Source organism: Panthera leo, chromosome A1 (genome assembly GCF_018350215.1).
Source record: "Panthera leo isolate Ple1 chromosome A1, P.leo_Ple1_pat1.1, whole genome shotgun sequence".
NCBI lineage: Eukaryota > Metazoa > Chordata > Mammalia > Carnivora > Felidae > Panthera > Panthera leo.
In genome coordinates this window covers 24,571,357-24,859,714 of record NC_056679.1, presented here as the reverse complement: position 1 = coordinate 24,859,714, position 288,358 = coordinate 24,571,357, and the positions used below count along the sequence as shown (strand labels likewise).

Below are 288,358 nucleotides of genomic sequence, written 5' to 3'. Positions count from 1 at the left end.
ACCATTGAAGTTTTCTGAGCAACTTGGTTTCATCTATTTTTTTTTTAACCTGTAATTAGGAAATGATAGTCATTGCATTTGCCTCCCAGCATTCTTTAGAGCACGTTGGCAAACCTTTTTTTTTTGGAAAGAAACAGTAAGTATTCTAAGCTTTGTCGGCCATGATGGTCTCCGCAGCCACTATTCAACTGTGCCATTTTAGGGAAAGCAGCCATGGACAAAACACGAAAGGAGGGGGTTGGGTGTGTTCCAGCAAGAAAAAGAGGCAGTGAGCAGGATTTGGCCCGTGTGCAATAGTTTGCCAACTCCTGACTTAGCAGGTGAAGCAAGAAATATACGGGAAAGTAGACCGTAAGGTGCCATCTCCACATAAGGGATGGTGAGGAGAGGATAACAACAGGCTCGGGTGAACTCCAGCAGACCTCAACGGTACAGCATGGAACCATCGGCCGAAGAGCCAGCAGCTGTGCACCCCTGGCTCCCGGACAGCCCTGGGCTGTATCCTCAGGCACAGGTGAGCAGGCCAGCAGAAGAACCTCCTCCCAGAGAGAATGTTCTCCTTGTCTGTGGAGTGTGTATGACCGTGGACTTGAAGCTCAGGGCAAAAGCAGTCGACTGAGCATCAAATGATCTGAGCTTTGGCACGGGCTGTGTATAGCCGTGGTTGGAAACGTCAGCTGCCCACATCTGGAGACCTTGGGGGAGCTTGGCTCCGCCCCTGTGCTGGGGAAGGAGGAGCCTCAGGTACCAGCCTGCACACATAGACTACCTGGCGAGGGCCCCCAGGCTTCTCCAGGCAATCCCGCTTGTTTCCATAGTAGAGGACCGTGACAATTCCACTGCCTCTCAGGGAGACAGCATCGAGTCACGGACAGACCAGGAACCACAGAGCCCAGCAGAACTGGGTTCGAGTCCCCTGACCACCATATGGAGGTTCAACACTTACGTAACCAGAACCCACGTCGCTTCTCTGAAACTCTTGGTCTGTCAAGTGTAAAGAAGAATATTTGTGGCTCTTGTGATGGTTGGATGAGATAATATGCATATAGTATGTGGTACATAATTATTTTTGGAGAAATCTTAGTCCCCTTCTCCTTGGTATGCGTGTGTCCATGAGATCACCTTCTTCCACGTGGAAGGGGTAGTGGTCTTGGATGGACGAGGGGAGGGTGAGAGGGCAAGGGCCACAGAGATCTATCGTTCAGCTTTGCTTGAGGTGATGCTGATGACCGTACTGGGGAGGCACGAGAACCCATTCTCTCTCCTCCACTGAGCGTGATATCAGACTTAATGGGCTTACATTTCAGCATGAACGGTTCAAGGATTCCTGTTACACCTACAAATGAATGACTTGGGATGAAGAAAGAATTGTAAAACGGGATCAGTAGGGAGGTTTCTTCTTACTTTTTAAAAACCATTTGACTGAGATGTAGTTGACCTACAAGAAGCTGCACTAATGTATACAGCCTGATGAGTTTGGAGATTCGTGTACACCCACGAAACCATCACCATAATCTTATACCATAAGTATATGGATTGCCTCCACAAGTTTCCTCCCAGCCAATTTATTCATGTGTGTTAAGGGTATTTAACATCAGATCTACTCTCTTACCAAACCGTTGAGTGTACAATACAGTATTCTTACCTATAGGCACTATGATGGACAGTAGGTCTCTAGGATTTATTCATCTTGATAACCTGGTACATATTGAAACTTTGTATCGTCTGCCTCCCCATCTGTCCCACCTCCTCAGGCCTTGGAAAATACCATTCTACCCTCTGCTTCTGTAAGTTTGACTATTTTAGATTCCTCATATAAGAGGTATCATGTAGTATGTGTCCTTTTGTGACACATACTTACTTAGTATAATGTCCTTCTAGGTTCATCCATGTTGTTGCAAATAGCAGATTTCTTTCTTTTTTTAAGGCTCCATACTATTCCACTGTATGGATATACCGCATTTTCTTTATCCATTCATCCCTCAATGAACGTTTAGGTTACTTTCAAGTCTTGGCTATTGTGAATAGTGCTGCCGTAAACCTTGGAGTGCAGATATTTCTTCAAGATCCTGATTTGAGTTCCTTTGGGTATATACCCAGTAGTAAGATTGTTGGGTCATATGGTAGTTCTTTTTAAAAATTTTTGAGGAACCTCCATATTGTTTTCCACAGTGGCTACCTCAAATTCCATGCTGCTAATAATGTACAAAGGTCTCCTAGTCTCTACCTCCCCAACGTACTTGTTATCTTTCTCTATAATAGCCATTCCGCCGGTATGAGGTGTAATACCATTGTGATTTTGATTTAATGCGATTTGCTTAATGTTTAGTGATGTTGAACACCTTTCCATATATCTCTTGGTCATTTGTATGTCTTCTTTGGAGAAATACCTATTCAGTTTCTTTACCCATTATTACTCCTGTTTTTAAAAACTTTTTAATGTTTATTTTCGAGAGAGAGAGACAGAGTACAAGCAAGAGAGGGGCAAGAGAGAGAGAGAGACACCCACAATCTGCAGCAGACTCCAGTTTCTGAGCAGTCAGCACAAAGCCTGACACGAGGTTGAAACTCACAGACCGTGAGATCATGACCTGAGCCGAAGTTGGACGTTTAACCGACTGAGCCACCCAGGTGCCCCTCTTTGCCCATTGTTAAATCAGATTATTTTTATTTTTTGCTCCTGGATTGTAGGATTTCCCTGAAGGGGGTGGGAACTGACACTGGGGCAACCAGGGATTCTGTTAGAGCCACATCCAGCCTCTGTGAAAAGGTCGCAATAATAAGGACAGCAGCTAACACTTCCTGACCTCCTATTTGCTAAACGCTGTGGTAAGTGCTTTCCAAGCCGTTCTCAAGTCCCCCAACAAATGAGGAAAGTACCCTTATTACTCCATCAGAGAGGTCCGTGAACTTGCCTAAGATGACCAAGGTAGTGAGTAGCAGAACTGGGACTCAAAGCCAAATCTGCCTGACTCCAAAGTACATTATTCTCCATACTCGGGGCTCTCTATTTTAGCAACAGCCAACGTGTTGGGCTCACCTCGAATTGCCAACCGTATCTACCCTGCTGCTGGCCCACGGGCCTAGTCACCCTATACCTCCCTAGGTCCCAACTCTGCCTCCTCTCCTTTAATTCATTTACTCACTAAGCATTGAGCATGTCCTGGAGTGCTCAGCCATATGTTGGACAACTGTGCGTAGAGTGACGAACCAAACGTACGCAGCTCCTACGCTCCTGGGGCCCACGGCCCAGGGAGAGGAAGATGATAAATGCACGGCAGTTACCATCTGTGGGATGAAGGATGGAGTGATGGGAAACACAGAGTGCGGGGGAGCGTAGAGCAGGTGACATTGTGATTGTTTTGAGGATGGGCCACTGCATCTGAAACCTAAAGAAAGAGAAAGTGGTTAAGAGGCAAAGACTCAACCTGCCTGAGTCCAGAGAGGGCATGAACATGTTTGAGTGATGGTTTGTAATTCTATCAGATGCAGCCTGCACACATAATTCGTAGAAACCAATATAAAGCCATAATTGTAATATAGAAGGAACAAAGGGAAAGTAATTTAAATACAATGCTATGCATTTCCGTATGTAAATGCTCAAAAACACAAGGACACTAGAAGATCTAGGGCAGTAGGCAGAAAATTACACCTCTCGGGGGAATGACGGTGCCTGGTGACGATGGTTGTATGTTACATTGGCAACTTAAATACCATGAGCGACATTGCCAACAGTGCTGTGAATTTCTACAGTGAGGAACAACATTTGGTAATGTTCCAATGACACAAAGTGCAATCTATCCTTGAGGTACACGGTCGCTGTGTCCTTGGATACTCTAGTTTGAGGGGAAGAAACAACCACCCCCGAAACCTCATGTTCGTATGTAAAGTGGGGTGGAGTCGAGGCTCGGATCGATAGAAACAATTTTTCACCTGTCGGGACACTCGATGATGCGGGTCGCGGGACAACAATTTTGTTGCCTCAAGCCGCTCTTCGTAATTGTGTGGAGGGGCCTCACCGCATGCCTCATGCCCAACTTGCTACGAATCAGTAGCATCTCCTGCAATCAGGGTGACATGAAAGAGCCCCTCCCCCCAGCAAACCATCAAGCCACAGAAACTCCGGAGCACTAATGACTTCCAGAAATAGGTGAGCCACAGATGCAACTTTAAATGCTGTAACAGCTGCATTGAAAACCAAAGTAAAATGGAACAATTGAAATTGACTTTACTGGTATATTTTATTGAACCGGACACAGCCAAGACACTGTTGTTTCAACAAGGTAATCAACCTAAAGAGTTACTTTTTTTCATACACTATATTTGAGATCCAGTATGTGCTTTACACTTTTTTTTTTTAAACATTTTTTTTAACGTTTATTTATTTTTGAGACAGAGACAGAGCTTGAACGGGGGAGGGTCAGAGAGAGAGGGAGACACAGAATCTGAAACAGGCTCTGGGCTCTGAGCTGTCAGCACAGAGCCCGACGCGGGGCTCGAACTCACGGACCGTGAGATCATGACCTGAGCCGAAGTCGGGCGCTTAACCGACTGAGCCACCCAGGCACCCCAAGTATGTACTTTACACTTAAAGCACATCTCCATTTACACTGATCACATTTCAGATGCTTAACCGCCGCGCGTGGTTTGAAGCCGTCGTAGGGGATAGTGCAGTGCCAGAAAGCGTTAAGTTCCCTTCTTTGGCCCAAGGCTTTCTGTCTTGAATCCTCAGGTTCGAGAACTCTTACGCTTGGGGAAATACAGACCCGGGGTTTTCCCAGACAGGTGCATGTAAACCTACACACAGGGCCAGGACCCTGAACCACAGTAGACGCGCTGCTTGGAGCGTGCCAACAAAGCCCGTGACGGTCGCGGCTGAGTCAACGTCCAACTCCCAGCTCTCGGTCACGAAGCCGTGTGGAGTCACAGTTAACTGCTGATAACCCCATGGTTCGGTGCTGCCTGCAAATTGAAGGCCCCCTTGAAAATGCTGGAAACAGATGTTCTCAAGACTCTGACCTCTCATCATTAATTTGAGAATTTAAATGCCTGTTAGCTCCCCCCCCTTTTATTGCTGAGCTCCACACTGCGGCATGCTCAATGTCAATGGGAATATCCTTTGGAGATGTTCAATATATCACATCTGAAGGTTGCTGGGAATCTGGACACTTAGAGGAAGAGAGGGGGGCGGGTGCCGGCACCGGGGGGTGGGGGGCACAGAGCAAGGTTGACAAGAAGCTTCTGTGGCTGGAACTGAGGCCTGCGCAGAAGACGGTTTGCTCGTCTGTTTGCCCTTGGCTGGTGCACGCACTGACGAGGGCTTCAGGGAAGCAGCACACCTGAGTGTTAGGAAAGTTGAAAGCCGTGACTTGAGGGAGTCCCACTCATTCCCTGTGTCCCATGCCTGCCTTTGCCCTCCGATGACTTAAAGTCGCTTACCAGGAGCTGTCGCCCAGCAGTGGACCGCTTGCGGATGCTGGTTCAAGCCCAGGTTCAAGCTGTTTCCCTGGCTTTCTAGCTGGAAGACCTTGGGTACCTGCCTTCTCCATTTGTGTGGGTAGAAAATGGGGGTGAGAGCGCCCCCATTGCAGCTTTATTCGAATTTCACAGTATAACGGGCACAGCTCCTAGCACAGGGCGTGACATACAATAAGGACTGGACAGATACTCGTCCCTTTATCACTTCTCCCCTATCCTCGGGGCCTCGGGTGATGGAGGTGATGGCTTTTCTAGTGGCTGGTAATGACGAATTCAGAGAGCTAAAGTTTCAGCCATCTTAGGCACGGTCCTCCAGGAAACGGAGGATGTTCGGGCTCAGACCCGGGGGGGTAGTAATCAAAGTGGCTTCTTACTTAGACCAGAAGCCCTAGAAAAGTGCTGTGGCTGGGACCAGACAGGGCGCCTGTGTGTCCAAATCTTAAGGCCCTGGGAGCCGCGGCTGGGCTCTTGACTACTTTGATGCAGGCCCGACACTTCTTCAGAGGGTAAGGGGAGGAAAATCGGAGCCAAGAGTGTCCCCAGCAACTGCCACCAATGAGAGGCTCCAAGTGTGAGCTCTCTGGGCCCACCCCATTGTGTCTGCCTGCTTTACCCTGTACAGGAACAGATGCGGCCACACCTTGGGATGGGCCCTGGGAAGGGACCTCACCTTGACCGCCCAGTGCCTGCTGGAGCCCCAGCCGTGAGTTCACCCGTCTACCGTGATGTCATTTCTCACCTAAGGCCTCCTGGGCTTTCTTTAAACTGTTGGCTGCGATGCCCTAGTTTGGGCTTGAGATTGCAGCCAATTTTTGTGAAGGAAAAATGATTATACTTTGTCAGTACTGTGAAGGAAATCGAGTTTCCTTCGCGAAAGGGAAGACCTCTAGGGTTTTAACTTCCCTTCTTTGAGAAAGGAGGGGAAAAGCCCTTAGCAGCCTACAGGGTCTCCGCCAAAGCTCCAGAGGATGCCCCAACTTTCACATTGTCTTTTGACCCTTGGGGAAAATTTGACAGGGGGACAATGGAGGAAAAAAAGCAGACTTGGAATCTGCATTGCTAATGGCTCTGAGTGTATCTCCCAAGCCCAGCCAGGAGGGGCTGGTGGGGACTTCCTGCATTCCAGCCTCCAGGTGTGGGACCGGGGGTCACCTTTCCTGCCTTAGGCATGGATGAGGCCCCTCTCCCCTGGTGCCAAGCCAGAGCAATTGTGGCCTTGTTCTCGGTGTTTTTTCTCCTGTTTGACAGCCCTCCTCGGGCCTAGGCAGGGACAGGGAGGCCAGTGCCTCCCAGTATTTGCTGGAAATGACCCCCTCCACTCCCCACTCCTTATTAAGTCTCCTGGTGTTCGTTGCGACCTGGGTGGGGGGCGAGGAGGGAGGTGCAGCGGAGGAGTGGGGGCCCAGTGGCCTCTCTCTGCGTGTGCTGGGACCTGTTTGAGAATTGGCATTCAAGATACTGACATTCAAAAGCATGTTATCATAGTTCCGTGTCCTGATTGGACGGGCAGTTATACAAATCTATAAATGTGCTAACGTTTCCCAGGACTGCAGTGTGCAGGCACACGCGGGTGCGGGGTGAAACTGGCGAAAGCTGAAACCCTTGAATTGATAGTATCGTTCTAGCATCCGCTTCCCAGTCTGGAACTGGGCTCGGCCGCGTGAGGTGTTACCATTGAGGAAAAGCTGGGTGAAGGGCCCGCATTTGGGGAAATGTCCATTTGTTCCAAGTTTTTATTTAAATTCCACCTAGTTAACCTACGCTGTAATATCAGATTCTGGCGCGCAATATAGTGAGGCAACAACTACGTACGACACGTGGTGTTCATCACAGCGAGTGCACTGCTTAGTCCCCATCACCTACTTTCCCCAGCCCCCCACCCACCTCTCCTCTGGTAACTGTCGGTGTGCTTCATATAGTGAAGAGTCTGCTTCTTGTTTTGGCTCTCTCTTTCTTTTTGCTTGTGTGTTTTGTTTCTTAAATTCCCCATACGAGTGAAATCACACAACACTTGTCTTTCGCTGACTGACTTATGTAGCAGAAGACTCTAGTTCCATCCATGTCATTGCAAATGGCATGATTTCACTCTTTTTTTTTTTTAATTCTTTTTAATGTTTATTCATTTTTTGAGAGAGACCATGTGAGCAGGGGAGGGACGGAGAGAGAGGGAGACACAGAATCGGAAGAAGGCTCCGGGCTCCGAGCTGTCAGCACAGAGCCTGACATGGGGCTTGAACCCATGAACCGTGAGATCATGACCTGAGCCGAAGTCAGATGCTTAACTGACAGAGCCACCCAGGTGCCCCTCATTCTTTTTTTTATAGCTGAGAAATATTCCAGTGTGTGTGTGTGTGTGTGTGTGTGTATCACGTCTTCTTTATCCATTTATCAATCAACGGACACGTGAGCTGTTACTCTAATTTGGCTATTGTAGATAATGCCGCTGTAAATATCACGATGTGTGCGTATCCCTTCGAATTAGTACTTCTGTATCCTTTGGGTAAATACCCAGTAGTGCCACTGTTGGATGGTGAGGTCGCTCTCTTTTTAACTTTTGGAGGAACCTCCACACTGTTCTCCAGAGTGGCTGCACTCCTTTGCGCCCCCACCAACAGAGCAGTGCACGAGGGTGACGCGTTCTCCGCGTCCTCGCCAACGTCCGCTGTTTCTTGCGTCGCCGATTTTAGCCATTCGGGCAGGTGTGAGGGAGTATCCCGTTGTAGTTTTCGTTTGTCCGTTTAAAAAAGCTTTGTTTCCAGACTTGTGTGTGTGTGGGGGGGTCCGCGACAAGGAGGCATGGCTGGATTGATGCTCCCCAGGGCACTGTCACAGCTACTTGGAATCCCCGTCTCAGACACTAGCCTGTGAGTGCCACCAGAACATCAGCAGGGAATTCCTCCTTCCCCACCCCATCCTGAAGCCCCTCAGCTTCTTCCCTTGGTCTCTCTTCTTATTGCTGTGCCTGGTGTCTGCCATACAGTGTGGACGCTCAAGAAGTGGGATTTTGAATGAATGAGTCCTAAATAGGATCAGGTAAGACCCACGTGTGCTGGGAAGATGGCGCAAGTCAGACCGTTTCTTCCTCCCGGTGGACCTCAGGGAAGAGGTGTTTGTTTTCCGTCGGGAAAGCTAAGTTCTACGGGGCTTCTGAAGACCTCCCTCCTGCAACCGGGGAGAGCTGCGTGCAGGACAAAGACAAGTGGAAAGGGCGAGACCTCAGATGGCCGGATGGGGGGTGAGGCCCTGGAGAGATTGTGAAGGAGAGGAAGAGAAGACCCTCATGGCCTCACTCAAGCTCCTGGATTCAGCTGTACCTGAAGCCCCCAAGTTCTGTGCCCGGAGCCACCTGCCTCTCTACCCGGCCGACCCACCTGGAGCGTCTCCTGCTTCTAGCCCGGCACCAGCATGGCCTTGGCCCCGCTTGCCCTTGAACCTCCCAAGGCGAAAGCAAGTCTCAAAGCAGTGCGCGTTCCTCTCAAGCTTCCCTGACCCACCCTTCTTACCCTCTTACACCTGCACTCGCCCAGGGCTGTGCAGCAGCTGTGTGAGCCGTGTCCACACTACAAAGACCCCTCTTACAACGGATCCAACGTGTCCCTCTTCCCTAACGCACGGGCCCTCCACACTTGACTGCTCGTGCTCACGCGCTTAAGCTAAACGTGTCAAAAACCTAGAGATGCGCGGCAGACTGGCATCCAAAAAACTGGGCAGGGGCGGTGACCTCAGGAGGCTGCTCGGAAGCGGCGCACTTTGAAGAGGAAGCGTGACTTGGATGGAGTAACGGGGGCGTGACGACCGGCAGAAGGGTGGCACGGGGGAAGCCACCACAGAACGCGGCGCGAGGCCGCGTGGAGCGTCTCGGGGAGAGCCGAGGGAAGTTGTCTCTAGGACGTGAAGGATGGAGCACGATGGGCCTAGGATGTTGAGTCAGGCAGGGAGTTCTCCCCCGTGAGCTGGGGAGAATCGCCGGAGAGATTGAGGCGGACAGTGGCATCGGAAAGAAGGATTCTGGCAGCCGTCGGGGGGGTTACCGGGAGGACGAGAGGAAGCCCTTAGGGAAGTCTGGGCAAACGCAGGTGATGGTCTTGGCAGAGGCCGGTGAGGAGCTCGTGGAAGTTTTCTCGCTAAAATGGGAGGCAAGCGGTTATACCTGAGGGTGTCCCCCCCCCCCCCCAAAAGTCACATGCTGAAACCTAACCTCCAGCGTGACGGTATTAGGATGGGCCTTCGGGAGGTGGCTGGGCCATCAGGGTGAATGGGATGAGTGCCCTGATGAGGAGCCCCGCGGGAGCTCAAGTCCCCTCTCTGCGGGCTGCCCTCCACCGTCCCGCGAGGAGTCAAGGAGAAGGTGGCTGCCTCCAAGCCAGAAGGAGGCGTTCATCAGACACGGGCTCTGCCAGGGTCTTGATCTGGGGCTCCTCAGCCTCCACAACTGTGAGGTGACCGATTTCTGTGGTTGCAACCCTCCACTCTGTGGTGAAATGTCACGGCCGCACAAGCGGAGTAAGGCCCCGGGCGGGGGCTCAGAGTGAGGATGGAGGGGTGGGGGGGGCATGTGGAAGCCATTGGAGGTTTGAGGAGAGGAAATGAGGGAGAAATGAGTAGTGGAGGATTCCTGAGGGGGCGGGAGGAATGGGGTTCAAGTCCCAGGCCAGGAGAGGACGTTGAGACAGTCGGAGGGATTCCTTGTTGCTGAAATGCGAAGTAGGGGGTTGGGGGGAGGGAGGTCAGAAGAAGGGTAGTGGTGTGTGGGTGAGAACAGGAGGAGCAAACTCTTTTTGGGGGTCCTGGGTCCTGTCTTCACTAGTAGTCCACAAGGCTTGCACAGTGTGGGTGGCACCCCTTGAGTTGGGGCAAAGCGTGGTGGGGGCCACTGTGGTTTACGTGGGCAGGCCTTCCCAACTTGAGGTATCGAAAAGGGGAGGTTGGGGGCTGTCCTTGGGATTCCCAGGGGTCCCTACTATTCCTATGCAACTTCATAGCCCACCCCACCCCGGAAGTCCATGTGCCCAGGAAGGATAGTCTCTACGGTAAACGACAACAAAAACATTAAAAGTCCAGAAGCTTCTATTGTACTCTTTAAGCTTGATCAATCAGGGAAGCCACTGTGGTGGTTTTTCACATAATATAGCTTGCCGTCTCCACCTCCTGATGTAAAAAGAGACGGGTTCACTCGTCAAGGGCTACCTCAGTAGGTGCCCCTTTGAGGCTTGAGTAGTGTTGGCAGAGTCTTGGGTCAGAGCCCCTCCTGAGATCACCACAGACGGGAAGTCGGGATTCCAGAGTCCCTGACCCCCAAGGAACTGTTGCATCGGATGCATGAAGTTACACTTCCGGCTTATTTTGTGCCCTAAAAGAGATTAAAATATTTAATTTATCAGCGCACATTGCTGTCCAAAGCACACGTTCTCTCACCTCTTACCCCTCTGCCCCCCCACTTCGTGTCCCTCCTATCTGCCTCGCTTCTGATTTTTCAAATTCTTATTCTTCCCACCTCCTGTCCAATCTCTTCAGCGTTTCTCTTCCCAGCTCCCCACACAACCCATTTTCTCCTCTCATTTTTCATTTTGAAAAAGAGAGGTCAGCACGCAGGGTGTTCTCAGATGTGTTTCACGTGTGGATACAAACGCAGGGATGCTGAAACTGGAGACCAGCCCTCCCGACCCCGGAGGTGGTTGTTGGGAGAGGGGCTGGTCCTGGCAAAGTTGCAGGACACTGGCTGTCCCGGGTCTGCACCCAGACCCCTGACCCACAACTGTACTGCCAGGAGCAGAGTTTCCATTTCATTTACACTGACCGTGTTTAGACACGTTGCAAATATCAGGCTGTCCCCCGTGTGAGAATCGACGGTAAGGAATTCCATAAAAAATTCAGCAAAAGCTGATGATGGGGGGAAAGTTCTAAAATCCCGTATCTGGGCCTTTCTGGAGGAAAGGGAGCCAGGAGTCTAACCCGGGAGAAAGCGTGAGTCTGAAAGGTGTTGGATCTGCACGATTCATCCTTGCTGGCATCACTTAATGTCAGAAACTCTGTTTGACAAGCGAAGAAACACACAGAACAATTCTTTAACTTTCGTTTTCATTTCATTTTTTTTCAACTTTTTTTTTTTTTTTTTTTTTTTTTATTTTTGGGACAGAGAGAGACAGAGCATGAACGGGGGAGGGGCAGAGAGAGAGGGAGACACAGAATCGGAAACAGGCTCCAGGCTCCGAGCCATCAGCCCAGAGCCTGACGCGGGGCTCGAACTCACGGAGCGCGAGATCGTGACCTGGCTGAAGTCGGACGCTTAACCGACTGCGCCACCCAGGCGCCCCTCATTTTATTTTTTTAATGTTTGTTTATTTTTAGAGAGAGTGAGAGACAGAGTGTGAACAGGGGAGGGGCAGAGAGAGAGGGAGACACAGAATCTGAAGCAGGCTCCAGGCTCCGAGCTGTCTGCACAGAGCCCGGCGCGGGGCTCGAACTCACAAACCGCGAGATCGTGACCTGAGCCGAAGTCGGCCGCTTAACTGACTGAGCCACCCAGGCCCCCCACAATTCTTTAACTTGTAGATGTGCATTTAGAAGACAGGGCAATGGGTGTTGGAAGAAGGAGCAGTGAACCCAGTGAAGCTCCCTGGATAATTAAGGGAGATGGAAAGGTTTCATTTATCAAAACCAGGCCCCTCCCCACATATGCTGGGCTCACATATGGACTGGAGCAGGTGTGTGAGTATATTCCTACATGAGCACAGAAATAAGTATGAGAAAGTCGATTGGCTGCAGTCTATCTGAAACTCAGGCTGAGTCAGTGTCCTGCTTGTTTGAGAGATGAGCACCAGCGAGAACTTTCAAAACAGCTCATGTGGAGAGAAATAGAAAATAGAGTGGACAGATGGATGGCTGCCACATCCATCTGGGATCGAGGGTTTTTCCTTTCCTCTTTTCCAGCGGTAATGTCAAAAGAGCCAGAACTGTTCCTCAGACTGTTTGATGTGGAAGCCTGGAGGCTATGTCAAGCCCTCGACGACTGCTGTCAGTTGCTAGATTCTTGTCTGTCTTGTGCAATGCCAAAAGCACATTCGGAGATGATTCTTATCCCGAATAAGAGAAATGCATCCTTAGGGAGCACCCAGCAGTGTGCCTTGTTGATTGGAAATTTAGATAGCTGGTAAGAAATGATGGGAGAGAGATAGAATCTTAGCAAACAAATTTCTTTTGGATGTCAGGCCACTCTTCTTGCTAACAGGGTGTTTTCATTAGTTAATGGGTCTGTCCAAAGAACTGATAAAGCTGGCTAAATATTGATCATTTGATAAGCATTATTTAAAGAACTGAGATGTCTCTCCTGCGTGGGAGAAGGGCAAAAGTTGAAAGCAGCAATGCCGGAAAAAAAAAATTCCTAGTGAAAAATAGGAACTAAAAAAAAAAAAAAAAAAAGAGGTTTGCCATTTTTTCTTCCATATTAAACGAGGTGCTCTTTAAAGATGCTTTTGTCACAAAAGCATTTCACAAAGTTACTGAACTGTGAGTCGCTTATGTTGAGTATCGTGTGCCTGTGACTCCTAAAACTTCAGCCTTCAGTTTTTCTCTCTGTACAGAAAAAAAGGTACCATTCAAAAGAAACCTGTTACAGCTGGCTTCCCTAGAAAGACTGGAGTTCTTTATAGACATTACCTAGTCTAATCCTCAGATTTATCTCTTTTTTTAATGTTTATTTATTTTTGAAACAGAGAGAGCAAGGGGGAGAGGGGCAGAGAGAGAGGGAGACACAGAATCTAAAGGAGGCTCCAGGCTGCCATCAGCACAGAACCCAACACGGGGCTCGAACTCACCAACTGTGAGATCATGACCTGAGCTGAAGTCAGACACTCAGCCGAGCCACCCAGGCACCCCTAATCCTCAGAATTATCTTAGGTGCCAGTTTTATCCCCACTTTATAGCAGAGACATAAAAAGGTTAAGTAACGTAGCTGAGACCAGACAGTGATCATACAGAGGAATAAAGGTTTAACCACACTCTGTCAGGTTACTGAGGCAAAATGTTATTTTCAAAATTACACACTGACCAGAGACTGGCAATCAAGTCATTTTTAAAGGAAAGAATGTAACACTAACATCAGACTTTTGAACTACAATGTTTTGTGCCAGAAGGTAAGGAGTAGTAAATTTAAAATACCCAAAAGAAGAAAATGGAAGCTGAGGATTGTATATCCCGACAAACTGATCTTCGAGTATAATGTCTATGGTTGAACTGTTAGGAACGTAGCAGAAATTAAGGAATATTCTTCCAATGAACCCTTCCCGAGGTATACATTTGAGAACAAGCTTCAGCAAAATGCTAGATGAGACAGAGGCATAGGAACTGATGGTGAAGAGTGAATGTTAGTATGGATTTACCTGGAGAACTAAATATAACTCATGGAAATACGGGAGATAGTGTGGTAAAAATGAATATGGAACTCAACCATCAAAATATAGAGAGTATATGGAAGGTAGAAAAGCTTGTTGGCAGATTCATAATGTTAACGGTGAGAAAATAATATTAAATGAAATACTGGAGGATAGGGAAGGGAGGGAAAAGAAGTTAGTGGCTACTGTTACAACTGCTCAAAGTAGAGAATTGGTAGTGTCCCCCCCCCAAAAAAAAATGGAACTGAGGATATTAAATAACATTCATATAAAGCTAAATTTTGTGGGAATGCAAGCTGGCGCAGCCACTCTGGAAACAGTATGGAGGTTCTTCAAAAAACTAAAAACAGAACTACCCTACGACCCAGAAATTGCACTACTAGGCATTTATCCATGTTTCGAAGGGACACATGCACCCCCATCGAGGGATGAATGGATAAAGAAGATGTGGTATATATATACAATGGAGTATTACTCGGCAATCAAAAAGAATGAAATCTTGCCATTTGCAACCATGTAGATGGAACTAGAGGGGATTATGCTAAGCGAAATTAGAGAAAGACAAAAATCATATGACTTCACTCATATGAGGACTTTAAGAGACAAAACAGATGAACATAAGGGAAGGAAACAAAAATAATATAAAAACAGGGAGGGGGACAAAACAGAAGAGATTCATAAATATAGAGAACAAACAGAGGGTTACTAGAGGGGTTGTGGGAGGGCTGATGGGCTGAATGGGTAAGGGGCATTAAGGAATCTACTCCTGAAATCATTGTTGCACTATACGCTGACTAATTTGGATGTAAATTAAAAAAATAAAATAAAATAAAACAAGTTAATGAAAATAAAAATAAATAAAAATATTTACTAGTCAGAAAGCAGGGAAAAAAATATAAAGCTAAATTTTGCATGAAAATACAAACCTTCCTGCACACAAAACATATACTGGAGAGAGTAAGATAGGAAGCCACATAATAAAACAATAGGAAATATATGAACCATATCAGTAAAAGTAAATGGGTTTAAGGTATCTATAAAAAGAACAAGCTTTTCAGGCTGACCAGCAAACCAAAATTTTAAAATTATGCCGTATTCAAGGGCATCTGGGTGGCTCAGTTGGTTAAGCCCCTGACTTCGGTTCAGATCATGATCTCACCGTTTGTGAGTTTGAGCCCCACGTCAGGCTTTCTGCTATCAACACAGAGCCCACTTAGAATCCTCTGCCCTACCCCCTGCCCCTCTGGTCACTCTTTTTCTCACTCAAAAATAAGCATTTAAAAATAAATAAATAGGGGCGCCTGGGTGGCTCAGTCAGTTAAGCGTCTGACTTCGGCTCTGGTTATGATCTCGCGGTTTGTGAGTTTGAGCCCCGCATGGGGCTCTGTGCTAACAGCTCAGAGCCTGGAGCTTGCTTTGGATTCTGTGTCTCCTTCCCTCTCTGCCCCTCCCCCACTTGTGCCCTGTCTCTCAGAAATAAATAAAAAAATAGATAAATAAAATTATGCTGTCTTCAAAAATATTATTGAAGACAAAGAGATTCAGCTAGGTTAATAATAAAAGGCAGAAACTGAAAACATAATTGCAAACCATTTTTAGTCATACTGTGCGTAGTAACGTTGGGATCAATCGTTCTGAGGTTATGCGAGCTACTGTGGGGAAAAGTAAGTAGTTATGCTGTTACTGTTGAGAAGCAGAATTTTTTTATTGAGCTATAATTGACCTATAACATTGCATTAGTTTCAAGTGTACAACATGATTCAAAATTTGTATATATTGTGAAATGATTAGTGAGTTTATTTGACATCTTTCATTACACAGTTATAATTTTGTGTGTGTGTGAAGTTTTAAGACTTACAGCTTGCAAATTTACAGAAAGGTATTAACTGTAGTCACCATGCTAGATATCATATCCCTAAAACTGACTTATCTTATAGCTGGAAGTGTGTGTCTTTTGACCACATTTACCTGTTTTCCCCACCTGACCACATGCCCCTGGCAACCACCAGTCTATCCTCTGTATGTGTGAATCCAGTTTTTTGTTTTTTGTTTTTTGTTTTTTTCATATTCCACCTGTAAGTACCCTCAAGATCCACCCATTGTTGCCAATAACAGGATTTCTTTCTTTTTTATGATTTATATTTCACTGAGTCCTATTCCACTGTGTATATATACTGTGTAAGTGGGGGAGGGACAGAGAGATAGGGAGACACAGAATCCAAAGCAGATTCCAGGCTCTGAGCTGTCAGCACAGAGCCCTATACGGGTCCCGAACTCACGGAACCGTGAGATCAAGACCTGAGCCAGAGTCTGTCCCTCAACCGCCTGAGCCACCCAGGCGCCCCGATATTTTTTATTTTAAAGGAAACTCCATATTGTTTTCCTTAGTGGCCATACTAATTTACATTCTCACCAACAGTGCATGAGGGTTTCTTTTTCTTCACATCTTTACCAATACGTGTTATTTCTTGTGTTTTTGATTCTAGCTCTTCGGACAGGCGTAATTTCTCATTGTGGTTTTGATTTGTATTTCGCTGATGATTAGTGACGTTGAACATCTTTTCACGGGTCTATTGGCCATCTGGATGCCTTCTTTGGAGAAATGTCTGTTCAGGTCCTCTGCCCATTTTTAATTGGATTATTTGGTTTTTTGGTACTGAGTTATATAAATTATTTGTATATTTTAGATATTTACTCCTTTTTGGATATATCATTTGCAAATATCTGCTTCTATTCAGTAGGTTGCCTTTTCATTTTCTTGATTGTTTCCTTCGCTGTCCAAAAGCTTTTAATTATGGTCTAGTCCCAATATATTTGCTTTTGTTTCTCTTGCCTGAGGAGACAAATCTAAGGAAATGTTTCTATAGTCGATGTCAGAGAAATTGCTGCCTGTTTTCTTCTAGGAGTTTTATGATTTTCATGTCTCACACTGAAGTCTTTAATCCGTTTTGAGTTTATTTTTGTGTATGGTGTAAGAAAGTGGTCTAGTTTCATTCATTTGCATGTGGCTGTTCAGTTTTCTCAGCAGCACTTATTGAAGAGACTGTCTCTTCCCCATTGTATGTTCTTGCCTCCTGTGTTGTAGATTAATTGACCATACAATTGTGGGTTTATTTTTGGGCTCTCTATTGTGTTCCATTGGCCTACAGGTCCATTTTTGTGCCAGGACCATGCTGAGTTTCTTTTAGTAAATTATTTTAATTTTTTAAATTATTTTTTTTAAGTCTATTTCATTTCTTTCTTTTCTTTCTGCTAACCTTGGGCTTTGTCCTTCTTTTTCTACCTCCTTTATGTGTAAGGTTAGTTTCTTTGAGGTGTTACTTATTTCCTGAGGTAGACCTGTATTGCTATAAATTTTCTTCTTAGATATGATGATCTGTCATTAATGTAAAAAGGGTGTTAATGGCCCTACTGTTACTATATTACTATCGATTTCTCCCTTTGTGTCTGTTAATATTTGCTTTATGTATTTAGGTGCTCAAATATTGAGTGCATAGATATTTAAATTGTTACATCTTTTGTTGGATTGACCCCTTTATCATTACATAATGCTCTTATCTCATTAATAGTCTTTCTTTTAAAGTCTCTTTTGTCTGGGGTGCCTGGGTGGCTCAGTCAGTTAAGCGTCCAACTTCAGCTCAGGTCACGATCTCGCGGTCCATGAGTTCGAGCCCCGCGTCGGGCTCTGGGCTGATGGGTCAGAGCCTGGAGCCTGCTTCGGATTCTGTGTCTCCCTCTCTCTCTGCCCCTCCCCCATTCATGCTCTGTCTCTCTCTGTCTCAAAAATAAGTAAACGTTAAAAAAAATTAAAGTCTCTTTTGTCTGATAAAAGTATTGTAACCCTAGGTTTGTTTTTTTTTTTTTCTCTGTTTCATTTAGGTTTTTTTCTGTGGTTTTATCTTATTCTTTTGTTTGGAGCATATTCTTCTGTCTCCCCATTTTGGTTGACTTTCTGTGTTTGTTTCTATGAATTAGGTGGAACAGCTACTTCACCTAAACTTGAAGGAGTGGTCTTGTGTATGGTTGTCACCTACGTAGACTGTGTGTGACTGGTGACTTTGGCTGGCTGGAGCTGTGTCTGGCATGGGCTGTGGGGCTTCCCTTGTGATATGGCCAGAGCTGAAGTGGGCATTGACCAGGACCTTCCTGGAGCTCACTGAACAGAGGGTACCCTGGCAGGACAATTTGAGCTAAGATGGGGCAAGCCAGTCTTCTGGGGCTCTCCCTGCAGAAGGCACCCTGGCAAGATGGCTGGAGACAAGGTGAGGTACGGTCCTGGGGTTCCTGGGATGCTCTGGGCAGGGACATTTCAGTGGGATTGCTGAACGTGAGGTGGGGCACAGGCCAATGGGTCCTAGGGTATTCCGCACAGGAGGCACCCTGTCAGAAAAGCTGTAGCTAAAGCAAACATGAGTCACATTAGTCCTGGGGCTCTGCACAGAGTGCACCACCAGAGGAGAGCTGAAGCTGAAGTGAGTGCAAACTGATAGGTCCTGGGGTGCTTAGAACAGCGGGGTGCCCTGGTGCGGTGATGGGAGCCAAGTTTGGTGTGGTATAGATTTGGTGTGTCAGTGGATGAGATGAGTTCAGGGTCTTCCTATATTGCCAAGTTGGACTGGAACTCAGTACCATACTGCTCTGATTGCTACAGCTTTGCAATATAGTTTGATTACCATATCCTTCTTCCTCAAGTTTGCTTTGGCTATTTGTGGCCTTTTGTGGCTCTATACACATTATAGAATTTTTTTATTCTGTTTCTGTGAAAAATGCCATTGGAATTTTGATAAGGATTGCATTGAATCTGTAGATTGCTTTGGGTAGTTTGGACATTTCAACAGTATTATTTCTTTGAGTCCATGAGCATGGATTATCTTTCCAGTTGTTTGCGTCTTCCATTTTTCCATGGATGTTTTATAGTTTTCAGTGTATAGGTCTTTGACTTTCTTGGCTCAGTATATCCCTAGGCATTTTATTCTTTTTTTGATGTAATTGTTAATGGGATTGTTTTCTTAATTTCTTTCTGATAGCTCATTATTAGTGTATAAAACCCAACAGATTTTTGTATATTGATTTTGTACCCTGCAATTTTACTGAATTCTTTGATTAGTCCTAACAGTTTTTTATGGGTTTAGGGTTTTCTGTGTATAATGGTATGCCATCTGCAAATGGAGACACTTTTCTTTCTTTTCCAATTTGGATGCTTTTTATTTTTTTTTTCCTTGCCTAATTGCTCTGGCTAGGACTTCCAGTACTATGTTGAATAAAAATGGCAAGAGTGGAAGGAAGCAGAATTTTTAATGTGAAATGAAGATACCGATGTAAGATAGAGGTTTACTGAAAAACTTACAGTTCTGAATTGAACTATAAATATCAGTATGAACTCAGAATGTGTTATAACCTTTTCAAAGGAATATATGTATTTCCTAGATCTGTCCATTGAAAGAGCCCAGAAACAAGATTTTGGTCTATAAATACCATTTCCCACTAAAAACCAAAGCAAAACAACAACGACTACAACCACAAAAAACCACAAGGACCTTTGGAGAAATGGCTGATTCTAGGTCTCAGCAACAAACGTACAAAGTAATTCTGAAATATTTTCTTACACTAGAAAATAGGGAAGCTTTGAAAAGTTATGTCAAAAGACTTCGGAAGCCAATTTTGAAAAGATTTCCATTGGCCAGAGATGCTATAATTGGGGCATCAAGAAGAATAATACCTAAAGTGGACCGAAGTAGATCAAATTTGTGTATATCCATGGTTTTAACTTAAAAAAAACCCCTGTTATCTTTGGGGGTGGCTGGTAACTAGAGGGAAAGAGTAATTACCTTGCCTTCCCTGTATGAACAGCACCTCATGGTAATCAAATGATCGATGAGGAAAGTTTCCTCTTTCGGAAGGCTTCTAGTTTATAAATGGAGAAAGAATGATAGAATCAGACTATTACCATTTCACATCGTGTAAGAAAACAATGGATATAGACAATAATATTCAATGGCTGCTGACATCACACAAAGAGAGACATCCAGACAGTTTATGCTTCTTCTTAGAAGTACACACACTACTACCCATGAAATATTTTTTGCAAAGTAACCTAACATCATTGTATTCAAGTCTCTAATCTTCAGAGAGGTTACCACTTTATCTAAGATAGCATCCTTGCTTTCCATCTGGCTTTAATTTTCATCCTAGTACTTATTTTGTAAAAATATATTTTATGATTAATGTTTTATTTGCTCATCTGTTAACACTGCTGGATTATAAGCTTTATATGGATAGGGAGCTTGTCTTTGTCAACATTTTATTCTCAGCATCTGGAATACTGCTTGGTACTTAATTGGGCACTAAGTAAATATTTGGGTCAATGACTTTATGACTCCCACAGGATCCATAAATTATCAACTAATACCTTATTGAGGATTAGCTGATAAGCAGTTGAGGATAAAATTCTGCAAGCATGGAAAAGAGAGAGGCAGCTGGAAATTTGGAGTAAAGAGGTGAACTATAGAGGGTGAGTGAGGGGGAAATAGAGGTTTGGGGGGCAAGAGACTAGAAGGACCAGATTAACTTCAGAATCCGAATAACAATTTCACAAAAACGAATCCTTGTAAATTTTGGATTCCTCTTTACTACGCTGGTCTGGTTTTGATGGGAGCATACTGCATACATGAAGACTTAATGGCAATAGAGGCTGAAAATGTGCTTTGAAGCCTGGTGGGGCTTTTTGACCTTGGGTACCCAGGTAATTGTTTGGCACCTCGCTTTCTTCATGAGAAAACTGAGGTTGCTGATGGCTTTCTTGCAGGTTTATGAGAATTCAGTGAGGTACAGAATGGGAACTTGCCTGGCACATAGCAGTCATTCATCCAGTGTCAGTTCCTGTGCCCATCCCTCCGGTGGTGACGGTGGTTGCTGTCCATCGACAACAGTGCCACATTCAGTGAGCAAAAGTGAATTTGGACGACCTTCAGTATTTGCATTCTTGTGTCTCAGCATCTTTGGATATCCTTCCAGCGTTTGGAGAGTTCTCTGCCCAGTGAATCTGTGTTTTCCCTAAGATAAAAGAAACTTACTTGCCCAGCCTCCTGTTGTGGCTGGGGCCAGGCATGTGACTAGGCTCTACGAGTCAGAGCTTCTGCCTGAAATGTATTTAGCAGAGAAGGGAGAAGCAGTGACCACGCAGTCGCCAGTCTGCGGAGGGAGGCAGTGGTACCAGAGCTCCTAGTGGGAGCATATGAGGCCCTGCGTATCCAGGGCAGGCTTCAGGGTCCATTCCCAGGGGCACAGAGGGGAGCGATCCTGTAGTGTGATGTGTGCCCTACTCCTGGTTGTATAAACTTCAAGCTTGTTCTCTGGCCTTTTCACATCCTTTGATAAATGGTGTTCAGGGAAAAGTAGTTTCTGTTGACTCATATACTGACCTTCTTTATTAGCCGAGATAGGTACCCTGCTGTAATGACAGCAGTTTAACACACTGGGCAAGTGACCTTCCCCTGGGCAATGGCTTGGGGACATGGGCTCTTTCAGATTGTGAAGCCATGGCTCTGTAGGCTCTGAAGGTCTTGTGCTGGATTCTCTCTTGGGTCTAGACAACTGAGGAAAGAGAATGTGGAGGCTCTCATGGGACTTGGTGGGGGCTAGGACTGAAAGTGACATGTATCACTTCTGCATGTCAAGGGGGTGGGAAAATGTGGGAGAGCTGTGTGCCTGAGAAGAGGAGATGCCTGGCTTCGCCACTGGCCTTGGACAAGCCTTTCTGGGCATCCTTTTCCTGTCCAGAATCCTATCCAGATAAATGCCTCCCTCTCTGGCCACACCTGTGCACAAAGGGGATAAAACTGCGCTAATAGAGGTGGAAGGGTTTTGTCAACTTGCAAAGGAACTATTGCGGTTAGGGGAGAGACACTGTAGTAGAGAGAATGGCTCAATCACAAGCCACTTGCAAGCATCTCAGAGGTCAGGCAAAAGAGAGTTTTTCTATCCTAGGAAGGAGCAAACAAGCGAGAAAGGGGAAGAGTAGGCAATTGGTACTAATGGGTATTATGATTGGATAGTTGATCAGGGGACGACTTTCATTGCAGTAGGCTGATTCTCAGGAGGGGATATAAGGAGGAATGGCTCCTTGTTCTTTAGCCCGAAGGATGGGTCAAGATTCAGGAGTTGGGGAGGGGGAAGAGTCTGATTGAGGTTTAGTCCAGTTAAATTAGTGGACATTTAGTACAGATTGGTCAGTGGAGACAAACTGTCCAGCTAATCACTTAGGAGACAAAGATTGGGAGTTTGGAGGGTCTGTGTCTGGCCTTGTCATAGAAAAACAAGGGGTTCATCTACGAGTCTTATCCAAGTTTGTGGGGAATGGGGTTCTTTGCAGTCAGCCATTTCTTGAACACAAAAGGGCAAGGCTCACGTAAAGCTCAGCATTGTCAACCAAATGCTGAGGATTGTACAAAATGACTGTAATTACAGAAACATAAGAATAACAATTGATGGCAATAGTTAACTTTCACTTACCTGGTCTATTGTTAATACATCATAATGCTAAGTATTAGACAGGGTATGCATCTAAGACAATTACATCACATACAGGACAATAAAATCTGAGTTATGAAATAATAATGAATTACATTACAATATTATCCATAAAGTTCCTGGCATTTGGGATTTTCATTCAAATAAAAATATAATTTCAGCCCACTTGTGGATAAGATTAGGTTAAAGTCTTTTTGATTCAACATAGATGTTTTTAGTTTACAATTTTTAATGTTTAAAAATTGTTTCCAACTGAATAAGTATTAAACCAGCTTAAGCTAATTATAGCTTAAAGAAAGTATGTCTTGTACTTAGATTTCAGAGAGTTCATTATTTAAACTTATGTTTTAATGTATTTTATGAACTCATTGTTCAAGTCATTAAAATCAGTTATTACTTATGCTCAGCAGGTTCATTTCAGTTCTCAGTATTTAAGCTGTTTTCACAGTTAAAATACCAAAAAGGCTTATTCAACATTCTGCACCAACAGCAGGAAAAACATTTTCATAATTGAAGTAACTTTCAATTTATGTACACAAAACACATTCAAGATCAAGGAAATACCCCTGACCCATCCTGTGTATCATGAATAGAGGAATTTTCTCTTCCCACACAGAGCGACAAAGAGGAAAGAAATTTCACACAGATGGTATTTGGAGTATGGGTGGTAGAAACAGGAGAATGGTCTTCATGGCCAACAATTATCAGCCACTTCGAAGATAATCTCTACCTTACCTGTGCTTATAAAATCTCCTTCCCTGCACATACCTCACCCAAGCAGCAGAGTCCTTTCAGGTTGCTGTGAATATTTGGTCTATTGCACATTTCACAGGGGAAAGGAAGCCAGTGCCGAGGTCCTGGGATACACACTAGGGATTAGTGACTAGTGTCCATGGAGTGCCAGTACAAGCCACGACCCACTCACGTCTCTCCTGCCCGCATGTGAACCCCACGTGATAAGCCAGTGGGAAGTAAAGAGGCATCCCCCACGTAAAAACAAAACAAAACGCAACCAACCAACCCAAAACACCTGTCCAACATGATCTTCCTCTGGCTCAATTATGTGAAGTGTTGGATAGAATTTGTTTTAACCTAATGGATTTTTGATTGGATAGTGACATCACTGGCAGGTGCTATTTCCCATCCTTGCCAAAGTCTGCTTGTTAAAGATAAGTGCTGTGAGTTTAATGTATGCTATACCCTGTGGAGTCTGATTGAAAATAAAAGCCAGTATCTATTTAAGAATTGTAATATGAGATTCTTTTCCAAAGAGACAGGCAAAGATCTTCAGGACAGACGGTAATAAGATCTCACACGTAGCCACGAGAAGTGTCATCAACTTATCACAAAATTACCTACTAGCCCCTTTAACCTCAATATGACTAAAAGAGCTTCTTGGTTGGATGGCTAACTTTAATAGGAAGCCTGTCCACATTTGCCCTTTAGGGAATTCATATTCTCTATGAACAATCAAATTCAAGGATGAACCTATTTAATGTGCTCATTAGCACAATACAAAGATTAATTAAGCAATAATCTCTGTAACACTGCTCAACAGTGGTTAACAGGTTTGCTAGTTCCTGAAGCTCAACCCATGGTGGCGAATGTTCTAGGCCACTGGTTAACCACAGTAACGGTTTTAACAAAACTTAGTGCTGCCTTCATTTGCCCTTGATGATTTGGAACAGTCGTAATGAACTTATAAATATTATGCATGAGACAGCAGTGCAGATGGAAAGAATTGGCATTCATCCATGGGGGGGACTGAGGGCAAGATTGGAGATAACCAATCCCTTGTCCCTTGTCTTGCAGGGACAAGATTGCTGCCACAAGTGTGAAAACTGTATTATAGCTTCCATTTTAAAATAGTTGTATCGTTATTTTTAATGATTTTGTCCATTTTTCCCCCCATCACTACAGATGAAACTTAAACTAACATAGAAAAATACTGCAAAGAACTGACGTCTGGGAATTAGAGAGTGAAAATGAATGAGGCCTAAGAAAACTTGATTACCTGTATTTACACGTTAATATGAAAAGAAAGCTACATTAAAAGGATGAAAGTTTTAAGTGAACTTAACTAGAACCTGACCAATCCTAATGATTCTATCACACAACTCCTGTCCTTATGTAAAGGAATAAATCCAAAGGAACACATATCCATAAAGTTTATGACCCAGTAGACCAACTTCACTTGTTCCACAACTGCATTCAGTTAACATTTGAGTGTTTACTTGGGTTCAAAGGTAAACTGAAGCATGTTAAAAATCTTAAAAGTTTATTTGAGCAAAAAGGTTGGAACTGGGCAGGGTCGCACCGGAGGTAGCTAACGAGCATTCCCACCGGGCCAAGGCTTTTCTAAAGGGATGGAAGCAAAGTAAGGACATTGATTTGATCAGCTCAAGCCTAAGTGCTTGCCTTATTCGGGAAAGACTCGTTGGCTGTTTGTGCTTGGTTGTCCTTAGGTTTTGATTTCTTAACCTTGAGGCATTTTAGGCTTACGTTTTGGTTTGCTTAGAAAGGCTACTAAGGCATTAGAACCACCTTGGTCTAATGGCTTCCTTGTCTAATTAATTTAGTACTATGTTCAAGTGACAAGGCATTCACAGTGCTGGAATGAGATAGATACTAAAATGTTCGTTCACAAATGGTTTCTAGGTGGGGGGCGCCTGGATGGCTCAGTCGGTTGAGAATTCGACTTTGGCTCAGGTCATGATCTCATGGTTCGTGAGTTAGAACTCCACATCGGGCTCTGTGCTGGCAGTGCAGAGCCTGCTTGGGATTCTCTCTCTCTCTCTCTCTCTCTCTCTCTCTCTCTGCCCCTTGCTTGTTCTCTCTCACGTACTCTCTCTCAAAAATAAAGATGAAAAAAATAAAAAATAAATACAAATATAAATGGTTTCTACAAAGTCTGGGAAACAAGCTGGACACATACATATCCAGCCAACTAGAATGTAACAAAGAAGTGACATAATAGAGACCCTAATAATACAACGGACAGTGGAGGCTGCTATGATAGACAAAAATCGAAGTGCAGAGAGGAGAGAACATTTAATTTGGAACAGGAAAAGTTTCATCAAAGAAGTGGCATTTGAGTTGTATTTGAAGGATACAGATTTAATATATAATAAAGGGGGAATTGGAGTGAGAAGCAGGCAGATGGTATTCAAGGCAGAAGACACAACACTCAGTATTTATTAAGAAACTACTTATGTGTCTGACACTGTGCTGAACCGGGGCGGGTGGGGGGGGGCGGGTGGGGGGTGGATTTTCCTCAACCCTTTTAGGATCCCTGGCTGAGTCCAAAAATTCACCTGACAGATGAATGGGAGGAAAGCATTCACATTTATTTCATATAAATTTTATGTGCCATAGGAGCCTTCATAAGAAAATAAAGACCCAAAGAAACAGTTAAACTTGAGTGTTTTTTGGTAGGTTTGGTGAAGACGGGAAGTTGTGGAAACGTAAGACGGGACAAAAAGGATAGGAGCTAAATGTAATAAACTGGGGGAATCTTTGCACGACCTGTTTCTTTCTTCTCCGCCTTCCTCCATCTTGAAAACAAGGAGGGATACCTCTCACCCAAGGGTCTTATGATGTATTTCAAAAGAAAGGGAGGAGGGAAGGTCTGGTGTTTTTCAAATTCCTTCGCTTTAAAATGTTCAGTACATCAGGATGCCTGAGTGGCTCAGCCGGTCAAGCATCTGACTCTGGATTTTGGCTCAGGTCAGAGTCCCGCAGGTTCTTGGGTTTGAGCCCCACGTGGTACTCTGTGCCCTGACTGCATGGAACCTACTTGGGCTTCTCTCTCTCTGCCCCTCTCCCCCTCTCATGTTCTCTCCGTCTCCCTCAAAATAAATAAGTAAACTTAAAAAAATATTCAATACATCAAGGCCCTGTTTTGGGGTCATGTGTTCAGAACCCTGTCAGTGTCCTACATTAGGCATGCAAAGATAGGTAAGACACAATATCCAAGATTCTGAGTCTCACAGAAGTTGAACAAGCACATAGAGCCATGGAGATCTATTGGGGATAAGAAGAAAGATAAATCATGAGGGGAGGGAGATAGGTCCAAAGATAAGTTGGGTTGAGATTGCGAAGGGTGTTCACAGGCCAAGCGCTTTGTTTGGACTGTGTTCCATAGAAAACATGAAGCATTCACAGAATTTTTGAAGTGGAGGAGTGACAGAGAAAGTCCTGGAAATTTAAAACAACCTACAACCCAGCTCTCTTACTTTATAGATTGAGAAAATGACACTCAGAGAGATTAAGTGGTTTGCTTAAGTTTATATTACTTGACAGAGGCAGGATCCCAGCTAGAAACCAGGTCAATCATGTCTGTATTTTGGGATAATTTAGAAAGATTATTCTGGTCGCAGTGTGGAGAATGGATTAAGAAGGTAGGGCTGAGGGAGAGTGTTCTGAATAACAACCAGCAGCCAGGAAAATGTTGAATGGTCCAAATCAAGAAATGATGAGATCTAGGACTTAGTATTAATGGGTATTTTTGTTAGTTTCTAAAGTTAATACGCATTAAAATCAGAATCGTTCTTCTTAATTATTTTCTTATAGTTATCCTGAGGTCATAAATAAGGCATAATTCCCCATTGCCTGCTTACAAGTGCTAAGAAGGTGTCCTATACATGTCGTAGAGACTTTTGCCCCAATTTCTTGGTTATGCAAGAATGAACAACCATTGGGCTTGATGAAAGGAGCACAGAGCTCATTGAGGGGCTCAAAGTCATGAACCGCAAGAAACATGACCTGAGCAAAAGTCAGACGTTTAACCGACTGAGCTACCCAGGCCCCCCAAGGATTGTTGATTTTTTTCTTTTTAATGTTTATTTTTGAGACAGAGTGCAAGTGGGGGAGGGGCAGCGAGGAGAGGACAGAGGATCTGAATTGGGCTCCTCACTGACAGCAGAGAGCCCAATGTGGGGCACAAACTCACGAACCACGAGATCATGACCGGAGCTGACATTGGGCACTCAAAGACTGAGCCCCCAGGCGTCCTGTTGATTTTTTTTCTTTCTTGAAAAACACCAGCAATTAGTTTTATTTATCTTTTCTATTGTCTGTTATAGTCTCTATTTCACTGATTTCTGATCTGATCTTTGTTATTTCCTTTTTCCCCCAACTTTGGCTTTTGTGCTTTTTCTAGTTCCTTGATGTGTAAAGTTAGGTTTGTTTTGTTTTGTTTTAGTTTTTTTTAATGTTGATTTATTTTTGAGAGAGAGAGACACACACAGAGCATAAGCAGGGGAGGGGCAGAGAGAAAGACACAGAATCCAAAGCAGGCTCCAGGCTCTGAGCTGTCATCACAGAGCCCTACATGGGGCTTGAACCCATGAACCGCGAGATCATGACCTGAGCTGTATTTGGACACTTAACCGACTGAGCCACCCAGGTGCCCCTAAAGTTAGGTTTTTATCTGAAATCTTTCTTGTTTGTTAGTGTAAGTATTTATCTTTATGAACAAGAGCTGCTTCGTTGCATCCCATAGTTTTGGTATGTTGTGTTTTCACTTCATCTCAAGGTATTTTTAAATTTCTCTTTTGATTTCTTTTTTGTCTCATCTCTTGTGCAGTAATACGTTGTTTAATCTTCACATACTTGGAATTTCTTCTTGTAATTGATTTTTAGAGTCATACCATTGTGATCAGAAAATATGCTTGATATGATTTTAATTTTAAATTTATTAAGACTTATTTTGTGGCCTAACATGATTTATTCTGGTGAATGTTCCATGTGTGCTTGAAAAAAATATGTATTCTGTAGCTTGTGAATGGAATGCTCTGTATATATCTGTTAAGTCCATCTGGTCCAACATGTCACTTAAGACAAGTATTTTCTCATTGATTTTCTGTCCAGATGATCTACCCATTGATGAAAAGGGGGGGGGGGGTATTAAAGTCTTTTACTATTATTGTATTGTTGCCTATGTCTCCCCTTCAGGTCTGTTACTATTTGTATATAGGTGTATATAGGTGTCAGTTGCAAATATTTATATATGTGATATCTTTTTGTTGGATTAAACTCTTTATCCTTATATAATGACCTTCTGTGAGTCTTAGGACAGTCTTTGTCTTCAAGTCTATTTTGCCTGATAAGTATAGCTACCCCAGCTTTCTTTTGCTTTCCATTTGCATGGAATATCTTTCACTCTTTCACTTGTCAGTATATGTGTCCATATATCTGAAATAAGTTTCTTATAGGCAGCATATAAATGGGCCTTGTTTATTTTTTATCCATGCAGCCGCTCTGCCTTTTGACTGGAGAATTTAGTCCATTTACATTTAATTATTTATAGGTATGCATTTATTGCCATTTTGTTAATTGACATCAGCTGTTTTGTAACTCCTTGGTTCCCTTCTTCTTGGTCTCTTCTTTGTGATTTGATGATTTTTTTTGTAGCAGTATGCTTAGATTCCTTTCCCTTTCCCTTTTGTGTTAAGTTTTTGCTTTTTGGTTACTATGAGGCTTACAGAAAACAACTTATATTTATAATAGTCTATTTAAGTTGATAACAACTTAAGTTTGAACTCTTTCTAAAGCTCTACATTTTAACTCCTCCCCCCACTAAATTTTGTTTTGATGTCACTATTTACATCTCTTTATTTTGTATATGCATTAATAAATCATTATGGTTGTATATATTAATAGTATATAGTTTTGCCTTGTAATCTTCCTACTAGCTTTATAAGTGATTAGCCCATCACCTTTACAACATTATGTTGTTCTGAATTTTACTATAGGTTTACTATAGGTTTACTTTTCCAATGAGACTTTACTTTCAAATGTTTTCCTGTTACTAATAAGTACATTTTCGTATCAGCAGATATGGGGAGGGGCTGAGAGAGAGAATTGTAAGCAGGCTCTATGTCCAGTGCAGAGCCTGATGCGGGCTCAATCCCATGACTGTGGGATCATGACCTGAGCTGAAATCAAAAGTCAGACACTCAACCTACTGAGCCACCCATGCGCCAAACATAAAATGTTACTTTAATTTCAGGTGTACAACATAGAAATTCAACTTCTCTAAATATTATGCTATGCTCACTACAAGTGTAGTACCATCTGTCACCATATAATGCTATTCTATCATTCACTATATTCCCTATGTTGTGCCTTTTATTCCTGTGATTTATTCATTACTGTGGAAGTCTATATCTACCACTCCCCTTTACCCATTTTGCCCAACTCCCTACCCACTCCCCTCTGGCAACCATCAGTTCTCTATATTTACAGGTCTGATCTTGCTTTTTGTTTGCTTATTTGTTTTTTTTTTTTAATTTCCTTATGAGTGAAATTATTTGGTCTTTTTCAGTCTGATTTATTTCACTTATCATAATACCCTCTAGGTCCATCCATGTTGTTGCAGATAGCATGATCTCATCCTTTTTTCATGAATGAGAAATATTCCTCTGTGTGTGTGTGTGTGTGTGTGTGTGTGTGTGTTTGTGTGTGTGTATCTTCCTTATCCCTTCACCTATCAGTAGACACTTAGGTTATATCCATATGTTGGCTATCATAAATAATGCTGCAATAAACATAGGGGTGCATCTGTCTTTTTGACTTGGTGTTTGTGTTTTCTTTGGGTAAATTACTGGATAATATGGTATTTCTATTATTAATTTTCTGAGGAACCTCCATACTGTTTTCCACAGTGGCTGCCCCAGTTTTCATCCCCACCAACAGTGCATGAGGGTTCCCTTTTCTCCACATCCTCACCAACACCTGTTATTTCTTACCTTATTTTAGCCATTTGACAGGTGTGAGGTGCTATCTCATTGTGGTTTTGGTTTGCATTTCCCTAATGATTAGTAATGTACATCATTTCAAATTTCTGTTGGTCATCTGTATATTGTCTTTGGGGAAATTCCGGTCCTTTGCCATTTTTAAATCAGGTTTGCTGTTCTTTTCTTTTTGTTTTGTTTTGTTTTTGGTGTTGAGTTCTATAAGTTCTTTGTATATTTTAGATACTAACCCTTTAGTGGATATACCATTTGCAAATATCTTCTCCCATTCAATAGGTTGTCTTTTTGTTTTGTTGATGGTTTCCTTCACTGTGCATTTAATAGTTTAGCTTTGCTCTTGTTTCCCTTGCCCAAGGAGATATAGCTGGAAAAATGTTGCTACAACTGGTATCAGAAATTACTATCTATCTTCTCTCCTAGGAATTTTATGGTTTCAGGTCTCAAATTTAGGTCTTTAGTTCATTTTGAGTTTATTTTTGTGTATGTTTAAGAAAGCGGTCCAGTCTCATTCTTTTGCATATGGCTGTCCAGTTTTCCCAGCACCATTTACTGAAGAGATAGTCTTTCCCCAGTGTATACCTTGCCTCTTTTGTTATAGAATAATTGACCATATAAATTGTGGGTTTATTTCTGGGCTGTTTATTCTGTCCTATTGCTCATGTGTCTGTTTTTGTTCCAGCACCGTACTGTTTTTTTTTTTAATAAGTTTTATATTTTAATTCCAGTGTAGTTAACATACGCTGTTATTAGTGCCAGGTGTAAGGACCATACTACTTTCATGACTCCAGTTTTGTAATATATCTTGAAATATGGAATTGTGGTACCCTTAGCATTATTCTTCTTTTTCAAGATTGCTTTGGCTATTTGGGGTCTTTTGTGGTTCCATACGATTTTAGGAGTATTTGTTCTAGGTCAGTGAAAAATGCGGTTGGTGTTTTGATAGGGATTGCACCGAAGTTGTAGATTGCTTTGCATAGTATGGATATTTTAACAATATTATCCCAATCCGTGGGCATGTATGTATTTCCATTTATTTGTGCCCTATAATTTTTTTTTCAGCAATGTTTTGTAATTTTCAGGGTGCAGGTATTTCACTTCTTTGGTCACGTCTATTCCTAGGTATTGGTTTTGGTGCAATTGAAAATGAAATTGTTTCCTTAATTTCTCTTTCTGCTACTTCATTATTTTTTTTAAGTTTATTTATTTTGAGAGACACAGAATGCTAGTGAGAGAGAGGAAGAGAGAGAAATAGAGAGAGAGAGAGGGAGAGAGAGAATTCTAAGCAGGCTGCACACTCCACAGAGAGCCCAACGTAGGGCTCAAACTCACAATGACATCAGGACCTGAGTCGAAATCAACAGTCAGAAGCTTAACCAACTGAGCCACCCAGGTGTCCCAATAACTTCTTTTTATTTTTCAAAATATTTATTTATTTTTGAAGAGAGAGAGACACAGTGTAAGCTGGGAAGGGGTAGAGAGAGAGGGAGACACAGAATCCAAAGCAGGCTCCAGGCTCTGAGCCATCAGCACAGAGCCTGATGTGGGGCTCGAACTCACAGCCAAGAGATCATGACCTGAGCTGAAGTCAGACGCCGACTGAGCCACCCAGGTGCCCCAGGTGTCCCAATAACTTCTATAAATGCTTGGTAGAATTCAGCTGTGAATCCATCTGGTTCTGAACTTTTATGTTTTACTAGTGATTTGATTACCGATTCTATGTCATTACTAGTAATTGATCTGTGCAGATTTTCTATTTATTCCTGATTAAGTTTTGAAAGATTATATGTTTCCAGGAATTTATCCATTGCTTCTAAGTTGTCCATTTTCATAGTATTCTCTTATAATGCTTTGTATTTCTGTGGTGTCCGTTTTTCCTTCTCCTCTCTTATTTCTGATTTTATTTATTTGGATCCTTTCACTTTTTCCTTAATGAGTCTGGCTAAGGGTTTATCAATTTTGCTTATCTTTCCAAAGAACTAGTTCTTGGTTTAATTGATTTTTTTTCTATTTTTTAAATCTGTTACTTATATCTATTCTTATCTTTATTACCCTTTCTTCTCTCACCTTGGCCTTGGTTTCCTTTTTTAGTTTCTTTAGGTGTAGGGTTAGATTGCTTATTTGAACTTTTTCTTGTTTCTTAACATAGGCTCATTTTGCTATATATTTTTCTTTTCTTTAATTAATTTACTTTTTATTTTGTACTCTGTAAAAAATTTTATTTTCTGGATATAATTTATTGTCAAATTGGCTTACATAAAACACCCACTATTCACCCCAACAAGTGCCCTCCTCAATGCCCATCACCCATTTTCCTCTATCCTCTGCTCCCCCCATCAACCCTCAGTTTGTTCTCTGTATTTAAGAGTCTCTTGTGGTTTGTCTCCCTCCCTCTCTGTTTGTAACTATTTTCCCCCTTCCCCCATGGCCTTCTGTTAAGTTTCTCAAGATTCACATATGAGTGAAAACATATGATATCTCTCCTTCTCTGACTGACTTATTTCACTCAGCATAATACTTTCCAGTTCCATCCACGTTGTTGCAAATGGCATGATTTCATTCTTACTCATTACCAAGTAGTATTCCATTGTATATATAAACCACATCTTCTTTATCCATTCATCAGCTGTTGGACATTTAGGCTCTTTCCATCATTTGGCTGTTGTTGAAAGTGCTGCTATAAACATTGGGGTACATGTGCCCCTATGCATCAGCACTCCTGCATCCCTTGGGTAAATTTCTAGTAGTGCAATTGCTGGATCATAGAATAGTTATATTTTTAATTTTTTGAGGAACCTCCACACTGTTTTCCAGAGCGGCTACACCACTTGCATTCCCACCAACAGTGCAAGGGGGTTCCTGTTTCTCCACATCCTTACCAACATCTGTTGTTTTCTGAGTTAATTTTAGCCACTCTGACTGGTGTGAGGTGGTATCTCAGTGTGGCTTTGATTTGTATTTCCCTGATGATGAGTGATGTTGAGCATCTTTTCATGTGTCTGTTGGCCATCTGGATGTCTTCTTTGGAAAAGTGTCTATTCATGTCTTCTGCCCATTCATGTCTTCTGCCCTGGTGTTTTTTGGTAAGTTCTTTACGGATTTTGGATACTAACCTTTTATCTGATATGTCCTTTGGAAATATCTTCTCCCATTCCTGTGGTTGCCTTTTACTTTTGTTGATTGTTTCCTTTGCAGTGCAGAAGCTTTTTATATTGATGAGGTCCCAATAGTTCATTTTCGCTTTTAATTCCCTTGCCTTTGGAGATATGTAGAGTAAGAAATTGCTGCAGCTGAGGTCAAAGGGGTTTTTGCCTGCTTTCTCCTTTAGGGTTTTGATGGTTTCCTGTCTCACATTTAGGTCTTTCATCCATTTTGGGTTTATTTTTGTGTATGGTGCAAGAAAGTATCTAGTTTCATTCTTGTGCATGTTGCTGTCCAGCTGTCCCAGCACCATTTGCTAAAGAGACTGTCTTTTTTCCATTGGATGCTCTTTCCTGCTTTGTCAAAGATTAGCTGGCCATACGTTTGTGGGTCAAATTCTGGGTTTTCTCTTCTATTCCACTGGTCTGTGTGTCTGTTTTTGTGCCAATAACGTACTGTCTTGATGATTACAGCTTTGTAGTAGAGGCTAAAGTCTGGGATTGTGATGCCTCCCACTTTGGTTTTCTTCTTCAATATTGCTTTGGCTATTTGGGGTCTTTTGTGGTTCCATACAAATTTTAGAATTGTTTGTTCTGCCTTTGAGAAGAATGCTGGTGCAATTTTGATTGGGACTGCATTGACTGTGAGATTGCTTTGGGTAGTGTTGACATTTTAACAATATTTATTCTTCCAATCCATGAGCATGGAATGTTTTTCCATTTCTTTGTGTCTTCTTCAATTTCTTTCATAAGCTTTCTATAGTTTTCAGCATACAGGTATTTACATCTTTGGTTAGGTTTATTCCTAGATATTTTATAGTTCTTGATGCAATTGCAAATGGGATCAGTTTCTTTATTTCTCTTTCTGTTGCTTCATTATTGGTGTGTAAAAATGCAACCAATTTCTGTACATTGATTTTGTACCCTGCGACTTTGCTGAATTCATGTATCAGTTCTAGGAGTCTTTTGGTAGAGTCTTTCAGGTTTTTCATGTAGAGTATCATGTTGTCTGCAAAAAGTGAAAGTTTGACTTCTTTTTTTTTTTTTTTTTTTTTTTTTGCCAATTTTGATGCCTTTGATTTCATTTTGTTGTCTGATTGCTGATGCTAGAACTTCCACATGATGTTAAACAACAGTGGTGAGAGTGGACATCCCTGTAATATTCCTTATCTCAGAGCTCTCAGTTTTTCCCCATTGAGGATGATATTAGCTGTGGGATTTTAATGTATGACTTTTATGATGTTTAAGTATGATCCTTCTATCCCGACTTTCTTGAGGGTTTTTATTAAGAACGGTTGTTGTATTTTGTCAAATGCTTTTTCTGCATCTATTGACAGGATCGTATGGTTATTATCCTTTCTTTTATTAATGTGATGGATCAAACTGATTCATTTGTGAATATTGAACCAGCTCTGCAGCCAGCCCGGGAATGACTCCCACTTTATCATGGTGAATAATTCTTTTTATATGCTGTTGAATTCGATTTGCTAGTATCTTGTTAAGAATTTTTGCATCCATGTTCATCGGGGATATTGGCCTGTAGTTCTTTTTTGTGGGGTCTCTGGTTTAGGAATCAAGGTAATGCTGGCTTCACAGAATGAGTCCAGAAGTTTTCCTTCCATTTCTATTTTTTGGAACAGCTTGAGAAGGATAGGTATTAACTCTGCTCTAAATGTCTGGTACAATTCCCCCAGGGAAGCCATCTGCTGCAGAACTCTTATTTGTTGGGAAATTTTTGATAACTGATTAAATTTCTTCACTAGTTATGGGTCTGTTCAAATTTTCTATGTCTTCCCATTTGAATTTTGGTAGTGTGAAGGTGTCTAGGAATTTGTCCATTTCTTCCAGGTTGTCCAGTTTGTTGGCATATAATTTTTCATAGTATTCCCTGATGATTGCTTATATTTCTGAGGGATTGGCTGTAATAAATCTGCTTTCATTCATGATTTTATCTATTTGGGTTGTCTCTTTTCTTTTTGATAAGTCTGGCTAGGGGGTTATCAATTTATTTTTTCAGAAAACCAACTCTTAGTTTTATTGATCTTTTCTGTTTTTTTTTTTTTATTCTATATTGCTTATTTCTGCTCTGATCTTTATTATTTCTCTTCTTCTGCTGGGTTTGGTGTTTCTTGTTGTGTTTCTAGTTCCTTTAGGTGTGCTCTTAGATTTTGTATTTGAGATTTTTCTTGTTTCTTGAGATAGGTCTGGATTGCAATGTATTTTCCTCCCAGGACTGCCTTTGCTGCATCTCAAAGGGTTTGGATTGTTCTGTTTTCATTTTCATGTGTTTCCATATATTTTTAAATTTCTTCTTTAATTGTCTAGTGACACATTAATTCTTTAGTAGGATGTTCTTTAACCTCCATGCTTTTGGAGGTTTTCCAGACTTTTTCCTGTGGTTGATTTCAAGTTTCATAGCATTGTGATCTGAAAGTGTGCATGGTATGATCCCAATTCTTTTATATTTATTGAGGGCTGTTTTGTGACCCAGTACGTGATCTATCTTGGAGAATGTTCCATGTGCACTCGAGAAGAATGTATATTCTGCTGCTTTAGGATGAAAAGTTCTAAATATATCTGTCAAGTCCATCTGGTCCAGTGTATCATTCAGGTTCATTGTTTCTTTATTGATTTTCTGTCTAGATGTTCTATCCATGCATTTAACTGGAGTATTAAAGTCCCCTGCAATTACCACATTCTTACCAATAGCATTGTTTATGTTTGTGATTAGTTGTTTTATATATTTCGGTGCTTTCGAATTTGGTGCATAGACATTTATAATTGTTAGCTCTTCCTGATGGATAGGCCCCATAATTATGATATAATGTCCTTCTTCATCTCTTGTTACAGTCTTTAATTTAAAATCTAGTTTGTCTGATATAAGTATGGCTACTCCAGCTGTCTTTTGACTTCCAGTAGCATGATAGTTCTCCATCCCCTCACTTTCAATCTGAAGGTGTCCTCAGGTCTAAAATGAGTCTCTTGTAGACAGAAAATACATGGTTTTTTTGTTTGTTTGTTTGTTTGTTTGTTTTTTATCCATTCTGATACCCTATGTCTTTTGGTTGGAGCATTTAGTCCATTTACATTCAGTGTTATTATTGAAATATATGGGTTTAGAGTCATTGTGTTATCTGTAAGTTTCATGCTTGTAGTGAGGTCCTTTGTGGTCTTTGCAACACTCACAGAATCCCTCTTAGGATCTCTTGTAGGGTTGGTTTAGTGGTGATGAATTCCTTCAGTTTCTGTTTGGGAAAACTTTTATCTCTCCTTCTATTCTGAATGACAGGCTTGCTGGATAAAGGATTATTGGCTGAATATTTTTCCTATTCCCACATTGAAAATTTCCTGCCATTCCTTTGTGGCCTGCCAAGTTTCAGGAAATAGGTCTGGTACTACCCTTAAGTGTCTACCCTTGTAGGTTAAGGCCTGTTGATTCCCTAGCTGCTTTCAGAATTCTCTATCTTTGTATTTTGCCAGTTTCACTACATGTCATGCAGAAGATTGATTCAAGTTACATCTGAAGGGAGTTCTCTGTGCCTCCGGGATTTCAATGTCTGATTCCTTTTCCAGATTGGGGAAGTTCTCAGCTATGATTTGTTCAAGCATACCTTTGGCCCCTTTTTCTCTCTCTTCTTCTGGAACTCCTATGATATAGATGTTGTTCCATTTCATTGAATCACTTAGTTCTCTAATTCTTCCCTTGTGATCCAGAATTTTTTAAATCTTTTTCTCAGCTTCCTCTTTTTCCATAATTTTGTCTTCTATTTAACCGATTCTCCCCTCTGCCTCTTCAATTCTCACTGTCACTGCCTCTAGTTTATTTTGCACCTCACTTACATTTTTTAATGCATCATGACTATTTTTTAGTTCCTTGATCTCTGCAGCAATAGATTCTCTGCTGTCTTCTATGCTTTAAGTCTAGCAATTAATCTTATGACTATTGTCCTAAATTCTTGTTCAGTTATATTGTTTATACCTGTTTTGAGCAATCCTTTAGCTGTCATTTCTTTCTGGAATTTCTTTTGAGGAAAATTCTTCTATTTTGTCATTTTGGCTAGTTTTCTGTTTTGTGCCCTGCACCTGTGAGCACTACTGTATTAAAGAAGGCTCATACACTGTCCAGGGCCTGGCCGTTCAGGAGGTGTTTTTTGGAGAGAGTTACTTGCTCTCTCTTGTTGTGACTTTGGTTATTTTCTCTCTCTACTCATGGTGATGTTTTGAACCCTCCACTAGATGTGCTTTCATTTGTTCGTTGAAGTAGCCCTGGAAAGGAAAACAAACAAAAAACAAACAGAAAACAAAAACATGCAAACACACAAACCAAAAAAACACCAAAAACAAACAAACAAAACCAGAAACACCAGCTACAAGTAAACAACAGGGTGGAGGCAGTGCTGATGGAAGGGCCCTTATCCCAAACAAAGAGAGAAATGACAGGGGCAGCAGGGAGGGAAAGAAAAAATAAAAATTGACCAGATGGAGAAACTATATGGCTTAATCCAGAGAGAGAGGAGGATAAAGAAGGAGGCATGGAATGTGTATTAAGAGAATGGATCAAATATGTCTGTTTAAACAAACCAAAAACCAGAGTAACCAGACTAGAGAAAAGATAAGAGGAGAAATGGAAGGGAGAATGTATCTATATAACAAGAATTGTCCTAGAATCCAGGCAATGCACCAGCGCTGGTCTGGAGGAGGGGCTGTCTGGTTCCACAGTGTCTACCCTGTCCCAGTAGATACACAGTTACCTGTGTGGAGGGTCATGGCTTGGTGTAGGCTGGTCCCCTCCACTGTGGGCCCCATGGACTGATCCCTGAGGCCCCACCTTGGTGGTGGTGGGGAGAAAAATGGTGATACCCTGGTCTCTCCTCCACGGACCAGGTGTCCCCAGTCTGTTCCAGCCGTCCTCACTGTGCCATGGGCGCAAACGAGGCAGTTTGTCTCACTCCACTAATGCCTGTGCCCGGGTTCTTGGCTAGGATTCAAACTCCTGGTACTGGGGGAGTGCTACCCTACACCCCTCGATATGTGGTCACTGGCTGGTGGACAGGCAGGCTTTGTCCTGTCCCACAGCACTCCAGGGAGGGGATCGCTTCCCCCCACTGTGGACTGTGCCCCTGACCTAGCCACGGAGCCTGGGGCTGGGTCCCTTCCTCCCCAGGTGCGCGATCCAGACAGCTGGCCCCAGTTGTGAGAAAGACCCTCAGTTAGAGATTGGATCTTTCTCCATCCCAGCCCATGGTTTTTCTCTTGTCCAGATACAGTCCTATGCTTCCCCAGCCTCTGTTTCTCTTCCCTTTGTGTCTCCCCAGAAGGGGATCCCTCCCCTCCACTCATTTTATCTCTCCCAGTTCACAATCACTCACCTATGGCCTGTCAGGTTGTCCAGTGGGTCCCTGAAGTGTGACTCCTTTCCTCCCAGACTCTTGGAGTTCAAAGTCCTTTAGTTTCAACATTGCTTTGTTTGAGAGATGAGGGAAATTCAATCCCCCTACTTCTCCACCATGTTGGTACTTCCTATATTTTTTAGAACTGCTTTCACTGTATACCAAAGATTGTGGACCATTATGTTTCCTCTACCATCAGTCTCCATGTATTTTTTAATTTCTTTGATTGCTCTATTGATCCATTGGTTAATTATGTTGTTTAGCCTCCATGTTTGTGTTTTTTCAAATTTGTTTTTCTGTGATTGATTTCTAGTTTCATACCATTGTGATTGGAAAAGATACGTGGTACAATCTTAAATTTACTGAGGCACATTTTACATGTGATCTATTCTGGAAAATGTTCCATGTGTATTTGAAAAGAATATATATTCTGTAGTTTTTGGATGGAATGCTCTTTATATATCTGTTATGTCCATCTGGTCTAATGTTTTGTTCAAAGATACCGTTTCCTTATAGATAAGTTGCCTGGATGATACATCTATTGATGTAAGTGGGGTGTTCAATCCTTTACTATTATTTTATCACCATCAAGTTTCCTCTTTATCTCTGTTAATATTTGGTTTATGTTTTTAGGTCCTCCAATGTTGAGTGCATAGATATTTACAATTGTTATACACTCTTATCATTGTGTAATGTCATTCTTTGTCTCTTACTACCATCTTTCTTTTAAAGTCTATTTTGTCTGATTGATACCTTGGCTTTCTCCCCCCCCCCCACCCCCACTTCCATTTGCATGGTAAATGCTTCTCCATCCCTTCACTTCCTGTCTGTATGTGACTTACGTGTGAGGTGCCTCTCTTATAAGCAACATATAAATGAGTCTTTTTTTTTTTTTTTTTTTTTTTTTTAAATATTCCTCCACCCTGTATCTTTTAATTGTACCATTTAGGCCATTTACAGTTAAGGTAATTATTGATAAGCATGTACTTATTGCCATTTTGTTACTTGTTTTCTGGTTGTTTTTGTAGTTTTTCTTTTTTTCTTCTCTTGCTTTTTGTGATTGAGTTTCTGCAGTGTTAAGTTTGACTTTCTTTTTAATTTTCTTGTGTATCTGTTAGATTTTGGGTTTGTGGTTACCATGAGGTTCATATATAACATCCTAAGTATACAGCAGCCTATATTAAGTTGATGATCATTTAAATTCAGAAACATTCTAAAAAAAAAAAAATCAAGAAACTTCCTTTAAATTCTCCACATTTTGTATGTATGCTGTCATATTTTACCTTTCTGTTAACATTTTTTTTTGTCTGGTTATGGTTCTTCCTTCTCCACTTAAACAACTGTCTTTAACAATTCTTGTATGTCTGATATAGGGTGATTAACTCCTTTATTTTTTGTCTGAAAAACTCTTAATCTCTCCTTCAAATCCGAATAATAATCTTGCCATGTATTTTTGGTTGTAGGTTTTTTTCCTTTCATTACTTTTAATATATCATGCCCCTCCCTGCAAAGTTTTTGCTGAAAAAAAAATCAGCTGATAGCCTTACAGGGTTTCCCCTGTACATAATTTTTTGTTTCTCTCTTGCTGCTTTTAAAATTCTCTTATCTTTAACTTTTGACATTTTAATTATTATGTGTTGTGCTGTGGACTTTGGGTTCATCTTGTTTGGAACTCTGAACCTGGATATCTATTGTTTTCCCTAGGTTAGAGAGTTTTTTGTTTGCTTGTTTTTTTTCTATTATTTCCTTAAGTTTTCTGCCCCTTTCTCTCTCTTCTTCTTTTGAGACCCCTGTAATGCAAATGTTGGCTTGATGTTGTCCAAGAGATCCCTTAACCTTTCCTCATTTTTAAAATACTTTTTTCGTTTTGCTGTTCAGCTGGGGTATTTCCATTACCCTGTCTTTCAGATCACTGATACGTTCTTTTGCATATGCTGATCTGTTGATTCCCTCTAGTGTATTTTTATTTCATTTGTTGTATTCTTCAACTCTGGTTCTTTTTTATATTTTCTATCTCTATCAAAGGTCTCACTGAGTTTTTCTCCTCTCTCTAGCTTGACGAGCAACTTGATCATCACTTTCAATTCTTTATTAGGCATGTTATCTTTGTTTCCTTTCATTCTTCTTCTGAGGTACTGTCTTGCTCATTGTTTTGGAGCATATTCCTCTGTCTCCCCATTTTGCTTGACTTTCTGTGTTCTTCTATGGGTTAGGTAGAATAGCTACTTCTCTTAAACTTGAAGGAATGGTCTTGTGTATGGGGGTCCCCTGTGTAGACTGTGCTTAGTGACTTGTGCTGGCTGGCTGGACCTTGTGGGCATCGTGGATCAGTGGTCTCAGGGGTCTTGCATTGGGTGCCCTGTCAGGACAGCTAAAGCTAAAGTGGGTGCAAGCCTCTGTGGTCTGTGGGATCTCCATGCAAAATGTGCCCTGGCGGGACAGCTGAAGCTGAAGTGTTTGCAAACCAGGTTGTCCCAGGACTCTCCACAGTGAGGGTAAAGTGGCAGGACAACTGAAACTGAATTGGGTGCATACCAGGGTGTCCCAGGGTGCTCATTCAGGGAGTGTGCTTGCCATGTAACTGCAGCAGAGGCAGTTGCACGTGGAGGGTTTTCCAGAGTGCTCCACGTAGGGAGTGTGCTCTTGCCGGTGGCTGAAACTGGTGCAGGTATGGGCCAGGGGTTCCCAGGGATGCTGTGCAGGGGGAACCCTGGCAAGGCAGCTGGTTCTAAAACAGAGGTCACTCGGGAGGTTCTGGAGCACTCTACACCAGAGGTGCCCTAGCAAGTTGTCTGAAAGTCAAGTGGTGTGGGTCTGGAGTACTCCTGTGCCACCTTGGCACAAAGACTGGAGCTGTAGTAAGCACTTACCAGGGGTGTCCCAGTGTGCACAGCCCTGTAGCTAGCTGCCTTGCTGGGATGGCTGAAGCTGCTGATAGCTAAGGGCCTGGGGCTCCCTGGTTAGGGTGCCTGGACTTCACACTGGTCCGTGCTTTTGAGGTGGAGATACTGCATACATTGTGTCTGTCAGTTCATCACCTCCAGAAAGATGTCCAGAGGCTCCCTTACCATTTGGTGGGGTTCGAGGACTGCCTCTTTTATATGCTGTTTTTAAACCGTATTTTTTTGTTTTGTTTTTCGTGCCTAAGGAGAGGGGAATCTGTTCCAGGTCCTTCAGTACTTTCCTTCCCCACTGCCGTTCACTGCATCAGGGACGGGGTAGGGGTGGGGGGGTCCCTTCCTTACCCTATCCCCATCTCTCGTGCTGTTCTCTTTCACTGTTCTTTTCTTGTGCAGAAGCTGTTCAGCTGGCCCTCTGGTCTTATTTAGGAGTAACTGCCCTGTACACAGGTGTAATTTGGTGAGTTCAGGATCTTTCGATGTCACCATCTTGGGTCAGAACCCCCCTGCTGGGTAGAATATTCTTATATTGCTTGACAGTTTTTGTTGTTGTTGTTACTTTGAATATTGCACCAGTCCCTTCTGGCCTACAAAATTCCTGCTGGAAAATCTGCTTTAGACTTACATGGGTTCCTTATACATGTTTTTCTTGCTTCTTTTGAGACTCTTTCCTTGTCTTTAACTTTTGACACTAATTATAATGTGTCTCAGTGTGGGTCTCTTTGGGTTCCTTTTTGGAACTCTCTGGGACTTCTGAATCTGTATGTCTGTTTCCTTCCCCAGGATAGGGAAATTTTCAGTCATTTCTTCAAAAAAAGTTTTCTTTCTCTCTTCTCCTCTGGGACTCCTACAATATGAATGTTGGTCTGCCTGATGTCCCATAAGTTCCTAAAGCTATCTTAATTTTTTCTTTTTGCTGCTCTTATTGGATGAGTTTTACTGCCCTTTGATCTTTTCCTCTCCATCTGTTCCACTTTTGAACTCCTCTATTGTATTTTTTTTTAGTTCAGTTATTATATTCTTCAGCTCTGTGACTTCTGTTTGCTACTTTCCTATATTTTCTATCTCCTTCTTGAAATTTTCCATTTTTGGTCCATTCTTCTCCTGAGCTCAGTTATGACCATTGTTTTGAACTCTATCAGAGGGAAATCACCTCCATTTCCTTAAATTCTCCTTCTGAGGGTTTAACTTGTTCTTTCATTGGGAACATATTCTTCTGTTCCTTCATTTTCCTTGACTTTCTATGTTGGTTTCTATGCACAGATAAAAGCCACTCCCTCCCCACCTTGAAGGATTGGTCTTGTGTAGATGAAACCTACTGTTCAACCCTGCCCTAGCTCGACTCTCTCAAACATTTGTGACTTGCCAAGCAGCCTACTTTGTTTTTAGTGGTTCCCAGTAATTGAGGGTATTCTAAGATCTACCAGAGTCCCAAATGGGGAGATTTTAGCAGCACTTAGATTTAGGCTGATTGGGAACCAGACTCTAAGGCCACAGCTCTTAAAGAATGTAAATATACCTCTTTCTGGAGAAGACTGGGAGATCAGGATTTCTGTCTCCTCCCTCTGCACCGATTCCTTGTGGGGGGTGGGGGGGGAGGCAGCCAGGTAAGAACTGTTTCTTTGCTAGTCTCTTGAACCTGTAAACACAAGCCTCTTGGCCACCAAAACCAGGCTGTAAATGGATGTCCTTAGGGCAGCAGTCACAAAAGTCAGGGCATTAGATATGTACACAAGCTGTACTCAGAGATACCCACCAGTTGGAGCAAGTGAAAGGTAGAGGGCACATGTGGCAACCACAGGTCTCCATCCCCAGAAAACACTGAAGTAGGCCCCGAGACATGCACCAAACCCAAGGCTTGTCCCTTAGGTTGAAGTTCCAAGACAAGCAAATATGCCTCTTGCACAGAAAGACTTGGCATGTGTTTCAGACTGCTGTCTCTGCACAGTGCCCGGGGCGGGTAGTAGCCAGCCAAGATCCGTTCTTCCATTTGCTGTAGCCCTATGGGACCCAGGAATGCAAGCCCCGCTGGCCATCGGAGCCAGGCAATCAAGGGGCGTCCCTGGGTCACAGCCACACGAACCAGGGCACCAGACACATGTACAAGCTCCTCTAGGGGCGATACCAGTGGCCACGAGCATGGCTGTGGAAGAGCCTTAGGACAGCATTACCTCTACATCCCCACCCCCACAACCCGTGCCAGGTCTCAGCCAAGGATTACATTTGGCTTCAAACATGTTTAATTAGAAGACTGCCCTCAGGCCACAGTTACAAAAGATAAGCTAATAGGTCACTTACACAGAAAGATGGGGTGCTATTGCCTCCCTGCTGTGCCCTGGGGGTGGTAGTCAGTTAAAAACCCTGTAACAACCCTGACAGTTCCCCAGTAAGCCCCACTGGCCACCAGAGCCAAGCATCAAAGAGGTGTCCTCTGAGCAGCAGTCACAGAAGTTGGGGTGCCAGATGAGTGTACAAATTGCAGATATCAGTGAGCTGGGATGAGGCAGAGCTGGCCTCCATTGTTGGGGGTTATTTCAGTAGGCCCCTAGATGTGTTTTAAATTAGGCCAACACTTTAAGATAAACAAGCCTCTTTTGTGGAAAGTCTGGACCCTTTTCAGACAGCTGCCTCTGCAGTGGGCCCGGGGATGGGTGAATCCATCTGCACCCTTTGGGGGTCTTGTGGATGAAACCCCATTGCCTTTCAAAGCTAGATGCTCTGTGGGCTTGTCAGGTGCAGGTCTTAAAAGTCAGATGCAAGATATGGAGTTCAAATTCTTCACTCCTTTGGGAGAGGCTCAGGGTTGGGCGTTCCTTCCCGATTGTGGGTCTCCGGGGCCACCTGAGTGGCTCGGTTGGTTGACCGATTGTGGGTCTCCATTCGGAGGATGGGATTTATCTCAGCCTCTCATACTTGCTTCAGTATGTTTTGTTGGTTGGTGTTGTCGTTGGTTTTTTTGCTCAATGTGTAGGAGTCCACTCGGCTAGCTTTTTGTTTTCAGAGAAAATTGCTTTGTACACAGCTGTAGATCTGTGGGAGGAGGTTGAGTTTAGGGTCCACCTTGTATTACCATCTTCAACTAGAAACCACATACCCTTTAAAATAACCAGTTGAGGTTCAGATGCTGGCTCTTCTTTCTGAGACTTAAAAGCATCACTGACCATACAGACAATCTTTACCCAACTGGACGGGTAAGAAACAATGTGAGATATTCTGCCAATGGCAGAAAATGTCAAGTTAATAAAGAGAGGTCATAAAATCCTAATGTAGTTGTGGAGTAGGTAGGATAAGGAAGATAACACGCAGTTACAGAACAAAGAGAAATGACAAGCTAGATTTTGCAGCATATCAATGAACAAGGTGGGGATAGTTATACAAAATGTTTATGAAACACAAAGTTATTTATAATCAGTCAGTACAATCCTCTAAGAAATGGTCAGGATAGCTGTCAAAAAAACCGAACTGACTCAGTAATAGGTGTTTACTCTCATTTATTGTGGATTGCACACGTTCTCTTGCCAATTTATTACCAGCAGCTGGAGTCCAGTTGTGGGGTTATGGCAAATGGACAAACTTGACCCATCACTTAGAAGGCAACACACGTTCAACTGTAGAAGCAAATCAGTTCTAGCCGAGCAGCTGCTTTCATTGAGACTTTAACTGGCGTCCAAGAGCTTTTACGGAAAGCTCGGTAAAAAAAGAACTCGAAGGGTGTATGCTTGGCACTACGTAGACTATTTGAATTAAAAAAATGGAGACTTAACAGTACATTCTCACTTAACAGCTCTGAATGCTGTGGCTAAGTGTGCAGAGGAATAGCGCTAAAATTTTCTTTCATAACAAAAAGATGCTCAAATCCTAAAAGGCGACACATTGTATGGCAAATTTAAGTACAGTTTTCATTCTGTAAATAAATAACCTGTGGAACATTCCTAAAGAAAACCATTATTTTCTGTTATATTCATTTCTGGGAAACAGAAGTTCTAGGACTTGAACTGTTTGTGCTATAGCAAATAATATCTACTATAATTAGGAAGTTGGTGTTTTAAAGGATATTTATTCTCCAGGGTCAGTAAGGAATTTCTTCTTTATTCAAAATACCAATTAGAAAAGGAAACAGACACCAGGAAAATCTAGTGACACTCCCATCCTCCCCCAGCTCCCCCACCCCCCCCCTTGCCATTTTCTTATACATGCTTTCAAAGTCATTTGAAAATAATACCATTTCCTTTGCTGGGTCAGTATCTTAAATAAGTGTACAATGAACGTTTCTTAAAATGAGCAGGAATTTTACATCAGTAGCACTGTTACCTTTAGAGGATACAAAACTGACACAGGTAATGGATTACAGTTTGAACAAAAACCTGTGAGAGCCAATGAAAAAAATTATAATTCTGACTGGTTTCCTTTATTATTGTTGTCTGCCCACACATTCTGCAGCTTGGAGTGCATTTCAAATCCTTCTAAGACTCCTCTTCATGAGTTACAGAAATATACACAGAATAAAACAGATGGTAATTTAAAAAAATTAAGTCATCTTACATATTACAGGCTAGACAGTTCAATGTAATCGAAGATGATAGCCCTGAAAAATTTGACGGTAGGATTTTAAAGTTCAGATGACATAGGTTTGTTCACTCTTGGTTTGTTTCAAGTATTACTGACCTGTATTTGAAGTCTCTCCTCAACTCCTACTGCATTATTTACTTGAGCAATAAAATGTGAAATATGAAATATGCAATGTTGATGACAAGTGTCTCAGAACATTAGGAATAAGATCAATGAAGAGCAAAGTAAATCTAGAACAAGGAAAGGTACATTTATTAAAAATAAAAACAGTAGACATTTTCTGATAACAAAACCATTTAGAATCCAAAGACATCCAATATACATTGTAACAACGCACATGTATTAAAAAAAAAAAGACCCATTAGTAAATTTTTTTTTTTCGAACTTTAGAAAGGAAAAAAGTACTTTGGCTACCTCCTGCTGGAGGTCTGCCCCCAAACACAGCACGCAGGACCAGCATCCGCCTTCAAGAGCTCTGCACTGCAGTGTGCGTTCATTCCGTGAACACAACGTTTCTGAATAAAATCTATTTCTGTCGGGATGATCCAGAACATAAGTCAGTGGCTCCATTTCATAAAAAATATTCATAGGCTGCATGAGCAGTGGCAACCGTTTTTCCAAAATCTTCAGTTTTAACAAAAAGTACAGAATAAACTAAATCTAGATGTTTTCACATTATTTCACATGAATATCAAGTACTGTGTAAAAATCTATGTAAAACCTTAAGTTAGCCAAAACTAGTGTCTTTAAACTTTAGATCAAAGTTGTTCTTCACCCTTTTACCATGGCTGATAAATCTTTTCTGCCTTTGTTATGAATAATGTTTGTCAAACCAAAGAACTCTGAAAAAGAATGTGTAATCTTGAAGGAAGAGAGTACCAAATATGTCATTTGACTTCAGTCCTAAGACACACACAGTTCCTGCTGGACAGTGGACTGCGAGAGTTTACTATCTTCAGTCTTCTCATGTCCTGGGGCATGACAAGCAGTCTTCTTCTTAAATAACCGAAGACTCAATCGCAGTAATTCATTGTCTACCACTGGAGCACTTGTGTAAGCCTGTTTCACGGTGCCCTATTTGAAGAAAACAAAAACAAATTTTAAAAGATGAGGGGTGCCTGGGTGGCTCAGTCAGTTAAGCGTCTGACTTCGGCTCAGGTCATGTTCTCACGGTCTGTGAGTTCGAGCCCCGCGTCAGGCTCTGTGCTGACAGCTCAGGGCCTGGAGCCTGCTTCAGATTCTGTGTCTCCCTCTCTCTGACCCTCTCCTGTTCATGCTCTCTCGCTGTCTCAAAAACAAACATTAAAAAAATTAATGTATGCTACGAGTTGACAAAGGCAGGTTAACCTCTAACAAAAATATTAAAGTGACAAGAAAAATTAATTTGGGATGGATATTTCAAGACAAACTTAAGAAATGTTTTCGGATTCAAGAAATCTTAGAAAAGAAAGCTTTGAGGGGCATCTCTTGCCTAAAGTTGGCATCTACAACAATCCCTGACAGGTCATCAACGAGTTTTTATTTCCAATGACAAAACAAACAGCAATCACTGCACGTTTTTGAACATGTTGAAATGAAATCTCTTATATAGGGCTGAACACTAATTCAATCTTACTTTACATGACAGCAAATCTCTTATATAGGGCTGTACGCTAATTCAATCTTACTTTACATGACAGCCTTTCGAACCTCTGAGGAGAAGCACTTGCACTCCTTTCTGGTCTGTCCATGTTCTGTCTGTAGAACGTGGGCTCCAGGAGTGAACAAATTCTCTAGAAGACAGCTGATCACTGCAGTCCACTGAGAAAGTACTACCGCCCTTCTGTTAAAATGCTTATCTCTATTACTGCAATTTAAGGCCACATTAGCATTTTTGGAAGTTGTCATAAAATTTTGTTAAATGTTCTCCAAGTGTGTTCATAAATGAAAGAAGGTAAGATTTGACTATCTTGGGCATTCTGCCATTTCTCTTCTTTCTAGGATCCTTAAAAGAACAGTGGTTCCTCGATTACATGTGCGTTGAAAAATATACATGTTGTGATACAGAAAACTGACTTTTTATGCGTAGTTCTGTGTTGACACTTGGGTACTGATTCACATAACCATGACCACAATCAGAATAGAGAAGTTTCATCATTCAGAAAACTCCCTTTGTGTTCACACCCTCTCCCCAACTCTAACCCCTGGCAATCAGTGATAGGGTCTCTGTGATTGCTTTGCCGTTTCCAGAACATCAAATAAATGGAATCGTACACTATATGATCTTTAGAGACTTGTTTCTTTCAGTATCGTGTTTTTGAGATTAATCCATATTGTTGATAGTACTTACTGACAGTTTGGCTATTTTTTCTTATAAATTAGTAACCGGTTATACAGATGCGTCCTAGTTTATCAATTAGCTACGTAAAGAACACTGGGGTTGTTTCCAGTTTTTGGAGATTATGAATAGACCTGCTATAAGCTACTGTGGACAGGTTTTTATATGAATGTAAGTTTTCATTTTTCGAAGGTAAAAACCTGGCAATAGGGATTACTGGGTCATAGAGTGAATATTCATTTCCCCAAACAACCACACTGTGTTCCCACGTGGTGTATCATTTTGCATTCTCACCGGGAACACATGGTAGTTCCAAACTGCTCTACATCCTTGCCACGGGGTTCATTGCTGTTGGTTTTTAGCTACCGTAACAGGGTCACAATGGTATCTCATTTAATTTTTAATCTGCATTTGTTAATGGCTCAAAATGTTAAACATCTTCTCATGGGCTTATTCACATATCCTCTTTGGTGAACTGTCCATTCAAGTGTTGCCCATTTAAAAAAATTGGATTGCTTTTTTTTTTTACTGTGAACTTTTCAGAGTCCTTTACACATTCTAGATATAAGTCCTTTCCCCAAAAAGTGGTGTCCAGGTATTTTCTCTCAGTATCCTGGTCTTTTCAGTCTTCATCTCTTTCACAGAAGTTGTACATTTTGATGAAGAACAGGTATGTCAAAATAAAAAGTTCAATTAAAAAAACAACCCATTTTTAGATCCCCCCCCCCCAACCCCCCGCCAGATTAGTCCTACTTGTGTGGGTTTATGGGTTTATTTCTGGACTCTGTACCATTGGTTTTGGTGTGTGTCATCTCTGGTGCCAGGACCACATTATCCTGAGTACTGTGGCTTTACAGGCAGTCTTAAAACTGGGAACTTTGAGTCCTTCAACTGTATTCATCTTTTTAAACAACTATCCTGTGTATTCTAGTTGCTTTGACTTTCCATGTAAACTTGAGAATCTGTTATCTTAAAAAAACCACTGCTGCAATTTTGCTGGATTGTATTAAATCTGCAGATCCATTTGGGGAAAATTACAATCTTAACTATATGGAGTCTTCCAATCCATGAACAAGATGTACGTCTCCATTATTCAGGTCATCTTTGATTTTTTATGTCAGGGTCTCATAGTTCTCAGCACACAGACCCTGCACCATGTTCTGTTAGATTTGTATCTAAGTACTTTTTGCTGGGGAGCCACTAAAAAGTATTTCCTACCTTTCAGTTCCCAGGTGTTTCTATACACTGTTAGTATATGGAAATCCAATTGCTTTGCGCATGCTCTGTATCCTGTGGCCTTGTTACACTCTTAAGTTCTGAGAGTGTTTCTGATAAATTCCTTGAAAACTTTCACGTAGGCAATCATCTTGTCTGTAAATACAGTTTTACCTCTTCTTTTCCAATCTGTATGCCTTCTACTTCCTTTTCTTATTGAACTGGCTAGAACTCCCAGTAAAATGTGGAACAGGGGTAGTGAGAATGGACAGCCTTGCCTCGTTCTGACCTCTCCGGGAAATATTTCAAACTTTTACCCTTAAGTACGATGTTAGCTACAGGTTTTTGGAGATGCGAGTCAAGACTCTTTCTTATTCCAGCTTACTAAGAATTTTTATTGCATAGGAATGCTGATTTTTCTCAAGTGTTTTTTTTCTGCATCAATTGACAGGATTAGGTATTTTTTCTTCTTGGTCTGTCGATATGTGGATTACACTGAATAATTTTAGAATACTAAACTAGCATATTAAACCAGCCTTTCACTCTGAGGATAAATGGTATTTGGTCACGGTGCAGAACTCCTTTTATATATTGCTGGATTTGAGGATTTTTTATGTGTATGCTCATGAGTGATACAGATCGGTAGTTTTCTTGTGATGTCTTACTCTGGTTTTGATATCCGAGTAGCTGTTGTCCTCATAAAATGAGTTGGGAAGGATTCCTGTCTCTTCAATTTTCTGGAAGAAATTATGTAGAATTGGTGTTATTTCTAACTTAAACATTTGGTAGATTTTGCCAGTGAAACCATCTGAGAGTGGAGGCTTCTTTTCCAATAAAAACCAGACCAAAGCAAACCGACACAGACGATTCAAAGATGCTTGTGGATTTTAGAGCAATTGATTCATTTCTCCTAAACTGTCGAATTTATGTGCATAGAGCTGTTTACAGTATTATCCTTTTAATATCTATGAGACTTGGATTAGTTTTTTTCATCTCTTCAGAATTTTTCTACTAATTTCTTGTGGTATTCCTTCCTTCTGCCTGCTACCAGTTCTATACATTCTTTTAATACTACAATACTCAGCTGAGACTTCAGCTCATTTAAAGTGTTCTTCAGCCAAGTGTTCTCTTGGTATCCTTAAACTATCTTTTCTGATATGTATAATTTATATATTTTAAAAATCATTCTCTAAATAAAGAGCATGCCAAAATATGAGTTCACTGGCTTTCCACTTTTTTTCATCTTCTGATAAGAAGTACCATTTTCCTTGATGAGTGGTCCTATTCTGTATTTTGCTTTTACAGTCCTATATATTTTAATTTTCTTAACATCTTTCACGAGGCTCTCTTATATCTGAAATTAATTTTTCTTCAGTTGGGTCTCTTCAGGTTTTGTGTGAAAATTTTTAACGCTGAGCAATCAGAAAAGCTCACAATGCTTTCTTCAGGTGGATCATTTAAGACATTAATACTGTGCCACTATAACTTTTTATAACATGTCACATGCTAGTTAATGGTCTGTGCCCTGTACTGAAGGATTACAAGGTTCTGACAATGGCTCTCAAGGAGAATTCTGCAAGGGCGTTTTTGGTTGTCACCATTTCTGAGAGGCGCTATGGCATATTAGAGGAGGAACCGGGGAATGTTACAATATATTTTTTACGAAAAGGAGGCAGGATTCTGGTGAGACTGCAAAACACGCAGCCTTTTTCAACCCAAGTCCTCTCCTTGAGCAAACAGAAAAATTTTCAACTTCAACGCCTGAGGATGGAAGCAAGTCGTACCATTCCAGACACTTACAAGAGAAGCTGACCCATTACATATGTGCTTCAAGGCTCACTAGGACTCAATTCTCTTAGGGACATTTCCAGCTGAGAAAAGCTGCAAGGAGAAATGGGCACCTAGGCAACAGCATGAGGAGAAAACTAAGTAGTACATGAAGTACATGAAATGGGAGTGCAGAGGAGAAGGATTGTAGCAACTCTGTCAGGAGTGATTCTGAGCCAGGCCTTGAACTAGGGAAGACTTTAAAAGCTTCCTATTCCTTGTATCTGTTTCCATTTTAATCGCTGCAGTTGAGTTCATCCCTCTGTTTTTCATGAATTTAATTTCTTCTGCAAATGCGAATCTTTTTCTTTAGCAATGTTGTTTTAAATGTCCCCAGGTAAAAAGCTAATGAAAGTTTCTCTAACCTTTTAAACCAACTCTCTTAGGCTTTTTAAAGTTTAGACATTTTCAATTTCTCATGACCAGATCTCTTCCAAATCTAATTTCTATTTTATGTTTTATTTTATTCTTCTTAAGTAAATGCTTACATACACTCACCTGTATTTATTTCCTTTCTTCTGGCTTGGTACATTCTCATAGACACTATTTCTTCCTAGAAATATCCTCACCACTCTGTGTCTGGAAAACTTTTTTCTCTGATGTTCAGTTTAGATAATAAAACATACTAGAAATTTACTTAGAGAAACTTTTCACAAATGAAAACGTTTCACAGAAAGAGACTATTTAAAACTCTTTATGCATCAAATTTTGAATAACAAATTGCTATTCGACACAAACGTTCATCAATACTCTTGAAGTAAAATGAAAACCATTACAAAATAGAATTCTTCTTTCTCCACGTGTAAAAGACTAGGAAACCAAACTCCTAAAAGCAGATAATGAGACCTTAATCTCACCTTAAAGCAATCAAATGAAAAATATACCATCCATACTTTCCAAGGAAACAGTACCTTCTCATTTTTAACAAGCTGCTTCCGGATTGCTGAATCCCGTCTGAAGCATAACGCTTTACAACAGGGCCCAAGATTACTAAGAAGACTTGCTCGCTCTTCTTTTCGTAGTAATGCAGCCATGTTGAGAGCCCCCAGTTCATGTTCAAAAAGACTGTCTGCATCTTTCAATAAAAACAAACAGGCATTAAGTTTTCCTAAAATAGGAAAGTGTTGCTGGCTGCTTACATATTCCATTAAGTTTATCATAATGCTGGTGAAAATTATTTTATATTAAAGGCATATATACTTTATTAGGTCACAAAACACGTCTCAATGCATTTAAGAGAATTGAAATCCTATCCTGCATCTTTTCAGAACATGAAAGTATAAAACTAGAAATTAATTACAAGAATAAAAAGCAAGAAAAAAACCACAAACACATAAGGCTAAACAACATGCTACTAAAAACAACCAATGGGTTAACAAAGAAATGAAAGAGGAAAAAAAAAATACATGGAGACAAATGAAAATAAAAACACAACAGTCCAGCATCTTGGGGACACAGCAAAAGCAGTTCTCAGAGGGAAACTTATAGCAATACAGGGCTATGTTAAGAAACAAAAATCTCAATCCAACCTTGCACCTAAAGGAATTAGCAAAAGAACAATGCCCAAGGTGAGTAGAAGGAAAGAAATCATAAATATCACGGCAATGACAGAGACTAAAAAGATCAATAGAAAAGATGAATGAAACCAAAGGCTGGTTCTCCGTAAGAGAGAAACAAAACTGAGAGTCATCAAGAAAAAAAATGACAAATAAATATAACAGAAATGAGAACAAGAAACATTACAGAAATACAAAGGATAACAGAGTACTATGGACAACCTAGAAGAAATAGGATCTGAACAGACCTATTGCTAGTAACAAAACTGAAGTGATAATCAAAAACTCCCAACCAAAAGTCTAGAACCAGGTGAATTCTATCAAACGCTTGTTAATAAGTTAATACCATGTCACCTCAAACTATTCCCCCCAAAATAGGAAGGAAAGCTTCCAAACACATTCTATGAGGCTAGCATTACCCTGATATCAAAACCAGACTAAGACACCACAAAACAACAAAACCATAGGCTAATATTTCTGATGAACACAGATGTAAAAGTCCTCAACAAAATATTAGGAAACCACATTCAACAACACATTAAAAGGACCGTTCATCACAATTCAGGGGGATTAATTCCAGAGATCCAAGATGGTTCAATATGCAAATCAATCAATAGGATATACCACATTAACCAAACTAAGGATAAAAATCGTATTACCTCATGGGTGAGGAAAAAGCATTTGACAAAACTGAACAGCTGCTCACGATAAAAACTCAACAAAGTGGGTTTAGAGGGAACGTACCATAACATTAAAAAGGCCATATATGAGCAACCCACAGCTAACCTCATACTCAATGATGAAAAACTGAGAGCTTTCCCTCTAGGATCAGGAACAAGACAAGGATGCCCACTCTTGCCACTTTTATTCAGCACGGTACTGGAAGTTCTAGCCACAGACCGGAAAAAGAAATAAAAGGCATCCAAATTGGTAGAAAGTAGTAAAACTGTCACTGTTTGCAGATGGCATGATACAGTACACAGAAAATCCTAAAGACTCCACCAAAAAACTCCTAGAGGTAATAAATGAATTCTGTAAAGTTACAAGAAACAAAGTTAATTTCCCGAAATCGGTTGCATTTCTGTACTCTAATAATGAAGTAACAGAGAAATTAAGAAAACAACGCTGCTTAAAATTGTACCCAAAATAATAAAATACCTAGGAATAAACTTAACCACAGAGGTGAAAGACCTTTACTCTGAAAACTATAAAACACTGATGAAAGAAACTGAAGATACAAACAAATGCAAACACACACCACGCTCATGGATTGGAAGAATACTGTTAAAATGTCCACACTACCGAAAGCACACTACAGACACAATGCAACTGCTATCAAAATATCAATAATGTCCATAAAACTAGAATAAACAATCTTACAATTTGTATGAACCACACAAGACCCCAAATAGACAAAGCAATCTTGGCGGAAAAAGAACAGTGTTAGAGGGATCACCATCCCAGGTATCAAGCTAGAATGTGCAATCTAAAAAAACAAAGCAGAAACAGACAAATGAATACAGAGAACAAACTGATGGTTTCCAGATGGGAGAAGGGTGGGGGATGAGCTAAAAGGTATGCCAGTAATGGAATAAATAAACCACAGGAATAAAAGGTACAACGCAGGGAATGCAGTGAATGGTATTGTAACAGTGCATGGTGACAGATGGCAGCTATACTTAGGGTGAACAGAGCATAACCTCAGAGTTGGTGAATCACTGTGCTGTACAACTGACACCGAGGCTAACACCGTGTGCCAACCATACTGCAATGAAAACATTCAAGAGGCAACATATTCTCTGTGAAAGATCTTGAACATGTGGTTATGTTGCTAATCTCAAACAAAAATAAATATTCAGATAGCCACTTGAAGGTGTAAGACAAGTAGCCTAGGGGGAAAGAATTTAGACACTGATTACTGTCTCTTACTGGGAAGAAAGGTTGGAAGTTAGAATTAGTGAAATCGAATTCAGTATATTGTTTACCATCAACTATCGCATAAAGTCCCGGAATAGATTTCAGGACTTTATTATAGCAGCATTCAACTGCAGTAATACGACTACCTTTTGTGATCTCTTAAAAAAAAATCAGGTAAGTGATGATTAGGTATTAAGACAACCAGCAAATTTTATCGTAGATTTGGTCACTGTGAAAACAATGTATAAATAAAAATCACTTAGTCTTAAGTTACAACATGCAAAGGCAGGGAGGAAACACTTAAATCTCTCCTTAATTCTTCTATTTTTGTAAAGTTTGATGGAAAATAAAGAGGTTGGGTTAAATAAGAAGTCAAAATAACAGAACAGGGCCAGTCAGTAATCCAAAAATATAACACAGTAAAACTTCACAGCTAGCATTCTACAAGCTGGCCAGAAGTACCAGATACCGCTTCTTTGACAACATAATCAAACAGGTTATTGTTAGAGTCCACAAAGGAAAATGGTAAATATCACCTAGTAAAAACACAACAGACACATCTGACTGTTTCACTTTCATTTCCTGAACTGCAAAGCACAGTGAGATTAGAGAATTAACAAGAAACTAGTCTCATGTAATATATCTAGTCAACAGGTCATATACCTGTCAAAAGGTACAGAATGTAAGACAAGTGTAAATAAATACAAAGAAAAAACTCAAAACCAGTTTGCAAACTTCAGTGTCTATCGGAATCATCTGAGGAGCTTTCTAAAGTACAGTGCCAGGGTTCTACCACTGCATCTACAGAATCTCCACAGTTGGCTCAGGATACCTAAATGGGAAAAAGGCAGTCCCTCAGGTGATTCAGAGAGAACTATGCTTCAGGCGAGCAGTGACACAGTCACATACACATAGTATTAAAAAAACCTAAAACCCCCCAAAATATTAACTACCATTCCACTGTAGATACAAATACAGAAGAAATGTGCAGTGAGCCCACCTTCTTCCTGGAACAATGGTCATGATGACAAATTTCTTTTTATTGGAATCCTTATCGTTCTCTTCTTTAACAAAAGAATACAAAACACACACTTGCGCACCTCCCTAGAAAGTATAACACGCCCAAACTTCCAGTCTCTTCGTGGTTTTGAAATGACTACCACAAAATTATTCAAGAGACTTTTTTTTTTTTAAAGTAATTTCTGTGCCCAACACAGGGCTCGAACTCACCAACCTGACATCAAGAGTTGCAGTCTCTACCGACTGAGCCAGACAGGTGCCACCTTACTTGTTTTTAATCTATCACACTCCACACAGAAAACTTAGGCAAAGGCAATTTAAGTTTCGGTATACTTAAAAAGTTTACGGTGTTTTTAAAATTACAAATGGGATAGGGATATACTTTCTTCAGTATTGGGACACTGAAATAGACTGAATAGGACAGAAAAAATCAGTACCAATTATTTTACAGATACTTATTGAAACTGTGTGTCAGGTACTGTTCTAGATAATAGCATAATCAGTAAGAACAGGTCATTATACAATGGATACAGCAGTATACAAAGTCCCATTCCTTAGGAAACGTATATTCAGCATCCTGTATCAGTTCTCTTGTTCTCTCATTAGGAGAGGTCTGATTGGTAAGCAACAATTAACCCCCCTTTACGATGTATGTCATCAGGTTATGGCCAAACTATATTTCATAGGTAGCAAAGTCATAGGAGCAAACTGCTTTAGAGATGGGTGAGATCTTAGGGCTTTCATTCCATTATTTAATACCCACAGGAGTTACCTGCTTAAGGTCAAAGAGCCAACCAAACAAGGCAGAAAAGAGCAGGGGCAGGAACCCAGGAGTTTAGTCATTTGTCAAGTTAACACATATTCACAATCATAATAATTTATATGTTTCACGCATATGTTTCATTCTGTATTTATTGGGACGTGTTAAAATCAAGACTTTTGCTGCTTACGCTAACAGTTGAAAGAAAAAACATGAAAGTAATAAAACAATTTTTTTCAGGGAGACTAGGTGGCTCAGTCAGTTAAAATGCCTGTCTCTTGGGGCGGCTGGGTGGCTCGGTCGGTTAAGCGTCCGACTTCGGCTCAGGTCATGATCTCGCGGTCCGTGAGTTCAAGCCCCGCGTCGGGCTCTGTGCTGACAGCTCAGAGCCTGGAGCCTGCTTCGGATTCTGTGTCTCCCTCTCTCTCTGCCCCTCCCCCGTTCATGCTCTCTCTGTGTCTCAAAAATAAATAAACGTTAAAAAAAAAAAAAAAGCCTAACTCTTGATTTCAGCTCAGGTCATGATCTCACAGCTCCTGAGTTGGAGCCCCATGTTGGGCTCCGCTGTGACAGTGCAGAGCCTGCTTGGGAATCTCTCTCCCCCTCTGTCTCTGCCCCTCTCCCGCTTGCTCACGTGCTCTCGCTCTCAAACATTAAATTTTTTTTTCCATTTTTGTATTAGTAAAAATCTTAATTTTTAAACCTTTACTCTCACAAACATGATATAAAATTAAATGTCGTTGCTTTCACATTTTATCTCTTCCTTCTTTTTACCACCCAGTCATTCCCCTTCCGTTGTAATGAAAAGCTGTTGCAATAAGGTCTAAAATCAATATGAAACTATTTTCAAACTAAATAGTAGTAGTCACTATTAAGTGTCACCACATGTCAGGAATCGTTCTAAGTATTTTACTTAAACCTCATTTGCTGCTCCTAACAATCTTATGAAGTTGATGGGGTAACTATTCCCAGCTTACAAATGGTGACACTAACACACAGAGTAGCTGGTAAGTGTGTGCCTATTTAGGAATCCAGATCATCTGGCACAGACACCAAGCTTCTACCCCCTTTGTTAAAGGCTCAACCTAGACATTTGCATATGGGTAGAACTCCCCATTTCCCAGGGGAAAGGGTTGCCTTGACACCCAATTTGTTTAGATACGAACGAAGCCCACTTTTCCAGGCTCTGCTCTGGTTAGTTCTGGGAACACAACTAAGAACTTTACTGTGCTATTTCTGCAACTTTTTTGCTTTAATTTGCAGAGTCAAAATTCCTTTTTAAATTTCTGAAGAAGATTTAATACTGAATATCAAGTGATTCCTCAAAAAAAAAAAAACTTCCTATACTGGGAGTGCTATGTGAAAACAAAGAACCCTTTTCAAAGGCATCTTAATTAAGTTGCAGCAGACATTACACAAAGTAGAGTAGGATTACCTTTGGGTTTTTCTAAAAGTCTCTGACATGTTTCTTTGACTTTGGTGAAGAGTTCAGAACCTGCCAACTTTTTAGAAATCCCCACTCTTAGCATAACAGCTCCAGGTGTGAATTTTAAGAGGGCAGCCCCAGGCTCTCGTGGTTCTTTTGGATGCTTTGGCATAAGACCAGACCAATCCACATCTATCACATCTAATGGATCTGTAAAAAGTTAAGAATGGGATTTTGTTTTTACATCAAGAAACAGCATTCTTGTTATCTTTTGATAAACAGAAACTGCAAAACATAGAAAGCATTAAGTAACAAGTGTTTTAAATGAAAAATAACAGTCTTAAAATGAAAGCTTTACTATAAAGACTAATATTTAGAATCTAAGGACCTTTCCAGTAAAAAAAAAAAAAAAAACCTCACCAAAAGATAACAGGCAAGCAAACAAAACCCAAGCGCATTCCTACAAATTTAATACTGCGAACAAATAATCCATCTACTGACAAGGGACAATTGAAAAAATTAACAGTAATGTTCTATTTAATAACATATAATAAAAAAGATATACATACCTTCTACATTAGTAGAAAATTGTGAAGTACAAAACAAATTAAGTCAAAATAAAATTTTAACGTTTTACATTCCCCAACAAAACAAAGACCCGCACTATGATATTAAAAAAAAAAAAATTATAACGGGGCGCCTAGGTAGTACAGGTGGTTAAGCATCGGACTCTTGATTTCAGCTCAGGTCCTGATCCCACCATGGTGAGATCCAGCCCCGCGCTGGGCTCTGGGCTTGGAGCCTACTGATTCTCTTTCCCCCCCTCTGTCTGCCTCTTCCCCCACGCGTGTGGGCTCTCTCTCCCTCAAACAAATTACAACAAGCAGACTAACTGGGACGTTGCTTCAGGCTGTGGTCACCAGAATAAGCTCTGGCGGAGTGTACGGTTCTACACTATACAAGGGAAGATAATTACTGAGTTGAGAAAATTGACAGAGGTATATAGATCTTGCATAAATGTAATTTCAACAATTATAAATTTTGAATGACTGTTTCAGAAGTTGGCTTGCGGCACCACGACCGTGAAGCTTTGTACCATACATCTACCATCCGGAACATTGCTGGGCAATCAGTATTCGGTTAGATTCCAAGTTATATAACATGAATTTCAACTTCTGGAACGGAAATCTTAGAATTTGACTATTTTAAAAGAGACCCTGTCCAATTCGTAGGCAATGTCGACTTAAAAGTGTGCTGACCACACAGACTGTGATTTTCATTGTATTGGCCTTTCAGTCTCAAATAAAACATAGAAAGAAAAATTCTGCCTTTCATTACTTAGCAATGCCCTAATACCAAAAATCAGGTCATTTTTACGTTCAACCACCTTTGTAAATGATTACCTGGCATCTTCTCCTCATCCTGTTGGTCTTCCCTCTTTTCAGCATCACCTGCTAGAATTTCATCTAGTTCATCATCACTGATTGGCTCATATCCTTCTCCAGCACCAGATCCTAATGAATGTGCATCATCTAACTTGGATTCGTCATCTCCTGTTTCGGAAAGATTTATCTCATGTCAAAGAGCACACGGGAGGGACATTTAAGTGAAACCAAAGAGGAAGAGGCTGTGCACACTAAAATATTTGAAAAGCGTTTTTTTCCTTAGAAAACTACATTTCTTAATATTCCAAAAGAAAAATTAAATTTTAAGTGCAAGAACACAGTAAAAACAGCAATACCGAAACAAGTTATAAGATTACAATTAAAATGTGACAAAAGGTACCGCTAACTTATTAATTTTGCTTCTGTATGTTAATGTTTTTATAATAAAACTTTAAGTAAATCCAGACAAATTTACTAACTTCAAAAGGATGTAGTAATTTCTTTACTTAAATAAACTCATTAATTTAAAAGACTTGCAAACATTAATAATTACATTTATTTGAAAAATTGCCGCTGATTCTCCCTCTACCTCCCAATTCATCTCCCTATCCCAACTCAATTTTAAAGAGAATGCTGTAAGAAATTGAAAAATATTTTGTTGGTACCACTAGCATATATTTATCTTACCAATCTTTCTCAATTACTTAGGTTAGGCTTTGTCACCCAGTGAGTTAGCTGTGAACTGAAAAGTACCCTGAAACTAGAGAGTATGTTTAATATTTCTAATCAGTTATCCACATACTTTACTGAGTTTACAACACTAGGTTAGCAAAATGCAACAGTATGCTTTACAGGTATAAATGTGCAGCAAATAAAATATAATAAACTATGAGATGTTTCTGGTCATTGTATAATTTTCTATTATGTTCTAGAATAATCTCCCAATTCACTTCTAAGGTAATCAACTTTAATGACTTCATTTTACAAATATACATCTAAGCATAAAAGCATATAATAGGATTTGTATTTTTTCAAGTTTATCCCACTCATTTTCCTACTTTAGGTGAATAAAATTTTTCATCTCACAGTAGGTAATTCACCTATAAATTTCGATGCTATGTTATGTGTGATCACAACCAGTGAATGCTGTATTTTAGGGATGAGGGGCACTGACTCCAATCACAAGAGAGTTATTATGATTATTTCAATTATATTCAATTAGACTCCAAGGTTATACCTCCATTAGTACTATGGCTCAGGATTTGAGGCTATTTATACTCAAAATTGAGATGAAAACATAATGTGAGGAAACACTGAGATAGAAATGTTTTTGTCAAGTAGAAAAAATATAACAGCTGCTGTATTGGAACATAATCTGATCAGATAACCAAGAGATAGTAAAGATGTTTATAGTTTCAAAAGAATGTGCACTTACTCTGGGCCCAATGTTATAATACAACAAATAAAAAGAATAGTGAAATAACTGCTGCTTATATACAAGTACCCTAGAAGTTTCTTGAGGGCTTGATATCAGAACAATGGTGTTAAGCACTGGTACCAGAACTGGACAATCCCACGGAGGCAGAATTTCCAGGACAATTTTCAGGGAAGCCATTACTCTTGTTAAGCTAGCCTATATAATTCACCAAAGAATAAGACGTGGGTATATATATGCACAGGCAGAACATATTTTCATTCATCAACCATTTACTGCATCTGTGCTATAGTCCTGATGATAAAGAAATGAAAAGCTACGGTCCCTAACAAAGGAGTAGAGTATAGTGGGGACAAAACCAAGGAAAGATAATTGTAATACAGTGTGGGGATGCTATAAAAGACATAGAGACAAGGTGCTATGGCAACCTGAATAAGTACCGTTAGCAGAGAAGGCTTCACGGAGGAAATGATGCACAGACTGGGAAATGAAGTCTGAATAAGGGAAGATAAGAGGGCAAACATCTACCAAGCAAAGGGAAGAGGGAGCACAAAGAAGGCTGGAGGGCAGTGCACGGAGAGAATTCAGAGGCATGAGTGGTCTGTACTAGACTGGGGGTGAAGAAGAGAGTGGAGGCAGTGAACAATGATGTTCCCCACAGCTGAGGCTGGCTCTTAGTGGGCCAAAGGGGAAATGCATTTTCAGGGAGTGTTGACTGTTTCGTGTATTTGTTCTCAACTGCCCTGGAAAACAGAATCACTAAGAGTTATCTGAATCTGTCTCTGAACCAAGAAATAACTTCCATTTTTATGATTTTTTTTTTTTTAAATATCTAAGAAAAGAAGGTGATAACTATTTTTTACTGCATCTACCTTTTATTTCATTCAGGTGAATCTGAACCAAGTATACCATGATAGTACAAATCAGGGGACCACATTTTTGAAATATCACAGGGCTTTTCCTTATGCATATCAGAACACCTTCACGAGAAAATATTTTATTTCCTATGAAATCTGAAAAGGAATGGAGCAGATAACAGACAACAAGGCACTCACCTTCCACACTCTCAGTTTTCTCCGCTTTGTTTAGATCTTCAAATCCCTGCACAGATCCTAGATCTTTATCCATTTTTTCTTTATCCAAAGCAAGACAGTCTCGGGAAGTGCCTTCTAGGTCTCTTTCATGTTCACTCTCCAGTTTTGCTTCACTGCGTTTTACAGACTCTATTTGAGAAGAACTCTCAAAAGTTCTGTCTCTGTCTCTGTCCCTGTCCCTTTCCATAGAATCAGGAATTAGTCTCTCTCTTTCCCTGTCCAAATCTCTCCGTTTGTCTCGTTCTCTCTCTCGTTCCCGCAATCTATCTCGGTCCCTGTTCCGTGGCCAATCTTTATCAGCATCTCGGTCCCATTCTCTCTGTCTTGTGTCTCTCCTCTCTCTGTCCCGGTCTCTATCATGCTCATATCGATCACGTTCTTGAAGCCTATCTCTGCTATCAAACGACCCGGATCTTGAATGGACCTGTCGATCTGATTCAGGAGAACTTCTTCTTGAACTATGGCTCCTTGAATCCTGGCGATCTAAAATAAATATACAAAGAGTTTACACAAGGTAAAAAATAAAATGCTTCACTGCCGCCATACTTGTATCAAATCACTGTGTTATGCACCTGAAACTAACACTGTATGTCAACTCTACTTCAATTGAAGGAAAAGAGAAGGGAGAGGAAGGAAGGAAGGAAGGGAGAAGGGAAAGAAAGAAAGAAAAAAAATGCTTCATTTTAGGGTCCTTTAAAACTTACATTTGATGTTTCCATAGTCCCAATTATTCAAGAAACTCATTTTAAGGAAAAATTGTAAAGTGCTAATTAAAATATGTAAAAGCAAGGGAACATGTAATTTTCCACTATAACCACAAAATATCTTCCGAGAAATACATACATAAAATGGGTAAGCATTAACGGAACTGATCACTTCATCATCTGACCTCTTCCTATCCCCTATCTTATTTTCTGTGGTCAAAAGAAAAAGCACTGGCTGCAGGAGGAAGAGCAGGAAGGTTAAAATTTCAAGCATCAGTAAGGAACCTGAATACGTGAGCCCTCTGCCAAGATATACTACTAACACCCTGATATCAAACTGATGGACGTCACTCAATGTACCTCTATTATAATAATGTTAGTGTTAATGTCGTAACAGGTAACATTCTGGTGGCATGGTTAAGCTCTCAAGTTTCTTAAAATTTAAGGCAGTATATAATGTAAACAATGTCTCATTTACGTCAAAGTTACAATTTGTATAAAAGAGAAAAGTGTATAAAATACACTAAGACAGGAAGCACTGGCTAGATTAGAATTCAATTTTATTACCTGAAGAAGTACTTCGACTGGGCTCTCCACGCTTTAACTGATCAATCCTAGACTTCCTCTCTCCTGTGATCTCCAGACTTTTTGTTTTCTCTCTATCTCTCGAGCCACTATGCAGTACTCTCTTTCGACCACTTTGGTCATCCCCACTTCGATGGGCGGAATCATTGGACGGGGAGCGGAGACGACCAGACGTATGGCTCCGATTGCTCCGATTGCTGCCGAGGCTGCTACTCCTCTTTTGATCCAGCGGCTTGCGATGCGGCGCATCTTCTATAGTGACGTGCGGCGCCTCCACCTTCTCGGCGCGGGTTCTATGGCACTTCCTGTGCGAGTCTTCACCGGTGCTGTTGGTGGGAGCGGCAGACGAGGAAATGCTGGGGGCGGACGCGCTGAAGGCGGCGGAGGCCGACGAGGAGAGGGCAGCAGAGGCGGTGGTAGAAGCGGCAGCGGCGGGAGGCGGAGGGGGAGGAAGAGAGGACGGGGAAGGAGTCCTTCCGGGAGTGGCAGCCGTGGCGGCGCGCTCCGGTTCCGCCACCTCCGCCCGGTCAGGCACGTCCTCGTCAGACCAGTCGCTGAACGCCGTGTCTTCCTTTTTCTGAGAATCCTCCAGACCGCCATCCTTACCATTGGACAGGTCAACCAATTCCTCTTTGGCTGTTAGAGGGGGCGTCCGCGGGCCTCTCTTCTTCTTACTCTGCAGGACGGCTTCTTCATCAGAAATATCAGAATCGCCTTTGGATTTCTTACGTTTCTTCTCTATACTTTTCTTCTTCTGGCCCTTTTTTGGTGAAAATACTTGACCGTCTTCAGATGCTGTCTCTGTGTTACCCCTCTCTAACCCAACATCCTCCTCCTTCTTTTTCTTAACAGGTTTCTTCTGAATTTTGGCTTTTTTCTTGTTCTCATCATGAGCTCGATCAGAGGCGTCTCGCTCGTCAGACGGGTGGTGTCCCATCATGTCTTGTGGGCGAGTTCTTGAGCTTTCCGGGATTTCTGTCTGTTCTCTCTGCTTATCTACAGAAGAAACTTTCTCTTTAAGCTCCTGCTCTTCATAGCGCCTTGAACTCTCTTTTCTTTCCAGTTTACGATCTTCCTCTTTCCATCTACCCTGCCTGTCTTCTGGAAGGTGTGATGGACTGAGAGAACGAGACTCTTGAGGTCGTACAACCTGGCTCAAGAGTCTATGTTTTTCATCTATACAAAAAGATGAAAGCAATCACACTTTCACCAGGTAAACAACGTTGCATTTACACAGAAATAATAATAGCCCAGCCTCTCACTTTTCATTTTAAAACTTTAAAAACGGCAATAATTTCACGAAAAATATGGACTTACTACCAACAGGAGATGACCGTGCCACTACGATAAAGTAACTGTATTCCTAACATATACTTTAGTCACATGAGCTATTCAGAGGCAGCAGAGCAAGAAAAATTTTAAATCCCACTTCATCATTTCCTGTTAATGCCAAAGAATGGTCTCATGGTTACAAAGGAATGTGGATACAGAAACACAGAAGACAGGTTCTGCTTACTTTTATCATCTCCACTGTTGTAGGTGTCACTGTCGGGAGAATGTTCTCGCCGGCGCTTAGGTGACTGACGAGGGCTAGGACTCCCTTCATTTCTATAGCGCTTCCTAAATAGGACAAATATAGTTTAGAAAATTCCAGAGGATGAAAAAGAGATTTCTTTACTAGTTTTCAGTATTGTTTCTTTACTATAACTACAAAATATAAGTGTAAGAGAGCAATACTGTGAGAGCTGTATCATATAAAAGGTGTTCAGCATGCATCTTGAATAAAATTCTTCACTTCGTTTGTTAAGACATACAATTGTGATTTAAAACACATGACAACAGGTCTTTCTTCATCAAATCGCCAGATTTAATAATTGCATGGTGGTAACATATAAGAGAGGAATTAATGTACCGTCTACTAAAACTTACGCGTTAATTTTATCTTTTATGATAAATACTTTATGCTGGGAAGCCAAATGAGAAAATCAGTATCTGCTTTGGAGTCAAAAAGATATGAATGCAACTTACAGCCATGTTACCTATTAGGTAACCTTAGGAAGTTCCTTTAAATCACTGAACCTTAGCTTTCTCATCTGAAAATGGTGGGAAAAAACCAGGGTCCATCTCATAAAATTGCACTTAGGAATAAATTAGTTTTTTCATAAGCCTAGTGCTAGTTATGTTGTGAGTACACTGTAAAAATTGGTTCCTTCCTTTCTCTTAAAACTAAATCACTTGCTTGGTGGCAAATTAATAAAATAATTAAAATGTTCACTATATTTCTTATTCTTTAAGTTAAACATTAAATGACTAGTGATTTATATCTCTGGTACTTAAATTATTCTAGTGAGTTCCTGTATTGTCAGTAAATTTTGACTACCTTTTTTTTTTTTTTTTTTTTAAACCACTGTTTATAAATACTGTGGTCAAAAGTTATGAAACATACTGCAGCACACATATCTCCCTCACGGCTCATTTACATAAATGAGTAACCAGGGTTTCGGAAAAAAAAAAGAGATTAGTGTGACAACTTACAGGCTCAAGTTCGTACAGTTCCCTATCCAAAGCTCCTGCTATCATTAGGCCGTCTATTCTCCCATTCTTTGAATCTGGGCTGGCCCACCGGCTTGCTATGACAAGAGGATGTGGTGAAAGTGACAGAGTGTAAGTTTGGAAAATCAGGACTCAAGATGCATTGCAGCTTCTGCTTTTGACCTCTTGGCATGTTTCTATCATTATATGGAGAATTTAGACTATTGGAGAATGAAAGGTCGTGTGGAGGAGAAATGAGATACCCTAAACAGCAGCCAGCACTAAATGCCAGGCATGAAGAGTGAGGCCAGTTTGGGTCATCCAGACACAGGTGAACTGCCAGACCCACCTCGGAAACATGAGTGACCCCAAGTAAGATCAGCAGAACTGCTCTGCTGAGCCCAGCCCAAAGTGCTAATCCACAGAATGATGAGATGACTGCCTCTTATTTTAAACTACTAACTTTATGTGTGGTTTGACGAATAGCAAGAGGTAACTGGTATATTGAAATAAAGCCAATAATTAAAATGTACAAAAAAATAACTTTAATTTCTAGGAAGTATCTATAGAAATAAAATTAAGAGTAAAATAAATAGTATGGCAAGTCAGCAAACAAAACTTGCATAATAGGGGTTAAAAAAAAGTTTTGGGTAAATTCAACTACTGAGATGACAGTACAATTGATAAAAACATCAAGATATTAATCTCATACAGCTATTGTTCTAGAGCTGTTTGACTCCTAAGTTTGTGGGGTCCTTGCAACGTTTGGATTGTCCAACCATGAAAAACCAGAAGGAAGTTTTGCTACTGTAAGCAGAGATCAGAAGCATGGAAAAACGAAATCAAAGCACAGGACTGCATAATAGATAAATAACAAAGATTTCACAATTTTCATCTTAGAGACTTTAAGGAGGTCAGAGAAATATGTATTGTATGCCTACATGTGTTAAAAACAGTATCTGAATTTTATGTTAATGTAAGATTATTTATTAATGGGGAAAGGGAAGCCAGTGGATGTGAACTACAGAAAACCCTGGCTGCAGATTGAAGGGAAGCCAAGACCTAATAGAAGCAGCCTCCACTTCTGTGCCTTGTTCTTTGTCCACAGTCATAATCTACAACAGCAATGATGAAAAACAGCCGAAAGCAGGGAGCTGTATTCACCATAATTCACATGAGCTAGAAGCAGAAGCAATGGAACTGAATATATAAATTATTTCCAGTTTGTTTTAGCAAACTTAACCATACCCTTTATCCCAGCTGGTATTAAAAAGGAAAAAAAAAAAAGGCAGTTAACTCCAATAAGCTTGGTTTTATGTCCATGAAACCTCAAAACTGACCAATCAGAGTCCAAAATTCTCATGGCTACAGTGATTTAATTTAGCTCCCTTTCTTTGTCTATTCCTCAACTGATGAGAGTCCCAACATACATAGAGGGCTGTGAAGCTGACAGGCATACACTCAGGCCATCTTAGCCACCATCTGGAGAAAACCTTTCGGAGACTAGAACTCACACAGAAGAAAACAGTGGAGAAATGGACAGACAGGATTCCTGATACATTGTTTCAAAGTCTGAACATAGTCACATCAGAACAAATGAACTCTAACCATGGACTTCCAGAATATCTGAGCAATCCTTTTTTTTGGGGGGGGGCAGGGGGGAGGGGGAAAAAAGAAAAAAAGAGAAACTGTCCTCAGATACATGAGAAGATGGGAACACATCTTTTTTTTTATTTTTATTTTTTTTATTTTTTAAATTAATTTATTTTTTGAGAGACAGAGACAGAGACAGAGTCTCTGTCACAGAGACTCCGAAGCAGGCTCCAGGCTCCGAGCTGTCAGCACAGAGCCCGACGTGGGGCTCGAACCCACGAACCATGAGATCATGACCTGAGCCAAAGTCGGCCGCCTAACCGACTGAGCCAATCCAGGCGCCCCTATGAGAACACATCTTTTGATCCCAATAATCTACTATAACTCCATAGCTCAAGATAGGTCAAGTCTGTATCTCTCTTCAGTGGTTGCAGGACTTCCTTCAGTTTTAAGACCCTGTGAATGCTTCTGTCACTGGAGGTAGTTGACTCCAGAGTTATAAGTACCTAAAACTCACGAAGGATTATCAGAAATGGCACAGTCACTATTTTTTGGTGAGTTGCCAACTCCATCAACTAGTTTTAAGTGGGTTTGATGAGAGATAGGTTCACTGATTTTATCACTTTTAGGTTGCATTCCTGTTAAAAACAAGTCGACAGAAGTCGAACAAGCCAATATGCCATCAAAAATGGCACAGAAAACAAGAGTGATTAATTCTATCCATGGCTACAGAAATAGTAGAATGAGAAAGTGTTTTTCTTCCTGGACAATTCAAAAGACTTTGAACACCAAGTATGTATTAATAAAGTTGACATCCAGGAAAATGTAGAGAGGGAAAAGAATTACAATGAAAATTTCATGACAATGAGATGTTTTGAACTCTACCGAAATGTAACTTTAAAAAACAGATCCATTCCCATTCTTACTTGGACTTTCTCTCATCGTGTCCATCTCTGGGATTCCGGTCTTCTCGGGTATCTTCCCGCTTTTCTCTGCGGTCATCTCGTCCTTTGTCTTTGTCTTCCCAATCCCTCTGACGCTCTCGTTCTTTATCTCTTTCCCTCGCTCTCTCTCGTTCCCGCTCTCGCTCTCTCTCCCTCTCCCGTTCTCGCTCTCTCTCTCTCTCCCGCTCTTCTCTTTCTCGCTCCCGCTCTTTTTCCCTATCTCGTTCCCTCTCTCTCTCCCTCTCTCGATCATGGTCACGATCTCGCTCTCTTTCGCGGTCCCTCTCCTTTTCTCTTTCTCTTTCTCTCTCCCGCTCTCTGGCGCGCTCTCTCTCTAGTTCTCTCTCCTTCTCTCTTTCCCGGTCCCGCTCACGCTCCCTCTCCCTCTCGCGCTCTCGGTCTCGCTCTCGCTCCCTGTCCCTTTCTCTAGCCCTTTCATCTCTTCTGTCCTCCACTCTGTCTACTCTTCGTTCCTCTCTTCTTTCATCACGCTCAAGCTCGTCATTCCTTCCCTGATGTCGAATTGGTGAGCTTGGTCTTTGATCTACAATGAAAATCAAGTTTTGTCAGTGATTAACTTGACAGATAACCTATTGGTAAGACAGCACGGCAAATTTTAAATTTTATCTGTGTATAGGGTCACGCTGGCAACAAATCAGGTTATTACATTTACTTTTAAATTAATCATCCAAAAAATCACCCCTAGATGTTTACAAATTTTTTTTCTTAGAGGTAAGTTTTATTTGCCCTCTAACTAACATGTTTTCTGCTCCCCAACAACCCCCCTCCCACCACCCGCTGATCCACCTTTGATCTTTCTCTGCATGCTCCCTACCCTACCTCCAGCCCACTGCTCCAACCCCACTTTCTGCCATCTCTACCCTTCACCTCTGATCTTCTCTGTCCCCCCAGCAGGACCTGAGAACACTGGTGGCAAAGGATAGGGGCAGCAGGAGGTGTAGAACATAGGAGCTGAAGGAAAAAAAAAATTTCCCTCGTAAGTCACACCTCTAATTTCAGGCTAAAATATATACACATCAAAGTGCAGCTATTATGTGAGGAAAATATAGTAGAACAAAACATCTGTCAATAATTGTTGCTGCAATATCAATTTATCATAAACTAGAATATTAAGGGTACTGATGCTTAGCGATCTTGAAGTAATCAAATATAAAGTGTTTCGTATTAGCGATATATATTTATACTAGGTTAGAAGTTTTATTCGATCATATAACTGACCACTCAGATGAAGAGCTGTTTTCTTAAAAATGTTAACTGATAATCTCATCACATTTTATATATATATATATATATATATAAACATATACACACACACACACACACACAAATATATATGTGTGTGTATATATATATATTTTTTCCCAGTACATAAATCATATAAACACAGAGAAAATGAATACATGCTGCCCAAATGCCCAGTTGAGCAGGAAATTAGTCTGGGATCAAAAAACGTATAAGAAAATGGTGTTAACTTTTCCACAGAGCTAGCAATTTTGGAAGTAGTTTATTGTGGCACAGTCTAGGGTACTGTGATGTTCCTATTTTCATATTATGTACTAATGTTTATGGGTTAGTCATCAAGGTCATACTGCAGTATGGTCAACAGGTTTGCAAGTGGAATATCTAGCACCAACTTATTAAGCAGAATAACTTTAGGATATTTCCAGGGAAAGGTTCAATGTAGTAACTTGAAGATCCTGTCTTATCACAGACAAAAAAGACAAGAATTATGGACATTTGCTCTTTAGAGGTAACAGATCAATACAGAAGTTCATAGAATTTTAACACTGAAACAAAACAAAACCTTCTCCAGCCCTTTCCTTCTTAAAAACACAGAAATTATGGTCCAGAAGTTGACTAGCCAAAGTCATAGAGATGGCAGATTTATTAGGACACCAGGACTATAAGGCAGTTCTCTTAAACCCTTTTTCACTTTTGCTGAAACCAACTTAAAATGGTTCTACTGTGCACCCTTGATTCCCCAAATGCCACATATTTATGGTCTTAGACCATTTGAGTTCCTGGTTTAGGGGTCAAACTAATGTCACAACGATTACAAAACAACCTGAAATTCAATACTGCAACTTGTAGTAATTCATACTTGAAATTTCCGATTATACCAATGTCAGAGAACAGACAGTTTTATGCACTCTCTTCTCTGACAGATAAAAACTGTTTTCCCCAACCAAAATGACAATGTCCCTTACTTCAAAGAAAATGAAAAGGATATAAGAATACCACTTTAATGTATCTAAATTATTTTTCCTATCTTTTCCCCAAAATGTGTTCACCAAAGATGTGATTCTCTTCATATATTTATCTTAATGAATGACATACCCATTCATGAAACCCGGCATCTCTGAGTTATCTAAGTCCTATCAATTTCACTCTCAAAATATTGCTTTATTCCCTTTCCTCTCTCCATCCCTACAGTTAATATTATTAACACAAACTCTGATCACCTGTTACATGTCTATGTCACCAACAGTCTGTCTAACTGGTTGGTATCCTTCCCCAGACTCGCTTATACTTTTTTCATGAAAACTCTTTTTTCCAACTGCTTAAAAAGAGTGGTCTTGTAGGCAGTGAAAAGCAATTACATCAAAAATTTTAGCCTGATTTATTAGGCTATGTAGAACTTGGCCCATAGTCTCTCACCAATCCTTTCTACTAGCTTCTTTCCTTCCCTACCAATTATGGCATATACCTCTACTCCAACATCAGAATTCATTACTGCTCCAAAAGCATACGTTTCTTTTAGTCCTACGTGTTTGCACATACTATACCCTCTCCCTGCAAAGTGTTTCTTCCACTGTTCCTTCTAGCAAACTCTTTAGGGAGCTTTCTGGATTTCCTCACAACTCTCTGTGCTGCTTTGTTGTCTCACAGAACTTCATATAGTGGCAGCATTCATCCTCCTTCAATTGCCTGTTTGTGCCCTAATCAGCCCATGAAGAACTAAAGGGAAGACGGAAACTCCTGAGCACAGAACAAGGTGCCTGGGCACATCTCCACCCTCAACGTCTATCACTCTCCCTACTGCTCATCATACCCGGGTCACATTGGTCTTCTTTCAAACTCTAGGACATATTAAGATATTTTCCCTCTTGGGGAACTGGCACATACTCTTCCCGCTGCACGGAATGTTTTTACCCTCAATCTCCGCAATGCTAGCTTCTCTTGCATTTATGCATCTGCATAAATGTCATCTCAAATTTTTCATAAACCATCTGAAGTAGGTCCCTCTCTTATCCTTTATTTCTATCTAGGCCCCTTCTTTGTTTCCTTGATTGCACTCAATAGTCATTTCTCTTTTGGAGGAACAGGAGTGGTATCTTCCCTCCCGTGAAGTTCTACAAGGACAAGAACTACTTTACTTGAAGGACCCTAGCAGAAGTGCATGAGCTCTCAAAAAACATGGTAGAATATGTCAGTAACCTCAAAAATACAGTGCTATTTTAATCATACAACTGGTATTTACTGAAGTAGTTACAGTAAAGTAAAACAGAAAGAGAACAGGACTTGCAATCAGAAGATACGAGTTTGAATTATAGCTGGAAAACTTACGTCTCTGTAATAATGGCAAATCACTATCCTTCTCTTAGCCCAAATCCCCTAAGTTATGAAACATGAATTCTCTTATCATATCTCCACTCACAGGAATATTATAAAGATAAAAGGATTGTAAAGAATATTTTATATATATTCTCTGACTTAATATTGTAAAAGATATTAAGTCGGGGCACATATATATAAAGCAACTATCAAAATTCCTGGAAACTCAATACATGGATGGTTGAGAAATAAAGCTAAGATTGAAACCAAATTGTACTACTGAATTCAGGAATAAGATGAAAAAACCCTGAGCTCGGATATCAAACGGGGGGGGGGGGGGAGAAGAGATATTAAAAAAGCATAGCATTACGAGGACATAGCATTAGATTAAACAGAGGTGAATCAGCATTAGGGAAGATAGAATTTCAGGTATCAACACACAACATATAAACTCCAGCCTCATCTGTAACTAAGGAAGCCCTACACATCTTTTAACCCAAATGCATTAGGCTTACCCTAACAAACTCAAATCAACCAAGTCTGATCTCATCCATACTCCCAAAGTACCTGGTGTCTTAGTGGCTTCGTTCTCTCATCACTGCTCATATCAATATACACTATTACCTTTGCGATTCAGTCTACTATGAAGCATCATTATTCAATTTCCTACCCCTTCAAGTTTTGTACTGTATTAATCTCAGCATTATAGCAAACCTTACTTTAGTAACCAGCCAAAGTTAGCAAGACCTTCATAAGATCTTAGAGTTTAAAATGCCCTAATATATACGGACAATAAAAGCTTGTTAAAGAAAGTCCTTATAACCCTTCCTAAATGACTTCCGGTAATCTTGTTGCAAAACTGATTTAAGAGAGTAAATCTAATAGAGTAGAATCTGATACAGATATACAAGATTTTTAAGCTTAAGTTTTAGCTTAAGATACGCCAGAATTTTTAGCTTAAGATATACAAGAACATAAAATTAGCCAAAGCCAAGTATTACAGGTTCTCAAGAAGGAACATGCAAAAAATGTTTCTTCGAACAACCCCCAGCCCTATCATCATCTTTTCCCCGCCCTGTTCTTTTGACAGCCCTCTAAGACTTTATTATTACAACTAATGAGTGAGTGGCCAGGATACCGGGGTGAGAAAGTTTAAGTATCTCCTAAATCAGAAACGCCTAGACTGGCACCCAAGCATCTATATTCTTCGAAGGGGTATAAGCCATTAGGTTAAGGCGAGAGACATTCAGCAGGGAGCCTCAGTTCTTGCAGCGTGCAAGCGCTTACTGCACCTCAGTACCCACTCTGCTGCCAACCAGGTACTCTGGTGGCTAACCACTTACATACTCTCCAATAAACAAGGAAGATCATATGAGTGAAGACAATAGTTTCAAATGTGTCAACAAGCAGAAGTCTTAAAAGATACATTAAAAAAGTAAACGGAGGACGGTTTTTCAAAAACGATTCTCCCAACCACTGGTGGTCATTATTTAATAATACGCCATCTGACAAACCTCTCTCTCTGTTGTCACGACGGTCTCTCTCTCCATGTCTTCTCTCAAACGAAGAATCCCTTGCTTGATCTCTGTTGTCTCTTTCAGGATATCTGTCTCTTTCAGGATAGCTACTTCGAGTTTCCCAGCTGTCATGATAGTTGCTACTACTACTGTGACTATCAATTTGAGAACCTCTTGTGCCTCGACTTCCTAAACAAAGGATATTCACACAAATGTTTAAACACATACACTTTATTCAACAAGTTATATCAGTCACAATCTTTTTTCCCAAATAAAACATACAAGTTAAGGTGTGTTGGGGTTGCTGCTGTTTTTCTTTTTTGGTGTTTCAAAGTATGGTAATCATTGTTGAAAAGAATATTAAACGTTGGATCGTAACACCCAAATGGTCTAATGATGGGCTCGGGTAAGCTAGGTCCCAGTTTTTACTATCTATTAAAAAAGTCATAATGGAATCATAAAGCAAGAAGACTCATTTCAATTAACCCAAATCCTCCTCCCCCCCCCCCAAAAAAATAAAAGCTATCCATTCATATCTAATTCACAGAAATATCATGAAAATAATGAAAAGTAGATGTATATTATTGCTTTGATTACAATTTGTAGCAAAAACATTCCAATACAGAACCAAAGTACTTTGTTAATATTAAGTGGTGCCTAAAAATTTTCATTAAAAAATGTGGGAAATGAATGTTCATAGTAGCTTTATTTGTAAAAGCCCAGACCTAGAAAGTACCCAGATGTCTTTCAATGGTGAATGGTTAAACTGTGGTATATCCAGACCATGGAATACTACAAGGACCAACTACGGACACGTGTAACAACTTGGATGAAACTCAAGGAAATTATGCAGAGTGAAAAGGATACCTACGGCCTGATTCCATTATGCAATATTTGTGAAATAAAAATTGTAAAATGGAGGACACATTAGTGGCTGCCAGGGGCCAGGGACGAAAGAGAGGAGTCAAGTGTGGCTATAAAGGGTCATACAGGGAGTCCTGTGATACACAGTTGAGTATCTTGACTGTGGTAACGGTAATGCAAGGCTACACAGCCACTGCTGGAAAACGGTATGGAGGGTCCACAAAAAAATTAAAAATAGAACCACCGTATGACCCAGTAATCCCATTCCTGGGTATATATATACCCAATGGAATTGAAATCAGGAACTGGAAGAGGTATCTGCACTCCCATATTCACTATAGCATTATTCGTAATAGTCGAGACATGGAAGCAACTGAAATGTCCCCTGACAAATGGATAAAAAAAATGTGGCATATAATAGAATATTATTCAGCCTTAAAAAAAAAAAAAAAAAGGAATAAAAAAAGGAAAAGAAAAGGGGAAAAAAAAAAAAAAAGGAAATCTTGCCATGTGAGATAACATAGATGAACCTGGAGGACGTTACGCTGGGTGAGATAAGTCACCCACAGAACAACAAACACTATGTGTGTGATAACACTCACATGTGGAATCTAAAACAAACTCTTAGTAGAATGCTAACTGACAGGGCTGGAGATAGAAGGAAACACAAAGATATTAGTCAAGGGTACAAAGTTTCAGTTGTATAAGATGAGTAAGTCCTAGAGATCTACACTATAGCATAATGCCTGTCCACAGTTATAATACTGTGTTGGAAACTCAAAAATTTGGTAAGAGGGTAGATCTTATGTTAAATGTTCTCATCACATACATACAAAATAACAGAGAACCTGAGGAAACTTCTGCAGGTGATGGATATGTTTATGCCATAGACTGTAGTGAAGGTTTCATGATTATATACGTATCCCCAAGCTCAAGCTGTATACATTAAATATGTACAGCTTTTTGTATGTCAATCCTATCTCAATAAAGTGGTTTTTAAAAAATACATACAGCTACACACACACACACACACACACACACACACACACACACTATAATAATAGGCTTTGAGCCCTTAAAAGAATTACAGAATAATTCTAAATACTATTAGCAATGTATTTTAATAATAAAAATATACGTATAGAATGCTTTAATAATTAAAGACCACAAAGAAGAAACTTAAAACAATTTTTAAAGAATAGAGATGAGCCCCACATAACATCTAGGAAAAAATAAGTTAAATGATAGCTTAGACGCAGCTAAGAGATAATTAGTAAAAAAAAAAAAAAAAGATTACATCTGAGGATACAACCCAGGAAACAAAAGAGAGATAAAGAGATGAAAGTTAAGAATCAAAGGTGATATAATAAGAAGATTCGACATATGTCTAACCTATGCTGTTTAGAGTCACATTTAAAACAAAAAGATACAGTAAGGTTGAAAGGATGAAAAAAGATACTCATCAAATACTAACCAAAAGAAATGTTAGTAAAATAACGTTCAAGACAAAAAGCACTATTAGGGATAAAGAGGGTCATTCTACAATGATGAAAGGAATAATGTGCCTTATGAGTACCTAACAGTGAAGGCTTCAAATATTCAAAGCAAAAACTGATCAAATCACACAAAATCGACAAATTCACAATGACAGTGGAAGATTCAACTCACTTCTTTGTAATGTTAGAAAAGGCAGACTAAAACTAATTCCGTGTAGATTTGAAAGCATGGTTAACAAGCTTGATCTCAGAGACACCCTTTGCGTCCAACAATTAAAAGCACACGCAGAACATTTATAAAAATTTCTGAGCCACAGCTAAGTCTTAACAAATACAAATCCCAAAGAGCTGACTTCAAAGTCTTTTCTGACAACAATTAAAATTAGGGAAGGGGATTTATTTTAAAAAGTATGATTAAAAATTTTAAATCCCTTTTCTACGTAACTCATGAGTCAAAGAAGAAATCGTATTAAAACTTAGAAATAGTGTTTAGAATGGTTACTAATACAATTATCACACATTTCATAACAAAGGAAAACCCAAGAGTAGAAATTAATAGACCAAAAGAGATACAAAGGATACAAAAGAGATACAAACCAAAGATTAGTTTTTTGAAAAGACTCAATCAAAATAGCCATATCTTTGGCAAGACTGAGCAAGAAAAACAAGGAAACATAGTCAGAGATTTAAAAGAGTTTTGAAACATCTTTGTATCAAAATTTTGAAAACAAATTTCTTAGAAAAATATAACTTACTATACTGCTTTAAGAAAAAAAACCAAATCTATGACTATTATAATAATCTAAATCTGTAATTCTTGTAAGAAACTCAATTGGTAGTAAAAGCTCTAACCATCAAAAAAATAGGAAACCAGGTTTAACAGACAACTGTCGTTAAACTGTCACAGAATACATAAGTAATCATACGTCAATTATTCTAAAGGAAAAAAAGAAGCAACACTTCCCAACACATTTTCTATGTCTAGTATAACTTTGATTCCCAAACCAAACAAGAACATAAAAAATGAACTATGCAGTGGTAATGCTAGAAGCGGTTCAGGCTGGCTTGAAAGAGCCAATTGTGCACATCTCTTCTGCTGTTAGCAGCTCAAAATCTGCCATTTTATAGCATGGAAATTGGCAAAAGCTAAAAGCCAGGGCTTTTTCTGAAGAGTTCATTGTTCAGAATTTACCAACATGCCACTAATTATATGTAATCTCAGCTGAAAACACAGATACTTAATTCAACATTAAGTTTTAACAAACTTATTCTAAAACTTTAAAAAAATGAAAAAATTCCATTTATCTTAGAAATGCCAGGATAGGGGCACCTGAGTGGTTCAGCCGGTTGAACATCTGACTCTTGATTTCAGCTAAGGTCATGATCTCATAGTTCAGTTCATGAGACTGAATCCCACATCGGGCTCTGTGCTGACAGCCCAGAGCCTGCTTGGGATTCTCTCTACCTAGCTCTCTGCCCTTCCCCCATGCACGTGGTGTGCTCGCTCTCAAAATCAACATTAAAAAAAAAAGAAATGCCAGAATAGTTAGAAATTTTTAAAAATATATAAAACGTAAGTAGAAAAGTTAAAGGGACCAACTATGACCTTCTCAAGATCCAGAAAAAATGGTCATGATAGAAGCTGTTAGCTAAGTTGGGAAAATTAGCAGACATCCTTAACACAGTAAAAAACATCTGCCAAAAATCTTCAAACACCATGCTTAAGAGTGAAATGCCAACAATAATACTTTAAAATCTGAAACAGAGCAAAGAAGCCCGTTATACCACTCATATCCCACATTATACTGAAAAAGATTCTCAGCAGGTTATTGACAGTACATAATCAGAAAAGAAAAGCCAAATCTGTGTGTTCCCAGACATAAATGTTTAAGAGAATCTAACTAGATCTACTATGAAAATACAGCAACATAACAATGTAAGATTAATATACAAATCTCAATTATCATTTCCATACACCGACAGTTTAGAAAATAAAGATTTTAAAAAGATATTATTTAGTGACACAGTTATTCACTGAAGCACTGTTCAAGAACAAACAAGAGTGAACCACCTGAACATCTATCAACATAGGATTTACAGTAGTCTTCCCTATCTGTAGCTTTGCTTTCTGCTATTTCAGTTCCCCGTGGTCAACTGGGATCCAGAAGCAGGGGATTCTCCTCCTGACATCTGGTCAGAAGGTCAAAAGTAGCCTAAGGCTACCTCATGATGTCTACATTATTCACCTCACTTCCTTTCATCACACAGGCATACACCATGTCACCTCACAAGGGTGAGTACGGTACAGTAAGAATTTCAAGAAAACCACATTCACGTAATTTTCATTGCAGTATATTACCATTGTTTTATTATTAATGTCTTACTGTGCTTAATTTATAAATTAAACTTTATCACAGGTGTGTATGTACAGGAAAAGACCCAATATATATAGAATTCAGTATTTTTTTTAATGTTTATTTATTTGAGTGTGTGTGTGTGTGCACATGCATGGGGAAGGGGAGACCCAGAATCCCACGTGGGCACCTGAAAGATGCTCAATATCACTCATCATCAGGGAAACACAAATCAAAACTACAAGGAGACATCACCTCACACCTGTCAGAATGGCTAAAATCAACAATACAAGAAACAACAGGTGGTGTGGAGGATGTGGAGAAAGGGAGCCCTCCTCCTGCACTGTCGGTGGGAATGCAAACTGGTCCAGCCACTGTGCAAAAGAGTGGAGGTTCTTCAAATGGTTAAAAACAGAACCACCCTACGACACAGCACTGGCACTACTAGGTATTTACCTAAAGAATATAAAAATACAACTTTTGACCTAAAGAATATAAAAATACTGCTGCAAAAGGATACATGCCCCTCTATATGTACAGCATTATTTATAATACCCAAATTATGGAAAACAGCCCAACATCCACTGACTGATGAATGGGTAAAAAAGACGTGGTATGTACATATACGATGGAATATTATTCGGCCATAAAAAAGGACGAAATCTTGCCATTTGCAACGACATAAAGTCAGAGAGTATAATGCTAAGTGAAATAAGTCAGAGAGAGACAAATACCGTAGGTTTACACACATGCGGAATTTACAAATAAGTAAAGATTAAAAAAAAACAGAGAGGCAAAGCAGAAGCCAGACTCGTAACTACAGAGAACTACCAGAGCTCTGGCGGGTGAGGGGATGGGTTCGACAGGGGATGGGGATTAAGGAGCATACTTGTGATTAGCACTGGGACTGTATGGAAGTGCTGAATCTCTATACTGCATACCTGAAATTAATATTACACTGTATGTTAACTAACTCGAATTTAAATAAAAACTTATAAAAAACTTTACAGTATATCCTACAGTAGACAAATGCACCAAAAAGAAGGGGTTAGTTGTTCATCAAGTTGACTGAAGTGGAATGATCTCCAAGGTATTTTTTAAGTGAAAAGAGCAGGGTATAGAGCAATACATATGTTTTTTTAAAAAGTGCATTTGTAAAACCAGAGGGGATGAGTACACACACAAATCTGCTTGTGTAAAATATTTCTGGGAAGGATACAGACAAAACTGGCAAGAGAATGAATGAGGTCAGGGGTAGCGGGGAGGTCTCTCACCACACATCCTTCCATACTTTTGAAATTTTAAGCCATGTGAATGCATTATTAAAAAGAGAGAGAACTTTTTTAAAGTACCATTGACAAGCGCACCAAAAATGCTGGGTACCCAGGAATAAAACCTGTACAAGGCTTTAACAGGAAAAAGTTACAAATTCATCAATTTGATGCATTTGAAAAAAAATCCAACAGTTTTTCATGAAATTTTTAAAAAAACAACTCATTTAAAAAACGTGTATGAAAAAGCAAAAGGCCAAGAAAAGCGACGACTACTATGAAGGAGAAGGTAAGGGGCCTTCAGCTTAGTGTGAAGCTGTAATGTTGACCAAGATGGACCAAAAGATCAACAGAAAGAATGAGTGCTCAGAATTCTGTAGAAGCATTTCAGGGGAGGGAGAGAAGACAGTGGAGGGAAAAAGGCCAAAACGAATTCAGTCCAAGCAGTTCGGAGACAAATACGTTTAGGTGGGTAGTTACTGGGTGATGGCAAATGCGTTTTAGGGGAAGGAAAGTGGCTCGAGATTCTGATATGCGATAATCGGAGGTGGTGTGAAGCGAGCACAAGCACACTGCGGGATACACAGTCGTGTCTGATACCATGAAGTCTGAAAGTCCACCATTTTAATCCCACTTGAATAATCATCTTACCATACATGTACCTGTTTACTAAAAACTATTTTCTTTTCATTCTACTTTTATGCCTGACAGCAATTTTCTTAGCGTTCCACATTAATCAAGAGGGTAGGCATGACTGGATATAATTCAACCAGGGGATCTTAGGATCGGGATCCATTTATCTTTTGCTGCTTGGGCAAATTCCTAAATCTTAGGAATTTAACGCTTCCTATTTGGAATTTATAGGGAAGGCCAAAATTCAACTAGTTGAAAATTACTTTGACAAAATGATGACTAATGAATGTAAAAAAGAATGCATTTAGAAAAAAAACCTTAAATGATTTAATAATTTCTATATAAACATACAAGATACAGTTTATTGACAAGTCAAAAACCTTACCCTTTTCAGGTAATTCTGGACCTCTCCCCCTACTTCTGCCCATCCGGTCATTCCTAATTTCACTTCGAGACTCATTTCTGGCATCATTCCTTATTTCAGTACGAGAGCTTTCTTCTCTCAAATGGTTTCTGCCATAACTTCGGGATTCTTCCTGATAGGCATCCTCCTTTCGATGGGTGTCTCGACTTTCACGGTCCCTGTAGTCGTGGGTATCACGAGCAGACCGAGAATCTCTGGGATCACGGCTCTCTTTGTTATCTCTGCTATAATCTCTCATCTCCCTGGAGTCCCGAATGTCTCTGGAGTCCCTCAGTTCCCGTCGGTCTCTAGTATCCCTGGCATCTCTTCGATCCCGGCCATCTCGAGGTTCTCGGTCATCTCTGTGGTCTCTAGAAGAGCTCAGATCCTGTTCATACTCTCGTTCTTCTCTTGTGTCCTTTTCTCTATCTCTTTTGCTTCTGGTCTCTGTAAGGCAAGTGTGGGAACGAACTAGAATTCCTTTCACAAAATTTTGAGAAACAAGACAATTTACGTAATTTGGAGCTTAAACAATTTTTGAAACATAGTAATTCATGTTCGTTGCAGACAAGAAAGAAAGAAAACATGGGCAAATACGAAAATTAAGACCATATATAAGCTAAAATTCCAAAGGTAATTTTATTAACGCCTGGATATAACTTTGTTCTTGATTAGATAAACTCTGAATAGGATCTTCCAGTGCCCCAACTTACCCATACTTACAGATCTTCAACAAATGAAACAAGTAAGTTGATTTCCTATCACTGATGGCTTATTTTTTAGAAACTACTTTTAGATCCAGAGCTACACAGTGACTTTAACCACCTCCACCAGACTAGACCACCCATGACCACCTCAAATGTACTTAAAGCACTTAAGAGTGGCCTACAGTTAGTAAGGTGGCTGGCAAAGGGATATTGTTATTCACCCTCTCTTTTCTTCAACTGTTTAGTGGGATCACTCCTGTCTCTAAAGTTTTCTCTACTTAAAGCATTTTCTAATACTTCATAGAAAAATAAGAAAAGAGCTGCAGTTTTTAAGAAGTTGAAACAAAACTCACTGATCATTTATTTCAACCTTGTCAGTGTAAATGAAGAAATAAGAGGCCCAGAGCCTAAATGGCTCAGGCGACCCCCTTTCTAAAGGGAATTTGCAAAGCAGAGAAACTATTCTTTAGATATGCCTGGAAGAGGCATAAATTTATTATAGCATAAATCTGGTATGACGTCAAAGGATTAACAAGAGAACCTCAAAAAACAAACACTGCCTTGTTTTTAAATCAGTTTCCTTTATATGTTGCTCTTAGACACTCTGGAACTGCCTCAAGATCTGAGGCTATTTTAGCAAATGTAGTAGCTTTAATACCTAAGACATTGTAAAGTTGTCTTCTTTTCTCTTTGCCCCATAACTAGGTCTATAGACCTTCTCCAGCCACCTCAACACCTAGTGTCCACAAGACCCCCTAGATTCTGCCATTAATAACTCCTGCCAGTTACTTTGTCCATGTGCTTATATCCACAAATGCCTTTAAGAACAGAAGCATCAGGCAAGGATTTGATAGGTCTCCATCCGTTTTTGCGCACACCTGTGACTTCGAGTCCTCTTTCAATGCCAACTGTGCCTAAAAATATGTTCACTCACTACCAGATCCTTTTTCCACAGGTCCCCCATCTGTCTTTACAAATGTATCTAGTTACTGTATTTTGTCATCTACTTCCCCATTCTTCCACTAAAATTAGTTTTATTTCAGAAAATGACATCGAAATGGAGGAACAAACATCTGCTACATCTCTTATGTGGAAGGTTAAAGAAACACCTTCCTTACAAAGAAACTAAACACATGGTTTATTATTAAATGGATTCTTCCTGTAATATCAGCCACTCTTAGCACAAAACAAGCATTCTTATAAGACTTAAATGAATACTATTTCCCCTCATCATTATTTCAAAACAAAGTTATTAAACACACTAAAGAGTTTTCATTCAGTCAGTGGTCATTAAATATATACTATATTCCTGGTCAACTCTAATTAAATATCTTATTAAAATTAAAGATAGGTGTTAAGAGAATTTTCCCATCTTACCAAAGTTCCATAAATACTGCTATGCCAATCTGGTTCCAAAATCATGTACACAAGAAGCAATTCTATGCAACAGATGTTCTCTCTGGTCCCTACCTATGCATTCATCATTTTCTTGAATAAAAGAATCTGATTAACTATTGCTTGCACTGTTGATAGAGAACAACCAAATTCAACACCTTTCATAGGAGACTGCGGTAACATACTCATGGAGAGGCTTATTTTAAAATGCATGTTAAACAGAAATGTTGCAAATAAGCGGTATTTCCTGAGTACTCATTACGTTCAAACACCAACTCAGGAGAAGTGAGGAAAAAACTTTAAGTAAATAAGGACAAGAAGCTTGGACAAGGAGTAGAGAAAGAGATGTACTGCCAGATTAGAATAGCATCTCAGCTTGAAGAGGGAGTAGCAAATCCAAAGTTAACTTAATTCTCAGGGATCCAGAAAGGAAAACAGCTTTGCTTACTTCTTTCTGGAGTTACACCTAGAAACTTGATCGCGTGGTTTACACAGAGCTTCTTAATGGTCCCCCAGCCCTTACCTCTTTATGAATGTCTGATGCTTTCAAACTCTACCCCCTGGGTTGCTGCTTTTCTTTCGTTCACATCTTTGTTTTTTTTAAAGGATCAACTAAGCAATTAGAGGGATGCTCTAAGAATCAGACAGTCCAAAATGTCTAGCACCGGAAGAAAGCACCGCCTTAGTATACACGAAAATGCCCATTTACACCATACATTTCATAGCTTATGTTCCCGTATCATTAAAAGTGCCTTCTACTGCCCTCAAGAACTCTTCTGTTACAGAAGACTTACAACACAGTTCTCCTCTTTTCCTTAATATAACAATAAACCTGAATGTCTGGTTTTTTAATAAAGAAAATACTTAAAGAACTCTAAAAAAATCAAGATAAAGTACATACCTTCCCTTCTTTCATGACGCCGATCATGAGACTGTGAAGCTCGTTCATGGTCATGCCTCCCTTTCTCTCGCATTGGAGAGCGATGTCTTGGGGGACTTTGCTTTCTCTGAGGAGAAGACAGAGAATGTGAAGGGTAAGGAGAAGCAGAGCGTCGTAAAGGTGGAGTTATTGTCCTCTGATATGATGGCGAAGGAGTCCTTTTTCGACGAGGAGAAGGAGAATGTCTTTGAATAGATGATCCTGACTGTGAGGAAGATGAGTGATGTCTAGAAGATAGAGGAGAATGATGCTGTCCTACTGGGGAAGTAGACCTGTAAAAAAAAAGCAACAATGAAGAGCCTGAATGTTAAAGCTAAAAGTGTGAACCATAATTCCAGGATAAATTTCAATTCACAGTGCTGTACAATACTAATTTTTTTTTCTAAATGTTTATTTACTTTTGAGAGAGAGAGAGAGAGAGAGACAGAGTGCGAATGGAGGAGGGGCAGAGACAGAAAGAGATGCAGAATCCGAAGCAGGTTCCAGGCTCTGAGCTGTCAGCACAGAGCCTGACGCGGGGCTCGAACCCACAGACAGTGGGATCATGACCTGGGCCGAAGTCGTACGCTTAACCGACTGAGCCACCCAGGCGCCCCTAAGTTAATTTTTTAAGATCTGATTTTAAGTCAGCCCAAGGCCAACAGTTGTAGATGAGATATGCACTGCCTTGCTCCCAAGCTTTGGCTCTAAGGTACACTTCCTTTTCCAGGTAACACTGTCCCTGAGCACAGGTAGGGAGAAAACTACCCTCACTTACAGTATGGAATTCACTCTTATCAGAGATCATCTCTGACAGTGTGAGTAGGCACTTGGAGGGAGGAAACCAGAAAAAGCTGAAGAAAATACCCACTAGAAGATCTAGACAGAAAGTGGCTGTGAAAGGCTGGTAATTCAAGGCTGCAGGGAAAAGGAAAAGTTATCACTGGCTAAGCCAAACCTAGCCTGCACAGCCTGGGTTGACATTTAGGATGGGGAAAGAATGCTACAGTGAAGGAAAGGACATACTGTCCATACTCTGTCTGTATCTTAAATAACCCATGTTCACTCTTAGCCAGCACAGATTAAGTTCATGAGTATTGGTTTATCTAAGGCTTCTTCTATGCCCTTCAAATCTTCTTTCACTGACGCCAGAGAAACAACTTATAACCTCACAAAGCACATCTGAATCACTCCTACAATGTGTTATGTCCTGGGCCCTGTCTACAATGAATATGCAAAATGTGTGTGTGATGGAAAGCTGGAACACATACATTTGTGCAATAACTAAAAAGAAATGTCTAAAAAACAACAGAGACCACATAACCCAGATGAGTATATTCCTCAAAACAATCATTTTGAAGACTAGATGTTTGTTCCAAAAGATTCTGGAGTCCTGGTCAAAGTATTTTAGATTTACATTCAGTGTCTATGATAGAGATGTTTTTAGCATCCACAATCCTAACCCAGGGTTTCTCACTCTTGGCAGTACTGACCTTTTGTATTCGGTAATTCTTTGTAGTGGGGAGGGGGGGTGTCCTGTACATCACAGGATGTCAACAGCACCCCAGACTTCTACCCACCAGACGCCAGCACCACCTCCCTCTTACCCCCATTCATAACAATCGAAAATTACCCCAGACATTGCCAAATGTTCCCAGGGAGGCAAAACCACCCCTCATTGAAAACTGCTGCCCTTAACTACGCTGTTTATCAATGATGCCTTAGCAGACCTTTTATCAATAAAAGCTTCAAATACATAAAATATATGTTACTGACTCAGGAAAGTGATCCAGTATATTGGAAAGAATTTTGCAGAACAAGGATTTCAGCAAGTACACAAAAATACCTTTTGGATTAATAACTGACTAAAAAAAGTCAGCTAACTACAACATGCTGCCCTACTCGGGAAGTAGATATTCACCTAAATATTCTTGTTATCAGCAATTCCACTAAGCCTTCATGTCTTTCATAAAAATTATTTCCTCTTCATAAAAAAAAAAAAGCCATAAGCCACTGTAATTTAACCGACTCTTAACAGAAATGTTTTTACTTATAGGTATGAGTAGAAATGCTCACAGAGTCTTACCCAAATTTGGAAAACCATCTATCATCAATGGACATTCAAATGCATCTTAGTCAACAGAAAAATACTGCAAGATTGAGAATCAGAATGGTTCTTGTTTGGTGCTTTCCAATTTCAATTTCATCAGGTTCTAGTCAATTTGGAAATATCTAAATTGACAAAATAAAAAATGTGGCTCTTCAATGAACTGAGATTTTGGTTAATTTTACTTATGGAGTATACTAAAAATTGTTTCAAGAATGTCTGCAATACCTCTTGGTAATTAGTTCACAGAACTTAAAAAATGAGAGTTCATAATATCACTGAAAAAACACAATTATAGTCTAATCACATTTCTATTCAAATTTGGTGCTGACAGGATGGAAGTTTTAAAAAACTTCAGTTCAAGCTTAGGATAATCACCCTACCAAATTAAGGTCAGAGCACCAACGTGGTATCAAGTTATGGTTTCAGCATTTTTCTGTTTACCTAGCCTTCAAGAAAAAAAAAAAATTAGGAAAACTGTTGGTTTAATTTAACAGCATCTGTTATGGACTGAATGTTTGTGTCCCCCCAATTTCCACAAGTCCCCGATGTGATAGTACTTGCAGGTGAGGGTCTTTGGGAATAATTGGTTTAGATGAGACCCTATGGGTGGGGCTCCCATTTTGAGATTAGTGTCCTTACAAGCAAAGGAAGAGAAGAGAGCTCACTCTCTCCCCCCTCCCTGTGAAGACACAGTGAGAAGACAGCTGTCTATGAAGTGAGCCTCTCCCCAGGGATCTCATCTGTCAGAACCTTAACCTTGGACTTCCCAGCCTCTACACCTGTGAGACATGAATATCTGTTTAGTTTAAGCTACTCAGTCTATGGTATTTTGTTATAACAGCCCAAGTTGGCTAAGACAGCATCTTTATATCTTCCTGTTATTATTCTTTTAAAAGTCTGATAACTAAAGAATAGTGAAAAGAGAGGATCTGTTACCAAAACAATATGGGTCAAATTATGGATGCCAGCCTAACTGGACCTGGGCCTATGTTCATTCTGCATATAGAAAATGTGTGAGTCTAAGAAATAAAACTGTCTTTGAAACCTGATAAAAATTATTAGTACTTTGGCTTCTAAACTACTGCAGAGATATATTAAAATACATTTCTACTTAGAAGGGCGGTAATTTTAGATTAACTAGTCTTGGGCTCTGGAACTGGATTGTTTCTCACCTGAGGGAGAAAAAAGAGGGGATATTTGAAGCTCAAATAAAGAAAAAAGAAGAGTTTATTGCATGAAGAGAAGCTATATACCTTAAAACAGAAAACTGCACACTGTTAGCAAAAGTACTGTGATTTATAGCACATAGGGAAAGCCAATCTTTATTCTGACTTGATTCTAATAAAAAAAGTTTTTAATGCTGATATAATTAAGACATAATATGAGATGAGAATATTTAGGGTATATTTCATTTGGGGAAAAATGTGAAAGATTATGAAGTTAAAAAAAAATGTCTCTCATTCAAGATACTATATTTTACCTACAAACCAATATGTTTACCCTACACTTTCTTAAAATTACTAATACCAATTTTTCTTACAATGATGGTTTCTATTCCTCCAATATGAAAATATGCTTTTATAATGTAACAGTTATAACTCACCCTTTAAAATCATCATGCAAAAAGTATACTTAAAAAAACCCCACAAATGGACTATGAACACTATCAAAATCTGCTTCCTGTGGTAAAATACAATATAACACGATACAGATTTCACACATAGAAATATTTAAGCTGTTTTATTTTACATAAGAAACATATCCTTATATAAAATAGTCATTTTAATTCACTGAGCAAATATTAAGTGAGCACCTTCTATGCTCTAAGCATTATTTTTGGCACTAAGAATGCAGAGGCAAAGAAGGCAGACAAAACCACTCACATAATAATAATAATAACAATAGCAATAATAATAATAATACCAATAATAACAGCAGGTAACACATATATTGCTGTGTACATGACACCGTTTTAAGTACTCTCCATATAATAACTCATTTCCTGTTTATGACAACACCCCTAAAATAAGACAGCCAGTGGACTGAAAACCAGTCTGCCCTAACTATATGGTCTAGAAGTAGACCACCACCAAGAAAGCAAAGCAATTTCAGCTCGTTAATGCAACAAAGTTTGTAAAACAGGGTAATGAAACAGAAACTGTTAGGTCCAAAAAATAAAATAAATGTGAGGCAGACAACTTTAGGTTGCTTGGAAGGAAAGGGCCTTGACTGAGAAGGTGAAATCTGAACCATGAGCTGAAAATCTGGGGACAGAACTTGCCTTGCATAGGGTTCAGCAACAACAAAGAAGGCAGGCAAGAGATATCACCAGACATGAGGAAAACAGAAAGACAAGGGTAGCTTCAACTTATGAGTGGAGAGTTACATGAGAGAAGGTCAGATGATGTGAAGTCATCCAGGTCATGGTAAAAGTCTGGATTTTATTCTCAGCATGAAGAAAACCCCTGAAGAGATTTAGGCAGGGAAGTGTCATTCAAAATCTAGCAAGATCTCAAAGGATAAAAATCATTATGAACATCTCAACAGATGCAGAAAAGGCACTGACAAAATCCAACATCCATTTATGATAAAAATTCTCAACAAAGTGGCTTTTGAAGGAACATACCTCAACATAACAAAAGCCATCTAGGACAAACCCACAATTAACATCATATCCAATGGTGAAAAACAGAGCTTTTCCTCTAAGATCAGGAACAAGACAAGGATGTCCACTCTCACCGCTATTATTCAACATGGCACTGGAAGTCCTAGCCACACCAATCAGACAAGAAAAAGAGATAAAAGACATCCAAATTGGTAAGGAAGAAATTAAACTGTCACTATTTGCAGATGACATGATACTATAAGGAGAAAACCCTGAAGTCTCCACCAAAACACTATCAGAATACATGAATTCAGTAAAGTTGCAAGGTGAAAAACTACTACACAGGAATTGATTGCATTTCTATACAACAATGACAAAGTAGCAAAGTGATATTAAGAAAACCGTTCCATTTACAACTGCACCAAAAAACAATCAAATACCTAGGAGTAAACTTAAACAAGGAGGTGAAAGACCCGTACTCTGAAAACTATAAAACACTGATGAAAGAAATCGAAAATAACAAATGGAAAGACCTACTATGCTCATTGAGTGGAAGAATTAATATTGTTCAAAAGGCAATCTGCAGATTCCATGTAATTCCTATCAAAATACCAACAGCATTTTTCACTGAACTAGAACACATAATCCTAAAATTTGTATGGAACCACAAAAGACCCTGAATAGCCAAAGCAATCTTGAGGAAAGAAAAAAACAAAGCTGGAGGTATCACAATTCCAGATTTCAAGATATACTACAAAACTATAGTGATCAAAACAGTATTGGCACTGGCACAAAAACAGACACATAGTTCAATGGAACAGGACAGAGAGCCCAGAAATAAGCCCACGTTTACGTGGTCAATTAATTTATGACAAAAGAGGAAAGATTAAATGGGGAAATGGAGTAAATGGTGCTGGAAAACTGAACAGCTACATGCAAAAGAATGAAACTGGATCCTTTCTTCCACCATACATGAAAATAAACTCAAAACGGATTAAAGACCTGAAACCATAAAACCTCTAGAAAAAAACACAGGCAGTAATTTTTTCACATCTGCCTTAACATTTTCCTAGATATGTCTCCTCAGGGAAGGGAAACAATAGCAAAGATAAACTACTGGGACTATACCAAAATAAAAAGCTTTTGTATAGCTAAGGAACCATCAAAACAAAAAGGCAACTTACTGAATGGGAGAAGATACTTGTAGCAAATGACATATCCTGTAAGGGGTTATTACCCAAAATGTATAAAGAGTGTATATAACTCAACACCAAAAAAACACCAAGTAATTGCAATTAAAAACGGGAAGAGGACTTGAAGAGACATTTTTCCAAAGAAGGCATACAGCTGGCCAACAGACACATGAAAAGATGCTCAACATTACTAATCATCAGAGAAATGCAACTCAAAACCACAATGAGACAATGACCTTACAACTGTCAGAATGGCTAGAAATCAAAAACACAAGAAAATAACAAGTGTTAGCGAGGATGTGGGCAAAAAGGAACCCTCGTGCACTGCTGATAGGGAATGTAAACTGGTGGAGTCACTCGGAAAAGCACTATGGAGGTCCCCCCCGTACCCCAAATTAAAAACAGAAAAACCATATGATGCAGTAATTTCATTACTGGGTATCTACCTCAAGAAAACAAAACCACGCATTTGAAAAGTTATATGCACCCCTATGTTAACTAGAGCATTAGTTACAATAGCCAAGATATGGAAGCAGCCTAACTGTTCATCAATAGATAAACAGATAAAGAAGATGTGGTATATATGTGCAATGGAATAGGACTCAGCCATAAAAAAGAATGAGATCTTGCCACTGGCAACAACATGGATGGACCTGAAAGGTATTATGCTACACAACACGTCAGACCGAAAAAGATGAATACCACCTAACATCACTTACGTGTGGAACCTAAAAAGAAAACAAACGAATAAAGAAACAAAAAGTAGAAACAGACCCGTAAATTCAAGAGGCAAACCGATGGTGTCAGAGGGAAGAGGAGTGAGGAGATGGACAAACTGGGTGAAAGGGAGTGGGAGGTACAGGCTTCCAGTTATGGAATAAGTAAGTCACAAGGATAAAAGGTACAACATAAGGGCCACAGTCAATGGTATTGAAATAGCGCTGTATGGTGACAGATGGTAGCTACGCTTGTGAGCCCAGCATACTGTACAGAGCAGACGAATCACTGTGCTGTACACATGAAGCTAAATTAACATTATGTGTCAAGTATCCTTCAATAAAAAAAAAATCTAGCAAGATTTTACCTGTCTAAATAATTACATCAGATGGAGAGAGAAAATGCTTCTGTGTGAGGACTTGTTTTAAACCTAGAGTTTGCTGTCCCTTTGCAGCAGGTGATAAATACTCCCTGCAAGGGGAAACGTTTTTAAGTCAACAATCTACAAAAAGAGGAGAATACTTTTGTCTGTGGGAAGCTTTTGAAAGAGATCTTCTCATAAATATATAATGTACTTGTAAAACAGATTTGATTCAAGCAAACTAACCAATTCTACATAAAACAAGTAACCCTAATCCGAGTACTCATAATTCTGGGTCAATTTCAATTTTGCATTTTGCGATGAAGAAATTTCAAAAGCCTCAACTTAAGAATAAAGACTGTTAAGGGGCGCCTGGGTGGCGCAGTCGGTTAAGCGTCCGACTTCAGCCAGGTCACGATCTCGCGGTCCGTGAGTTCGAGCCCCGCGTCAGGCTCTGGGCTGATGGCTCGGAGCCTGGAGCCTGTTTCCGATTCTGTGTCTCCCTCTCTCTCTGCCCCTCCCCCGTTCATGCTCTGTCTCTCTCTGTCCCAAAAATAAAATAAAAACGTTGAAAAAAAAAAAAATTAAAAAAAAAAAAAAAAAAAAAAAAAGAATAAAGACTGTTAAGATAATCCTTAAATCAACACATCCTTCAATGTTATTAAAACCTAGATTTATCATTTAAATCGCTTAAGAATTTTTTTTAAATGTTTATTTTGAGAGAGATTGAAGAGTGAGCAGGGGAGGGGCAGAGAGAGAAGGAGACAGAGAATCCCAAGCAGGTTCTACAACATCAGCGCTGAGTCTGACTCAGGGCTTGAACTATGAACCACGAGATCATGACCTGAGCTGTAATCAAGAGTCAATAATAGAATTTTTCAGAATCTTGTTCAAGAGCCTGACACAGATTTGCTCAATCACGTGACTTAGTGAACTAAAAACTGTACCCGCCATTGTGATAGAAAGTCACAAGAGACAAGTACTTGGTATCCCTGGCACACATGAGAAGATTGTTTTTAAGCTTTAGGAGTAAGAGAGTCAGTATTCCAAATAAAATAAAATCCAGAAACAACACACGCCAGGTAGAAGATAGGAGCCAGTTGCCTTCATTCAAATGGAGACATTTGAATGAAGGCAACTGGCTCCTATCCTCTGCCTGCTGGAGCAAGTTAAAGTTATCACTTTCTCCTGGGATGGGATGGGGTGGTGAGGTGATGAGGGAGAAAACCAGACTACACCAAGAAACAACAAGCAACCAGTCTTGGGAAGGAGGAAGGTAAAGAAAAGTCCTCAAGGCTCTGGACTCATTTCTCAGACATAACATCTAAGATCAGGCCAGCAAAATGGGTAACCAAGTAAGGGAGATTCTTGAAATCCTTGCCATTGTCCTGAAAGTCCTATCCAGTCACAGGTCATTTCACTGTCAGTGAAAAAAATTACCACCAGATGCCACCAAACCACAGCCAGACTGGGATAGATTTTGCTGGTGCAGCTGAGTGCCTTTCATTAACCCCACTATGCGGCCCCACATTTTTACTCGATTGACTATCTGGCCTCCATTTACCATGGTATACACTTCTGACTGGACCAATTACTGGAACCTTCCCAACTACCTCTTGTTCCTGAAAACCTCTCTGAAACTGCTTGAGAACAACTCCCCTCTCAAGTCTCTAATTTCGCCAAGTATGTTGGACAAAAGATACAAGTACAATTTGTATAGACATAAACACCATTCTAGATTTCGTAACTCTCTAATGAGCTCAACAAATTTTCCCAATATCCCATCTATGAAAGCCCAAAACTGGATCAATTGGACCAAAAATTGTGAAATTGCTATTTTCCCCCCAATGTGACTGCGTTATTTTGATATTTATAAAACCCTTTCATTTTGGGGGCACCTGGCTAGCTCAGTCAGTAGAGCGTGCGACTCTTGATATCAGGATGGTGAGAGTTCAAGCCCCAAGCTGGGCACAGAGCTTACTTAAAAAAAATAAATAAAACTAATTTTTAACACAAGTCTACCATAAATTTAGTGTATTATAGAATTATATTCAGCTATATTACATATTTCTTTAAGTGCCTTAATTTTGTATCTCTAGCCTAAATCACATTCATATGAAGACACTTTTTAGGTCTATACACAGGGTTCAATCAAATGCAGAAAAAAAAAAAAAATGCCTCAAATAAACAATTCCTGACTACAAAGGTTCCATTTTAATATTAAAAAGTGTTTATATCCTTCATGATTACCTGTGTTAATATCCCTTAATTGGGAAAATGTTATAAAAGATATTTAAATCATCAATACTTTTAAAATTTATATTTTAAAATTATACTATTCTTTTTTTCTTTTAGGTGTGATACTGGTGTACTGATTATATATTTTTAAGTGTACTGATCTTTTGGAGATATATCCTACAATATAGACAGATGAAGTAGTAAGATGTTTGGGATTTGCTTCAAAATAATATTGGATGGAGGAGGAGGTATATAGGGGTATAGATGAAACAAGATGGACATGAAAGGATCATTATATGATTCTATTTTTTTCTGTGTGACATGTTCCCTAATAGTAACGTTAGTGTAGTATTTTTCCATCCTCTCTATATAGCCAAGCAACATTAGTGCACATTTACTCAAGAAACTATAATTCAGAGGCATCTGGGTGGCTCAGTTGGTTAAGCGTCCAATTTTGTTCCAGGTCGTAATCTTGTGATCTGTGAGTTCGAGCCCCGTGTCGGGCTCTGTGTTGACACCTCAGAGCCTGAAGCCTACTTCAGATTCTGTCTCCCTCTCTCTGCCCCTCCCCCTCTGGTACTCTGTCTCTCTCTCTCTCTCTCTCTCTCTCTCTCACTCAAAAATAAACATTAAAATTAAAAAAAAAACAACTATACTTCAGTCTATAGAAAATGCTCAGTGAACAAATGGACTATTCCCTATCCTGTGGCTCATGGCCACAGGATGAGATCTGCCAGTCCAGACCATGGTATCTATACATGAATAGTAAATACGGAATAAATCCAATAAATAACATTCCTTGTCAAAGGTCTGAAACATTTTGATTTAATTATTTTGATAAATGTGTGCAATCACTGAAAGGAGAAATAAGATTGTCAATTTGATGATAATTTGCTTATTCTACTAAATTGAAGTCAAAGCCAACAAGTTTTGAATGATGAGATCTGTCTTTGAAATCTGGGTAAGACTCATCATGCAAGCATTTGTACTATCAAGAAGGAGATTTCTATATTCAGGTAATTATAATGAAGTGTGTGTTTGTTTGTTTTTTTTTTAAGTGATTAGCTACATTCTTCTCATTTAACACAAAATTCTGCATCCTACAACTTGATTAAGACATATTACTATCCATCAATAAAACCATATTTAACCAAATGTCCAGCAGAACGGGCTATATACAATTGCTAGCTAAGTCCTCTGGTTAACTACTAATCCAAAAAGTTTGTGCTTGTGTAAGCCTTTGTTCTTAAAGTACACTAATAATTTGGTTCACTTTCCTTATTCAGCAATGTATACAGAATATGGATTTTCACTGATGAAAAGTATTACAAGCCCAGTGAAACATCATTGTAAATATCCACTTTAGGGTTATCTAGATGTTACAGGTTAGGAATATTCATACTCACAAAATATTCCCTTCACAAGTGATTTTCTGACTAAATATGTAATTTGAACGTAATTTTTCTGTGTACTACACCTCTTCTAAAACAAATTACAGAATAAAAATGATTTAGTTGAATTCCAGGTAATCAAGATTTTACCATCTTCTGTACAGAGCAGGTCACGGAAAGTTTATTTTACAAAAATGTAATGGGAAATTGCTACATTTTCTAAAAGTAGAGTAATAAAACCTGTAAGGCTTTTTTTTTTTTTTTTTTTGGATAAACAAGTGGTATTCAGGTTTTAATCATAGTTGAGTAAAGTCTACCTGTCAAACGGGAAGACACTGATTAGAAACATTCTTCTAAAACCATGGCCTCCAAACTATTCTCTTCAAAACATGACAGAATATAGTGCTATTCAAATTAACAAATATTCTGGGAATGGAGTATATTCTTAACACAGTTGACGTGGCCAATGAAGGTCTGGGGGGAAGATACTCAAATCCTCAAGAGCCAGATGAGTGGCAAAGAGAGGGGGAGAATCATGAATTTTTCTGGGAAGCAATAGGTACTTTCCCTCTCGCCAAAACACACACCAGTAAAATTATACCCACAAATCAAGAAATGTGCAGATTCCCTAAAATCTACCAATGGATCTCAGGTTAGGAGCCCTTGACGTAGAAGGCTGTGGACTTCAGATGAGACCCAGAAGACAGGGAGAAGGACTTAAGTCATAGGACCATATGGTCTTGTTGCACCACTTGTCCCACACATACGCATACTCTTCTAGTAACTAAATAGGGAACCATCCTTAAGAAATGTAAGCAATCCCCTACACCCAGTAGGCCTTGCAAGTTCTACCTGGAAAAAGAAAAAAATGTCCATAGTCAGAGAAATGTAATTTTCTATACACGTGATTACTATATTACTTCTACCTGTAGTAACAAAACTTTCTGAGAACATTTTTGTTCACTGCTGCATCACCAACTTTTAGAACAATGCCTATCCCTATACCCAATAACTGAATAAATATATTAGCATACTTTCACTTAAGCACAACACATCCTGATAATCAGAATATTCCGAATAAGCTCATTACAACATCTAAGTTAATTTAAAACAATGTTTTTTATGTTTTTATCTTACTTTTGAGAGAGAGAGAGACAGAGTGCAAGTGGGGGAGGGGCAGACAAGGAGGGAGACAGAATCTGAAGCAGGCTCCAGGCTCAGAGCTGTCAGTGCAGAGCCAGATGTGGGGCTTGAACTCACGGAACATGAGATCATGACCTGTGCAAAAATCAGATCCCCAACCGACTGAGCCACCCAGGCGCTCCCATCTGCATTAATTTTAAAGGGCAATTTTCTCCAAAAGGAATTTAGACGCTAACCTTTAATTACATATCCCACCAATCTGAAAGCATGACAAAGATTCTTGATACAATACTTCATTTGAGAATAAGTTCTCTTTTCACAGTAATGGAGATATATTAAAATAATAGATCCACCTCAAAAAAAAAAAACCCTGTAAATTAAACGAACTCCTCCTAAATCAAAATGGCCCTTCTCAACTTTGCAATATATGGCTTCAGAACTCCAATGCAATTCAGGTACCCGCTAAAGCAGTAACCCACTCTGCTGCCTTGTTTCTTTAGATAAACAAAATAAACCAAGTTCAGATTTTTCTATATACTAAGTAACAGGTAAGTCCTACAAATACCTTGTTGCTCCTGGTGGAGACAGCCACCAGAAACACTGGAAAAGAAAAATCAACCTGTGTAGTACACAGTTTCTCATAATACAAAATACGTTACCATTTCAATGGTGAAGTACCAGGGACATACGTTAAAAATCATGTCTCAGAGATTTCTGGGTCAAAATAACAAAATTAGAATACCAAGAACCATTAAAGAATATAGACTTCTTTTTTCAGGGTTATTTGGGACTTTTTTTTTTTTTTTTTAGTTTATTCTTATTTATTTTGAGAGAGAGCTCTGTCAGCACAGAGCCTAAGGTGGGGCTTGAACTCCCGAACTTTGAGATCATGACCTGAGCCAAAGTCAAGAGTTGGATGCTTAACCGACCGAGCCACCCAGATGCCCCAAAATACTTCTTAAAATGTAAATGAGCAAGAATATTTAACACGATATTCGGTCGTGTTATTTAACATGATATTAAATATAAATATTTAACACGATATTAGGTCCTAGCAGCAGTTCACAGGGTCATTCTGGTTCTTCTAAGTCAAGTCACCATAATGGGAGAGAAAAAAATCGACTCATCTAAGTACGACAAGATGATCTCTTATCAAGACAAGGAAAGGACTAAGCTTATCACCAAAATATATTTTTTGGGAAAAGACTGGGTTTTGTTGAACTTATAAGGCTAAGTTAACTGCTTACTAGGTAGATAATTTATCCCGAATTATATTACAAATATCAGTTCACAGAGCACCCCAGATAAAGTGTCAGGTAATGCTGCTTTTAAAACTCTAATAATCTTGCTACTTAATTAAGAAGAATGGTACTTAAAAACAATGAACAGAAATGGCATCCCATGAATGTAGCAGAGACTGCAACCAGCTATCCCAATCCATTCTCTCCTTGCTCTTTAGTAAACCCAATTTTATTTGGGTCAGCCATATGCTCAGCTAAAGGATTACATTTCTTTCTTTCTCTCTCTCTTTTTTTTTTTTTTTTTTGTTTAAAGGATTACAGTTCTAAGACACCCTCCTCTCTAGATGTAGCCATGAAACTAAATTCTGGCCAATTAAGATGTAACAGGAAATAGTGTGTGGGACTTCCAGGAAAATTAAGGCTTTCTTCCCTTCATTTTTTCTCCTGCCTGGAATATGGATGGAAGCATGCAAAAGGAAGACAGCTACTACCTGGATCCCCAATGACTTGGTGGAACGAGCAGTGTTATCGGTCTTGGACTGCCTTCCTCTGAATTTCTTTAAATAAGAAAATAAATTCCAATGTATGTAGTTAATGTTCCCAAACTTTGATGAACATTACAATCACCCAATGAGCTTTTAAAAATCTAGACATCAAGGCAGCTCCCCATACTAATTAGATAGGAAAATCTGGGGATTGAAATCAGGTATTAATACTTCTCGATAGACTTCAAGTTCGGACACTATTGCTTTAGGTACTTAAGTCCCCCGCCCCCCATATTAAGCCCTTATTACTAACAGCTGATTCTAAATAGGATCGTGAATAAGCATGGGGGGGGCGGGCGGAAGGATATCTTTATGGCTACATTTTTAAGTGAAAACCTGCAAATGGAAAGGTATTTTTAAATATCACTACATTGTAATTTACCATTAAAGTAGGAAGACACAGTGTATTTATTAAGTACTTTGTTTATTTTTTAAAGCATTATCTCATTTCATCCTCACCTCAACCCTATGAGGCTGTATCAGGCATGTTTAACAGTTGAAGAAAGAGAGGCTCAGAGAAAACAACTTATTCAGGGTCTCACAGCATGTAACTGGCAGAGCCAAGATACAAGTTCCTATTTGTGTAATTTCAAGGCTGGTGCATTCTCCAACATGCTGTAACTCAAGAAGAAAAGAGACTGAGAGCCCTCTAAAGAGTTACATTTTTTTTCTTGAGGAAATATTTCATGAAAGGACAAATTTGAAAACTAATTTAAAAAATGAATAGGGGGAAAGCATCCCAATTAAATCTGTAAGCATTTTCATGAGCCACAAAAATATTACCTTCAAGTTAATTTTTACAAAAAAAAATTTGCTCCCAAGTAACATTAAATAAATGAATTTTAAAAATCAAGCATTCCTTATTTTCCAGTTTTGTAAACAGATCTTTAAGAAGTACTATCATTAGAGGGAAAACTGGCTGATGAGAAAGAATTTATTAAAAAACATACAATCTAAATTAGTTAATGCAGTGACTTAACTAAATTCTGACACAGTTATTAAGTTTAAAATGCACAGATTTTCAGAAGGGTCTCAGCTCTTTCACTGGCTGGCTCTTTTATGCAATTCCATTTACACCAAAAGTTAATGTTGATTAAGTGACAGAGGAACAATAAGGAAACAGAGGGTATGAACAACACTATGTAGATCAACTGGACCTCACAGATATATGAACCCTACACCCAACAGTAGTAGAATATGCATTCCTCTCAAGTGTACATGGAACATTCTCCAGGACAAACCATGTTTCAGGCCATGAAACAAGTCTTAACAAATTCAAGACTGAAATCATACAAAGTATTTTTTCTGATCACAAGGGAGAAAAATACAACTCAAGTCTTACAAAGTGAAAACCTGAAAATAGAAAGGCATTTTAATATATTATCATACTGCAATTTATTATTAAAGTAGGAAAATAAAGAGTATATTTATTGAGTATTTTGCTTATGTTTTAAGAGTTATGTTATTTAATCCTCAAATATAAGGAAATTATACAACAGACTCTTAATCAATGAGTCAAAGATGTCACAAATGAAATTAGAAAACACCTTGGAAGAAATGAAAATGAAAACACAACATACCCAAACTTACGAGATGCAGCTAAAGCAGAGCTAAAAAGAATTTCATAGATAAATGTATACATTAAAAATAAGAAAGATCTCAAATTAACAACCTAATCTGACACCTCAAAAAACTACAAAAAGAATAAACTAAATCCAAAGCTGGCAGAAGGAAGAAAATAATGAAGATTAGAGCAAAGATCAAAATAGAGAACAGAAAAACAATAGAAATAATCAACAAAACTAAGCTGGATTTTTTAAAAGATCTGATAAATCCTTAGCTAGATCAAGAAAAAAAAGAAGACTCAAATAACTAAAATCAGGAAAGTGGGGTCAATACAACTGATGCCACAGAAATAAAAAAAGATAATAAGACAATACTATGAAAAACTGTACATCCACAAATTCCAATAACCTAGAAATAATAGATAAGTTCCTAGACACACAACCTACCTAGACTGACTCATTTAATAAACGGTAAATCTGAACAAACCAATAATGAGTAAGGAGATTAAATCAGTAATCTAAAACTTCCCCCCAAAGATAAACCCTGACCACATGGCTTCATTGAAGAATTCTATCAACATTTAAAGGAGTAACACTAGTCCTCTGGAATTCTTCCAAAAACACTAAAGAGGAGGGAATACTTCCAAGCTTATTCTATGAGGCCCTGATAGCAAAGCCAGATAAAAACCCTACAAGAAAACTACAGACCATTATTTCTGATGAATAATGATGTAAAACTCTTCATCAAAGTACTAGCAAATAGAATTGAATAACACATTAAAAGGATTACACACCATGACCAAGGGGGATTAGTTCCTGGAATGCAAGAATGGTTCAACACAGAGCAATCAATCAATATACTATGTACCATGTAACAGAATTAAGTAATCACATGATCGTCTCAATAAGTATAGAAAAAAGATTTGACAAAATTCAACACTTCTTCATGGTAAAAACATTTAACAAACTAAGAACAGAAAAACACAATCTCAACTTAACAAAGCAATTTATGAAAAGTCCAGAGCAAACATCATACTCAATGGTGAAAGACTGAAAACTTTTCTTCTAAGATTGGGAACAAGGACGCCCACTCTCATTTCTTTTCAACATGGTATTAGAAGGTCTAGCCAGAGCAAATAGGCAAGAAAAAGAAATGAAAGGCAACCAAACTACAAAGGAAGAGGTAAAATTGTCTCCATTCTAAGACAGCAGGATCTTATACGTAGAAATGCCTACGGGTTATGTGCATGTGTGCATGCACTCACACGCACTGTTAGAACTAATAAATTCAGTCAAATCGCAGGACACAAAATCAACACACAAAAACCAGTTGTTTCTATACACTAACAATGAACAATCTGAAAAAGAAATTATGAAAACAATTCCATTTACAGTAGCATAAAAAAAGAATATAACACTTTAGGAATAAACCTAACCAAGCAGTTGAAAACCTTGTACACTGAAAACTACAAAACATCATTGAAATAAATTCAAGAAAACACAAATAAGTGGAAAGATGCTCACAGACTGAAAGGCTTAAAACTGTTAAGATGTCCTTACTCTCCAAAGCGTCCTACAGATTTGACACAATCGCAATCAAAATCCCAATGGCATTCTTCATAGAAATATAAAAATTCATCCCAAAATTGATATAGAATTCCAAACGACATGTAAATAAGTCAAAATAATTTTCAAATAGAAGAACAAAGTGAGAGGACTCACATTTCCTGATTTTAAAATGTATTCGAAAGCTAAGCCATCAAAACAGTGTGGTACTGGCATAAAGACAGACTAGTGAAATACTACAGAGGGCCCAGAAATAAATCCTTGCATATATGATCAAATGATCTCTAACAAGGGGGCCAAGACCACTCAATGGGGAAAAGACAGTCTTTGCAAAAAACAGCGCTGGGAAAATTGGCTATCTACATGCAAAAAAAAAAAAAAAAAAAAAAAAAAAAAAAAAAAAAAAGAAGCTAGACCTTATCTTTTTTTTTTTTTTTTTTAACGTTTTTATTTATTTTTGAGACAGAGAGAGACACAGCATGAGCAGGGGAGGGGCAGAGAGAGAGGGAGACACAAAATCTGAAGCAGGCTCCAGGCTCTGAGCTGTCAGCACAGAGCCCGACGCAGGGCTCGAACTCACAGACTGTGAGATCATGACCAGAGCTGAAGTTGGATGCTTAACCGACTGAGCTACCCAGGCGCCCCAAAGCTGGACCTTTATCTTACGCTATGTACAAAAATTAACTCCAAAGGGATTAAAAACCTAAGTGTAAGATGTAAAACTATAAAACTCCAACACAAAAGCATAACAGAAAATCTTTATAACATTGGATATGGCAATAACGTCTTGGAAATGACACGAAAAGTATAGGCAACAAGAACAAAAAGAGACAAATGGGACCACAACAAGCACAAAACTTTTGGTGCATCAGAAAACATTATCAAAAGAGTGAAAATGCAACCTATAAACAGGAGAAAATACTCATAAATCATATATCTGGTAAGAGGTTAATATCCAGAATAGATAATAGATTCCTAAAACTTAAGAACAAAAATCAGTAACTCAATTAAAAATTGGGTAGAGAATTAAACAGACATTATTTCAAAGATGATATACTAATGGTCAACAAATATGTGAAAAGATGCTCAACATCACTAATCATCAGTGAAATGTCAAATCAAAACCACAATGAGGTATCACCTCACATCTATTAGGATGGCTACTGTCCAAAAAACAAAAAATAATAAATGTTGGTGAGGATGTGGAAAAACTCAAACGCTTGTACACTGTTGGTGGGGTTGTAAAATGGGCCAACGGGTATGGAAAACAGTACGAAATTTCCTCAAAAAATTAGAAACAGAACTATCATACGATTTAGCAATTCAACTTTGGAGTACATATCCAAAGAATCAAAAGAAGGGTCTTGAAGAGATATTTACAGTCAAGAGGTGGAAGTTACCCATCCGTCCAACAGAGAATTGGATATACAGGCAATGGGATATTCAGCTTTAAAAGGCGAGGCAATCCCGTCACATGCTACAACATGGATGAAGCTTAAAGACATCATGCTAAGTGAAATAAGTTAGTCACAAAAAACCAAAATGAGTCCATTTACATGAGGTATCTAAAGCAGTCAAATTCATAAAGACAGAAAATAGAATGAATGGTGGTTACTAGGGGCTGGGGACCTGGGGGTTAGAGGGGAACGGGAGTCATTTAAATGGGTATTCAGATGAATTTCAGATGCACAAGATGAAACGTTCTGGAGATCTGTTTCATAACAATGTGAATATACTCAACATTACTAAACTGTATACTTAAAAATGGTTAAGATTGAAAATTTTATTATTTCATGATCGTAAAAAAAATGTTTGAGGTACCGTTTACTGAATTATCCCTAACTCAATATGGGAATTATTAAGTACACATACACAGAGTTTTAAAACACGGAAAAAAATCTATTACAGTAATGCCTAAAAAGCTTACGAAAAGGATTTTAGATTCTACAAAAGAGTGCCGAAAATATACAATCCTACGTACCTTGGCTTGTCTCTTTTTTCTCTTTGTCTTTCAAAATCTCGTCCTCTGTCCTTTCCGTCTCTTGGTTTTTCTTCTATCCTGTCTTTTACTTTATACTTTTCTTTATATTTTTTCCCCAGAACAATATCTTCCTGTAAAGGAGGGGGTGGACTAGGCGTTCGAGGTCCTTTCTTTTTACTCTGGTTGCCTTTTGAATTCCTGAAGGTGACACAAAGCTATCATTAGAGGTCCAATTACTTTTGGGAGGTCAAATGGGTATTTTTTCATTTTAAAAACGGTAGCATTCCTTCCAATGCCTTGCCTTTTACTATCTTACGCAATAGTAATCAATATCCAGAAAAAAAGCAACACACAGAAATGAGCGAATAATTTACTTGCCACTTACATAATTTTAAAGGGTAGGTTTCTGAGAAAGATAGAGGTGGAATAGGAAGATTCTTTCCAACAAAAGAAATGACACAGGACAACTTCATGAACTATTTTTTTTTTTTTTTTTAGCTTATATAGAAAGATAGATGAAGAAAATAAAAATCATGTATAATTCCACTACCCAAGGATAACCCTTGTTAACAACTTGGATATATGCCCACACTTTTTCCATGTCTCTTTCCCCCTCCCCCAATCTTTTTACAACGTTTTCTAAAATTTTTTGTACTAAACACAGCATGGGGATCTTTCTACAACAAAAAATAGATGTAATAATTTTTATAAATTGTATTGAATTTCATCAAATAGATATGCTCCATAACTAAACAGTTTCAGATTAAGTTTTTAGGTGGCCTCCATGTTTTATTATAAGGAACAGAAAATTATATCATCTATAAATGAAATCCTAAACATTGTTAATAAACATTCATTTAAATCTTTGAGTTAAGAAATATTTCTCAACTCTAAGGTTACAAAAACAGTCCTCTAATTTTTGGGAATTCTGTCTTTTACACTTAATCTACCTAAAAGTGATTTTTGGATGTAGAATATTCTCTTTAATTTAGCACTTTAAATAATTTTATCCAAATGGTGTGACTTTGACCCTTTTGTATCCAAAGTTATCTGTCTTTACCTCATACCTGCACAATAGTTTGACTGAATACAGTATTTTGGTTATCAATATCCTTTTACCTCAGACCTCTATAAATATTGTTACAATATCTTATAACATTTAGTGTAGATGAAAAATGTAGAGTCCATTTTTTTTCCCCTATGCATGTTACCCAGTTTTTCAGCTGGGATGATTATAATTCTTCCTTAGAAATTAAAATTTTCATGAAGATATATATATCTGTTTTCTTTTTTTAACCTCTTCCAGAACTCAGTGAACTATTTAAAAAAAAATTTTTTTTAACGTTTATTCATTTTTGAGAGAGAAAGACAGAGCCCAAGAAGGGGAGGGGTAGAGAGGAAGACACAGAATCTGAAGCAGGCTCCAGGCTCTGAGCTGTCAGCACAGGGTCTGACGTGGGGCTTGAACTCACTAACTGTGACATCATGACCTGAGCCGAAGTCGGACGCTTAACAGACTGAGCCACCCAGGTGCCCCAATGGAAAATTACTTAAAAATTATTTTAAAGATAAAATAATAGAGGAATTCTTGACACAAACTGTATTTTCACATTACTTCCTGTGACAGAGACTAGCTAGGTGTTTACTAAATTTTGTCCTGGGCACACTGCTGGAACTATACTGTCTAGACTTCTTTGAAATGAGATATATGGCCAAGTGACCAAGTTCTGGGCAAAAAATGCTTGTGGAATTGTACACAACTACCAGGCCTAATAAATGATTCTCATACTCCAGGCAATTGTAAACTATAGAGCCCAATAAGAGCAGTACTCCAATTAATTTTTTTTCTTTAGGCGTTCCATTTTTTGATGTCCACAAAACCCAAGCGAAGCCATCTCAAAAGGAGCCTGGGTTACTGAATCTTTATGCATAAGAGAGCCACCTGTTAATCAGAAACACCCACTCTGATTTGCTTTGAGAAATAAACCTCCGTAGCATTAAACTCAGATTTTGGGACTAAGCTATTATAACGACAGAATTATATCAATACACTCACTATGGTATAGAATTTCTTCACATTTCCTTCAAAACTATACGTAGTTGGAAATCACAATTATGTTACAATATAGGCTTTTCAAGTGCCTTCCAACTACAGGGGTCAAAATTGGTTCTGCACATTCTAAAGGCAACAAGATCTTTCAACCTTTTTTAAGTCAACTGATTTCTCCGTAATGGCACAGAGTGTACCTCCCACTTGTGGCACAGAGTTCAATTAATTTCATCTATCATTTTTAGATCCTTTCTTTCTCTGTATCAGACTCTGTGCTGACAGCTCAGAGCCTGAAGCCTGCTTCTGTGTCTCCCTCTCTCTGCCCCTCCCCTGCTGGCACTGTCTCTAGCTCTCAAATGAATAAACATTAAAACAAACAAACAAACAAAGAATCCGAATTTTATTCAACCAAATGGAAAACCACAGAATTTTTCAATGGCATAGTAAATTAACTGCAATCGTTCTTTCAAGATTTCTCTCACAACATCCGTAAAATGAATGAATACAGGGGGTTGAGGAATGAAATGTCTATGTGCACAGGAGAGTGGACACTAGATAAAGTAGAAGGATGATACAATAACCTAGGCAAAAAGTAACTGGAGTCTGAAATAGGGTTAAAGACTCTAGAAACTAGAAGGAAGACAAATACGAGTTTCATTGTGGATTCAGATAGTTTGCCAACTGGTCGTATGTTGAAAGAGGTTAGTTTATTTAGCTTTTTTCCTTGAACAAAATTAGTGTATACGCTTTCATTAAAACAAAATTCAGGGGCGCCTGGGTGGCTCAGTCGGTTAAGTGTCCGACTTCGGCTCGGGTCAGGATCTCACGGTCCGTGAGTTTGAGCCCCGCGTCGGGCTCTGTGCTGACTGCTCAGAGCCTAGAGCCTGTTTCAGATTCTGTGTCTCCCTCTCTCTCTGATCCTCCCCTGTTCATGCTCTGTCTCTCTCTCTGTCTCAAAAATAAATAAACGTTAAAAAAAAAAAATTAAAAAAAAATTTAAATAGTACAGAGTGACATTAAATAGAAAAATGTCTTCTGTCTTATTCTTAGTCCCTCAATGTAATATTTACTCATTTCTGCTTTTATTTCAACTGGCTACTGCAGTAATTCTAAATAATATATTCATACTGCTTAGTATAAACTAAGAATCTAATCTCATGACCATGTGCACAAGGAGACAAGAAAAATGTTCACTGTGTATAATTTGTAACAGTGAAAAACTGAAAACTTGTAAGTTCAACAACAGAAGAGTAAACACATAGTATAAATACTCAAATGACAAAAGGCTACATAGATCAATACAAATATAAAAAATGTTAAGTGAAAAAGAAAGTTGCACAAGCAAAGCTTTAATATATAAGTACTACGACTAAGTAGATAAAAATAATACACATGAAAGTATAAACATACATGCTCAAGTACCAAAAACAAATTCAAGAGGGAGGGACAGAAAATACAAAGGTGTGTTATGTTTTATTTAAAAAAAAAAAAAAAAAAGCTCTGAAGGACAGCAGATGGGACACAGACATTTGTTTTATTGTTCTCTATCAATTTTCTTTTAAACAGAAACATTTTGTACCTTTATTTTCTTTTCAAATTTTTATTTAAATTCTGTTAACACACAACCCAATACTGGTTTCAGGAGTAGCAATCAGGGATTCATTACTTACATGTAACACCCAGTGCGCATCACAACAAGGGCCCTCCTTAATACCCATCACCCAATTAACCCATCCCCTACCCACATCCCTCCATCAACCCTCAGTTTGTTCTCTACCTTTAAAAGTCTCTTCTTCTGGTTTGTTTCCTTCTCTCTCTCATCCCCACCCCCCATATGTTCCTCTGCTTTGTTAAATTCCATATATGAGTGAAATCATATGGTCATACCTTTATTTTAGAAGAAAAAAACTTACATTAAATACTGAATGTATTACAAGGATTCTTCTGTAATCTACTAATTCTTCTGAGTATCACTTCAGATTTCGGGTATCACTTCAGAAAAAGCTATTTCATTCTGGCGTTATTTACCACCCTACTGACCTCTGCTGGTCCAACAAGGGTGAGGATACTGCAGTTGCCTTCCTGTCTTTCTTGCTTGCTGAAGATGACGATTTAGGGCTTGACTTTCGCTTTGGAGATTTGCTTGACTTTCTTAGAGAAGGAGATGGAGATAATTTTGATCGAATCACTTCTGGTGAAACCTTTTAAAAGAATTCAGTAGATCAATCAGAAACTCCTTCAATCATGGGTGTTATAATCAGATAACAAAGCAGGTGTTTCTAAATCATACCAAAATTCAAATGAAATATTAAGTGCTGTTATAGCCACCAAGTGTTAGTCTGACTTCTAAACATGTGCTTTTAACCAATATGCTAATTACAATTACGTGCCCTAACATAACACTATTATTAACAAAGCAAACCAAAATTATACAATTTCAAAATCTCAGAAAAATCACAAATTACATTCCAATAAATTGTACCCCTAGTCTTTAAAAAATAAACAAGTATTCTAGACATAGCTTAGGCCTAAGAAACAGACATACATAGATTCAAATCCCATTTAACATTAGCTGGTGAATCTATGCAGCACAACCTTAGTTTTTTCACCTGTCCAAAAGCAAAAATATTTCCTATTTATCTAATAGAGTAATGTGAATATTAACATGTAGTTGATTTACAGTAACGTGATCAACTTATCAACATCCTGATACAATTTAAGACACAACAAATGGCTAATGAGTTCTCTGATCAATACCCATGTTGATATTAATTGCTAACATGTATTTCAATAGCATACCTCCTTTTTAATAATAATTTCTTCTCTTTTGTCCATGTTTTCTTGTTCGAGCTTCATTAATTCCCTCTGTATCTTCTGACGCTTCATTTCCAACGACAACTCATGAACATAATCATAATTAATATCTCCATTGTCAGAATCTTTAAGATAAAATTCCATTACTTGTCAGAAACTATCAAAATTACACCAAAAATTAGAGTAACTTTTTCAACTAATTTTTTATGCAAATTAAAATGGTGGTCTTTCATTAGAATAACATACTTCTCAAAGATAAAAAATATATATTGTTTCTATAAAGGGTTAAAATCAGTACGGCTGATTTCTTTATGAAATGCCAAACATTTTTAAGACACTTGGGTTTTCTTAAAGTGATTTTGGGTTGTCTGGCAGTTGGGTTTTTGGTTAGGAGATGGGATTTCACAATTTTACCGTTAAAAAAGTCACATGTAAATTCTAAGTATTAAAAATACCAAAGCCTTCAGTATTTCAGGCTGTATATATGATTTCATTATGTCCTTGACTTTCTTAAAGATTCATCAGTATTAAATGAAGGTAGCATTAGGTGTCCTACATTGCTTCCATATTTCCTTTTTATTAGTGACAGAACTGATTTGTATCTAAAAGTAAAGTTTGGTAATTTTAACACTAATGTGTACATGAGCTAACATCCGAAAGATCTGTAACTTTTCCATTATAAGCAATTTGTGATAGTTCCTTAGATCAGAACTGTCCATCTCCTCAACAGATGTGGTACAATGTCTCTATTTCCATTCATTTTTTCCAGTGGAAAAAATATAAAGACTTGTTAAGGAAAAAAAAAAAAAAAAAAACAGGAAAGAGAAAGAATGATGTGCAGAGCTATTCCTTCGCAACATGCAGAAGTTTTCAGGGGCTACTGGCACTGTCACCCAGTCTCTCACCCTCATTTGTTATATATAAATGCCAAAGAGCCTAGAGGAAGGAATTTCAGTGACTCTTATCCTAACACATGACAATGTTGGGCTACACTGATAACAAACTGAGGTGCCTTTTCTAACTTTTCTAACTTTTAGCACTGAAGATCACCATTCCTTAACCTGGGGTAAAGAAATAAAATGAAGAACTAAAAAACGACGACGATAAATAGTCCTATTTGACTGTCGAAAACACAAGAAAATGAACATCACTGTCGTGTACAGATCAAATACATTATAATTCCAACTATCCATTTATTTGCTTGGGAACAGAGGGGGTAACTACATATCCTCTGTGTAACTAAATTGATTGCTCATCTTATATTGGAAGATGATGACAATTTTTCAGTAAATATATAAAATAGATTAAATCACATTTTTCAGTCAGAAAGCAATTACTAAATATTTAAGGACTATATTTACTAGATATAATTTACTATATTTAAGAACTATATTTACTAGATAAAATGATTGGAAATACTGAATTTAAATAAATAATGGCTATCTGTATACTGTTTTGTACTCTGAGACACTTTGTATCAATGAATAATAGGGTTCAAAGATTCAGTTTGACAGTATTCTTAAATTGCTAGCAGATAAAATTCCATAGTTAAATACTAAGTATGTATAAAACAAAGGGAAGAGTAATTAATTGTGAAGAATGATTTATAGTGTTTTTAATGGTATTATCAATAATACCCTGCACCCCTCTAAAAACTACTACCTGGAAATGTCACCAATATAGAACACAGGTAAGAAATGAAAAGTTGGCTTTCAGTCCTTCAATCCCCAGCTATCCTACCAAAGGGGTAAGCCTGAACAGTTAAAATATATGTCAGAGTCAATGTACTATAATATATTTTGCTCAGAGGAAAAGCTCTCTAGTCTTTACTCAGATACAATTTATTCTTATTTTATGCATAGCTATTTTATAGGAAAAGGAAGATGTCTTCCTAGCCTATAAGGAGATGAAATACAAAACAGACATGATGCAACCTGACAAAAAAAAAGAAGTCTGAAACCATTTAATAAATTTAGAAAATGTGTCTCATACCTTGAGGTTATCATTATAACTGCCTAATAAAAACTGATTCATATAGATAGATGATTAGTCTAAGTCATTAGAAATATATTAAATACAATTAGAATGGCATATTTTACAAGGCAGCTATTTTTAAAAATATATAATACAAAAATACAATACATAAGGTTGACATTCCTCATACATACAGAGTTCTTACTGATTGAAAGGAGAATGCAAGGACATGAACAGGCAATTCACAAAAAGAAGGAAATGCAAATGGTACCTAAATATGCCTTTTTCATGTATTAAAGAGGTACTTTTTTCTAATTATAGTATTAGGTATTAGCAAGGTATAGATAAAAGGTATGTTCACTCTTTGAAGGTTAACAATGCAAACTAGGACACTGGGACATCTATCTTGGAAAGTAATTAGGCAATGTGGGTAAAAGCCTTAAGAACATTAATACCCTTTAATAAAACAATTTTACTTCTAGTAATCTGTTTTATGCAAATAATCATAGAAATATACAAGGTATACATATATGGATTAAAGACTGTACGGTTGAGTATTTGCTTCTGTCTTTAATATATACATTCTCACTATTAAAAGTGTTAATTCTTAAGTACACAGGGTAAATGGAGAAATTCCATTACACTCCTCCCACTGCTACCTTACTCTAGTGATAACAATGTTACTAGTTTAGTGTTGTATGCATAAAAATAAACCTTTATATTTATGCTCTTTAAAATAATGGGACTAAAACTACACACAATGCCCTATAGAGATACCTTTCCACATCATACAAAGAGGAACCATTTTAACATCTGAAAAGCATTTCATAATATGAACACATTGTAATTTAGTGAACCAGTTTCCTTCTGATACACATTGTTTTTAATATTTTGCTCTATAAACAAGACTTCAATGGACATTCTGACACCTTCCTTGGTTCACAAGTGCAAAGTATTTCTTTAGGGCAGATTTTTTTTTTAATGTTTATTTATTTATTTTGAGAGAGAGTAAGCTAGTGAAAGAATGGTGAGCAGGTGAGGGACAGTGAGAGAGGGAGAGAATCCCAAGCACACCCAATGCTATCAGCGCACAGAGCCCGATGGGGTACTTGAACGGTGAGATCATGACCCAAGCCAAAATCAAGAGTCAGATGCTTAACCGACTGAGGCATCCAGGTGCCCCTAGAACAGATTTCGTAAGCTACAGAGTTGCTGGATCAAAGATAAGTGTAACTTTATTTTTAATATTACCAAACTACACCTCAAAACAGCTTTTACCAACGGAAACTCCCATTTCTAAAGTTTATATTTTTCATTTCTGTCAATTTGATGACAGATAAATAAATGCTACCTTTTTATTTTCCTTGACTTCCTTCTGTAGTGAGCCTGAGTACCAACTGACCATTTCTATTTCCTCTATGAATTACCTATTTAATTTTTTTTGCCCATTTATCAACTGGACTGTATTTTCCTTTTATTTGTGGAGCTCATTATATGTTTATATAGTACTTATGCCATGTGCTTATACATGTTATACATGGTAAATATGTCCTTTTGGTGATCTACTTCTTAATTATTAAACTGTAGTTTAGTTACACAGAAAATTTAAATCTTTATGTACTCAAATAAGGCTTCTGGGTTTTATGCCTTACTTCAGGAGAATGTACCCACCTATAAGATTACCAAATACGTTCATTTATTTCCTCTTCTACTGCAATGACACTTTCCCTTTTTATGTTACTGCACTAGTCAGTATGGTAAACAAATAAGATGAAGTTTAAGGAACCAAATAAAAAACAGACTTGGGGGTAAGGAGTTGGAAATACAGGCAGCAACCAGATAATGAAAAGTTCTGTACAGTAAGAATTTGTACTTGGTTCCTGAAGGCAATGGGAAATCCAAATTTTATTTGCTTTTTTTTTTTTTTAAATGTTTGCTTATTTTTGAGAGACAGAGCATGAGAGGGGGAGGGGCAGAGAGAGAGAGGGAGACAAGGAATCCAAAGCAGGCTCCAGGCTCTGAGCTGTCAGCACAGAGCCCAATGCAGGGCTCAAACTCATGTACCATGAGATCATGACCCAAGCCTAAGTCGGACGCTTAACCAACTGAGCCAGCCAGGCACCCCGGGAAATCCAAATTTTATGCAGAGGAATGAAGACATTTATTCTTTCAAAAGAGCATTCTGGAACTCAGAGAGTGGAAGAAGATATTCACAATACGTATATCTGATAAAAGATCTTATATCCAAAGTATATAAAGAATTCTAAACAATTAAGAAAACAGGTAATGCAATACAATAGGCAAGTCTGGAACACACAGTTTACAAAATAGATTGTACAGTGGTCAATAAACGTGAACAAGTTGTCAACTTTATTAGTCATTAGGGAAATGCACACTAGAACCACAATAAGATACCACACACCTCCAGAATGGCTAAGATGAAAAAGATAAAAAGTACCATATGAAAAATAATCATTTTTAATTTGACATTATCTACCAAAGATGAACATATGCAAACTCCATGATCTAGCAATCCAATTTCCAGGCATAAGATGAAGAGACATGGGTACAAGTTTAGCAAAAGATATGATTAAGAACAGTAACAGCACCCTACTCATAACTGTTCAAAATTAGAAATTATTCAAATGTTTAGCACCATTAGAATGGATAAATTATGACATATTCATACAATGAAATCCTATACAGCTATAATAATTAATAAACTACAACTATGTGCAATAAATAATACGGTTAATCTCAAATATATTGTAAGCAAAGGAAGCTAAACATAAAAAGAGTACTGCTATATATTCCATTTATACAGAGCTCAAAAACAGACAAAACTAATCAATGGTGGTAGAAATCAGGGTAGTAGTTATCTCTGGGAGGTGAGGGTTGGGAGTGAGTGACTGGAAAGGGAGCACAAAGGGGTTTATGGGATCCAATTAATTTTCTATTTATTGACTTGGGTACAGATTATACAAGTTTGTTCTGTCTGTGAAAATTCAGTGAGTTGCACACATGAATCATGCACTCTTCTGAATGTATACTACACTTCAGTTAAAAAAAATTCTTTTAAGATTATTCTGGCTTTCAAGTGGAGAATGAATTAGAAGACAAGATTAATAACTTCAAGGCATGAGGTTAGGAGGCTATTGTGGTAAAATATATTTGTACGCAGTAAACAAATATCTTAACTAAAATATTAGTAGTCATTTAGAAAAATAGGTGGTTCTGAAAGATAGGCAGAAATGTCAGAACTCTGTGAACATCTAGGGTGAGGGGAAGAAATATCAAATAATAACTCCCAGGCTTTGGGGGACCCAGTAGAAAGTGGTAGTCTTAGGGAACTCAGATAGAGAGATCCAGTTGACAGATGCCTCAACTGAGAGCTCCAGATACTGGATTCATTAACACACAGATGCTAATGACGCCCTGAAAGGATGACTTCATCTGGAAGGAAAAATTAAAATTGAGAAGAGGTGGCTAGGCAAAGGGAAAACAACTGAAAGCAGAAGCCACTTCTAGAAACAAGCGGTTCTCAAAGAGGGGTCTGAGGACTCCTCGGGATCTCCAAAACAATTTTTGGAGTTTCAGAAGATGAAAAATATTTCTACAATACTACATCACTTGGGTGGCTGGTCTACTATTCTCTCCTGGGTATACAGCGGGGTTTTCCAAAAGTCACATGATACGCAATACCATTAACAGATTGAATGTGGAACCAGACATAAAAATCTAGATGTCTTCAACTAAGCCAGATGTTAAAAAGATTTCCAAAAACATGTAAAACACTGCCCCCTCCTTGTGATTTTATTTTTAGTTTCCAAAACCAATCTATTTTCTATAAAAGTATATGCTGGGCTTATTATTTTCACTGTTCAATAAATTCATAAATAAGTATTTAAAAAATTTCTCAGATTCAATTTCTAATATGGCAAGAATTAAAACAAATAACCCACTAAGTCAAAAGCTGTTTGGGATCCTTAAAAAAAGTGAAAAGCGTCATGAGACCAAAAAGTTTGAGAAATACTAATACAAAGCAATTTCTTCTGAGTCTAGCTAAAACTGCTATTCATGTTAGATTTAAAACGTAGAAAGTCTATTAAATTGGTTCAGTGTCATTATCTGGGGAATGAGATGACTATATCCATGCTTCAATATTCTTCCAAACATGTTTTAATCCATAGAGACAAAATATCAAAACCTGTGAGTTCAAATCAAGAGAAAACTGTAATAGCCATGTGTAGATTTTATATGTACAACTATTATAAAAGGCATCTACTCACCTTTTAAAGGATTTTTGTATAGTAAAATCACTTTAGTTTTTTTAAAGATGATAGCCTAGAGCAAAACCTTGGGAATCAACATTTAAGGGATAGATAAAACACAAGGAGCCTCCGTTCAAGACTAGAGGGCTTCAAAGGAAGACAGAAAAACTGAAGAGTGATAGATGAAATCCAAGGACAAAGTGTTTCAAAAAGGCTCTCGAATGCTGCAGAAAGATTACAGAATAGAGACAAGTATCAGGGTGCCTTGGTAGCTCAGTCACAGTTTGGCTCAGGTCATGATCTCACAGTTCATGGGTTGTAACCCTGTATATGGCTGTCTGCTGACAGCTGGGAGCCTGGAGCCTGATTTGGATTCTGTGTCTCACTCTCTCTCTGTCACTCTCCTGTTTATGCTCTGTCTCTCTCTCTCTCAAATATAAATAAACAATTAAAAAAAAAGAGAGAGAGAGACAATATGTCTCTATTTACTTAGCAAACAGGAGGTCATCAGTGACCTTGAAAAGCCATTTTACTGAAGACATGGGTCAGAAAACTGAGCAAGTATGAGGTGAAAAAAGTAGAGACAGTAAGGCACAGAGACTTCACAAATTTAGTTGTAAAGTGGGGATAAGCCGGGTGATGGGTAAAAGTCATGTGGGGAGAAGAGAAATTGTGTCCAGATGGATGTTAAAGATGTAAAAGAGAATGTATAACAAATGAACAAGATTGCAGAAGGGGGAGGAAATCAGATTCAGGACACAGGAGTAGATAACCTTATATAGCAAGAGGGAGGCTTCTTACAAAGAACAAAAGAGAAAGAATAAAGTTCAGGTGGGGAAAAGAAGACCAGCTTGTAAGTGTGGTAGCAGGAAGTTGAGGGAGTTACTAGATGGTGAGTTGCATCATCTCTGTGTAGTAAAGAGCAGACAGGAGACATGAAGGGTCCACGGGGAGATCTGAGGAGAGAGTCTGAAATAGCTACTATGAAGACAAGGAGAAAACTCATCTTAGGCTTTTAAATGGGAATAGAGAAATTTTTATTTTTAAAGATTAAGGGGTATCTAGTATATTTCAGAATATTTCTTATCCGAAAGTAATTAAAATGAAAAGAATGCCGAGTGTGTTTAGCTAATCCCTTCATAGTTAGGCAAAGTTCGCTATCCAACCTCAAACAGTCAAGATTTATAGTATTTTATTTCAATATATGAACTATTTAGTCACCTACAATGAGACATTATAGCTGCTTCTACTACTATTTTGTAAGAGGTATTACATTAACTTATGAAATCCCAATAAACTAATCATAAGGAAATTCCCTATCTGCTCTTAGGAGTAAGTTTTAAGTAGACAACACTGTCCAGAAGTGGAATGGATTTCCTAAAAAAATACTGACGTTCAAATTACAGGAGAGGCATTTAGCATACTTTTGAAGTCTCAGAATAGATCTCTTTAGAGATTGTTCTTCAATGTAATAGTAAATATTTTAGGCTTATAGACTGCTGGCTCTCGTAAGTACTCGACTCATCCACGGTAGGTCAAAAGCAGCCACAGGAAATATGTAACCAAACAGGACTGGTTGTGTTCCAATAAAACTTTATTTGCAAACACAGGTGGCTGGCCTACAAACTATAATTTTTTTAACTCTTAGTCTAAGTTTTCAGTTTACTGCTAAGGAACTTGCTTAAATTCTTACATTCTTTAGTTTTGTCATGTGTAAGTAGAGTAACAAAGCTACTGAATTAATGAGGTAATTACATAAATGATACTGAAATGCCCAGCACACCCAAAGCATTCAATAAATGTGACTTTCCTTTCTCTATTTGGTAGCGTGAGGCTCTACTGCTCACCTTCAGAGGTCATAAAAGTGAAAAAGAACATTCATGGTATGAAAAACAAATGCTAACTTGTTAAATGATGCAAAGATGATTTTGCTATTACTCATGAACAAATCCCTGGTCTCAATTAGTATGTGAATTGGATTTCTTCTGAAAGGTGAAAGTCTACAATTTCTTGGAAATAATTTTCCCACATCTTTAAGATTTAAAAATCTTATTTTAATATTTTATGTAATACAAACAAAATTTAGGGGCACTAGCGGGGCTCGGTTGAGTGTCTGACTTCGGCTGAGGTCACACTCTCACGCCTCGTGAGTTAAAGTCCCACATGGGACTCGCTGCTGTCAGCACAGAGTCTGCTTCGGATCCTCTGTCCCCGCCTCGCCGTCCCTCCCCTGCTTGTGCTCTCAAAAATAAACACTAAAAAAAAATTTAGACTTAATTTTTTAACTTAATTTTTTTTTTAATTAACCCTTAATTTTTTAAGGGCCTAAAAACACTTAGAAAAGTAATGCAATTTCAAAGGACTGTGATGCTGCCCAATGAAGTCCTGGGGGGGGGGGGGGGGAGGGGAGGATGGGGAAGTTGAAAAATGCAGTGTGAATAGCCTTCTCTGACTTTGTTCCGCTACCACATGCTATTTTCTGTATTACGGCTCATTAAAGTGGAAAGACGGCAGTAAGATGATTCTGAAAGGAGGAGATAACAGTTGAAAAGTGTTTTGAAACCCAAAAAGTCTACAAAGTGAATAATCAATAGCTTGACTATATAAGCAAAGATTCTTGCACTCACCATCTCTATTAGTTTCCCATTCTACATTTTCTTCTTCACTTTCGGGAGTTCTCTCCTTAGTGATTTTAATGTCTTCCTTTTCCCTATGTCTCCCTCTCGAAGATTCTTTCTAAAAAGTATATATATACATACAGATTACCATATTTTTTAAACATTACGAGATAGTTACTATAATACAGAATATTTCTAGCTTCATCTTTGTTTCATTAAAGAATCTAGCAAATAATCACTTATCCACTAAGTAGAAGCGACAAGTTCTAGTGTAGCACCATCATGAAAACACTGTATTTTATCAAACAGCAACTTGGTAAAAGTAAGGAATAAGATTTTAAAATATACAATGCAAGTATTTACTAAGCACTGGATAGTCTAAAACATACCAAGTTTCTACTTCTAAGTTTCTAGGGGGAAAAGACAGTTTAAAATGGATAAAAAGAAACAAAAGGATTTTTAAGTGACTATATTAAAAAATGACTAAAAATGGCTACATTTTTCACAGTAGACTCAGAAATACTGATCTAAAACTTACCATACACTTAATGTAACAGCATTTTCCTGCACACTTAAAGATTAAATCCAAACTCATTTGGTAATTTTACAAATGCTTTTTTAAAAAGATGTTCCCCTATTTTGATGAAATCAAAATGGTGGCTAAAATGGTTAGAAAATTAGTCCTTATACTATAGTTAAAAACATAAAAATTTACATTTTATTCCACGTGTAACAGTATCCTACAAACAGAACAGGGCGGTTTCAGCTTGTAAAATTTAATTAAATAACTATATAAGATAAAGACTCCAAACAACATTTTACTACGTGGTAAGAAAATAACCAGTGTTGTAGAATTGTTAACCTTCCTACCACAGCGTCTCACTTTTATTAACACTCTAAATCCTGACTATGTAAGAAACTAAAACTCAAGGACATTAATTGCTGAAAGTTCTTTCTGGGCATTACCAAACATAAAATGGCGCTGCTTACAACACAAATTAATTTCTCTCTGAAATCTTTTTTTAAAAAAATCTAGTATATATTATAATTGCCCTAAATTTTACATATTTAGGTACAAAGTCATGGTGTATCACTTGCTAAATGACACATATGGTATGAAAATAAAGACTGACAAAAATATTAGAAAAGGTTCTACAAGAGTGGAACCAGCCATAGAAAAATACTAGGAGGGAGGAAGGTATGAAGGGAGGGGAGGGAAGGAAGGAAGGAAGGAAGGACAGACTAACTCCTATTTATATATAAGACAAAAGGAAAAAAAGGGACACAATTATTTTTATTCTTAAAATATATTCCATGGATTATCAATGAGGAACTATTCTATATCCCATGTAACTTTTCAGTGTTCTATGGATTAAATTTACTATAATCTTACATCAGTACAATTTATATCAAAAAAATTTTATAGGAAGTTGTCTCCAAATTATTGAAAAATATAGTTTTCTACTTAAAGTAGCATGTAATACCCAACTACTAATTTAGTTGAAAAGGATTTCAGAGAAGTAGTAGTTGATACTGCAAAATAAAATAACCTGCAAGTGTGTAGCGAAGTATTTTTAACAGATTTAGAACTAAAAATGCAATCATCTCAATAAATATCATTAATAACATAAATATTTCCAATATTCACCCTATATAAATAAATTATGTAATTTTTGAATTGCTATTGTTTTTTTAATACGACAGAGTAGCTTGTCACCTTATTTCTTTTAAATGCAAACATATTAATTAGATGTGCAGCTGGGGGTGGGGAGGGCTGGGTGGCTCAGTCCGTTAGGCATCAGGTCATGATCTCATGACTTTGGCTCAGGTCATGATCTCACGGTTCGGACTTAGAGCCCAGCATCAGGGTCTCTGCTATCAGCACAGAACCCACTCTGGATCCTCTCTCTCCCTCTCTCTCTCTCTGCCCCTCCTCCTCTCCTCTCAAAAATAAATATTAAAAACATTTTTTAAAAAGATGTGCAGCCGTTTGATTACTTTATTATTTATTCTAAATTAGTCATCCCAGAACATGTACATGTTGAAATACTTGTTAATGAACTAAAGCATTTCAGCCAGTACACTTGGGATGAGATATTTTAAGAATTCAGAATTTTTTTTGGACTTCAAAGTATGCTAAGTAACAACACCAACAGGGTCTACAGCAGCAACCTGTGCTCAAACATACTAATATTTTTGTAGCAAAACATGAAATCGCCAATTGTATAAAGACTATAATTAGCTTCATGTCAATTAAAATTAGGTTTTGCTGTCAAACAAATCTATGCCTCACTTAGAAAAGCTGGTATTAAAAATTTCTTACATTTCAGAAATGCAATAAATGATTGCAGGCTTTTACTTTAAATTATTTTCATTTTATTTTTAGTTTACAGTACATTCACATTTATTCCATAAACATTATATGTATGGATAGGTAATATTCATTATGAATTTTATTTTTTAATATCTTTTTAAATTTTAAGGTTTTTCATTTTTGAGAGACAGAGACAGAGTGTGAGCAGGGGAGAGGCAGAGAGAGAGGGAGACAGAATCCGAAGCAGGTTCCTGGCTCTGAGCTGTCAGCTGAGCCCTGATGCGGGGTTCGAACTCACAAACCACAAGATCAGGACCTAAGCCGAAGTCGCATGCTTAACTGAGCCACCCAGACACCCCATGAATTTTAATTTTAGATAGTAAAGAGGCATTGCCAAGAATTTGATTTAAAAAAAGCTCTGAGGCTAAACAAAGTTGAAAACCAGTATTACAATAATTTGATTGGCAACTAACGTCATAAAATGTTAGGAGTCTCTGTAAATAACATAATCCAACCTTCTCTTGCCCTATGTAGGAAATCTCTTAAATATCATATACCTATGGAAGTCTTAGTAGATGAATATAAGGAAAAATATTTACTCCCTAGGTCACCACTGATCTCTCTTCACTGTTATGCCCCTTAGTCCCCATTTTCAGACAGCTCTTAAGTATCAAAAAATTCTTTCTTATACTGATCACAACTCTCTTACACCTCTCCAGAATTTCTGATTGGAATCAGTTCCGACCTCTAGATCATGGGAAAATAAATCTAAACATCTGTCACCCATCAGCCCTTTAAATATCTGAACACTGTTACTAAATCTCTTCAACATCTTCTTAGACAAGGCCAAAGATACACTTCACATTGATCACACATCAACATTTTGGAATTTTCCCACTTTATCACTCTGTCATTTTCCCTGGGCACGTCAATCTGCCAATGTAATTCAATAAAACATGAAAACTAAAATTAATCTAGTCTTGCCACAGCAGCACACAGCATATGGCTTCTGCCTCTCCTGGTGTAGAACTGAAATTATACTTGCATTAATAAAGTCTAACTTATTTTGCAGGATAAGTTTTGGGTGGAGCTTACACAAGGTACTATAAGCTTACAAACTACGTAAGTTTGAAGTACAGTCACATAAAATAAGGTGAACTTCAGGGCTGGGTGATGCAGTAACATACTGAAATCATTAGACATCAAACTTTCTTGTGTTGTTCCTCTCACAGCTCTGCCCTTCCTACTGCTGACTTCACATTAAGGCATGTTTCTTTTCCCATAAGAAGCAATCTAGGTTCTCCCAGTGTGCTCTCCCTCACTCACAAAATGAGAATTCGTTCCTTCAGTTTGAGTGGGCCAACTTCAGTCACATGACCACATCTAAATCAATAACAAACCGATCAATAAATCAATAACTAATACCAAAGTAATGGCCGCAGGTGAAATGACTCAGGCCTGGTTCCTCAATCAACCGAATTAGCAAAGAGAATGGGATTATTATGACTGAATTAGACTAATCAGGCCCCAGCAGTGAACCAGGGTCAATTCCCCAAAACCACGATGCATCTACAAAATGAAAAAGTGATGGGATGGGTTCTGATGAGTGCAAAGCAATCTACACCACACTTTTGAAACTACGCTTCACCTCTTCAAAGTACAAGGCCACACTTGCAACGATTTCATAGGCCAACACAAAACAGACTGTCCAACCTAGTAAACATTTTCTCTGTTCGCCTTTACGATTCACGTTTCAGACCCTCCTTCTGAATCATTTGCACTACCTTCCTGACGCGTGTCTTTTTAGACATTCTCTATTTAGTGAAGTTCTCCTAGTAGCCAACACTCGATTTTATCTAAAAATGTCTGTATTATATCTTCATTCTTAAAAAACAGTTTTGCTGGATATATAACTATGGGTTGACAGATTTATCTTAACATTTTGGAAATATTATCCCACTGTCTTTTGGCTTCCATTGTTACTGATGTCATTCTGTTGCTTCTTTGTAGGAGGAGTTCCCTTTTTTTCTTGGGGTGTTTCTGGTATTTTCTCCATGATTCTGGTATTTTACAACTGCATAATAATATTCCATTTGATATGTATTGTGCCTTCTGTAGCTTTGTCTCATCAATTACAGAAAATTCATAGCACTACTCCTTTCAATAACTGACTCTCCTACATTCTATTTTTTTCCTGGAGTTCCAATGAGAGGTACATTAGACTTTCTAAGTATTTCCCCCAAACTTGTGAATCTCTTCAACATTATCTGTAACCTGTATTTATGTGCTGTATTCTGGATTAATTTTTCAGCTCCATCTTCCAATTCAACAACTCTGTCTCCACAGATGGACCAAAAAGGCTTAGTCTCTGACCTGCTCTAATACTAGTAAAAGTCGTAAGGTCACCACTAGCTTTCACATTTACTATTTAATTCCCTGTTCTTGTTTCTTTGTTTTTGCTGCTGTTTTACATTTTTGAGAAAGCAGCAATGCATTTAAAATGTGTTTGTTGTCACTTATTCAGGATCTAGTTTTACTGTAGTAAGAGGACCCTCAAAGTATATAGTCCATAATAGTGCTGAAAGGGAAAGTTAAGACTAACAATTCTAAAAAAATAAAAATAAATTTTTTAAAGCCTAACAATTCTTTAGCAATCACATCAAACTTTGTCTACTGCTTAAAGTAGAGCCAACTATTTCCCTTTGACTTATCCACAACTCTTAGTTCAAGCCACCCTAGGCCATACAAGTGCAACTGACATTTTGTTCCTAAAGTCTGTTTATCCCTAAAACATGTTTGTTCTTTGTTAATGACAGGGAATGGTATTAATATGTATTAGATGAGACAAAGAAGATGGGAAGGGGAAAAAAATGTACTTCAACTATCTTTTCCATTTATCCCACATAATCTCATTGCATTTCCTTACACCTTTCTAAAATTACTTAGGGGGTCCCTCAGGGGCTCAGGTGGTTAAGCCTCAGACTCTTAATTTCGGCTCAGGTCATGATCTCATGGTTTGGGAGATCAAGTCCCGCATGGGGCTCTGCAGGGATTCTCTCTCTCTCTCTCTCTCTCTCTCTCTCTCTCTCTCAGCCCCTCCCCTAATCTCTCTCTCTCTCACACACACACATACACTCTCTCTCTCAAAACAAACATTCTTTAAAAAATTAAAAAAACTAGTTGGAGAAACTTCCTTTGCAACTAATAGATAAAAATTATCACAGAACATTTGGTCAAAAAATAACTCCCTTATATACCAATGAAGTTCCCCCCTTGTACTAATATTCACTTTAAAACTGTGTAAATTTGTCCATTACTAGCTTAAAGCTATTATTGTTCCTAGTAATAATTCTCTATTATATTGAAGAATATCAAGTTTTAAACACTCAATGTTTCATACAAAGGATTTTGTCTTCCCATCTTTTAAAGAATAATGATTCCCAACCCTTTTGCTCTAAAAATATGCTTAGTTACACAAAATACTAACATTATTAGTGAATTCTTAATTTTCTGTCAGAAGCTCTAGGATTAATGTTGATCCACATTTTTCTTGCCTATAATTTATTACCACATTTTTACACCAAAGCTATTAACAATCAGAAAAAACTATTACTGAGATTATGGTTCTCACCTGAATGTTTTGAAACCTTTTCAAGTGGACACTTCTGATGAAGGTTGAAAACTTTAAAAAATGAACAATAATGGTTCATTGATTTTTGGCCTGAACATTAGCCCAGCTAACTCAGCCCAGTCTATAGATAGCTATTAGAACAAGCTGACATTGCGAAATTTTAAATTATTCATAGATTACAATCTCAGATCCTTTCAATATTACAGAAACACAGACAGTTAAGAAATGTAGATCTGTATTTGGGAAACTGTAGTATATTTTGTTTATAACCACTGAAGAAAAATCCCATGATAGGGTTAATGGAGATTTTCTTTTATGAAGTGATCACAAAAATTACATTGTTTCACAATAAGCAGAGCCACAAATAAATAAGGTTTATACTTCAAAGGACATTCAACAGATCACCAAAATCAAGTCCTCTCTAAACACTGCGTTAAAAACATTACCATGAAAAAAGAACAGTTTTTATCGTTGTATCTGTGCATCATACACACAGTGAAGTGCAGCAAGTATAAGAGAGGTGGGGAAAAGTAGACAGAGACACAAGACACTTCAACAAGATAGTCTCAAATCAAGACCTCAAGTAGACAATGATATTAAAAATAGAGAAGATCAAAACAGTAGATATTTTAGATATACTTGAGAAGCTGAAAACCAAAAAAATAGGAAATACTCCATCCTTTCAAGCACACGGGGAAAATTTAGATAAACTGAACTTAGGCCACAAAAAAAATCTCAGTAAAGTTGAAAAAAATAGAAATATAAAGAGTAATAGCAGAGAAGTTATTGTTTTTAATAGAGATAATGTACACACACATGCACACACACATACAACAAACAAAAGGCTCTTCGACCTAAAATTTTTAAATGTACAATTAAAAACTTATTGGATAATAGGTAAAATCCAAACCTAAAGAGGAGAATTTCTTGAAAATAATGATAATGAAAACATGACATATAAGATCAGATCCATAAACTCAGCTAAAGCTTTTAATGGAGAAAAGCTTTAATACTAATATAAATCAAATGAGAATAAATAAATGCTCAATCAATTCAAAAAGAAAAAGGAACACAGTAAAGCAAAGACAGAATAAAAGAAAAAACAAATAAATGTATTAGAAAAGAGAAAGAACTAATCTATAAATCCAAAAGCCAACTCTCTGAAAATCACTGGCTAACCGAAATCAAGAAAAAAGGGAAAAAACAAAAGTATCCCGAATCAGACATAACAAAATAAAAATAGGCATTAGAACAAAGAAAAATAAAGAAAAACATGAGATTTCTTCACAACTCTATGTAGAAAGTTTTAAAACCCAGAGGAAATAATTTTTTAGAAAAATACAATTTGACAAAATTGACTTCAAAGCCAAAAGTCTAATTTCCATAAAAAAATAAAGAACTTTTCATAAAACAGTACCAGACTTTTTTTTTTTTTTTTAACGTTTATTTATTTTTGAGAGAGAGAGAGACAGAGCATGAATGGGGGAGGGGCAGAGAGGGAGACACAGAATCTGAAGCAGGATCCAGGCCCTGAGCTGTCAGCACAGAGCCCGATGCGGGGCTTGAACCCACAGACCGCAAGATCATGACCTGAGCTGAAGTCGGACACTTAACTGGCTGAGCCACCTAGGCGCCCCCAGACTCAGTTGGTTTCACATGGGAATTTTACCAAACCTTTAAAGAGCAGAAAATCCCAGTACCACTTAGGATATTCCAGAGGGAAGAATTAGTAGTATTTTGTTATTATACAGTACTTGGACTACTTGTGAAGCACTAGAGTGTTATTTGAAAGTAAACTGGAATTAGTTGTAAATGTACACTGCAAACTCTAGTGCAACCGCTATAAAAAAGTGAAAATGAGTAAACTGATACGCTAGAAAAGGAGAAACTGGAATAATATAAAATTGCTCATTAAAACCATAGTAGGCACAAAAAGAGTGGAAGACAAAAGGAACAAAGAACAATGGTAACAAACAGAAAACAGTAACAAATATAATAGACATTAATTCGATTATATGAATACTTCCTTTAAACATCAATGGACTACATCAATGAAAACAGACTGTCAGAGTGGACTAAAAAATAAGACCCAAATACGTGCTGTCTACAAGAAATAAATTTATATATAAAGACACAGGAAAAAAAGGAAAAGAGATGGAGAACAATATACTGTGCTAATACTAATCAAAAGAGAGTGGATGTAGCTATGTTAATTTCAGACAGAGCAGACTTCAAAGCAAGAAAAGTGACCAGGGACAAAAAGAGACGCTACATAATGATAAAGCAGTCAATTCTCTAAGAAGACATAAAAATCCTTAATATATATGTGCCTAACAATAGAGTGTCAAAATACATAAGGTAAAAACTGATATAAACTGTAAGGAAAAGGCATGATCCACTATTACAGTTGGAGACTTTAACACCGCTCTGTCAAAAATGGACAGATCTAGCAAGGAGAAAATCAGTAAGAACATAGTTTAACTCAAAAGCACCATCAATCTATACTGGATACAACTGACGTCTATAGACTACTTCATCCAACAACAGCAGAATACACATGTTTCTCAAGCTCATAGGGGACACTCACCACAAAACAGACCATGTTCTGGACCATAAAACACACTTTTAAAAGAACAGACATCACACAATGTTTGCTCCCAGACCACAATGTAATTAAACTAGAAATCAATAACAGAAAGCTAGTTGGAAAATCCCAAAATATGTGGAGATTAAACAACACACTTCTAATTAACACATGACTGAAAGAAAAAACCTCGAGAGCAATTTAAAAATATTTCAAATTAAATGAAGCTGAAATACAACTTATCGAAATTTGTGGAATGCAGTGAAAGCAGGGTTTAGAGAAGAATTTACAGCATTTCTAAAACTCTAAAATCCATAATCAAAGCTTCCACTTCAAAAAACTCGAAAAAGAACAGCAAATTAAATCTAAAGTAAGCAGTGAAAAAGAATAAAAATTAGAGCAGAAATCAAAATTGAAAACAGGAATCAACAGAGAAGAATCAAAGAAACCTAAAGCCAGTCTTTGAAAACATCAATAAAATCGATAAGCTAGTCAGGCTAACTAGGAAAAAAAGAGAGAAGACATAAGTTAGTAATATCAGAAACAAAAGAGGAGACATTACTACAAATCCCAAGGACGTTAAAAGGATAATTAAGGAATACTACAAACAATGCTACGACCACAAATTTGATAACCTATATGAAATAGTCTAATTTCTCAAAAAAAGACAATCTGCTAAAACTCATACATGAAGAAAGACAATCTGAGTAAGCCTATATCCATTAAAGAAACTGAAACAATAATTAATAATCTTCTAAAACAGAAAGCACCAGGCCCAGGTGGATTCACATGCAAAATTTTATCAAACATTTAAGAAAGGAATTAGAGCAATTCTCTAGTCTTTTTCAGAAAATAGAAGCAGAGAGAATACTTCCTGACTCATTCTATGAAGACAGCATTTAATAGCAAAATACTTAATACCAAAACTAGACAAAGACACCACAATCTTCTTGTAATGACAAATATTTCTTAAGAACATAGATGCAAATATCCTGAAAATATTAGCAAATCAAATCCATCAATATATAAAAAGATCTGCCCAACACAACCTAGTGGGATTTATACCAGGTATGCAAGGTTGATTCACCAATCAAAAGTCAATTAAAATAATCCATCACATCAACAGACTTAAGAAAAAATCATGTGATCATTTCCATAGATACAGTGAAAGCATTTGACAAAATCTAACATCCATTCGTGATAAAAACTCTTAGCATACTACAAGCAGAGGGGAACTTCCTCAACTAGAGAAACAAAACTTAGGAAACTAAACATACTCATACCATACAATCCTATAGTGGCATTCCTTGGAATTTACCCAAACAAGTATGTTTATAGCAGCTTTATCCAAAATTGCCAAAACTTGAAAGCAACCAAGGTATCCTTCTAAAGACGAATAGATAAACTATTACCTGACACATCCAGATAATGAAATATTGTTCAGGGTTAAAAACAAATGAGCTATCAAGCCATAGACATGGCAGAATCTTAAATGCCTATTGTTAAGTGAAAGAAGCCAATCTAAAACGTTTCAATACTGTATCATTGCAATTACTGGACATTCTATAAAAGGAAAAGCTCTGGAAACAGTAAAAGAAACAGTAGTTACTAGGAGATAATAGGAAAGAAAAATGAATAGGTACAGAGAATTTTTAGGGCAGTCTAACTACTCTGTATGATACTATAATGGTGAACATGTCATTATACATTTGTCCAAACCTATAGAATGTACAGGAGTAAATCCTAATACAAACTATGACCGTTGAGTGATAATGATGTGTCAATGTAGGTTCACTAATTTTAAGAAATGTATCACTTTGGTTCAGGATATTTCGAGTGTGGGAGGTTGTGACTGTGTGGACGTAGGGAGGATACGGGAAATCTTTGTACCTTCTGATCAATTTTGCTATGAACCTAAAACTGAAAAATAAAGTATTAAAATAAAATAAATGAAAAAACAAGGAAATTATCTGCACCCAATATCATAAATAAATTATCCCTACAAGACAGGAATTCTAAAAATAGAAAAGGAAAAAACCAACCCTCCCCTTCCCCCCGCCAAAAAAAATCAAAAATAGGCAGGAGACATGAACAGAATTCACAGAAAATGTTCCTTATCTATAGGAAGATGTCTAACTTCATTCATAAGAGTAACATAAATAAAAATTATACACCCTATTTTTTCCTATCAAATTGGCAAAAATTCAAAAATTTGACCACATATGCTAACAAAGTAGGGAAAAAAAAGGCACCATCATACACTGCAGGCAACAATGCTTTGAAAAAGAATTGTCATTATTTAGCAAAATTACATAGGATTTTACTCTTGACACAGCAGTTCCATTTGAGGGCTTTATCTCTTCCTAAGACACACTTTTTAAAAAAAAAACCCAAAAACAAGTGCACAAAGCTCTTCACTGAAGTTCTATTTGCTGCAGCAAGACTGAAATCAATGTCTGCAGTAGAAGACTGCATTCATTAAACAATGTATGATACATTCATACAATGAAGTACTACGTAAATGTAAAAAGACATAAGAAATATCTCTACATATTGCTATGGAATGGTCTCCTAGATACAGTAATAAGTAAACACAGCAAGGTAAAGAAAATGTATACAGTATGTTACCTTTTATCTAAGAAAAAGAAGAAATACCCCTACATAAACAGTAATTTGTGTATGTACTCATATACATACAATTTGGATCTGTATGTGTGTGTGTTAAAACAGCGGTATAATCCACAAACTACTAAAACTGGTTACCTATTGGTAATAGGGTGGAACAATCAAGAGATAAAAAGACTTTTCTGAAGGTAAACTGTTTGGGAGATTTAACTCTGCAACCATGTAAATGTTTTATGATGAAAAAACAAAATGAAATAAAATAAAAAGAAACCCTAGAACAAAAATCAAAATTAAATAAAGCAATGCAACTGTTATCAATTTTGTGGTTTGACCTCAGAGAAGAACTGTTTCAAGTGACTTGACATACAATACTTTGATTATATGTCCTTAACAGATTTCACAGGTATTTCCCTAATGGGATATATCCTAAGAACTACAAAGAAATCTTAAACTGTTCTCGGTAATATTATTAGTGATATTATTGTTATTCTGGAACTCTTAAACATAAGATAATGCAACTGAATGTCAACAGGGACTCTAATAGCATACTAGCATCCGTACAAGTACTGAAAATAGTGCCAAAAATTACTTGTCCGTGATATAAGCCTAGTACACAAAAGGGGCCACAACTCAACTCACTGTCTTCCCCATCTTACTTAATGGTATCGAAAACCTACTTAGGTTTAACATGTCCCCTCCACTCATTCTTTTGGTCATCAAATCCTACTGACTCTACCTCGCGCCTCTGTGTTAAATTTAGTTCCACTGTGCTAAATTTGGTCAGACTGCCCAAACACATCCTTTGCAATAAAAATGTTACATGAGCCACATATGTAATTTCAGGTATCACTGTTTCCATATTAAAAAGAAAAAAGAAACAGGGAAAATTAAAATTCTGATTATCTTTAAGCCAGTCTATCCAAAATATTGTCATTTCAACATGTAAACAAAAATTATTAATGAGCTACTTGACTTTTATTTTACATATCAAGGCTTTGAAATTCACTACGTATTTTACACTTACAGAACAGCTCAATTCAGACTAGCCCCATCTCAAGTGTTCAGCAGCCCCGCTGGAGCACAGATGCCCAAGACCACCAGAGGTTCCAACACTGGCTACACATCAGAATCACTTTTCATTCATTAAGCGAACTTACTAGTTGCAGGGTCTAGAGGCGAATCTGTGAACAAGAATAGATTCCTGGCGTACAAATCTCTTTTCTCTTGCCAAACCCTGACTGACACATTAAGACTATTCACAATCTGATCGACCTAATCCACCTCTTCAGCCCTTATCACAAATTCACATGCTATAATTTCCATTCTTTAAACACATATCTTCACAGATTCTCAAACACACTAGTCCTTTAAAACTCCTTATTGTTAGTGTGTTGGTTTTTTCCTCTTCCTAAACTTTCACTGCCCCCTCTTTCATCCTACCTATCCTTCAACACTCAGGGCAAATATCCTTTCCTTCTGTGAAATGTTCTGTGGTTCCCCATGGAGGTATTTACTCTCTCCACTGTGTGTTTTATTCATCTCTCTGTCATACTATCATACTTTATAGAATTACAATTTATCTACTGATGAATGTCTCCCCACAAGATCATGGGTTATCCACCTCATAACTCAGACACACTGGAGCTGGATTCAGTGGGACAGAAGGGGTAGAATTATAGTTATTTTGTGAAAAATCACACACAACCTATCTTAGCAACACTGTTATCTAACCTACAGGTGCCCCTACCTAAACTAAATGACTTTCCCATAGAAATTTATTACATTAAGATCAGCAGGCCCATGTGCTGCAGTAGGAATATCACAGAAACGAACAGCACTTGTTATCCTGCCAGACAGATCACTCTAAACAGTTAATACCCCGGTATCCTAGCTTATTAACAGTCTTCTCTAAGTTTGGATAGTCAATTTCCTAAAACCTTATCACTCTTGAATCTTCTAACTATAACCCTGAGGTATGCATGGCATTCAGCACCTTTGAGGGCTTTCTCTTCTAGAGAAAGTAAAAATCAGGCTTAAAATTTTTTTTTAATGTTTGTTTTTAAGACGGGGGTGCAGAGAGCAAGGGAGACAGAGGAACCAAAGTGCGCTCTGCGCTGACAGTAGAGAGCCGGACACGAGGCTGGAACTCATGAACTGTGAGATCATGACCTGAGCCAAAGTCTGACACTCAATTGGCTGAAACACCCAGGTGCCCCAGGCTTTAAATTTCTTAATGTAATGTCAACTTAGCTGTCTACTAAACTGATAATGCTGAACATATAAACTTTTATGATCAGCAACACACTTAGATTTAGGTATCTGTTAACAACCTACATCTCCAAAGCTGATGTTCATCTCCTATAAAGGGCCTAAAGCCAATTTAGATTAGACAGGAAGGCTGAGAGCTATTCTCACACCTGTCCACACCATTTTCCAACAGTCACCATGGACCAGCTACTCATGCTACTTTGTTTTACATGTATTTTCTTCACAGTAACACATTGATATAGCCAACAACTCCATTTTACAGATAAGGAAACTGACAGTAAAGTTAAAAAACAATTCCTAAAATAATGTCTTCAGAATACGAATTCCAGATGTTTGCCCTTTAAACTATAGCCCATTTAGTGGTGTGCTACAGTCAGGTCCACACTGACTCACAAGAGCCAACTGTTAAATTTTTAGGAACTGCACAAGCCACTGTTAAACGGAGCTATGATTAAAAATTAAATCATAGGGACACCTGGGTGGCTCGGTCGGTTGGGCGTCTGACTTCGGCTCAGGTCATGATCTCAGTTTGGGACTTTGAGCCTCACATCGGGCTCTGTGCTGACAGCTCAGAGCCTGGAGCCTGCTTTGGATTCTGGGTCTCCCTCTCTCTCTGCCCCTTCCCTGCTTGTGCTCTGTCTCTCCCTTTCTCTCTCAAAATAAACATTAAAAAAAGAAAATTTAAAAAAAATTAAAGCATATAAGCTGACAGTTAAATAATAAAAACAAAGGTACTACTTATTCAAAACTCACTTCCTAAATATTTTAGTACATTTTACTTGAGGTTAATTACACTTATTATATATGTGTATATACATCTGTGTGTGACATACGTGTGAATAATACTATATAATGGTGTGAAAACGAGTATCTCTTCTCAACTCTGTATTCAGTGATATCACTTTGCCAGCTTGGGACCGAGCACAATGGGAGTACTTACACCAAAGAAACTGGCAAATCCTACAAAGCATGGCTCCCCACGCCCCAAGTGGTTGTTACACATTACTAGCAAACCACAAGTTCGCTCCTTATTCTGAATAATCAGTTATTTCAAAATGCAATATGCAAAATTTGCAAAATGCAAAATGCAATTTTCAGCCTCTATCCAGAAACTCTCATTCAGTAGATCAGGGGTAGAGTATCAGCATGTATTTTGCAAAAGACTATCCTCTAAAAACCTTCTGATACATACCTGTAGCTGAGAAGTACTCTTTGAGATTTCTAAAGCAGTATTGTGGATCATATCAGATGTTAGAAGCTACAAACTTAAAACTGCACTACTTTAGGTTCCCAAAGAGAAGTCTCTACAAACTATAATGTGAAACTGTAACACAGCTTTTTTATCAAGGATCAAAGACAATCACAGGAAAGCTTCTATAAAGCGTAAATTATCAGAAACGTTTCTGTTTAAACAATAATCTTAATAAAAAGATTATAATATGAGACAACTAAGATATCCACCTGAAAAAGAATAAGGCTGGACCATACATAAAAATTAACTCAAAATGGATCAAAGCTAAAGCTCTAAGATTCTTTGAAGAAAACAAGGCATAAATCTTTGTGACCCTGAATTAGACAATGGTTTCTTAAATAAGACACCTAAAGCACAAACAACAACAAAAACACAGATAAACTGGATTTCATCAAATTAAAAACATTTGTGCTTTAAAGGACATCATCAAGAACATAAAAAGATAACCCAAAGAATGGAAGAAAACTTTTAAAAATCGTATGTAAGGAATTTGTATCTAAAATACATAGAGTTGAAGGGGCACCTGGGTGGCTCAGTCCGACTTCAGCTCAGGTCATGATCTCATGGTTTGAGAGTTAGAGCCCCACGTTGGGCTCTGTCCTGACAGCTCAGAGCCTGAGACTGCTTCAGATTCTCTCTCTCTCTCTCTCTCTCTCTCTCTCTCTGCTCCTCCCCCACTCATGCTGTCTCTCTCTCAAAAATAAACATTAAAAAAATTTTTTTTAAATATATAGAGTTGTTACAAATCAACAATAAAAAGACAACCCAATTAAAACATACGCAAAGGATTTGAATGAACATGTCTCCTGAGAAGGTATGCATGTCGCCAATAAGCACAGGAGACGATATTCAGTATCATTAGCCATCAGGGAATTGCAAAAACTACAATTAGATTACCATGTCACATCCATTAAGATGGCTATAATCGATGACTTAGGTAATAGCAAATGCTGATAAAGACATAGAGAATTGAAAACCTCCTACACTGCTAACAAGAATGTAAAATGGTGTAGCTACTTCGGAAAACAATCTAGCAGTTGCCCAAAAAATTAAACATAGAGTTGCTGTATGATGCAGCAATTCTACTCCAGGCTATAAATCCAAGAGAAATGAAAACATGTGTCCACTCAAAAAATTGTGTATGGATGTTCATAGCAGCATTATACCTAAAAGCCAAAAAGTGGAAACAACCCAAATGTTCATCTACTAATGAATGGATAAACATGATATGTTAATACAATGGAATATTATTTGGCAAAAACAAGGAATAAAATATTGATGTATCCTATAGTCTTTCATGAACCTTGAAAACTCTATGTTAAGTGAAAGACACTAGTCAAAAACAAAACCACATATTGTATAACTCCAGCATTATGAAATATCCACAGCAGGCAAATCTATAGTGATCGTAAGTGGAATAGTGGTCACCTAGGGCTGGTGGTCAGTTGGATGATACAAGTGTGACCACTAAAGGTACGGGGTTTCTTTTCAGGGTGATGAAAATGCTCCAAAATTGACTGTGGTGATGGTTGTCTGACTCTGGGAATATACAAAAAACCACTGAAATGTACACTTGAAATGGATGAACAGTATGGTATGTGAGTTATATCTCAATAATCTGTTACACATACACATAAATTTCTTAAAAAAAATTAACTCAGGAAGAGATTTCCATTTCTGAAAAACTGATGTCTTCTTTTATTCAATAAGTTATACTGAAGCATCGATTTATATATTGATATAAATTTATATACTTATACAACCACCAAATTATATATAATCATCAATTATATTTCTCTTCTGGCTTCATTACCAGGAAATTCACCACTGAATTTGTGGTCACATGTGCTTTCCTTCACCTAAGTTCTCTAGTTCAGCTTCCATCACCACCACGCCTGCTTTCACTGTTTTAATTTCTAAGTGTTCTACTGTAACCCACTTCAATCTTTCTTAGAAGCAAGCAGGATAGGACAGCTGACTGAATTCTGAAAACTTCAGGATACTTTTAGATGCTCAGGATGCCCACCAAGATACAGAAATCCTATGAAGTTCAGCTTGGGCTCTGCTAACCAATTCCCTTCACCTTAATTAACTACCATCAAGAACTAATTCAGAGAATTAGGAATTTTCCCAGAGGATGTTTTTCCTCTAAATTACATTATTCACATAAAACATTATAACCTGGTATTACACATTTACCATATATTTAGCACCCAAGATACTATTTTGAGTGGAACGTAAATAATAAATCACTACCGAAATTAAACTTTGTTTTGGGAAATTCATTCCTACCCTAACAGGTGAGGATGACTCCTCTGTGTTTCGTTTCTGGGACTCAGTGTCCACATCTTGGCGCTTATTCTTCATTCTTTCTCTAAGATCCCCTGTAGGTCTTTCTGGTGACCTTTGAACCGAAAAAACAAAAACAAAAGAAAAACAAAACAACAAAAATCTATATTCATATAACATTTATAAGACTATATTTATAGAAATACCTCACAAATCAATAAAAATTTTCTAACTGTCCATGGCTCCTAATGTTCAGAAAAATAATTAATTTGCTTGAGCTTAAATATTAATATATAAATAATACAAGCATCACTTACAAGTTTTCTCCTAATACCAACCAGAAGTGTACACATTAAAATTCCATGGGGAGGCAGGTACTAGTGATAAGAATAAAAAACTGCATGTGAGCTGAGAAAAAAGAATTTGCAATTAACAGCTTAACTTGTTTTTCTAAAAATCACATAAATGTATTACTTGTATTTGAAGTAAAAAGTCAGAAGATAAAGTTTTAAACCCCAACATTGTAAAATTAATCAAAAGGCAACATTAGTGGTATTTTCATATGTACACGTATGTGGTTGGGTGCAATGCCAACAACTGAGAATTACCCACCTCAAGAATCATGGCAAATATAGGATTTTTCTGTTATTCTTATAACTCTTCTTAAATTTGATATTGTTTCAGAACAGAAAATAGTTAAAGGATTCAAAGCAAGATTTAGGCAGCGGACTTCCTTTAATTAAGAAAAATCATACATACTTATATTCAACACTGTAAACCTTAATAACTTATACTGAAAGTTCGATAAACAGCTATCCAATTATTTTCACACCATTATTAAGTAAGAAAACAAAACAGAGATGGAAAACACACTATCTTTAAAGAATATTCCTAGAGGATCTTTAAAAAAGAGCAACAGAAGTCAAGGAGTGGTATGTCCCTCACTGGCTAACAAAAAATACCGTATACATATTTTTAAAGATAAAAAGAAATCACATAGACATTTACATCTATTTCAATAGTTGATCAAGCAAATCAATTCCTTTATCAATCAGTACAAAACAAATGATTAATGAAGAAATAATTCAGTTAACTCATGTTACAGGCTCTCATTAATATTTATATGTATATTTTATAAGACTATATTAAACACTTTAACAGTTAAATCTGACCTTGAAAGTGAAACTTATTATGAACCAGTACTTAAAGGCTTTAAATTTTAATTATGATGTACATGTAAATCTTCTGTGCCCTGGTTTCCTTTATATAATAAGACAATTTATTATGAACTTGTTTCTATCCTAAACAGCACCTGAGTGCTCTACATACAGTGAATGCTCAATAAATGACTTAAATATCTTGTGACTAAAAAAGCATTTCTGAAATACACGGGTTTTCTTTCCATCTTTGAATCACATTACGAACTACATTCTCTTCCCTATAAAAAAAAAGGAAAAAAAAGACAAAGCCAAAGAGGGTTATCAAACGGAAAAACATGCACAAAGTTAAAAAATCCTTTATTCCAAGTCTAGTAATGACACTGTATTTTTCCATTTTAGGCCAATTTCTCTGCCCATTTTCCTCAAAATTACCCCTTCTATAAAAATTTTCTGTCAGTTAACAACGAATTTCACAGATGAATTAAAGTATGTATTAAAGTGTGGTAATAACATAAACAAAACATTAAAATTATTGAAATACTTTACCCAGGTGTGTATTTTTACAGATACTTAAACATATAAAAGAAGTGGTTTTCCCACATTAACAGAGGGCACAGATGACAATCTAAATACAAATAAAACAGAGTATTCAGCATCACAAGTAAGCTAAAATGTATGTTTACATGAACAGAAAGCCAGTTCAGCGTTTGAATTTTAAATTCTATTAGGCCTCAAAATCTATACACACACACACATCAATTCACTTATTAAAAAAAAAAACTGCAAATGCTAATGTTTGATTTTTACACTCTTGCTGTAGCCAAGGCAATCAGCACATTCAATTTTACGACTTGGTTAATTGTTTGTTTACCAATCAAGTTTAAACTGCTTTTGTGACAATCTTTACATATGTTACATATTTAAACACAATAACAAAATCGTGAACTGAACTGAAAGAAAAATAAAAGGGCTTTATTGAAAAATTTCATTTAGCTTTGCCTTTATCAAAGGCAAAAAAGATGTTCTAAATAGGTAGTAGTACCTTTATCCACATATAAATACATATTTTACATTAATACACAGTTTAGAGATTTGGCAGATGCATTTTAATCTACAGAGTCTGCAGTGGATTGTCTTTTGTCATTAAGATTTGAATTCAGAACATCTTAAAAAGCTAAAGTTATATCCATTTCAAATTTTAATATTTTAAGAGTTAAAAAGTCTCCCCTCAGTAAAAATAAATCCATAATATTCTATCTTAAACCATTTTAATACATAATGGGGGGGGGGGGTAAGTCATACATACAAAAAAATCTGTTGGCAAAAACAATAAATACTGAGCAAATAATTTTAAAGCATACATTTTATTAATCTTGAAATTAACAACTAGAAAGATCTCGTTGATCTACAACCAAAAGAGAAAATCTGATCAAATATGTTTGTATTTCAGATTTTTATACTAGATAAATTACAAAAACCATCTTCTAACAGTATATGAACAATTCAAAGTTCTTAATTTACCTTCTATAATTGCTGCTATAACCTTTACCACGGGGTGAAGGGCCATGTACGAATCTACATGTGTTTCCATAGAGGCAGTTGCCAGTCTTCAGCCAATTACGGCACTGTGTCTAAGAGACAGATATTACTATGTAAATTTCAGATTTATTTCTGGATAAACGACGCTACAGGGACAAAATTAAAACAAATTCTACCAAAACTCCAGATAACCTGAGATACATTATCCCCCAAACAATAAAAATACCAGGGAAAAAAACATGAAAACTGTGACTCTTCTCATTCCTCTTTATGCTACTTGGTTTTAAAAATTTACTGAACATTCCTACAATAACCCGTTCACCTTTATGATACAAATCAGTATTTCAAGAATAGGATTATAAGACAACCCCTGTGACTGTTCTAGTGACAACTCACCTCTGCTGTACTGCCAGTGCTGGGTCCGAGCCTCTCAAATACACTGGGTCTTCGGGATGTGCTATCAGATATGGTCTTGGTATTTTCCACTGTGACCTTCCTTCTAATTTTTGACATTTTGTACTACTTTAACCAAAAAGAGAGAGAGGCAAAACTGTAAAATTCTTCCATTTTAAATTAACTGAGCCTATAACTTACATGTAGATAAAGCTGTAGATCACACTGCAAAATTATGGGGAATTTTTCTCAGAAGAAAAAAGGCATTGGAGAGGTCACAGGTAAACAGAGGTAAACAGTTGGTATCTTCTAAGGCATACCTTCTTAGTAAATTTATAACAACTTTGGAACCTGTTGGCTACAATTTTACCTCTTCTGCAGAATGAATAATATTCTACTCATACAGTTTTCAAAGCACATTCAACCTCAGAAAACACACTGTAAAATGTTTAGTTTCTACGTTCCTTATAAAAGTTTCAAAACTTAGTTAACTATCCTTCAAGGAAAAGTTGTACTATCATTCTCTATCAACTACTTAACGGGAAAAGCTATGTCAAAGAGAACAGGAAATAAGATCAGGTGATAGCAGAAATTATGCTTTATACGGTTCATGACATTAGGTATATTCCAAAAAGCAGCTTGGGAGAAAAGTGAAAACTATTTAAGTATTTTCTCCACCTTACAGACCTTAAAAAAGAACAGTCTATTCAAGGACATTTATTTTCCAATTATATACATATAAAAAAAAAGTCAATGTTGATAAAATGACTTTCTTTCAAAATGGAACAGGCTACAGAACTAGAAGTCAAGATGTTTCTATAATTTATATACCACACTGACATAAAAATCAAAGATGCTAAAAGTGATGAACAGGCTACCTTACCATTTAGAAATAAGAAAGACAAATTGTACAAATATTTTACAAAAGTAAATAAAACATTTAAAACTGAAACAATAACAAAACAAATCCAAGTATATAATCAGGTGATTCAACTGGAAATGAAAACGTCAGATAACAGTATTATGATATACATTAGAAAACAATATTAAATTCCAGATCTAGAACAACTTAGTACATCACTCTGGGAATTGGGTAAGAACTGCCTAACTAAGACTCCAAAAAAAACCACTAACCCATTCAAATTTCATACAATCTAAATAGCTGAAATCTTATCAATAGTCAAAAGTTACTAGAATGAACAATCGCAGCCAAAGAGGCAAAAGTTCCATTTGGTACAGAACTGGTCTCCATAAAGTTCACAAATTCAAAAAGCTCTTTAATGTGGTTTCAAAACAAAGATATATAATTTGAAAGGAAATTAAATTATGAGAGTACCAAATCAAAACTTTAAAAAAAATTATAAACAATATTTGGTTTAGTTAGATACTTCTTTTCAGGTCACATTTTTAAAAGAATCCTAAGAATAAGGACAACATTTGACAAATGAACAAAAGATAATGAACCAAGAGAAAAATAGGAAATGATAGAGTAGTTTTAAATTGGAAAAAAAGGTACAGTCTTATTCTTTAATATAAAATACAACCATTTTATTAATTAATATTTAGTGATTTAAAGAATTCAGAAAATAATTTTAGTTACAAATTTTTAAAAATTAGCATCGAGTGTCCCATAAATAAGAATTTGCTGCAACATGAAATCACATATGTGTCAAGTGTTCTCTGAGTAAGGAACTTTACAGCCAACTGTACATCCAACAGTTACTACTCTAAGATAATCTTTGATTTCATTCTCAGCCCAAATGAGAATTTACAGAGTAAAAGTTGGTAAAATTTCATGTACCCATTTGATTTACCAAACTAAAATGTTCTTTAGAGAGCTGAAAGCCAAGATAAAGGGAGCTGAGGAAAGATCTAGAAAACGTAGAGCTTTGATTAACTGAGAAAACCACTTTTTTACAATTTATATCAGAGCAGGAGGCAATAAAAAGTGAGTATGTCACAAAATATACAGGGAACGTTTAAAACAAAAGCATATTTAAAGTTTCATTATATGTTATTATAAGTACTAATACATAGATGCACATTATAATCCTCATTCACTAATTCAATTTTTAAAACATTTATTAATAAACTTAAAATTGAAGGAGTTCTAGAAGTTCCTTATTAGCTATTACCAGTTATTTAGAACTTGGAAAACAGGCACACCACCCCACCACACTGCCTCAAGAAGACTAACCCTAACCTTAACGTATTTCCCTCCACTCTCAAAGGAAATAGTTCTGCTCACAAAACTCCTATGTATCTCCGCATGCCAACACTTCCAACACACCCTCCTCCAAAAAAAAAAAAAAAAAAAATTAATGGTAGTGCTTTCCATAATCGAGGCAAGAAGCTATTTATTATTATACCTAAAACACTGGTCATCTAGCATCTCCCTTCCTGTTTTTCTGAGGGCTCCTTCCTGCTCTGTAATCTGTTGCTTGGATCAGGACTCCACTACCCCCCTGACCTACCACTGAAAACCACAGCTTCTCTCTAATGCTAGATCATTAACATCAACTTTGAAGGTTTCAAAAGGTTCAGACTATATGTCAAAGATATTCAAGTGAGGACTAATGACTGAATCGTACACCCCTTCCTGTATTCTTGTCACTCTTTCCCACAGAGACAAAGCTGCTTGTACCGGTGACATCAAGAACTAGTCAAGATTCACCTACATAGTGATTATCACTAGAACTTTACTTTTAGCTACTGTTGAGTCTCCCAACTTAGGGGAAAACAGCAAAGAAATAAAAGTCATATTCTCAGCATCCAACAGTATCAGACCTCCTCTCAAAACTGCACTGACTTCGAACACCAAGTCTATGTTATAGGGTGGTCGTGGACAGAAAAAAAAAAATCTGAGGCAAAGGGAAAAAGTAGGACTTGAACTTTTCTAATTGAAAGGAATAGGAATTCTTCCGATCATCTATCTAGGAACTTCCATCAGTAGTCATCAATAATAGTTACCTAAATATTATTACTGAAACATTCATGGTTGGCATAGACAAAATGCTTCATGTTTGCAAGGAAGACAAAATATGTTTTAAATCCTGTTTGTCTAGGGGCGCCTGGGTGGCTCAGTCGGTTGGGCGTCCGACTTCGGCTCAGGTCATGATCTCACGGTTCGTGGGTTTGAGCCCCGCATCGGGCTCTGTGCTGACGGCTCAGAGCCTGCAGCCTGCTTCAGATTCTGTGTCTCCCTCTCTCTCTGACCCTCCCCCGTTCATGCTCTGTCTCTCTCTGTCTCAAAAATAAATAAACATTTTAAAAAAAAAATCCTGTTTGTCTAAATATATACACAAACCTGCAATACATGAAAAGCATTTACTCATATATATTAATTTATTACTTTAAAAGTATGTTACCAATTAATATGACTTAATTAGAATTTTCATTCTAAAAATTTGGGCCCTCAAAGGCAAATAAATACCACAACAGAGGGGCACCTGGGTGGTTCAGTTGGTTAAGGGTCCAATTCCTGATTCGGCTCAGGTCCTGATCTTACCGTCTGTGAATTCGAGCCTTGCTCAGTGCAGAGCCTGCTTGGAATTCTCTCTCTCTCTGCCCCTCCCCTGTGCAGTCTCTCTCTCTCTCTCTCTCTCTCTCAAACAAATAACTTTAAAAAAAAGAAAAAAAAACACCATAACAGAATAAAATATAGATATGACTGAGGGGGGAAAAACCTTTTTCAATTAACATCTGAACACGCTTCAATAAGCAAATGCTTCAAAGCATATGAGAAAAGTTAGAAACAAGGAAATTAAAAATGTAAATATTAAAGTCTTCCCTATCTCAGAGACTTTAAAAGCTCTCCCCCCAGATTTGTTTTCAAATTATTCTTTGATTTCAAACTGTCATCACACTTTCACCCACATTATCAAGTCTTTCCCAAATACCATCATTATCAAAGCCCAGGTGACACTGGTGAAAGTCTATTGAGTTATTTTCCTATTTCTCCCCTCTATTTGCACAGTAAATAAATATCAAAATTTTCATGACATCTTTTCAACTGAAAAAAGGAAAACAGGGGACACAAAGTTTGACTCTATTAAAATATAACAAAAGAGGGTCTTAATAAATGGAAACTGTCCCTCCTTTTCCTCCCAAACTTACAAATATGGCAATGTACTCAAAGCTACATACTACATAAATATGGCTAAGAAAGGAGAAACATATAGAAACCTCTTTTTAAATTATTAATTATTCCTGAAGCCTAATTACTAAAATTGTGTCAATAAAACATGTATCAATTCTAGTATCCTCACTACAATACAGAATTACATCTTCTTTTTTTTAATGTTTTTATTTATTTTTGAGAGAGACAGAGCACAAGGTGGGGGGGGGGGGGTGGAGAGAGAGGGAGACACAGAATCAGAAGCAGGCTCTAGGCTCTGAGCTATCGGCACAGAGCCTGACACGGGGCTCAAACTCACAAACTGCGACATCATGACCTGAGCTGAAGTCAGATGCATAACCAACTGAGCCACCCAGGTGCCCCTAATTATATCTTTTTGAGGCCTCAACTTCCCTTAGCACAAACGAAAACATAAATTATTTTAATCTGGATGAGTCGTGGCATATTAGGAAACTGTCAAATAATTAAACAATTAAAACTACATAAATGTACTAACTGGTACTAGAAGAAACCTCTACCCACTGAAGTTCTAAAATTAAAAGGCTTATATTAAAAATAAGGTCTCTTCATATCTATAGTTCATATTTTTAAAAGAAAAAACAGACCTTAGAAATGTATTTGATGCATAATCTGGGAGAATATTTTTAAAAAGAACTTTCTAAAACAACCTTGCATGTTACTTATAAATAGACTAAAACAATTCCAAACTGAATTCCAAACAAAACTAACAGAACTAAATTGACTACACTTCTATGAGCAAGGCAATACTGCAGCACAGTGCAATAAAAATAATTTGTTAAAAAAGACTATGCACAGAGAATAGCCAATGCTGGCAACTAGGATAAAGTGAAATAAACTAAACTGCAACATACACACTACCAAAAAAGTATAAAGACACTTTCTACAGCAACACCAGTTAATTTTCAACTGTTGCTAACTAGCTCCAACTCTATATGAAATGGAGAGTGGGGTTGGAGGAAGTGGGGGAAACATCCACTAAAAACCAATTCTTCAAATAAATGTAAATTAAACAATTTTGCTTTCTATATTTAACTGCCAATGCATACTGTAATACAAATTAACACTGACAACTTGTAAAAATTCTAATAACTTGTACATAAGTGGAAATAGCATCACTTATGGATTTTAGTATTAATTTACTAATATGAAAATTGGATTTGCATATCTTAAATACGCAATCAACATTCATTTCGAATCAGCAATGATTAGGAAGCCAGTAAGAGGCATGCATTTGATAAAACTGGATCGTAACAGATCCACACGATAAAAGTCTAAGTTTCATGGTGCAACTATTTTTACAGACACAAACTGCTATATACCAGCATTAATATTCTTAGTAGTCTCTTGTTTAAATTGTCATGATACAATCTTAATATTTCAGTAAGAATTGGAAAATATATTAAAATCTACACATTATATCCACAAAACTCTCCAAAATATTGTCGCTTAGGTACTAAAGCCAGTCATTTCAAATATTACAGAACTAGATTCCGCTAACTGGCACCATAAACATTTAGATTAACTGCAACGGTATCACGGTCTTTGAAAAGTTGAAGTGTGAAGATATTTTCCAAACTTTTAAAATTGTTTTTTTCAAAAAACCCCAAAACGTCTCAGATAGTATACGTCTATAATTTTCAGAGTGCTTCAAATTATCTGAAAACTTTGTAATATAACCCAAAAGCGTAAGCCGCTACGCTCCACAAACAAGACCCTACCAATATCATTCAAGTAATATCAACTTTGAATAATTTTCCAGCCACATAAATTATTTTAACCTGTTTTAGAAAGAGATAATGCCAAACAACAGACCCTCTCCTTTCGCTCCACTTTCCCCGGCTTCTGACAGATAGGTTGCCAAAAGTAACTACCTAGGAATGTAAAGATAAAGCAGCACTCCTCAACCTCCAGGACCCAAATCTCTAAATGACCACTGTCGGGCAATAAGCAAGACCAAATACAACCAACAGCAAGATAATTTTTCCTAATAGATCTGGAATGCGTAAGAGGGAGCCTCTAAATCTAACACCATATTCCTGCCCGCTTCCAGCTTATACAAATGCGAATACTGCGCCAAGGGTTCCCAAGCCCACAAATGGTAGTGTCCCGGCACAGCCTTTTGTCTGAATAGACCCGACTCCGTAGACAAACTCGTCAGAATCAGTACAAGAGCGAGAAACGAAGCCTGAGCCGAAGGAGCTATTGCACAGTTAAGGGTGGGATGCTGAAGGAGAGCTAAAAATCCTGACGTGACCCGAGCGGGGATGTAGGACAACTCGGGGCCTCCCCATCCCGGGTCCGCCCAACGCCTTTCCCCCAGTACCCACACCAATTCACACAATTCAAGCTTACCTCCTCCCCGAGCTCCTGTCGCAAGCTCAGTCGGGAGGCGCTACCGCCACCACCGCTCCGAGGAGCGGGGGAGGCGACTCTCTGTCCCCGCGCCTGGACCCGGGAAGACGACGACGAGGAGAAGGAGGTGCGCGCGCGACTCCCGGGAACCGGCCCTCCGCTAGCGACGGGCCCCCGGGGTGGCTGAGAAGCAGAACCCGCCCGCCGCTTCGCCAGGGTCAAGTGAGACTGACACGTAGGAAGAAAAAGAACGAAGAGAGACTGGAGAGTAAGAAAAGGAAACGAAAACACTACCAGGCCGCTAGGAGAACCGACTCAAAACGCCGCCGGAAGTCAAGTGTTTGCCCTGATCCCCTCTAGACCGCGGCAGCTTCCGGCCTCCAGATTAGTCGTCAGCGCGCAGGCACCGCCCCTTCGGAGACACGCCCCCGGGCGTAAAGTCGGCTCCTAGGAGTGCCGGGGAAATCATCACGTCTGTGCTGGGTGAGAGACCCCCGGAGAGGCGTGCCCGAGCCAGGGGGGGAGCCAAGGTTGCCAATAAAAAGTGAATCTAAGAGAAAGAGTTTACGCCTTTTATTATATAATGTCTTAAAATAAACAGCTGTAGTAAATGCACAAAATGCCACATTGGTTGTTGACAGTAACTACAGCCATTCATTCATGTGCTCAGCAATGTGCACTGAGAGGTGATAGACGGTGTTTGTACTGTTGACACTCCTCCGCTCCTCCGCTTTCTGGGCCTTCGCTTATTACTGTAGAGCAAACAAGACACGGTTGGGTTTTTAAAGGCGCAAGGCAGTTCGTTGAAAATTTGGAGCAGAAATCTTTAATGTCCTAACCACCTTTCCTTTTGTGGTCCAATGATCTGCAAGAAACTAGTTATTAAAATTGCTTGAGATCGATGGTCAAACGTCCTTAATCAAAGAAAAAAAAATCATATCTAGCCTCTTACATATTTTTTTAGAAAGAAAAAAGCAATGTGAGCCCTTTTCTGCCTTAATTTTAAGGTAGCATTTATTTTGGCCTTTTCTTTGACAAAACCAAGAAATAGGAAAAAGCTTTTCTCAAAACTACGGATAAAACTTTAAAAAGAATTGGTACGATGATTTAGTCTTGTTGGAATCGGTAAATTAAAATATGGGAGAAGAGTGGAAAAATCAAGAGTATTAAACATTCTTGATGACATGCCCAGCTATCTTAGAGACAGCAGCAAGAGCTTCTGTACAAGTGGGTTTGATGTAACGCTCTGGCAGCAAGAATCCATATTGGCCTTTATCTCGAAGTTCAATTGTAAACGAGTATTTTATGCCCAAGTCATAGATCCAGTCATCCGAACCTCCAGGAGCTAGGTCTACAAGAAGAAAGAAGAAATTACTTTTTGAAATACAATGTTTCAAGTTAACTAACAAAATGGATTTTTTCCCCCTAAAATTAAAAATAGCTCTGCTTTTTTTCTGATTATTAAGTAATCTAAGTCTCTGGTAGAAAATGGAGACTGAAGAAAAACAGGTTAAGGAAGAAATTACCCATAACCCTGCCAAAGAGTAGTAATCACTATTAACATTTTAGTGTCTTTTTTTCCCCTCAGTGCATGCTTTAACATAATTTTTTCCTACATAAATAAGATCATCCTATACATGAAGTGTTGTAACATTTCTTCTTTTTTTTAAGTTTATTTATTTTTAGAGAGAGAGAGAGAGTGGGGGAGGAGCAAAGAGAGAATCCTAAGTAGGCTCCACACCATCAGCAGTGGGGAGCCAGACATGGGGTTCCAACTTACAAACTGAAAAATCATGAACTGAGCTGAAATCAAGAGTCAGACGTTAGCCGATTGAGCCACCCAGGTGCCCCTGTAACATTTCTAAACATGATCTCTCTGACCATATTTATGTCTTAATGACTTCAAATCTATAATATTTTTTCATGATCTCATAGCACTACACTATAAAGCTGGATATAATAATTATTTACTTGGAGACCTTTAGATTTTTTTCTGATTTCTAATTAATATAAACAACTTTACAATGCACTTTCTGGTTTTCACTAATTGCTTCTTTGCTTCTTTGGAATATTCTTTCCTAGAAGCAGATTTACCAGCCTAAGAGTATGTACTTTTTACGATTATGCTACATGTTGCCAAATAATATTCAAAAGAATTGAACTAATTTACCCCTCCACTAGCAGGGTATGAATATGCCCACTTCCCTTCCCATACCATCCACAGGAATCATGCATTTCTGGCAATTCTATGGGTGAAAAATACCACAAAATCACCTTGTTTCTTTGATTACTGCTGAATTGGACATTTTATTTGCTATATTTATTGTCCATCTTTATATATTTTTCTACTCAATTTTTCTAGTGTATATTTTGCTTATTTTTCTACTCGATTCATTTTATAGATTGTTTATAACAGCAATATTAGTGCTATTTGCCTTGTGTAATATGTAAACTTTTTTTTATTTGCTTATTTCGCTTTTGACTTGGTTTATGGCAGAGGATTTATCTTAAAATATTTTATCTGGAATGTAATTTGGAGAAAGACATGTTAGTAATAAATTAATTTCTTTTTCTAAGTAAGTTGTCAGGTTCTCCAACCCTATTAATTGAATAACATTCTTAGAAGTGCCTCCTTTATGAGATACTAGACGTCCTTATGTATTTAAGTGTCTTTCTGTTCTTCTACTCCCTTCTGTTGATCTGTTTCTCCCAGGCTCTGTTCCACAGTCTTAATTACTACAAGTTTATGTGCGTTAATACCTGGTTGGGGCAAATTCTCCTATTAGCCTCATTTTTCAGAATTTTACGAGCTCATCTACCAACTTTATTCTTTCAAAGGAAGTTCAAAGTCATTGAACTGTTCATTAGGATTGCATTAAATATACAGACTAATTTAGCACAACTGACACATTTTTATATTGTCTTCCCACTCAAAAACATGCTGCATTTCTCCTTTTATTTATTTTCTTTTATGGTTACCAGTAAAATTTTCTAGGTTTTTCATGTAGATATATGGATTTATTTGTGTGTGTAGACACATATATGCATTCAACAATGAATTCACATATATGTATGTATCTGTATGTATATATATGTGCATGTACATATAGAGGGGTATTTATTTTCTACCTGATTATTATTATTTTTTTATATAAGAGGGCTTTAGATTTCTGTATAGTTAGTTCATAGTCAGCCACCTTACTCAACTTTGTGTTCTTGTTTTGTTTTGTGAGACAGAGTGTGTGTGTGCACTCAGGGGAGTGGTAGAAGGAGAGGGAGAGATAGAATCTTAAGCAGCCTCCACACCCGCATGGAGCCCAACTCAGGGCTCAATTTTGTGACCATGACATCATGACCTGAGCCAAAATCAAGAACAGAACACTTAACCAACTGAGCCACCCAGGTGTCCCAAACATTACTCAACTTTTGATTGTTACTAATATTTTTGGTTGATTTCTACTGTTTTCCAGGTAGACAGTCATGTAACGTGTAAAGTGATCATTTTTGCCTCTTTCTATACCTATACTTGAATTAACTACAAAGGTATTTACCAAAGCATTGTTTATAATACCGAAAAATATCCATCAGCAGTGGATTAAATAAGTTATTCAGAACAACCACTCTCAATATTTGGCATTTCTTCTTCTAGCCATTTTCTCATGCTTATGCACACAACCACACAGATGTATACTGAATGAATGAATGAATGAATGAATGAATGAAAGAGTATGTAGAGATAGACTGATTTCACCACAACAGAAAGTTACTTTTAAAGCTCTTCAGCCCTGAGGCTCTATGGTTATGCTTTGGGGAACAATGGTAGAGAAGAGAATGGGAATCAAGAAAGCTCTGAATTGTGAAAGGAGGGTGTGGGGTGCCTCTCCGACAGAGCAAGGACCTGGGTCAGCAAAGGTAACAGTGGACCAGTGACACCAAGAGACAGAGACACCATGTGGACCAATCTGGCCCCACTTTGTTGTGAGACATTTTAGGGGTAGTTGAGGAGGAAGAGGAAGATTCTGGACTTTCCACTAATAGGACATCCAGGGGTAAAGCAATTTACTGAAAATCATATGAATGTGATTATTAAGCTGAATGTACTTTTCTACTCCCGTAGATCATACCTGTTAAAGAAAACTTTGAGGTTTTAAATATTGCCTCAGGGCTTTTACACAAGCCATTTCCTCTCCTTGGTTTTCCCCTGACACCATTGTTGGGCAGCCACTTGTCAGGTAGGTCTCCCAGAAGTGTCACCTACAGAGAGAGACCTTCCTAGGTCACTTTAGCTAAGTAACCTCTCTCTCCTGCAGTCATCCTCAAACCCTTAAGACTATTTTATATTCTTCACATATCGATGGGATTATACTCTATTTTACTATTTAGTTGTTTACATCAGAGATTGGCAAACTTTACCTGTAAAGGACCGGATAGTAAATGCTTTAGGTTTTGTGAGCCACAAATTATATCATAAAACTATTCGATACTACTGTCACGAGAGCTATCATAGACAATACATAAATAAATGCGTGTGTCTGTGTTCAGATAAAACTTTATTTTTAGGGGGTGCCTGGGTGGCTCAGTCGGTTAAGCGTGCGACTTCAGCTCAGGTCATGATCTCACAGTTTGTGGGTTCGAGCCCCGCGTCGAGCTCTGTGTTGACAGCTCAGAGCCTGGAGCCTGCTTTGGATTCTGTCTCATTCTCTCTCTGCTCCTCCCCCACTCACTCTCTGTCTCTCTCTGCCTCTCAAAAATAAATAAGTGCAAAAAAAATTTTTTTTAACTTTATTTTTGGATACTGATATCTGAATTTCATATAATTTTAACGTGTCACAAAATCTCGCTATTTTGTGTTTTTTCCCTCAACCATTTAAAAAATGGAAAAACTGTTCTTATCTCACAGGCCTGTGCCTCACAAGCAGTAAGCTGAATTTGACCTGTGGGTCGCAGTTTGTGGACACCTGGTGACATGTTTATTTTCTCTTCCTCTTTCTCCATCTCCCCCTCCAGTTGCAAAAGATAAAAATCATTATCTGTCTTCCCAATGTGGGTAAAAAGGAGTCCCCCAATAAATATCTGCCAGCAGAAATTAAATTTTAAAATATTTCTTAAGAGTTTGCCATATATGAGCTATCATCAGTGTGATACAAGCAAAAGACATTTAACTATAATGTACTCTAGTGAGCACCGCCTGTCACTAGCAAGCATCTAATGTAAAGAGTGTTCCTCAGATTTATATAGTGTTCAACCTGTGCAACCTTACACGGTGGCCATTGGCATCTTATACATTCTTTTAACCCTTTATGGCCTTTCCTCCTTCACTCAACTACTATGATGACAATTCTATAATCTCTACTCTGTAGCAATGAACACGATTTCTTAAATACCATTTTGTCTTCAGTGTATTCATTTATTAATATAGCCTTGCTCAGTGCTGTCATAGCTATTATGCTTCCATTTCTAATTGTTATAATCCAACTATTTTACGTGTGACCTGGTTTAAAGATTGCATTTAGAAAAATTAAATCCGCACAGAAAAAGCAAACACACAGATTTCTTTAGTAGCTCACAGTTCTCCAAGATGTTAAGAAGAAATACTTACATAAACTTTCTGAACCACTGCCATGTGTATATCTGGTATTTCTATTAGTATTCTCTATAGCACGGACTGCTTCACTGGCCACTAGAGACTGAAATCAATAGAATATGAAATTTCAGTTAATGTGCAGCTTTGGAGCGGGACAAGCAGAAGTTTCTTTAAAAAAATCATCATATATTAAATGAATCAAACTGTGTAGGTGAAGAAAAAGAAAGTATATTGTTGGTTGCTAGGGGGGTGGGGGTGAATGAATTGGGGGAGTGTTGGTTATATACATTTCCAGTTAAATTTCCAGCTAAACAATGTGTAAGTGTATCAAATCATCACATTGTACACCTTAAACTTACATGATGTTAAACATCAGTTATATCTGAATAAAGCTAGAGAAAACTGTTGATATGAAAAATCTGCATAGTAAGGATAAATAAACTTTTATGGAAATCACAGTTGGGTGGCATTAAACATAGACTCTTCTAGTACATTGAAAATTTGATTTAACTTGAAGAAAAAATAATTCTCACATGCATTTTTTTAGGAGTTCGTTTCTTATATACAATGAGGTATAACTGTATTCCAAAGGCAAACCGCCTGGGGTTACCCTACTCCTACACAAAATCATCACCAAACTTTAAATGCAACCTGTGTAAATATTACGTATACCTAATGCTTACTTCGTTTCCTTCTCGCAAACTCCATTCTCTTCTTGGGTAAAATGCCTAATAACTACTAAAGACTCATCACATAAAAAGGATCATGTGCCCAGTGTGGAGCAGGCTAATAAGTAAGTCTGTTGTTCCACTACATTTGTTTCTAGCTTATCCAGACCTTTCGCGAAGTTCAGGCTAGCATCCGCTGTCACTCTCTTGAATAACCCAGAGGAGTATCAGCGCATATTATGTTGTACCCCTCCTTTGTTCAAAAAAATGGTAATGGACCATCATTGTCTACAGAACAAAACACGAATTTATTCTGACATGCCAACAAGCGGACCACATCCACTTTCTGATGGCGTCACTCTCTACTCTCACACCCACAGGGTCCCCTGAACACACTTTCTGCGGGGACGCATCTCCTCCGCTTTGAATGTCCTATGTCCTCCCTTCCCGGTCTGTCTATGGAATTCCTGTCTTTCCATTTCTGGCTGAAAGTGTATCTGTTCTTTGATGGCAATCGCCCTTTATTATTATGTTTTCTTTATAGTATGTTGCCCTTTAAGAGATGAGAAATTCCTCAGGCACAGGGACTTTATCCCCAGGCTATCTAGCATTTCCTTCTGAATCAGTTAACGAGGCCACCCCCGTGCTAGCCCTGTCAGAACTGAGGATGCACCATCTGGGCCAACTTATTCAGTAGTCACTGCACCTCGAATATAGCTACTTGTAACATTTGCTCATGGCTGAGCTCCCTAACCATATCATGTTCTCTTAAAGGGCAGGGTCCTACCGAATGCTTCTTTCATCAGTGTCCGCCAAACACAATATTTTACACCAAATAACTCAACAAAATATGTGTGGCAACACTAATCCAAAAACAAGGGAAAATCAGACTAGTTCTACTTCCAAATCATGATAAATATCCTTTCGTTTCTTCAAGGATGACACCAAGAAAGGAGCTTTCCTTAAAAGTTTTCCTTTGAGAAAAAGAAAGAATTGCAAGCATCAAGCACATTTATGTTCTAAATGAGCTATTTTCAGGAAGTGCAAATAACATTATATTTGTCATCAGCCACTGCCAGCCCTTAATGTGGCTATAGTTTATTCTTGTAAGAGAACCAGGACATAAAACCAACACCAAAACCAACCAAATAAACAAACAAAAAACCCCCAAAACAAAAAACAAACAAAAAAACACCCCACAAATAATCTAATTAAATAATAGGCAGAGAACCTAAATGGATATTTTTCCAAAGAAGGCATACAAATGGTGAACAGATACATGAAAAGATGCTCAACATCACCATATATCAGGGAAATGCAAATCAGAACTACCATGAAATATCACCTTACACCTATCAGAATGGCTATTATAAAAAATACAAGAAATAAAAAGTGTTGGCATGGAGATGGACAAAAGGAACTCACGCGCACTGTTTGATAGGAATGTAAATTGGGGTGAACACTGTGGAAAACAGTATGGAGGTTCCTCAAAAATTAAAAATAGAAATATCATATGATCCAGTAATTCTACTACTGGGTATTTACCCAAAGAAAATGAAAACACTTGCTTGAAAAGATACATGACCCTATGTTTATTGCAGCATTATTTACAATGGCCAAGTTATGGAAGTAACCTAAGTATCCGCTGATAGATGAATGCATAAAGATGTGTGTGTGTGTGTGTGTGTGCAATGAAATATTACCCAGCTATAAAATGGAATGAGATCTTGCCATTTTCAACAACATGAATGGATCTAGAGGGAATTATGCTGAGTGAAATAAGTTAGAGAAAGACAAATACCATATGATTTTACTTACATGTGAAATCTAAAAAACAAAGCAAATCAACAAACAAAAATATGGAAACGGATTCATAATTACAGAGAAGAAACTGGTGGTTGCCAGAGGGGAGGGGGTTAGGAGAATGGATGAAATAGGTGAAGGAAATTAACAGGTACAAACTTCCAGTTATAAAATAAATAAGTCATGGGTTAAAAAATACTGCATAGGGAATATAGTCAATAATATTGTAATAATGTTATAGAGTGACAAATGCTAACTACACTTACTGCAGTGAGCATAATGCATAGACTATGGAATTACTATGTTGTACGACTGAAACTAATATAACATTGTATGTCAACTATACTTCAATAACAAAAACATACACATTTAAAAACATAAAAAGAGAAAGAGGAAAGAGAACTAGAATAAAATGAGTAAGAAACAGAACACGACATAAAGATCAGAACTTGGGCAAGAATCAGACTGTTGCCATAACCCTTCCATTGCCTGGAAGGCATCTGCGGTGAGAATTCGGCCAATCCCAGCTACAATCCATCGAGAACCCTTGCATTCTTTGCCATCAACCCAAACATAGGACATCTGGGACCAAAAAGGAGTGAGGGGTTAGCAGACAAAATGAGTCTTCTTTGAACTTCTGTATCATTCACTACATTCCAAAAAAAGGTGGCGTTGGGGGGGGGGGCGGTTCTCGCTTCAGTGTTGAAATTGGAGGTGCTTTTACTAGGACCAAACCCCTGGGGGTTAGAGAGGGCAGTGTGCACACAATTCCCAACGTTGATATCAAATTAATGAGTGTGGTTCCAGGACTTGATCTATCTGTTGTTGAAAGCGAGGTACCACAAAGCAGACCCACAATTCCAGAGTCTCTTGTCCTTGCTGTTAGGGCTTTATATGTAGATCAGTTCCACGGGGAATGGTTCCCCCTGACCTTCAAGCAGTATGTCAGTTATTTTCTTAGATACCCATTTGCTGGACTGAAGTTCTTGTCCACAGAATAGGACCCATTCTTTATATTCCCTCAGTGAACCCTGACCCAGGGTGACTCTCAGCAGAACGAGATCAAAACAGAAAGCACCTTTCCATCTGTCCTCCAGAGGAGAAAATTTTTCCCACAGTTTTTGATTCTTGAACTTCGTATTATTTTATTTCTGAAATGCCAATGAAAAAAAAGATAATTGAGTAGCACTTACCAGCTCCTCATGGTCTTTGGTTTTGCTTCTATTATAGGAATATGGAAACACTATCTTCTGGGAGTATGAATGCATGCTGATGTAAGCCTTAATGTGGTTGATGTTTTTTCTCAAGAAATTGGCCATTGCCTTCACTTCTGGCTCTGACTCAGGGTAAGGGCCACAGTAGGTTTCCGAGCAAGAGAAACTTGATGCACCTTCCTCTGAAGTGAAATGGATAGAGTGGGATTAGCAAACGCCATTGTCATTTGTGATTTCCCTGACAATGCATCCTCCTATTATCCATGGTGTAAAATTTTTAGAGAAGTGGATTAGACAGAGTTCTGTAAAGAACATATTTATGTTTCTATTGAAGCAGATGTTTCTACTCCCTCAGAGCAAACACCCCAACAATCGCTGCCTGGGGACAGCCATCTTGCACCCTTTGTGAAAGTGGCTAAGGACATCTCAGAGACGTCAGCCCTGCCTCCAAACTTGTGGTTTTGTGAGATAGAGAAACCCCATTTTTTTTAGAAACCCCATTTTCTTTAATCCAGCGTGAGCTTGGTTTTTCTGATATTTGTAGTTTAAAAATTACTAATCAATGTGGTCCATAAAAGGAGTCTCCTTTGGGAGCTCAGACTATACAAGTCTGCCTTTCGTACTACTTGCAACTTGCTAAGGAGGTTTGGCAAATAAAAGAAGATGGAATGTTCGGGGCCGGAGTAATGTTTATTCATCCTTTTGAGAAATTATAGTATACATCACTTTGGATGGTAGCCTGCCTCCTACCCCTTCACCTTTCTTCTTTCATTCACAGGGGTGGAGCCTCAGGGAGCCACCTCTGACCCCAACCATTATTCCCGCCTAGGAACAGTTGATTAATCTTGAACTAGGTCCCTAACTTGTGTTCTGTCACTCTGAATCCCTCCGCTGATAACTTAGTATCGAAGTGGAAGATCCTAGCGTCAGTCCAGCGGCACTCTAGAACAAAGAAAACACCAGCTGACCTGAACTCTAAGATTTACACACAGTATCTCATTCACTCCTCTTGGCAACCCTATGAATGAAATACTGCTGTTTCAGGAGATGCAAAGTGAACATTCTTGGCAGTAAGGACCTTTTATGATAAGAGGCTAAGTGGCATATTGTTAATCACCCAACCGCTTGATCCTAAGCTTGGTGCTGCCATTTAATAGCTATATGGCCTTAGGTGAAATGTTTGAAACCTGTCTAAACCTTGATTTTCCTATCTGCTAAATGGAAAAGTTATACATTTAACATGGATTTCATGAGGATTCAGTACAATGTATATGAGGTGCTTTGCATGGTGCCTTGTAAATACTAAGATTCAGTAATGATTGCTTTTCCTCCTCATGGTCTTTGTCTCGCGTCGTCGTCGTGGTCACCAGCATCACCATCATCATCATGTGGATTGGAATAAAACAAAAACCCATTGTGCTTTGCAGGGATGAATGGAGAGAGAAAGGACTCACAGAGCTCACTGCAGTCCCCCAGGCCCAGTTCCAAGCTGTTTCTGAAGCTCATTGCCCTTGTCCTGGGGTTCCATGGTCTACTCCATTATCCTTACAGGTCCTGCCTGCCTCAAGTTTGCTCTGATTTCTGCCTTTTATTTGCAACAGAGACAACCTTAATGTTTGTGAAACATTCTTTTTGGCACAAGAAAATATGGGCTAAACATCCAAGGCCTTTCCAAGTATTTCATTTGTATTAATGGGTTTTTTGGTTGTTGTTTTTTGTTTTTTGAGAGAGAGAGAGAGAGAGAGAGAGAGAGAGAGAGAGAGAACTCTAAGCAGTCTCCACTCTCAGCATGGAGTCTAATACAGGAGTCAGTCCCACAACCCTGGGATCATGACCTGAGCTGAAATCAAGAGTCAGACACTCAACCGACCGAGCCACCCAGGTTCCCCCATTTGTATTTTTAACCAAGAATGTGATCAGACCAACCATTCTGATAGTTTCATATCCTTTGATTACTCCTGCCCTTTTCCCCGATATATAGTTTTAGAGAGTAGAGAGTCTACGTTAGGAGTAGGGGGACATCAAAGAGACAAAGGAACAGGTGGTCCCCTAACATGAATCTTCAGACCAGAGCCGTTCCGTAGAAACATACGGCAAGTTACGTATTTAGGTTTTCAAGTAACTGTGTATTTCAAAAGCAACAACCTATTTTAATAATACAACTGATTTCACCCAATAGGTACCAAGTACAATCCTTTCAAACACAATCAATACAAAAATTGTTCATGGCATACTTTAGGCTCCTTTTTTCACACCAAGTCTTTGAAATTTGGTGTGTATTTTATACTCACTGCACATCTCAATTCAGACAAGCCACATTTCAAGTGTCCAGGGGCCACATGTGGCTAGTGACTACTGCAGTGGACAGTGCAGCCTCAGGCTCTCATTCTGTGACTGTCATTCTAGAGGTTTCAAGTATTTCGGTAGAAAGATTCATGGGGAGTCAGGACCCTGGAGTCCGGGACTGCTTTGCTCTTAAACAGACATGTCGATCTGGGCAAGCTATTGCATCTGGCTCAGCTGAAGGTGCTTCATCTGTAGCGCTTGGTCTCCCAGATCCCTTCGAGCTTAAGTATTATCTCATCTATGAACCCTGGAATAAAAAGATATCTAGTACAGGAAAGTTCGTAGAACAGAGAGTAGAGCAGACATTACAGGGACTGCAGTGAGTAGGAAACAAGAAGACATTGCTGAATGGTCACAGAGCTTCTGTTTGGGCTGAAGAAAACTTTTGGAAATGGATACTGGTGATGGTTTCACCGACTGGATATACTTAATGCTTCAATGTGCTGAATGGTTAAAATGACAAATTTCAGGTTATATGTATTTTAGCGCCATAAAAGCGATTAAAAAAACACTATGGTCTCATGGGAAAGAAAGAAAGGATTTTCCACCGTACCATAGCTACCAAAACTTTGCAGTTTAACTTAACATCTTAGAAAATGAGGGGATCTATCTTAGGAAGTTTGAGACCAGAGGTCCTCACAAAATGCTACCTGTTATGGACTGAATTCTGTCTCCCCAAAATTCACGTATGCAAGCCGTAACCCACAATGTACTATGTTTGGAAAGAGAGCCTTTAAGAAGGTAATTAAAGTTGAAGGAAGTCATGAAGGTGGGGCCCTGATCTAATGTGGCTGGTGTCCTTTTAAGGAAAGAGAGAGACACCAGAGATGTGCACAAAGAGAAAATGTCAAGTGAGGACACAGTGAGAAGGTGGCCATCTGCAAGCCAAGGAGAGAGGCCTCAGGGCAAACCCACCCTGCTGACACCTTGATCTTGGACTTCCAGCCTTCAGATCTGCAAGAAATAAACTTACCTTGCTGGAGCCATCAGCCTGCGGTATTTTGTTAGCGGCAGCCTGATCGGTCTAAGACAACTCACCTCCATTCCCAACTCCAACACACACACACACACACACACACACACACACACACACACACAATTTTAATTTAGAGGAAGGGGGAAGTGAACATGAAACAAATAAACAGGCTTGATATGTCGTTTCTCATTAAAGAGTAAGGTGCTCTTTGAGATTCTTAAAAAAAAGTATCATAAAGGCGTGTTCTAGTTGTAGGGACAAGGAAGAGAGAAGATTTAGTTCTGTCTCACTGGCTTGCTTACATACTACTAAAGACATACTGAGGTGGTGGGGGCCACCTGGGTGGCTCAGTTGGTTAAGCTTCCGACTTCGGCTCAGGTCATGATCTCCGGGTTCGTGAGTTTGAGTGCCTCATTGGACCCTTTTTTTGCTTTTATTTGCTTGCTGTTTCTGTTTCTAACTCTTGTGATGGGTAATCATAAAGTGCCACGCCTCAGAGCGGCCTCTGGTACTTCTTGATGGCAGTAACAATATATTTGACGTCTTGGCTATTCAAATTTTTTATGGCTTCGCCGTAAAAAAATATTAAGTGAAACAGAGCACCAAAAGAACTTCCAGATAAAAGAAGAAGTTCCAGAAGGCAACCTATAACAGAAGAGTGATTCTCAGACATAGAAGAATCGTGATAACTTTGGGATCAGTCAGCCTGGCTTCATAACCCAGGTCTGTCACTTCCTAGGTCTGTGGTCTTGAGCAAGGGATTCAACCTCCTGAGTCTGGGATTCTCCATCCAGGATACACAGATAATGAAACCTAGGGGGAGACATATGTAAACGGCTCTGCACTTAGTAACTAACAGCTCTATTCAGATCTATTGTATATTCGCTGCTGCTTCTCTGACCCCCTGCCCAATTATCACTGCTGTGGCAGAGTCTTTGGGCCCCAGTGGGTACTTTTATGGGACAATCTTAAGAACGGCTCTCACAGAGAAACCACTGAGTAGTTCCCTTAATCACAAAAGGAGTGAGTCTGAGGGGAGATTAACTGCTCCTTCCTCTGCTTGCTTACTACATCTGTAACTCTCCTACAACAACTAAGTCATTCCTATATTCATTTAATTAATTTCTGCGACTCCCGCATGTGCCAGGCACTGCACTGGGTGGTCCCTTCCCTCACTGAGTCTCTAGCCTAGAGAAGGAAGGAAATACGGAAATAAGGGGACTACCCTGCGGTGAGGTTTTCACATGCACTCTGAGAATGATGAAACGTTCAAAATCACACATTTTCTCTTCTGTTTTAAAAAGAAATATGTACAATCACGTACACAGCACTGTGTAGGGCAAAGGGGTGATTAGACTCAAGGTTATCATCAGGTTTAGTTCTGTAGCTGTTTCTTTTTTTTTTTTTTAATTTTTTTTTAACGTTTATTTATTTTTGAGACAGAGAGAGACAGAGCATGAACGGGGGAGGGTCAGAGAGAGAGGGAGACACAGAATCCTAAACAGGCTCCAGGCTCCAGGCTCTGAGCAGTCAGCACAGAGCCCAACGCGGGGCTCGAACTCATGGACCGCGAGATCGTGACCTGAGCCGAAGTCAGACGCTTAACCGACTGAGCCACCCAGGCACCCCTGTAGCTGTTTCTTAAATGTAGTAACTATGAAATACAATGGGGGTGTGAACCAACACCTACCTCCCTGAGAACAGACAATGTTCTGTTTTGTCTTGTTTTGTTTTTTTGTTTTTTTGTGTGGTTTTTTTTTTTTTTTTTTTTTTTTTTTTTTTTGAGAGAAAGACAGAGATTGAAAGGGAGCAGGGGAGAGAGGTAGGGTGGGGGAGAGAGAGACAGAGGCAGTCCCAAGCAGGCTCCACGTCTGACACAGGGCTCTATCCCACACCCTTGGGATCATGACCTGAGCTGAAATCAAGAGTCAGATGCTGAACTGACTGAGCCACCGAGGTGCCCCCAGATAATGTTCCTGAATGCCTAAATCAATATCCACTGAGTACTTTGACTCATTCAAATCAATAAATGATAGGCTCTCGCTATGCCAGACATAAGTTTATGGTATTCATAAAAATATTAAATAGTGAAAACAAAAGAAAATGTTTTTGAATGCTGTGGAAGTAAGCCCTTTCCTATGCAATTAAAATGGAGAGCTACTCACCCTACCCTGGACTTTGATACTCTAATGATGAATGTTATTTTTTCTTTAAAGTAGGACTTTTAACAGTCGCTTCATTATTATTCTAGAAAAGTAGAATATTAGCATTTTGAAGCTAAAAGGGACCTTAAGGAACCGGCCTAAGTTCCTTTTTCTTTTAATGTTTATTTTTTTTATTTTGGGGAGAGAGCGAGAGTGCGAGTGAGTGAGCACAAGTCGGGGAGGGACAGAGAAAGGGAGACACAGAATCTGAAGCAGGCTCCAGGCTCTGAGCTGTCACCACAGAGCCCAGTGCGGGGCTTGAACTCGTGAACCGTGAGATCATGACCTGAGCCAAAGTCAACTGACTGACCTACCCAGATGCCCACCAAATTCCTTTTTTTAAAGACGAAATGGAAGGGCGGAGGGGTTAAGGTGAATTATGCACATTTTCAGCACTGCATTTAACTAAAAAGCCTATTTGAATTATTTCCTGATTTAGATAGGCCTCCCCTGTAATTACTCTGAATTAATAGGCCTTTCTCTGTGAATATCCCCTTTCAGATGAATGAACATTGCTAGAAATAAAGCAAACGACCTACCACACCAGTGTTTGGAAGCAAAGTTCCTGTTCAGGTCTGTTCCGATGCAACGATTATTTTCATGAAAAGACCGGTTCTTTCTCCACATTCGATTCTAAACAAACAAAATACTGATAACCAGGATGGCCATGTTTGCAGTTCAAGCAAAGACACAACTTCTAAAGCCTAAGTGACCAGAGTTGTGTGTCTGTCCTGCAAACCCATCACTCTGCTCTGCCACTGTCCTCACAGCGTTCCTTTCGCACAGCCCTCTCTCTATCCAGGTCTCCACCATGTTCTCTCAAAGCTATTTCAGTGTGAACCAGATGAAATGGGGATATTTAATCAATTTTGACCCATACCAACAGAAATTTCATTTGGCTTTGCAAGGCTGGTTGCAAGGCTGGTTATTGGTTTTCTTTAAATCTTGTTTGCTTCCATTTTAATTTCTTCTGAGAAAAGGAAAATAACTTGGTGTTTCAACGAGAATGAAAATGATGACTCATGAGTCTCAATGCTCTCTTTATTTTTTTCATATTTATACTTAATTTTTATCTTTATATTTCTTTTTATTTAAAAAAATTTTTTTTAACGTTTATTTATTTTTGAGACAGAGAGAGACAGAGCATGAACAGGGGAGGGGCAGAGAGAGAGGAAGACACAGAATCTGAAACAGGCTCCAGGCTCTGAGCTGTCTGCACAGAGCCCGACGCGGGGCTCGAATTCACGGACCGTGAGATCATGACCTGAGCCGAAGTCGGATGCTTAACCGACCAAGCCACCCAGGCGCCCCTATATTTCTTTTTAAAATAAAGCTTATTTATGTTGAGAGAGAGACTCTGTGTGTGTGTGTGTGTGTGTGTGTGTGTGTGTGTGTGTATGAGAGAGAGAGAGAGAGAGAGAGGGAGCGCAGGAGCAGAGAAAGAGGGAGAGAGAGAATCCCAAGCAGGCTCTGCACTGTCAGTGAGGAGCCCGATGTGCGGCTCAATCACACAAACTGTAAGATCATGACCTGAGCCCACATCAAGAGTAGGATGCCCAACTGACTGAGCTACCCAGGCACCCCTCAATGCTCTCTTTAGATTGAATTAAACTCTCTCATTTAAAAGTGTCAGGAGGGGGAGATGTGAAGACACTTCTAGCCTGATGGTTCCTTTGATTGTACCGATTCGATCCTGGTGTGTGAACACAAAGCGAATTGCCCCATTGGGTTCTTGGGGACAAACTGAGAAATTTGATCATGTACACAGTTGCACAGACTTTGTTTAAACCTGTAGTTGAGATGACGTGGCAAATTTACCCCGCTGTCATCAACCCTCTGCCCAGCTTCCCGGTCCGCTTCCAGCGGGGGGCTTATGGTTTAGTAGCAAGAATTACCCTGGAGAAATTAGGTTCTCACACTGCAGGGACTAACTGGCAGTTTTAAGACACAAAGACAGTGGGAGGGTAGGAATAGCTAAGGATGGCCTAATTCTACTGTGATTCAAGTAAAGGAACAAGTCTATCATAACATCAATCTATGACTGTGATCGTTTATTGGACACAAATTTGTTAGGTACTGTTCTAGGGATTTCTCATTTACTTAGCTCAGGATTTGCCCAGTCCTCCCTACAAGCTTTTATTCAGTGTTCCTTTCACTTGCGATAACTTTCTCAATCAATCTCCTTCACCATTTCCAGCCATTTCTTCTGCAAAAATTACCTCTTCCTCTTCCACGAAACAATTTTTGTCCAATCCTGTATGTTTCCAATCACTCTGATTATTTTCATTCCCCTTAGTGTTTACATGTGCGGCTCAGGAGGCTTTTCTGAGCTTATATATGCTCAAATATGCTTTGATGTGCTTCTCATTAAATTAGAAAGGACTGCACTTCCATTGCTTGAGTAATTTTCCTGAATCATGTTGATGGGCTAGAAATACCATTGATAATGGTTTCCAGTATAGATGAGATTGACTAGGAAACTCACGCATATTAGATGTTCACGATTGAATTAAAGGGTCCTAAGGTTTAAATTCACGTATCAGTTAGAATGTGATTCTGTCACAATGTAAGTGCAGTTAAAATGCTTCTCTCAATCTTGCAATTTATGATTTTATGAGTCAAAATGCTATTCAAATGATTCCTAGTAAGAATGGATGGATCTAGGCAGTGTGCATTGTTGTAGCTAATGTCACAAAAGGAGATACAACCAGACATTATGCAGAACACAGAATCACTATGAAATAGTCCTGCCAAAAAAGTCAAATCTGAATCTGGTTTATCCCCTACTATCCAAATTTCAAATTTTAGAAAATGCAGAGGACAGAGGAATGTTAAATTGCAACACGCCCATGCAATTAGCAAATCCAGACAATGTGAAACCTTGTCTTCAATGAATAAATTGCAAAGAAAAATTTGAGAAAGAGAGAGAGAGAGACAGAGAGATGGAGAGAGAATCTATGGATTAAAATAGAATTAAAATATACCTAAACCAATCACAATATATTGGCCTTAACTGGATCCTGAATCAAAGAAAATTTTTCTAAAAAAGTTATGAAACAATTGCAAATTTAAATTTGATTGGACATTTTCTGATATTCAGTATTGTTAATTTTTAGGTACAATTGTACTGTGTTTTTTTTAAGACCTATTTTAGAGATGCATCCTGAAATATTTTTGCTGAAATCATATGGTATCTGAGTTTTGTTTCAAAATAATATGAATAAGGTAGAATTGGGTTGGGGATATAGACAAGAAAATATTGGCCATGAGCTGATTATTGACGAAGTTGTGTGGTAGGTACAGAGGAATTTACTATGCAATTATTCCCACTCATATGTTTGAAGTTGTCCATAATAAGAATTTAAAGATATTTATATCTTAAATAAAACCATTGTGCCAAGATCCAGGATTCTATGAATAATTTGATCGGTGCATCCTTTATCTCCAACTAGGGCGTGTTTTGTTTTCTTTGCCTTTACCTACCTTTTTCCATGTGAAGTCATAACCATCCACATTAACTACCGGCATCACATAGAAATCCATTTGTGTCAGAAGACTGGTGTATAGGGTTTCTTTCCCATAGAAGTGAGTTACCTACAAATTAAACCAAGTATGTTTAATAACATCTCTCTTAAGTCCTTCTAAACTTAGTCTGTTTCCTTTATGCATTATATTTTTTTAAAACATCATTTCGTATGTTTAGATTTGCATCTTTAACTTTCAGGAAGAATATTAATTCCTTGACAAGTCTGAACTCAGGGCACTAGACTGCCAAATGGTGGCGAATGCCTTGGATAGGGGACAAATGGTCCTCTTATTTATTGGAGGCAGAAAATAGCACCGTATATTTTCTAAAATTTTCTTCTTCAAGAAACATAGAATTCTACCTTAGATGTAATTCCATTCCTTTTTCAATAATCCATATATCAATCAGAGTTTAAACTAACTTTGTCTTATGCCCAGATATGACTACATAGTTTCTACTTTGTCCTTATAGCTTGGGGAGTCAAAATGTTCATTTTAATTCTTTCAACAAATCTATGAAACACGCATTCAAACCCTCACTTACCCATTCTGTTTGGAGTCCTGCTTATTGGACAAAAAGCTCCAGAGCTAATATGGATCATCTGTCAGAACCTAATACTCCCCCTTTGACAATCACTAATCAACTTCCTATCTCTGTGGATTTACCCATTCTAGGTATTTCATATAAATGGAATCATCAAATGCATGGCCTTTGTGTCTGGCTTCTGTCACTTGGCATAATGCTTGCAAGATTTGTCCATTTTGTAGCATGAGTCAGTATTCCATTCCTCTTCACTGCTGAATGATGTCCCATTATAAGGATATTCCACATTATTTTATCTACTCAGAGGTCGATGGGCACACTTTTTGACTATTATGAATAATGATGCATGAACATCTGTAAACAAATGTGTCAGCTTCTCTTGGGTGTGTACGTACTAGTAGAATTGCTAGGTCACATGCTAATTCAATGCCTAACCTTTCAAGGAACTGCCCAACTGTAAAATAGTGGCTGCACTGTTTTACGATCCCAACAGCAATGAATGAGGGTTCTAATTTTTCCACAGCCTTACCAACACTTGTGATTATCCTTTTTGAACTTTAGCCATCCTGGTGGGTCGGAAGTGATATGTCCTTGTGGTTGTAATTTGCATTTCTCTAGTGACTGATGATGTTGAATACCTTCTCATATGCTTACTGGCCATTTGTATATGGCGAGTTATCTTTTCAGATATTTTGCCCAATTTTAAATTGGACTATATGTCATTTTATTGTTTATTTGTAAACATTCTTTATATATTTTGGATACAAGTCCCTTATCATATATGTGATTTGCAAAAATTTCCCTCGGTTATATGGGTTGTCTTTGCACTTTCTTGATGACATTCTTTGAAAAGCACAAAGGTTTTTGATTTTGGTACAGCCCTTTTTATCTCTTTTGTCCTTTGTTGTTTATGCTTTTGGTGTCATATCTAATGAATAATCGCCAAAAGGCACAAAGATTGACTACTTCTATGTTTTCTTCTAAGAATTTTGTAATTTTGCCTTTTAAATTTAGGTCTCTGACCCATTTTGAGTTAATATTTGCACTTGGTATGAGGTAGGGGTCCAAGTTCATTCTTTTGCATGTGGATAGCTACTCGTTCCAGCAAAGGATGCCTTTTTTGACCTTTCACAAAGGTGCCATCTGGACTAGTGGTAGGCTTGCTTGGGTGCATTTAAAGAAGATGAGGGTGCAGAATAAATGGGAATTGGTGATCTGAAGAGTAGCAGCAGGACGAAACCAGGACCTCGGGGGAGAGGTGTAGAAAAAGGAAAGACAGAGGGAAACTGGGCATTAAGGGGACTTCTCAATGCCTACCCATAAAAGGAGAAGTGAACCCTAACGGGAGGGTGAGCTGAATGGATCGGCTAGGTAAGGTTAGAGCACCCTCAGGACTTTGGATATTTTCCTGATTGGCTAAAGGGTGAGGCTGGGTTGTACCTGGTATTGGGCAAACCTGTGTTCTTTTCTAGGCATTGTGTGAATTAAGGGCAGAGTTCCATAGATACAGAGAAATCTAAGAAATATTCTCACTTAACCTTGTAAATGATGTTATACTCATTAAGATATTTTCAGATTTGACATCTACCCAGTTATTTATATGTCAAAAGCATACAATCTAGGCATATAATCATATCACTGAAGTAATTTAACCTCTAGATTTCTATAAGCCTTGTAACATGACTTCATAGATCAACTGTGTTTAAAGACATGATGTTTTAAAATAACACTTCAACCGAGTGTAACGTATTTATTCATCTAATAATTTATTATCAATTTGTGATTTGCGTATCCTGGGGCTCTCCAGTGAGTTTTCATGGTATTTTATAAAGATATATACAGTCATGGTTTTATATTTAGCGAATGAATCACTCTTAATGAGGTAGGTGGCTGAAGACAAAACACACACAAAAGACAACAAATAAATATTTGTCAAAGGGATGGTTTACCAACAAGATAAGTAGCAAAGTTGAACTCACTGTCCTGGTATAAAAACAAGACAAGAAGAAAGAGGGTACCAGAGGACAGCACAAGAATGAGAGATTAGGGGTGGGAAATAAAGGCTTGACTGATGCCTATTGGCTTGACCTCTGGCAGATAATTACTCACTTCTTTTTTCCTGAGGTACACCAAAGTTTTGTCCTTATTATGGTCCCCAACAACAACAACACCTGCCAAAAAATTCACCAATAGCCACTTGACAGAATAAATTAGTCCAAAAAGGCATATAAGATGCTATGAATGGAAGATTTTCTTAATTTTTTTTTTATTTTAGAGAGAGAGAGCAAGAGCAGGGGGAGAGGGGCAGAGGGAGAGAGAGAGAATCCCAAGCAGGCTGCACGCTCAGCCTGGAGCCTGATGTGGGTCTCATTCCCATGACCCTGGGATCACAACCCAAGTGGAAATCAAGAGTTGGACACTTAACCGACTGAGCCACCCGGGAGCCCCTATGAATGGAAGATTTAAAAATAAACTGTTACTCCTGCTACCAGTAGAAATACAGCAAAGAGCTTAAGTCCCAGTTTTTCTGCAATGGCAACCAAGTATTTAGCACAATGGTAGGTACTCTCTGAACCCGAGAGCTGTATTTCAGCCTAAAGCTGAAGCATTAATTTAAATTTTAAATGGTACAAGAGATGTTGAGTGCTGATTCTGTGGACCAAACAATATACTGAGTTTTACTGTAACAACAACAAACACTGACTTTAGAGATTATCTTTGTCCTTAACAAGCTGATAAAACTGTTAGGTTGGAAAGGAAACAGCAAGAATTCAATGCTATAAGTACGATAATAATTTCAGGAGGTACAAGGTGGCTCAGAAGAAGGAGAGTTAATTTTTCAGGTGTTTGGTGTTAGAATTCCTGAAGAGCAGATTGAGGGGACAAGACATTCAGGATACGGGTGAATGGGTGGTGGGCAGGTGTGAGGAATGACAGAAACAGAAGGATTGGAAATTAAGAAGTCAGATTGTTAAGTGGCTCCTCCTATCCTTCCTGGCCACTGTCCTCAGCCATATTTTGGATCTAAAGGTCAGGGAGAGAATTAGTTTTGAGATCCGAGGAAAGCCATGGGAGAAGTTTACTGACACAGAGTTGAGATTAGGTTTAGTGATGTCGAGTTCAAGTTTCTGAGATTATTCACTAGCTAGATCTCGCACATGGACTTTAAATTCACTCAGAAGGACAGTAAGAATCGGAGAGGAATAAAGAATTGTGAGCCAGGTTCCAGGGAGTTATCTGGAGGCCATTAGATGACAGTAAAAAGAAAACTCAAGAGTGGTTCCATCAGATCAGATCGCGAATTCAGGGGAAAAGGCAGTGACTGCAGATGATTTCCCCGCTGTCTGAAAGCAGAGGGTGACTCTGAAATCTTTCCATAAGCCAAAATGGGATAAAGTGAAGAGTATCCCCTACTTTCCCAGCACTTTTACATCAGCACCTGTTTTTGCTTACTGCAAGAAGGAGAGTTTTTGCTTTTATGAAAAAAGCCATCACCATCCTAATGCAGGTCTTTCATAAAAGTGCATGGCATAATGCGAACTTTAGGAAAGCAGGGGACACCTGTAGCAGGACAGGAGAATGTCGATCCACTCCTCTGGTCCCTTGGCACATGGAGATATGAAAGAAAGAGCAGGCTGTCTCCTTGATGGAGCTTCTATGAAGCAGTGCCCTTCACAAGTCACGTGTCAGCTAAGGTAAGGGGAAGCAGAAGGAAATCTGCGGAGGCCATAAGGTTGCAGGGTGCCTACTTTGTGTGCAGCTACGTGAGCATTCTCCTGGGCAGAGGTTCACAGGGAGGCTAGCACTGAGAAAAGCCAGCTGGCAGACAAAATGCTAAGCAAGGTGCGATGCCCCATACGTGTTCCTTGGGCTCCTATGACGGGCCAGGCGGGTGCTTGTCATGCCCGAGCTAGCCTTGGCCCTGCCTTTGCAGAAGTGGAAGGGATCTAAAATTGGTCTCTAGAGGATGAATGAGAGGCATAGAAAGAAATGACTGGCCTCAGGCTCCCCAAAGTGTAGAGTAATGGGTTTCTCCTAAGCTGAGACTGCACCACACTGAGTTAGAGAAAAGAGTAAGAGAGTACGATATATATATATACACGTGTGTGTGTGTGTGTGTGTGTGTTTGTGTGTTGGTCTCTGCCCCACACCCACTCTGGCTCCTGGCACAGACCTTGTAATGCCCTGAATGATAAGAGCAATGAAGGCATCTTTTGTTCTAGTATTTGGTCCTTGACCTCAGTTCCTGACACAGAGCTTTGAAATCCCTTGAAATTTCCTGGGTGATAGCAGCGTCTTTTGTTCTCACGAGGTGATTCTTGGAGGGCTCCCGGCAGGAGCCTCATCAACAGAAAGACCAAGCCATGATTAGGAACTTGGAGGTTCCAGCCCCAACCATATCCTCCAGGAAGGGGAGTGGGATTAGAAATTGAGTTAATGATCTCTCATGCCTACAAGGTGAAGCCTCTATAAAAACCCCAAAGATAAGGGGTTCAGGGAGCTTCGGGGCTGGTGAACACGTGGAAAGTGCTAGGAGAGGGGTTCATCTGGAGAGGGCCGGGAAGCTCCATGCCCCTTCCCACAGACCTTATCTTATGCATCTCTTCTACCTAGGTGTTCATCTGTATCTTTTATGACATCCTTCTATAATAAACTGGCAAACAAGAAGTAACCTGTTCCTCTGAGTTCCCTCAGCTACTCTAGCCAAATGAAGCAAACCTAGGGAGGAGGTGGTGGGAACCTTTGACTTAGAGCTGATCAGTCAGAAGCACGGATAACAGCCTGGACTTTCAACTGGCATCTGAAGGGTGAAGGGGGGTGGGTGGCGGCTGAGCCCTCACCCTGTGGGATCTGACTCAGTCTCCAGGCAGACAGTGTCAGAAGTGAGTTACATTGTCGGACACCCAGCTGGTGTCACAGAATTGCTTGGGATGGAGAAAGTCCCCATGCATCTGGTGTCAGAAGTGTTGTGCATGTGGTAGTCGTACGAGAAGAAAGGAACGGTGTAGGTTTTCTTTATAGAGACTTAAAAGCTAAGACTTCCCTTTGTCTTTGAGTTCTTTACTTTTTAAGTATAAAAATCTGCCACCACAAAAATCTGAAAGCTAAGGATTTCATTTTTCCTTCTACGGTTGTTAGAATCATTACGAAGGGCAGATGATCTACATTAGTTTTAGGCAGGCAAGGATGCAGCTTCTTAAATGTCCATTAACAAGAGTTTATTGAACTGTGTTGCCTTGGGCTACAAAAATCAGCCTCATGTTTGTCGGGACAAAATACTTGACTGTAAGGTTTTGGAGCCATATCTTATTTCCTTGGTATCTCCAGAGTCTGGAACCTCATAGGCAGTTTATAAATATTTGTGGAATAAATACTTTAATCTTACAAAGATTCAGCAATTGGGGGTGGGTGGAGGAGAGCATGTGTAATAGGAGACAAGAGATGTCAATCGGGGAGGGATGACAAGTAGGGACAGCTTCACTAATATGAATTAGCCTTTCTTTCTGGTCCTTTCCAGGTTCAGTGATGGAAGGAAAAGAAGCGTGCTTTCCTGCTTGCTTTGCACGTTTCTTCCTCCACTAACTGCTGCTTCATTCATTACCTAAAAGGAATAAACCACCCAAGTTGAGGAAGGATCACTAAATGGCTGAGCTGTGTTAACGATCTAGTCCATTGAGAACTATCTTCATTTGGTCAGGGCGGTACCAGTGGTGGCTGGGAACTTTCCAGAAGGCTCAGGGAGGCTGCAGCTCCCATCAGAGGGTAAGAGCAGATGGTGAGGCAAAGGAAGAGAGGTAGAGGTGTTGTATCTGACAAGACCCAGTGGAGGCAGAAATATTTTCACTTTTGATGTACGTCATGGGTTAAGACAGATCAATGGAAGTGACTATCTTTTGATTTTTTTTTTAAACAAATCTATTTTGTGTGGCTGTATCCCTGTGAATACAGAGACAATCACCATTAGCAGAAGGACACATATTTTAAGTTAGTTTTCCAGTGGTAACGGCTCTTTGTATAAATCAATATAGAGAATATTTATGCCCATTTTATGGGAGCTGAAGCATAATTTTTACTGTATTCATTTATTATACAGCTTTATAGCCATTATAATTTTTGGTTTTATGCCATACTCTTTGTCTTATATATGGTTTTTTTGCTGCCAAGGCCTCCTTCAGGGACAAAATCTCCCATTATAACATATGAGAAAATAGGATCTGCTCTGTAATGTTGTACTTCATGTTCAATTTCCAAGGGCAGAATACAGCAAAGATGTCTGGATTATTCAAATCAGAAGAGTAAGAAATTAATTGGGACTCAATTTAGGTAATTGCTTTAGTTCTTTCTTCTACTTAGTAAACATACTACAATTGCAAAATAATTCTTAATTATTTTCCAGTGTTTAGCCCTAGCCAGAAATACAGGAAGAAAAAGGTAGACAATCTTTAGGGTGATTTAAATGCTTGAAGTTACAGTTCCCAAACTTAAAAATATGCACAAAAGTCACCTGGGTAGCTTGTGGAATTTGTAGATTACCAAACCTCACCACCAGAGAGTTGAAGGTAAGAATCCTAGGATGTGACCTGGGAAAATGCATTTCATAAACAGCCCAGCGGATTCTGACACAGGTCGTCTTGGGCCACGAATTGAGAAACCCTAGTGTAAGAGAATGTGAATACTTACATAGCCTATGAACCACAAGCAGAAAGCAGGAGAGATCCATTCTCTGGCATGGATTCCACAGTCAATCCATATGGCATTTTTGGCTGTTTGTTCTTTTCTAGAAACCTGCACAAGGAAAACCAACAACAATAACAAGAAACTTCAGGAAAATAATTTCCATCTATGTAGTGCTCGCGTTTAATTCTTTCAACAAATCTATGAAACACGCATTGTTCTCTGCATTCCTTTGAGGATTTTCAAGGGACATTAAAAGCTGGTGTAACTAAAAGAGACTAGTTAAGTTCACGTAGCTGGTGAGAGGCAGGACTGAGGTTTTCAGTCGGGACTTCTGATCTCAAGTCCTCTTTGTTCCTCCACAATTACTTGTCATTCCACAGGGTAGAAAGGGTGGAAGGCAGAAGGGTAGAAATAAAGACCAGAACACTAGTATTTCAGGCTGTACCTTGACACTTCCGTGGGGTAAAGGGGTGTGTACAAGGTGGGCAGCTTTCTGTGGGAGACTAGTACAAAGAAAGATGGGGAAAGGGAAGCCAGTGATGGGGTACCTGGGTGGCTCAGTCAGTTAAGCCTCTGACTTTGACTTCAGCCGAGGTCATGATCTCACGGTTCATGAGTTTGCGCCCTGCATCGGTCTCTGTGAAGACAGCTCAGAGCCTGGAGCCTGCTTCGGATTCCGATTCTATGTCTCCCCCTCTGTCTGCCCCTCCCCCACTCATGCTATGTCTCTCCCTGTCTCTCAAAAGTAAATACATGTTAAAAAAATTCTTTTTTAAAGATAAAGGGAAGCCAGTGATGCCAAAGACAAACTTGGACTCCCTGACCACTTTCCCCAGGGTGCATACTTTTTACATATAGACTATTCCCCTATTTCACACAAAAAGAAGCATACATCTAAGTTCACACAAAATTATTACCACCAGGTCGAGGGACAGAGACCTTGCTCTGATTCATGGTATAGGGAGCTCGCACAAGCTGCCAATTCTGGAATCAGAACTCCCAATTTGCCCTCAGTGATAGACTTTGGTGTCTTCAGAAGTATTCCAAAAACAGCTCCAAACAAAATGAATCACGGTTCATTTGCTTTTAAAACTTAGTCCCCACGCAATTTTAGGGTATGGAAGGGAGAAGAGTGTCATTAAGATTAAGCAAATATGTGGAGTTGAAATTTCAAAACAAGAAAAGGAGAGAGTTACATTTTTATTGCCAGGGGGGTCTGGGTGGCTCAGTGAGTTAAGCATCGAACTTCAGCTCAGGTCGTGATCTCATGGTTCATGGGTTCGAGCACCGCATAGGGCTCTGTGCTGACAGCTCAGAGCCTGGAGCCTGCTTTGGATTCTGTGTCTCCCTATCTCTCTGTCCCTTCCCCACTGGCTTGCTGTCTCTCTGTCAAAAATAAATAAACATTAAAAAAATTTAAAAAAAATTTTTATTGCCATCTATAGCCCTCAAAGAGGCTTTGTTCTTAACTAACCTGGAGCTAGTGATAATCCAGTAAGAAAGCAAGGGAGAAAGTCCAACGGCATTGACCGCAAAGAGAGAAATAGTACAAAGAGAACTTTCTAGCAAATTTAACCTACTCAATTTAAAGGAAAACCTTGGGTTGTCTGGACTAGTTGCCTGACTCAACTCTCTACCTGTGCCAAGCAAACTCTCTTGGTACCAGTCCCGATGCTGGAAAGATGAAGGAACGCCAAAGACTTCCAGCGTGTGCACACCCTTGGTCAAGTAAGACTGGGACTGAGGCATGCGGGAAGCATGGTCTTCCAACATATAAATCTAGGACCCAGAAACACAAGTCCTAAAGAGTACACACAACATGTCTGAAGGCAAATGTCATGGGTGTGTATACCACAATTACATGGATCCAATCGGATCGACCAACTCAGCTGCCAGGAGGACCCAACATTTCATATGTCTGCCTTGAGTCTCTACTGTAGGTACTTGCCAAAACAGATGAAAACCCAGAAACCCCAACTCAAAATCTTAACTTGAGATGGCAAAGACGCTCACCTATCACAATTTAGATAGATAATGGTGGGAAACTCTATGTAAATTAAATGTTATTAAATCCAATGTAATTTCCTAATGCTTAATTTTTTTGTCTAGACCTTCTTTTTAATTATTTTTTGAGGAAGGGTTAGGGGGAACAGCTAAAACAAACAAACAAAAAAGAAATGCAGAATTAGAAATTAACAGGCAGGAATTAGTATGATTTCATGGCTCTCAAAAATTCTTTCTGTGGCCATAGTCGCTGACCTTTACTAAGACCAATTTATTCAACTAAAAATAAATAACCAAATGGACAGCGATTGGAGCAGAAGTTATCACATTAGTCCTACTGCCCAGGCCCCCGACATAGCCCTGGTTCCTATCCTTCCCTTGGTGTGGTTGTTAAGCTGTTTCTTTGGTTCCAAAAACTACATCCGGGTCAATTCAATGTTTGTCTAACAACAGATTATTCTGTATTTGTTTCCTCCTAAGTAAGGCAGTCAGAGGTGCTGGTGGTAGCGGTGGTAAGTAAATAACAGACTTGAGAAAAATAATCCAGACGACTCCCTTATTTTATGAAGGTAGCCACTGAAGCTCAGGAAGGGGTGGGGGCCAGAAGGGCAGGGAAGATGGGTGATGGGCACCGAGGAGGGCACTTGTTGGGATGAGCACTGGGTATTGTATGTAAGCGATGAATCACAGGAATCTACTCCCGAAGCCAAGAGCACACTGTATACACTGCATGCTCGCTAACTTGATAATAAATTATATTTAAAAAAAGGAGAAAAAAATAAATGGCTTATCTATGTCACATAAACAGAGAGAGTGGATTCTGAAAATAGGCTTTTCACTCTCCCATCCATCCTGCATTAGTAAAGGAAAAAATGTAAGGGTAATAACTAATCCCCAAATAGCTGGATATTAAAACCGAGAAAGACCCATAATACAAATATTTCCATAGCTCAAAGAAAAATATGCAAGTTATAACAAGCACCATTGGAGAAGTAACACATTCTCCAAAGTGGATAGATCAGCGACTGCCCCCACAGCATACCTTTAAAACATAAAGTGGGTACTTCTCGTATGAGGATCCAATGTGGATTTTTTCAACCATATCAGGATAGTTTTCAGTTATAACTTCAATCCAAGAATAGATCTATCAAAGCAGAAACCAGCAGTCAGTCGCAGAACAAGTTCAAAGCATTTTCCTGGCCCAAGGAAGGAGACAATTTCATCAAGGCAAGGCGATCCCTTTAAAACCTTTGCATAAGGAAAGAATAAGGAACAAAAACAGTTGGGGCAGGGTGTTTCTTCTGCTGTTTTGGAAAATAGATAAAATTAAAGTTTTGAAAGATATCAAGGGTTAGAGAAAGAGTAGAAAAGGACTGAAAAACAGCACAAAGTAGGAAAAGTTAGTCTTAAAATTTTTTTTAATATTTATTTATTTTTGAGAGAGAGACAGAGACAGAGACAGAGACAGAGGGTGAGTGGGGGAGGGGCAGAGAGAGGGAGACACAGAATCATAAGCAGCTCCAGGCTCTGAGCTGACAGCACATGATGTGATTCGGGGCTGGAACTCATGAACTATGAGATTATGACCTGAGCTGAAGTCAGACACTTAACCAACTGAGCCACCCAGGCGCCCTGAAAAAGTTAATCTTTAAAGTGTATCTCCTGAAAGTGATTTTTAAAGGCTCATTACATTGAATCCCTGCCTCCATGTGTGAAATCTTTCCCATTCATTCATGAGTTCACATTTATACAGAACCTTTTTGTTATTTTTTTTAATATTCATTTTTATTTTTTTTTTAATTTTTATTTATTTTTGAGAGAGAGAGAGAGAGAGAGTGAGCGGGGGAGGAACAGAGAGAGAGGGAGACAGAGAATCTGAAGAAAGCTCCAGGCTGAGTTGTCAGTACAGAGCCTGACATGGGGCTTGAACTCACAAACCGTGAGATCATGACCCGAGCCAAAGTCAGACACCTAACCGAATGAGCCACCCAGGCGCCCCTAAGAACAGTAACCTAAAGAGGCCCTGGGCACTGTCTTTGTACAGGATAAATCGCCGTTGTTCCCCACTAGAGATCTGTGCACTTACAACAAGATGTGTAAAATGATAGGAGGCAGGGGTGAGGACAATCTGCAGGAAAAATAGTCTCTCGTTTGATTCAGGACCTTTCTCCTGGCTGCAAGTCTAGTGGTGTTTGTGATCCTGTCCAGATTACAGTGGAAGGAAGAGACAAAAACTCCCGGACCTGACTTCAGGCTAGTGTCCACTTCAAATCAGGGTTTGAATGACGGAACTCGGTCATGTTTGCAGACCAACTTCTCAGGGGCCATGCTTGTATTTGTATACCTTCTGCAATGGGAGTGACCAACCCTTGGCCTTATTTCTGGGACCTTATCTAGAGGTAATTTCAAGTTGACGGGACCTGGAGCACCGTGGATCCTCTCGAAGTAGCATAACTAGGGTAAGTGGTTGTCCTGTGCTGGGGATTAAGATGCTCTCCGAAGGCCCACCTGTCACCAAATACCAATGCTGTCCGCGCCTGCAGTGTTGGGCATCTAACCGTCAGAGATTTCCTCGCTGGGCCTCTGTTTACCATGCTACTCTTCTAAGGCACGAGTGCATCTGAGACAACTACTACATGAAACTATTTTGTGTTTCAGTATTAATGGTTCGGTACATTTCCTCCAACCAGAGAGGCTGTGTTGTGTGAAGGCAGCTTTACAGGAAACTGTTCATCTCACAATCTAATCTGAGCTAGTGAAGGTAACACCCTTTGAATAACTCTCTTCTTTTGCCATTTGTCTTAAGAAGTTATTTTTTGGCCGGGGCGCCTGGGTGGCTCCGTCGGTTAAGCGTCTGACTTCGGATCGGGTCATGATCTCGCAGGTTCGTGGGTTCGAGCCCTGCGTCGGGCTCTGTGCTGACAGCTCAGAGCCTGGAGCCTACTTTGGATTCTCTGTCTCCCTCTTTCTCTGCCCCTCTGCTGCTCTCTCTCTCTCTCTCTCTCTCTGAAAGATAAACATTAAAAAAAAAGAGAGAGAGAAGAAGCATTTTTTGGCCCTTTGTTTTTCTCCCTACAGTGGATCCTAGTGGGAATCAATGACAAAAGAACTCTCCTGCCCACCAGTTGACCTTGCGGTGAGGGCTGAAGGAGAGATCAATGCCGAGGGCGAGGGCGAAGGAAGGACTTGGTGGAATTTCCTGAGGGCCAGATGGCCATGGATCCTATGAACCCTAAGGATTGAGGGGGGGAGGGAGGAGAGGTCTGCAATGTTTCCTGGATTGTCACGGTTATGAACTGAATTGTGTTCTCCTCCGAATTCATACACTGAAACCGTAACCCCCAGCGCCTTAGAAAGTGACTACATTTGGAGATAGGGCCGTTAAAGAGGTAATTAAGTTAAAATAAGGCTGCTGGTGTCGGCCCTCACCCACCCTGCCCGGTGTCCTCATAAGAAGTGGAGATCAGGACATAAACATACGGAGGGAAACCAGGGATGTGCACACAGAGAGAAGGGCATGTGAGGACACACTGCGAAGGCAACCGTCTACAAGTCAAGGAGAGACACCTCAGGAGAAGCCACCCCTGCTGTCACCTTGATGGTGCACTTCCAGCCCCCAGAACTGGGAGAGAATACATTTCTGTGGTCCAAGTTACCCAGTCTGGGGCACTTTGTTATGGCAGACTAATAGTCATGTCCCTCCCCCCCACCCCTGCCCCATGTCCTTCCCACTCTCTCCTGGAGACAAGGTAAGAAAAAGTCACCTTTTTGAACAAAATCATGAAAAAATATTCTTAAAATATTTAAAAGTACTTTTTTCAGGCGTTCCCCTCTTCCCATCGAATTCAGCACAGCAGTGATTCTGTAAATCACACCCACCGAGCGTCTCGATCTCCGGCATCAGATTGGGGACACTGGAGGGGAGACGTCTCAGGGGAATAGAGACAAGGGAGGAGAGACAAAGGAGGGGATGCAATTTTAAGATCCCCATCAATCAGTCAGGCACATGGATTCTAGAAGCCGACCGAGTTCCGGTTTAACTAACTGGAAAGGAACAGATGCTTTTGAAGATTAAATAGCAAATTGATTCGTATTTCTTAAGTCTTAGATGTCTTAAAAACATGGATATGGTCCTTAACAGTTTCTGGGCACCTAGCCAAAGATGATAAAAATACTTAACATTAGGCAATACAGCAGCATACTCCGATGAAGGAATAAAAGGTATCAAGGGATTTTTATTACTTGGAGCATACTATATAAAAAAGAAAGTCCTCTAAGGAGTTTACCCTTTCAATTAACAATATGAGGAAACGGTTCTGAGAGTGTTACATGAAAGGTTACAGCCGAACAGCAGCATTTTTCTCAGGTTCCCTGTAGCAAATGGGAACCTATAAGTACTGATAGGGAAAAAAATCAACTTCTTAAAGATTAAAATACAGCGGCGCCTGGGTGGCTCAGTCGGTTAAGCATACGACTTCAGCTCAGGTCACGATCTCACAGTCCGTGAGTTCGAGCCCTTGGTCGGGCTCTGTGCTGACAGCTCAGAGTCTGGAGCCTGCTTCGGATTCTGTGTCTCCCTCTCTCTCTGCCCCTCCCCCGTTCGTGCTCTGTCTCTCTCTGTCTCAAAATAAATAAACGTTAAAAAAAATACAAGTGGTATTATCATCAGTAACATTATTCATTTAAATAGATTCCTCCTAAGGGGAATAAAACGTACGTATTTACCATGAGTGAGTATGAGTGAGTAAATTCCTCTAATTCAGTGAGAGAAAATGTAGCAATTATTCAGTAAGAATACGATCAGGATAAAAAAAAAAAAAAAGAATACTATCAGGGTAATAGTCCAAAGACACATGATTAGTTAGACTGTTAATTTCTTTGGGGCAGTGTCAATAAAAAGGCCCTATATTTATTTCCTGTTGTTCCTTTGCGTGTAGTGTTACTGCTAGCAGTTAGAGACACTCTCAACTCTGGACAAACAGCCTGCTTACAGGCAGGGTCCTAGTAGAATGCAACCTCCCCAGGGAAGATATCCACAAGAGGCTAGGTTACCACCGTATAATCAACCTAATCGTAATTTTTTTTTTTACTCTCTTCCACTAATTCTGTTTTTTAATAATATCCCATGGTTGAAATGGCCATGCTAATTAAATTAAAATAGTGATTTTGGAGAGCAACGTAATGGCTTACTTCATTTAGCGAGTGATACTGTTCGTAGTACGAGGAAGAGGTCCGGGGGCTGACCGTGTCATTGGCAGTCTGCTGTTGAATAAGATCTGCCACTTCTTCCACCAGGATGCTGGGGGACGAAACAGAGGGACAGCTGATTTCCCAACAGGACTCTGATTCTCCCACGGCCCACTGCGGATACAGCAACAGGTGAGCATGGGGAAAAAAAATCACTGAGAAATTTAACAAGGTAAACTTCATCAAGGTGCAAACAATAACCCCTCACGCTGTAGCAAGCTGAAATTCACAGACCTTCTTGGTGGAACCCACATGACAGCTGAGAGAAAGTGGCTCCTTTGTGATGTGTTTTGAAGGCCCCCCCAAACTCACCCTTTCCTCACCATTACCAACATTCCTTGACTGTGATTCGTCAGTGTCTTTAAGGTTAATGGACAACTTTCTTAAATCCAGACTAACATTGTATTATTCTGTTTTCAGTTGAGGACCAAGGAGAAGCAGAAAGCCTTTTCTTTTTGTTTTTCACTGACCTACACCAGATGTTCTGCATAGCCAAAGATGATCAAGTCTCTAGAGAAACAGAAGCACAGGGAAAGAGAAGGTACCAGAAAGGCATCTTGTTTAATTCTCTTGAGAATTGCCACACTGTTAACTAGGCAAACATTTTAAGTGAATTAAGCTGTTGCATCACCTGGGATGAACAGTTTGAAAGTTAGCTATCATTTTAATGTTATTCCCTTTTTTGGAGGGGTCAGCGGATAAAAGCCAAGGCTTTGACATCAGAGAAGTCTGAGTTCAACTCTTTGCCCTGCTATGTTCTATGTGTTATGATCTTGAGAAATTCCTTTGTGAGTATGAAACAGTTTTTTCATATCTGCCTAATGAGGATAGTATCTATCTTACAGAGGTAAATAAGAACTAAATGAAGCAATGTGTAGAAGAGCTCAGCACAGTTCCAGGAAGGCGGTAAATACCTATAACATATTACTAATAATCATCATAGTGTCTTATCCAAAGGCTGCCCATTGATAAGCGGGAGAGAGCTTGGCCTCCAGGAATGCTAGCATAGCAGGTGGAATCCTGGCTCTTGAACAGCGGACATAGCATGGAGACGTTGAACAGGAGCATCCGAGAGGAAGGGGGTGTGGCGTCTGGACAGAAATTGCCTCTGATACAACGTTTAGTTTGGCCCAGACGTTCAGGAATGTTCACTGACCTTGCGAAGCAAGGAAGGAAGCCGAATCGCCTTCAGCAGCTGCTTTTTCAAGAGATACCGCAAAACCTGCTAAAGTGAATGACAATTTTGCTCCCCAGGTCTAGGCACAGAGCAGAGGAACTAAAAAAAGGAAGGAATAAGGAGGAACTATAGGAGGCTCCCCAGATCACTGAGTCTGAGTCATTTTCAGGCAAGAGACCCAGGTTGTGAGAGGTGAAGCCACTTGTCCAAGGTCGCAGAGCTGGCCACTTAAACTTCATTACCGGTCCACTTCAGAGATTTCCGTGTTGTCATGTTCAGTGTAAGTATTTATTTTTTCCAGAAAGCAATTATACTGGCTGCTAATACAATGCCTCATAGGTGCGTCTAATGGCTGCTCAAGAAATACTGAACGATGCCTACCTGAACAGAATCGCGTTGTCATGTAAATTCGCTTTCACGTTGCTTACGTCAGAGGCATTCACAAAAAAATGGACTTCTTTCTTCTTCTCAATAAATTCAGCTGTTACCGGCTGCCAGAGAACAATCTGCATTTTTCAAGGGGAAGAATTGATAAAAATGAAAACAGTTGTTCGTATCCTTCTCATCTATAGCTAAAGCCATAAACCATGTATCGATAGGAGAAATGAAACAGACATTTCCTAGCTGCTGGTCCCCATTCACACACGGGGCAGTGTAAACATTTATTTTGCAGGGAGCTTGTCTTATTCTTTTCTGTGACCCCAGTAGAGAGGCCCTGGAACATACAAGGCACTCAATAAATATTTGGTTAGACAAGAATGAATGAACCAATGAATATATTTATGACCCAATTCTAAAGCTGGATGTGTATGTCAGATGTTTAAAGGAGAAATGAAATTCTCTCTAGAAAGAAAGTTAATTTACTGTTGATCTTCTTTAATAAAAATTCCATGTCCTTGATATTGTTATCATGTTGATATTCCTTTTCTTTAATCTAATTATGGGCTTTGGGCAATGACTTTTAATAGTACTGACTTTTTTTTTTTCTACTTTACTGCACTTTTTTCAAGCATTTTCACACCCATTTCCTTTGACCATTATAATTATGCTTTGATGTAGGCGAGGCGGGTGTTGCTATTTCCATTGTGGAAATAATGAAGAAATTAAGGCTCACAGCCAGCATGTCTAAAATCATACATGTAGGAAGTGGCAGATTAAGAACTAAGATTCTAAATCTCTAACGCTTCCTCCAGAGGTATGTCCTCTGTCCATGCTGTGATGGCCATGAAAACGCACCACTCGGTGCTTCTGTTGAGAGGACCATAGTTGAAAGGCCTTCCCAGCCACTGCCCCCTTGATCCATCCGAGCCTGATGCCGTGCTGCTCCGGGGCTGCAGCCAGCCACGGACCAGGCACTGAGGGCATATTCTTGCAGGACCCTTCTTGCGAGATATGGGTTTCCAAAGCCCGGTGGCTTTGGCTTCAGGACTGACCACTGGTCTAGCCAGACCTTCATCGGAACTGCCCCGTAATCTACAAAGTCTCCGTTTCCGCAAAAGTGTCAGAGCTGTGTCTGGTCTGAAAGTGCCCCCTGCCATCTCTGACTTCCTCCTCTTCGTCCTTCCCAAGCATTCCTCTTAGTACACATAGCTGGCATCTTCAATCTGGTTTTGATGTGTGCTTCAGGAGAACCTTCACTGACAAGCAGGGGGCCACCAATTTTCTACCATGACATCTTGTAACTCTTGTCAGCTTTCTACACCTTAGGCATTCTGGGCAGATGGGTCCCAAGCATGAAGATTTTAACAAACGCTCCCCTGTAGTTTTGCTGCCTATTCCTTTTTAAGAACCATTATTTTGTAAGCAAAGTTCTATTGGACTTCTGTCATCATAACATCTTTGTAAGTACCAACTTTCACTCCCAAAGTGCTACTATGATGAAATTGGCTGAAAAGCCAATAGCACAAATGAAGAATGTTTTGATTTTAGCACTGGCAAAATCATGTGATTATGGGGAGGGGGAGAAGTCTATAAGAAGAGGGGTTTATGTCAGCTATATTTAAGTCAGACAACATATGAGAGAACATGGCACACAAAATTTAGACACCATGAAGCCGATATACAGTTGATCCTTGAAGAATGTGGGGATTAGGGGTGCTGACTCCTGTGCAGTTGAAAATCTGCGTATAACTTTGAGCTCCCCAAAATTTAACTACTAATAGCCCATTGTTAAGTGGAGGCTTACCGATAACATAAACAGTTGATGAACACATATTTTATATGTTGTACCTATTATACACAGTATTTTAATTTAAGTTTGAGAGATTTTTATTAAATAATAAATTATTTAATAACAATGAATTATGATTTATTTCGAGAGAGCGAGAAAGTGCAAGCAGGAGAGGGGCAGAGAGAGAGAGAGAGAGAGAGAGAGAGAGAGAGAATCCCAAGCAGGCTCTGTGCTATCAGTGTAGAGCCCAAAGTGGGGCTCGATCTCACAAACCAAACCGTGAGATCATGACCTGAACTGAAATCAAGAGTCTGACACTTAACTGATTGAGCCAGCCAGGCACCTGAATATACTGTATTTTTATAATAAAGTAAACTAGGAAAAATCAAATGTTATTAAGAAAATCATAAGAAAAATACATTTACAGTACTATACTTTTCTCTCTCACATATCTGTGTGTAAGAGGATCCATGCATTTCAAACCCGTGTTATTCAAGGCTCAAATGTAAAGATAAATGAGGGAAAAATTACCTCATATGTTGTAGTAAGATTCTGCACAATCTGAACTTGCCTGGAGGTTCTAGGAAAAGCTGATAAAACCTGGCCACTGGGAAAGAATAAAACAGAATTTTGAGGTTAAATAAAAAAATTAAAATGAGGTTTATTTTTAAATAATCCTCTAGGTAACTGTAAAAAGGAAAAACAAAAACTTTAAATAGTAAAAGAAAAGAGGATCTTGCTACAGGCTAAGGGTTAAAAAGAGAACATACACTTTCTCATTCTTTCTGCTCCAAATCGACTGCCAAATCAATAGTTCTCTTGAATGGGAGTCAGTCTGCAGAGTACGTACTTCTTTCTTCTGTGTGTGTGTGTGTGTGTGTGTGTGTGTGTGTGTTTGTGTGCGTGCATGAGTTATAGTTTTAAAAATTAAATATTTGATGCATAAGGGAATATTAATGCTAACACTAGCTTATTACATAATAAAATGAATGCCTGGGAACCCATTACACCACTTAAGAAATCCAATGTTATTGGTGTCCTTGAAGCTCCTTGTGGGTTCCTCCCCGCTCTGCCTCCTTACCATATCCCAAAAGGTACCCACTACCCTAAATTTTCACTTGGCTCATTCCCTTACTTTTTCTCTGTACTATGGATTCTTGAACACATGATGGATTCTTGAATGTGTAGATTCTTAAGACATTCTTAGGTTTGCTTGATGTAACTCTATAAAATTGGTATACTGTACGTGTCCTTCTGTATCTTATTTTCTTTCCCTCAACATTGTATGTTCAAGGTTATCATCTGTGCTGAAGAATATATTGGGCTGGAATTTGTCTACAAGTGGAATTGCTACTTCTTTGGGGTAGACACATTTTAATTTCATAGAAATTGGGCAAGAGCTCTTACCACACAATACAGCACAAACCTAGAAGGAAATGATGCATAAAAAAATACATCATAAAGAGAAAAAAGATAAACAAACAAGATATTTTCAATATGTGTAACTGATAAAGGATTAGTATCTAGACTACAGAAAGGAATTATAGTACCCAATTGTCACAAAAAAATAAATGAATGGAAATACTGTACTTTATTAGTGAGTCAGAAAATTAAAAATTAAAGTTGTAAGGGGATTCCATTTCACAACCACTCAATTGGAAAAATTAAAAAGTCAGACAGCATCCAGTGTTAGCAAGGAGGAAGGGCTTTAGGAAATCATTTCCACTACTGGTGAAAATACAAACTGGTACAAAGTTTGAGAAATAATTTGGTACTATTCTATAACATTGAAAAAAAAACATGTAACAAGAGCTCTGGAAATACAAAAGAGGTTATGACAACTTCTGCTTGTCATTATTAGCAAAGGCTTCATGGAGGTGATGATTGGGTAACTTAGAGTGTGTAAAGGCACTGTGGCAGGAGACAAAAGGGCACTGTTGGGAAAATAGCAAGCTGCTCATTGTTGCCAAGTGTAGGATAGGAGAGTAGCTAAATAGAAATGAGTTTGAAAACTTATTTCAGTCCTTCTCTAGAGAAAATTGTGAATGCATGCTGAGAAATCGGTCTTTATGTTGTAGGCAATTAAGAATTAGGAAAAGACATCACTTGACTTGTGATTTATGAGAATAATTTTGATAGAGTGGAAGATGGTTTTATTTTAGAAAGCCTGATTGAAAGATTTTAAATTCTGGAAATAAGCCTGGAGATTTGATTTTCAGAAGAAGGAAAGACTGGCTCACAGAAAAAAAACAGACTAGGAAATTTTGTGTCAATCTCCGGTAAGGTTTTAGCATTAAATTATTCAACCAGTGCTTAAGGAAATATGTTCAAGGGCAGATACTGCAGGACCATTCATAGTAACAATAACCAGAAACCCCACGAATGCTTGTCAGTAACAGAACTGTTACTTGTCAGTAACAGAACATTCTAGAATGTTTTATAAGCATTATAAAGAAGGAGTTAGCTTTATCTGAGGGGGATTTACATGATGCACTAAGGGAGAGAAGCAAGATGTGGGGAAGTCTATACAATATTATCCCATTTTTGTGAAAAATAAATAAATTAGAAAAAGGAAAATTTCCCGTGTCAAAAGCAGGAGAAAACTGATGAACGAAGAAACAGCACAGAGTTAACATTGATTTGGGTGGTGTGGAATGGCATTCTAAGGATTGGGTAGGTGAGGGAAGTGGGGAGAGGAAATAAGATTGCTTTTTAAAAGAGGGGTGCCTTGGGGGCTCAGTCAGTTGAGCGTCCCACTCTTGATTTTGGCTCAGGTCATGATCCCAGGGTCATGGGATTGAGCCCGAGCCCCGTGTTGGGCTCCGTGTTGACCATGGTGCCTGCTTGAGATTCTCTCTGCACCTGTCCCTCTCCCTCACTTGTGGACTCTCTCTCTCTCTCAAAAACTAAAGGTCTCTGTGGTCACAGGGTTTATATAAATATACAAAGAAATGCTTGAAAGAATGATCACCAAAATGTTAATGATGTTTTCTAAAGGGGATGATATCTCGGTGTTTTTCTCCCCAATTTTATGCCTTTCCAGATTATTTATTCACCAAAAAAAGAACTTTTATTTATAAAAAGCTACTCTGTGAAAAAGCCACCCTTTTGCTAGCACATTCCTTATTGTTTTCCAAGGTGCTCTGAGCCCATCAGGGGAGTGTGGTGGGTTTTCTAACCCGGCACGTCCTGTTGGGGGAATTTTTTTTTTAGTCTTTTCTTTCACCATCTGCCATAATAGCTCTGACATTTCTAGTTCACTAAATGCAGGCCACTCTTTTCTCCAAGCTTCCAAAAACCGTCCTAACAGCAATTAGCACCACCTTCCAAGGATCTAACTAAAATGTCAAATGCTGTGTCATGGGCAAGTGTACCTCTCTAGGGATATAGTCCCTTTCCTTTCTTAATATACTCGGCACTTCCACAGTCGGATTATTTCATGACTTAACCCTAGCTACTAGTTAAGAGGGTATGAGAAGGGGCACCTGGGTGGCTCAGTCAGTTAAGTGCCCAACTTCGGCTCAGGTCATGATCTCATGCCTCATAGGTTCAAGCCCCGCATCTGGCTCTGTGCTGACAGCTCGGAGCCTGGAGCCTGCTTCAGATTCTGTGTCTCTCTCTCTCTCTGCCCTCCCCCACTTGCGCTCTGCCTCTCTGTCTCTCAAAAATAAATAAACAGGGGCGCCTGGCTGGCTCAGTCGGTTAAGCCTCCGACTTTGGCTCAGGTCATGATCTCAGTGTTTACGGGTTCGAGCCCCGCGTTGTCGGGTGTGGGGGGGGTGCTCTGGGCTGCTGACAGCTCAGAGCCTGGAGCCTGCTTAGGATCCTGTGTCTCCCTCTCTCTCTGCCCCTCCCCCCTCACGCTCTGTCTCTCTCTCTCCTTCAAAAATAAATAAACACCAAAAAGGAAAATAAAATAAAATAAAACAAACATTAAAATAAATTAAAAAAAAAAAAAAGAGGGTATTAGGTGGGAGTAGATCCTGAGAGCTGACGGTAAGGGATGACATTGCAGAATAACAATGGGGATGTTGAAAGAGGTACACAATAGAAGCCAGGTGGCAGTGTTTCACCACCCTTGACTAGCTGGGCCCAATTATTTTAATGAACAGCAAGGTCAGCGTGGCAGCCAGAAGGGCATGACCCGCGGAAATCTACGGGGTTAGTTAAGAGTACACAGAGTTCCCAGAAGCAAGGTAAATACCTGTCAGCAAAAGTATTGCCCAACCTTTACAATCAAAATAATCAAGGATGAATATGAGAGTTGCTAAGGGCAGCTCGCCCAATCAAGAGTCACAACCCATCGCCCGGTTTCCAGGATGCAGGCCAGTTCGTAGACCCGGAATCTCTTGCCTGAAGTGGGGAGCCAGGTCCCCACAAGGAAAGACCCTGCAATGGCATAGAAAGGGTATATGATCGTGACTTCCTCTGTCCCTTCCCAAAGAAACTTATGGCAAATGTACTCAGGTAACTCTGAGCCATACTAGGGAAATTTTTTTTTTTCAATTTTTTAATGTTTATTTATTTTTGAGACAGAGAGAGACAGAGCATGAACGGGGGAGGGTCAGAGAGAGGGAGACATAGAATCTGAAACAGGCTCCAGGCTCTGAGCTGTCAGCACAGAGCCCGACGTGGGGCTCGAACTCACAGACCGCGAGATCATGACCTGAGCCGAAGTCGGCCGCTTAACCGACTGAGCCACCCAGGCACCCCCATACTAGGGAAATTTTAAAGGTCTTGTGATCTGGGATAGCCTGGGGAATTCCCTCCCAAAGGAAGCGCACATCTTATACTTCTCCTGATAAGGAAAGGAGCATGATTCCTGGGAGGTCTCGGGTTCTGGATCTACCTCACCTGGAAATACTGTTTCCACCCATTTCTTGGGTAACAGGAAAGAATATCATCTTTGTGACTGAGAGGCCCAGAGAAGAAAGTTTCAGGCTGTGGCATAAGAAGCCCTGACACTTGGACCATATGGCCTGCCAGACTACAAAGGATTAGAGGCCTCTGCGGTGGGAAAAGATGCCATTTAGAGGTTTTGGCATGTCCCAACAGGAGGGTCACAGCATAGATACCTACAGCAAGGCCATGACATCTGCCAAGGAGAATTATACACCTTTCAAAAAAACCAGTTCCTGGGGCGCCTGGGTGGCTTGGTTGGTTAAGCGTCTGACTTCGGCTCAGGTCATGATCTCACGGTCCGTGAGTTCGAGCCCCGCGTCGGGCTCTGTGCTGACAGCTCAGAGCCTGGAGCCTGTTTCAGATTCTGTGTCCCCTCTCTCTCTGCCCCTCCCCTGTTCATGCTCTGTCTCTCTCTGTCTCAAAAATAAATAAATGTTAAAAAAAACAAAAACAAACCAAAAACAAAAAACAAAAAAAACAGTTCCTGACATGCTACTGGGCCCTGGTAGAAAGGGAATGCCTGACCCTGGGTAACTCGTGGTCAAGGAGTCAGTCTCACCCATCATGACCTGTGTCCTGTCATATGCACTCTGGCAGGCGGAATGATGGCCCCCTAAAATGTCCATGTCCTAGTCCCTAGAACCTGTGAGCCTTACATAATGAAAGCGACTTTGCAAATATAGTTCGATATTTTGAGACGAGGCGATCGTGTTAGATTATCCGGGTAAACCCAGTGCTTTTGCAAACATCCTCAAAAGTGGAGAGAGGAGACAGAGAGCGAGGCAGAGGGAGACTTGGCCCAAGAAGAAATCAGGGTAATTCAATGCAAAAAGGACTCAACCTGCGTCTGCTGCCTTTGAAGGTAAAAGCAGGGGCCGCAAGCCAAGGAATGAGAGTGTCCTCTAGGAACTGGAAAAAGCAAAGAAGCAGATTTTCCCCTCGGAGCCTCTAGAGAAGAACACAGTGGTGGCTGACACCTTGATTTCAGGCCGGCGAGACCCATTTTTAATTTCTAAACTACAGAAAGCTAAGAAAATAAATTTGTGTTGTTTTAAGACCCTCCCCTGTGCTCGTTTGTTACAGTAGCAATAGGAAACTAATACAGTTGTCACGTCGTGAGGTTGGGTGGGCCGACCAGCAAACCATCCTAAGACAGAAGCGGAACATCCGGGATCGGGCGCGAGTAGGGTTCGGGGACACAAATGAGGTGCCTGAGCAGGTGGCCCAGACCCCTGTGGCATCCCCTACTGTTATACCAGGACCTCTCTCTCAGCTCATACTGACACCTGCCACATGTGGAGGTCCCTTATGACCAGCTAATGGAGGAGTGGAGTGGCCCTGAGAACACCTCTAGGATCACCAGCTGTAATATGTGTAATTGATGGAAGGCCCCAGCTGCTGTGCTGGAAATCTGTCCTCATGTTAGTGCTAAGGCCACAGTTTTCACTGGCTGCATCCAGCTAATAAGTGAGCATGGCAGGGATACTAACGCAGGCTCACTGCTGAAAGATGAGGGGCTCTTCTGATGGGTGACGTGAGCTCAAGAACTGTCTTACCAACTTTGCAAAACCTTTCTTAGAGGTGCACTATGATCTAAGACCTTCCGTGTTCCACTTTGCTTCCTCCTCTTTCTCCTCCACTGCAGACCTACACTGCAGTCTCACATCTCTCCCTAGAACCTCTTCTTATCCCCTTCTCGCTTTTTTCCTCTCTTTTCTCAATACATCTCTTGCATGTCTCATCCCACCTTGGCATCTGCCTCGTGGAGGACTATGGAAGTGGGGAGAAAGTACAATCTTTGTAGCACATTGTAACACCTAACATGGAGCACCCACAAAACAATAGGCGCTCAATAACTATGTAAACAAAATAAGTGGGCAGTTGATGTCAGTCGGCCTCTGTCAACAGTCACCCCAGTGCTGGCACAAAGGGTCCTTGAACAGAATAGCCATGATGGCAAATGTGAAGCTATGCGTGGCCCCGCGGGATGGGTTCTTACTCACCAAGATTGATAGGGCAACTCTTGTTGCCAAATGTCCAACTTGCCAGCAACAGAAGCCAAAATCAAGCCCTTTAATCAGCACTATACCTTGAAGAGACCAAGCAACCGCTTGGTGAGAAATTGCCTACTTTGCTCCCCTTCTGCTCTGGGTCTTGATTTGCCTCTTCTACCTGCAGGGCCACAGCTAATGTTACCATACAAGGACTTACATAGTGTTTGATCGATACTGGATCTCACCTAATACTGTAACCAATTAGGGGATCCACTTTACAACAAGGGATGTGCAGAATGGGCACATTACTGTGGGATCCACTGGGCATATCACCTACCACACCACTCAGAAGCCGCCAGCCTCATACAGCCATTAGAATGGATTAGCTGAGGTGCTAGCTTGGAAAGAGGCAACATCCTCTTAGGATGCAATATATATTTTAAATCAATAATCGTTATATGGTGTGGTGTCCCCACAAGCTAGAATACATGGTTCCAGGAACCAGATTGAAGTAGCTTTCTTTACCATCATTCCAGGTGAATTTGGGGAATTTGTACTTGAAATCTATAAATACGGCTCTGTAAATTTAAAATTTCTGGTTCCCAGAGAAGAAAAGCTTCTTCATGGCAAGAGTCTTGGCAAGAGTCTTGTTAAACAGACAGTTATTGCAGTCTCCTTGTCCCCAAAGATCATCAGGAAGGAGAAGAGTTATTCTGGAAGGTGTAAGTGACTTTGACCATCAGGAGGATATTGAGGGGTGCATGCACACAATTGAGCTGGCAGGGAAGAATACATTCGGTATTCTTGATAAGCTTAGGCATTCTATAATACTCCCTTGTCCAATTTTGATGTATATGGACGAGTGCAACAGCCACGGCTCAAGAGGGCATGGTGATGGGAGGCTGAGACCTTTGAAGGTCAAAGGTCTGGGTCATTTCACCAGGTGCGTTGCCTAGACCATGGTAGGTGCTGCTGAGGGGAAAACAGAATGGATTGTAGAAAAGGAAAATGGTGAGTATTGCTTATTGTCTCAAGACCAGGTATAGCTGTGGCGGGATGCAGTTCATTCCACTAATGCTCCTCTCGTACCTTTCCTCCAGGGGAAGAGAGCACCCAGAATCCCAGAGGAGCTGCTCCCAAAGCTGATTTTTGAAGCAGATTGATCTGAATGGCACAAAAACTGAACTGTAGGAGGTGGCATATTGTGCTCCCCAGGTCCCCATCCAGGAAAGAACTTTCATTTTCCCAGCTCTGCAAGTGTTGGCAGCTGTCACTCGAGTCCCTTTCCAGGACTCTTCCTTGACCGAAGAAGGCCATGCTGCCAAGGTCATGCCCCCTCCCAAGTACAGTCCACATCCCACTAATAAATATGGGTTATAGAGGCATATGCCCTTTGCCCCAGTTTGGGACAGCTCTGCAAGGACAACTCAGCTCTGCAAGGACAGCTCTGCAAGGACAAGTCAGTTTCCTGACTCCAGGCCTTTGTGTGACTGTGTCACTGTTCAATCCCTTCTCTGCCCAGTTCTCTTTCCTTCATTCCTGCACAAATGTTGGTCCCGAGATCACTTTCCAGTAAACTTCCTACCTGCAAAATCTCCATCTCAGAGCCCGCTTCCTGGGGAAACTATTCCACAACAGATACAAACATCTAATGCGTGGGATAAACCATGTAAGTGCTCTCTGAGATTGTATTCTCTGTTACAAGAATGCAAAGTCAAAAGTCATTTGGGGCTGAGGTCGTCAGAGAGGGGAGGCACTCTGAGTTGGACTTCTGAGGTGGGCAGGATCTGGCAAAGAGAGGGAAGTGAGGCCAGATGACCGAGACAGGTGGAAGTTTGGCAAATGGGTCGGAGATGAAATGGTATAAGTGTTGATGTCTAAGTGGAAAGGCAAAATCAGACCTCAAGGAATGACAAGTGATCCGGGTGGGCAGGAATATGGGGCTTATGTTCGAATGTACCAGGAAGTGAAACGAGTAAAATGGGCAGGATGGGACCTGACCTGAATCAACGGTCTTAAAACCTGGGGTCAGGATTGTGGCCCTTATTTACAAGGTGGTTGGGCCCCATCTGGGGAATTGAAACCAAAGAGTAAAAAACTCCAAGCCCTCTTTTGATGTGAGGTACAAAAAAGCGGGCAGTCATATAAGTAAATCCTTATCATTAGAATTATAATTCATTATAACGAACTTCCTGACGAGTGACGCTAACAATGGGATGGGATGCCTTACAAAGCGATGACCTCTCCATTATTCAGACAGGCCGAATTCCAAATCCATGTAAGGGAAGTGTTGTGTTGACTAGAAGATGAGGGCATTTTTCTAATGTAGTTGACCCAAGTGAGTCAACAGAAAGAGAAAGAAAAAGAAAAGGTAAAGGTAAAAACGTGTGTTATCCCAATGAGTTTCTGTGTTGAGGAAAAAGATTTGAGAAAATACAGAAGCATAAATTGGGAAAAGGGGAGGGCTAACATTATGACAGTAAGAACACACCATAAAATATATTAATGTGTCCAAGTGTCCGATGTGTCCAAGCTCACCAGCTGTGATCAGCTACACTCTTCTGTCTCCATCTGCTTGGCTAACGTGCCAGCATCATGGAATCAGGGAGTGGGACGAGGGTCCTGTCAGGCCACCTAATGGAGAACTTACACAGTTCCTGAAAGTCAGCTTCCTGACTCTATGCCCCCTTACTTGATCAGAAAGAGGCTATGAAAAGTGGTCTGAGCGGAGAAAGGGAGGAGAGTGGTGCAAATATTTCTTTGGAGCAAATTGTCGCAGTTCGGTCAGTACCCCTTCTCCCAAAGGGGATGAAGTTTGGGGGCGTTACTTACTTCATTTCCACCTAAGAGGGAGGACTGCCGAGGGGTAATGGCACAGTCTGAACATGTTCCCTCAAGTTTAGAGACGCAAGGACTCGTGCCTGGCTTGCTTCCGGGGAAGCTAAACCTGAATGGACCCGGTCTCTAGCTGGCTGGAGAGTAATTAAAGCCAAACGAAGAAACCCCTCATGGTGCTTAGTTAGAACTCAGATGTTGACTGATAGTGTCACCCACAGGGCAAGAACCTGGGAGTGAATGCAAGATTCCTAGGGGTGAAACATGGAGTTGCCAGAGATGCATCTATCCCTGGTCTGGAAAATTCCTCCGCAAAGGAATCTTAAACATTCCGAAGAAGTTAAAGCCCAAGAAAAGGACTAATGAGAAAAAGGGTCAGGTGTATGTATGGAGAGGGATGAAGGGTTGTTTTCCTCTAAAGCCTGACATTTGCATAATATCTAGAGTGGACCCAATATTCTAGTCTCTGAATCGAGATTGTCTGTGCGTTAACACGACCCCAAAATTATCAGTTACTTGAGAGCGGACTAAAAAGTCAGAATTTGCACACTTTCCCTGCAGGGGCAGAGAAAGATTATTCCGTCACATGGAATGTAATGGGGCAAAGGGACACGAAAACATAAAGACATGTTTTGATTGCATCTGTGAAGTGATACAGTTACAGGATTTAACTAATAGCCGTTTGAAAATTAAAAAAAACCCAGTCTTGCATTAAATATAGAATTAAAAGTGTAAGCACAGTGAAATAACAGGTCATTTCACACAAAAAAATAAACCAGTGCTCAAAGAGGACAAGTAAATCGTCCAAGGCTGCATAACTTGTAAGTCGCAGCTCCGGGGCTATCTCCAGATTAATACTAGACAGCATTTCCTCTGTTGCTTCCCCTCTAAGAATATGATTATTTTCATCAAGCTCTGTCCCCTGCTATGGTTTACAAGGAAAAGGTTCACATTTGCCCTCGTTCTGAAAGATTATGTTTGAATTTGAAAAGCTGGGGAGACGCCTCTGAACAATGGAACATAGCTCAAGGCTACAATTTTGTTTTATGCACTACAGCTTTTTAAGGCCAATGGTGCCCTGCTCCTTCAGATGAAAATAATATATCAGGGGGAACCAAGGGAAAGAGAATAAACTGCTCTCCAGGCGGCAGATAGTGTATGAAGTCGACAGAAGGAACAAGTCCTCTGGTCTATTAATAATTCAGAAGCCCTGTCTCCTCAACCATCCTCCACTCTCCGATTCTTTTTCCTCCTTTTCTTTTCACTTTCCCCCACTTGTCTGTTTCAAATAAATAGCCTCCGCTGACAGGCTGCACTTAGGTAATCAGAGCACAACACAATTAATGTCTCTGTTTAGAAGGTTCTTGCTAGTATTTCATTTTTGCCCTTTCCGGTGTTTGGCCTTTAATAGCAACTGACTACGGAGACCTGTTTTGGTTTTTGTTTGTTTGCTCGCCTGCCTTTCTCTCTGGCATATGGCATTTATGCCTTTAAAAGTTTTTTTGTTCTCTTTCCGGGGGCGTTTCACTGATGAGACATATCAAAATGCACCTCCAAATCAGCCCCTAAGAGGTTGCCCGAACACAAAGCGTTATTAGGAAAATGATCCCGACAAGAAAACGGTAACAAAGAACAGCTTTAGGGAAAAGCCAGGCTGTTAGCTCTTTTTAGAAGGGGTTGTATTCTCGCCCCCAGAGATAATTCATCAAAGTCTCTCGCCCTGAATGAAATTAGATTTCCCTTTTAGCTTCGATAATAGGCCGTAAATATATGTATAATTTAGGCCGTATATAATTAATAGGCCATAAATATATATATATTATATATATATATAAATATATATATATATAATATATATATTTACTCACGGAAAGAAGAGTTTGGAATGTTTTTTTCTAGTGGAGGGCTGGGAGGGAGGAATCAGATATGCATCCGCCCACAAAGCTGCAGCTATCCCCCCATACACAGGTACCACCACGGTATACGCAAAGAATAAAAACATTTTCAATACCATGTGATCGGTTAAAATATAATCGCATTCTCATTCCTCTCTTCGAGCGTAAGTAGCTATCAGACACCAGAGTGTATGCTGAAGCGAAAAGATAGTAAGAAAAGCCATGCATGAAGGAATTTTCTCATTCATTTCTTCGCTATATCTTTTTGCGTAAGTCCTTTATTTGCGTAATATTTAGTTCCACTAAGCTGTTATATGCTTTCGCCATTTTGAAGTGACATGGGAAAGCTTTTGGAGTATCTCGTCAATGATTGTCTTATCTAGGAATTCAGTTCACGGTGTGACCCAGATGGTGGCAGGCAGGTGAGCTCACCAAGCTCCACGGCAGCCAGCACCGCCCCCCCCACCCCCCCCACCCCGAGGATGCTGGTGAGGGGCTGGCCCGGCATCAGCCCTCACCCACCGCAGGTGAGGACCGTGATACTGGGCTTCCAGCCCGCATCTCTCCCAGGCTGCACTCCGGACCACCTGTCTTCTCTCTGCGAACTCCCTATGACTAAGTCTGACCTCCATCAAATTAGCTCTCTTCCTAATTTCTAGACTTTTTAGAGGCGGTACTACGCAGTGAAATGAGTTGGAATGAGGGGAAGGTGGCTTTGAATCCAAACTCTTCGCTTCCTGTTTGATTTACCCTTTCTAGGGCTCAGTTTCCTTCTCTTTAAGATGGCATCACAACGATTCCTAGGGTGTAGGAGATGACATTTCCAAGTCGCCGAGCCCAGCGCATGGGGCAACACAGATGCCAAATAACCGTGTGTCCCCTCCCTTTCTCCTCTCTGTAGATGACACTGCCAATGTCTACAGTACCCAGCTGGACACGTTGATATCAGTTTTCCTCCTTCCTTCTTGCTTACCTTTAATTAAAACCAACCATCAAGTTATGGGATGTTAGATCTGGCAAGGATTTTAGAAATTATAGTCATCTGATTCATTGATAACACATAGAGGTATGAGTCACCAATTATTGTAGCAATTTGACTCCCATGTCAATTCAATGACAATCGTTATTTGGTGATGGAATTTGTTGCGTGACACTTGATAATCATATTGAACAAAAAAGAGTCAACCAAGTACAGTTAGATCAGTGACGATGTACAAACACAGTGTCAGGCTCTCAAGCTCTGTTTTCTTAAATGCTGTCCAGCGGCTCTTTCTGACCTAGAAAAGTTTTTTTGGTACACTTTTCCCTGTCCCTAGTATGTCCTTTCTCTCTTTACCATTCACTAAGTGGGGAGAGGCATTTGTCTCAGAGATAATTAGAGAAGAAAAGAATCATAGAAGCAAAACGAAGGGGAAACAATAAGGTAATCCCAAAGGAAACTATCAATTTTTAAAACTTATGAATTCACTAGTTAATACATTACAATCTTACACATAACTTGGAACTATTCGTTATACATTATATTCTATGTGCTGGTTCATTTGTGTTCTGCTAACTGGTTTTAGAAGAAAATCTCTAGGGAATCACGCTCGTAAGCAAAATAAGAATTAGATATGCCTCTATATGTGTTCTTTATAACACAACGACTCTTCCTTTCATATCCTATGTAAATACCCTTGCTCAACCCAAACCTCATATTTCATACCTTTTACCTTCTTCTCCTTCCTATGTTCCACGTACAAGAGGAAAGTATTCATAGCTACCCATAGTTGTCTTATTCCTAGTTAATGCAAATTACCCGGTTCATATATTTTGGACGTGGAGACCAAAAAAAAATGTAAATCATGTGATGTGTTAGAGTGTAAATAATCATTTTTATAAAAAGCTTCTGTTTCTTTAATCTCCCTAGCCTCTGACCGTACATATCATCCAGCATTCTCCCAGTAATGAAACTTGAGCCAGAAACGAAAACAAGACCCTGGCTCTAGTGAGATCCTTATTCCACTGAAAGGTACTATTTGTCGGGCAACACGGAAAGTTTCTGAAAGAGCTGACCTTCAAGCTTTTAACATTTTGCGCCCCAGGTTAGTGCACTGACTGGAATCCACGTGGGGCAAACAAGTGAGGAAAATGGCCCCCCACCATCGACGATTCTCTTGGGTTACCTCTGAAAAGCGAAGACATACAGCTCACACGAGAGGAAGATGGCTACAAGGACTCCAAAGCTATAAAGCTTCATCCCAGCAGCGATTTGCTGAACAACAAAATTCTCCGGAGAAATGGGCCCCGATGCCTGGTTACATAAGAGCCTTCTTTACACACTGGTTAAAATATAATGCCACGGTCCCTCTCATTCCTGCGATCAATTGACTTAGCCTCTATTTCCGCCCTCAAAAAATAAAGTATGATGAGAGTTCGACCAAATAGAAAATATTTAACTCCTCAGGGACGATGAGGCCAGGAAAAACAGTGTAGGAATGTTGCAGAAACGTGTCTGGTTCGTTGAAGAGCCATAACCCTGGAGTCTTGACTAATGGCTCATAACCCGTGCTGAGGGAGGTCTCCAGTGGAGTACTAAAGAGATCTTCCCTTGTCTCTATCTTTGCAACATTTTCAACTTAGATGAAGACGTAGAAGGTGAGTTTCTGAAATTTGTGACTCTTACAAAGGTTGAGAATGAGAACTTGTATGGAGGATTACAGGATCTCCATTTAAAGAGATGTTTCCTTGCTCATATGAAGTGATGGGCCCACCTGTAAGAGAATAAGAATATTATGTCCCAGAGAGTTCTTTGAGCCATAAAGAAAAATCAGGTTGCTTTGAATTCATATTTATTTAGGAAAGGCCACCAGAAGAGCCATTATCTAAATTGAAGCTATCACATGTCATTCTGAAGATAGTATCTTAGAACATTTTGTCTGGTTTAAGGCCACATCTTACCTCTGTAAGTGGACGAAGCCTAGGTATTCTCTCTAAATTCCCACTGGTCTATGCATTTCTTGAGGTCAGGGCAGGCAAATTTGCAAAATAAAACAACATTCCAACAGTAGACTTCTGAGAAGGAAAGGATGAAGATTTCAAACATCTCTCTCTGAGAGTCAAAGCTATTAAAACTTATTTAATGGATTAAAAGTGATCTCCACTGAAACTGCCTTTTGTGTAAGAAAGAAGAAAAAAAAAAAAAAGAACACGCAAGTATATCTGATCATTTTAGAGAAAGACACACAGGTAGAACAGACCAGAAATCCACTAGGTTATAGTTACCTACAGCAGGTGGGTAGAAAACTGAGTGGAAAAGATGAAAGAGTAAGAACAGGGAAGAAGAGATGGGAGAAAGAACACTTCTTGGAGTAGACGTTTTTAAATAGTTCAGAATTCAAAAACACTACAGAATTTTTAGGACCATGTTAATTTTTCACTTACTCGAAACAAACAAGTAAATAAAGTGACTACAAGCAAAAACACATGAACTGAATTATGTTTTTGAAAGACATTTTTAAAAAATGTATTTTTTTGAGAAAGAGAGAGAGAGAGACAGAGAGAGAGAAAGCGCATGGGGAGGGGCAGAGAGAGAGGCAGACAGAAGATCGGAAGCAGGGTCTGTGCTGACAGCAGACAGCCCGATGGCCTAAGTCAGATGCTTCACCAACAGAGCCCCCCAGGAGCCCCAAACTGAATTATGTTTTTGATGAGTAACATAACTACACTTGAAAGGGAGAGAGGAAAAACTAACCCAAGGACTTTGACTTTGTTTTTGTTTTAAACACAAAAAGTAACTTTAAAGTAACAGTCAGTGGTTAAAATTTACTGAAAAAAAAAAATTTACTGATAAAGTTTTCCGGTTTCTGTAGTCCCTATTGATTTGTATCTGATGTCTCCTTTCCAGGTTTACGTTTCTTCGCGCCGAAGCAATCTTTCAAAAGTTGCTTTAGTGAAGATCTGTTGGTCGTAGAGTCTGTTACACTTTGTATGTCTGACAAGAACTTCATTCTACCCTCACCTTCAAAGACTAGTTGAACTGAACGCAATGTTCTAGAGCGACAGCTCTCCCATCGTCTTTTGGCATCTACTGTTGCATGGTAGGAATCTACCGTCAGGTCTTGTTCCTCTGTAGATCGTCTGTTCTCTCCACTCCACGGCTTTTCAGGAAGTATGGATTAGCTTTATCTTTTATACTTTTCAGATCCATTACTCCTGTCTAGATGTGAATTTATTTTTTATTATCTAGCTTGGAACCTAGAATGTAATTTTGATCAGAGGATTTAGACATTTCTTCAATTTGGGAAAACCATTTTCTATTTCTTCAGCGATTGTATCTCTGTTAAGTGCTCTGGAGGGACTCCCTTTGGAGTTCCTTGATCTACCTTCTCTGTCTTGCGACTGTCTTTTTCATGTTTTTAAAAATCATAGTCTGCGTCTCTGTGTGCTGAGTCCTGGGTTAGCTTCTCAGTACTACCTTCAAATACACAAATTCATTCTTTGGGTCTAGTTTAGATTACATAGTCAACTGAGCTGTGTGGGTTTTGTTTTTTTTTTTAGTTTCAATAACTTTACAAATATTTTCCAACCTTTACAATCGCTTTTTACACATTTATCCATTTTGCTTTTATATCAGTATTGTTAAATATCATTTTAAAGCATTTGTTTTAAAAATTTTAATAGATATGTTTCTTTCAGCTTGCTGAGAATCCTTAGAATACTTATTTTAATTTTTTTTTTAATGTTTATTTATTTTTGAGAGAGACAGAGTGTGAGCGGGGAAGGGGCAGAGAGAGGGAGACACAGAATCTGAAGCAGGCTGCAGGCTCTGAGCTGTCAGTACAGAGCCCGATGCAGGGCTCGAACTCATGAACTGTGAGATCATGACCCGAGCTGAAGTCAGATGCCCAACCGACTGAGCCACCCAGGCGCCCCAAGAATACTTATTTTAAACTGGTTCTTGGAGTTTCTACACCATGATAGTATCATGGCTTTCAAAGATCCAGTCATCAGTCAGCATGACTTAACTTAGTTACTGGCTTAGTTACTCCTCTGTCTCTTATAGACCAGCAGATACTTATGAACCGTCCTAGGCAGCAGTGGGCACTTTTTAAAACTGAAGTACACAGGGGTGCCTGGGTGGCTCAGTTGGTTAAGTGTCTGACTTCACCTCAGGTCATGACCTCGTGGTTTGTGAGTTTGAGCCCCAGGTCGGGCTCCGTGCTGACAGCTCAGAGCCTGGAGCCTGCTTCAGATTCTGTGTCTCCCTCTCTCTCTGCCCCTCCCTCACTCATGCTCTGTCTCTCAAAAATGAATAAATGTTAAAAAAAAATTTTAATTGAAGTACATACATTGAAATACACAGATCTTAAGTGTATGGTTAGATTAGTCTTGAAAAATACATATGCTTGAGTAACCCACACCCCTATCAAGGTATAGAACATTTCCATCATTCCAGAAGTTCTTTGATATTTGTCCCAGTTTCCCCTCTACTCTAGCAGCCTCTCTTCCGATTTTATCACCGGAGATTAAGTTTGCTTGTTTTAGAACTTCATGGAATCATATACTGTCCTAGCCGGTTCAGGGTGTTGTAGCAAAAATACCATAGACTGAATGGCTTAAACAACAAACACTTGTATTTCTTATAGTTCTGGGAAGCGGGAAGTCCAAGACCAGGGCAAAGATTCAGTGCCGGTGAGAACCCAGCTCTTGGTTCATAGATGGCGGCCTTCTGGCTGTATCCTCACATGGCGTGAAGAAAATGAAAACGAAATGATAGAGCCCTCTGGGATCTCTTTTATAAGTGCAGTGATCCCATTCATAAGGGACCCACCATTATGATCTAATCATCTCCCCAAGGCTCCATGTAAATACCATCGTACTGGAGATTAGGTTTCAATATATGTGTGAGGGATGAGAAGGACACAGACTTTCAGTCTATGGCTTGTAGCCTGTACTCTTCTGTGTCAGGTTCCTTTTGCTCTTTCACATTGCTGTGTGTGTCAGCAATTTATTCCTTTTCGTTGTTGAGCAATATAACAGTATTTGTTTACCCATTCTCCTGTCAATAGACATCCGGGATGTTTTCAGTTTGGGGCTATTATGAGTAGAACTACTCCGAATATACTTGTGCGAGGCTTTTTTGGTGGATAAGTGTTTTCATTTCTCTTGGGTAAATATCTAGAAGTTGAATTGCTAGGTAATAGGGATCCTTCGTGTTAAAAGCAACTGTTGTGCCTTTTTCCAAGGTGATTGCACCGTTTGACGCTCCCACGGACACCCTATTAGTTGAGCCTCTAGTTGAGCCACATCCTTGTTGTTACCTGATGCAGTGTGTTTTATTTCAGCCATTCTAGTGAAAGTGTGGCGCTAAGTAATTGTGATGTTAATTTATATTTCATAATGACTGATGATGTTAAGAATTTTGGCTGTGTGTGTGTGTGTGCGTGTTCAGATCTTTTGCCTGATTTTTTTTTAGTTTATTTATTTATTTTTAGAGAGACAGAGATAGCACCAGTGGGAGAGGGGCAGAAAGAGAGAGAGAGAGAGAGAGAGAGAGAGAGAACCCCAAGCAGCACTGGCACTGGGAACACAGAGCCCGATGCAGGGCTCAAACCCACAAAGCCACGAGATCATGACCGGAGCTGAAACCAAGAGTCAAATGCTTAACCGACTGAGCCACCCAAGCACCCCATTTGCCTGATTTTTAATCATACTGTTCGTGTTACTTCTGATTTGTAGGAGTTACTTATATTCTGGACATCAGTCCTTTGTCACGTAGAAGTGTTATGAATATATCTTCCCGAAGAAGACTCTTGTTAGAGTCTTTGGACCATTTTGGAAAATTCAATTGTTTCTCTTTTTGTCGTACCTTGTAGGAGTTCTTTATATACTCTGAATCTAGCTCCTTTGTCAGATATATGTTTTGTGAATATTTTTTGTCACTTGGTGGCTCACCCACTTTTTATTGGTGCCTTTTGAAGAACAGACATTTTTAATTTTGGTGAGTCCAAGTTATCAATTTTTCTTTGATTATTGGTATGTTCTGTGTCTTGTTTAAGAAGGTTTGGATGAGTTCAAGGTCATGGAACTGTGCTTGAAGCTTTATAGTTTGGGCCTTTATTTTAGGCTTATGATCCATCTCGAATTAACTTTTGTGTGTGGTATGAGGCAGAGTGTGAGGTTGTTTAGCCTTCTAGACACCCAGTCCTTCTAACACCATCGACTAAAAACTTTCTTTTCCCTGTGGAATCACTTTGTCAATGTTTTTGCAAAAAGTCAATTGACTGTGGAAGTGTGAACCTATACCATTAAGTTTTGCAGTGATTTTTTTAATGCTATTTATTTATTTATTTATTTATGAGAAAGAGAGAGAGAGAGCAGGGGAGGGGCATAAGGAGAGGGAGAGAGAGAGAGAGAGAGAGAAAATTTTAAGCAGGCTCCATGCCCAGCATGGCGCCCCCTGTGGGGCTCAATCTCACAACCATGAGATCATGACCTGAGCTGAAATCAAGAGTCGGGTGCTTGACCAACGGAGCCACCCAGGCACCACTGCAATGATTGTTTTTTTAAAACAGCAATAATAACTAGAAAAGTTCTTCATTTTATTTCTTTTTTCTTAAGTTTTTTAATTCATTTTGAGAGACAGTGAGAGAGCACGAGTCGGGGAGGGACCGAGAGAGAAAGAGAATCCCAAGCAGACTCTGTGCTGACTGAGGTGGGGCTCGATCTCATGAACCTTGAGATCATGACCTGAGCTGAAATCAAGAGTTGGGCGCTTAACCGACTGAGCCACCCAGGTGCTCCTAAAAATTTCATCTCTTAAAGTTAGGTCACATGTTCTTGTTTTTTTTTTCACGTGCTTATGATTTTTTATTGAATGTCAGATATTATGTATAAAAGGATAGAATAGACTAACGTAAATAGTACTTATGCCCTGAATAGTCATATATCTTCTTCTTCAGGCCACTAGTGTGAGGGATTAAGTTAATCTCGGCTACAGCTGAGCTGGGTTTGGGCTTTGCTGTTATTTTCATGACATTTTATTTACCAGAGTCTCAAATTACTTAAGAACAGGGGCAAATCGTCTTTAGCAGGGTCTGACTGCCTCAGGATTTGCTCTCAGTTCTCCTGCTCTGCCCTCAGCGGTCAGCTACATAGGAGAGGGCTCCCAGATCTCTTGCCTCTTCGCCAGTCGCAGGTAATCGCTCTGCTACTTTTTTAGAATGTTTACACCTAAAGTAGAACAATCTATAAAATCTAAAAATAGAAGGTATGTAGAACGAGACATCAATAAAACAGAAACAAAAGCTACTGTGGAGCATTCAAAAGTAATGAGCTATCACACCATAGAAATACATGGAGGAAACTTAAAAGCACGTTGCTAGCAAAAGAAACCAATCCAAAAAGGCTGCCTCCTGTAGGATTCCACTTATATGACATTCTGGAAAAGGCAAAACTGGAGGCAGTAAGATCAGTGGTTGCACTGGGCTGAGGGGAGGGAAAGAGGATGCACTGGGGGAACACAGAGGGTTTTTAGATCAGTGAAACTGTCGTGTATAAGAAATATTGATGGACACATGTCATCATATATTTGTTAAAATCCATAGAATGTACCAAAGAGTGAACCATAATGTAGTCTATGGAATTTAGTTAATAATAATGTATTGATCCTGATTCATCAATTGTAACAAATTCTACCACGCTAATATAAGTTGCAAATAACAAGGGAAACTGTGTGGTGAGGGAGAGGTATGTGGGAACTCTGTGTTTTCTGATCAACTTTCCTGTAAACCTAGAACTGCTCTAAAAAATAGTCTATTAATTTTTTAAAGGTGGTAGTGTTGAAATCAGACAAAGTTAGCTCAGTCAATGCGAAAGCATTAAACTGGACAAAGATCAATTGGGATCGATAACAGATATAATTAATATACAAGAATCATTAAACTTTATGAATTGAAAAAACACCATGAAAACATAAAGCAAAATGTGACAGAAATTCAAGCATAAATACATAACAACATAGGGAAGATTTTAGCATACTACCATTTTTCTGTGATAATTTAAATAAACAAAAAAGAGATACAGAGAATATATAGTCTGTGATCCAGCGGGGAATGAATGTTTTTGCATGAAAATTTGACTTTCACTTATCTTTCTCACTCTGTTCCCCTGAGAACTTGATAAAAGTAAAGAGCCTAAGTTTTAGGCAATATTATTTATGATAGAAATAACCCCTGCTGGGTAAGTTGTTTCTGGACTAGGAGATGCCATAAATGAGCTGATTGGGACATCATAGCCTTAAGCTTCTCTGAATGTTGTGACTTTTGTAACTGGGCATGTCTCTACAGGGACCCAGGAATCTGTGCCTGTGAAGTGATTATAAAAGGTTGGCTACTGGGGGCATGGGGCTTCTAAGCCAGGGTGATTCTTATAACTTCCTGACATAAATCTCATTCCTTCACATCTGAAATGTCATTTGGGGAGCCTGGAAAGCTGTGTAGAGTGTTTCATTGACTGTTCCAAGAACTACTCAAATGCAACAGGAACTCCTGACATTGCCTTGTGTCAAGCTTTGGTTTCTATCTTATATATCTCTGAGTGAATGGTGCCGAATGAGGCGGGTCAAGGTTTTTGTGAATGTTGTGTTTTCTGAATGTTTTGTTGAACCTAAGAAGACTTCCTGGTGAATATTGCAAGATGGCACACTCAATTTGGTTAATTTGTGGGGAGTTTAATAAAAGTATTGTTTACACTGATGTGGGCAGGGTATAGGGAAATAACAAAAGACCAGTGAGTATACCAAGACTAGTAATTAGTATCTGAAAAGATAAGAACGTGGAAATACACAGAGCCATATGCAGAGGGCTGACTGACAAGAACTGTGAGTTCTCATCGAGAAACTCAACCAATTTTTCCTCATCTTGCATGGAAGGAGCTAGAAGAAAAAATATCCTGACCTCACTTTCCTCCTTTCCTTTGTTTTCCTGCGGGGGCTTCTTATGGCTGAACCCAAAGAACTTGGGTCAGGCAAAGATTTTTTAGATAGAGCATAAAAAACACAAATCACAAAGGAAAAATTTGAAAAACTGGACTTCATCAAAATTAAAAGCACTTATTCTTCAAAAGATAGTTTTAACAAAATGAAAAGACAAGCCATGAACTGAAAGAAAATATTTTCAAAACACATACTGGGTAAGGGATTTATATCCAACATACATAAAGAACACTTAGAAATCAGGAATAAGACCAAAAAAATTTTTTAGTGAGCAGATTATACAGACACTTTCCTAAACATACAAATGTCCAGTAATCACACACTCAACATCATTAATTACTAAGGAAATGCAAATTAAACCACAATGATATATCACTACCCACCTGTGGAGTAACTAAATGAAAAAAGGCTAACAATATGAAGTAATAGTGAAGATGTGGAATACCTTGAACTCTCATACATTGCTTGCAGGAATGCAAAATGGTACAGTCATTTTGAAAAAGTTTGGCAATTTCTTATGAAGCTAAACATACTTACTATATGTCCTAGTCATTTGCTTTATGTATTTACCCAGGTGAAAGGAAAACAGTGTCTATGCAAAGACCTGAATGTTGATAACAGCTGAATATTCAAAACATTGGGTGTCTCTAGCAGTTTTATTTATAATGGAAGGAAAGAAAGAAAGAAAGAAAGAAAGAAAGAAAGAAAGAAAGAAAAAACTTTGATACAAACCAAATGTCCATTAACTGGGGAGTAAATAAACAAATTATGGTACATCCATACAAAGAAATGCTCTTCAGCAGTATAAAGGAAGAGACTACTGATCATACAACAAGATAGATGAATCTCAAAAGCATGCCAACTAAAACTGGCAAATACTACAAGATTTATATTGTACGATCCCAACTATATGATACACTATACAAGGCAAAACTATAGAGACAGAAAATAGGTTGGTTGTTGCCAGGGACTGGGGCTGGTGGGGAAGAAATTAACCCGCAAAGAGGTACAGGAGAATTTTTTTGGAGTGGTAGAAAGATTCTATATTTTGACTGTGGTGGTAATTACATGATTGTTTACAGCCAAAATGTCTCAAACTTGACACTTAAAAGTTGGATTTATTTTTCTGAAGAAAAAGACAAGAAGAACAGAAGAAAGGGAGGTAGGAAGGAAAGAAAGACGAAACAATGGAGACAAGTTTTCTTCCTTGTTCTGCATCTCTCCCTGAGATTTCTGACCTTGGTACCTTTCATGAAGAATAAAAAGAACGTAAAGTCTGATCAGATGGACTCCACCCCTAGTTCACAGGCAAATCTCTTAGCCCCTCAGAGATGCAATTTCCCCTTTTGAAAAATGAGATTAATAAAAACCTCTGTCAGAGGGCTGTTGTAAGGATTCAGTAGGATAACATTTGAAAATAACTGGCAGAAACAAGTGCTCGAAATGTCCCATTTATATAAAAAACATAAACCAGCAAGGGCATTGGCAGGGGCCAACATGTTCTATGCCTGGAGCCTTTTCCGGCTCATTGTGACCTTGCTACAACTCGTCCTCTTCCTCTGATGCTCCCAGAGCTAGGTGATGAGTCACCTCCCCAGAAGAGAATCTAGTTCTGGGAGACCTAGCTGACTGAGCATGTCCCGCGGGACTCAGCTAATTTATACATTTGTTCTCCAGCCAATTTGGAAGATCAGCTGGCAATAATAATATGGCAAGTTCTTTTTCAAGAGCCCTAGCCCTCAATTTTTATTAAGACTGTGTAAGAAGGTAATTTCCCCTGTGAGGACTGGTCTGCTTTGCCTTTCTCTCGGTTGGAGCAGCCTGAGGATAAGGGCAAGTGCCACTGAGATCTTGGCTGGTCTCACCTGGATACAGAGCTCAGGCTTATTGTTAGGTAAGCACTAAGAGAGTCAATTAATCTATTATTTTTATTATGAGTTCAGGTGCAGCTCAAGGTTTCCTTTCAAAACCATTCAGCCATTAAAGCTGCATAATCTTGGGAGGTTTTGAAGACACTTAGTTGATAAATGTTTTTTCCTTCCATATGTTCTCTCTCATGTTTATTCACGAAGAGTGAAGCAGTTTTATAATTTGCACAAAGGTTTGGTGTATGCGGGCCCTTGTGTTTCAAGAGGGGAGAAAGGATAATGCCATCTCCGAAACCACTGAAGAGGGGGATTTGAGGCATGAAGGCAGGGAACTCTCTTCTGGGTTCTGATATCCTTGCTTTGGCCAGCAAGAGCCTGAGACCTGTGCCACCAAGAAGCTTACGTGGCACCCAGACAGGCAAATGCTTGTTGGCTAAGGTGTGAACAAAGCAAGGTTTGTCTTGGGAAATTTCCACCCTTTCTAAATCATCTAAATCATCTAAATCATCGTTCCCCCTTTCTAAATCATCATCCCTTGTATTGGTCTCCCCACTTTCTAACATGCTTCCCCCAGTCCTGCCTTTGAAGGGTACACCAGGCTATAGATCTGTAGTTCTCAAACTTGACTCTATATTGGAGTCATTTGGGGATCTTTTAAATATTTGTCTGCCCAGGCTGCCCCATTGGATCAGTTACATCAGAATCTTGGAGGAAGGGGTATAGGGCATCAGCATTTTGTTAAAACCCCCAAGATAATTTCAATGTGCAGTTAGGGTTGAGAACAGCTGTTCTGGAACAGAGCTTCTCCAAATGTGCTCTGCGAGTCACGGACTCTCCTAGGTATTTGTGGAAAATGCAGGCTCCTGGACTTATCACCTCTATAGGCATTGAATCTTGTGAGTTCTGGGAAATTTGTATTTTAACAAGCTCCCCAGGGGATTCTTAAGTGCCCCAATGTCTGAGGACCCCTACTAACCCTTTCACTAGACCATTTACTTCTCGTGGTATGGTGGGTCTCACTCCCCACCAGCCATACTAGTCTTTCTTTCAGTTCCTCAAAGACAACCACTGGACCTTTGCACATTGTAGTTGCTCGCTTGGAAAGTACTTGCCTCTCTCTCTTTGCCATTAGAAAATTTCTAAAGAGGGGCACCTGGGTGGCTCAGTAGGTTGAGCGTCCAACTTCAGCTCAGGTTATGATCTCGCAGTTCACGAGTTCGAGCCCCATTTTGCTGATGTCAGCCTGTCAGTACAAAGCCTGCTTCAGATCCTCTGTCTCCCTCTTTCCCCCCCAACCCCTGCTTGCATTCTCCCTCACAGAAAATAAATATTAAAAAAAAAAGAAAGAAAATTGGCGAAGATAACACTGATGAAACTATATCCCCCAGAAAGTCATTTCAACGTTCATGTTTTGAGGGAGAAAAGAGTAGGCTCTGGAGGGCCATGATCCCTGTCCTTGGGACAGTTTGGTTTACTACATTATTTGCTGTCACTGGAAATCATAGAGAGATTGCTCCAGAGACCATGAGAGAAAATCCAGGAGGCTTGATGTAGGTGGGGAAGAAACAGAAGGGAAGGCCAGTGTTACGGTGCCGGGTTGGATGTATTTAAATGGCGGCTCTAGGCGTTCAGTGAGAGAAGGCCAGGCCAAGAGACATATTAAAGGTATCCGGGAGGACCAGGAGATAAAGCTTGGGCCTGTGCCTGGGAATGGGTGCCACAGGGAAGGGGCGGGGGGTCAATGGAGAGAGGAACAGCAAAGGGCAAGGCTGGGTGGTGGGGGATGCATCCAACTAAAGGGCAAAACCACTCTAGCTACTTTGAAAATGTATTGATGACGGGAAAATGTGAGTGGAAAGTTGTTTTAATCTCTCAAGTCTACTGTAATTGGGAAAGTGGAATTTAATTGAAAGCTGATTAAATTAACTACCTATCAACTGTAGATCTTTCAAGAAAGCTTCTATTCTTTTAGGACAGTGTTTCTCAAACTTCAATGTGCACGTAAATTAACTGGGAATCTTATTTAAACGCAGATTCTGATTTAATAGGTCTATGGCAAGGGCTGAGACTGTACATTTCTAACCAGCTTCCGGTGCCTTTGGCCTGTGTACTACCCTTCGGGCAAGAAAGTTTGAATATTTGGGACTCATCATTGGGACCTTGGGATAGCCAAGTCCAGAGAAGCCTACTGAATTATCAACTTTAATGCTACATTACACATAGCTTTATAATTATTTGCATGCATTCTAATCCTCTAAAAGTTCCTATTCCAAAAATGATATATGATAGCTCTCTATTAACCAAAATACCCATTTAAATGGAAATCCCCCCCCAATAAAATGGAAATCCCCAATTTTGACATGCTAGATAACAAAACTTACTGCCATTTTGTTGACCTGCCCCTGAATTGTTTTATTATTTATTTTTGAGAGAGAGATAGAGTGTGAGCAGGTGAGGGGTAGAGAGAGAGGGAGACACAGAATCCGAAGCAGGCTGTAGGCTCCAAGCTGTCATCACAGAGCCCCACACGGGGCTCACAAACTGCAAGATCATGGCCTGAGCTGAAGTCAGACGCCTAACCCACTGAGCCACGCAGGCGCCCTGCCCCTGAATTGTTAATGGTGAAATAGTGGGGATTGACTAGATTATTTATGCTTCTGTGCCTGACACAGATGGATTATTAAATATACGTAGACTTCAGACCTGAGAAAACATTTACACAATTTTCTTTTCTAACTTTGTTTTTTTTGGTCACTCCTGCACAGACTCATTTGGTAAATCTTCCAGAAATGGCGAGAACAGGACCCTGAGTAAAGCGTTGTCTTCGGCAGCTGCCTTGATTACTGGAATTTTATTAGGAAACTATCAAAGGAACTAGATTTCACAAGATCAGTCAATGCTAACTTGTCATGAGCATCACCTCTGGTTTCTGGATCATGAGGCTGGCAGTGACGTCGGGTCAAGTTCACCAAGAGTCCTGCCAGCATTTAATCCACGTGTATTGGTACACCGGGTAGACGGAGAACAAAAGTCCATTACATCTCAGCAAACGCTGTGTTGACAACAGGTACGGTAACTTGTGCAGCAGGTTGGAACGGGAGCCATCCAGGGACGCTGGGAGCACACGGAAATGTGTCTTGTGCGGGAAGCATCAGTCCGAGATGGGCTGGTCTACGGTGGGCTGAACCTATGCAGCTTTTACAATCAAGATCGCAGCTGTGCTTCCGGGAACAGACTAGACTGTGTGCGTGTGTGTAGGTGGATAAAATCACTCCAGCTGAGACTTTAAAAGTACATCTAGTCCATCACATTGCATCAGACAGCCTCTCATAATTTCCACACACACAGGAACACCTTCCGTTCTGAAACCTGAGTATGCATGTCGGCTTTATCATGCCCCCACCCCCGCCATGACCTTCTCTGTTTGACGTCTCTCATGGTCAGGAAACACTTATGTTTAATATGAATCAATTTTGAGAGCACTGAGCTCTTATTAAAAGTCTGGAAAAATGCTTGGTTCTGCAGGGAATTTTGACATGTATAAAGCATGGTTCTTGCCTTCCCATTCATTGGAGGACAGCTCTTCTCCCAGTTTTGGCAACCCTTCATTCAGGATTAATTTTCCCCTGAGCTCCCATACCTTATTTACAAATTTTTTATAGGGTTTATCACATTATGCCTTTTATTACATTTAGTGTGTGCACGTGTACGCACATTATCTCCTTGGATCAATATCCTTGTTTTTGTTTGTTTTTTTGTTTTTTTTTAAGTAGGCTCCATGCCTAGTGTGGGGCTCGAACTCACGACCCTGAGATCAAGAGATGCGTGCTCTCAAGTCAACATGCTCCTTTAGGTATAAAATGGAGAAGTTGGGATCAGCTTAAGGATCCATTTTGTCAGATAATTTGAAGGAACTTAAAAGAGGACCTATGCTTTACTATCCGACGTTAATACCTTTGATCGAGACGGAACTTGATAAATTCCTGTCAAATTAGAATGAACATTCTGTGCACAGGAAGTAGATATATTATTATCCACTGTGGCCTTATTTGCTGAGGCAAACAATCAAACAGCCTAAATATCTATTTATAAGCCACTGGTTAAATGCAGTTTGGGATATCTAGATAATAAAAGACTGTACCCTAACGAAAGGATGGAGGCAGGTCTATGCATACCAATATGGAACAATCTCCAAGACACGGTGTTAAGTAAAAAAAAGTGAGATGCAGAATTATGGGTATGGTATGCTAATATTTGTAATAAACAAGGGGTGTGTGTGTGTGCACGCGCGCGTGTGTGTGTTATGTGTATAGAGTATTTCCGGAAGGATACAAAAGGAATTAGTAACCGTGGCTGCTGACCAGGAGCGGAACCGGGGGACGGGGCAGGGGGGTGTGGTGAGTTGATAAACCAGCCCTCTCGGGATAAGACAAAGAGCCCCATTTGTAGAGTTGGATCACGTATGTGGCGTGAACACCTCCATCGCGGCCATTTTCGTAAAATGATTTAACAACAGGCTCCCAAAATTGGCTCCAGTGAGGTGATGGGAGCTGGCTTCAGGGCACACACCTCTAGACCCAGAGGTGGGAAGTTGGGCCCCTCTCCACTGTAAATCCTCTGGTACGATTTTAACTTCTGATGCCATATTTGGATTGACTATTTAAAAAGTGACAAACCTTGAAATTTAGAAAAATTATCACGACTAGCCTGGTAGACTCCGTTAGCCTTCTCCTCCCCAAGAGGCTGAGTTTTCCTTCCTGGTGCCTGGTCGGGCTTTGTCAGGTGAGCTATCGACTCAGCCTTGTACGAAAAGGAACCATTCCCATCTGTAGCCTCTCGGTCATACAGGAAGGCGGCTACCTCCTGAGTGTGAAAGCTGCAGGAATGTTCAGGCTGGGAAAGAGCCACCTCCAGAAAGAAGCTGTAGGTGAGGCTGGGACTCCCAGCTTCCGGGCAGCTGTGTGCGTGTGACAATTGTCTGCTGGCCCTGCCACATAGGCGCTTCTCCATCACAGTGGCTCACCTGAGAGGATCCGGGCTGCAGCGAAATTCCTCAGCATTCTCCCCACGCTCCTTCCCGTCCTGCATCCCGCCGGCCAACGTGCGGACAGCCAGGCTAGAGAGGGGACATCAGATACGGCCAGCCAGAAAGGACTCCCTCTTGGCTCATCCTAGAAGCCATCTTGCACCAAGTTCCACGTCTGGCTTTTGCTCATGACTGGGTTCAATGTGTCCAACTCCAACTGACTCTTCAGTTTTTAGCTAAAATATTTCTTCTAAGGCTGTCTCCCTCTGTTGTTACTTACCACTTCTGCCAGTTTGTTCAACCTCAGTCTTTCCTGATGGGCTGAGCACGATGCGACTTGTTTGGCGGCATATTTCTACCATCTGGCACAATGCCTACCACATCTATTAGGCCCTTTAGTGCATGTTGGCTGAATGAAATAACAAGTTATACTACATGCCCACAAAACTTTCAAAAGGAAACATCCAGAGACATCTAATGAAGGGAACATTTTATTTGGAGGGATCTGGATCACTATTTTATCTTCATTTTCCATTAAGGCAGTAACAATCTTCCAGGAGGCAGGCGGGGGAGAATCATCTGAGGCTACATTAAGTTCAGTCTAAGATAAAGCCAACCGCTTTGTGTTCAGATGCAGCAGAAATATAGATTATGGGCCGGGAGAAGCCACATACTGGCTTCTCGAACCTGCTGCCAGGGAACAGATGTGGGGCGAGGCATTTCAATTGCTTTGAAAAATGGCTAAGTTCCATTACAAGATACCTCGTTGATGAGCCTTGTCACCATGACGGAGGGACCCTAGTGTTGGTTCACAATGCTCTGTGGCTCTTTAGCCTTCAGTATGCTTTCACGGAAATCGTATAACCTATTCGGGCTGCTCAAATTCACACTGTTCCTGTGGTTTGGCTTCAGAATTCTTTAAATGTCATTAGGTGTACATAACGCTGTGGAGGGTGGCACTGTTCATTGGCACACATCGGCCCCTTGAGCCCGGGGGTGACAAAAAGCATCTGAAGTACCAAAAAAGTAAACACTGATAGTATGGCCTTGCGGCAACCAGATGCACTAAGATCTAAGAGAGCAAACGAAAGCAGAGCTGAGTGGTTAGTTAGCCGTACCCCAGGCGGCACCCCGGTGGGTGGGGGACAGAGGCTTTGCTATGGCTCCACACTTCCCCCTAGTGGTCGGATGCTCAATGACACCCTCCTTGGACGTCACCTGTCTGGAGTTCGCAATCTTTCTGAAGGCACAGTATTGAAGATGTTAGACCTGGCCCGAGCCCAAATTCTAGAGTTAAAAGCAGAAGCTTCCTATTGGTTGACAAAACCAAAACTTCACGACATTTGGGACCCTAGTTCTGAGGGAAGGCTCTGACGATGTTTTACTTCTGCAGGTCTCCAGAGATTCTGGGGACCCCACCAGCCTGACTGGTTCGTCAGATGCTTCAAATGGCTCAGACATGACGACGGGCAGCAGGGGTGGGCCACAGAGAAGGTATAGTTTGGAGAGAGTGTGGAGCAAAGCCGGAGGAGACAGAGTGTAGGAGAAGGGGAACAGAAGGTGAGGCTCGTAACAGAGCAAATGTTGCCTTCCGGAAACAGGCTTTAAGGACTGGTTTGGTGATATCCCCCTCTCCTGGTTCTCACCTTGAACAAAAAAGGCAGCTAAATTGAGCCAGTTGGAAGTACTGTTAAAATTAATAACACCGCAGCTACTAAACGTGACTAATGGCAAAAGCATGAAGGATGCCTGGAAGATAAGTTTTTTTTCCCCCTCCAAATTTTCAAAGAGGCAATAAATTCAACCATAAAAAAATATTTGTAAGAGGTTGCGTTTGGTTTTTTTTTTTTTTTTTTTTTGCAAAGAATGAAGCATTTTTGTTAAATACCGGACAGGCTACCTGGCTGAACAAACATACACTTTTTGGAATCCTGTGTCATGTCACCGGGTTGAAAACTCTGGAATGGCTTGAATCGCCCCCCTGCTTCTTGTAGGTGTCCCGTGCTCAGCCAGTGTGTGTGTGTGTGTGTGTGTGTGTGTGTGTGTGTGTGTGTAAGGCCCCTCTGGGCCTTACACCCTCTTCATGCCTTTCCCCATGAGGCAAGCAAACACTGTCATGACCATTTTGGGATTCACTTCAACCAGGTCTTCTGGAAGGGCGTACACTCTTGCTCCGATTTTTCGAGCCATAGAGATGGCATACCTAAAAGGAGAAAAGAGGAAGGATGAGGGGAGCCTGAGGAACAGCGGATGAAGGGGACCCCTCAGGATCAGAGTTACAGTCGTACCACATGCTACAGACCACACGCCATGTGCCACATGCCCTATGCTCTGCAGGACTCACGGCTGGGACAGTGGGAGCCAGTCACAGCATCCTTCCGCTTTGGGGAGCCGAGCTCGGCTCCACAGAGCTCTGGGCTCCACCAGACTTGCGGTCTCCGCTCACGACAATTACCAAATCTCTCATCTGTCCTTACGGACCTCCCTAGCTCCTGCCGCTTCTGATGCCTTCCCCAAAAGGATCCGCTCGGGCTGCAGGGCAGCAAAACAGGTCACAGGACTGAAAAGGATGGGTGCTGCGACAGGTCTTCGGACTGCATTGCAGCGACAGAAACACTCGCACAAGGGAGAAAGGAGGGGAGATGCGTCTGTCATACTTTGACCTCACGCGTCAGTTTTCTTCTTTGCCCCGTTGCAATCGTTGCCCACGGAGGCATGCATTTTTTTATGCTACTCTAACACTAGAATAGCCAGAGTTTCACAGTACCCATTTTTCACGTAAAATTATCACAGCTCCAGTGGAACAGTTTGCTCTGTTTTTATAATTATATGAAGATAATTTTTATGAGTTATGATCTCTTTTCAAATGAGCCCACACTACTACCTGGAAACTCTTTTTCTCACCTCGGCGATTACCTCTCAGTAATAACCTGTAAGTAGTAACCTCTTACAATGACGACTCCAGAGATTCTCCCTGCCACCCAAGGCCCCATTATGCCCTCTGCTCTGTAAACCAACTTAACTCTTACTCTATTGATCACATTAAATTAAGAGCCTCAGGCAGGAGTGGTCCCCATTTTTTGCTCCCTGCTCATGTCTCAATCACTGCCTCTACATTCATGATCAATGGAATAAAAATGTATTTCCCCATTATAAAAGGGAGAGGGGAATCGTTGAAAAATTAGAAATAAGAGCCTCAAAAAATCATGCAAATCTTGCCACCATAACATAGCCATTTTTGGGCATTTTTGCAGAATTCCTTTTACCATTTTTCTCAGTAATTTTGTATCCTGTCCTTAGAGAAGAGTGCTCGAGAGCCTGGGCTCTGAAGTCTGATTTTGAATCTAAGCTGGACCACTTAGTAATTCTACGACCTTGGGCTCTGTAAGTGAACTTGAGGAGCTTCAGATTCCTTCAGCCTCATCACATTCCCCTTGAAAAACTAGGCCCAAGTCTTTTTTTCTTTTTTCTGGGCCTTCACACATATTCCTCCCTTTAGCATCCTTTCTGCCTCCTTCACCTGGGTACCCCCACCTCTTTATTACTTGCCCTTTCAATTTATCTCATCTTAGATGTTACTTGCTCCGTAGAGCTTTGTTTCCCTTCCTGTCCCCTCCATAGTACCCCGTACCCCCTCCCCCCACCATCTCTTGTAACTGCCATTTGTAATTCCAGCATACAAGGAACAAAGGACCTACACTTCCCCAAACTGTGAAAAGAAGAATACTATTGAGGTTATGAACATACAGGGCTGCCGGGCACTACTCAACTTGTTAATTCTGGAACTTTCTGATGGGTTGAATTGTGTCCCCCCCTCCCCTGCCCAAAGATAGATGGAAGCCCTATCCCCTAGTAACTCAGATTATGACCTTCTTTGGAAAGAAAGTTGTTTCGGATGTACTTAGTTACGATGAGTAGAGTGGGGAATAGAGTGGGGCCCTAACCCAGTATGACCAGTGACATAGAGGTCATAGAGGAGACACAGACACAGAAGGAAGACAGCCACATAAAGTCATAGACACACAGGGAACAAGATCACCTGGAGGGGAAGGCAGAGACTGCTGGCCAAGGACTGCTGGCCATCACCAGAAGCGAGGAGAGAGGCACGGGACCGACCCTCCCTCACAGCCTCAGAAGGAACCAACCCTGCCGACACCTCAGTCTTGTCCTTCTAGCTTCCACAACTGTGAGACAATACATTTCCGTTGTTTTAAGCTGCCCTGTTTGTGGTATTTGGTTGCGACCACCATCGGAAACTGATACAACCTGTTCCGAGAAAGGCACTCCTCCAGAGGATGGGTCAGCAAACTTGCCACAAAAACTCACAGAGTCCACATTTTAGGCTTTGTGGGCTTTGTCGCAATGACTCAAGTCCACCCTTCCAGCAGGGAAGCGGCTACAGAAAATATATAAATGAACAGGCACGGCTATGCCAATAAAACTTTCTTTACAAAAGCGGACAACAGACCAAATTCGGCTCACAGACTATCATGTGCTGACCCTCACTCTACATGCCAAAGCTGCCCTCAGGGAGCCGCTCTCAAGCTGGTAAAGACTCTGGTCTTGAGCCCCACCCCCTGCCTATTCACATGCACGGATAATCACAAATGGGATGTTTATATTTGGGCCTGCCATGTACTTTATTTAGGAAGTCTCCCATAGATTATGATTAGGACATTGGTTTTATGAAACTATAGGCTTGCTTCTCAACTGGAAGAATATTCTTGTTGTTCTTGGTCTTGCCCCCATGCTTAACACTAGAACTCTTCAGTTACTATTGTACAGTATCTAAAATAATGATGATGGGACACAGTAAATAATGAGAACAAAAAGCATCGGTAGTGCAATAAACTGTGCGAAGGCACAAGCAATAGACTTTACAGCTATCCAGTTGCCAGCTGGGTCCCCTGCCTCCCCGGCCTCAGGTTTGTTTACGTACTTTGCATTGTTGAGTTTCTCTTCATCATTCAGGTTTTCCGTCTTCAGAAGGTCATAGTTAATGGAACCCGGTTGAATGGCATCAATGAGATCCAGAACAGGCAGACTTGTGCTAATCTTTGGGTCCTGGGCAGAGAGAAAGAGTTGGTCCATCAATATGCCCCCAAGTTACTTCTGTTCAGCTCAAGGGAAATGGCTGGTTCTTTCGTCTTTTTTTTTTTTAATTTTTTTTTTTAACATTTATTTATTATTGAGAGACAGAGAGACACAGAGCGTGAGCAGGGGAGGGGTAGAGAGAGGGAAGACACAGAATCTGAAGCAGGCTCCAGGCTCCGAGCTGTCAGCACAGAGCCTGACGTGGGGCTCGAACTCACGAACTGTGAGATCATGACCTGAGCCGAAGTCAGTCGCCTAACCAACTGAACCACCCAGGCGCCCCATCTTTTGTCTTAAATACGAAATAAATACAGCCTACACTGGGAAATGCCACAGTGTTCCACACGGTGTTGCAAGTCAACTGTAGCTTCTGTAGGGGCACCACCAACTTCCTGGCGCCTGCCTCACTAAGCTGAGGAAACCCACTGTCTGCCCACAGGCAAACAGTGAATGGAAACAGGTTCATATGACATCCCGGAAGTGACTGGCAGGGATCATGATGAGGCCCCCGCTGGGCAGGAGTTTCAGAGGACGCTCCTTTCTTGGAGACCTCAGGGAAAGAATAGAGTCCATGGGTCTAAGGAGGTAGTTGTGGCAGTTGTGTGATTAAATGCAGTGATGGTAACTAGCACTTGTCGGTGCCTCACTGTTTGCCCAGAACTTTCTCCTAGGCCACCTCACGTGTCACTGCAAGCCCCAGGTATAGGCATCTCGTCTTAATTTATAGCTAGTGAAGAGAGTTTCTGAGGTTAAGTGCCTCACTCGTAAGTGGTGGAGCTGGGATTTGAACCTGGGTACTCGGACTTAAAATCCTGGGCTCTTTCTCTGGCACTGTGAAACACTGTGATTTTCACACATAGAGCCGTGGATGCTCCCACGTGCTCTCCCCCGTCCTGGGGACCTGTGAGCACACATGGCGAGGCAGGTGCCCACACCATCTGAGCACGGTCAAGTCCAAACACTGCACACCTGGAGGGTCCAAATCAGAAAAATCTCTTTTTTTAATTTTTATTTTTGAGACAGATTGAGAGCATGAGTGAGTAGTGAAGGTGCAGAGAGAGAAGGAGACAGAGGATCCGAAGCGGGCTCTGTGCTGACAGCAGACAGCCTGACGTGGGGCTTGAACTCACGAACCGTGAGATCATGCCTTGAGTCAAAGTCGGATCCTTAACTGACTGAGCCATCCAGGCGCCCCTCAGAATAAATTCTTAGTAAGAAACAAGCTACAGGACCCCTGCAAGATGCTAGGTCTCTAGGATTGGTCCTCTGGATAAGACGAAGAATGATATTTTTAAAAATATATAAAGGGTCCATTTTTATTTACTTCTTGGTAATAGGAGAACTACCACAAAAATAAATTACTATGTAATCACAACCATTTCCAGTGTTAGCCTGAGCCTTGATGAACAGCCGCAAGGGAAACAAAATGGAAGGGTCTGAGTCTGGCCGTCTCTCCTACTTTCTGCCCACCATCTTGCCGAAGCGCCGATGGGCAGAGATGACCAGCACTTGGCGGCATTCACAGATGAGAAGGGGACCAGGGCTATTTCCAAAATGGTTCATCAAGAGTGAATTGTGTTCAGTTTTTTAGGGTTTCACTTAAAAAGAATGTGGGGCTAATTTGACTTCTTCCGTGTGTGTGTGTGTGTGTGTGTGTGTGTGTGTGTGTATGTTTTACTTCATCAATTCTATAATGACTTAGTGAGAAGACAGGAGAAAATTAGCCCAGAGCAACACAAGAAACCAAAGAGCTGTCAAACATTCCCAGGAGTGAGTCCCAGGAGAAGGCCCCAGAAGCCCCAGGGTGACCTGGCAGGCCCCAGCGGCACGTGTGTTACAGAAAGATTGCACTTGGGGCTATCTACCCAATCCCTGCATAGTAATGGTTAAGCGACCTAGAGGTACACACTGCTCGGTAACCTCACCCTGCAGGTAAAGGCGCATTCCGCTCCCTGATGGATCCTCCCCTGCAATTACTAACTATAACCTCGATTACTTGAGTTCCAGTTTCCTTACCTATAAAATGAGGAAAACAGTAAAGCCACCTTCACAATGTCTGTGAGATGACCTGAGACATCATAAACAAGGAGCCCCTGCTACTCAGGGCACACTCCATACTGAGAGTGCTCCCAAACGTGGCCCGTTGTCTGCTTTTATCAATAAAGTTTTATTGGAACACAGCCATGCCCATTCCTATATATACTTTCCCATAGCTGCTTCCCGGCCACCACAGCAGGGTCCAGTAGCTCTGACAAAGCCTGCCTTTCCAAATCTTCTTTCGTTAGACCTTGCTTGCGCCTCTCACCAGCCTCTGCTCCTGCCTCTAGTAAGTTCTCCAGATGGAAGGGTCAGCCGTTATCTGTGATGAGCTCACAGGGAGTGGGCGCTCTGGTATAGCACAACTCAGAAATATTTCCTACTCTTTTCGGTGGGGTGAAACTTTAAATTTTTTTCTTTATTTTGAAGCAGAAGGCTGTTTTCCTGATTTTGAAGCAGAAGACTGAATGGTGACAAACTGCCTCTGCAATCATAGAAATACAAACGCTGAAGGGGTCCCCTGCCCTAATTCCTGACCTTTAAACCAAAAAAAACATAGTTAAGACGGTCCAGACATTATGACACGAATCAGGTGTGCAAGTCCCTAGGGGAAGGATCCAACTAATGTATGAAACATGAGTTAAGAAATTTAATAAAATATGCTGTTTTTAATAAAAATGGGATTTGGATACAAGTACACAACTACTTTTCTCCGAAAAAAATATCACACGGGAGATCTTTTGGCATTTTACATTTCACCATCATTATGCTAAAAATCTGAATCACGGAGCCATGCACATTTAAAAAATATTATATTTTATGTTACTTTGGAAGAAACATGCCTAAAACAAGGTGCTAAAATGATGGGTTTTTTAAATTAATTATTTCAGGAGAAAGCGACAAGAAATTTGTCAATGAAACGGCCTGTGACCGTCAAAACAATAATGGGCCATTCAAGCAAAATCAAAATTGGAGAGGGAGACTCAGATACCTCACACTGAAGGTCACTTTAAAATGGAGTGAAAACAATAAAGATTAGCATAGAGCTCAGGTGGCTGTGAGCGGTAGACTAAGATTTTTACCTTGAAACTGGAGATGGATGAACTTTTCTCCGCTTCCTTCAATGTTTCATTCACCCAGTTGACAATAATGTCATCATTGACCTTCTGCCCGCCTCCAATTTCTTCAAGAATATTCAGGGTGTACCTGAAAAAAAAAATCAAGAATGATTTCTGGAGAAAAGTTGCTAAGGAATTCAATGACACCGAAAATAGCCAGGGTAGAAATGTTCTTTTCTTTCTAGAAATGCCGCGGCACGTAGCCTAGATACCGTTAGGTTTGTGGGGAAAAAAAAAATAACAACATTTGTTCCTTTTAGGGAAATTTAAAATGTAGCTTTATCGTTATCATAGTGAAATGCAGAACAAATACATCCTTCTAAGCACAGTCATTGCTCTGGGTAGGAAGAGAAAGCACAAGAGAAGAGAAGGAAAGGAAAACAGAGCAAAGGATTCAAAACAGTGACAGTCTTCGTAAAGGAACCCTAAAAATTGACAAACAATTCAATGTTAAAAAAACCCCAAGGGCCAACATAATAAGGGAAAAAATATAAAAGAGTCTCCTTCTTCTATCACAAAAAGAGAAATACTAGGAATACACGGACTAAAGTGAATCTCTAGTCTGAGCGTAAGAATCACCTTTCACACACACTATTACGAGAATTGGGTTTTGGGTGTGTGTGGGGGGATTAAAAAGATGCTTCAAGCTCTAGTAAATGAGAGACTGGACTGATAGGTGCAATAAATAAAATGACTTCCTCCCACAGAAAGCAAGGAGAAAGTCAAGATGAGAAATGCTTAGTCTGGGCCCAGAGATAGGATCAAATGCTAAGGAAGTAAAGGATACAAATGGGGTAAGTCTCAGGTAGCTTTTCAAAATGATCCTCTCTTAGAACAAGGCCCTAGTTTTTGATCAGTTCATGAAGATGATGGTTTTTGGCACAAGTGGCTTCGTGTTCCCTGAGAGTGAGCAGGGGTATTGACTTACGAGCATTTACTGTAACATTTAGGAATTTCTGCCGGGTGAACGTGGTAAGAGAAGGCAGATGAACTCATGCTTCATCGGGTCATGTCTATATGCAGCCTCATGGGGCGAACTGAGCTCATCTGCTGGAGGCTCCACTCATCTCAGGGATGTGTTCTCACTTCCCTTTGTCAGGAGGCCCATACTGCTTTGTTGACAGTGTAGAGACCAAGGGCATACAGATTATTTTGAGTTAAAAAGCCATCAAAACCCAACAGATTCAGGAAAAGCTCTTTACCTCCCTCTAGGAGTGCCTTAAAAAATTTAGATAGAGGACCTGCTCCAGGAAGAGGGCCAGCATCAGAGATAATTGATTGCATTACACTATGAACTAGGTGCAGTAGATTGGGAGGAAACTAGAAAGTTCTTTTTGATCAAAGTTCTCCATGTCCATTGTTTCTGAGTGGCCCACCAAACATTTGTTTCCCAAATATTTACTTTTTTTCACCTTCCCGCAAATTGCGTTTCTTCCCTCCGAAGTCCCAGACCCCTAACCCCCTCTCTTTATTTCAGAAGGATGTATATACCTCATTTTGCCTGACCGTCTTTGGAATTTCCATGTCTGTGTGGATTCCTGTTCCTACAAAATTAAATTTGACTTTCTCCTATTAAGCGGTCTCACGTTAATTTGGTTCTTAGGCCGGCTGGAAGGATTGTGAAAGGCAGAGGAAGTGGTGCCTCCCTGCCAACACCCTTAAGTGGACAGAAGCTGGGAAGGAAGTGGTACACACAGGCTCACCTCTACACAAAAGTCTATCTGTGCAAACACAAATAGCCAGCCACCAAGGAACAAGGAAACTTAGGGACGCGCAGAAAATCATGGGAGGCAGCTGACTGCAGTCAGGGGTCTGAGTATGGCCCCTCAGGGTGGCCCAGAGTTCTGCTGAGTACAAAACTGCCTTTCCCCCACCTCAAGGAAGGTATAGCGGTTTAAATGGAATCATATACCCACCTGGAAGTAAAAATGGTAAAAAGAAAGGATAGAATTAGGGCAGAGTCTCAATTCTGGACAGTCCACAGAATACTAACTGTAGATTCAAAATTTGAAACAAAAATCAATTTGGCCCATGTCTGCCTAGGATTTTCCTTGGTAGGAAGACTGATTATCTTCCTCCACGCCATCAAACATGTTTGATGTTGAACTGGAACTTCTAGACAGGATCCCAGTATCACTGGTGTTTGCAAACTGTGTGGTGCTGAAAAGCCCTCTGTCACGGCGAAAGGGTGCCGTGAGCTCTGGCTTCAGCCACTGCCTGATTCAACAAGAGGATTGATGAGGTGGGCATGTGCAGCGCTGGAGGGTCTGCGAAGATTACTGGCTTGCTTTCCTGCCTTCCGACGCTTGCTTGATTTATTTAACGTCTGACCCAGAGGGACAAGCCCTGGTGTTCTGTTTCGCAAGGACCTAACCCAAATTCACTGCCCACGGCCTGTTTGATTTGGGGTGAATTCCTCATTGGCCTGCCTCTTTGGTCATTTGCTGGAGTCTAATTGTCACTGCCGTCTGCCGGCAGCTTACTCCTATCTAGCTTTTGTCTCCAAATTTATACACACACTATTTGCCAGCTTTCTAATCTGAGAACAATTCCCAGGCTACTGAAGGGGAAAGGGAGGTTTAAGCACACATCTATCTCTCATTTGTTCTTGGGGGGGGGGGGGTGGGGAGAATGACATGCCATTTATTGGCCAGATAAATGACCAAATTAGCACATCTGTGCAATCCGATGAAATAAATTCCGGCTAGAACTAGCTCTAAATTTAACAGATCTGTGAATGTGTAGCACACAGAGGAAAAAAAAAATCCCTTCTGGTAGCATTTACATAATTATCGGTCATTTCATCGCCTTCTACAGAAATGCATTTGTCTGTCCACTTTCTTATATGCACCATGCTGTAGTAAAGGCTCAGGAGAAATGTGACTTATTAACCAGGTGGGACAGCAGCTGCAGTCTAGATTTTATCACATGTACACCAGCCATAAAGTACGGCATCGGGCCACATTTCTATAAGATGTACAGAACAAAGATGCTATTACAAAGTGATTTTCAGGTCTCATAAAGCTCACAATGGCCTGAGTTTTTTTTTTTTATCATTAAAACAGAAAATATCAAAGATTATTTTCATATTCAAACCCAAAAGTCAACTTAACCATTGTAACTAAAAAGACTCGTTTTGTTTTTTAAAGCAATCAGGGCACCTGGGTGGCTCAGTTGGTTAAGCGTCCACCTTTGGCTCAGGTCATGATCTCATGGTTCGTGAGTTCAGACCCCACGTCAAGCTCGGCGCTGACAGCATGGAGCCTGCTTGGGATTCTGTCTCCCTCTCTTTCTGCCCCTCCCCTGCTCACTCTGTCTCTCTCTCTCTCAAAAATAAATAAAACATTAAAAAAATAAATAAAGCAATCAGCAGCTGAAGCCAGTCTATTACAAATTAAAAACACACGCGAAAGACCATCGAAAATAGGTCACGCATGTTTTTGAAAATATGCTGGTTAGGGCAGCCCTTGGGCACTTCCAGTGACGTTCTAAATGCATGCAGCAAAATCAAAGATGGAGCTGAAGTTTCTTTAGTTCTGAAGTCTTCTGGGCCAGAAGGGCCTTGTAACATCTGCCTTTAAATTTCAAGGAGTCCTCGGGTTAGAGATGGGTAGTTGAGCACTACACCAGGTAAAGCACGCGTGAATCGGGTAGCGAACTCCGTTATGATCATTTCTGACTATACGGCATCGCCTGGACACACGGACATACTTATGGGGCCATTATGAGTATCAGGATCCATAGACGGTGGCTGGGGAATAAAGCTGGAGTGCCTAGAGATGCTACATGCCTTATCTTTGTCATTCACTTGTTAGACATAATGTAATGTGACATGTGGCCTCTGGAACTTCCTTCCAGGTAGAAAATGAATTAAGCCACAGTAACATAGGTTCTAATTAAGGGTTGTAAGACTTCTGCCTGGTCCAGGCTATCAGTATAGGGGGAAAGTGTGAAGCATTTTAAAAGTAAACTATTTTATATTTACAGATTTGCTCTCTTAAATTCTTCCCAGGCTCATGATTTTGTACCAAAAATTGATGACTTTTCTGATAATTTATTTTCTACTTACATATCATATTCTACCTTCTTCAAATAACATTGCCACATGGCTCTCACATTAATTCAGTTTATATTAAACTCTAAAAGGTATCGAAAATTGTCCTGTGAAGAACTAACAGGAAATTCTGCTTCTGGCCATGGGCTGGTAACGGGGACCAGATTTCCTTTTTTGCCTTAAACACCCAAACACAATGAAAAACGTATGAAACAATGTTGTTCAGACGATGGATAACAGGAAGCACAAAACAGTCTGCCCCTGAAATAAGGAAAGCAAATCTGGTGAGACCTAAGATTATCCCAGTGTATTACACGAAGAGTTTCCAGGCTGCAACGCAGGGAGAGAGAACCCAAACAGAGCACAGTAGTCCCTCTGAGTTGAGAGGACAGGACTGAAACCTCAAGGAAGCCAAGGTGCCTGGAATTTGTGGGGCAGAATACCAGAGAGGGGAGAGCTGCCTGGAAAGGACAGATTCATCTAGAAAGAAAGCTCCAGACATTTTCAGAGGGTTTGCCACAGGTCTTTAGCTGGGTAAAGTGAGTTAACTCAGCACATGTGTGTGAGAAAACTACCAGAGACTGGGACCAGAGCTGTCAGAAATGAAGGGGCAGAATGATTCTTGGAACTCACACAGCACTGTAGATAATTTGGTTCCCACCAGTTGGAGTGTTAAAACCTCATGATACATGGAACCTGAAGTTCAGTACTCAGAGGAGATTATCTCAGTATTGAGAGACAAAATTAGCTCAAGACTAATTGAACTTTTAAGTTAGCCTGCAAAGGATCAAACTGTGTTTAAGTAACTTAACTGCATCCCAGGACAAAATTTAAGAATATTTAAAGGCATACGGATGTATCCAGCCCATAGCAAGGTGAAATTCACAAGGCCTCACATACAATAAAAAATTAGTAGGCATGCAAAGAAGCAGTAAAATATGACCTATAATGAAGATAAAAATCAATTAATAGAAACAGACTTAGAAACAACAGTTACTATAATTATGCTCTATATGTTCAAGAAGGTAGAGGAAAGAGATACGGGAGATGCCTAAAAGACCCTCCTCAAATTTTTATACATGAAAACTATAATGTCTGAGATAAAAAAGAAAAACTATACACACTGGATGGAACCAATGTAAGATTAGACACTGCAGAAGAAAGAGCTCAGTGAATTTGAAGACAAAGCAATAGAAATGATCCCAAATGAAACGTAGTGAGGAAAAATGAAACAGGGGAAAAATGAATAAAGTATCAATGAACCCTGGGACAACTTCAAATGACCAAATATGTGTGGATTTGGACAAATATGTGTCCCTCAAAAACAAACTGTGCTGGGTGGTACAGGAAACATACCTGAGGAAATAAAAACCAAAATTTCCCACAGTTGATGAAAACTATAAGCCCCCAGTTTCAAGAAGTTCAACAAACCTCAAGCATGAGAAACACCAAATCCCACCATCATCAATTTGCTTGAAACCAGTGATAAAGAGAAAATCTGAAAATATGCCAGAGAAAAAAGACATTATGTACAAAGGAATGAAGTTAAGAATGACAGCAGATTTATCAGCAGAAACAATGCAAGCCAGAAGACAAAGAACAGTATCTTTAAAGTACTGGAAGAAAAAACTACCAACCTAGAATTCCATACTCAGAGAAAATATCTTTCAAACATGAAAATGAAATAAAGACTTTTTAGGCATGTGGAAGCTGAAATGCATCCTCACCAGTGGAGGATTTCACACTGCTAGAAATATTTCAGATAGAAAGCAAATGATATCAGATGAAAACCTCGATCTGCACCACGAGAAGAAAAGCACCAGGAATGGCAAATGTCTAAGTAAGTATAGCACCTTTTCCCCTTATTTTGAAAGCCTCTTTAAAAGATAATTTGTTATTTATACAAATCTAAAAATAAGATTGGAAAAAGATATGTCATGTTAAAATTAATCAAGAAAAAGCTGGAGTAGTTATATTAACATCAGAAAAAGTAGACTTCAAAGAAAAGAATATTACCAGGAATAAAGAAGGTCATGCCATGATGAGAAAGGAGTGGTTCATTAAAAGGACAAGCCATCTAAAATATTTAGAAATCTAATAACAGAGTTCCAAAGTACCTGAAAGAAAATTTAAAGACTTGACAGGAAAAAAAAAATGACAGGAAAATAATAAAACACAACTTTGGTTTTAAGCTTAGCTTAAAATGTAGTTTTGCTGGTTTGTGTCACATTCTTGAAAATTTGCTAGTATTTTTCCAGGTTGATAATACCCTCAATAAAAAGCCACTTCCCGAGTTACATTACCTTCTCATTAACTGCCATATCAAGGCTAATGTTAGAGTACGATTTCCTTCATTGAGATCTTGTCCACCGATGCCAACCAGGGAAAACTTAGCTTGATTCTTCCCCAGCTCCACTGCATAGTTACAATTCTCAAGCTGTTAACGAGCAAGAAGGAACACATTCTAATGCCACCATCTTTATGAGGAGACATACCAGATGAGATAATAAAAATAAAGACACAAAATGAAATAAATATTGTCACCCTGAACGATCTCTCAAGACTTGCCTGGTTCTGCGATTCTGGGATTCTAATTAGTCAAAGAATTTTCCATCTTTTCTTAACTAGAACCCCTCACTTCCACCAAAAAAAAAATATTTCTGGTGTACTCCAAGTGCAAAACCAAAATGAATTCATTATTATGAATACTGTCATGGCTGTATCACACTACAGAAACAGAGGGCCACGCTCAGTTACCTGTCCATAATATTCCTAAAGCAACTGAATTTGTGGAGGCGGACACAGAAAATCCGGATCCTCCATTTTACGTGCACGTAACGGGCTGACACGTGGGACAGGTATTCCCATGGCTACGCTTGGATCGTTAAGAGCCAAAGGGACAAGAAATGGTGAGAAATATTTGTGCCAACCCCACTTCCGCTTTTACGCAACAATGTGTCCCCGCTGTGCTGACATGAGACAAACTCTTTGTACAAGTCAAACTGCCCATAGAAAGCTCTAATTCTTTAGAAAATAAGAATAAGGATCCTGCTGGTGGAAGAGCAACCCTGTAGTCCTGCTCGCTCTAATTATCTTAATTAGAATTTATACATCATCATGTTTAAAGACATCCGACGTGGAATTATAAATAAGTAATCAACTGAAATAATGGGCTCACTGTAATGAAACTATTCAGGCTTCTGATTGCTGTACTATAATTTAATCCCTGGATAAACATTACTTATCTAAGTTTGGCCCCCTAATCAAGTATTCACAGGGTGCTCCTGCAGGCTTATGGCTTCACCTGCCTGTTGGAACATCGCAAGAGTCACTGTTTACCTTCTTCATGTTGCCTCCCAGTTTGGGGTATGGTGGTTTGTTTACTCTGTTCCAATCAACAGGGACTTTAATCTTTTCATAGAGCTGGAAGATGACCAGGGCATCTGATAAGTCGCTGAACAAAAACAAACAGAAAAGGATCCTCAGATCGCCACCCTTTAGTAAGGGCCCGCAGTGGGCGGGCACTTCTTCATACATCAGCACAAGGGACATTTGCGACAACCTGGCAAAATTGGTATTAGCAGCTCCATCTTTAGAGGTGAAGAAACTCTGACTCAGAGGAACTGAAGAAACTTCCTCAAGGTCTCTCCCAGGTGTGACTACCTATGCTCCCGTAAGCCGGAACACGCTGCCTCCAGGAAAAGAAATGCGGCTTCAACAAATGGCATGGGAGACGCCATTAACTTCATCACCGTGAACTTAACTTTTTTGTTTGTTTGTTTCGCCTGCTTCTGAGCGGAGCGCAGGCTTACAACATGTAGTAAATCTGTCCGGTTGCCGGCTCATGATTTTCTAGGGAACACACAGCAAAGATGGTAGATGGAAGTTTCTCGGCTGAAGGTTCAACACCTGCGGCTCCATTTGGGACCATCCCCCTTCTCACCAAGATGCACACATTTGGGAAAGACAACTGCATGGCACAGAGATATCTGAGACCCCAGGGATCTTCCAAGGTCTCGGTGTCTCACATTAAAGATGAGTCCCTCCACGGGGCGCCTGGGCGGCTCAGTCGGTTAAGCGTCCAACTCCTGGTTTTGGCTCAGGTCGTGATCTCACGGTTCACGGGTTCTGGCCCCGTGTCAGGCTCTGCGCTGGCAGTGTGGAGCCTGCTTTGGAATCCTCTCTCTCTCTCTCTCTCTCTCTCTCTCTCACTCACTCTCTCTCTGCCCCTCTTCCTCTTGTTCTCACTTTCTCTCAAAATAAATAAACTTAAAAAAAAAAAGATCTGTATGTTTAAAAAAACAAACAAACAGGATGAGTCCCTACATATCCTTACCTGTACAAATGGTTGACTCGAGGGTTAACGCCCAAGGAATTCATCCAGTTCCTAAATGTCCGCTCTTCTCTTGTCTCACCTAAATTAATGAAGACCCGTTATCTTTCAGGCCCCTAAGAAGAGAGGCCTTTTTTATGATCAAAGTTTAACTCAAGAGGCTATCCGAAAAACGAAACGAAGAATGAAGACAATTTACTCAATAAACCTTAATAGATTTGGGTGACACTTGTTACGCGGTTAATTTTTTTCTCTCTTCCAATTCCATGAGTGTGTGTCTGTACCATCCATTAGTGGTGCACGAGCTCCTGTGTGGGGAAGCGGTTCAGAGCCGCCACTTAAGAGGCTAACATTCTTTCAAGGTCAACAAGGCTTTCAGGCCTCAAAGTGCGATCACGCAAGCTAGACGGCTAACATGGGAGGCAAACACACTTGCCCCTTGAGCTCGGAAAGGAGAGAGAACAGCGTGGGCTAAGTTTGGAGGGAGTGGAATCTGAGCTTCACTTACAGGACCAGTAGAATCTGGACAGCAAAGAGGATTTGAGGGACGAGTCAGGGGTGGGGAGAGGAGGCGGGGTAGACAGGAACACAAAGAGGAGTGGCAGGCAAGGTCTGCGTCAAAACCATTAGGAACTCATTTTTCAGGGATCTGTGTTCTCCGTGGAGATAAGGCTGCCTAGTGGCTGGAACCAGAATCGGGGGTCTCTGAATGCCAGCTACCAGATGTTGGTTGATATATTAAACAATGCCAGTCATTATGGGTTCTTTTTTTTTTAATTATTATTACTGTAATAAATTCTTGAGCAGGGCAGAGATATAATGAAGGTGGTGTCGTGATGTGCCTGGCAGCAGTGTGCGAAATTACTGAAAGGCAATGTGCATTTAAATTAAATACGCAGAGGGGACGGGGTGCGCCATTGGCACATGGGCACGTTCAAGTGCTTGATAAACAGAGGACCAGGCCCTTAAGACCTACTGAACTGGGTGGTGTATGATTTAATAAGAGCCCAGAAAGCAGTAAGGGAAAACAATCTACAAGCCATACTGCAGGAAGAACTATTAGTATTTACTAATTCAGTAGATTTAGAGGTGAAGAAGAGGAAAATATCAAAGCAGGGTTTTGGGGAGACAAAAAGTGGTATGATTAGTGAAAATGGAGTTTCTAAAGGAGAGTGGGTGGGCTGGCCGGAGGGCAGAAAGGCGATGCTGGGAGCGGGTGGGGGGCTGGGGGGATGATCAATTCTGTTTGGAGCATGCTGAATTTCAAGCGATGGCGGAGGGACCAAATGGGGATGTTCTAGAGGCAGCTGGAAGTGGCTGATTAGAGGCCTTGATATATGTACTCGGTAGTCAACAAAATGCCTGGACCCCTGACCACAATTTATCAAATGATTCAAATGCACCACTGTTGGAATAGATTGATTTTGCACATCCAGCTCGGGTAAAGCATCGCAGAGAAAAACAAAAACCAAAAAACAAAAACAATCAATACTTCAAATCTGGATTTCCTTTCTTTGGTGATATTCATTTAATATCAATTTTGTCTTGATTTTTTTATTTTGGTCTCAATATTGAAACTAATTCATGATGGAAAAAAGAACCAGACTATAGTTACATATTCAATCTTAGGGCACTAACCCCCAAATTCCAACCATCAGAGATGCTGCCTCAAAACTTTACTCTTCTCCACCCCCCCCACCAATCCAAATTGAAGTAAGAAAACAAAAACAAAAACCTCACTAAACACCTCTTAGCATTAAGTTAAATATTTTCAGATGAAGAGTGACTGCAACCTCTTACCTCCAGGAATTAACACTCAGTCCATTAAGTACATAAATTAGGTTTTTGGAACTCAGAATTTATTTCATCCTATAATTAAATGCATTGTCTTCCGTAAAACATTTAATTCTGGTAATGGATGAAGCCTATGTATAATGAATGTGACATAATGGTACTTGATTATTTCTGCTAGGTTGTAATTGACTTGGTTAATCTATTTATTCTCTTTGTTATATACCAGAGAATTGATGACCTTCCCCAACATGTGAGGGGTTCCCATTTGCTTAGCAGGTAATTTCAAACTGCCCTTGAATCAGAATTGTGAATGCCTTTCTGAACCTGTAAGTGACAGGTTTCCAGTTACCTTCAAGGGCCCCCCAGTCGATGTCCTGGTTCTCTGGTTTGTGCAGGGCAGGGTATCTGTTAAAGAGGTTGGCGATGAAAGCCAAGTTCAACTTGGGGTTCCCTCGAACAACGTCTGTGGCTGTGACAAACTGCCGGCAGCCCAGTCTCTCTGCCTGCTGCAGCATGCATTCTGCCCTCTGGATGTCATCCTTCTCCTGTAACGACAAAGGTCATGTCAAGGCTGGGTCAAGACCCTCCATGCACAAAGTAGGCAGGGAACATGAAACAGTAACGGGAACCACACTGAAACCCTCAGGGCTTAACCTCAGATAGACACTTAACCACAGCGTATTATTACTTACGTTTGCCTAAACTGAAATCAGCAAGTTACAAGTAAAACGAATCTCAGAAATTGAGTAACTGAATCTCTCATCTCTATACAGAACCACTTCAGATGAATGCTTGGTTGTCCTGTCTTTAAAGAGAGTCTACAATCTTATCATTTAAGTTGATCTTAATTATTTTCTGTGATTAAGCTTCCTTTTATTATTTGCTTGCACAGAGTCCGTGAGATTGTGTCTACCAGCAGTGTTCATGGGATCATCAAAAATTATACTCCTATTCTCAGTTCATCGAAGACATTTACACCTGTCACTAAGAACTTCTGATTAGTGTAACCACCTTTCCCAAACTGAGTTGGTATACTTGCAACTCGAACAAAATAAAATGTGCTCAGTTAGGTGAGCCACATAGTTATCATTGATAGGTGAGCGACATAGTGTCACTGATAGACAAGCTATATAGTGTCATTGAGAAGGACATAAGAGCAGTTTGGCTTTTGTAAACTTCATTGAGGATTTGATATATTAAAAGTCTATTCAAATAGTTCTAGAGGATCTTCAGTCCTTTGTAAGTAGACGCTTACTAGAAGGTAAAGTTCCGTTAAAATGCGGTCCACCATTCTTAAAATTCTTAAGAGTCTATGAAACCACCAGTTTTCAGAAAACAGAACTTAAATTGATTTAATATAATGCTTTATTAGATGACACTGTACATGATACATTTCACGAGCTCCTCATTCAGAAATGTGTTAACTTTAACGTTAACTGATTGGACTTAACTCTAATGATAGCAAATGAGGCACAAACATGGATAAGGTAAACTCTCAAGGTCAATACCAAAGTGGTGGAAAAACTAAAGTCTGTGTTGACTGTTTTTAAGAATCCTCAAACTAGACACTTCTAAGAACTCGTACAATCCTACCCAGCCCTTTTCTCCTATTATCCCCACTGATGTAGTCTTTCCTTATTATTACCAGAGGAAAAGGACCCCAGCCTTGGGTCCAATAACTTCCAATAATCTGTCATATATATGATCTCGGACATATTAATTAATCCTTCTCAGACGCAGTTTTTTCAATGACAAAGTGATAGTTTATTTATCTGCCTAAATATCCCCCTGGTTTCTAGAAATAATACTCAGGTACCTAAAAATGAACCTAATGATCCCTCTTGGTGCTGTTGAGTGCTATTCAATGACGAGACACATACAGAAGTGTGTGGCATTGGATTGGTATTAGTTTCTTTCTTTCCTTAACGTCCATTTTCAGATTCCATTTCCCACAATTGTTATCCCAAACCATTAACTGTTGTTAACGGCCTTAGCAGGGCTTTATGCAGAGATATCCACTCGCGGAGCCCCGGAGTCAACGTCATGCGGGGCGACAGAGCTCCCAACAACAATATCATGTCCTCTAAATGCAACTTTGGACACGGCCTTACCCTGAGTCCTGACATGTCAATAACAACAGCGGGAATACCTTCTTCATCTCCTTTCGGAGCCACCTGTTCAAGCAGGTGGTAATAAGCTTTTGAGTCCTGTGAGAAATTAAGAAATTACAATTTCAAAACAGCGCAGCTAATTACATACTTAGCACGACAATAATTTCCCCAAAGCAAACATATTCTATTTTCTTATTGGACTGTCATTCGAGAATGCAACTTAATTAACAAAGCTGGAAACATTCACTAATTTGAATTTTCGATTTGTCTGTTTACATACCATATTGGACTTTCTTTGTAAAAGGAGTGTAACAAATATACGACATACACACAAGGCAATCCAAAGAGGCAAATGCCACTCTGTTGTTCTTAGGGGAGAAAAATACTTTATGTATATGTATTAAATTGTATACAGAAAAATATATATACCTTTATATTGCTGTAGAAGTCAGTCAGCTAAGGTTTAATTTAAAAAAAAAAAGTGACAGGAAAAGGAAGCAGAAGTTTAAAGCAGAGTTTAAAAATACATTTAAATGGACAATCAGCAAAAGAAAAAGAAAGATTTCAGAGACAGAAGGTTGAAGCATTCACAAACAATCTTTACATAAAAGGAGATATTACTACGACAAGTGCATTTAACGTTTACCACAAAGTTGAAAAAGACGGCTAAATTTTTAGCAGATTGGATATACTAATAAACCTTTCTCACTCACTCAGGGGCGGGTGTTCTCCCCACCTGTGCTGACTTCGTATGATTGAAACCCCCCAAAGTTGCCAGATGCTCTGACATACGTCACAGCACTGACCTTGGACGGGATACAGCTGTTCTTTGATCACAGGCACAACCCTTGTATATGCTCAGCTTGCTAGTTCCAATGGTTATTATTCTAAAAAATGCAGTTTTTAGTGATGGGAAATCAGATACATTTATGGCTCAGATAAAGCAGCCTAATTTTGGGATGAAAAGCTTGAAAATTCTGGCTGAAACAGGTGCAGAGCTTAACTGTTGGGACGAAAGGAAGATAATGCTGCTGTCCGGCTCCAGTTAAACCCCTCTTTGGTTGGTGGTAGCTAGACTATTAATAACTAGTGAAAATTGTAGAGTTAGAAAAATTAATTTTGCATGATTAGCTTAGGTCCTAAAGAATCTGGGACTTCCCATCTAGAAGCTTCAGTCTAACTGGCACCAGGCCTGGCAGCCACTGAGTCCACAGCAGGGGGAAGCTGTCACTTAAAGAAATATAAACCTGGGTTGACTTTTGGTGAGCATGTGACCTTTCCTCCAGCTCTTGGGAGAAAATTCTTTAGCTTTTGAGAAGGCGGAGACTGAAATGTTTTTCTCATGCTGCACCCTAGCATCTCACACCGTTTACTACTAGGGAGTGCCTTATGATCTTCCTGACATCTCCTTAAGCTCTTTCTACCTCAGCACATCCGTCTTCAATGTCAACACCTGTCCTTCACCTTGACGTGGAACTTTTCACCAAGTTTTGAAACAGTGCATGCTTCCCTCAGCCTTTCCCCCCTTTGGATCTCTGTTGTGGGACTGCCCGCCCTTCTACATGCCCTGGGGTGAATTCTCATTGCAGATGGTTTCCAGGATCATTAGCTTCTAAAAACCACTCTGGTTTCTGCAAATGAAAACCTTTCAAGAAATCCGCGAGTTGTTTTAGAGAGGCAGTAAGTCCGATGGTCAAAGATGGGGGCCATGGAGTCCCCGTGACTGCCGGATCTGAATCCTGATCTCGTTCCCCAGCTATGCGAACTTGAACCATGTACCTAAATTCTCTTTAACCTCAGTCTCCTTATCTGTCAAATGAGAAAATAGTAATTTTTATCTCAAAGGTTTATTGTGAGGATCACATGAGCCAATGCATGTATAAAGCAGGTAGGACGGTACCTAGCGTGCACGAGATACTGTGATTGGTATTCTTCGCGTAATTCGAAGAGTAATCCTCATTTTTTTTTTTGAAAGGCTTCTCATCTGATGCTCCCACTGATAACATGAGAAAGGCATCACAGTCCTACACGTACCCTCCTCCTTGAAAAGCCGTCTTACCTCTCGCCCTTCCCTCCCTCCACTTGCTGACATTCTGGCTCCGGACAGGCCCATCTCCCTTGGAGGCCGCTGCATCCAAGTCACTAGGACCTTGGACAGATCTGCGTGGGGCCCCAAGGGAGAGCGGCACAAGGACCCTGGACAGGATCGAGCAGTTCCCAGGACACCAGCCACCCTCTCACTAACCCTAGCGCTTCTGAAGTGACAGAAGGTAGCCTCGAGTCTTTGCCTTTTCTCCACTGACGCCCAATCCCCCTTCCCTGCACACGCCTCCTACCTTGATGTCTGTACTGAAGTTGCTGATTTTGTTGCAGCCTGCGTTTTCCAGGTGGTAATTAGCCCACCTCAGCAGGAGCTCCTCAGGGGAGAGTTTCATCAGGTCTTCCAGACTCTCCCCTTCTCTCAAAAGAGCAATCAGAGCTGAAGAAGGACAAAAGCCGAAGAAAGATAAATCCAGGGGATAGCTGAGGGGGGCAGTTACAACTTTCACTGGGCTCTTCCGGAAAGCCAACGTGGCAATGTTATTTCTCTGGGGTAAAGGTACTGATAAGCCTGTCCCACGGAATAAACGCTTTATGATCATTCCCTGAAAAGAAATGTAAGGTATTGCGAGCTTATCTATTGTCCTCATTTTTCAGGTGGGAAAGGCAAGTCGCCAGTGAATGTCGAAGCTGTGCCTAGGAGCACCAGGGCAGGGACGCAGAAACAACCAAGACTACCGGCTCAGAACGCTCCTCTGGCTCCATCGGACCACGTTTCACAATATGCCAACAGTTTTGCTTTGAAGAGATCGATTTCATAATAATGACAATTGTGGGGCACCTGGGTGGCTCAGTCGGTTAAGCGTCTGACTTCGGCTCAGGTCACGATCTTGCGGTTCGTGAGTTCGAACCCCGTGTGGGACTCTGTGCTGACAGCTCGGAGCCTAGAGCCTGCTTCGGATTCTGTGTCTCCCTCTATCTCTGCCCCTCCCCTGCTGATGCTGTGTGTGTGTGTGTGTGTGTGTGTGTGTGTGTGTGTGTGTGTCAAAAATAAGTAAACATTAAAAAAATGTTTATAATAATGACAACTGTCCTCTCGCTATTCCCATAGGTGTTTTGTATTTCAAATGCTCGCTCGAATCATTATTAGCATCTCAAAAAGTGTAATCAACTCTTTCCTCTATTTTTCCCTGCTGAATAAATGGGTTTTGCTCGGCTAGAAGGTCTAAATGCAGTTGAGGTCATAATTTACAAATCAATATTCTTTCTCGTGGGTTCTAAGTTTCCTATTTGCTTTTTCTACTCTATATCATGCTGAATATATTGGTCTAAAAATAGCAACCCAGGATTCTTCAGGGGTTATTATGATTTGGAGATAGAAATTAGAAAGTATATATAACTAAAGATTAGAATCTGGCTACAGATTTCATATTCTTGGGATCTGTACCAGAAAACTAAAAGGTAACCCTGTTTTTTGTATGATTCTTTTTTTTTTTATTCAATTTTGGGATCTCCTTTACTTCCAGGAGGATTATACTTCCCTATCCTTTTATTTTATTTTATGTTAATGTGAAATTTATCGTCAAATTGGTTTCCATACAACACCCAGTGCTCATCCCAACAGGTGCCGTCCTCAATGCCCATCACCCACTTTCCCCTCCCTCCCACCCCCCATCAACCCTCAGTTTATTCTTATCACAATCTGCTGCTTCTGTCTAAACAACGGGGCTGTGATTGTTTAAATGAGAGAGGGTGCCGAAGCAGACAGGCTAAGACTGACAGCTACAATATTTAGCTGAGAACTCTGAAACCCTCAATGCAATCCTCCACAGTCTTGGTTAAGAAATAAGACCACGTTTCTCCTCATCTGGTGCTGTCACTGCAGTATATGAATGAGAACTGCTTCATAAAACACAAGTTAAAAGAAGTCGTCTATTTTGTTACAAAGTATTCTAAAGGCAAAGTGAACCCAGAAAAGCTCTTGAGGTTGGATCCCAGACAGCCAGACTGAGCTCTAGGTTCTAAACAAGCATTATTATTAGCCTGTGGTCTTAAAAAGCTTTTGCTCTGTCCTTTTAAAAAGCCTGGTCAGTGTGGACAGAAACTGTTACATTAATGCAACAGATTCAATATAACCACAGTTTTCAAAAACTGGGGATTCTGGGCTTGAGTATTCCTGACATCTTCCTCCTACAGCCCCCCACGCATCCATTAATAAAAAGCCACGCCATTAATAACATCTGTGGCTTAGTTCATACCTTCATTTCTGCTGAGTTCGATGTCCGCAAACAACCCAATCTTGATGACCTGCCACAGAAGTCCCAGGACCAGGTAAGGCTTCCCCTCCTTCAAGTCCTCAGCCCCGATGTTAACCACGTGGCATCCAATGGCTGAGGCAGAATTCAGAGCCAGGTTCAGATTCTCCTGAGGGAGGAAAGTTGTACAAATTTCAGTTTTGACTTTGCAGATGGCAAAACGGTCGACAACAATGTTTTGCTTCTGGAAAGTTCACAGGTCTAGAGGCCTGGTCTTCACTAGACTTTAACATCGAAAAAAAGCAGTAACACCTGAAAGAGGAAATCTTTCAGAGAAACCCAGGCACTGGGCTTATAAGCGGTGTCTGTTCAATCAAACCGGCTCCCTGAGTTGAAGGCCCACCCTGGGCCGGAGGAAACTAAAGAGTGTTCCATTTTTCTATTTTGCCCTGTGATGGAGCCTACCCACTCAACATCCCCACTGGGCCAGACAGAGAGGGGTACCTTTGAGGGTGGTCATTGTCTTGTCACTGGCTATCATTAATAGCACAAGTGTTGATGTAAATCAAGGTCATAAAAGAGAGTAACAAAACAGCTTTTTGACTTTCAGATTGGGTATTAAGGGAATGAAAAAGATAAAAATCAAATTCCTGGGAAAGAGAGAGTGGTGTTCACTAAGACAATTTACTGAGTATCCATAATACTAGGGACCTTAAGTACACATACACCTACACACACTCACACACACATGCACACATACAAATATAGACCACCTGTTCTTTTTTTTTTTTTAATTTTTTTTTAACATATATTTATTTTTGAGACAGAGAGAGACAGAGCATGAACAGGGGAGGGTCAGAGAGAGGGAGACACAGAATCCGAAACAGGCTCTAGGCTCTGAGCTGTCAGCACAGAGCCCGACGCGGGGCTCAAACTCACGGACTGTGAGATCGTGACCTGAGCCGAAGTCAGCCGCTCAACCGACTGAGCCACCCAGGCGCCCCTAGACCACCCGTTCTTAGAACTAGCAACAACACACGTGATGTATCTCAAACACGGTTGGAATAGAATCAATGACATTTTCAGCCTAGAATCTATATCCTCTTCTTGGGTCCGCAAAGGAGAAGATTTTGAGGTAGGGATGTACAGAAGTCGTTTTTATGACAAACTAAAAACGAAACACAGGCTACCGGTGACTTGGAACTATTGGGGGGGGAATAAAGTGGGGTTTTGCCTTGGTGGAGAGCTCAAATGATGAATAAAAACACCGTTTCTATTTATGGCCAAGATTAAAATTTAACCTCAAGGTTAAATTTAACAGTAAGCACGTTCATATATGGTTAATCATCGTTCTCACTTTGGTTACCCCTCGCATGTTAAAAGTACACGGCGTTGCTTACGCCAAACGGCATAATATATTGTTCATGATTTAAGTAGTGAGACACGGTTCCAGAACGAGAGAATCACAATAATGTTAAAACGTTGGGACAGAACATAGAAATACGGCTTACTTAACCACTGGTTACCGTTCCAGTTAATTCACAAATTGAAGGCATAAAACCAGGTTATATTTATCACACCAGTGGCCGTGGCCAATACCACTGGGAGGCTGCCAGAGCATTTCCCGTCTCTCAGCCCTTCAATTCTTAGAAAGGCTTATCTTTTCAGCTAAAATGCTGCATGTTTGGCATCAGCTCAAAGATAAACTGCTAGGGAAAGTCTGAGTTGAAACTTTAGCCAATGTGAATTGTATTCATAATTGCCAAAACAAACGACGCCCGGCCACTACTGCTAATGTCCCACCAATGGTCCCCCTCCCCGGCCCCCCTGCTCTGTTAATGAAAGACAAAAACAAAACGTCTTTCTCTGTCCCGCTAGTCATGACAAATCACCAGCCGCAAACCTGAGTTCTGGAATAATGGCCAAGCCCCCGGAAAAGGCTGACTCTGCAGTTCCGGGGCTCACGCATCCCAAACACAATCCTATAGTTCGGTAACGGAGAGAAGACCTACCTGAATGGTGAAGGGGGTGAGTTTCTTTTTGTTGATTGTTCTTTCATCAATTGTGTCTGGCACTGAGAGGTTGATCATTTTACTGAGAAAGAAACAATTAAATTAAAGAAAGCTGGCTTCCGAATGACAGAGTCCAGTAATATTGAATTTGAATTCTAGCAATACCAGAAGCACGTAAGACCACGATATAATTCGTGTGACCCAGTGTTTCGATATCAAATCAGTTATGCGATTTTGACTAGATTCACACTATCTATGGGAAAGGTTAATGTTCCTGAAGTCATACTAATATACTGAGGCAGGCAATAAGGACCCCGCTTTATTCATGTACCTAACAAGCTGCGAAATCATCCTGGTTTCTTTAGCATATTAGGAAATTCTGGGTAGAAAGCCAAGGCAAATTCACCAGGAGTGCTTTGCTTTCTCAGCTGTGAAAATTGTCCCCACTATATAAATGACCATCTATACACTTCTGAGCTCATGTAATGTCGAAATTTCTATCTGACACTTGGTGGAACTCTATACTTTTAATTAAGTGGATGATAAAATGTTTTATACTCTGCTGTACCTGTTACACCCACTGTTGTATCAATGCTGGAGAAATTTCACCCAGGGAAGTGTCTAATATATTGATCAGACATCTGCAGTGAGCAGTTATTATTTATGAAAAACTGATTTGACTCATTTAGCATTCATTTAACAACTTCAGTGGAGCATAAAAAATACATTTCCTTAGGTCACCTCCACTTTATTTAAAGAAACGAAGTTGAAAAACCAAATCCAAAGGAACAACAACAAATTCAAAGACTTGTAAACTTGACCCTGGCTATTTGTGTCTAATGAGAAATCAGCATTAACATTTTTTCCTAACAATTTTTATGCAACTGCCTTTTTTTGGGGTGGCCTTTAAAGATGTATTTCCGTAAGTTTGTCATGTGTGTGTGTGTGTGTGTGTGTGTCTGTTTCCATATATTTAAATAAAAGATACTTTACTGCGATTCAGGCAAAACCAACCCCTAAATTATTATTTGAAAAATCTGAAGCTGTTGGTGAACTAGAAGCCTTGGGAAATGGTAGGAGGGAGGGGTGGTTCAGAAAGTATAAGGTAACCTTGCTCTTGAAAAGCTTATGGTCCAATTATGGAGACAAAATATATCGATATGAAAAGTTACCCAACAGTCCAAAAGAAGAACATTATGATGGCTCCCAAAGTACCACGAATATGCGCTTTAAGAATCCATTGAAGGGAGAGACCACCGGAGGATTGGAATAGACCAAAAACTATCATGGTAAATGGATTTCCATAGGAGGATATGATGGGAAGGGCATTCTTTTTTTTTTTTTTTTTTTAGAATATGTTTATTTTCAGGTAGAGTGTGTGTGAACAGCGAAGGGACAGAGAGAGACAGGGAGAGACAGACAGAATCCCAAGCCGGCTCTGCACTGTCAGCACAGAGCCCGACGTGGGGCTTGATCTCACGAACCATGAGATCGTGACCTAAGCCAAAACCAAGAGTCAGATGCTTAACCAACTGAGCCACCAAGGCACCCCCATGGAAAGGCATTCTTAAAAAGGAGAATAAAAGGCAAAGCCACAGTTACAGTTATGAGCAGGACGTGTACGGGGAAGAGTAAGTATGGTTGCTGATGTAGCCATTCCCGCAGCCATTCACTCAGTGTCCCACGCTGGGTCCCTGAGTCATGGGGGTCTTGGGAGGTAAAGCTAGCAGGAGACTGAGGGAAGATGATGGGGTGCTTTGTGGGCCAACCGAAGGAATTAGGATTTGCTCCTGCCTACATTTTGTATGTCTTTTTTTTTTTTTTGGCAGTTGAAATTTTTAAAAATGAAATCTCATGGTGAACTCTAATAAATAAAATACCAAAAGCAGAATTGCCCTGCTTAGAGCAGGGAAGAGGGGGTTTTAAATCTTGCCCATCCATCCTTCCCTTCAACTCCTGAGCTCACCTGGGATTGGCTATTCCAAGCCCTTTCTTTCATTAATACGGTGTCTTACAATGGCATTAGAAGCTGCTAAAGCAAGAGCTACAGAAATATTTCAAAGACACCATGAGGACCAATTGTTGTAGAGGTCTTCCGCAAACAGAATGCATTCCTCTTTTTCCAGGTGTCCTCAGCATTTGAATTGCGTGTTTGTACGTACCACTCAAAAGTCTCTGCATAAGGACTGGCACTGGGTTGCTTCAATCATCACGCTGCTATGCTGAATCTAGGTACTTTCAGATGAAGCCAAGTGGCATATGTTCCAAAAGTAATTGCTTTTGACCTTGTATTATTGTATCTCCACCTGTGTTTGTCTGCATACTGTGCATCCCTCCCCTCCAACCAAGCAACAGCAGCTTTACGTGTCTCGTTATAAGTTGCTTTTGAAATTAGTTTGCTTTCCGGGACCTGCCAAGTGCAAGTGCAGAAAGCATTTCAAGTCCCGCTGAGCGCCAAAGGACGCTGGCCTAGGATAAAGACAATCAACTGCCGGTATTCCAGAAAATTCCAGGAAGGTCTTAGAAACCAAGAAGGAAGCGTTATTTACCAAAGGACAATGCCATCTCCCACGGCACTGAAGAGATCATTTGTGTTTGGATTCATTGGGATAACATGTCGACAGTCGGGGTCATTTTCCAGGGCTTTGTTTATCCAGTTGACAAAGGCAAACTTCTCTTCCTCTGCAAGTAAATGATAAAAATGGCTTATTTGCAAAGTGAAAATCTGACATAAAATTATGTACATGGATCTCAGATTGCCATGCCCAGGAGAGCCATTGAGATGCTATCTGGTCCCTTATCCTATCATCTTACGTTGATTGACGCTGAAAAATCTCAGTGACTTGGGGACCAGGCACAGGACCTCTATTCACTCCAAGTCATTAAACATATGGCAAGCAGATTTAATAATATCTAATTATTATATATTAGATATAATAGATATATAACATGTAACTATATTTGTAAACGTTAGAGATATGTTTTATTTATATTTAGATACAATTTAAATATGAATGTCATCTAATGCTTACAGGATAAAACTCAGCGGCTGCCTTCAGCCCAGCCAATTTAAATGTGAGATGATCACAGATAATCCCTACAAAATCTTTGAGCTTCTGTATATAATTGTTATGAAATAAAATCCTGTGTGATATAATCTTTCTTTCTTATCAATAAAGCTGCCAGAAGTTGATTTCAGAAGTTTTAATGAAACCTCACGCTATGCCTTACAGCCCAGTACGGTGTTTCCCAAATTGTGTGTCACTGGAAACACAGAAGAATCCCGAGTCACCAAAGTTCGAGTCTTCATTGTCTTGAATATTCATAATGCATATTTATATGATTTCTGTATTTAAAAGTAAAAGGTTAAACACTGCCTTCACGATCACAAATGGTACTTAACCATGAACTTATCTTTAAGATCCACTAACGTGTTAAAGAACTCAGTTTGGGATTCGTTGGATTACTGTACCGTTTGAATTTTTAATAGTTTCCATTAGGGCTGTTGGATGGCAGCCTGTAAAATAAATACACAGCTTCCTTCCAAATCAGTAAAAACATAATATTCGTGACCCATCAGTGGGCATTGAGAATAATCATGAAGCGTGGAGGAGATACAAGCCTGAATAGTTCATTTTATCCAAAAGATTTATAAAGGAATTCTGGCAGCCTCAATGTATTATTTATGTATGTATTTATTTATTTATTTAATTTTTTAAAATTTACATCCAAATTAGCATATAGTGCGACAAGGATTTCAGGAGTAGATTCCTTAGTGCCCCTTCCCCATTTAGCCCAGCCCCCCTCCCACAGCCCATTAACCCTCTGTTTGTTCTCCATGTTTATGACTCTGTGACATTTTGTCCCGCTCCCTGTTTTTATATTATTTTTGTTTCCCTTCCCTTATGTTCATCTGTTTTGTCTCTTAAAGTCCTCGTATGAGTGAAGTCATGTGACATTTGTCTTTCTCTGACTGACTAATTTCATTTAGCATAATACCCTCCAGCCTCAATGTATTTTTCTTTCAATATATGAAGTTTATTGTCAAATTGGTTTCCATTCAATGTATTCTTTCAATGCTGTTGAGATTACTTGGTATTGGACTCTACCTAGAACTAGGTTTGCTCCTCCCCCATCACGTCCCTGGAATTAGCCCGCCAACCACAGGGAAACAGGCAGTAGTCAATACACTCGCGTTGGCTTCTGTGTCGGTTTGCACCCCTTAGGTTTCACACCGAGTTTAGAAGGTGGAGCCCCAGAAGGCACGGATCCTTTCCATATGGCTCCCTCTCCCGCTACCCCCAGTCTCTCCTCGTGCCAGCACCCTCCCCACTTCCGCTGGGACAGCGCACCTGAATACGAGTGCTGGGTGCCGACGCTGGACTGCTCCGAAGTACCACCGATTGCACAGATGCCTTCCTTCTTGTTGATCGCCTTCCTAAAGGTCTTGGCAACCTCTGTGCTTTTCAGGCCATGGAAAACCTGCAAAAATGGAATGTATCTTTAGAAACCCTATCTGTGATCAAGAGAATCCCAAAGGGAAGAATATGTAATAGTGAGGCGGGGAGGGTGGGAATCCATTTCTGGATATTTCTCAGGTTGAGGCTCCAAGCTTCAAACGCATCTCCGTGCGTCCTGCCTCGTACCCACCTTGATAAACTCATCAAAGCTGATCCTCCCATCCTGGTCCAGATCACCTGTAGCCATCAGGTTTTCTGTAATTTCTCTCACTTTGTACCCAGGCAGAGGCAGGCAAGCAGCCTTGAACAAATCATTCAACTCGTTGCAGCTGATGTACCCATTGCCATCGGTATCTGCAAGGCAAGAGAGGACTTGAAGTTTCAGGGCAGTTCAGGAAACAGGATAAAGAGGTGGGGGAAGGCGAGACGGGAGGTGAGTGGGCTGGAGGGGCAATCATTAGGGGGTTGCAGCCTGACCCCATGCGAGAGTCGGAGTCTCGCAAGAGGCCTGTTTCTACCGGGGAGGGGCACTAGCGTCACTTCCAACATCCACGAGTCATAACGTCACAGCAGAGGTTCTGGCAACAGAATCTGAAGAGACTTTTACAGAAAGAGACGGGAAAATACATCACAAGCTTAGAGATACAAAGCCAGAGTATGGAATAGCAGAAAAACAAAGGAAACCAAGGAAATCAGACCAGATAAGAATATGAGAAAAGCGGCAGGGGTGAGAGGGTCCATATTCCATGTTTTGATAGAGAAAGAAGCCATCTTCCTAAAGCAGATGTTTCAAAATTAAGTTCCCTCAGCTCCTCTAACCAATACCGCTGTATTCCTTTCACTTCCGCTATTTGGCTCGTGTTACCGATTCACTGAATCTGTCCTGAAGCTACTCAGCAAAGAAGAGAATCATGTGACTCGAGCTGCAGGCCTGCTCACCAACTTTGGCAAAAGCTTCTCTGAGCTCCATCATTTCTTCATCGGACACTGATCCTCTGGCCATTTTTATTGCTTTCGGCAACAGATCTGAGGAAGGAGAAGAACATAAGGAATGACTTCCGTGCATCTTAACTCTTAAAGTACCACAGTAAGCAGCAATTTCCATTTATCAAATGAAGAAAATATCCCTCCGTATCCCTCACGATTTATACATATCTTCCCCATATGTCTCCATATCTTCCCTTATTCTTAACCGTCCACGTGGCCTCCAATTGGCCCTCGCCACTCCCTCCTCTCCCTGGGTCTACAGACTGTTCCACATCAGGAGCCGGAGCTGATTCCCTCCCCCTTGAACCTGGGCTGACCCTGTGTCTGCTTTGACCATTGAGGAGGCAGCAGGAGCCATGTCTGGGACTGGAACCTTCTGGCTCCTTCCTTTGGGAATGCTCAGTCTTAGGATATTCCCTCTTGGAAACCAAGTGCCATGCTCTGAGATGTCCAACCCGCATGAAGAAGCCAACGAAGGACCGGGTACTCTGCTCACCTGTCCCTGCTGGGCTCCCAGCTGACAGCTAGCCTCAACCGCCAGGCACCAGAAATTCTACACGCGGATCTTTTACAATCACACACGGAGTAGGCCACTTTGGACATTCCAGCTAATTTGAGACCCTAGATGTCCACGGTCCCCCGTCAAATCACACAAAACAGAAAAACCACCCAGCTGTGCCCAGTGAACAGAATCGAGAGATACGGTAAAATGGCTGTTGTGGTAAATCACTAAGTCTTGGAGTCGTGTGCTGCATGGAAATATACAACTATAACACTTAACTTTTACATAAATGCCTTTTTTAGAGATGATGTCATGTTCACATTTACAATTAGTATGTTTGGCCAAGCCAACAGGTAACTTTTATAACTTCAAAGGGAGTTTTCAAAGTTCTCTCAATATTGAGGGAAAGGGGAAGGGAACCTGACCCTCTAATAATTCATATGTGGGAATCTCAGGGACTTTCTAGGTGTTCTTGTTTTCGGAAAGGCTAGTCTTGCTGGGAAACTTAAATGCCAGCGCTGGAGTTAATTTCCCCTTCCCTGTGCTTTATTGCTGCCCTCTAGTGGGTAGAAAGAGAATGAAACAGAAAACGGATTATATTCTCCATTCCCCTAGCTAATCCACACCAGAATATTTCAAATTGCAGTTCCACTAAAGCTTGATGGATTTCCTGGTGGTGAAGGCATAAGCAGGGTGGGAGTGCGGATGATGGGGTATTTTTACATGTAATTATAATTTGAGCATTTCAGTGAAGTTACTGATGTTTTGCAAATATGTTACATCTGTGAAATGCCTGGGTGGCTCAGTCAGTTAAGCGTCTGACTCTTGATTTCAGCTCAGGTCATGATCTCATGGTTCATGGGACTGAGCCCAACATCCGGCTCTGCCACGGACACTGTGGAGCCTGCTTGCGATTCTCTGTCTCCCTCTCTCCCTGCCCCTGCCCTGCTCTCTCTCTCTCTCTCTCTCTCTCTCTCTCTCTCAAAAATAAACAAACATTTAAAAAACATATTTCACATTTGTTACAGGATATTACTTTAAATGAATTTCCTTTTCTATGTTTTCACAGCATTTTATAGTGCTATACTTGTTCTCAGTGCCAACCAATCAACAACCACATAAAAAGGGAAGCAAGCTTAACACTTAGATCTATAGTTCAAAAATGCCTTACGCTCAATTTGGCTTATCCACCAACTTACTCTTTTGTTATGTACACATATTGGTGGCGTCAAACTTTGGTTTCCCCCCAAATCCTTTGTTAACAGAAGCTTTACATGTAGATTGAAGCAAACAAGACAAAATAACAACTCTGAGAGGCGTTGGCTGAAGAAATTCAAATGTTCCCCTGCCTCTACTATCCCACTTCCTGTGAGCTTATGTACCAGTAGGAACTCCAGGGAGCATGATTTGAAAGTCAAAGGCTTAGAGGTGCCTGGGTGGCTCAGTCGGTCAATCATCCGACTGGGGCTCAGGTCATGATCTTGAGGTCCGTGAGTTCAAGCCCTGCGTCGGGCTCTGGGCTGACAACTCAGGGCCTGGAGCCTGCTTCAGATTTGTGTCTCCCTCTCTCTCTGTCCCTCCCTTGATTATGCACACTCTCTCTCTCTCTCTTAAAAATAAACATTTAAAAAAGAAAATCAGAGAATTAGATACTGTTGCTATTTCAATTCCTCTAAAAATATGTTTTATTATCAATAATAATTTTATTAGTTGCCTCATGTATCTAAAAAGGTTCACTGGGTTCTCTGAAGGAAGGTAAAACTGCACAGAACTTAGCTGTAATAAGCAAATATTTACACAGCACAATAACCCTCAGGGACAGGCAATGGCTATCTGACTTTCTTGCCTTCCTCACTCCTCTCCTTTCCTTTTGTTCTCTGCCTCTCTCTGTCTCCCTCCCTTTTTTAAAAAATGTTTTCTTCCTTTCCTTCCATCCACTCATCCTCCCTTCCTCCCATCCTTCCTTCCTTCTTCCTCCCTCACCAAGCCTTGTTCCAAAAACAATTTGAGCCAGCTTACAAAGTTACACCCAAGCGTAAGAATTAAATGAATAAAATCATGTAATTGTTAAGGAGGAGAGCCACGCCTAGGTAAGACAAGATAATGGCAGGGGGGCTTTAATCCTTCAAGTCCACAGTTAAGACTGCGTATTTGGCTAGAAGCAGGCTGAAAATCTAGTTCCAAGTTCTCTAGAAGCGAATGCAAAAAGGGAAATGTCATCAGTTACATACTTCACTCCATCTCTAAGAGCCAAACAAACCAATGTTTTTTTAGGACCACAGAACTGAGGTCTCATAGCAATACCTTCACCCAGGAGAGGACACTTGTGAGGTGCAGTAAACACTAGCTTCGTGTTTATTATAATGTCCCTCAATGAAATCTGATGGCATAAATATAGATATATATTCCCATTTTGTAGAACAGGAAACAGAAGCTCAGAGAAGTTAGGACACATATCTCAGATCACACAGCCAGGGAGAGGAACAGCCAGGATTCCAATTCTCAGTCTTTTCTCTTCCCTCATGCTGTCTACTCAGGTTCAATGCCTCCACACTTCTGCTAGACATTCAGTTTGTCAACCCATATGCTCACTCAGCAATTATTAACCATCTAATATATATACTCCATGGGAGATTTTAAAAAATCCATAACACAGAGAGCCTATCTAGGTATTCTAGCTTAGGAAGATTTTGCTTTCATGTGTGAGGGAAGCAAAGCTTCTGTGCTAAGAAATTCGTACATAACTTTGTACCCTTTTCTAAATCCTTGTTGAGTAATTTGGCCTAGATTTCCTTTATGCCTTTACAAATATTCCATATACACATCAGGAGAAGGTTCTCCATCACGTTTCCACAAGATCTTTGATAAAATCCAAGGGGCTTTAGACCTAGAGGTGGCTGGCCTTTCTTGTTCTTAGGTGTCTTAATTCACACTTCCTGGTTCATGGATGCTCATGGGGTTGTTATGAGATAAATTCATTCATTTACCAGTATTTTCTAAATGCCTGCTACAAGCCAGGTGCTGCTCTCATTTCAGGTGAGGCATGTCTACACTGCCCTAGTTACCCGAAAAGCAGGGAACAATGTTAAAGGTAGAAGCTTGAACGGGATCTCTGAGTCTGAACTTAACCCCATCCTTTGACATAAGCGTCTCAGACCGTCGAGCACTGTAAGGGGCTAGGGAGAAACACAAGTGAAGACAAAAATGAGACTGCGTCTTAAGGGTCAAGAGCAGGGCCAAAGAAGCAACAAAAGAGTCATCGTATTAGATGAGAAAGAAAATCTCAAGACCACAGTGCAATGGAAAAGCTGAGAAAATGAATGGCATGGCCCGTTCAAATTAAAGACCAAGAAGGGGTGGGAGAAGCGTTATTTTAAAACCATGTGGTTTTTAAACACCATTGCAAGTAGGTCAAGATGAAAAACCTGGGCATCTGGAAAACTGTATTTTTTCAAAGAGATTTATAAACGGGGAAGATCAACTTAGAGAAGCCGTAGAGTGAGACAGCCCTCACATTTTAAAGTTCCAAAATCCCTGAGTGGTTTGCGAGCCAGAGGAAAATTCCTTTAAAAGGTACATTGGAGAAGCAACAGTCAACAGCCCGAGTTACTATGATGCTGCCTTGTGTGGGGGCCCCAACACAAATATACACCTGGAGAGGGTCTCTTGTTCTGTCAAAATGGGCAGTAAGTCTTGGAGACACAGCCAACTCGTAGAGGCAAGAGGAACTTAAGGAATAATTCATTACAACTCCTTCGTTCTCGAGATCAGAACACTAGAGTTTCAATGAGATTAAAGGCCATGTCTCTGTCCAAGTTCTAGAGTTCTAAATGTAGTTGCTGGTGAGCACAGCGGGAGAAGGATGAAGGGACCATCAATAGGGCCTATTAAGGTCCATAGCTGAGAGGAGACCCTTTAACTAATTGAACTGAACGTGCAAATGGCACCATGTTCACAAAGCCGAGGAGCAGGAAGAGGAGGTCATTAACACCAAGCAGATCAGACCATTTCTAAGAAGGGTATCGCTGGGGTTAGAATCAAATCTGAGGTACTTTACACAGTCTATTGATGCGTTTGCCTGGAAAAAATATACCCACTTCGTGCCCACTTGAAGGCACGGGTGGTATTAACATTTGTCAGATTCATAAGGATAGTAAGTTAGGGTTTCAGTTTGCAAATTGCTGGCCCCACACTGGCCACAGTCTCCAGAGAGGTCGCTGCAGGAATGGGATGTACTGAGGCATTTAGAGCCTGAAACGAGGGTTTGAGGAAAACACGTTCCTTCCAGTTTCCACTCTACTGCTCCTGCGTTAAGTGGGGCCCCCCTTTCGTTGTTTCCAGTTTTATTGGGAAATACTTGACATAGCATCACTGTGTGAGTTTAAGGCGCACAGCAGGACGGTTTGATTGACATGTGATCAGAATAGGTTCAGCTAACACCCATTTTCTCATCCAGACGCAATAAAAAGCAAAGAAAGAGGAAAGCACACAGGGGGAAATTTTTTCTCCTTGGGAGGACAACTCTTAGGATTTACTGGCAACGATTCTCCTATATACCATACAGAAGGGCTAACTGCAGCCACAGGGTCGTATATCACATCCCTAGGACTTACTGATCTTCCAGCTGGAAGTTTGCCTCTTTTGACCACCTTCCTTCAATTCCTCCTCCCCCACCACCTGCCTCTGGTAACCACAAGTCTGATCTCTTCTTCCATAAGCTTAGTTCTAGTTGTATGTATATATGTATTTTAAGATTCCACAAAAAGTGAGATCAGGCAGCATTTACCTTTCGCTGTCTGACTTCTTTCACTTAGCATAATGCCTTCAAGGTCCATCCACAGTCACAAATGGTAGGATTTCCTCCTTTCTATGGCTGAATGATATTCCATTGTATATACGTCACAACTTCTTTCTCCCTTATTAATGACGGCATCATCTAACTATGCCCTCCCAGAAACCATTTTAAGGTATCTCGCAAATCAGGGGTGAATTATGGAATCCTGTTTTAGAATCACTGCCCAAATCATAAATCTAAGAGTACAGACTCCCACCATTCATCTAAGTCACATCCGGCTGCCAGGTTTTCTGTGAGCACTTAAATGTATTAAATCAATAGCTCTAAAATTCCAAGACATTTGGCTGAAGAAAGTACCGGTTGTTCACTTTTATAAGATTATTTCCAAAGTCCTAAGAACGCCAGATTACCCCCCAAGTTGCAGAAGCCACAAAACCCGCTCATTTCTTTAGGTCAATGAGTTTTGAGTCTCTGCTTAGAGGAGGCTGGTATTTCCCAGGTCGGCAGTGAAAGAGAACTTCTGATAATGACTACTTAAGAATAAAAGCACCTAAACTCAAGTTCCCTAAAGTCTGAATACAGAAACTATTTGTGGGAGGTTGTTATAGAACACAGTGCTGTAGGATTTACAGAAAGAAATATAGTACATTCTCTAAAATAAATGCAACCATGTAAGCTGAATTTTCTCTGAGGGGTTTCCTAACTGGTCATGAAAAGCAGCAGAAGGGATGAGGAAAGGTGACTGGCTAGGGTGAGATGCCCGTGGGCTGCATTTACTTCTGAGAGGTGGTAATGGTGTGCTGGTCAGTATTTCGGTTTGATATACTGATGCCCAGTTATATAACTGCCAGGATCAGGGAGGCATCTGTGACCCGGCATCACATTGCCAAGGGACTCTTTTTGAATGTGTCCTACTTTTCCTGCAACTTGACACAGTGGGTAAAATAAAACTGGAAACTCAGGACCCAGATTCCCAGCTTTGCCTCAATAATTTCAGGACAGTGCCAGGAGAAAGCTGTACAACTTCCGAATATGTGAATGAACAGTTAATAATCCAAAACAACGCGTAATCGAGAACGTCACTCATATTGCAATCTTTAGTGCTAGACTACGCTTACTGAAGAGGAACATAAAACACCTAAGACTCTGAAGCAAAATAGCATACCCATAAGTTTTTAAGAAGCCATCATGATAAGCTTCTACGAGACAAAGAAGCAGGTTTGCTTCACACAACTCTGTCCTCTTCATGTTACAAAGTAGGGGATGTAACCACCAGTGATTTACTGTAAGTTCTCAGGACCATTTTCGGGACGTTCCAAAGCTTAACGTAAAGGATGATTCTGAAAATGTAGTTTAACAATGACTTTGTTTTTAAGAAGCCATATAATTATAAACAGCGTCAAATATAGAGGACCATTTAGAGGAACTCTTACGAATTCTTTTTGTCAAGTCAAAATCTCCTTTAGATTGTCTTTTGTCCCCTCTCTCTCGATCTCTCTCTCCCTGCAGATACACTGATTTGCCTAAGGGCCTCCCCAGAGCACAGAACTGGGATCTCTACCACCTCTGCCCCCACGGTGCAGGAGTGGGTCAGGGGCACTGACCCGGTGGCTCTCTTCTCTAGCTCTCTCTCTCGGGTGGCCCGTGAACTCTCATGGGAAGCTGGCAGGCCAGGTCACTCTAACCCTGGTGAACGTGACGTTCTGGGGGCCTTTGTCGTCTGATCACAGTTGAGGGGCTTTGGAAGCTGTATATAACACAGCACACAGAGCCCAGCTCAGTTACCAACCAAGGAGTGCCCATCTCCCCACTTCCCCATGCTGCCTTGCTTCTCCCCACTTCCTTCCTCCCCCAACTCCCCACCCCCACACTGCCTTGCTTCTCTACCGAGCTGCTCACGGCCATGAAGGGTGTGACACAGTGGGTGCCCGGGGGGCTAGGTTGGTTAAACTTCTGACTCCTGATTTTAGCTCCGGTCATGATCTCATGGTTCATGGGATCAAGCCCCACATGGGGCTCTGCGCTGATGGGGGGATTCTCTCTGCCCCTCCCTGCTTGTATTCTCTTGAAAAGAAAAGAAAAGAGAAGAGAAGGAAGGATGTGACACAGAACAAAACTCTTGCAAGCAAAGGGGATGCTCTAAGCTGGGGCTGGGGAGGCCCTCATTGCCTTGTCATCCCTCCCCTTCCCCGGGGTATATATAGGCAGTGACTCTCCTAGTGTTAACATCTTGAAAATCCCTTCATTCCACATTCTACCACAAGGACTTTAAGATCCAGACCCTTCCTTCTTGAAAGTTCAGGGTATCCTTGGGTTTTGTTTTTCAAAAAGCTGAATATTATTATGGACTGATAGATCACCCACTCTTCAGTTCAGTTACCTCAGTATCAGACATCATTCATTCCTTGTTTGTTCATTCATCCATACTTTCTCCTCACCTACTAGTCTGTGTGCAAAGCACTGCTCTCCTTGCTGGGCTATAAGCGAGGGGGTCACAAAGCCTCGGGCTCTATGAAGCCCACAGTTACATCTCAGGTTTCAAATGTGACACAGAGACTATCGCTCACTTCTTGCAAAACGGTGAAATACGATGAGAAAAGCTCTGAAGATCAAAAATGGACAAGTGAAACAGGACCGCAAGGGGGAAAAAGAAGAGTAAGAAATTAACACAGAAACTTACCTAAACATACATAGAGCAAACATCTTCACCAGCCATAAATAAAGAGACCCAGATAATTTACACACTTGTACATCTCCAAGGAAACCACAACCAAAAACCTGGCAGAGACGGGAAGGAAATGTGGAGCTTGGGCTTGGGAGACCTAGGTTACTGCCCGTCCGTGTGATATCAGGCTCTGTTTGGCCTCCCTGGGCCTCCGTTTCCTCATCTGTAAGTTGAGAAACGGAATCCCTTCCGTGTGAAAAGTTCCCAAAGTCTACTCTCTGGCTGGTAAGCGTCTGCACCAGTTAGGGCCCGGAGAAGGTGTGCTTCAAAGGAGCCTAGAAATAGGGGCAGGGGTGATCAGGAGCTGGGGCTATCACCCTGGTGGGTCCCACTCTGCCCCTCCCGGCTCCTGCTCTTACCTCAGAGGCAGGGAGAGCTCTGGCCTCGTGCATTGCCCTCACTGAGCAAGGCAGATGCCCACTGCTCGGCCGCTCAGTGCAGAGCAGGGCAGTTGGCGAGCTGCACGTGGGATCTCCTTTCTGACATGCCTCCGTGTACAGCTCAAGGCACGCCGATCCAGTTCCCTCCCAGTTTCTAGGCAAGACGGTAGGCAAACTGTCCCAGAAAGAGAGCCATCTACTGTTTTCTTAAAAATATCTGAATCATGAAACCCTACAACCTCTCCGATGTCTCAAATCGCTACCCTGTAACCTAAATCTTTTCTGATACGATGAAAGCTTTCTCTCTCTCTCTCTCTCTCTCTCTCTCTCTCTCTCTCTCAGGCTATTCTCAGGGAGGAATTAGAGAAGCTGCTCATTTCATAACGATTCTGTCACCTGCCTTTAACGACTGCCACCAGGCCTTTCAAAACAATTCTTTTAACCTGCTTTTGGGGGCTTGTCGTCCAAGTCTTTAACAGTTTTCTTTGCTATGGTCTGGGTCCAAGCCCACTTTCTTAAATGACAGAAGGATAACTGAGAAACAGAAGGTGGCAGTGAAGGGACCGCAGAGATGACCTATCTGGCCATGTTCCTCCCGCCACAGAGGAGAGAAATGACACCCAAGTTAAGAGATGCTCCCTGGCCCCACCCTGCCAGCCACCAGCTCTGCCTAGGGTGGCAGGTCTCTGCCTAGGGTGGCACAGGTCTCTGCCTAGGGTGGCACAGCCCGGGGCTGGGCCTCCAAGCTGTCTTATAAACCCTGCTGGCCACTGTGATGCCTGGCGGTGGGGTCTCCAGATAACTGCGTGCCTGACTCTGAGAGGACAGGAAAGGAACTGTGGAGACAGCAGTGGCCGAAAGGAGGGTAAAACCGGCCAGGATGCTCTAAGCCAGTGAACCAGGAGCACAGAGGAAATAGCAAGAGTTCACCTGGATGTAATCTGCATATCACCATCTGGACTATGAAAACCCTCTGGGAATTCTAAATATCTGCTACTAAACAAATGTATACATCTGTGCATGTCTTGATTTCCTTATTTTGAGAGAGTCAGAGACGGCGTGAGCGGGGCAGGGGCAGAGACAGAGGAAAAGAGGGAAAATCCCAAGCAGGCTCCATGCTGCCAGTGCACAGTCCGATGGGCGGTTCCATCCCACGAACCGGAAGATTGTGACCTGAGCCGAAACCAAGAGTCGAACGCTTAACTGACTGAGCCACCCGGGTGCCCCCACATTTCCTCTTTCGGTAAATATCTGCCAAATACCTACTATATGCCAGGTCCTGGGCTAGATGCTGGCAACACAAAGGTAAGATGTGGCCGTGGCCTGGTTCGTAGGGAAGAGAGACACCAGTCACTAGAATACAGGGGGCAATTTAGAGCCATAGGAAGCGGGGAAATGGCTCTCTCCCGGAGAGCCAGGCACGGTTCCCACAGGAAGTGACAGGTGACCTGGAATTCCACAGATGAGAAAATGCTTAGAGTTCAGTCAGTCTTTTTTCTTATTCATGCCGGATGATTATGGATTAATCTCCACTTTTGTTGGAGTCCAAGAAAACAATGGCTAAAAGACAAATGAGACGGCCAGGTAATGTTTACTGAGTGCTTCTTCAACGCTAAGTGTTTTATATGCATTTACCTCGAGCCACAGTCCTAGGGAACACTGTTATGATTTGCTCTTCAGAGACGAGGGAACTGAGATTATAATAACTGGCCCAGGGTTACCTTGCTGTGAACTAGGGAAGCCTCAGGCTGGCACAGAGCCTGGGGGTCGGTTGAGGCACCCTACACCCCACTACAGGCCAACACGATGTAGGTCTTCCTGGAGGCAGCTTTCCTCATATCTGGGGTCACTGGATTTCTGTACCTTAAGGTTCTCTGCTCTCCTTCGGGGTTACTCAGCTCTGACCTCGAGTTCACTGGGGATACACACGCTTGGCAAGGTTTTACCTATGGCTAAAACCTTCCCGGGCTCTTTGGAGAAGTTCCCTTCAGTTCCTCAACATCTTCAGGGGAGAGTTAGGAGCAAGAACACCGCCAGGGTGACCATGCCCATTCCTGCCTGTGCCTCTTGTCTCTGCGGGACAAGGGGTGCTCTTCCTTAGCAGCCCCACACCTGTCATCCCATCACATTGAATAAAGCCCTGGCCTTCTTCTAGGGCTGGAGATGCAACGATGAATAGCAAAGAATCCTTGCTCTTGAAGGACACACAATCCTGTGAAGGCAAGTGCCGACTGCCACTTAGAGGCCACGCTGACCTTCACGTTCTAACTCTGTTATTATCACGGCGCTGTGGGAGCAGAGAGGGAGAAGCACTTAACTCTGCCCCAGAGGAGAAGGGAGACGTCTCCAAAGAAGGCAATATTAACTTTCCTTGAGCTACATCTCAAAGAACCAGTTGGAATTTTCCAAAAAGACAAAATGGAGAGTGGCACTCCATTTCTCCACACCGTGGTCCCCATTATCCACAGGGGCTATGTTCCAAGACCCCCAGCGGATGCCTGCGACCACGGGTAGTACCAAATCTAATAAATACTATGTTTTTCCTTATACATACACAACTATGACAAAGTGCAATTTATAAATTAGGCACAGTAAGAAACTAACGATAATTAATAAAACAGAACAATTCTCACAATATTCTGCAATAAAAGTTATGTGAATGTGGTCTCACTCTCAAAATATTTTTTTGTACTGTACTCACCCTTCTTGTGATGATGTGAGATGATAAAATGCCTACGTGGTGACATGAGGTGAGGTGAATGATGTAGGTGGTGGGACGTAGCATTGGGCTACTGTTGACCTTTTACCTTCTGATAAAATGTCAGGAGGAGGATATTTTGCTTCTGGAACGCGGTTGACCGCGGGTAACTGAAACCGTGGAAAGCGAAGCTGTGGATATGGGGGGGGGACTACTGTATAGGGGAAAATAGCCCTGCAAAGGGAGGAGTCAAGCAAGAGAAGGTCACCAAGGAAGCCGTTGGGGGTTTAGTATGACTGGCCCAGGAGGCAGCCCCTAGAAGAGTTTGGGGAAGTGCCAATGTGGTTGCCTTCCTCACCAGCTCTTGTCTCCAGAAGAAAAAGCTTGGTGATCTAGGCTCTCCCTGCTATCTTCAGCCACGATGCTGACGACATCCCCTTTAGGTCATACAAATACTCTGCAGCTTCCTAATGCAACAAAACCACTGTGTCTAGAGGCCATTTTGGGTTTGTTTATATGGACAGGGATTCCTCCTTCTATCGCCATCTCCCATGTAGAAAATACAGCCCTACAAAGTGAGGAAGGAACTGGATATGTTAGAAAATGGGAAATGGGGCCCTGAAAAGTGAAGTTACTCCCCAAAGTCTCAAAGTGAGTCAGTGATTGGTCTGAAAAGCGAAGGAGAGCCTTGAGAATTGTTGTTTGGTTTAGCCAAGGTATGGGAAAAACAGAAGTCAACTAAACACTTAAACAACGTAACAGATTAAAAAAAAAACAAACCTAGGGATGCAAAATCCATGAAATGTACTTTATACCTCGGAGATGTCGATGGAGAGGAAAACAAGGGGAGAAGTTTCTTCAACCACGTCTTTCAGGAATGGCCTAGGCTCCACAGTTTACAGCCTCACCTATTGCAACAACACAAGCTGCCTTTCTCCTAGTCCAAGCCAGCAAAAATCCATTTCAGGCATCCAAAATCCTCATCCAAATGCTAATGATTCTGTCTTCCTTTGTGAAATTACATATACAATTGTATATCGATAATAAAGTAGGAAGCAGCGTGGTATGGTGAAAAGATGATGAGTTTTCTATGCAACTGCTTCTTGCTATGTGTTTTTGTACACATTCCTTAAACTAAAAAAAAAAAAATTTTTTTAACATTTCTTTCTTTCTGAGAGACAGAGCACGAGCAGGGCAGGGGCAGAGAGAGACACACACGCACAGAATCCGAAGCAGGCTCCAGGCTCTGCGCCGACAGGCTGACAGATGCAAGCCTGACACGGGGCTTGAACCCATGGACCACAAGATCATGACCTGAGCTGAAGTCGGACGCTTAACCGACGGAGCCACCCAGGTGGCCCTCCTTAATTTTTTTTTTAAGTTTATTTATTTTGAGAGAGAGAGAGAGAGAGAGAGAGAGAGAGAGAGAGAGAGAGAGAGATTGAGCACATGCGTGTGAGTCAGGGAGGGGCACAGAGTGAAGGAGAGAGAATTCCAAGCAGGCTCCAAACCCAGCACGAGCCTGGCATGAGGCTGGAACTCATGAACTTTGAGATCATGACCTGAGCTGAAATCAAGAGTTGGGCGCCTAAGTGACTAAGCCAATTAGGTGCTCCTTAAATTTTCTGAGCCTCAGTTTCTTCATATGTAAAAAAGCGATATTAGTAATGCAATTTACAGTGCTCACTCCATAGGGTTGTATTAGAATTAAATGAGACAGAGGATTTAAATTGTATACAACAGTGCTTAATGAAGGAAGGAAAGAAGAAAGCAAGGAAGAAATGAGTGGGGAAATAAAAAAAGAAGTTTCACAAAATCATCTTGGGGAATAAACGCAATTTCCACCATAAATTGTATCAAGTATTATGTAGAGTCACCACCTACAATCCACACTTAATTGTATGTATGTTATATGTAGGTCTGTATGTATGTAAATCTATATTTCACATCTGTTTTCTACCTTCAAATGGTCTTAGTGTGGCTCATTTTGGTTCTTTTAGCGCATTTCTCATACAGAGTTCTTGAAGTCAGTTGCAAAAGGTATTGCAGAAGTGCTAACTGACATAACCAGAAGTCAACAGCATTGGTATTGGCTGATCTGAGGTTGAGTGGTCAAGGGGCTTAGTCTTGCCTGAAATACTGACGGTGGAAAGTACCTTCTAACAGTTGAGGAAGTGTGGCCAGAGTGGGAAAATGTACAGCAATCTTAAGAAAAGCCTGACCACATCTCCATGAGTCACCAAAAGAAATGAGATCTATGAGTATCTGTGATGGGGACCATCGGGCAATGTCTCCTTAATCGCAGGTGTCCAGGGGACGGATTCTGTGAGTTTGTGCCCTACTTCTGTCTGCTCTCCACTCCCTCATTGTCTAGGCATTTTCTCTATGATTGTTGGAGCTGGAAAAATACCAAGACAATATGCAGCACACATTTGTATGTTCGCAATTACAACAGAAGCTTCTATTTATTCTTAACAATGTGACCTCATTTTCTATAGGCTCATTGGGGTCGTTGTTCTAGAATCTCTAATGACAAACTCATTCTCAAAAAAAAAAAAATGAGGACTAACAGATACATGGAGGCAGGAAGTTTGTATTAATTTGACGGGCTATACATATCTTCAGTCTGTTGGAAGCCACAGTTTGGTTGGCAAATATTTACCGATACCAATTTATACTGGGATATGTGATACATCTCATTTCTTGTGTCAAAATTTTAAATCACCTTTAAGAAACTGTGACTATAAAATGGGAAAGAGGCAGGGTGTAAATCTTGGTTCTGGCACTTAACTGGCTCTGGGACCTTGGACTTAATCCTCCACGAACCTCAGTTTGGTCATCTGTTAGAAGAATATGACGATATCAACCTTATGCATCTTTTGTGTTAAAATGTAAGAGTAAACATATGTCAAGTGTTCAGCACAACGCCCAGCAAATGGCGAGGGCTCGGTCAGTCCATAGTGATGATGAGTGTCGTGGAGTGACTGTGCAGACAGACTGATGGCATGGGGAAATGGGAAAGGAAAATGACCCCAAGAACAGTTCTAGGAAACAGACAGTGCTTTCTCTTATTTTATAGATGAGGAAACTGAGACTTGCTCAGGCTCCACACTTAGTAAAAGACCAAAATACGAATCCTAATTTGCCTCCAAATTTGCTCTGTCTTCTGAATATCATACCTATTTGTTTCATGCACAGAAATTACAGACAGTCAGACTCACAAACTTTAAAAAACTAAGATGCTATACAATATTAAATACATTCTATATTGTATACTTTATATATGATCGGACAGATTAAGTATCCCAATTGCCTTTACTCTGTTGTCAGAGGAAAGAAACAAAGGATCAAGGATATGTTGATGAAAAGACTTCATCTGAAAGACAACAAGGGAAGGGAAAAATCTGAAAAATTTCTCAAAGGTGACCATAATATTCTATCTTTCCAAAGGGATTTTTTTTTTAATGTTTACAAAGCATTGGAAATGACAAGGAAAGTTCATTTCACATTGTCAAGATGAAGAAGGGGGGCGTAACAGCATAGGCGTTGCTCATTTTTTTTCTTACTTTCACTTTGCATGTATCGCCCAGATTTCTCCCCTAAGGACCCCCCACCCCCACCCAGTGAAAATAACGTGGGCTGATGATGTCAAGGAGGTGTAGAGGACCCACATTTTAAAATGTTACACCAGAGATGAACAAAGATGCAATTCTAATTCTAAATTTTGTGGGAGAAAAGGAAGAAGATGCAAATTTTATACACATACATTTGTACACTTCTTTACTTCATATATTTGGGTACACAGCTTAGATAAATTTCGGTACTGACTACCCGACTGAGGGATCAACATGCAGGGTGTTGTTTAAATGCAAAGTAATTATTCCATTAATTCACTTCCCCCTGAAAGTACAACCAGAGAAAAAAGGAAAACAAATTATCCGGAGATTGCAATTCACATGCATAATTAATTCGCCTGCAGAATTCGGTGTCTTGGCTTTTCTGCCTGTGGAGAACATAATCTCTTTTCCATTTTCGTTCAGCCACTCAGAAAGATGTGTGCGTGTGTGTGTGTGTGTGTGTGTGTGTGTGTGTGAGAGAGAGAGAGAGACAGAGAGAGAGAGAGACAGAGACAGAGATAGAGACAGATAAGACAGATAAGGCAGAGAGCATCCACTGGCTATGTAACTGCTACTGGACTAAAACACGAATCAATGCTGCAACCACAGGACTGTGGCTGTGCGAGTTCCTCAATTTAACATCGCAGCTTTTCCTTCCACCAGAAAAAACCCAATGACCATATTTGAGAAACAAGCCTCCTTATAACTTATAAATGGGGCTGACACACAGGCGTGGCTCTGAAGTCGAGCAAAACTCATTTTAAGCCCCTAAGTGGGTCACTTTTTACGTCTATTTTTCAACTCACAATTAAAACAATCTTGCATTCTTTCACAGTTTTTAGGACACTTATGTTTGGCCACGACTGTACAATTAGAGATATGGGTGTTCCAGTGTAAATACTAAATTGTCTAATTTATTTGTGTCTATCAGTCACAACAGTCAAAAATGTGAATAAAACTTGACCGAAAGTATTCTAACCTTTTAAGACTGAAAACTTTTCAAAGCTTTTGAGGATAGAAATCATATTTTGTGACCCATGCAGAGATCGATAAATGGGTAAAAACTAAATAGTCAAGTGCAGAGAGGTGCTGGGTAGATACTGATGGTGATGGTGATGAAGGAGAAGGAGAAGGAAAAGAAGAAGAAAAGGAAGAGGAGGAATCTGTTTGATAAAAGCAATTGGAATACAGATCCTTTTATTTGGGATAAATTATCATTATTTGAGCTCAACTCCAGAGCTTAGGTACAAATAAGCCCCATGATCTGCTGCCTGTTTATTCCAGGAGAATATTATTTCTCCTGGAATTCAGCAGTTATATAAAAAACTGATTCAAATGTAGAAAATTAAAGTAATAAACCATCTGAATGGATTGACTTTCTTCACATATGAAGATAACACCAGTAACTGCCTCACAGGATCGTAGGGATGACTAAATATATCAGTATTGGCTAAAACACAAAAAAATACTCAGTCCCGAGTGAGTAGTACCCGAGTGTTAGCTATCATTATTAGGGTGGTAAATTGAAATTCTTTCTTCCCCGCTCTATTGCTTGCTGTAGGTTACAAGATGAAGCGATGATGAAATTACTGGGAAGACTGATGTAATTACTGAAACTTGGCAAACCCAAAACAATGGGGGCAGTCAATAGTTTAAGGAAATGGACTCAGAAGGGAACTGAGGAAAGCCACGGGAGATGCCATCTGGGAGCAGCTGTAGGGAGATGCCCCTAAAAATGTGAACGTCTAATCTGGTGGCAACTTCTCAGAACTTCAAAATGAAAACAGCATGAAACATGGACGCTTTTGATGTAAGTGCCTTGCCATCTGGCAAAACAGGGAAACTTGCAACTCTTGGAATCTGTTGACACTGGTTAGTTTGACATTTCGGTGGAGCTCTAATGCTAATGTTTATTATGCCCGCAGGGCTCAATATGTAGATGGCATAGCATCATTTTGGTTGGTGGTTTCTGTGAGTTGGGAAACTAGCTGACAAAAAGCCCTAAAGAAACAATTAGACTACTATAAATAATGTTACTCTGCCACAAAATCTATTAATCATAAAGTCTGGTGCCTTTACAATCTTGCTTTATAAATTTTGACTCTTTGTTAATGGAATCTTATGAGCAAGTTTGTTAATTTTATTTCACCTAGACTGATATCAAAATGTGTTTGCCCTCTCTCCTCTATATATGGAGGGTCTTTATTCTACAAGTAATGAGAAGTTGACTTGAGAACTTTCTAGAATAATCCAAAGTAACTAAGCAAAAGTTACTAATATCTGTTCTTAGGTTCTCTGTCATCAAAGAAGCCCATTATCAAGTACAATAGTTTCAGTAAGTGTAGCTAAGTTTGAGGTCATTGACTGTGTTTAGGCCAAAATAATAAGATTGTAATTTTGTCTGTTTGTGATGGTCATTGGGAAATTTCCTAAATACCTTGAACTCAATGTCCATTCAGTGCTTTGAGGCTAAAATGAAGAATAGTGCTTTGGCAAAGAGGAAGCACGGTAGAATGCAAAATACCGTATGATTACTATATCTTCTTTCACAGCCATCACTGTGAGGAACTCAGTAAATAATAAGTTCGTAAGTGAAATCAAAGAAAAGACCTCCATGCATCTCTAAGTAGCTGAGAGAAAATACGTGTGACAAATTTTCAATTCAATAAATATCATTAGTGCTGACCACGTGCTAGGAGAGCTAAGAAGGAGCTCAGGCTGTCAAACAAGGAATTGAAACTTAAGCAATTATGCTTACTGCTATACTTACTCTAAGATCAAAACGTTAAACAGACACACACACAGAAGAAACTGTTTGTGGGGCAAGGAAGATGGCCGAAGGGTTCCATAGGGAAGACTTCCAAAAGGACTCGTTTCTTGAAGTGAGTCTTGAAAACTGACTGTAAGTTTTATAAATAAGAAAGCAATCAGAGCAACAGTTGGAGCAAAAAGAAGTGAAAGCATGGAACTTTCTGGCGGCTTGTGGTCTTGTGCACCCAGAACATGGGCAAATGAGGGTGGGGTGAGAGGATGGAGGGCAGCCAGAGCAGAAGGAAGTGACAAGAAATAAGGTTGGGGAAGTGGTTGAGGCAAGTTTGTGAAGGCGTACAATTCTTTGGTAAAATTATACATTAATTAAAAGAGGATACTTCTTCATTCTCTAAAAGAGGATTCTGCACTCATTACATGAAACCCACAACGGTATCTCTTACTTATAAAGACAAAAAAAGCTTCTGGGTTTATTGCAAATTTTTTTCTTCTCTCTTTCTCCCCCTCTTTCCTTTAAAATTATGAGCACCAAGGTCTCCTCAGTCAGCTTCAGAAATAAAAGCTTCTAATGATCTACATCTGGGAAAAAAATATGCTGGTGTGGAAGAAGGGATCTAGAAGAGACAGATGCTTATAGAGAAGCAATATGGAGCTGGAAATCATGACTATCTAACATCCCTCGACCCCTCCAATAACCCAGTGACAGTGGGCCAGTTGCTTCCACGGTGAGCCCCCCCCCCGCCTCATGTCTAAAGGCATTATGTGAGATAATGCTTAAGGAGTGGCTACATGTTGTAAGTAGGTATAAATATTATAATATAATAATATTGTTATTACTTGTCCTCTCTAAGTAGGTCGTATTTGAATGGGACTTTACTTGTTGGCCTCCCTTCCTCACAGGGACCAGAAGAAGGTTTATAAATGGTATTAAAATACTGAAATTGTTTCCCAAATTACTGATTGTTTCAAGGCATACTTTGTAAGTTAAAGGAAATAAAATTTTAAATGTGACCAAGAAAAGCATCCTTCAGATAGCTAATGAAATGTCCCACCATAACAGTGCTTGATCAATGGGTAAGACCCAGAAGATTCTTCCCTGATGCTACTGGGGGTGAGCTAGACAGAAGAGAAATGGATATTTTATAGCGTATCAGGTTGACACTTTAACAGTCTAAACTTGATTTAAATCAAGAGACTTTTTTCTCTACTTTGAATTAACTTTTTCATATTCCATTTTATTTCCTTCCAAAGTAAGGAAAAGACTGACATACCTTCACACTCTAATTTATTTCATTCTCATTAATATCTTTACTGGAAAGAAGATAGAGCATTTTTTTAATTTGTTCTTTTCTGGGGCTCAGGTCCTCCTCCCCCAATTCCACATTTTTGCTAGTTTAAAACCACTCACGAGAGATGTGTAAATATCGATGCCCACATTTTGCAACTTTCAGAAATTCACATTTATAGGTAAATGGCTAATTCCATTCAAATTTGCTGTGCAGATGGTTCTTTGAAATGTTTTATTTAATAGAAACCAATTATGATAAATTTATGTAAATTCAAAACTAAGACACGGCGAATAAACCAGCGTTGTTGACTGATAGGTTTTTTTTTTTTTTTTTTTTAAGTTGCCCTGGGGAACTAACTTGAAAAAATGAGTTGCTATCCTTGAATAAGAAAAATTGGGTTTTGATAAGTACCCTGATAAATTAAGCCATTTCCAGTCTGAATGGCTTTTATGTTTATCATCTGTCAATGGTTGTTAATACTGTTGGATAATGATAATTAAATGAATGCCGACGCTACAATATTTAAAGTCTATGTTTCAACAGAGCTTCTGGAGTAAATATTCCATGTCAACTTTATCAGAATTTCTGATGTAGACAGAAGCCTTTCATCCAGAATTTAACGGCCATTTGTTTGGTCATCAGCCTAAGCAATAGTTCAAACAATTCCGCAAAAACAGTACAATTAAGCCACGCAAATTGCTTTTATTTTTAGAGAGTAAATGAAGAAAAGGCGCCTCCGATTCCTCGTGGTTATTAGACATACCCATTAAAACCACTGGCACCAAAATCACTCAAATAACCAGTAACACACTCAGCAACATATGACTCAAGACGTTAATACATCCACTCAAATGCTGTAAAGAAACTTTTTAGAAAAACAGAACCACGGGAGCTAAAATTAAACTACTCCCACCAGGCCAATGAGCAGCACAATCTAAATGATCAATACCCACTTTCCTGAAAACATTTTAAAGTAGATCAAATCACAGTAAATAGCATCCCTGAGATAAAGCAAGAGAAATAAATCAAAACATGGTTTGGTTTGAAAGGGGGGAAAAAAAAAGGGGGCACCTGGGTGGCTCATTTCGTTGGGTGTCCAAATTCGGCTCAGGTCAAGGTCTCACTGCTCTTGAGTTCGAGCCCTGCGTTGGGCTCTGTGCTGACAGCTCAGAGCCTGGAGCCTGCTTCAGATTCTGTCTCCCTCTCTCTCTGCACCCACCCCCACTCATGCTCTGTCTCTGTCTCTGTCTCTGTCTCTCTCTCTCAAAAATGAATAAACATAAAAAAATAAAAATAAAGTAAAAGGGAAAAAAAGAATCCTGGTTTTGGGGGTGCTAACTGTGGATAACTAGAGAAGAAGCCACCCCACAGAACTGAGGGGTCCGACTCTGGACAGCCACATGGGGTGGCTACAGCTTGGCTGGGCAGTTAAACGGTGACATGGTTCACAGAGGGCTCGGGTGACAGGTGCTCAGATCTCAGTCCCCTGAAGGCAAAACCCACAACCCACAGAAACAGAGCCGCCCAACCAGGAAAAACATCATGAGCACTTAGAAATGACAAAAAGACATTAAGAAATTTTACCTTGTTGAAAAACTGTCCTCAGTGGTACTGGCGTGTGACCAGAAACCCCCTCCTTTCTGATCTGCAGAACAACTTTGTCAAACCCGGGTACGCGGTCACAAGGCAGGAAGTGACTAGAGTGACAAATCATCAGGCAGGAAAGAAATAGATTTTGTCTTTATAAGGACATTTTACCTAACTTTTTTTTTTTTCTCGTGTCTCCTCCCCCACAAGAAATCACCTGACAGAACAGGTCACACTGAAATTCAGAAACGTCTTACCACTTCCTTTTTATAAGCATTTTTCTCTTCCCTTCCCTTTCTTTCTTCTCTGTCTCCTAAGCTCTGGGCTACTTAAACCTGTCTGATTTCAGATAACAAGGCAAGGTCAGCCTGCTACCTTTACTCCTTGCTCTGACCCCACTTGCAAATGCAAAGCCCAGGTGCCTGGCTACTTAGAGCAAAGACAAACAAATGATTCGTTTTGAGTGAAGTAGCCAAAGGAGAAGGTGGAAATCCACCTGAAACAAACTAAAAGGGATTTCTTTGGGAAAGCTCCGCCCCGGCCGAAACCTAACCTCTCTCAAGTGTCCCTGAACACCGATCTTATTGGAGCAAACAAAAACAAAATGGTCTCTTTAAGGGGAAGGGCCTAAAAAGAATGGCCACTATATTATTTACTCACTTTTATTTATAGAACATCTATGTGCTAGGGATCTCTTTAACCCAGTTAAAGATTTCAATTATTTAGACGTTTCCTATAAAGAGCACCAGTGGACGACACAGGCAGCTGCTGTAGTTAAATAGGTAGCTGAATTCCTTCTTACTGACCAGATTTATTTTTTGAATGCACGGTTTATAATGTTAGCAAGTAATTAAAAAAAAAAAAAAAGGCTCTATTCTATGTGCAAACCCTGGATGCTTGTCTTGAGGGCAAATTCCCATTGTCCAAAGTAAGTGCTCGAGTGCTCATGGCCTCACAGAGGCTGTGAAGGTTGTGTAGTGCCCGGAGTAATGTTAACTAAGTATAATCTTCACATTTGCCCCAAACTGTGTATGGCTCCAGCGGTCAGCTACTGAGGAATGAAGATATACGGCGGTGCTTTAGTCTGACAGTGAGTTGACCATGCTTGATCATTCTACATGCTTCTGTAGTTGCTAGGAGCCTGGAATCCCCCCAGTGGGCACTCCGGTCGGGGAGCTGCTCTTATGCACCTTTTGCTTCTTTGAGGTCTCCTCTAGAAAGTTCCTGCTTCCAACCTCAAATGTTAAACCAAGCTGTTTCTAGTTTATCTATTTCATTGGCCAGTGATGGGGCAACTTCTTGGTCAGAACCACACAGAGGCCATCTTGAAGAAGAGGGTGGGCAGAGTAATGGGGAGAGATGGTGGAGATTTGGTCCATTTGAGAAGTGGTTAACCTCCAGAGAACTACCAGCCCTCCAGTGACTTCCAAGGAAGACTGGGAGGGCGAATCAGACCCTGTTTGCTCCGTTCCATCATTACTCCCAAGTAAGAGATTGCAGAGGGATTTCAAGAAGCAACTAAATTCCTCTGGGACACCAAGGAAACACCTACGCGCCACTGTGACAGTACCCGTCATGCTACAAAGCAGCTGGCGGTTCCTACTCTGGTGGGAATAATCACCATTCTGAGCCCCGCAGCAGGATTCTCTAGATAGTGTCCTGATGGTTTAAGGATGAAAACCATGTGAAACGTGGATCCCTCTAATCTGGTTCTACGTCCCAGGTTGGTCTGACGAATGGAATAAAAACACCCCCGCAGGAACATGTCAGAAAGGGAAGGAGAGACTCCTTTCGTTTACCTGGGAGGAGGAAAGGGGCAGCATCCTGTGTCTACCGGTGCCTGGTCATCGGAGACCTGAGGAATCTGTAAGGAAGAGCCATCTGTTAGGAGAAGGGGCGAAAGGGCTGTGAAACACCGAGGCAGGTGTAGATGTGGGGCAGGGCGGACGCGTGAGGACGGTGAATCACATACGGTTATGACTGGCAGTCAGACGAAGGATTTAGGGTTCCAGACAGCATCTAGATTCTAGAAGATGAAAGCCATTGAATTGTGCCGCTTAACCAGCGGGGCGAGGGAGGAGTCTTCTCTAGCGGGAGCTCAACTTGGGCTCCACCTTGGCCGCCCACCAGCACCTCACCCACATCCTGGACTGCTCCCTCCAGAGAAATCTCTTTATCTGCCTCCCAGGGGCGTGTCTACCCAGATACAGGCAGCTGTTTAGACGTGACATCCAGGCTTCTTCAGAGGGCAGGATTTTATCACTGTCGGTGTTGAGAATTGCTGGGGCATCACGGCCAACATGCATCAAACGGGACTTTCCATTTTATTACTATTTCTCTGTTCTCTACAGACCACGCGCTTCGGGTGGCCCACACCCAGAGAGGACCCGTCCCACGTCTGCCACTTCTTGGCTGGCCCATCCTTTGCCTTCTCTCTACCCCTACTGCCCTCCCCTACTCCTCCCCCCCGCCCCCCGCCCCCAGCCCTGGGCTGCTCAGAAACCCGCAGCCTCAGTCTCTAATTCCACCTCAGCCGCTATTCTGCTGCCATTGTGTGCTGTTGAAGTCACAGAAACACAGACATAGAAGGCTATGAATTCAAGCTGCCTGCCTTCAAATTCCTTCTCAGAAATACTTTTGCTCGGTTGCATTAGCTTCCTGAGAGCAGGCAGTTCCCAACCTGGGGTCCCTGGACCTCGAAAATTATTATGCACAATTTTGTGCGTATGTTTTTTTTTCCTGGGTTCATCGTATTCTTTACTGTAATGTTAAAGAGATCACGGGAGGTGCCTGGGTGGCTCAGTCAGTTGAGCGTCTGACTTCGGCTCACGTCATGATCTGGTGATTCGTGAGTTCAAGCCCCACATCGGGCTCTCTGCTGTGGGTGTGGAGCCTGCTTCAGATCCTCTGTCCCCTTCTCTCTCTGCTCCTCCCCTGCTTGTGCGCTCTTTCAAAAATGAACATTAAAAAAAAAAAAACAGATCACAGACCCCAAAAGTTTGGCATTTATTCCAAATTCTCTCCTCTTACCTCGATCTCCCACTCCAGCCTCCAGCATCCTCTCCCGCCCCTTATTTACTGAGATGATTCAAGTCATCCGGCCTGAGCTTCCTCATCTAGCCTCCTCTGCTCTTACAAGATCCACTTTTCCCTTCTCTTTCCACCTTTAAAGGAAGAGGTGTCCTTCCATCTTCTCAAGGTCCATACTTCCTCATTTTAGTCTTAACCTTCTATCTTCTGCTGACTTAAATACCTTGCTCCATCAATGACTGCACACTTTTCTGGCATCTTTAATCTCTTGTGCTCCCTTCGCTTGCTTTCACACACTGTGGGACCGGTTCAAAGGGAAGAAGACGGTTGCATCACTCCATGGCCATGTTCGATGGGTAGGGAATGAAAGGAAATAAGATGGGCACAATCCCTGCCTTTCCAGAATGCCCACCGCAGTTAAGGACGCAGACAAGTGAAAAGGCGAGTGGTACCCAGAACCCTGAGATGAAAAGCAAAATGCCTGTGGGAACACACAGCACTAATCCAGACTTGGGGTCTGGGAGGTGTGCAGAGGGAGCAGAGAGCATGGTTAAGAGTAAAGATGCTGGGCTACTTGTCTGATGTCAACCCCCAGCTCTACAGTTGTACTAGTCGTGTGACGGGGCAGATGACTTCATTTCACTGGCCTCGGTTTCCTCATCTAGAAAATGGGCAGCAGAATAGTGTGAGGGTTGGGTTACATGGATAGGTATAGAGAACACATTAGAGTGCCTGGCACATGGTAAGTGACATGGAAGTATTAACTAGTCTTTTAATATCTGTACCAGTCTCCGGACTAGACTCTGCACGTACATTGTTTCATTTCTTCCTCACAATAGCCCTATGAGTTGGGAATTATTTTGTGTTTTTTTTCCTTCAAAAAACCCTTTTTTTACTATAGTGTTCTTTTTAAAAAAAATTTTTTTTTAACATTTATTCATTTTTGAGAGACAGAGCATGAGTGGGGGAGGGGCCGAGAGAGAGGGAGACACAGAATCCGAGGCAGGCTCCAGGCTCTGAGCTGTCTGTCCGCACAGAGGCCGATGCGGGCTTGAACCCACAAACTACGCAATCATGACCCGAGCCAAAGTCGGCCGCTTAACCGACTGAGCCACCCAGGCGCCCCTAGTATAGTTTTCAATTCTTCATGACTTCCATGGAATTCTGCACTGCCATCTTTCCTGTGAGACCTTTCAGGACCCCCCCCCCCCCCCCCCAAAGCAGGTAGACTATGCTTCCCTCCTAGCCAGGCTTATTTCATTGCCTTGCTTGGAACGGAGCAGTGGCAAGTTAACAGACAAGACACAAGCAGAGGTCTTGAATATACATCCATGATCTGACATGGTCTCCTTCATGTCTGACATTTACCACGAAGGAAACACACCCTTGTTTCAGGGGAGTGACGAGATGCTTGGGACCAACCTGAATCCAACCCACAACACAGGCCAAATCTAGCTGACCCACATTCTGACGCAGAGCCACCCCGGCTGACCCAAAAACCTAGGTGTGTTGTAAACAGGTGAGATTCGGGAGTCGTTCGCTAAGTAGGGTTGTCACGGAGACACGTGACTAGCAGTGCCCACCCCTCCCCCCAAGCAACTATTCACAATTCTGCTGCTACCAGAATTTCCAATCATCCTTACTCTGGTCTGTTTTCTACAGAGTTAACACCTTCTAGCATGCAATATGTTAACATTAAGTTTACTGTCTCCTCCCAAACCCAAGCTCAGCTTTGGGCAGATGTTTATTGGATTTTTTCTCAGCCATATGCCTGGCTCGTGGAGCAGTACCACCGCTCAGTTAGGAAATGGGATGTATGGGTGAAAGCTTATTGTCACTTTGCTTGATAGCAAAAATATAAAGGAAGCAGCAGAGGGAATGTATAAATTGGGGTTCCATGTAATATGTGGCGGTTATAATGAGTGGATTAGAACTAGATCACCTAAGCAAGAATAAATCTTAAGAATATAAACTTGGAAGAAAAGCAAACGTTGCGGAATACTGCTAATATTCATACGCATTTTACCCAACTGTTATAGTGTGATTTGTGGATATGTGTGTGTTTATAATAAAAACATGTCTAAGCAATGGTAAATGCCAATTTAGGAACAGAGTTACCTCCGGCAAGTTAGGGAAGGAGTGGGATCAAGGAGGGTGGACAGGAGAATTCAACTATGTCTGCAGCAAAATGTTCAGATGTGGCAAAAAAAAAAAAAAAAAAAAAGTATTGGATACATGAGTGTTGGCTCTAATATTCTCTTTTGTAATGTTTTAAATATTCTTAAGTTTTAAAAATTTTAATTTCATGATTCATAATATATTCACACAGCTTAAAATTTAAAAAGATGCACTAAGATCTACGGTAAAAATTTTGTCTTCCTTCTCTGGCCCCTGGTAACTCATTTCCTCTTCAATTTTTAAATAATGGCTTCGTTGAGCTATGGCTGAAATGAAAATTCACCTTCTAAAATTGAAATTCAGTGGTTTTTGGTATACTAACAGAGCGGAGCAACCATCACCCTATATTATTCTAGAACATTCTCATTACCCCCAAAAGGAACCCGACACGTACCTATCAGCAGTTACTCCCCATTTACCCCCACCGCTCAAACCCCCAACCACTAATTTACTTTTTGTCTCTATAGTTGGCTTGCTCTGGACATTTCATATAAATGGAATTATAGACTACATGGTCTTTAATGAATAGTTTCTTTTACTTTGCAGCATGTGTTCAAGGCTCATCTGTTGTAAGATATATCATGTATCGGCACTTCATTACTTTTTAAAAAATGTTTGTTTGTTTGTTTGTTTATATTGAGAGACTGAGAGAGAAACTCACAAATCATAAGATCGTGACCTGAACTGAAATACAGTCAGATGCTTAACCTACTGAGCCACCCAGGTGCCCCAGTACCTTACTCCTTTCTATAGATGAATAATATCCCAGTGTACAGATATACCATATTTTATTTATCCATTCATTAGTTGATAGACATTTGAGTTGTTTCCACTTTTTGGATACATGAACAATGTGGCTATGAACATTTATGTACATGTTTTTGTTTACGGACATATGTTTGCCTTAATATTTTAATCAGTATAGTTGACCCTTGAACACCATTGGGGTTAGGAACACTGCCCCCCCCCCCAAGGTTGAAAATCCATGTGTAACTTTTGATTCCCCCCAAACTTAATTACTAACAGCCTACTGTTGACCAATAACTAATGACTGATAACATAAACTGCTAGTTAACACACATTTTGTATCTTATATGTATCGTATACTATATTCTTACAATAAAGTAAATTAGAGAAAAGAAAATGTTATTATGGAAATCATGAGGAAGGGGAAAGACATCTACAGTATAGTACTGTATTTTTAAAAATCCATGTACAAGTAGAGCCATGCAGTTCAAACCCATGTTGCCCAAAGGTCAACCACATACGGTTTTAGAAGTCACTGGGGCACCTGGGTGGCTCAGGTGGTTAAGTGTCCAACTTCGCTCAGGTCATGATCTCAAGTTCATGAGTTCTAGTCCCAGGCTGGGCTCTGTGCTGACAGCTCAGAGCCTGCAGCCTGCTTCAAATTGTGTGTCTCACTCTCTCTCTCTCTCTCTGCCCCTCACCTGCTCACCCTCTCTCTCTCAAAAATAAAGACATTTTTTAAAAATTTAAAAAAAAGAAATCAAACATTACCCTTGGGCTTATGAAGAAACACGAGTCTCCTGACACACTCCTTCTTTACCTCCAATTTCCATTCCCCAGAAACAATGATTTTCAACAGTCTATTTCTTCTGCTACTCCTTATTTCTTTTAAATTTTGTTTGTTTGTTTTTTTTATCTTAAGTTTACTTATTTTGAGAGGGAGAGAGAGAGAGGGGAGAGAGCAAATCCCAAGCAGGCTCCAGTGTCCGCGCAGAGCCCGATGCAGGGCTCGAACTTGCTACTCCCTATTTCTAAGATGCTATGTTCATGCTGGGTCTGGATGTCCACGTTCAGTTTTTGTGTTTGGTTTTTTTTTTTTTTTTTGGTTTTTTTACATCTTACATGGGAGACGGAGATTTGACCCTCTCACTTCCCCCAGTGTGTACACACGAGCTCCCCCACCATCCTCTAACACAGGCATAACACCTCTTAGTGAAATCAACATTCCGTGTTGACAATGACTGCATAAATATTCACAGCTCAGTTATGTCGGGCACAATGTTTACATCTCCCTTTTGTTTCTACCCTTCTTCCGAGGGTCCTTTGTCCTCCTCTCTGGTCCTGCTGCCCAGCTGCCATCCAGAAGCTTCCCTCTGCCATCATCCCGGGATTCCCCTTCTTCCCCCTCTGGGTTGAAGCTCCTGTTTCTGCACCTTCCATTTCTCCATCTCCTTCCTTGTTTGGCTAAGCACATCCTCTAGGAGATTCCTGAGAAAGATGGCATGGGACATAAATTTCTCGAGACTTTTTTTTTTAATTTTTTTTAACGTTTATTTATTTTTGACAGAGAGAGAGAGAGAGAGAGAGAGAGAGAGAGAGAGAGCGCTTGAGCAGAGGACGAGCAGAGGACGGGCAGAGAGACAGGGAGACCCAGAATTCAAAGCAGGCTCCAGGCTCTGAGCTGTCAGCACAGAGCCCGATGCGGGGCTCGAACAGACCGCGAGATCATGACCTGAGCTGAAGTGGGTCGCTCAAGCAACTGAGCCACCCAGGCGCCCCTCTCGAGATGTTTTTATAGCTGGAAATATGTATAGTCTAGTCTCATTCTTGGAAGTCCACACTGGAAATCATCTTTGTCAAAATTCTGGAGGGATTGTTTCAGTGTCTAATACCATCCTGACGTATGATCCCTTACGTGTCATTTTTTTTCTTCCTGGAAATACTTAGGATTTTTATTTTGTGCCTGGCATTCTGAAATTTTATGATATGCCTTAGAGTGGATATGTTTTCATCCACTGTGCGCTAGGGATTCTGTGATCACTTAATCTGGAAAATTCAAATATTTCAGTTCGGGAGAGTTCTCTCTCTCTCTTTCTCTCTCATCTCCTCTGTTTTCTGTGTTCTCTTTCATTGGGATTGGATTTGATTGTTGGGCTACCTGGCTTGACCTTCTAATTTTATTTTTCCTTCTATTTTCTGTATCTTGGCTTGCTTGCTTGGTTAGTTAGTTAGTTAGTTAGTTAGTTAGTTAGGAGAGAGAGAGTGCGAGCAGGGGAGGGACAGAGAGAGGGGGAGACACAGAATCCGAAGCAGGCTCCAGGCTCTGAGTATCAGCACAGAGCCTGGTGCAGGGCTTGAACTCATGAACAGTGAGATCATGACCTGAGCCAAAGTTGGACGCTTAATCGACTGAGCCACCCAGGCTCCCCTGTCTTTTGGCCTATTTCTACTGTCACGGAAGTATGTCAACTTTTTCTTCAAGATTTCCATTGAACATTTCCTTTCCTTCTTCTTTTTAATAGCCAAAGCCTCCTTCTTTTTCTCTGAATACTCCTTTTTAACATATAATAGCAATGTGGGGGGAGGGGGGTCAGGACAGAGTGAGGATGGTCTTACTGCTCCTCGTATAACCTGTCTACCAATCCTCGTGTTTTCCAGCTCCGTCTTGCACAACAACCTTCAAAAGTATGTGGTACCTCAGAGTTTTGAGCTTTGCTGAGTCCATGGTGGGATTTGAATTGTTTCTTCTTGGTGTCTCTCATTCCAGGCTTGGGGGCCAGCTGCTGTGTGGGCTTAAGCACTTTCTGCAATCCATCTATTCTATGGCCTCCAACATTCTGCTCACATCTCTTATCGACTATTACCTCATTTGATATTGGGCTCTCCTACTAGACTGGAAAGCCCATGAAACCAAGGGCTGTGCATGTTTTGTTAGCTTCTAAACACTCTATCTGGCATTTCAACAATATTTGTTGAATAAAATGAGTGCAGAGGACTCTGCTGACTGGAAGAAGGAGATAGAAAGGAAAGGCAGAAATGTACTTTGGCCACAAAGGAATGTCATGGGGGATCTAAGTACTCCTGCTGTGATGAGTGCCAAGGTGTAGCTTCGGAAGGGGGGTGGGGTGCCAAGAAAGAGAAAAGGCTGCGGAATCCAGCAGAGACCAGATCGTGGTGGGTCTTTCAAGCTGTGTTAGGGAGTTTGGTCTTTACTCTGAAAAGAATGGGGAACTATTTTCAAGGCTGTACTAGTTTCCTAGGGCAGCTGTAACAAAGTACCACAAATCGGGTGGTTTACCCATGGCTCTTCCAGTTTCTGGTGGTCTGCTGACAATTCTTTCTGATAGAGGCATCCCCCAGATCTCTGTGGTAGCACATTTCCCCTTTGTATAAGGAGACGGCCATCCCGGATTAAAACCTACCCTTCTGACCTCATCTTGATGTCATCTTCTACAAATATCCTATATCCAAATAAGGTCACATTCATAGGCACTTGCGGTTAGGACTTCAGTATCTTTAGGGGAGGACACAATTCTTAACAGTGTCTTAACAGGAAGTGACACCTTATACCCTTACTACTGTCTCTTAGAAAAACCTCCCCACCTCCAACGAGAAAGAGTGGGCGTGGAGAGGATAAAGATCAGACCATTCCAGAGATCTGTGGCTTCAGGTGGGTGGAAGGCGAGGGCACGCAGTGGTGGGACAAAGACAGGTGGGCAGATGCAAGGGACGCTTGGTGGCTTGGTAAACAGAAAGGACAAGAAGGAACTGATTGAATACAGAGGAAGAAAGAGACTGAACAGACGAAAAAAAGCAGTCAAGGATGACCCCATCTCTTAACTCCCACACTGTCTTTACTGGGCTGCTCATCTCACCCCTCTTCTAAAACTGATCTAAAGGACTTTACGTAGCGTTAATGTGTTCGCTGTTAATGTCATGTCTTTAAGTGACATTTGATGCGTTAAGCATCTTCTCCACGAATGATTATTTACACATAATTGCAAAACGAACAATTCTATTTTGAAATCCCGCTGTCATTGCAAATATCTAAAGCTCAACTCCTTCTTCCTCTGACAAAGAAGCTCCCGGGCACCCCGTCCTTAGTTCAGCCAGGAGTGCATCACTGACCTAGGATGGTCCAGAGTACTTTTTGACTCCTCCTTTTTCCTGTGGCCAAAGTTGCATTTATTTTTCCCTGATAGTCTTTCCCAATTTTGTGCTTTCTATGCCTCTTCTACCATATACCCTTACTACCATAGCCCTGGGCTTCGGGTCAACTTCCTGATTCACTACCTCCTACCTCACCGACCCTTAATACATCCTGCACGTCACCACCATACTCCTCTTCATCAAGCGGCACCTCCCTCCCCTCATTCTCCTGCTCATTAATCATCGGAGAGCACCCACCACTTGCAGGATAATGTCTAAATGCTGCCTCGATCTATCTTTCAGGCCTCGTACTGACGGCATAAGCCCTCTGGTGCTCTTGAGCAGGTCTGTTAGCCATCTGACAAAACCGGAACACTTCTCATACGCCTGTCAGATTCCTGTGCGCTCTCTCTGCCTGCTCTTTCACTCCCCATTTCTATAAATCTGAATCATTCTCCCGGTCCCAAGAACAAGACTGGCTACGTCATTTGTGGGCCCCGGTACAAAACGAAAACGTGGGGCTCTATGTTCAAAAACGATCAAGGATGTTTAGACGCTGACGACAGAACATGAAGCCAAGGGTGGAGCCCTTCTGAGCAGAGGGCCCTGTGTGACACGCGTCACAGGTCCACAAAGCAGTCCCTGCTCCTCGACCACCAATTTACCTTTTGTTCTCTTCCTAACACCTACAGTACTTGTCTGTAAGTCATCCTTGACATTTACTGCACGCGACCTTTCTTGGTCCATTAAGCTCCGTGTCTGTATTGTCCATTAATCTCTGTGTCCATCTGCATGTCCGTATGTGTTTGTAACATCTTGATTCATTCATCAAGCTCTTAGGAGGAACATCCTCCGTGCCAGCCCCTTAGAAGACAACACCAGAAGACTCATCTCACACGCTCAAGGATTTCACAATATGGAAGGTTACTAAATATCCCAACAATTATAACGCCCTTTGATCAACACGGTAAGAGACAGATGCCCAAGGTACCAGTGACATGGGGGTGGCGCGGCGGGCAGGAAGGCATCTTAGAAGATGTGGAGCTGGGCCCCCAAGAGTCTATGGAAGCTGGCCAGGCGAAGCAGGAGAAAGAGAGTGATGAAGGGCATTTCAGAGGGACCGGCACATACGTACAGTGTGGGACTGTTACGTGCCTCACCCGGCCAAAATGTCAGCTTCTGGAGTAGAGGAATTGCACCCTCACCTAGCACCTAATCCAACTCATTGCTCATAGTACAAATGCAATAAATATTGGATGAGCTGAGAAGGCAAATTGATTCCATAAACAATGTGGGACTGAAAAGTTGAACAAAAGGATAAATTTTCCATTCTTATCTAAAATTTACAAAGCATGAGAGGTCTTCCGGAGAATTTATATATATGCAGCTGCCATATAAAGACTGACTTTACATCTGGTTAGTGCTAATTTTACTACCCCTTTCTGATAACAGTACAACAAAAGCTAATTATAGCTATTATTGCCAGGTAGAGTATAAACGGAAGAGGGCTGTTCACAGCTGCGAATTTTATTTTCATAAAATGTCAAGTGCAATAAAATGTTAGCCCTGCAATATTTTTAAGTATTAAAAAGTTAAATCTAGCAAACGATGCAGGCTCTGACCATTTCCAAGGTAGAGAATTTGCGTAACTTGAGTTGATAGCAACTCCGTAGATACTCACTGGCATTTTACAACCCATTTGCACTAACAGAGTCATTAAAACAGATGCGGGCCGAAGTGAATGTAGGCCACTTACCTTCGGCTTCCCATGCTGGAAATACAGTATTTCCTCAACTTTTGTGAACACATATGCTGCTGTTGCTGAGACAGTATTTGATATCCTTCCAACCACCAAGAATACAAATACACGGACCGAGATTTTAAAATAAGCACATAGAAAACAATACAAGAAAAAGGGTGTGTGCATCAAGTCTTAAGATGCAAAGTCATGAGCCTTTTAACGATGCAAAGCTAAAAATAAAAATGAAAAAGCTACTAAGAAAAATATTTGGGGAACATGGTGTGCAGGAAAAGCAAAAGACCTGAAATTAGAAATCTTAGAGATAAATCCCGATTCCAGCATATGCATCAGATCTTGGGTAAGGAGTTTCCCCTTTACTCAGCTGAACTTATAGGTAAACTGGAGACACTCCCACCTATGTCGCAGGGTTACTCTGAAGAATAAAGATTATTCCTAACACAGCTAACACAGTGGTCCTAGCTAGTGCCAAATTTTAGCTGAATCTGAGTTGGTAACTTGTGGTCTACATAAAATACCTAAATATTTCATTACGCCAAGTCCGATTCATTCATTCATTCAATCTTTTCTTTAAAATTCAACTGGAATTTATTGTGCATTTACTAGTGCCCTGTGCTGAGGGCCTTAACACATCACCTTTAAGACTTCCAGCAACCCCATGATGTAAGTGGCATCTATTTCCATCCGAAGGTAAGGACACTGAGGCCCAGATGAAAAGTTGTTGTTTTTACTGTGTATCTGCAGCAGCAAAATGAAAATATTTCTGGTCAAGTTCTCCATTCCTTAAATAGGAATATGAATCAGCTGCTAATTCTTTGCAGAGTCGGCCAAAACATAGTCAGTCAGTGCAGCTTCAGTCGGTTCATATGACACAGCTTCCTTATTTCAATCACTCCTTTATTAAACAAGCATTTACTTCATGGGTCTCAGGAAGAATTTATTGTGTAGAAGACACAAAACAAACAAAGGTACAGAGGATCAGAGGAAACATACGCAGTAGAGAGTAACATAATGAAATAGATTAGTCTGGTGGCAGAGAAATGGAATGGAGCAGGCAGTGACTGGAAGTAAGGAGAAGGGTAGGAGGCCACGACCACTAGGTACTAGGTACCTAAGTACTAGGTACCTAGGTACTAGGTACTACCTCATACTAAGGTATGAGGCAGGAACTGTCAGCCTGGGATCATGGCAGTGAGCGACAGAAGCAAGAGGCACACAGACTATCTCTGAGACTATGTGTAGAGGATAAATGAGATGAATGAGTCAAGGATGACTGAGGTCAATCAGCTAAGGGACTGAGGGGAGAGTGATAATGTCCTGGATAGATATGTGACATTTCAGGGAGGCCAAGAAGGAAATCCATTGGATCTCACTGACATTAAGGCAACACTGAAAATGCTCAGGAGAGCCCACTGGTGCAAAATGCAAGCCACATCACTGAGGCTGGGGGGCTAGGTCGAGGCGGAAGACACAGATTTGCGCCTCATCAGCATGGAGGTCGGCAAAACCATGCAACAAGGTCAGCTCTCTAGGAGGAAGCGCGTAGGAGCAAATCAGCAGAAGTTCAAGGTCTGACAGCTAACATCAAGAGAGGGAGAGAGAAGAAAGGCCAAATTTTGATCAATTTTTGGCATGTAATTGAATATACTAATATTATATTAGATTTCAGATTATTTTAGATTGTATTAGACAATAAAGGACTACATTTTATTTTTGTTTTTCTGTCCCAGTAAAGGTTAAGTGTCAACAAAGGAAGAGGCATGTGCACTGCACTTTAAATTCTGTCCATTTTGAGAAGCTTCCTATTCAGGGAAAGGAAATGGCTCAAAATGAAGTCTCTCAGACCGAACAAGAAGATTAACAATCCATTTCCATTTCCAATAACGTGTAAGATCTGCTTCCATCGGCGAGACCCTGGGAAGTGCCCAGAAAATCTCAAAACTTGTTTTTGCCTGCAGTGACCACAATGTCCAAGTTCATTCACCGTTTTCCTCAGTCAGCCTACTTTTGGCGGGACATTGAGTATACAGCGGTGGATTAGACACACATTCTCTGTTCCCATAGACTGCAGAGCCGAAATCCTGACAATTTGCATCCTTCCTTCTTGCTTCCAATCCAAAGTAAACAGGATTGGACCTCAGTGACATTTAATGAGTTCTACTTGCTTTTCCCATTGTCCTTTGGCTACGAACATTTTACAGATGAAGGCTGAGTGTTTGCTAACCAGCAGATGGAGGTCTTCTTTTAGATGGACTATTTTAGATGTGACTGTTATACGTGCCCGAGTGGTCACACATTTTAACCTCAGTAGTTGAGTGGCCCTCTCCAGCGGGCTCTGTCTGCCGTCTACACAGTGAAGGTTTTGGCCTTCACAGGCCCCCTAGTCTTTTACAAACTCCAGCCAGAGGAATGAGAACATGGGAAGAAGGGGCCTCTGTCATCTCATCTCCCTCCTCACTGTCCTTTCCTCTTTAAATCCATAGAAATGAAGGGTAAATGGAAGATGGACAAAAAATATGCATTTTTTTTTTAATTAAGAATTTTAAAAAAGCCCCTGAATGAATGAAGCATGAACTCTCCCAAACTGCTGGTGGGAGCAGATTTACTGGAGCTAGTGAGTTTATAGACTTTTCATTTTGTTAAGTGTTCAGGACAGAAGACAAAGCTTCAGAATAAGTGGGCCAGTTCGGCCAACCTTAGCAGGTGGCTCTGCTGGGCGCACAGGGTTGTCTTCACCTCTAAGTCATTTCCCTGCCTGTGGTACGAGTCACTGTCAAACACCCACAGGGACCATGCAGGTAGTTAAACTGGGTGACACGGGCTGAGTATAAGTGGCAGAAACTGACACGCACTGGAAAACGTACGTCTTGCCCAAAGGTAGTAGAGCACAAGGAATGCCAGTTGGATCGCACAGGAGAAACCAGAAGTCTAGATTTTTATGTGAGATCATCTAATTTTTAAAATATTGTCAAGGAGGGGCGCCTGGGTGGCGCAGTCGGTTAAGCGTCCGACTTCAGCCAGGTCACGATCTCGCGGTCTGTGAGTTCGAGCCCCGCGTCAGGCTCTGGGCTGATGGCTCGGAGCCTGGAGCCTGTTTCCGATTCTGTGTCTCCCTCTCTCTCTGCCCCTCCCCCGTTCATGCTCTGTCTCTCTCTGTCCCAAAAAAACTAAAATAAAAAACGTTGAAAAAAAAAATAAAAAAAAAATAAAAATAAAAAAAAATAATAACAAAATATTGTCAAGGAGTTAAAAAAAAAAAAATTAAATGTCCTGTCACTAATTTGCAGTCTCTGGTCTACAGAGAGTTCGTTATGCTTGTAGAGAACACAGAAGGCATTTGCAGATTTACAAACATCATTAACCTTATCATGTGTAACCAGAGCAAAAGACTCAAGAACATTGAGATAACCTGACAGCAGAGGCACCCATTTATAATCAAAAGACTTAGTAATGGTGGTAACATTAGTGACTACCACTGTACATATGGGGTGAGTGGTTTGACAGTTAAAAATGACACTGAAAGATGAGAACGAATCACGCAAAAGGTTGACACGAGCTTGACCTGTTATCCTCATCAGCTGGAATGAGGGGAAAATCTTCGGTTGTGTAAATACTGGGTGCCTGAGGTCAGTCCGAAGAAGGCTCGGAATCTGAGCAATTAACATACCATGGCAAACTGCTTCTGAAAGTTGTTGCCGGGCATGGAACCATTCCATGGGTTCCAAGCCCATTTCACCAAAATTTGAGGCTCCAGTGCAACTTCATGCATCCATCCATCCATTCATTCAACAAATACTTACTGAGCACTTACTATGAGCCAGGTACCATCAGAGGCACTGGAGATACAGTCGTGCATGAATCACACAAAAGTTCCTGACCTGCTGGAGTCTACATTCTAACTGTCTACATACATAGAACAAGGTACGTGATATATTAGCGATAAATCTTAGGAAGAAAAAAATCAGGGAAAGGGAACAGTTGTGTGTGTCCTTCTGGGGAGAGAATTTTGAGTTGAAACATGAGGGAAATGGGTGCTGACAGCGAGAAGGAGAAGTGGAGTAAGCCCTGCAGATTCCAGAGGAAGAAGATTCCAGACAGAAGCAACAGGGGCAAAGGCCTTGAGGGAAAGGGGCATCTGCCATTTGCAAGGCCCACGTGACGAGGCATAGATGGAGGGGTGGAGTAGCCGCAGACGAGGTCGGAGGGGCCTGACTGCACAGGGTGTTGGCTTTCACAAGAAGTGGCATAAGAAGCCATCGTAGGGAAGGAAGTCTCCTGACTAAACCAAGGCAGAGAAAGCCGGGTACAGTAAGACCAGCGGGGGCTGCTGCAGTAATCCAGGAGAGACGGTGCTGGCTTGGACTGAGCCCTTAGCAGTGGAGATGGCAAGAAGTCATCAGATTCTGTGTATATTTTGCCAGCAGAGCTGAAACAAGTTCCTGACAGATTCCGTGCAGCATATAAGAAAGTGAAGAGTCGAGGATGAATTCAAGGCCTTTAGCCTGAGCCATTGGGAAGATGACATTTCCATTGATGTGGAAAGACTAGATGAGAGTCGGCTTGGGGCTGGAGAACAGCACAAGCTCAGATTTAGACCAGTCGTATATGAGGGACCCAGTTAGGAGATCTGCTCAGGCAGTGGGCTGTAGGGTCCAGAGGCCCACACTGAAGTCACTGGCATATAGACGGTATTTCAAGCTCTGAGACCGGACGAGATCACCTAGAGAACAAATACAGATAAGGAAGAGAAGAGGTCCACGCTCTGAGCTCTGAGGCACTCCAACACAAAAGGTTGGAAAAATGAAGAGGGACCAGCAAAGTATACTAAGAAGGAACACTCAGAGGGACAGGAAATGAATCAGGTGACCGTAATGAGCTGGAGGCCTGGTAAAGATAAATCTCAAGTTAGGGAGTGGGATCGGTCTCTGAAAGGCTGCTGTTAGTTATACAAGATAAGGATAGAGGACTGACCACCGGGCACAGAAATATGGAGGCCATTAGTAATCACACAAGAAGAGTTTGGTGGAGAGGAGGGGCCAAAGTCCCACTGGAGTACTTTCCCAAAAGAATGGGAGAGAAGAAATTGGAGACGGAAACTATACACAAACTTCAAAAGCTTTACTGTAAAAGGAAGAAAAGAAAGGTTGTGGAAGCTGGCTCAAGGGGGGAAGGGGGCCCAAGTGTCTTTTTTTAAGATGGGAAAAGTTAACAGTAAGTTTCTATGATTCTAGGGATTACCCATCAAAGAGAGGGGGAGGGGAATAATGCAAGAGACAAGAGGGACGGTCTGCTGGAGCAAATTTCTTGAATAGGAAAGAAAGGATGAGCTCTAGTAAACAAGTGAAGGGCTAGACTCCTTCCAGAGCCCATCCACAAAGACAGGAGAGAAAGCAGAACAGATGGTCCCAGGCACCGGGCGGTGGGCCTGCACAAATTTTTCTGACTGCCTTTACTTCCACAATGAATGAGTTTGGGGAAGGAGCTATGGAAGGGTTGTACAGAAAGGAGAGGGTACAAAAGGGCTGGCTAGGAGTTTGGAAGCGGATGCTTCAGGGGCATATTGGTAAGACGCCTGAGCAACATTCAAGGCTAGGGATGACACTTTAAAAATAGTTTTCTCTTAACGACTTAATGTTTCATTTTGAAATCATTCCAGAATTACAAAAAAGGTGCAACAATAGTTCAAAGAATTCCCATATGCCCGTCACCCAACTTCCTTAAATGTTCCCATCTCATATAACCACAGTACAGCTGGCAATATCGGGACATTATCGTCGACCCGCCACTATTAACCAAAGTACAGACCTTTTTCAAATTTAGCATATTGTCCTACTGTTCTCTTCCTGGAGTAGGACCCAATCCATGATCCCATTTTCCATGCGGTTGTGGGGTCTCCTTAGTCTTCTGTAACCTGGGACACTTCTTCAGTCTGTCTGTCGTCACCTTGACACTTTGGAAAAAGCTAGTCGTAGAATGCCACTCAGTTTGGGCTTGTCTGTTTCCTCACAATTTAAGTCAGGTATGTATTTTTGGCAGTAAATACCACATAAGTGACATGTCCTGTTTAGCGCATGATATCTCGGAGCCCCTGATGTCTGCCACGGTCCTCCACTGGAAAGTTTGTTTTTTTCTCTTTGTAGTTAATAATTAGGTGATCGCGAATTCATAACACAAGCATTCTGCATGGTTTTTCTCCCACCCTATTCATCTCCACCGGGGCAGGCACCGAGTAGGTAGAGAACTGATTTAATACTGTGGTTTATCAAGTGAGCACCTTAGCTAAGGTTTAACCTAAAACAGTTGCCAATATCATCAAATACAAAGGTTAATTGCTTCAAAAGATTTTCCATGTAGACCAAGATAATCAATTATAGAAGAGAAAGTTTGATGGATTTTATGATTTCAAAGAAGAAAAATAGCCCTGATTTTCAAGTTTTGTGACACTGATGAATTTATACCCAGCTTTTGTGGAAAGACTTCCGGGTACTTCCTGGAAAATACTTCTTAAATCAATTTTTGTCACTACAGACTTACATACATTTGCATTTGAAAGCAGCCTATTGAAATATAAGTTATTTGTAAGCAGAAAGAGGTTCTAGATTTTTATTCGTCCATACAACAGATACTTATTGGGCCAATATCTGGTCCAAAACCTGAATAACTGGTGTGTGCTACAGGTGATAGGGAAAATCAAGTATGTATCAAATAACTAATTAAAACATTCTGGAGACTCCATGAAAAGTCAGAGTTTTTAATATTCCAAAGCTCTGATAGTGTAGATGTGCCTAATTAAACATTTTTCTTACAGTGGGATCTTGAACTACTCTGTGGTTTCAGCCATCTATATTCACAGCCACGGAGGCCTGGGGTGAGGTGGAAAATATAGAACACAAATCCTGAGATCTGGAATCTAAAGTTGCCAGGGTGTCAACTTGTGTGGCCAGCTCAAGCCAGTATAGCAAAGCAGCTAAGAGCACGTGTTCCGGAGTTTACCAAGGCTTGGCTTCCGAACCCGGGTCCTGCATGTATGGTCTTTGTGAGTTTGGATAGACTTCTTAATTCCTCTAAGCCTGTTTCTTCATCAAAACAAGAAAAGTAAAGTAAACAGCACTCACGTCCCAGCATGGTTACAAGGCATTCGTGAGAAGATGCACGGGCACAAGAAGTGCCAGTCTTCACACTTAATTTCAATTATGGCTGCTCTTATTATTAGTCACCTTTTGTGCTTCATTTTACATCTTACTTTCTTTAAATACTTATTTAGAGAGAGAGTCAGTGAGAGCAGGGGAGGAGCAGAAAGAGAGAGAGAATCCGAAGTAGGCTCCCCGCTCTGTGTGGAGCACGACGCAGGGCTCGATCGCAACAACCGTGAGATCCCGACCTGCGCCAAAATCAAGAGTCGGATGCTTAACCGACTGAGCCCCCCAGGTGCCTCTCATTGTATATTTTAACTGTAACTGTAAAATAAGGGCAGTCAGCTAGACCGGAACGTCTCTAGCATCTGGAAATAAACGTCTGGAAAAATTACCCGACTTCCGCAGTTGTCTCTAACGACTGCTATTACACAAGCAAGCATAAAACTTGGTATAAACTGTTAATGCAATTAGATCCTAGCTATGGATCCAAAATTAGCTTAAAAATTAAATTCAAAACAATAACAACAAAATCGAATTACATCTGTTAATGAGGAGAGTGGTGACTTCCTGGAATTAAGTCACCCTCTGCCCTGTGAGTGGGTGCCGATCCCCATGGGCACAGGGCACAGGTTATTCTGTGCTCACCGCCCACACCATCTACTGTGTTCTTCCAGGAGATCAATTCTCTACTTCGCTTGCTTTGAACTACTGCAGCCTTCAGTGACATCATTTGGCCTTCACTTTGCACAAACTCATGACTTATTGGATCTGGTTCTTTGCTCACTAGCCCTTGGAAATTAAAGGAGTAACTTGGCATCAATTCGAGATTCATTTCTTAATGCGGACCTCATTTTGCCAAAGATCTGCCCAGCTCCAAATCTTTCAGTGACTCTCTACTGTTTCAAAATCCTGACATCTAAGTCCCTCTCCGACGTACGTTGGCAGTCATCCCTAACCAGCTTCTTCCCTTGTCAAACTAGGACACCTGCTGCCATAGACTGAAATGTCTATTTCCCCTCAGATCTCATATGTACAAACCCAGTCCCCAGAGGGATGATATTGGGAGGTGGGGGCTTTGGAAGGTGATTGGGTCACGAGCGTGGAACCCTCATGAAAGAGATTAGTGCTCTTGTATAAAAAAGGTCCCGGAGAGCTCCCTTGCCCCCATTTTCCTGGCTTGGGGCGTGGGTTTTCTAGTTTCAGGGACAGGAAGCAGGGTATTTTGTTTCAGTTCTCTGCCTGCTGCTGACCAGAGAGCTCTTGCCTACACCCCACGTACGTGCCACCATCCCAGCGCCTGGCCCCTAAAAGCCCATGTCCTAATCGGATACCTCGGTGGATTGTCACAGCTTCACCTCAAGCTTGGTTCACTGCCACTGACTTCTTTTTATTTCCAACGCCAGGATTTCCCTTTCTGTTCATCTCACCTACATATTTTATCTGACGTTTCTATGTATTTGGGTAGGAGGTCGTCCACCTCAGCACTGGCGGCCACGTAAACTGAAATTCCTAGCATCGATTTCTAACCAATTAAACAAACTACACATCCTCATAAAATAACTTTATGACTGGTCATAGAAAATATATAAATATATACACATATATACATGTGTAAATACATATGTACTTCATAACTTTGTCTGCTCATATAAGTATAGATATATAAATGCATATGTACATGTATACCTATGTATTTGCATATATACATATATTTTTTTTAAAGAAGAGCACAAGTTCCATTTTAGTATAAATTAGCAACAAAATCACTGTCAGATGCAATTATAATAATAATGGTCATGGTGTGACATTTCCTTTATACGATTAGGTTCTGAATTGCCACTGAGAAAAATAATAGTTGACATTTAGTGAGCATTTTCGATACTCCAGGCACCATTTAAAGCACTTCAAGGATCTTCTCATTTAATTTTCACAGCTCTTTATGGGGCAGGTGCCATTACTGTCCCAATTTGACAGATGTAGATATTAAGGCTTAAAGGGTTGAGTAATTTGACCAAAGTCATACAACTAGGAAATGGTGGCACCAGCAATCGAACCGTGTCTGTTTGGCTTTAGGGTCCCAATAGATCATCACGTTACATCTCATCTTAAATGGCTGAGGTAGACAAACTGGGTAGAGTAGGTATCCATAATACACAAAGATCCCTTAAAAATCACTGGGGATAAAGATAAACACTATGATGCAAAAATAGGCAAGAGACTAGGATGAGTCCTTTATAATAGATAATATTCAGTAATAAACAGAGGGAAAAGATGTTCAAGCTCATTAATAATCAAATACAAATTAAAATAAGACGCTATTTTCTACCTAGAAGAATAATGAAGGTTAAAAAAAATGATGAATTCCCAGGACCAGTTAGCTCCCATGAAGGAAAATAAACACTTACACACAGCTGGTGGGAATTAAATCAGGACTCCAGAAGACAAATAGGGAATATTTTGTCAAAAAGCTTTTAAATGTTTATGCCATATGGAAAAAAATTCTTACGTTTGAAAGAAACAATAAGGTTATAAAATAACAATGAAACAATATTTTTAAATTAAAATACAGATATATATATATATATATACATATATATGTTTATATGTATATACAATGCTTTTATTTATTTTTTTATTTTTTATTTTTATTTTTTTTTAACGTTTATTTATTTTTGAGACAGAGAGAGACAGAGCATGAATGGGGGAGGGTCAGAGAGAGGGAGACACAGAATCCGAAACAGGCTCCGGGATCTGAGCTGTCAGCACAGGGGCCCGATGCGGGGCTCGAACTCACGGACCGCGAGATCGTGACCTGAGCCGAAGTCGGCGCTCAACTGACTGAGCCACCCAGGCGCCCCTACAATGCTTTTAATTATATATATTATAGCAAAATATTAACAATAACTATCTCTATATGAAAAGGATTACAGGAAGTTTTTCTTTTTTTTTATTTGTATAATTGATTTTCCTATAGTAAACACGTTGCTGGTTTCATCACCCCTAGATTCAGTATTTCTTAACAATACCTGGGCAGGTTGAAAAAGCAAGGTTCTGAACCTGTAAAATCAAAGGCTGGATTGGGAAGAATGAAGTGGGTCTATACATCTGGTCCCATAGGATGTCGAAGATAAAATAAATGAAAAAATTGAGTCACCAAGTAATGCAATGTAATCTCTTTACTTAAATATTATATATTATAAATCAGTAAATATGAGATTGTATATATTGTTTATATATTATGTATTAATTGTATTATATAATAAATGTAACGGTTTGGGGAGAAGACAGAGAGAAGACATTTACTTTCTGTACATTTCTATTATTTTTTTCCCAACAAGCATTAATTACTTCGATATTGAAACACTTAACTAGTGGCTCCTGGGTGGCTGAGTCGATTAAGGTTGTGATCTCAGGGTTTGTGAGACTGAACCCCACTAGGAGCCCTGTGCTGACAGCACAGAGTCTGCTTGGGATTCTCTCTCTCCATCTCTCACTTCCCCTCCTCCACACACCCCTCCCCTGCTCACACACACTCTCTCTCAAATAAACATTAAAAAATAAATAACACAAAAATACAAAAGTTGAGGGAGGAGCTGATCAAAATTCATAGAGTACACACATTTTTGTTAAGTTACGGAAATACCAAACTCAGTGTTAACATCCACCTAGCTTAACGGATATTATTTAATAGCAAACTGCCCCGTCTAGTACTTGAAAATCAAATAGACTTATAGACATTTTTACTCCAAGATTGGTCTATGTGGGAAATGTTAAGATATTCAATAATTACTTCGCTACACTTAACGGTTATTGATCAATAATTGTTCACGAATGGAAACTGGTAATAACACCAGAGGGCATGAATATGTAAAGAGCCTTAAAGGTGAGGAAACAGGCTTCACAGAAGTTCACCACCTGAGACAACACGGTCCCTGAGTCCGACCAAGTTTAGCTGTAGAAACTTTTTAGGTTGAAAACACACACAGCAATCCCAACAACTCTCTTGGATCTTCCTTTGGAGACTTAGGCTAGAGCTGTCCTGAAGTGACTCAGTAATGATACAACTCATCTAAACTTCACGGTCACACTCTCAGGAAACGTGCCCACTGTCTAACAACAAATGGCACACAACTGCCATAAAAGTTGTTCACGGTCTCAGGAGACAGGATCTTGAGCTTACCTCTCATCAGGGCTGTGCGCCCTCCCAGGTGCCAACTTCCTGTGCTTCACCCTGACCCCATCAGAAGTCTGTCCCTTGGACTTCAGAGAGGCGCTATGCGGTACCAGGAAGAAAGGTGCCTGTCAGATGGACGTGGTGACCTCGTGCTCTCCTGGGAGGGCCACAGCCCAGGTTGCCCAAAGCACTCCTGGGGAATGGGACCACTCTTCTCCCCATGCCCGTGGCCACCCTTCTCCTCCCTGCTGGTGGGCACTGTGTGCAGGAAGGGGTGGAGGACTCCCTCCCACCCTCTGCCTCTCGGTGGTGCTGACAGGCCTGGGTTCTCGGACACAGCAGATGCTCTCTGGCCTCTTGTCTGTGAGTCACCAGGGGCTCTCCCCGAGGCAGGTGGCTGAACCGTCACCGTGTTTCTCCAGCCGTGGGGCCGGAGCAGGCTGAACCTGGCCTCCGGTTCCCCTGGTGCCTGAGGCCCAGGGTAGCCTCGCTTCCCGTTCCCAGCCACCCCCTTGGATCACCACTGCTGGTGGAGCATCTGGGGAGCCGGGGTGGGGGTGGGGAAGGTCGTGTTGGAAAGGGAAGCACACCCCTTCCCTCTTGGGGTCAGGTGCCTCCTTGTGTGCTAGGTGGACTGACCTGGCGAGCCAGCCAGGTGTTACCCGTGCCAGGTTGCAAGCCGGGGACTGAGCGATGGTGGAGGGCTGAGCCAGCCCCCCGGTGCTTGGCCATCTGAGGGCTACCATTGTGCCCATACATGGGTGCCATGGTTCCCTTACCTGTTCTTACTAGAAAGGTGCTGATTTGTGCGGATGTTTTAAGAGGGCAGAGGTCATTTGGGGGAGGTCTAGAGGTCAAGCAGGAGAGAAGATCCTTGCTTCCATTTCAGCCAGAGCCCCTCCCTTCTGTGATTCCTGTATTCTCCAGCCAGCTCATGTCAATAACTCATACAGAAAATTCTGGCTTCTTAAATTCCACACCTCCACGACTAAGGGATGTTCTTGCAGCATTTGATGCTCTAATACTTCTACACCTTATGGAAAACATTTCTTTTTCAAAATGACTCTCTCCTCTTGAAAATGAGGATAAATGAGATGAATGTATTATTAATAAACACTCTGGGCCAGGTCTAGTTCTCAGGTGTGGGTCTGAAAAGCACACTGCTCTAATTCATCACAGCTTATTTTACAGCAGATTAGCAAAACCGGCCCTTCCGGTTCCTAACTAACTAATCTCTACTGAGCAAGAAACGGTGGCAAGGCAGATTTGTTATATTAATGGATCCACTTTCAGTCACCGTGGCCAATTGCTTCAGCTCCTCACAGACCCCATTAGTGCCACCTTCCTCTTACCTTTACTGGGGACACACCAAGTGTCTCACAACAATGCACTGAGAATAACCAGAGTGAGTGTGCAGGAGATGCCTTTTCACCTCCCAAGTAGGATCACTTGGGTAAAGTGATACACCAAGTTACAAACCCACTGGAAGCAATCCTTTTTAATGCCATGAGTCTGGGTTTGGGAGATGGGGTGGGGCCGGGTGGGGGAGCAGGGAAGAGGGAATGCTATGGTTTTCTTAGCTCCTGCTGAAAGGAGTGGTGACTACAGGCATCTCCTTATGGGTCTGCTTCTGGATAGGTTAGTGAAGGGGTGTGTGGGGCTCCTGAGCACAAGGAAGGGACTTCACCAGCACTGACATATAGGAGTTCCATGGCTCAGAGCAAGGGACCATCCAGTGAGAAGGGACCATCCAATGAGAAGCAGGATGGCAAGGGACCATCCAATGAGAAGGGACCACCCAATGAGAAGGTACCATCCAATGAGAAGGTACCATCCAATGAGAAGGTACCGTCCAAGGAGAAGCAGGATGGCAAGGGACCATCCAATGAGAAGGGACCATCCAATGAGAAGGGACCATCCAATGAGAAGCAGGATGGTAAGCGACCATCCAATGAGAAGGTACCATCCAATGAGAAGGTACCATCCAATGAGAAGGTACCGTCCAAGGAGAAGCAGGATGGCAAGGGACCATCCAATGAGAAGGGACCATCCAATGAGAAGGGACCATCCAATGAGAAGCAGGATGGCAAGGGACCATCCAATGAGAAGGTACCATCCAGTGAGAAGCAGGATGGCAAGGGACCATCCAATGAGAAGGTACCATCCAGTGAGAAGCAGGATGGCAAGGGACCGTCCAATGAGAAGCAGGAGCACAAAGGCTCATCGTATTTGGTCGTCTGCACGCAAACCTCTTGTAGTTACAGAACCTTTTCTTTAAAGCAAATCGTAAGCAGAGCCATATTAATATGTCAAACAGATGAAAGCGTAGGTGTTCTGCTTGTAAAGGTGTTCCATCCATCTTTCCTCGTGGATGGAAGAGTAAAGAACTATAGTCTGTCTTCCCCATGACTCCTGATAGGAGCTGGACACCATATCTCCTTCCGTTGGAGGATATCACATCACCTGGAAAAACTGGCAGAAGAAATGAAAACAATGTTCTCCATGCCACCGAGGCAGGTCACTACGTGGGACAGGGTGAGGAGACAAGCAGTGTCCTGGAACTTCCTCTTTTCAACCCGGATAAAGTCTCTTGACATCAAAACATGAGGGTGGGGGATTGAGATTGTTGTAAATCCTATGGGACTGTCAACAACACGCTAATCTCACTGTGCGATTCAGAAACAGTCAACCGCCCTTCTACTTGTCCAGCTGTGGTGTAAGAGATGCAAGTTCCTTGTCAACACAGACAGCACGACGCGCCATCACCTGTCCAGGCAACCTGTGTCCTTCCCTACCCGAGTCCCCACATGCAATTTTAGCCTCGTTACACGGAAGGATAAAATATATGCTTAGTCAGGGTTGTGAGCATAAGCAGAATGATAGGTTTGAAGCGCAAATCCATTGTATTTACTGTTTAAGGTCATAAACTGCTATTGGTCTTAGAATGAAGAGTGTCATCACAAAGCATTTCTGCTCACCTGTGGTTCAAAATGCTGCATGTCATTTTTGAGGACTGAGAGAGCACGCAGCTCATATAACCTATGCCTATGGCACATGTTTGTTATAAATTTAGGACTGAATCCCAGCTGGTTCCAAGGACTCAGCACATTAGAAAAAACCTGGGAAGGGTTATGTGCTCTTGGAATACGTTTCCCTCTAGCCATTCAAAGGGGAGTCACGCTGCAGCCCCTCTCGCCTTTTCCACCTTTGTTAGGCTCACCAGCTGGCCCGGAGGATGTTGACAACAAGGTGACTTTCACCCTTGGGTTACTGGTTGAGATTCATCATGGATTCAGTCCAGTTCAATCAATCCTGACAGCAGCTCGCGGACCCAACTCACGCGAAGGACGAATCAAGGTCTCCTTACTTACATCACCTACTTGGACTCTTTTGGGTACAAGCTGTCCCACAGATCCTCGGCAGCCCGGAAGGGCATAAGGATCGGAAACCTGTCTAGAGCACGCATTTGTTTCACAATCTGAGATCGGCAGGCTAGGTTTTCTGTCATGACGGAGACATTAGCAAACTAAGTGTGATATTTCATGGACAAATAAATGCCCAGGATTCACCCCCCAATGCTCTGAATACTTTGGTTTACGTCAACTATCATCACATAAAGCAGGGACAACAGGGATAGGACACCTGTACCATTTGTCTTCTAACAATTAGCATCCAGGGAGGACTCATCTGTACCCAGCACAAAACTAAGTCCTTGACACTGATTATTGCTTTAAATCCTCCCAATACCCTGAGTTAGGTACCATTTTACCCCAATTTCACCGGTGAGGAAACTACCGGGGCTTAGAGAGGTTAAGCAATTCAGGAGCTGGTCCAAAGGCAGAGAGCTAAGAAGGGGCAGGCAGGGATTTGAACCCAGCTGAGCTATGTTATGCAGCCTTTGACTGAAACTTGATGCACACTAGAATTTTCAATTAACATGATTAACTGTGGGGTAAAATAAAACAAAATCAACACTTAGAACAGTGCCTTCCACATAGTAAGTAACGCGCATGGACATTTCACCATTCACAGCACTAAAGGCAACGTTGCTTAGTCAACCTAACATTAAGGAAACAAATATTATTTACCTTTCTTTGGGGAAGGACACAGTCACACAATATACACAGATATCTAATATCCGCTGGGTATAGATGAACAGTCTAAAACCATCACTGAAGCAAAGGAAGTACAAAATCATTTCCAAGTATTCAGGGTAGTGTGAATAAATAACACTATTCTACCCGAACAACATAACACAAAAAAAGATTTAAAAATGTAAAGACCTCAAGTAGTTGTAATTATAGATAAATAAAATCATTGAGGGGCACCTGAGTGGCTCGGGTCAGTTGAGCAGCCAACTCTTGATTTCAGCTCCGATCACAATCTTAGGGGTTCCGTTCGGGAGTTCCAGCCCAGGATCCGGTGCTCACAGCTTAGAGCCTGCTGGGATCCTCTGTCTTCCTCTCTCTGCCCCTCCCTTACCCTCCCCTCTCTTAAAAATAAATAAATGTTAAAAAGAAAAATAAGATAAAGTCTTTGAAAATGATTTAAATTTTCATTTCAATGTACAAAATTATAAAGCTTCAAACGAACCATTGTTAAGTTTGAATAAAGGTTAAAGTTCAGCACCTACAAAAGACCTTATGCATAGTAGGTTTCCAATAAATCGCTATCCTTTCATTGTGTCTAGGATTTTTAAAACCTCTATGATGCAGGTTGCATGATATTTTCTTATTAATGATTTTTAAATCATTTCCTTAGTAATGATTTTTTGGGGGCAAATCTCAGGATCAATCTCTACTTCAAACAAAGATAAGGAAATAAGTGTCATCCTGAAAGACAAAAAGAAATAACTAAATAACTGGCCAAAAATAATTAAAATAATTAAGAACAGAAGTGAAATGTTTAGATATGAGAGGTAAAAAGAAAAGCAGCTTCAAAATATCTTTATTAACATTTAAGAAAATATAAAACTGTCCTGTATGCAGTAGCCTGGAAACACAAGAAATATATGTATACATTTAAGCCACCATGACGGGTGACTAGAATAAAGACATTTTGCAGTACTGGCTACATAATTAAACAGGTAAATTCAGACCAAGAAAATACCTCTTTCTCAAAAGCATTTTGAGAAATGCCCTGGGTTACCATGGGGACTCAATAGCTTAACCAATGTGCACTCAAAAATAACTCTTCATTTTCTAAAAGAACTTCTAAACACTACGGAGCATAAAAATACAAATTACTCCAGTTATTTCCATGGGGCAAACGTTAGATTAAATCTGCACTGACCAAAATGGTTAGTAAACCTCTGTTCTGTTTAAAAGGAAAATAAATAAACGAGAGAG

The 288,358-nt window shown here is 40.4% G+C and overlaps 3 protein-coding genes across 7 annotated transcripts; all 3 read right to left on the bottom strand.

Annotated features, from left to right (window-relative positions):
* Positions 1-46,375: 46,375 nt before the first annotated feature.
* Positions 46,376-142,886, bottom strand: ZC3H13 (zinc finger CCCH-type containing 13). 5 transcript variants are annotated; one of them, XM_042920361.1, is made up of 20 exons: positions 142,839-142,886; positions 136,037-136,162; positions 135,623-135,732; positions 132,945-133,056; positions 121,924-121,974; positions 115,988-116,096; positions 107,101-107,240; positions 106,342-106,502; positions 102,252-102,449; positions 83,578-83,888; positions 80,557-81,021; positions 73,551-73,742; positions 68,443-69,004; positions 64,908-65,011; positions 63,374-64,567; positions 62,064-62,585; positions 59,592-59,741; positions 58,198-58,398; positions 52,421-52,584; positions 46,376-47,224 (listed from the first exon to the last, which is right to left on the bottom strand). In XM_042920361.1, the coding sequence occupies exons 2-20, from the start codon at positions 136,151-136,153 to the stop codon at positions 47,054-47,056; spliced, it is 5,034 nt and encodes a 1,677-aa protein (XP_042776295.1). In that variant the 5' UTR covers positions 136,154-136,162; positions 142,839-142,886; the 3' UTR covers positions 46,376-47,053. The 5 variants fall into 5 exon arrangements, with proteins under 5 accessions (XP_042776295.1, XP_042776167.1, XP_042776239.1 ...); XM_042920233.1 differs by having other exon boundaries at positions 142,545-142,884; XM_042920305.1 differs by having other exon boundaries at positions 136,037-136,159; positions 142,545-142,884.
* A 229-nt stretch (positions 142,887-143,115) lies between these two features.
* Positions 143,116-192,933, bottom strand: CPB2 (carboxypeptidase B2). Its single transcript, XM_042903809.1, has 11 exons — positions 192,476-192,933; positions 179,216-179,291; positions 176,896-177,020; positions 175,281-175,389; positions 171,133-171,234; positions 168,090-168,194; positions 160,823-160,933; positions 157,879-157,972; positions 151,793-151,995; positions 148,144-148,231; positions 143,116-143,895 (listed from the first exon to the last, which is right to left on the bottom strand). Exons 1-11 carry the CDS (start codon positions 192,547-192,549, stop codon positions 143,711-143,713), a joined length of 1,272 nt encoding a protein of 423 aa, XP_042759743.1. The 5' UTR covers positions 192,550-192,933; the 3' UTR covers positions 143,116-143,710.
* A 14,725-nt stretch (positions 192,934-207,658) lies between these two features.
* Positions 207,659-259,940, bottom strand: LCP1 (lymphocyte cytosolic protein 1). Its single transcript, XM_042919832.1, has 16 exons — positions 259,835-259,940; positions 239,428-239,514; positions 238,679-238,842; positions 238,381-238,510; positions 236,578-236,710; positions 234,029-234,110; positions 232,020-232,185; positions 230,058-230,200; positions 227,722-227,817; positions 225,960-226,155; positions 223,820-223,898; positions 222,823-222,937; positions 221,787-221,920; positions 215,394-215,517; positions 212,120-212,244; positions 207,659-209,383 (listed from the first exon to the last, which is right to left on the bottom strand). Exons 2-16 carry the CDS (start codon positions 239,489-239,491, stop codon positions 209,251-209,253), a joined length of 1,884 nt encoding a protein of 627 aa, XP_042775766.1. The 5' UTR covers positions 239,492-239,514; positions 259,835-259,940; the 3' UTR covers positions 207,659-209,250.
* Between the last annotated feature and the right edge of the window lie 28,418 nt (positions 259,941-288,358).

Coding starts and splice junctions, on each gene's coding strand:
- ZC3H13 (XM_042920361.1), bottom strand. CDS start 136,153: ATGTCAAAAATTAGAAGGAAGGTCACAGTGGAAAATACCAAGACCATA. Junction 135,733..136,036: donor GCACTGGCAGTACAGCAGAG/GTGAGTTGTCAC, acceptor TCTGTCTCTTAG/ACACAGTGCCGTAATTGGCT. Junction 65,012..68,442: donor CACGATGAGAGAAAGTCCAA/GTAAGAATGGGA, acceptor TGTCCTATTTAG/GAAGCGCTATAGAAATGAAG.
- CPB2 (XM_042903809.1), bottom strand. CDS start 192,549: ATGAAGCTTTATAGCTTTGGAGTCCTTGTAGCCATCTTCCTCTCGTGT. Junction 175,390..176,895: donor GACAACGCGATTCTGTTCAG/GTAGGCATCGTT, acceptor TTCGTCCCCCAG/CATCCTGGTGGAAGAAGTGG. Junction 171,235..175,280: donor AGTATCACTCGCTAAATGAA/GTAAGCCATTAC, acceptor CTGCTTTGATAG/ATCTATTCTTGGATTGAAGT.
- LCP1 (XM_042919832.1), bottom strand. CDS start 239,491: ATGGCCAGAGGATCAGTGTCCGATGAAGAAATGATGGAGCTCAGAGAA. Junction 232,186..234,028: donor TCACCCCCTTCACCATTCAG/GTAGGTCTTCTC, acceptor TTCCTCCCTCAG/GAGAATCTGAACCTGGCTCT. Junction 222,938..223,819: donor CGAGTCAACCATTTGTACAG/GTAAGGATATGT, acceptor GTTTTTGTTCAG/CGACTTATCAGATGCCCTGG.